At 43.5% G+C, this 242,190-nt stretch overlaps 3 protein-coding genes and 1 long non-coding RNA gene across 6 annotated transcripts; 3 read left to right on the forward strand and 1 right to left on the reverse strand.

The window, feature by feature from the left end:
• Positions 1-65,930: 65,930 nt before the first annotated feature.
• On the forward strand, positions 65,931-70,275 carry LOC120513538. The gene is made up of 4 exons (XR_005630293.1): positions 65,931-65,962; positions 66,104-66,180; positions 66,330-66,496; positions 69,485-70,275. It is a non-coding gene; the product is annotated as an uncharacterized LOC120513538 (long non-coding RNA).
• Positions 70,276-82,464: 12,189 nt separating this feature from the next.
• On the forward strand, positions 82,465-201,111 carry RTN1 (reticulon 1). Of its 2 annotated transcripts, XM_039733017.1 has the most exons (9): positions 82,465-83,266; positions 151,743-152,480; positions 156,593-157,360; positions 196,814-197,021; positions 197,906-198,044; positions 198,891-198,960; positions 199,349-199,395; positions 199,476-199,534; positions 200,292-201,111. In XM_039733017.1, the coding sequence occupies exons 1-9, from the start codon at positions 83,098-83,100 to the stop codon at positions 200,332-200,334; spliced, it is 2,241 nt and encodes a 746-aa protein (XP_039588951.1). In that variant the 5' UTR covers positions 82,465-83,097; the 3' UTR covers positions 200,335-201,111. The 2 variants fall into 2 exon arrangements, with proteins under 2 accessions (XP_039588951.1, XP_039588952.1); XM_039733018.1 differs by lacking the exons at positions 82,465-83,266; positions 151,743-152,480; positions 156,593-157,360 and adding an exon at positions 183,449-183,883.
• A 30,841-nt stretch (positions 201,112-231,952) lies between these two features.
• LOC120513542 (JNK1/MAPK8 associated membrane protein) lies at positions 231,953-237,397 on the reverse strand. 2 transcript variants are annotated; one of them, XM_039733079.1, is made up of 7 exons: positions 237,270-237,397; positions 237,031-237,122; positions 236,442-236,596; positions 235,207-235,413; positions 233,588-233,769; positions 232,838-232,914; positions 231,953-232,531 (listed from the first exon to the last, which is right to left on the reverse strand). In XM_039733079.1, exons 1-7 carry the CDS (start codon positions 237,280-237,282, stop codon positions 232,313-232,315), a joined length of 945 nt encoding a protein of 314 aa, XP_039589013.1. In that variant the 5' UTR covers positions 237,283-237,397; the 3' UTR covers positions 231,953-232,312. The 2 variants fall into 2 exon arrangements, with proteins under 2 accessions (XP_039589013.1, XP_039589014.1); XM_039733080.1 differs by lacking the exons at positions 237,031-237,122; positions 237,270-237,397 and adding an exon at positions 236,735-236,936.
• A 140-nt stretch (positions 237,398-237,537) lies between these two features.
• On the forward strand, positions 237,538-240,700 carry L3HYPDH (trans-L-3-hydroxyproline dehydratase). The gene is given in 6 exon segments (XM_039733038.1): positions 237,538-237,785; positions 237,788-238,115; positions 238,318-238,487; positions 238,775-238,897; positions 239,774-239,911; positions 240,210-240,700. Coding segments are annotated over 6 exon segments (1,113 nt in total). The 5' UTR covers positions 237,538-237,557; the 3' UTR covers positions 240,336-240,700.
• Positions 240,701-242,190: the final 1,490 nt, after the last annotated feature.

Raw genomic sequence — 242,190 nt, forward strand, 5'->3', positions numbered from 1 at the left:
GCATCATCGAGTGCAGCCCATGGGCAAGAGCATGGCGCTGAGTGCCAGGCCAGCCTCTAACACCTCCGGGAGCGGAGACTCCGCCGCTTCCCCGGCCGGCCCATTCCAGTGTCTTAACTTTCCTCCCTGGAAGAAATTCCTGCAATGTCCAATTTCCCTCCCCTGGTACATCTTCAGACTGTGTCCTCTCATCCTGATCCTTGTTCCCTGGAAGCAGATCCCGATTCCCACTTGGCTTCGCCCTCATGTCAGGGAGGTAAAAGAGAGGGAGAAGGTCCCCAGAATTCTGACATCAAAACAGAATTCCCTCAAAAGTTCCCTAAATCTTGACTAATTGAAGACACAAACACTGTTTTTAGCCTCAGAACCAAATTAATTCTGTTTTCTTCTAGGTTAAGTCAAATTGAGCGTTCAGTGGCAAGTTGAAATATAAATCCAAATACTGCAGTACCCCTTCAAATTATGCCTCTTAAACACTGAGAATATTTAGCAGAGTCAGCATGCATGCATTTTGGGGAAACCGTAATTCATATCTAATACAACTAAAATGTATAATTCAGTGTATTAACATCAGGGCACACATGTCTACCTTAATACCTGTTAGAACAATCACCATGTAGGTAGTTAGAAACAGTTATATCCATTTTGATCTGAATATGTAGTTTAACACACAAGCATGTGCTTGGAATTTTAGACAAAGGATTGACTGGAAGCAGTTCTTATCAGAAGCATCATAACCTTTTTGTAGCTCTGTTATTCTTTATTCTTCAGAGACAATAAAAAGGCAGTTGGATTGGGGAATCCAGTGTAAAACCTTGGAAACACCACCAGAGGACAATTACCATTTGTCTTTATTGAATTTCTTTTAAATGTATTTCAGTGGCACAGATTATTCCATCCTCTTGCATAATAAATTTTTAAAAGTATGGTTTTTTCACTATCTTTGATCTAATATTTTTTCACCTTCTGTTTCAAATGTATCTGTTGCAATCCTATTAAAATTATTTATATCTCATAGTATTCCAAGCATAGCATCTCTTTGCAATTCTCTGAAGATTGGTAGCAGGTATTTACTTTTTGATTGTCAGGTTTAATCCTGTCCCATTTTCCCAATTCAGTTACAACTTTGTAAAGATGACAATTCTCTTCTGGAATGTTCAAATCCTAAATAACAACAGTGGAGTGAGGGAAGCAGATTTATTTCTGGATTTATTTCTTTGCGAGCTCTGCTGCTTGTGTTTTAAATCTCACATAAAGCTCCTTCAAAACTCTGAGCAATCATTTCCTGTATTTTCACTCTTGCTCAAAAGAATAAAACAGAATTTCAGGCAGTGCAAACTCCAAGCTATTGCTGAAGGGAGCATAGTAATTTATTTCTCTTAAGAGTTCTAAGAATTTTCTTTTTCATATAAAATAAGATAAAACCTGCTAACAGAATAAACTGTTCAAGGTAAATTCTGCTGACCTCCAGCTGTCTTTTTCTGATTATCATGCAATATATAGCTGGAATCATGAACTATCTCACTGAATTTGAGAGGACTCCTGATCCTCTTAAAATTATGATACACATAAACTATTTCCAGATTTGGGACTTGGTTTTTGGCTTGCCTGTTCAGTTTGTGAAAAGTCTGTTAGTCCTAACTCCCTGAATAATAATATGAACACTTCCATATTTTTAATGTTGGCTTTGTTTGGAGTAATACAGGTACAAATATGTTTCTTACTGACCTTTCCTCTCTTCAAAGATAAACCAAAAAAGTGTTTTCTGTTTGGAAATGCATCTTTATGTGCTGCTATAAGGGCAGGGGAAACAGATGCTTTCTTGCAGTTATTGATTATTAAGAAAGAAAGAGCTTGTAGGATTTTTTAAAGACATTTACTGCTAGAGTAAAAAAAAAGTTTATTCTCACATTAGATTATGGAACTGTCTTTTTCCTGATGCCGAAAGTTAATTATTGTTTTATTGCAGTCTGCAGGTTGGCATTCCCAAAGGGAGGATGTCAGAGTGAAATCTGACTCCTTGTTTTACCCCATCTGTCCTGCATCCTGCAGGGGACCCATCCTGTGTCAGTGTGTAGGTTTCTGGAGATCTGTGTGTGCTGGATGTGTGTTATCCATGACTCCTTTCCTGTGGCTCCCTTGGCAGTAATGTTTTTTGACAACGTGGCCGTAGGCTGATGGAAAAATACGTTGAGGAATTCACTCCTTTCTGGGTGACTTTATCCCTTTAAAATAAACTTTAGGAAAAGGTTCTCCATTCCTACATGTGGAAGATACCCATGTTTTCCCAAAGGGAAGGGCTTTTGTTGACATTTCAGAGCAACCATTAAGAGTTCCAGGGTAACATCCATGTAATAAATTTTAGTAACTGAAGCATCAGCTGCCTTTCAGGTGCCCTTCCTGCATGGCAGCTGAACATATGCTTCAAGTAATTTCAGTATTCCTACCTAGCTGTTTTTTACAACATCAAAACATGAGAGTATTTCTCATCAATTTAACTGTGTATCGAGTGGTTTGGATTTTATAAGAACTATATTCTTCAGATGAAGGATAAAATACTGAGTTTGCAGATGTCAGTTTAATTTGTGTAGGATATTCTTAAAATCTGGAGCTTTGAGCTGAATTCTTTCTGTTGTTTATCACAGTAGGGTTTTCCTTTTTTTCCTTCTCTTTGCATTTCATGCTGAAAACATCTTGATTATGGAAGCAATCTACTTAAATATTGTATGTTTTGGGAAAGACTCACTTCTCTTGGAAGTCTCTTTCAATTGCTGTATTTTGAGAATCTGTCACTGATCCGAGGAGAAAGGGACAGAGAGAGAATTACAAATAGCAGATTTTTGTACTACTGGAATCGTAAGTGACAACCCAGGATTGACTGTGGGATGTTCTGCATCTTTAGTTTGACAGGGTGCAACAGTCCTGTGGCCATGCAGCCTTCACTGTTGTCATTTATACCCCAGTGCTTGGCCACACGGATGCTGTGGATATAAACAGAGACAGATCATGTGGGACACTCTCCGCTCCAGCGACACACAAGCTCCTACAGCTGCAGCTCTGGGACACTTTGTAGCTTCCAGTGGAGTTGGAATGTTTGAATCACCAACAGGGCAGTGTGTCCTGTGTCCTTGACCACTTCACCCGATTAAAAATGCTCGTATACACACTTGCTGCTTGTTAAAACTTGGCTCAGTTCACCACTGTCCAGCATCCAACTTCTCAAAGACTTAAAATATTCTTGAGCAAGAAAATTCTGAGATCTCAGTGCAACATGGCTTTGTGGGATATTGGGAGTGAAGGAGGTGTTTCTGGAGGGAGTTGGATGCTTGTTAAGTGTAGAGCTGCTGCATTGGTCATTAGGAAATGTGTCCAGAAGCAGGTCTGAGCTGCTGCTTTGTGATGGTGCAAAAAGTGCCTTGATCCACTCAGAACTGGGATGTCCCTGGTGGGGCTGGTACCTTCTTAAGGAGGAATAAAAAGCAGTGGTCTGGCATCAGGAACTGCCTTGTTGAGGGGGGCTAGTGGCCCACCCCAAGAGGAAGGAGGCCAAGGACCTTCTTAGCTCACTGCGCTACTCCTAAAAGATGTCCTAACCACGAGGCTGTGGACAAGGCTATGGAAGAGCCACTAGCAGCTATTCTAGTGAAATCAGACTAGAGAAGGAGCCTGATCTCATTGCTCAAACACATTTCCCTTGTGTGCCTGACTCAAAGTATTAATTACTCCTTACCTGTTGTTTCTAATTTTGTCTTCAGAACAGCAGCTGCAGTCTTCAGAACAGTGTGTAGACCCTCCTGTGAAATTCCAACAATATTGAGAAGTTCAGCCATGATTCCTTGGCATACATAATAATAATAATAATAATAATAATAATAATAATAATAATAATAATCTCTTGCCCCTACAGCATCATAGACTATTAGGTTCCACATGGAGGAGGATTCCCAGCCAACCATCCAAATCCTCCCCAGGAGCAAAGCTGGACCTTCCCAGCTCTTTTGGGTGGCAATATTGAACTGCATCCTAGATGACAGAGAAGCATTTTGGGTAAACTGGTTGCTGTTTATGAAGAGGCATGGACACACCTCTGAGTGTGTCTAGATCTGTCCCAAGTAGTAAAACAATGTATAAAGAGACAGAAATGGTGAAGTCCTGTGCTGTGCTGATGTGCAGCACACTGCAATACTGTTAATTAATCTTTGTTATTTTGATGTCTAATTTTTCTGACATAGGTTTTGATCTAATCTTGAAGAATTCTGAAACTCTCCTTTTTTTCTTTTTATGTGCAAGTACATTTAGGAGAGATTTTCATAATTTCGTTGTGTCCAGCTTCTCTAATAAGGTTGGACAGATTCTCACAGTTTCTGTTGCTAATATGATTCCTGGCAAATAGAGCAGAAGGTTCAGGAGAACAAAAGAAGTGATCTAATTTTAGTAATGGTGCAGACTGAGTCTGTCATTTTTCTCTCTCTTTTATCCTGCTGCCCTTTCTGAATGTCAGAACCTCTCCCAGCACTGCCTCTTTTCAGTTTGAATTGAATTCTTGTTCCTCGTCAAGGACTGGGCATGATGAGTTTTTAGATACTCCTCTGAACAGACACTGAGTATTTGAGGGGCTGATCAGGGAAATTCTGACTTGTCACAGGTAATTTGCTAAGAATGAACCACTTCCAGTGAAGCTTTTTTGCAGATTAGAAACTCTCATATCTGAAATTTCACTTAATATGTATGTCATATTTCTATTCTCCATTTTAGATCTTAAATTGAAGTGTGAATCTATTGCAGTGTAGAGACAATAAAGGAATTTCGTTTCTGAAAGACAAAGAAGGTTGCATTTAGTGTAGTAGATCTGCTCAGCTTGTGAGGTGCTCAGATCTTGGTCCAGTGAAGGTCTTTAGCTTGTGCGTAATTCAAGTGTGAGAATTTCTGTAGAAGCCTTAACATAAAACAGATTCTCTCAAAGGCAATGGAAATAAAAGCATGTTTTAAATTAAATACATGCTTACAAACTTTTCTAGTTTTGGATCTCAGAGGATTGTTCTATGAACAGCAATTATACTTGTCTTAGTCAGCCTTTATTCTTGTGCTCCTATTTTGGATGTGAGAAATAAATAGGCTGTGTTTGCAATTTGGAGGATGGCAATTATATACATCTGATGTGCAGAACTGGACAAGAAAGCAAAGAGTAAAGAATAACATGGTTTGAAGTGAAAATTGCTTGAGCAGTAACAAAATGCAGAGAATGTCCTTTGTTGGATGTTTGTTGAGTGTGCTACAAAAACACCAGTGTTGTATAGGGAATAAATTATAATTCAACATGTAAAGACATAGTATGTTACAAAATGAAAAATAAAGCCAGCCTAAAGATTAATTTTGTTCCTGAGCAGGTCTACTTAATTAACCATGACAAACATGATTAAAAATGTGCAATCATCTTTCAAAATACATAATTCCATAGCATCTAGCTCCAGTTTGTTTCATTTCATGTCATCTGTATACAAGGGGGCAGGCAAGCATTGCAATTGAATCTATGAAACCTACAACCATATGATGATTGATGTAACAGACCACACTATTAGATCTAAAAATGGGCTGTGGAATACACTTGATGTACGTTAAAATAGTATTTTCATCTGTCTTTGCAGATGAAATAATTAGGTAGACTTTCTTCCCTAACTTACATTATTGACTTAAAAACTAGGCTGAAGGATTTTGAGTTGTGAGGAGTGTTGCTTCTTAGTTTGTGTCTTTAGGAATTATGTTCACATTGCTTTTTCTGAAATTGCTAGGCCTGGAAAAAAACCAAAACAAAACAAAAAAACAACAAGCAAGCTTAAATGTATTCCAGGAACTGGAGCTTAAAGGAGCCCTGTGCCAGACAGGCAAAGCTGGAAACGAAATCTCCATTATCACAATCAAACACCTCATCGTTCAACCTGAAATTGGAAGGGAAGGACCATTCTTTCTCCATTCCTGTTTTCCATCCATGAAGAGGCTTGGATGGTTCCACCAAGGGGCTCACCTGCCAGCCCACCCCTTCAGCAGTGTTCAGTTTTGTTTATCCCTTACCTTTTCCTGCTCTGGTGCCTGCCCATTACTCCCACTCCACCAGCAGCCGTGGAATAGCACAATTTTCTGCTGAAATGAATGTTCATGAAATACTTCTCCTTCAGAGCTAGGTGGCAGACTAAAAATGAACAGGGGGATCTGAGGGCTGCTGATAGTTTCCTCCAGAGTATGAAAAGGCCAGGTTTGCCAAAGTCTCTCTGTTGGCTGCTCTGGAACCATCTCTATAGTTCTTTCCTGTATCTGGCACTTGTTTGCCACAGGGTGATTTTCTGGCAGGCCTAAGGCATCCATACCCCTTTTGCTGCAGGAGATCCAGTGGCACAGGCTCAATCCCCATTTCAGCCTGCCCCTCCCACTGCTATCACATGCAGCTCTTATCAGGCTGCTGCTACTGTGGCTAACAAAGTCGGTGTTCTTGAGGCACATCCAGAAATCTGGCACTCAGTCCTCAGCTAGGGCTCAGATTCTGCAACAATAATGTTTACGTTGGCAGCCCATCGAACAGAAACTCGCGTCCTCTGCAGCTGACTGGTGTGATTCTAGCAATTAATTCAGCTTTTCCAGTCACAAAAGTTTGTTGATACAGCTTGTGGCTCTTCCTGTTTCCAAACACATCAGTAACTTGGAAAAAAAACTGGCTCGGCAGTCACAGAATCACAGAAGTGTTGAGGTTGGAAGGGACCTTTGGAGGTTGTCTAGTCAAGCCCTGCTCAGAGCAGAGTCAACTTGCAGCAGGTTTCCCAGGGCTGTGTCCTCTCAGATTTTCAGTATCTCCAAGAATGGAGACTCCAAAACAACTCTGGGCAACCTTTCTCAGTGTTTGATTTCCTTCCCAGGATCAACTTCTCATATTTAAATGGAGTTTCCTGTATTGCATTGCATGTCTATTGCATTGCCTCTTGTCTGCTCACTGGGTACCACAGAGAAGAGCTGGTCTCTCCTTACTCCTTCACACCATTGATTCATGGTCATTGATATAATTCTCTGACCTTCTCCAGACTGAACAGTTCCAGCTCCTTCAGTCTCTCCCTGTATAATGGGTTCCCCAGTCCCTTTATCATCATCATGGCCCTTTGCTGGACTCATTCCAGTATGTCCACATCTCTTGTGTACTGGAAAGCCCAGGACTGGGCCCAGCACTGCAGATGTGACCCCCACTTGTCACTGTCATATTTTCTGGAAAAATCCCTTTGCCAGGATTTCTCTCCTGGGAAGCTGATAAGTCTCAGAGGAAAAGGAAAACAATATTATCTCGTTTGCTTCTCCTGTGTTTTACTGCTTTGGAATGTGGTTTGGAGATTGTTTATCCAACAGGTGGTTTCATGTGGATTTTTTTTACTTATTGGCCAATCAGGGGCCAAGCTGTGTCGGACTCATTTTTTACCTATTGGCCAATCAGGGGCCAAGCTGTGTTTGACTCAGAGGAAAGAGTCATAAGTTTTTCAGTAGTATCTTCTAGCCTTCTGTCTGTATCCTTTCTGTATTTCTTTATTATAGTTTAGTATAATTTAGTATAATATAATATAATATAATATAATATAATATAATTTATAGTTTAGTATAATTTAGTGTAACATAATATAATATAATATAATATAATATAATATAATATAATAATAAATTAGCCTTCTAAGAACATGGAGTCAGATTCCTTCCTTTCCTCGCCTTCGTCAGGGGTCCCTGAAAATGCAAGACCCACTAGTGCTGAAGAGAGTATCACTTCCCTTGACCTGCTGGAGATACTTTCCCAAATGCAGCCCTGGATGCTGCTGGCCCTCTCTGCTGAGTGGTCACCTTGCTGGCTCATGGTCAGATTGTTGTCCACCAGGACTCCCAGAGCCTTTCCTCCAAAGCTCTTTTCCAAGCTGTTGGTCTCATCCTGTAACTGGTACTTGGGGGTGTTAATATCTGGATTCAGGACAAGGAGCTACTGGAGAGGGTCCAGTGGAGGCCACAGAGATGATCAAGAGCCTGGAGCATCCCTCTTATGGGGAGAGAGGAGGGAGCTGGGTCTACTTAATCCAGGGAGGAGAAGACTGAGGGGGATCTCATAAATGTGTACAAATATCTCCATGATATTGCCATAAGGATGGTACCAGATTATTTTCTGTGACGCCCAGTGACAGGTTGAGGAACAGTGGCCACAAACTAAAGCACAAAAAGGTTCATCTCAGTGTGAGGAAGAACTTCTTTACATTGAGGGTAGCAGAGCACTGCCCAGGAGGATCGTGGATTCTCCCTCTCTGGAGACATTTCAAACCCATTTAATGCATTCCTGTGTCACCTGCTCCAGGTGGCTCTGCCTCGGCAGAGGGGTTGGACTTGATGATTTCCAGAGGCCCCTTCCAAACAAAACTAATCTGTGGTTCTGTGACTTTGTAATTCTTTGAGTTGACTTTGATGATATTGCTGTTTGCCATTTGGAAGTATTTATAAATTAAATGCTTGGGATAGAGGGATGGAGATGGAAGTGTCTGAGGTTCCCATAAAATACACACATCATGTTTTACTTCATGGCTCTCACACTTGTAAGACCTCATCATCCTGAGCTCTGGAGGCTGTTAGAACTCTGAAAGTGGACAAAACCAATCCATACAAGGATTACCTGTGTAAATCTCTATTGAAACAAGAAGCTTCAGTTGTAATTTGAAGCACAGAAGCTCTGTGTTGTAATTTGAATCCTAAAATGTTGTATTTGTAGCATTTATGCTTAAATGATGGCAATGCTGCCCTGAAATAAATATGTGTAAATGGAATCTTAGTTACAAATGAACCACTTATTTTCTGTATATTTATGTGACTGAAATTCATCGTTTCCTTTGTATGCTGTTTTTTTCTGCATGGTTGGTCTTTCCAACAGCAAGACCTCACTGTCTCTGCCTTCAGCTTACCAATGGTGAGAATGTAGAGTGTCCATCTGGTTTCCTGAGTACAGAGGATACAGCAAAATGCTGGTTGTGAAATGTCACTGACTGGAATTGCCAAATGTCCTGAACATGTCCAATTTGTTCTTTGCCTTTAAAATGTTGCATGCTATTTTGGGGTAGAAGGACCTAAAGACCTAGAACTGTGTGAGAATTCTGGTCTGGTTTTTAGCTTTGATTTGCTATTCACATGGGACAGACAATGATTCACGACATGGATTTACACCCATCTGTGAAATCTGTTACTTTGTGCTTTACCTTGAATCCAGACTTTCCCCTCTTTATTGGATGGCTCAGACAATGCACTCAAGACACTGAGAGCACAATCCTGGTTTATGGAAAGTCAGGAAGGAAGATGCTTTTGTGCTGCCTTTTTTCATGTATTTCCAAGCATTTGGAGATGAGGAAAAATCAGACCTGTTCCTTCACTCACACTGAGAAATTTAAGCACATTCAGAACCCTCTGCCTACCTTTCTTTACCCAAACTCACTGAATAACTTTTAACATTAACATAGTTTACTTTTATTTTACTTCTCTGGTTTGAAATGTCTTCATTTTCTTTCAGGTTTTATCCTGAAAATTTATCAATAGTACCAAAAGTTAGATTTGTCAAAAACATGTGGGACTTGAACAACAACATTTTAAAGGGGGTGCAGCAGAGAAAGGAAGTAGAAATGTTGCTAAAATAAATGTATGGTATTTACAATTAATCTACTCACTTCTAACTTGGCTGTTGGAGAAGGTCAGGGCAGAGACTCTTCATGGCATGGTTTTATGAATCTCTTTGGGTTCCCGAAAATCAAGGCAGCACATTTTGACCCCTCAGCTCCATTCCTTGCATGGCAGGACATAGCCCAGTGCCTTGCCTGGGGCTGCCTTGCTCTCTGCTTTCCCTGCAAGTGCAGCTCCCCATGCCTTCCCTTCAGAATGCTTCATTTGAAGGGTGGAAGAATGGCCTTGAGTTTGAGATACTGGACTGAGATGCATCCAGGCTAAAATAGTGAAAAAAATGTTTTCTTTAAACAGATGTGATTTCTTGTGACCTTCTGTAAATCTGCTAACTTCAGCTTCCCCCTGCAAACCAGGTACTGTCCAACTGAGCTGGTTGGGTACCAGGTAGTAGGAGGGAAAACATAATTATTAATAATAAAACCCCAAATCCTGCTTCATGTACAGAACTCATCTCTTACAAGTAGGTCAGAGCCATTTCAGAGAGCATAGCCATAGTCCCACATTGTTTAATAGCCCCTGTTAATGTTTCACACTTTCCCCCCCCTTGTAAAACTTCCATTTCAGAGTCAGATGAGTCACTCCAATATGTTTTTGTTTGTTTTTTCCTTCTGCAGTTCACACATTGTCCCGGCACCTTGGCAGCAGCGCTGGTGAATCCAGGTCCCCCGGTCTGCGAAGGAAACACCCCTGAACGGGTCCCGGGGATTAGGCAGGAAGCAGAGGTTTTAATGAAGCAGACTCCATTCTTCCAAGGGGTGAAGGGAGGTAAAGGAAGCTCCTGTTGCTTATGTGATTATTGCTAATTACTGTAATTGAACATCCTCATGACAGGAATATTTGGTGCCTGAGGTAAAGCTTGTTTGCTTCCATTCCTCTTTTCAGCTGTCTCGTGGTGCCCTCTCGAGGTAGGAGAGCAGCCCCTTTTATTCCCTTTTTTATAGCTGCAGCTGCAACACGAACTGGAAACACAGATGCTGGTGAAGAAGCTGGGAAATTACTGTTTGCTGTGAAAAAACAAATCAAAGGTGCTAGAAATCCATGCAAAAATCATTGGGGTTTGTTATTCCCATTTATAAAAGCACACTAGTCTCTTTGTTTCCATCTTTTCCATGAGACCCAGCACTTGAAAGGACACAGGGGATTCTTCTTTGCAGTGCCCTGAGGCCACAAAGGTGCATGAACCAGCGGATGATACAAGGTTAAAGGCTGTTTCCATGAAGGAAGGGAATGCATTTCCCAAAACGTGCTCTTGTGCCCTTGAGGCAAAGCACAAAATGCATCAGGAAATGCTGATGTGTTTGGATATTAAAGTGGATTAGGAAAGTTGACACAGGAGGAAGGCTGACCTTAGGGCTCAAGTCAAACAGAGGGAGCTGTGCTTGTGAGGGAGGTGTGTGGGGGAGATGCTGGTCTCTCCAGGCTGGAGGAAGCCAAATGCCTTGGATGTCATCACCACCTCACTGTGAAGGACTGCAAACTGTTGGTTTCTTTTTAAATGTGACTGTTAGATGCATGGTCTTGAAATAACTCTCTCCAGGTGACAGCAGATTGTCCTTCCAAGGATGCTTCGTCTTAAATTCATCAAGGAGCAGGGACTGGAAATACATTGGGTCTTGAAAAGGCAGTGAATTAATCAGTTTTGGTTTGGACTAGGACAGGGTTGATGCTGAATGTTTGGGGCAAGGACATCCAGTTTGAGACATGAGCACACTATGGTGCTGATTTATTAAAAATACTCCTTTTCTAAACATCTCTGCTACTCGTAGATAACTTTTGATGGGGATGAATGTAAACAGATGCTGAACAACATGCTGGATCTGAAGGCATAAATCCTCTCCACAGAGCAGCAAATTGAAGATTCAAGGCTGTGGTTGTGTTGAAAAGGGACTTTTTGAGCCCAACAAGGGGTAAGATGTTAATAAAACCTTTGTTCACTGTTACAATAGGGAACAGCTAAATGTGGTTTGGGGTTTCTGCCAATTTGACTTATTCCCATTGCCGCAAATGCCACTAAGGAATCTCTTAACATCTTACTAAAGAATGAAAAACAATTAATACTCTTAATTTTAAATACTGGAGTTAAATAAAAAGCTTTCATTTTTAAAATGTCATTTATTTCCTTTCCCTTTTGGTAGACTAGGGGCTTTGAAGAAAATTCACATTTTATGTGGCATTTACTCTCTTTTTGTGAGGAAAGAAAACCTTAGCTTAAGTGGTCTAAAACTGGCACTGTCTTTAATATTAATGGAGTTTTATTTTCTCTAAGGTGAAAGTTCAGGTGTTCTGAATCCGCCCAAACACATCCTAACCTGGCTTGTTTTATTATTTCTTTCTCTTTGGTCTATTTGGCTCTGTCCATCTGTTGTTTCTCCCCCTGTTGTCATCAGCAGGAGCCATGAGCAGCACATTCAGACCCAGGACTGGACAGAATTGCTGTGGCAATTGAAATAGCAACAACAAAAAGCCATGGAAAAATAAGACAACATTAAATTATTATTTCCCCTTTTTATTTCTTCAGCAAAGAAGGGAAAAAGGGAGCTGGTTTCTGTCTGCAGTCTTGCCTTTCACTGTGCTGTTAGGGAATCAGAGGATGCACATGATTTTGGAAAACCACTGAGTGTGAGGTGGCAGGAGGTGTTGGTTTAGGGGCATCTCTACATGACATTATTGAATTATCTTGAGAACAGGTAAGAGATGAAGGAGAGAGGTGTCAGGTGTGCCTGGGTGCTCTGGTCAGGACAGGATGTCTGGAGCATCAGGGTCACAAAGCTCCCATGGTGTTTAAAACCAGGCTGGCAGAATATGTTGGGATGACAGTCACAATCCCTCTCACCCTCATACTCTCTGCTCTGCTCTGTGCCACCCCCTCATCTAAGGAAAGGTGGCATCTTTGTTCTGGTAGAATTAACTAATCAAATTACGCTGTTGGTGATTTCAATTATGAATGTTCCCTCCCATTCTTAAAATGTTTTCACTTGTTTTCTTGGCAGGATCTTGAGGATATCTCCTGAGAGCTCCTTTCACATAGATATGCACAGAATGAATAGTTTATCTCCACCTCCTGCTGACTTTCATGAATAATTTGATGTAAAAAGCTAAGTTGGACTTCTGCCGTGTTGGATAAGTTGGGAGTACCAGCTTCTTATATTCTAGCCACAGACAGAAACTGATTTTCTAGTTTTAGAGGACAAAGTGGCCTCTCTGGTTTCCACTTAGTTCAAATACCTAAATTTTCCCTCCTTCCCAACCATAACCAGGCTCCTTTGGGCTTCCCAAAAAATGAGACAGGCTTTGGAGGCTTCCAGCTGACAGAACATCCCTTGTGAATGAAAACTCTTTATTTAGACAAAAAAAAAAAGATTCAGTGGGATATATGACCATGATTTTTGCGGTTTCTTGTTTGCCTCCCCAGGTATATGCCAGAAAATCCTGTGGTCACTCCTGAAGCTGAGCAGCTCATTTTATGGACTGCTTTTTGCTGCCCACTCTCACTGAAGGCAAAGAGAATTGCTTATCTGAGTAATGTCACATGTGTGCCTAAATGATTGCAGAAGACTGAAAGGAGCTGGGAGTAGAAATAATAGCACTACTTCATCTCTCACAGAGCAGCGCCAACAAAATAATGAAGCCTTGTGAATAAAGAACCAACATAATAATCAAGCTCTAACCATTTTTGGAAAATTAGCACTTCTTCCATAACAGTCACGGCTGCTGGGAAAATGGTACAAAATATTAACTGTCAGGTTAAGCACACCTTAATCAACATGTGCCAAGGCCCACTGATGTGTCCTCAAACCTGTTACTTAAGTACTTGTTAAGGCCCATTAAATAAACAAAATTTTAAAGCTTAATAGCATAAACCACATAAATAACATAAAAGAACCATAATGGTTGAAGGGACGGGTGTTTAGCCCTTCTTGATTTAAAACAGTGAAGTGAAAAATGTTGGAGCCCTTGAAGGTGATTTCGAAGACGAGGAAGTGACTGTGCTACACAAACAGCAATCAGAGACAATTAAGAGAACTGGGACAAGTGCCTCATTCTCCCCGCAGACTGCATGGGAAATTGCACTTTACATTTCAGTCTCATTGCATTTTCAAATAAGGCCCCCAGCTATGTCATTTTTCAAGTCCAACTCAAATCAAAAGATATTGCTTAAAATCTTCCTATTACTCCAGAAGTAAAAGGAATGATTGTCTATGCTGATGAGCCTGGAAGATTGTCTTGGAAAGAATTTGACAGTTTTGTCTCCCAGTCCCATTATGATGTTATTACTGCCCTGAAGAAGGCTGACAGAGGCTGAATGCCAGAGTGAGTACAAGGGTAGCTGAGGATGGCTCTGTGCTGCTGCAGATTTTGTGTTGGTTCTCTGCAGAAACAGCAGAGAAAAAGCTCTATGCTGTGCATATGTTTTCTCTTAAATCTCAGCCAATGAAGAATCTCAGTCAGACCCTATGTTAACAATACAACAGAACATACAAGCAAGCTCAAATAAACCCTCATAAAAATGGAATTAATTAAAATAGGGAAATTGGAAAATGGTTATCCATGTCTAAGTATAGTCCTGTCCCTATACAGAAAGCACAACCCACCACAATACTTTTTAAAGAACTTTCTGTTAAACATGGGAAATGTTCCAGTACAGGATTCAGAAATTTCCTCAAGTGTTGGAGCGGTCCCATTTTTGCAGCCTTCTCCCCACAGACAGGAGCACAATGGTCTTGCAGAGCTGTTGGAGCTGTTTAGGTTTGTCACAATGAGTGATGGTGCCCAGGAATGAGCCCTGCCCTCGTCCCTGGCTCTTCAGGGGGAGCCAGTGCTGGGCCAGCCGCTGCTGCTGCTCCAGCACAGGTTGGAGTGCAGAGGGAAGCAGGTTGCATCCCTCTGACTGCCCTTGTGGTGCCCAACAAACCTTCCCTTAACCAGCCCTGACACCTCTGCTCAGTGCCATGGAAGCTGTGAAATGGGGGAGCTGTGATGCATCCATAGACGTGATGCAAGCTTTGCCTTAGAGCAATTTTCCCATGGAAGTATCTGTGTCAATCTCATCTTCCTTTTTCCTTTGCACAGGGCACATTTTTATTTCAAAGATTTTAACTTAAACTCCAAATAGATGCTCCCCTTCCCCTGTTTCCATCTGGTGACAAAGGGATAAAGGCAGAGACTCTGAGCTGAGATAATTTATTGACAATAAACAGCTATGGGATGAGAAATGAACAGTAACAGCAACAATATTTTAAAAACAGTGTACAAAAGGGTGATTTACACACAGAGGGTGCTCCAGTACGTTGATGCAATTCCATGTGGCCACTGAAACAAAGACAAAAAGGCAGATATTTCCACAGCCTGGGAATTCCTTCAACACAGGGAGAGTTTTTCAGCCCTGTGTGGTGCAGACACATGGCATCACACACATCACAGTAATCATCAGTCCTATTGCAGGAGTGCTGAACTGTCAAAGCCATCACATCTGTGTGTGAAAATACACCCCCATGTGATGGGGTGAACCAGATGGAAACTGAGCATTGCATCAAAGTTAGCAAAGGTTTGACTTAGTTGTTGTATTAAATAGAACTCTTTGCTCTTTCACCAGGGCTGAGCCAGCAGACTGAAGTCTTTGCTTTTGCTACTCACAGAAACAATTCAGTTCCACTTGGATCTCCAGACTGTGCCCCCTTCTCATCACCTGTGAGAAAAACTAGGACAGTGCTAAATGGAAAAGTTCATTATAATGCTAATTAATAGAAAGTTAGGCTAAGATCCCTCCACTCAGATACAACCTGCATAAATGAGGTCATCATTGAAAACAAGAATGTAAATCAATTATTTCCACATTAAAGATTCAAACTTTTATGTTTCACCCCATAAAAATTGTCTGAGAGATAAATTATGGTTACAGTGACAATCTGGCTCTTGCTCTCCTCAATCCAGAACATAAACTATTCGTATCTCAGAAAAAAAAAAAAAAAAATCCATGCTTTGTTGCCTAGTGATGGTTGTAAAGCAAATATACCCACTGAAATTAAGAGGAATTTATGAAGGAAATAGCCTGCTTCTAAACCAGGGATTTTAGAAGTAATTATTATTTGTGATGGCCCCGAGAGGAAGATTTTTGCAGGGTGGAGTCAGAAAGCACCTCCAGCATGACTGTTCACATATGGAACTATGTAAAAGAAAGAAAAATGCTGCAAACCCACATTCTCTGCACTCAGAACTTTATCTCTGTCCCCAGAACTGCAATGGATAATGTCTCTAGCAGAAATTAATTAATTTTGGTGGGACTTCTTTGGAGCACAGTACTCTTCAAATGATGTTTGCAAACTTGGGTCCTAATCTGCTTGTTTTAAATCAGCTGTAGCAAAATTACATTTAGGATGAGTTCTTGTCACAAGAAGACCAAGGGGATTTTTGTGATTGAGTTTTCAAACTGTACAACAATTCCTTTTTGTTACACATTCATGTACCCTAAGTAGGTGACTCTGAAGTGGAAGAAACACATTTATGTACATAAAAATGATGTACATAAACATTCAGTATTTATTGTTTTGTGTTCACTGGTATCTCTATGGCTCTGCATCAATATCCCTCTGTCATTCTCTGAAACAGAGCCGAAAGGCCAACGGGAGCGAGATACCAACCTGAGATAGCAGTCTAGCAAGGAAGGCAGTGCTGTCACTGCAGAGGGACTTGGAGCAGAAGAAGTGACACTTGCAGTTACTGAGGCTGTTATCTCTATGGCTCTGCATCAATATCCCTCTGTCATTCTCTGAAACAGAGCCGAAAGGCCAACGGGAGCGAGATACCAACCTGAGATAGCAGTCTAGCAAGGAAGGCAGTGCTGTCACTGCAGAGGGACTTGGAGCAGAAGAAGTGACACTTGCAGTTACTGAGGCTGTCAGTCCAAATCCCTGCTGCTTTGGTACCCTGGGTAAAGATGGGGCCAACTCAAGAGCTGGCGACGCGCCACGCAGACAGATGGACACGGTGGTGAGCAGCAGAGGCTGTGCTGGAGCATCAAGTGGGGGTTCTGAAGGCAGCATTCCTAGCTGGGAGACTCCAAACAGCTGGCCAGCCTGAATTTTTTAAAAACAATTCATGTTTTAGGAAATGCTGCAGTTTGTTTGGTTCTGGGTGATGTTACACACTGAACAAGCTGGAGATGGGGAGGGGTGTTGTTATTCAATGCTGGTAAATATGGCCTGAGCTGCACAAAGAGAAGGAAGTTAAAAAGGGCATTCCCTCTGAGCCCTGGAGAGAGTGAGGATGAGAAATGAGAATAGAATTTCCTTGTATTTTTCTGTGACAGGGCAAAACAGATCCCACACACTTCCAGGCACAGCAGCAGAGGGAGTGTCAAAGCTGCACATTGGAAATGGGGAGGAGAAATCTTGCCCTGGATTCAGAGGCTGGAATTCATCATAAACTCACACTTCAGCCTTCCTCTCCCAAGAGGATCAGAGTTAGGGGAGAAGCCCAGTGGGACAGCTCCTTCCCTAGGACAAGGATAGACATAGGATAACTTGAATTTTTATTACAAACTGAACCCCAAAGGTGAAAATTGGATACCAGTGCATTTATTTTTTTAAAAATAAAATAGTTTAGAGGAGTTCATCTGTATATTTAGTTTTAAGCAGCTTATACTCTTGGACAACAAACTTTAAACAGTTTAATTAAACAATGCAAGTGTAACTAAAAATTAGGCTGCTCTATTAGAATGTGAATGGATGTTCCTCATTTCCATCAGCATCTCTTTGTCTTAGAATATTTCATCCCTTCTGTTTGCAAAAGGTGAAGAGTTTTCCCAGGCAAATACTTTATCTGAACTGCACCATATTATGTTTTTGAATAATCAATCCAAGCTGCATGTTCTCAATTTTCTGTAATTGAGTCCTTATTTACCTCAAATTCCTGGGTTGCCTCATGTCTCTTTGCCAGCATAATGCATATTGGGCAATCAGGTCATTTCAGGTTGCTCTTGTTTGTTTTACTCCTGTGAACTCAGTTTATGCTTAATCCTGGGAATAACAGACATAAAAGGCCAACACCAAAAAAAGAAAAAGATGATGCATCTAGTGCAGTCAATATCATGTCCAGTCATGGAGTTAGAAGGGGACAGAATCAGTGAAGAGGTTGATGAAGGGCAAAAGCTTTTTGAAATTGGTTTAGGCTTGATAATTTAGAAACCTATTATGAACTAAGGTCACTAAATTACTGCTGGGTTCCTCTCTTTGGCACAGCACTTCTAGTGTCATCTAGCAAAATTACATTTAGGATGAGTTCTTGTCACAAGAAGACCAAGGGGATTTTTGTGATTGAGTTTTCAAACTGTACAACAATTCCTTTTTGTTACACATTCATGTACCTCAAGTAGGTAACTCTGAAGTGGAAGAAACACATTTATGTACATAAAAATGATGTACATAAACATTCAGTATTTATTGTTTTGTGTTCACTGGTATCTCTATGGCTCTGCATCAATATCCCTCTGTCATTCTCTGAAACAGAGCCGAAAGGCCAACGGGAGCGAGATACCAACCTGAGATAGCAGTCTAGCAAGGAAGGCAGTGCTGTCAGTGCAGAGGAACTTGGAGCAGAAGTGACACTTGCAGTTACTGAGGCTGTCAGTCCAAATCCCTGCTGCTTTGGTACCCTGGGTAAAGATGGGGCCAACTCAAGAGCTGGCGACGCGCCACGCAGACAGATGGACACGGTGGTGAGCAGCAGAGGCTGTGCTGGAGCATCAAGTGGGGGTTCTGAAGGCAGCATTCCTAGCTGGGAGACTCCAAACAGCTGGCCAGCCTGAATTTTTTAAAAACAATTCATGTTTTAGGAAATGCTGCAGTTTGTTTGGTTCTGGGTGATGTTACACACTGAACAAGCTGGAGATGGGGAGGGGTGTTGTTATTCAATGCTGGTAAATATGGCCTGAGCTGCACAAAGAGAAGGAAGTGAAAAAGGGCATTCCCTCTGAGCCCTGGAGAGAGTGAGGATGAGAAATGAGAATAGAATTTCCTTGTATTTTTCTGTGACAGGGCAAAACAGATCCCACACACTTCCAGGCACAGCAGCAGAGGGAGTGTCAAAGCTGCACATTGGAAATGGGGAGGAGAAATCTTGCCCTGGATTCAGAGGCTGGAATTCATCATAAACTCACACTTCAGCCTTCCTCTCCCAAGAGGATCAGAGTTAGGGGAGAAGCCCAGTGGGACAGCTCCTTCCCTAGGACAAGGATAGACATAGGATAACTTGAATTTTTATTACAAACTGAACCCCAAAGGTGAAAATTGGATACCAGTGCATTTATTTTTTTAAAAATAAAATAGTTTAGAGGAGTTCATCTGTATATTTAGTTTTAAGCAGCTTATACTCTTGGACAACAAACTTTAAACAGTTTAATTAAACAATGCAAGTGTAACTAAAAATTAGGCTGCTCTATTAGAATGTGAATGGATGTTCCTCATTTCCATCAGCATCTCTTTGTCTTAGAATATTTCATCCCTTCTGTTTGCAAAAGGTGAAGAGTTTTCCCAGGCAAATACTTTATCTGAACTGCACCATATTATGTTTTTGAATAATCAATCCAAGCTGCATGTTCTCAATTTTCTGTAATTGAGTCCTTATTTACCTCAAATTCCTGGGTTGCCTCATGTCTCTTTGCCAGCATAATGCATATTGGGCAATCAGGTCATTTCAGGTTGCTCTTGTTTGTTTTACTCCTGTGAACTCAGTTTATGCTTAATCCTGGGAATAACAGACATAAAAGGCCAACACCAAAAAAAGAAAAAGATGATGCATCTAGTGCAGTCAATATCATGTCCAGTCATGGAGTTAGAAGGGGACAGAATCAGTGAAGAGGTTGATGAAGGGCAAAAGCTTTTTGAAATTGGTTTAGGCTTGATAATTTAGAAACCTATTATGAACTAAGGTCACTAAATTACTGCTGGGTTCCTCTCTTTGGCACAGCACTTCTAGTGTCATCTTAGTTAATTCTTGCATATTCCCTGGCCATAAAGCTAATATGCAGAAAGGCTGGGTGGTGGTCGTGTTGTACTCAGGATGTTTGGACGACCAGAGGCCCAGGACCACAGCTATCAGCAGTGACATTACCTAATTGTTTGCCTTATCTTGGCTGCAAAGAGCAGGCACAGACCATTGTGCACCACCAGCAGAGGGGACAAAGCTACCACCACGACCCCAGCTCTAAGACAATGTTACAAAGGAGTGAATCAGGATTTAAGTCTGCCTCATTTTTTTTAAGGTCACTGATTCTCTTTAGAGAAACAAAACAACACACAGACTTGTGTGCACACAAACACACACACTCTTAATAATTAAAAGAATTAACACGGGAATTAGTTTGTGTTGCAAACCAAGAGACTGTTTGTTAAGTGGAATTTTGCCATATGCTCTCAACAGTAGACACAAAGAAGAACCTTTTACCTCTTAAACCTCTGTTTTGCTGTAGAATTGGGATGCCCAGTGCTGTCGATTGGCTCATTTAAAGAGCATTAATGTTTCTTCTGGAGTCTGTATGTCAAGGATATCAAGGTTGCTTAGAAGTTTTTGGAAACTCTTTCTCTCAGACTGCTGAGCTTTTATTTTGAGGAGAAAGTAACGTAAATAATAAAAGACAGAGGTGCCAGTGGGCTTAGTGTAAAGAAGACTTGGAGGTTTATATTTCTTTCCCTTTTTTTTTAAACAGTCCAGCAGTCCAATTATGTACCACATAGCAGCAACTGGGCTAACACCAGCCATATGATGGAATAGCTTGTAATCCGGTTGTGGGTCTTACTCCATGAGACAGACTCCAAGTAGATGAGTTTTAAATCTCCTTAGAATTAAGAAGGGTTTGGCAACCAAATTAATTGTTTTGGAAAAATCCTGCTTTATGGATCACGAAGAGGATAAAAAGGGAAAAAACATGTCATCTGTAGTGGTTAGTCAGATGTTCTTTTGGAGTTACAACGATTTCCTCTCTAATTCCTCTTCTTGTTGACATTCCCGTTAAAAGAATAATGAGCACGATGTTCGTTGCCTTAGCGCTGCTCATCCCTGTGTACATTACGAAATCTTTGCATTAAGCCACCCAAATGGATTGAATCATACCGTGAGGCAGACACTGAAAAAACAACTGCACTCAGCTGTGAGCAGGCATGAAAGCCGCGCATAAACTGATACAAGCGGCGGTAATCGCCGGGACCCTGTACGGGAGTTTGTTTGAAAGCAGCGCCGGCGCCCAGACAGCCAGGAGAGAGCCTCGCTCTGCTTTAGCAGGGCTGAATTATTTTAAGTCTTTGGGTTGTTAATATTGATGCAGTTACCCTTTTACCAGGGAGGTTGTGATGCGTTGGAAAAATGTGTTCTATGCATTATTAACGGCATGTTTAAATAATGAGAGACAATTAAACGATCGCTGGGTGATAGTTTCCCAGGTGTATTCCTGTTTTATATGGTTTGTAGATCTATACTGTACTCTCACAGAGGCTGCATTACTTAATTACCCTTTGCTTTCACAGTATTTTGGTAAAAAGTAGGTGTGCAAATAAAGGTATTATTATTTCACAGGTGGCATAAAAGCAGCTTCATTAAGGAGCTTGGTACTAATAGTGCTTTAATTCAGACAGCCAGGAGATGAGTCTTCACATGGTACATTAAACAGTGAAATATGCCAATTTTGACTCGATTTCTATGCTGCTAAACTACCCCACATTCATTTGCTTCAGCTTTAAGCCCTTCCATTCTCATATTCTCTAGCCCTGGTTACAGAATTGCAGCTTGCTTTTCACCTATCTCCTAACAGTTTAACATGGATGTCTGGGTCCAGCCCATTGTTCCAATTGTATATAGTTTAAAAAGCTCTGCAGTATTTTACTCTTTCCATTATATCTTGGCTTCCCTGAGCGCTCTGCTTACTGCATTTTGCTTGTACTGGCTCTGTTTTCTAAACCCATTTATGGCTTTTTTTTCTGTACACACTTGTTCATTGGGGAGCTTAAATTGACTTCTCTCCATTCTGTTTCCTTAACTAAAAATGCACCATTAAGGTTGATTGAAGTCTTTTGAAAACACTTCATAAAAAATGAAAGGCCACAAGAAATTAGGCTACCAGTGTTTGCAAATACCTGTTTTCAGACAAATTGGTGGGAAGGAATAAGAACTGAAATTTAAAAATGCTACTGATATGTATTTGGTTGCTGGTTATTTTTACAAGAATTAAAAAAGCGTGTGTAAAACATTTTGAGGAATAAAATACCAAGACTTTAACAAAATGTGCCAGGCAGTAGCTTGTTTTTGCACAAAGCCTTTTCCCCAAAAAACCATCAAGTACAGTTCTGAAAACAGAAAATGTCAGAATGAGCAGAAGTATCTGGATCAGTTATTTTTATAATCTTCTATTATAGAAAACATTTTTTACTCTCAAGTATTTCTCTTTAACATTTGAACCATGGAATAACAAATTTATCAGGAATAGGAAGAGTTATTAATAAATTTCTTTACAAATGAGGAAAAAAGTTTAATTAAAGCAGTGAAACTTTGAGTGCCTTTCAGAACAAAAACATCTGTGCAGAAGTTGAGGATATTAAGTATGTTTTACATTATGTACACGTATCTTTAATGAACAAAGCAGCCTCATTTCACAAATCCCCCACCAGGAATCAGGGAAGTCATTCTGAGCAGTGTTGAATTGTCAAGGAAACTTTTATGGACATATGGAAATGCATCTGCTTTAAAAAGAGAAATATCAAGAGGGATTTGCACAAAGTTAAAAGCAAAGCAAGTGCTTTAGAATCAAAAGTGATTACATTGAAAATGGCAGCTTGCTTGTCAGAGCAGCTGAGGCGGCTCCTCACCAAACAAAATACTAATTGTTCCAGCTGTTTCCAGGCTCTCCTAATACTGCTGCTTGTCATTAAAAAATATGTACTTTATAGAAATGTGGAAAGCTCTAAAAGAAAAATCATTAGATTTTGATTTATTTTTAGTTTTTTTTTCAGACAGCTGCCAAACATATTTTATTTACAAGATGTGTGGCTTCTATGGCTTTTTCTCTTTTTCAGAAATATAGATATTCATTCTGACAGTCATCTCACTAAGTGGAGACATCTAAAATGCAGAAGACTTTCAGTATAAGACTTTCATTGCAGAATAGGAGCAAAAAATCTGCATAGCGTGAGTTTTACAGTTCTAGTGGACTTAAAAAAATTAAAATCTTAATATGGAAAAAAACCCCATACCTTTTGAGCCTCAAAATCAAACTCAGGCTTGAATTCATCAACAAAATTGTACATGACAGCTGTTCTCAGACTTTGCCTTTAATAATATGATGAATTTAAGACTTTTGATCATTTTTGTTTTCTGAAGGCAATGGAATCTCTTGCCAGGCCTTGGCTGTGGACGTGTTTGAAGGTGTATATAGCACAAACTGCAGGCTGTATCCTGTGCTTTATGAATTCTCCCCTTAATGGAGGAAGAGAGCAGTGAGATCAACAAGCAAAGTAGCTGAGTACAAGGAGGTCATGCAGCAGCTCTGAGTTCTGCTGCAGAGCTACAAGGAAACCCTGTCAGCTTCCATCCCATTAAACGAGCCAGGAGCTATGTGTTGGACTCACTGGGATTACCAGCAAACCCCTCCCAAGCTGTCTGCTGGCTCTTGCTCACATCCTCCATCAATTATTCAGTTCCTTTTATGCAAATAATGTTTCATGGAAGCGATGGAGATTCATAATGGGGAGAAGAGTAACATCCATTTAGGAGAATTAAATGGTAGATGAAAAACATGACACTTTGTGGGCAAAAGCTATTGAAGTGGTGCAGTAGCAGGGCTCTTTAAATGCATGCAGAGAGAGAGACAAAGTTTTGTTTGCTTTTTTTTGACAATCAGCACTGTACAAAATTAAATAAGGTGGGAATAGACACACACTGCAGCCTCTCTGGTTCTGCCCAGGGGACAGAGAAGTGTGGCCTCTGTAGTAGATCTGTCTGTGCTCTGCAGGCTCTAAGCTCTCTGTGTCTTACAGGGGGTCTGTGCAGAAAGCCTGGATGCCAACGTGTCTGTACTAAAGAGAGGCTTCACTGCTCCTTAAGTCAGCAGTCACAAAAAAAAACCAGGGCCATTTCTGCCTTCTTTTATCAGGCAAAACATTAGTTTCAATGCAAATATTGGATCAAAACTTTGTGTTGGCCCCATTACACTTCACAGGGCCAAACTCAGTCCTGCTTCTTTCAGAGATTCTTCCCACAGAAGAGATTGGTGAGTAAATGCAGACAATCCGGGGTGCATCCAGCCAAAGGACTGATCATGCCTCTGCTGCAAGCCTTTAAATCCTTGTCTGGGATTTTACTTGCAGGTTTATCCTTTGTCTTGTCAGTCAGCTCATGGTGGTTTTCCTGCTGAACTGTCTGTGGGCTGTTTGGCCACTTGTGTCTGGGTCTGCACAGTCGAGTTTGGAAGTGGTGGTACCCCACTGGTGTCTCCACACTGCAGAGGTGGTGGTGGAGCTGCCTGTGCTGAACACAAACAGATCAGTGGTGGTGAGAACACATCCGCCATCCTGTGAGCTCCAACATCAATTACAGAATCTTATAAAAATGTTGGATTTTATACCAGCAAGCCAGTGTTTGGTAAGGCAGAAACACAGAAACAGCACCACAGCCTCAAGGCTTCTGTCTGTGTCCTGCTGCAGCCCCTTTGCTGTACTGCTCCTCTTTGTGTGCAGGGAGTGTGAATCAAAAGCAACCAAAAGTTATTAAAACACAGAATCATAGATCCATTTAGACTGAAAAGACCTTTAAGACCATTGAGTCCAGCCATTAACCCAGCTCTGTCAAGCCCACCATGTTCCTTCTTTCAATCTTTCAACTTCATTTGGGAGACAACAGCCAAGTGCTAAGAAAGTTCTCACGTGTTCTGTATTTCCTGGAATGCACATACAAGATCATTTAGACATAAAGACATCTCTTTTAAAAGCTTTGTAATGCAAGTGCCCTGTATATTTATGGTACTTCAGCATTTAACTATCTTTAATGACACTGTTTTTCAAAAAGGAAATTTTTTGCTACACCAAGAGAGACAGAAAGTGTGTTCTAATGGAGTGCAGTTAGCCTCCAAAAGCAAAATAGGCTTCCATTATAAAATTCTGCACTTAGAGGAGCCCTGGCTATAGGCAGAGATGGAAATTTGAAAGAGTGTTATGCAGAATGGATAAGTTCAAGAGAATTAAATTACAGATAAATTCAGAGAATCAAAAAGAAGCAGGGGGTACAGGAATATTTCTGATTTTCTGTTTGCCACATTGTGCTTTTGTAGCCCAAGGAGATGGAAGCTCTTCCCCAGCAACAGGCAGTGCTCTCCCTCTCAGGAGGAGGCAGCAGGCCAGTGAAACTCCAAGACTGTGGGAAATTTTGGCTGCTTTAGGATAATTCTACTCAGGATGATACAAGGCTCTTTCTGTAGGGTTCAGAATTACACAGAGAGCACAAGAGCAAAACCCTGCTCAGAGCACTGAGCTCGCTCAGCCCTTTCCTCTCCCCTTAGCCCACTTAAGGCCAATTGCTGAGTCTTGCCTTAAAATCCCGTTTTACCTCTGTGGGGCTGGAGCTGCCCTTGCACACAGATCAGTCACACAAAGCACCAACTCTGCATGAGCAGTTCTACTCTTCTTCTCCCTCCACACTGCACTTTCACAACCAGCTCGCTCACAAGCGACTGTCTCCTGTTGTTTTGAGCTGCTCCTCTGCCAGCTCCAGCTACGTTTGTGTGCCTCACTCCTTCAGGCTCCCTTTGCAGGTACAAACTGTGTTCCCATCCTTCTGCCTCAGAGGAGCACCTGGGAACTGCTGCCAGGTAACAGCCAGGCAGTGACCAGCGTGATTCAAGTTTTCTCTACCCAAACCCAGCCAAAATGTAAAGAGTGGGATTTACATCTTCGATTTATCCTGTTACAAACCTGCCACAGCCCGGCTGAAGAGGGTCAGCCCTGGTTCTCCAGTGCTGTGTTGGGATCTCTGATGTGGAAATTCAGCGGAGCAACAAAGACACCTCGTGGCTGCCCTGCAAAGCACACACAGCCAAAGAACCCGGGAGAGTCTGCCTGACAGCTACTTAAAAGTGTAATTAATACCAACCCCTCTTTCAAATCGCCTCGGAGAAACGAGGAATGATACTAATAAATTGAGTACATTATGTTAATTGTGAAGAATAAATAATGCACTCATTAGAAATGTGATATTTGGTTCTGAATTAAGCTTAGAAATTCAAATTATTAGATTAAAAAAACCCTTAAAATTCAATTCAATAATTTAATTAAATCTGATATGCGAAGTGAATGTTGTGAAAGATTTATCAAGTCTAGAAGTAAGATCTTATAGTTCTCTAAAGTCTTCTAAGAACTTTAATTTCACACTAACATGCTAAGTTATTCACATTTGCTTTCAAACTACTTGCAATTTTATTAGAAATCAGCAGGTACATGCTTACAGTTTTGTATACCAGTATGTATTTTAAACCCCTATATAATACTATACACTCTACCCCAAACACTATATTTAAAAAAATATAAAAAGTGAAAAGTATTTTTAAAAAATAGATGGAATAATAAAGTCCATAATTACAATTAAGTGTAGTTTTACTGTTATCCTTGACGTCATCTCACACACACATATATGTGAGAAAGGCTCTACAATGAACCCATTTATTTTAACAAATTCGGATTAAACTAGTTCTGAGCAGCAAAACAAAGTCTTGCACAGTGAATGTACCAGCATAAAACCTTGAGCTGATGTGGACTGTTGTTTTGTTTCCTTCCTCACCTTTGCATGAAAATTCATTGTATCATAACCAGGTCAGTAAAAACAAAGGGTAATTAAATTAGATAATTAAGACCTTGGAAAATAGACCAACCCACTGTGTAGTAAAATTGGAGAGATCAGATTCTGCCCTCCATTTTTTTTTCCAGTGCAGATCTGAAGAAATCGTATTAAATCAGACTTACTGTAAACTAAAATCTTAGATTTTATTGCTGATTTCTAGCAGGGTGACTGAAAAGAGAACAAACCAAAGGCACCTCTGAGTCCCACAGGTATTCTGCATGTGTGTAAATGGTTGCTTCACTGAATTAAATAATTTCTTTACATAATTGATATTTAATTTTCATTATGCATTCATGATCACTGTATTAAAATGAAAGTACAAATGCCCAAACTCTCCCTTTGGTAACACCACTTAAGTCTGTGGAACAATGCTCAGAATAATTCTTTTTTTCCCCAGAATTTATCTCATTTTTGCAGTTCTTTAAACCCTTAGGTTTGATTTAGGTGGGGAGGCTAGAAACAACTCCACATTACACCACAGAGACTTTGTTTTTAAAAATATCTATTAATTTAGAGAAGTAATAATTATAATAATACTTATTTAATATATTAGTAAGATCACATTCAGTCCTATCATGTACCCCCATGACAATAACTTTAATATGTTCTGTTCATGCATGAAAGCAGGAATTTATTAATTTATTTTGAGTTCTACTGCTAATACAGGCAAGTCAGGCCTTCACCATCCACCTCAGGACATCCCTCTAAAGCATCTTTAGAAATTTATTTGTTTTAGAAAGAAGAGATTATTGCAAACAAGATGAAATACTGAATTTGCTTCCCTAAAACAGGACTAAAGAGCAGAGGAATGTGCCATTGATGGTTCCTGAGTTTCCTCTAGCATCTTTTAGCTCCAACTTGTTGATTTCTCTGGTTAATCAGAAAGGTTTTACTGTTCCAGTTGTGACTCCATGAAAGCACCACTGCACTGGGGCACACGTGTCCCAGGAGGGGACCTGAAGAAACCCCATAGATAATAACAAATTTATTAAACAAATTTAATAACAAATTGTTATTAACAAATAACATTTATTAACAAATTTAAGAACAAATTATCTCATTATCCCTCTCATCTACAGGCCTCTGGTGCATGGATTGACTCAGTCCAAACCTGCTGCCTGATGCCATCAAAGGATGAAATCCCAACAGTCTTAAAGCACAGGTGTTTCCATTAGGGACCAAATTATCCCTTGAAAAATCCTCCTTTTTTTTTTTTTTTTTTTCCCCTCCAATTTCCCCCTAGTGAAATATAATTTACAACTAAAATATTTAAAACAGAACAAAATGAAGCCTGGAAATTCTTAATATTCAGAAAAACAGACAAATGTGATGCTCCCTTTTAAGCTGGGGACTGTAGTGGAGACTTTGTAAAAGAAAGTTGTTTTACTAAATGAGCAAGGATCCAGACTCCTTTTTTTGTACATGAAACAGTGCATGCCTTTGTACATTAAAGAGCTCATTACCATCCTTCTAATAGAATGGGAAAATTCAAGCATTTGTTACTTTTTGAAGAACAGTGAGGTGAAATTCTGTCTTTTAAGAGCTTTGCCTTCCTGGGTGGGTTGTTTCTTTTTGATCACAGCAAAGGAAAACACTTTAAACTTTTAAGGGAAAAAAAAATCTATTATACATAGAATATATTCTGTGTATATAGAATATACATAGAATATGCATATTCTATGTGTATAATATATTATATAATATATATATATATTGTACATAGAATTACCTTAATTATCTCACAGTAAATTTAAGTTGCAATTAAAAATCATGCACAAGTGTTATGATTAGTTAGGCAACACACAAGCTGAGGACAAAAATTCAGTAACTGCACAAAAGAATAAGGGAGAAATGCATGGGTTCAGATGGTTTTTGGGGCTGGAATGCAACTAAAATTTAGCTCAAATGATTACTTCAGTCTTCCTGCTTTGATGCATCAGTGAATCTTCCTTGAAGTTTAAAAAATAAATGCTGATTAAAGATAGAACCAGTAAGCAGAAACAATGAACTATGATGCCTAACAGCATTTTTGTTTCATTTTTATTTAAGTTTTGTGTTCAAGATTTCTCCCTTTTAATAAAGTAGATTGTAAATAGAAATTAATTTGTAAATACCAGTAATAACTGTGAAAGATGCTACAAATATCATGTCAGTTAAAAAATTTAGGGAGGATAATACTTCCAAGCAATCTAACCACAGTAAGATTTAGGCTGTCAAGACACCAGAATAGCTTTTTTGCCTAAAGAGATGCCATATTTTTTTCAGATTTAAAAAAAAAAGTCTCAATTGCCCTAAACCATCACTTTGTCTGGTCTGGAATTATGTGACTTGCTTAGTGAAAGGCAAACATTTTGTTGGCTTTTTTTACTGTCTAGGTGCCTTTTTGGTGTTCTTCTAATTTTCGCATATTGGATTTAATGAAAAACACTGTTAAATTGGAAAGCCCCACACACCAAGCATGGAGTTGTAAAGTTACAGCAGGCTGAGAGATATGGGGAAAGAAGAGATATGGGAAAAGATCAAAGAGCAGCTGTGGCATGTGAGGAAATGCAAACAAAACTACTGGCACAGGATGCTTGCTGCAGCACCTCGTCTACATGGCTTCAAAATACGTGGTGTCCACATGTTGGATTTTTTAAAAAATGTATGAGGATCAGTTACAAAATAGGGAAAAATTCATGGATGCTGCTTTAGGCCAGAAAAGCCCATGTTTTAAATAGCTGAGAGAAGTAAGAGGATGCTGTGCACGGGAGGTGGAGTCCAGCCCGTGGAGGGGCCAGCTGAGGTCAGGAATTGAGCTCTGTGTAAATCAGCCGTGCTGTAATGGCACTTCCTCTGACCACTGCCTTCTCATCTGCCACATCTGAGTCAGCACGGCCCAGCTTTGTTTAAGTGAGCTTTATTTAAAGTGTTTCCCCTCCAGAGGTTTGGTGGTGTCAGTCGTGTTCCTGTGGAAACTGCTCCCATCACCACTGGCTTGTGTAAACACCAGCTGAAGCTGGTTGTGGAGAAACATCTTTGGGAAGAAGCCCTGAACTATCACTTTTTCAGTCATACAATTTTTAAATTTCTAGCAAAGAAAAATCACAGCTTATATGTGGTGTATAAATATAATAATGCATGAAATATGCCTAAGAAAAATGTTTGTTTGGGACTAATCTTCCATGAAAAGCAACTTTGCAGAATGATTGCAGAAGGAGTCACCTCACTGGCTTACACACCTGATTTTGAGAAAATCTCTCCTGGTAATAAATATTAATAATCAAGCTGGAAATGTAAAAGTCCAAAATTCCAGGAATTTGTTCATGTCCCTGTTGTGAAGAAACATTTGATATGATGAGAAATGTTGGTGTAAAATTCAATCATGTGCTGGTTCCAGCCTCTGGCAGTCAGAAATAGCAAGATACTGCTGTTTGCATCGTAATTATTATTCATAATATTGTTTAACATAGTATTTATAATATTAACGATGAGTATCTTAACTATAAAATATTAAACTGTAGATATTTAACCACAGTAACAGCTCTACCCACGCATTTTCTTCCATACTTAATATTTTTAATTGCTAAGAAAAAGTAGATTTCATGCAACAGAAAACAAACAAAAAAAGCAAAGTCTTGAGTTAGGGATAGAAAAAGATTAAGTGTGGATTTGGGAGATACCAGCTTATTTCAGTTAAACAGCTGGCTCCATTTTATAGTTCAGTCATTGTTCTAATTGCAAAATTTTAAATTGTTATTAAAATGCTTTCTTAGATGCATTGAAAGTTTTATCAGGAGAAAGAGAGCAAATATGTTTTTAGTGCTCTGGAAAATGCGATAAAGAAAATAGAGAAAGGAAAGCAATGTTTGGAGAGAGTGCTTTAGCTGCACTCCCCCATCCAAAAAAAACCCCAAATGGGAAGAAACCAGAACGTTTGGGGCTGGTAAGAGCCTCACCTGCCTGGCTTCTCTGTGTGCCCTGGTGCAGTTGCTGGTTCGAGCTGCAGCACTGTGATGCACCAAATGGTTTAGAAGATTAGTTGCTGCTCCTTTGGCTTGCCCAAGAACTCTTTCCACATGGATGCTTCAAAGATTATTTGTTGTAATTCCCGGGTTCTTAGGCTTATCTGTAACACAAAATGCACATGGATATTATCCCTGCGTGGCCTCCCCAGCTGCCAGTCACCAAGCTCAGCACACATTCTTCTTTTCTTCTCAATTTTCCTCACCAGAACAATGTTTTCTTAATTTCTTTTCAGATCCTAGGATAGTTAAAATTTACAGTCTGAAATTGGTTAATAAATTGAAAGAAAAAAACCCCAAACAAAACAACAAAAACCCCAAAGCTTTTGAAAGCATTGAAAGGCTAATTCTTCTATCTGAAGGTCCATCCAAGGGTGAAGAACTGAGACAGATACATATTTTTCCAGAAAACACATTTTCCAGCTCAGAGAAGGTTGTGTAAAAGTTACAGTTTTGCAAAACACCCAGGAAAGATAAAATTGTACTTGTTAAAAATGCTCTATATGACCATGTCATATGTAGTATGAAAGACTATGACTGTGTTAAGTATCCAGAATATCACAGAATCACTGAATAGTATAGGTTGGAAAGGATCTTAAACATTCTCTCTTTCCAATCCTCTGCTATGTTTGGGACACCTTCCACTATCCCAGGTTGCTCCAAGCCCTGTCCAACACGGCCTGGAAAACTTCCAGGGATGGGAAGGGGCAATGAAAAAATGTAACCTGAAGGAGTGCAACTGTATTAAGTATTCAGGAATCTATAATCCTATTTATTTATGTTTGCTTTCATTTGAATTATTGAGGAGACTCTCTTGTGTTCATGGCCAAGTATAAGATCAGAGCGAAATAAATGGTAAATGTTTTCATTCAGGTTCCTATTTGTTGTTTTGAGAGGATTATGTCTTGTAAAGTTTGATGTCATTCCAGGAAATCCAAAGTCCCCTGGTGAGTTTACAGCTGGGAAATGATTCATAAGAAAAGAAAGAAACTCCCCCAAACAATAAAGATTCTGTATCATAGTCTTTATGATGGACAAGTCTTTTGGGTCTTGCAGTAATATAAACAGTAAAGATCAACTTCTTGTGAGTAAAGAACTGTAAATCATCTCAAATTTGGCAGTGAGAAGATTAAAAGAGATTTAATCAATAGCATGAAACAAGAAAATAATATTATGTACAGAGTGTTCTGGTGTCTACCTAACCTGGTACTAAATAAAGTGCCAGCCTACTCTTCTGGGAAAAATCTCTTTTGAAGCTTAAGATCAAAAGCACTTTTTAAGCTTAAGCAACACCATACGGTTTCAATTCTTTCTTTCGAACAAGCACTTTAAAAAGCACAACTAAAATGCAACTGACAAACTCAAAAAATCTTTTGTGTTGTTCCACTTGGATGATCTAATGAGAAAATGGCTCAGTTCTGTTGTAGCTAATGAGGTATAACATCTTCACTGAACCTGAATATAAACCAGATACTTCTCTGAAGATGTAGTCTGAACATGCTTCTGTTGCTTTGCTCACTCATTCTGCCATGTTTTTATTTAAGTGATGTCCAATGAATAAAAGCACGGGTCAGTTTTGAAATAGAGCATTTACATGTGAAACAACTCATTCCGAAAGTGCTTTGAACTCTGTATACAAGCATTGTGGCTTCAAGTGGGAAAATGTGGTTTGCTGACTCCTGAAGGCCCTGAGTCTGCAAACAGAGATGTTGATGCAGCCAGACAGAGATCTGTGCTGACACTTTTTTGACAGATGAAGTTCTGAGACAGAGCCTGAGTGTACATGGATTTTAACCTACCTGGCTTCAGCAGTGACCTGCTATCAGTGTGAAAACTGAGTTTTGGCAAAGCAGTGAAATAGTATCAACTCACAGCATTTGTTCTGGTGGGACCTAGAAGGTAACATCCTGCTAAAGAGTTTTATTTATACAGTAAAATCTTTATGGCAAGAAATTTATACAAGGATATGATGAAGATGCTGGTGGGGAGCAAAGAAGTGAGATTTAGTGCATCAAGAAGCATTTGCAGCTCAGCAACAGTTTAGATGTGGCTGAGCATGGGGACAGCACCATGGCAGCAAAAAATTTAAGGAGACAACTGGAAATAGAATATCCTTTTGCTATAGGTGTGTACTGGTAGAGCTTCTTACCACAGAACCATGGAATCCAAGAATGGTTTGGGTTGAAAGGGACCATAAGGATCATCTTGTTTCGCCCCCTGCCAAGGGTAGGGCATCTTCCACTACTCCAGGTTGCTCCAAACCCCACCCAGACTGGCCTGGAACACTTCCAGGGATAGGGCAGCCACAGCTGCACCCTGGGCCAGGGCCTCACCAGCCTCACAGCCAAGAATTCCTTCCTCATACCTGACCTAAACCTGCCCTCTTTCAGCTTTACATCTGTGAATGTTGGTATGGATATATCAGCTTCATCATTAAAGCAAAGAGGTGTTAGGAAAAGTTGAGCAGGTTGATGAGGATGTGAAAATAAAAGTAATTGTACTGATGCTTCTCATAATCCTTAATACTTGTGTTTCAGATCTGTAAAAGAACTGTTTCTGTGCTTCATAAATACAAAACCGAGAGAAAAGGAGAGAATTGGATTGCAGAACACAAAGTGGGAACAGACTCCACATCTCCTCATTACTCAGTGGATCCTTCTGGATACACCAATGTTAAAAGACTACTGCAGACTTTTGAGCTGGAAGGAAGGAATTCCACTCATCAAAAAAATCTCCAGTGAAGTTTCATGCTGTGATACAAAAAATACAGGTTTGCTGTGGGACAATGAGCTGTTTCAGTGAGTGGGGTCTTGGTGATGAACTGGACTACAGAGACAATGACCCTTCTGTTCTCAGGAGACACGTGCTGGGCTGGCCTCTTCTGTGGCTGTTATTCCTGTATTTAGGAAACCTAGCAGTGAATCTCTCTAAAAATCTCCGTTGCAGTGAATTTATACTGTAAAATGAGATGAGGCACACCCAACGAATGCAGACAGACTGACAGATGGGTGAGCACAAGCAGATAATGAGCAGTGAAATTGGTCAGCGTGGCAGGCAGTGAGCACAGCAGATGCCCAACTGTGGGAAGCTTTCTTCTGAGGTTCACAGTCAGTGAGGATTTCAGGGCAAGGTCTGGAGGAAAACAAGGTCCAGGCAGCCCCTTGTCACCAAAAGGAGCAGCAAAAGTTGAAATATGGCAAAAACGGGTGTTGATGGCCAGTAGCAGTGGTCATGCTCTTGAGGCAGGACACAACCTCACACTCCACAAGAAGGATGGGCAAAGGCAGGACTGAATCACAGTAATGGAGGAGGAGCACTGAGAGCTCACTCAAACCAACAGGCTTGTGGCAAAGCAATAAATAAAGACTATTTTCTGTGTTATTTGTGGAAGAAGGTGGGACAAAATAGCATCTTTCAAGACAAGGCAGTATGTTCTTGCATTACCAAATTAAAGTTGGAAATAACTGTATGGGTGATGATCATCAAGAAGGTAAACTGGAGTCCCAGTTACTGATAAAAGATGGACAGGGAAGTTTTAAGGATGAGTAGTGCACCTTGAAATTAGAGTTTCCAACAGTCAGGCAGAATTGCTGTCAAACTGCATTATGTAGTAACATTATGAGGCAAGAGAGCAAGTTATGTCTGAAACTTGAATGAAAAAAATATCAGATAGAGATACCCTGTGAAAGTGTGGATATTTCTGCTCCTTCTCTTCTTGTTTCATGGGGATATAGTTGCATGGCATTGTGTTGTGGTTTAACCCCAGCCAGCAACTGAGTTGCCACCACTCATTGTCTCACCCCACTCCCAGGAGAAATAAGAAAAAGGGTAAAACCTGTGGGTTGAGATAAGAACACTTTAATAATTGAAAATCTAAAAAAATTTTTGTAATAATTCTAATGACAAGGAGGACAACGAAAGCAGAGCAAAAATGAAACCTCAAAAAGACAGCTGAGTTTCCACAGGTCAGGCTCAAGGGACTGAAATGCTATCTCAATATATTTCTCACCATCCGAATATATATTTCTAAAATACTTGAAAATCTAAAAAATTTTTTGTAATAATTCTAATGACAAGGAGGACAACGAAAGCAGAGCAAAAATGAAACCTCAAAAATGAACCTACACCTTTAATTTTTTCTGAGTTTACAAACCCTGAGGTTGCTATAGAAATTTTATCTAGAAGAGGGAAAAAATCTATTTTAATGCTATGATAACTGCATTAGGGACCCATTATAGATTGCATTAATATTGTCCTTGATATCTGAATAACACTTATTTTACTTGTTCAAGAGGTTGGTAGGCAGCTCTCATCCTTTTTTGTGCATTTGCTGGCTGTCAAAACGCAGGCAATGATCAGTGGTTCTACCTCAGCAAAAGCCACTCATAAGCTTTTTGAATTGCTTGTGTGTTGTTTTGAACCACTTCAATGACAGTGGATGACAATGGGTTTGATTTCATTTATCTGCCATCTCTACTTAAAACAAAATATCTTCCTAAATAAAATCTGGGCATCCTGAGAAACAAGGCTCAGGTCAATCATGATGATTGGCATCGGTTATATATGTAATTAGGAAGAGTACATATGGATGACTGCAATTTGATTAATCACTGGCACAGATTTTGTAGGAATTATATCTGTATATTATAAAAGATATGTGCTGAAAAATTAAACCTATTACTTGGAGGTGTAAATATTACATATATGCAGTCCCACTCTGTGGAAGATAGATTAAATCTTCTGCATCCAGACCATGAATATCAAACAAATAAATGAACCCACTCCTCTGTTCATTGAAGTCTGGGCACATGAAAAGAAAACAGCTGTAAACTGCTGCTTACTTTGGTAAAATACTTCTGGAATCACAGAATAGTTTGGGTTGGAAGGGACTTATTTGGTGACTTCTGTGTGTATTCTCACAACAATTGAATGACAGCATAATAAATCAACTAAATAAATCAACATACTAAATAAATCAACACGAACTGTTCCACTCATCTGCTTGTGAAAGCTTCCTTTATGTTCTGACCTGTAATTAGGCAACATGAGCTAACAGATTAATAAGAAAGAGAAAAAAACAAGAGTTCTCATTTTACCTTTGCTTCTTCCTTATGACACAGCTAATGCAACAATGGGCTTGGAAACCCCAATTTCCACAAAATTGCTGAATATTGGTGATTGCTGAGCAGGTGGAGGACATGAGATGGTGACATTCACACATCACACACAAAACAATATCCAAACTGTACGTTGATAGGCAATATTAATTTGTGATAAGGTGTGTAAATATGTTCTATACTTTACTACACAGGCTTATCTCAACAAGGCTGCAAAATAAAGGGCTAATTCAATTTCTGGAGAAAGTATCAACAGGATCTGGGGAGTGTTTCACACATTTTTTTTTTCTGTAGAATACCTCATACTTGAGAAAGAAAACAACAGTCATTAAGAGGAGAGTATCCACATAGTGGGAAATTGAAAGCAGATAGAATAAATGGAAAAATAAAGAAATATACTGTAAGAAGTAAAAACTTTTTTTTTTTTTTTTAATGTGATGGAAAGAGCAAATGCAGAAAAGAGGAGATGGGGAAACAATTTGAGTGTATATCTATACCAGAAGTAGTCTGGACAATATTACTGTACTATTACTAACTGAAGATGGTAGAAGCATCAATAAATCTGAAATAAGGAGTGGGTGTTTACTAAATACTTTTGTGCTGCCTTTGTGGGGGAAAAAATGTCAATGTTATATATGTTATCATATAAAATTAATCATACAGTAATAATGAAATTACTGTATGAATAATCATACAGTAATAATGAAATTATTTTCATTTCAGTATTGACTTAAATGTTGTTTAATAGCAGCTACTGAGCCAAAAGCTGTTTAAACAGTGACCCTGAGCAAGTCAGATTCTAAGAAGATTCCTGAGAAACATCATGGAATATTTATGTTGACTTACACTAAATTTGGCAACATCAGCCAGGTATCAGGGGTATTTAAGAAAGGTACATTTTCTCATTATTTAAGAAATGAAAGGAGAGGAAGCTGGAAGGTGATAGAGTGAAAAAAAATATTTTCCATCAACAAGAGGGGCATTCTTACAGTTACTGAACAATTATTTCAAGACCAGTCTGTGTAAGGAATGTTCATCTTCCATGGGGAAACAGACTCACAAAATGAGCACAGAAATTTGTGCCTTTGTGATGAATGGCCAGACAGTCCATATCCATGTGTGTTTCTGTCAATGTCCCTTGCTTCTTTTCCCCAGAAAATCTGAAAACAAATTCATGTTTTTCCTACCCTCGAGATGCTGAGCATATAAAAAGAATGGAGGCAAGAAGAGCTGGGTGAAGTCTTGAGAAGGATGCACACAACACCTGGGTTCTATGGGGTTCTCTGATGCTCTGCCTCTCTCACTTCTATAAAACTGACCAATGTATGGGTTGAATTCTGCGTGGTGACTTTGCCAGGCTTGTCGGAGGTGATGAAGCTGAATTTGACGATGGATGTTGCCTTATATATACAGAAATGAGTAAATGAATCCTGACAGCTCCCGGAAGTTTCAGCCCTGAAAAAGTGCCCAGATGAGAAATGCAAGCTGAAAGGTGATTTGAAAATGCTTTTTAGTACACAGGCAGATCCAACATTGATGGGAAAAAGAAGGTGAAGGGAGTACGGCCGTCTCCTTCAGAGGATGACGAAAAGAATTTCACTTATGGAATGAGCAGAGGGAAGGAGGGTTAATGGCAGGATGAAGGACTGCTCAGACTAGACACAGTGCTGCAGAAGAGCTTGGGATGAATCTAAAAAAAAAAGCCTTCTCTATGCTCATGGAAGGTGCAGTAATCTGAACTGAGTGAACTCATTGATTCTAACAAGGAGTTGTGACTGCCATCAGAGCATCATACACTGTAAGACAGCTGAGTTTTCACAGGTCAGGCTCAAGGGATTGAAATACTATCTCAATATATTTCTCACCATCCGAATATATATTTCTAAAATTTTGTTGTGTGATGTGTTGCAAATTTAGGAAGGAAAACAAAACATCAATGATCAATCTGATTGGATACACATGGACAAAATCTCCCAGATCAAAGCAGCAGAGAGACAGGTGGTTCCTTTGCTCAGAATGAAATCCTTTGCAGTATGGTGAAAAAAATTCAATGTATGCCTGGCCCCCTATGCAAAGAAGGATCCAAAATGTAGATGATGGCAGCCTGGTACAGTTGGTTGGATGAAGAAGTGGCCTAACAAGCTGTTCACAAGGAACTTAGCTAAGAAAAGACAACAAGGTGATGCCCCACATGCCATATGTGTGAAAAACAAAGACACAAAACCAGCTACCTAATCTACGGGGTTTCTTCAACCTCAGAAGAGGTAAAAAAAGGGAGATCCAAAGCTACTGGCACTAAAGGCACCTCCTTCCTCCTCCATGGAGTACAGGAGAGATAAAATATATTTTAAAAGCTGATGGCACTTGCTTCTTCACATCCTTGCTGTCCACAGTCACAAGGCCATCTCTGAGCACAGCTGCTCCCTCTGTGTTACCTGATTTGGGAGCTTTTGTCCAGGCAGTATTGATTCAATCTGACTGTAGCTCAGCCATAATCCATGTAAAAAGGAAACGCAGTTAATCAAACAGAATGTTCCTCTGCTAACACATTAGCAAAACTGCCAGTTACACTCTCCTGATTTGGGAATTTGATCTTTAGGGGGATGATTGGTCAGTCTGAGAAAGTTTGGTGCAATTCACTGATTTTGGATCAGATTGCTGCAACAGTACTGTAAAATGGAAAGAGTCATTGCAATCAGCTGGTGATGAGTGATTGCTGTTGTTACAAGAGCCACAAACAACAGGGTATTAAAGGAGATTAAAGATGTTTTCAATCAAAGGAAATTAGTTTATCATTAGTATTATTACAAAAAAAATAGACAAGACTGTGTTAGGAATCCCCTTTGGCATTAGGGAGGAAGATTTAACATGAAAGACATGAGATCATTGTTCTATAAATTCACACTGCAGACAATTCCAAACTGATCTGTAAACACCACCTCCACAGTTCTGAATTAAGCAAAAAAAAAAACCAAAACACAAAACCACAAAACCCCCCCCAAAAAAACAAAAAACCAAAAAACAAACAAAAACCCCACACACACACACAAAAAAAAACCCAAAACCAAATATGAGCAGAAAAAATACAAATGTCGATACCAAATATCTATTTTGTTTTCCTGGTTGTGAAATGAATTTCTTAGACAAGATCTGACTTTGGACACCTGGCAAGAAGTTTCCTGTAAAGGTAAGGCAGTCAGGGATCATGACTATAATCAGTTTGTATGACTGGCATTCTCTATTTCCCATCTACCACGGTGTATTAGCAATCATTATTCAACACAGAAAAAATCACAGAGTCCCAATCAAAAAAATTCAGATTATATTGTCAGGGCCCAAATCATCAAGTCTGTCTGTAAGACAATCACTTTAATAATCAGTACCATTAGGTTGCTTTTTAATGATTAAAGAACATTTTTGGCTGTATTATTTTCTTTTCCTAAGTATTTATTTTACCCTTTATGAGTCCCTTCTCTCTGATGTCACAAAACATACATGACATATGCTAAAGCATTAATTTTCCTGGCAATTTTTCTAAACATGAGTTCCCAAATGCACGCAGAATGAAATGCTACAGTTATCAGCAGAAATGTGTTTTCCTCTAGCAATTCTTTATTCTAATAACAAATTGAACTGACAGAGCAGCTTTTAACCTTTCATACTGGCCAGATTAACATGATTTCAGCTGATGGATCAGAACAGGTTAGGATGACCTTGGATCTTCCTCCACTGAGTCTTGTGGCTTTTTGCTAGGTCACTTTCCTGAGGAAACAAGCTAATGGGATTATGCTATGTGTATATCCATCTGCTGGCCTTATTGCTAATTTTTAAACCTATTGATGAGTTTTGGAGCAATTTGTCAGACCAGCATTTCTTGCCTTCCTACAAATTCAGTGAAAATGAGCAGTTGAATGAATGTTATAAACTGATGGCCCCTGTGAAGGAACAGCTGTAATACTGACTCAAATACAATGCCTGGCACAAATATTGGCTCAAATGCAATGCCTGGCACTGGAGGATCCAGGAGAGACCTGTTGTGATTGATCTGAGGAACCCTGAGAATTCACATCTGATTAAGCATTGGGTAACCCAAAGTTCCCTCCTAGCAAAACAGTTTCCCACAGTCCTGCTGCTCATCACTTACTACTTAATTAGTTTGTAATTTCAAGTGGTCTTTCAAGGTAAGAGATGATGCTCAGAGGGTTATTCTCAGTGTTTGCCGGTTTGAAATTAGATGTACCGGCTCTCCCCCTGCAATCTGCTTTTCATAATGGTGTTCAGTAGAACTCTGAAATTTTAATCCTGCCTGATCACAAGAAATGGATTTGTGTGGAGGGTTCAACATGCTCATGGCAAAGCTCATTTGGCTTTAGACATGAAATATTCCTAAGCCTCTAAATTTTAGGGCAGGGTATATTTGAAGGGTCAGCATTAGAAAACTGTGCTGCTATATATATAGTAGAGAATTTATATTTATAGAGTTTGCTAGGAGAATTAATGTTTCAACATTATACTTCTGTGACATCAGAAGAAGGTTAGGTTCAGAATTGGCAGAATAAATAAACTGAGCACAGCTGCTGAATGTTCTAATGAATAATTCTCAGGGCCAATTTCTAAAGATCAGAGGGAGAATGCAAAGGAGCTGGCTGCAATTCCCTGAGTCACTCTGGTTCTGTCCTTACCTTTGCCACCAGCATCCTTTCTCTTTAAAAAATTGCTCAGTCTTCTTGAGGCTTCCCTGACACTGTCCTTTGAAATACTTCCAGAGCATTTAGAATTCCTGGAATCCTTAAATGAAGCAAGTAAATTAGGCACTTGATCTAGGCTTTAAAAGAACAAGCAAGTGTGTCTCAGAAGCACATCCATTGTACAGCCTTGATGTTCTAAAAAAGAAATTTTTCATGTGCTACAAGCAGGCACGAGCAAAATGTCACCAGAGTGGCACAGAAACTTGATCTAAAAAATGTAAAGGCTGTTTAGGAGATGTTTAAAGATGCAGAAACACTAAATACTTCATCAATACACACTCATTTACATTAAAAACATCTTCTCTCTCTTAAGTTTACAGATAAAAGCAAATGTTCATGAGCCCTGATGGGTCAGGCCATGGCCCTTTTATTCCACTATAGAAGAAGTGAATGAAAAATAGGAAAAGTGATAGCAGTGAGAATTAGACCCTTGTTAGAAACACAGATTGCTGAAAATGGAAGCTAAAATGTCAACGAAAATTTGATGGCTCATACAGATCACAGTCAGGACCTAAGAAAATTCAAGCAATGCTGTAGAATTGAGCCTGTCCAAGGGTTTGAAAATAGTCAGAATACAGAAATGAAAGATAGCTCCAATGAATGTTTCTCTACACCTTTGGGAAGAGCCATGGTGAGATACTTATAATTTCCATGGGTTAGAGAAAATATTTTGTATTTTGTTTGCAACTAAAAAGAATCTAAATATGCTCATGCTTTTAAAGCAAGCATTTCTGAATTAGGGAAATTAATGAATCAGTTGCAGAACTTTCAGTTAATTTTACACAAATGGTAGTAAGCTTGGGAACTTGTAGAAGATTATGAGCAAATGAAGTGATAAATGTCTGAGCAGAAAGATAGTAGGTTTAGATTAGAAATTGGGAAAAAAACCCTTAACTGTGAGGTTGGTGAGGTCCTGGCACAGGTTTCCCAGAGGAGCTGTGGCTGCCCCTGGATCCCTGGCAGTGTTCCAGGCCATGGGGATTGAAACAACCTGGGATAGTGGAAGGTGTCCCTGCCCATGGCAAGGGTTGGAACAAGATGATCTTTAAAGTTCCTTCCCAAAAAAATTTATGATTCTCTGATTTTCCACTCCATTGTTTCTATTTGTCAAACAGTTACTCTTGCATTCTGGACTCAGCAGAATTTGAACATGACTGTTTCCAAGATCATGCTAGAATGAAAAATTTGATACCAGCCAAGATCTTTGTAGGATCAGTGTTTAATAATTAATTTCTGACCTACTGCCTGAAGCAAGGACAAAACTTCTATATTCACAAAACCCAGAAAATGAAATTTGCATTGTAAAAACAGATGCAGAACTTTTCCCAAAAATTTCCTTTTCAACAGTACCTGGTATAACTTGCAACAAAACAGAACATTAAGCCTCATTCATCTTTGATCCTGCAATATTTTGTGATGCTTCTGTGACTTCTTAATCAGAAATCAGGACTTGATTCAGGTCACTGAGAGCCTTTAACTGTCCAATGACACTCAGCTGAAAACGTGGCTGGCTTGGAGATAAAATAATTTAAAATTTCTAATATAACTTAAAAGAAATATACTTGTATTTTCTTTCTGTTTGGTGTAATGTCACCTTGTTGGTGACAGGAGCCTGAGCTTTGCTCTAATTCCAGCAGAGCCACTGTGCCATCCATGCTTATGTTGTTTGCTGAAATCACAAGGGACAAGGTACCTTTGAAAGTTTTGATTGTCCCTATTTTCTGTGACATTGATGGTGATAAACTGCTCTGGAATCACAGGGGCTAACTCAGAGGCTGACTCATCTTGCACAGCTCAATAATATATAAAATGTATTAGTATTTGTTTTTATAATCTAGGTATTTCATTTATGACCTAGAAATAATACCAAAAAAACCCCAAAAAAGCATCATAGGACACATGAGAAATACTTAAAAGATTTACATGTGGCACTGAAACCTCAAAGCATCACCACAAACCTGTGTTATATGTACAGGATAAGTGGGACTGCCCATGTTATATTAAGCATATCATACATGAAATACACACTTCTCACATCATGAGCAAAAACGTCTTTGTGAGTGAAATATTGGTATATTTTAACAACCAAATAAGCCAAAAGCAATCATAGAATCACAGAGTGTTTTGGGTTGGAATGGACCTTAAAGATCATCTAGTTCCACTCACTTATCAGGTTTAGTGCTCTGTAATACTCAAGAGTTGTTGACACATAAAGCTGGTGACAAAGAACACAGAAAAATTAGAAGTTTATTACGATAAATGCCTAAGGAATAGCAACAAAGAACCAGAGACTGGAACTGGTAGCTCTTATTATTTTGTTTACATCTCAGCATGTGTTGAAGAGATTAATTGGATCTTAATTGACAGGACAAATAGACAAGGCAGCATCTTTTTGGATGTTCCCTGGGTGCCCCAATGGAGTTCTGTTTCCTCTGTTGGCTTGTTCAAATTGTTTCAGAGTTGTTCTGTTCAAGTGGTTCGCCTGGATTTGACTAATACAAAATATTAAATTTAAGTGATCATTTAAAAAAAAACCCAACTTTTTAAAGAGTGTCTCAATGCATCAAATTTTTGATGTTTAAATCTGCAGGTTCTGATGAGCCCTTTAAATAATGCTAAAATGTACTCATTCAAGGGGCATAAAGCACAGAGAGGAAGGTTTGTTCCAGAAGCTGCTTGGGCAACAGGGATGAATGAGAGTCAGAAAAAGGGCTGAGTGTTGGCTGTGTCCCCAGAGCTGCAGCCAGCACAGCTGTGCTGCTGCAGGCACATCCAGGCAGAGCAGGGACTCCCAGTGTGCACACACCTCCCCAGGGCTGGGAATGTCTCTTCCCAGGGCTGGGAATTCCCCTGCTCCCACCCCTTCTTCGGGGCAGCTGAGACAGCAGAATTAACACAAGGGTTTGGTTTTGATACCTGGCACAGGCCACAAATGTGTTTTGACTCCTAAGGGAAGGGGAAAAAAAGAAAAAAAAGGAAAAAAAAAGGGATTATGTCTCAGGTGCTCCCCTGGGGGCCAGAACACCCCAGAGCAGACAGAGAAATATTCCTGTCCCTGGGTTTCCACATCTCTGTGCAAAACTACTGTGTTTTATTCACTTGCTTAGGATGGGACTGCAAAAAGCAGTGAAGGCCCTGTGAGAACAAAATGCCACAACACAACCATGAGGCCTCTTACATTGCAAGAACCTCAGAAGTAACAAGGTGGAGGAGCAGATTTAAGCCTTTACAACTGTTAAAATGCCTCCCCAGGAATTCCAAGTGCTGCTGCCCACCTTGTGCCATGGGTTGTGTGTGATGTCAAGACTGGCTGTGTTAGTAATGCATTTTTGTTAAATGTTTACATCTTCCCTGGGCCTTTTTAGCTGGGTCCCCCTCAGGTTGAGGAAGAGCACTTTGTTCAAACCTCTGTTGCCCTCAAAAGTGATCACATAAAAATGATGTGATTCACATCAAAACATTTGGTTAAAGCAATCAGACACATTTAATGTTGAAGTACACTTCCCTGTATCCAAGCCCAGGACTCCCCTTGCTCAGTGTTGGGCCTGTTGAGGAAGACCCAGGGTGCTCCAGGAGTATTTCTTTATTTGTTGAAATGAAATTACCATCATCAAGGTCAGATGGAGGATAAATTGATACCACATTGATGCTGTAATTTAAATTGGAGGTCATATACACAGGCACCAAAGCTTTTGGCTGCTACTGATATTCCAGTATTCATGACCCAGGTTCTGCTTGCCATGTGCATCCTGGCCCAGTCCTGTCCTGTGGGCTCACCTCACAAAGCAAGCATATTTCTGCTACTTAATGTTCCCTATGAAGGAATTGGAGCTTATTTTGTCACCAGATCATACATATTATTTAAGGAAGTAAATTCATGATAGCTGAAGATAAGCTTTAGAAGTGTGTTTAAGTCTAGAGATGTCCCACAGTGAGCTCAGGTTGCTCCTGCTCAAACTCAGAACCCAGGCCAAAAGTAGATCAGAAATTACAATTTTGCCAGACATGCAGGCAAATTATCTAATGCTCCATGGCTGCCTTTAAAACGAGAAAAGTTCAACTGATGGAGTGCTAATAAAATATTGTCCTACTGCTAAACAATAAAAAATACTATAAAATGGGAATATGTACTGAATGAAATGGTGAAAAGTCAGCACAGGCTGTGGTGACTCTTCTTCAGTTTTTTGAAGCCTATTTATTCTCTAACTTCTTGAAATAAAAGTGCTCTGGGTAAGATGGGGGAGTCAGAGAGAAGGGAACAGATGCTGTTGATGGAAAGGTGGCACCTTGGTAAAATAGGAAGAGAATTGTTATTCACCTCTTTCTCCTCTTCCTGAACATTGTCCCTAAAATTTCTGGGTTTTTTTTCCCTAAGGCTGCATTCTGGTGACGTCAGATTTCACAAAAAGGAAAATATTTTCCCGAACAACTGACATAATGACATGAAGTCATATATTTAATAAAATTCAAAGGACAGGGTGATAGTTTAGGTTGTGTCCTCTTTTCAGATACAGTCACTTTAAAATATTTTTTCTTTGAAATTTTGTGTCCTTTACACAATAAGATATGCAATTAGGATTCAGCCCAATAATTATAATTCACATTGCATAATAACTGATAGGCAGAGAAATACCAGTTCTAGTTATGTTAAATAAATGTAATTGATCAGAATCAAGCCCAAATGTTAATTTTTAACTTTTGTGTTTGGTTTAGGTCATGAGCTAAGCTGAATAACAAAGTAACAGTTATATAATGCATTCACTGCACTGAAAATTTGAGAAAAATATCTCACTTGTACCTGACTAAATATTGGCCTTAAACACTGTAAATACTGTGGGCTTTTTTCATTTCAGCAGTCTGAGGCCTGACATTTACTGTCAGTTCCATGTTCAAAACACCATAGTCATGTTACAAATCATGAGACAGATTAATCTTTCTGTTTTTCTTTTCTTCTTCCACAATTATATTGAACATAGGAAACAGATGCTGTTTTTTTGAGCTATATAAAATTAAAGGCATTTGGAATCTGCAAACTTTCTGCTTTTTAATTAAATTATAAATGCAATGCTGAGTGTAAGATGAGAGGAGCTCGATTAGTAAATGAATAGAAATCAAGTCAGGAAATCATCTTTCTATAACACTGACCTTTTAGAAACTGGGTTTCATTTCTCATAATCAAAGTCTACCAAATTCCAGTGTAAGACACTAAAATCCAGCAGTGTGTTCTGGCAGGACCAGCTCTTGCTCAAACACAAACCTCTCACAATGCACGTGGCTGCAGTCCCAGTTCCCCTATCCCAAGGAAGCCCACATTCCCAGAATGGCAAAACAGGGTAAATATATTGAGGTTTTTAAACTAGTTGTGATAATTTCAGAATGTTGAGTCAAAGGTATCTTTTTCTGTGAAGATTCATCAGTTTAATTCCTTTCCACCACTGGAGTTCTTTGCCACACAGACTGATAAAGGAGTTTAACTTGGCTGATAGCCTGTGCAGAATAAACAACTGTCATATTCCAGCATGAAAATCTCAGAATGTCAAAGTCTGACTTAGATCCTGAGAGCATGGACAGATCTCCTGCAGTGCTTCTCTTCCTGCACTGTCCAAAACTACTCCATACTTGTGAGGATTTGAGAAGGAATTTTGAATGAGTTAGAGACAGGACTGCTGAGTTTTTTAGATGAGGCAATTTATTTTTCTTATCTTCTACACAGAAAGGAAGGGTGAGCTCAGCTCACATCTTTATAGCATGGTTTAGAAGGTCACAAGACTTCTAGTTATGAGACCTTTTAAGGATTTATTGACCAATAAAAATTTCCTTAATGCTTTAAACTATAAATCCACATTCTCACTTCTAGCACCTAAGTCTGGAAGCCTCTTCCAAGGTCTCAAATCAAACCCTGTGATTAAGTCTAAGCTTTGGCTTACAGGCCCAAAGTTCTGGGAATTCCCTGCATTTCAGATTCCAACACATGCACAAGGTATGATCGCCTTCCAAATTAGCTTTCATTTCTTCCCTTCTGACTCTGATATGATCGCCTTCCAAATTAGCTTTCATTTCTTCCCTTCTGAGGACCCAGAAACAATCCCAGTTCCTTCAGAGAGAGAGTTGTTGCTCCTTGTGAGCACTGAAAAGCTTGGAGGGTGTATCAGAACAGATTAAAATTATTACTGAAGTGAACTCTGTTTTCTTGCAAAAAATAGGGTAATGCAGAATATATCAGAGGAGAAATATGATAGTGATTTAATCTGGTTACTTATAACTCTATTTCTCATTCTTATTTGCTCAAAGACTGTGGGTTTTAAGGGTGAAGATTTCCTCTGTGGTATTTGCATTTTACTTTTTGCAGCCCTCACCCAGTCCCAGGGGATGGAGGGAAGGTGTGAACCTGATTTTGGTGTGGACCCATGGCTAAGGAGCAGCGTGGCCCCCTCATATCCACCCTATCAACTAAACAGGCACAAACCTTTCAGAGAAGATTCAAGAAGGAATCTTCTTACCTGTTATTTCTTAGAAAAAATGCACTTCAGCTGACCAGAAATTGTGTTCTGAGAAATGAAAACCCTGGCACAGCCCAGAGTCAGAGATGAGTTTAGAATACAAATGTTAATTTAACCTTAACTTTATGCTAATGAGTGCCTGCAAATACACACCACTGCCAGAAGTAGATGCATCACTTTCGTGGCATTTCCATGGCCTGAATACTGAATCAGCTCCTGGGTATTTGGCTTGATGGATTTAATTCTCCAGCACAAGCTGGAGAACTGTGGCCAAGGAAAACTCTTGCAATTATCACTTTTCCTTGGTGAGGGAGAAAAGACAGTTAATGGTTCTAATTCTAGCTTGGGAGTGCAGATAGGATAACTCAACAGGGATGTCAATGCAATAACAGGCAGGCTGCATCTTGGTCTGGCAAATGAATATTCTAATATAGATGTAGTACATATGAATAAAAATAAGTATTTAATCTATATAATGATTCTGAGTTTATTGTTTTATTAATTAAAATTGGAACAAAAATAAGTATTTTATCTATATAATGATTCTGGGTTTATTGTTTTATTAATTAAAAAGTATACTTTGGCAGGAAAAAAAAAGTGATTGTATTGTGAAATCTGACATTTGTAGCTGGCTAGTATTTAAAACCTGTGAAATTCAATATGCAAATAATTTCATAAAGACTGGAAGCTGTGAGGCCAGATATCCTTTGGATAAATACTTCATTACCTTTAAGACTTCCTTACTTTTTTTTTTTTTCCAACTTTGGTTGAAATCTGAGCAATCCTAAGCCACTGCAGTGGCAGAGTCACACAACTAATTGGTGTCATGAAAAGATCAGACACATCTAGATATTTCTCACTCTTCAACCTCCTGTCGGGGAATTACTCCCAGTAGCCAAAGTCCTTTGTGGAGTTATTTAACATGCCAAAATGCCACTGGGAAAGAATTCAGCAGTACTTCAGAGCTTCTTTCAAGGCTGCATGTGCCACCCCATGGCCATCTACAGTATCTACAGACTGTTCTTCCTGCAGCAGGAATTATTCCAGCCCTACAGCACATATTTTACGAGATCTCTCCAAACTTAAAAGCTTCTTTTTTTTTTTTTTCTTTCTTTTTTCTTTTTTTCTTGTCAGACTCCTGCAAAGACTGAAGCAAGGGCCAGGTATCTTTATTTGACTGAGGCCACGTCTTAAACATTTAAGGAAATTTAAGCAACATGAAAACAGAACTATAAAATATAGCATAAAATGTATGATAAGGGATGGCATGCAGGGAAAGTAAAGAGCAGTGAACAAGGAGACAGTTTGTGGTGTCATTATTGCAACAGAATGAGAGACAGGTGCAAGAAAATCAGACCATTAACCGGGGAACAGGATCTTTTTCCTGTATGCTCATTTAGCATTTAACACCTGTGTAGTGCTGGTAAGAAGGACACAATAACAGCAAAATGATGCCGTGTTCAAGTGAATACAAATGAAAATAGTTTAAAAACAGCTTGTAAAACCACGGAGCCAATCTGTTCCACGGGGGAGGGGGGGTCTGCCAAACTAGTCCTGCACCACTCCCCCCAAAACCCTGGTGGGGAGCACTGGTGAGAAGTGAGTGTGAAGAGACAATTTGCAAAAAAAAAATAAAAAATAGAGAGAGAGAGAGAGAGAGAGAGAAAGGGCAAGGTAGGAAAAAGGTGATAATGAGGAGAAAAGGACAAGAAAAGATATTCTGACCATTTAAAGTTTACACATAGCTCAGCAGTTACTAGGTAAAACAGAGTGTAGTTAACACAAAATCCATAATACTGTTTTTCACTGTCACCATGAGATCACTTGTAAGACTTTTCTCCTGCCTCCTTGTAGTCATTAAGAGGAATGTCCACGCTCAGAATTACCAAAAAAAAAGTCCCCTAAACAATACCCAACCAAGTTATTTTCCTCAGGACACCTTCCACTCTCCCAGGTTGCTCCAAGGCCCATCCAAGCTGGCCTGGAACACTGCCAGGGATGGGGCACCCACAGCTTCTGTGGGCACCCTGTGCCAGGACATCACCACCCCAAATCCCCAAGCAAACAAAATAAAACCCTCTAACAAAGTCCCAAAACATAATTATGCCATGAAGTGAAATACTGCATCTCTGAATGGGAATGCTCTGAAGCTCAGGGAATTTGTTTTGATCTTGGCAGCTGAAATGTTCTGAGCTCAAACCTGCTGTCCCTCAGGGAGATGAGATTTTGCTTTCAAGATTGAAAAGGTCTTTTTGCTCCCCTCAAGCTCTCAGCTTACATATAAAATAAACTTTTACATGCTTATGGTAAATGCACTTTAAAAAGATGAAAAGCACCGTCTTTACTAAAATTGTAACAATACAGTCACAAATATTAAATATGCAAAGGAAGAAATGGATTCAGCTGTTCTGTCTCAGAGGTACAAATGGGCAACTGGGTGTCCTCAGAGCACTGGTGACACAGCTCTGAGCTGCTCAGGGCAGGGCTTATGACCTTGGAGCCAAATGTCTTGGCTCCATCACAATCTCAAAATTATTCTTGTAAGGCAGTTGAATAAATGAATGCAATCATTGAAATTTCAAAGCTGAGATTTAGCCAGAAAATGTTTTGAATTATTTGCATGGATAAAATCCACCCTGTGAGTGTCCTGACATGCACGTGCTAACCTGAGATACAATGAAATGCAATATCTGGCTGGGATTTGATTTATTTCTGAAGTCCAAGAGCCACAGAAACACCAACCATAGGGACTTCAGGGGGCTTCAAGCCACCTCTGTCTGGGTAAAACTTCTTAATAATCTTCAGTTACTTGCTGCTTTGCAAAATGTTTCTGTTCTTATGATTATAAAGTTAAGCAGGCCAATGCTGCATTAAATGCCTCGTAGAACTTAGGCACTTATCCTGCTACACTGAAAACTTCTTTTTACAGACTTGCTTGAAACTTCTTAAATTTCAGCCTCAGAATTCAATTGGGCACTCTAAATATGCATTTTATTTTCATTCCTATGATACTGTTTACTCTGAAGTCTCTGGTAGAGAATCATGATTGAATTATGCAGCATGAACTCAACTAATGTGCAGAAACGCATACAGAGAAGAAGCTAATAGTGTTTTTTCTCCTTTTGCACTAAATTTCTTTCAGTTCTTTCTGCATGATTTTCTTCTTTTTCCCACTCAGAAAAAAAGAATCACAAGCACTACCTCTAGCCTGTTTCATTTCATTATAACTTTGCTCTCTTGAGTGGAACCAAATAAATTTATTTTATTCAAGGGCTGCATTCCAAGTTAAGCACGAAATACCAATATCTAATCACATAGTGTTCCTTTTCTCTTTTTGCAGTGTCATATTTTCAATCTGTTTAAATCTTTCTCAAACAATCTTGGTTTGCAAATACTTACAATAGTTTCTACAGTCAAACTTGAGAAAAAACTCCCATACTTCCACCTGATTCTATAAGATTCTTAAAGAATCTGTGGTAATCAGTCACCTTAAAAAGAGAATCACCCTAGAAAAGAAGCAGGTTCATTAGCTTTTTAATTAAGGGAAAGTTTTCTTAAAAAGAATGAACTGTGAACGCCAAAGTAATTACTGCAGCTGTTAAAAATGTTCTTTCTCAAAAATGGCTGTGTGCTAAGATTACTCATCCAAAACCCTTTGGTTTGGCTTTCATCCCTACAAGGCTGATTTATTAATTTCTCCTTGCCAGAACAAAAAGATCCTTGGCTCAAGAGAGAGAGGCATTTAAAGCAAGCAGAATTCTATTTATAAACAACCTCAAATGCAAGCTGTAAGTACAGGAGTACCTGCAGCTCTAACAAACATCTCTGAGCAGGGAAAGGAGGCACACCTGAGGTGGACAAGCTTGGAGTATTCAAGCAGAAAACAGTCCTTGAAATACTGCCAGTCTAAATTTGAATCTCCCCTCCACCGAGTGTCAAGGTTGTTCATACAAAGGTTATGTAAGTGACTTCCAATGCTTCCCTGCAAGAAAGGATGTGTAGCAACTCACAATAATCAAATTGCTGTTGTTAGGAGGCAGTTAGATTGCTTGCTTGTTCTTTCATATTTCCTTTTTAAAATCAAGACCTTCCTATATAGAAAGAAAATAAAAAGGTGACAAAAATTCATTTGATGTGGGCTCAAAGCTTCAGCTGCCTCCACGAGAAGGAGTCCTTGGTCTCTGCACCCTCACTCAAAAAAACCCTCTGTTGCCTCTTGATCAAAGCACTTTTAGGGGTCCTGTTTGTGTAATCAAGATTTTATGGTTCTGTTTTATGGATATATGTGCAAAGACTCCTGTTTTGATGCAGTTCCTTCTAAGAGCCCTTTGGTCAAAGCTCCTACCAGAGGTTTGAGGTATTTGGTTCAAACAGTGGCTAACCCAGAAGAACTGAAACTGGAAATGGATTCCTGCAACACATGAAGTGTTTTAGAAACTTGGTTGTTGATTTTGCTGAAGAATAGTGAACAGTGACATCATAAATGTAATAATTATTAATTATTTTCTGTGTCCACTCAAATTGTATGGATAGCATTTCGAAGATTGCTTTTTGTTACAGATGAAGATACACCAAGAAAAAATATTAGACTCTCTAAAATCTGCTTAGAAATGCAATCTTTATTCACATTTCCATTTACAACTGAATAGCCTTGATTAACATTTAAATTAAATGTCCTTTATACTAAAGGCACTGAAAATTAAAAATAAGTATATGAACAGATCCCACTGATATGTATTTTCTGTCCTTTTTGACATGACTTCATTTGTGGAAAGGACTCTATAGTACACAAAGATGAGCACTGGGGAGTTTTAACACAGACTTTGGGATGCTCAGAATTGTGTATTTTGGGTATGACTTCAAATCATGCAAGTTGGTAGGAAATTTTTATTAGAATGAGAGAAAAATGAAACCATTTACATAAATCCTTGATAATAATGAGAATGATCATGATAAAAATGCAAGACTGGTACCACCTTCCTATTTTTCCTAAGTTCCCAGTGAGGCTGACCTCTTGCAAATTCTGCTGAGTATGTAAGCCCTGTGAATGTTTTAAACAATACAGTTTTAATCTAATATAGCACTGCAAATGCTGAAGAGCCTGCAGGCTAACAGGCAGATCATTCAAATGTAAAAACAAATTTGACTGGAGTCTAAACAATGTTGGCCTCTGTTGTGAACTATAGCTTCCTTTTGACATGGAAAGAGAGAATGCATTTTGCCAAGAGGGGATTAGCTTGGAAAGCCTCTGTAAATGATACTGAGATGAAAATAAACAGTTTCACAGCTGGGCATGAGGAACCTCAGAGATCATGCCTGTGTCAGGAGTGCTCATTAGCTTTTGGCTGCAGCCCATGTCTTGGCCTGGAGGAAAGCATGAGAGCTGAATCACTGGTGTCAGTCATTTCCCTCCACCATGACACTGCAGCTCCTTGCAGTGAGGTGCCACTTCTGTTTGCAGTGTCCTTGCCTGTGGGAATCAGAAAAGCAGAAACTTCCACAGACACTGAAGAGCTTGATCTGCAGCCTTCGAAGTTTAGATTGATGTAAAAACACAGTACACAGACACTAAGCAGAAAAATCACAAACTTATGTTTCTATAGTTGTAAGTAAGAATATGCCTTAAGTGAGAAACTGTATTGAAAAGATGGTGAAGGGTTTTTAATGTAAGGTTATATATAGTTTATAATGTGGTTTTATAGTGTAAGCTGAGAGTTTAGAAGTTATAATAGAAGCATATGTGTATATGTGTGACAGAAGCCCATTAGGCAGAAGTACTGGCAGTGCAGCAAATTTAAGTAAAAGTAATAAGTTAGAAAAGAAAAATAATCTTTGTAGCATCTATCCATTAAACTGAAAACTTAAATATTTTCTTATAACAAAAAACTTGTAACTACTCTTAAGGTAAAACCACCTGCTTACTCTCATAAGTCTCACAGCCTGTAAGATTGATATTTATCTAAGTAATAAATTGTTCTTAGCCCAAAAGTAGTCCTATTCCTTCATTAACAGCAGCAATTATGATACTTGGTAGTAAGGAGTGATTTATGGAAGTGCTCTGCTCCCTTTACACTTGTGCTTTGTCAGCTCTAATTTCTCAATCTTCCCTTTCCTTCTCATCATGATCCAATTTCTCTCTCTCCTTTTTTTAACAGGTTTGAAGACTGACAGTGATTTGGCCTCACGCATCCTTATCAGCATCTCCTGCTCGGGCTGATTTTGTTTTGGGATCGGTATCTCCCTCTGCCTTTTTGCCCATTCTCTCCCAAGGGAAAATGGAGAAGCTGCAGCAATTCCATCTCCCTGTTGGGGTGTGAAGAGCCAGGGAATCCAGAAAGCCACAAGGTCTTCTGCTAGAAAAAGGCATTCACACATTTCTTCTCCTTTTATCTGCCAAATTTTAGATCACAGAGCTCTTGCTGGTTCTGGACCAGCTTCCAATTCAAAGATTAGTATGTGGGGAAAAATAATTTTTCATAGAAGATAATCTGATATATAAGAGCCTAAGAAAAAGACAGGATAAAAGTTCCTTCTGAAAAGGAGTTTATGTCTCCAAGTTATACCAGAATAAAAAAAAAATTCCAAACATACAAAACCCGCAAAACACAACATCCCCCCCCCCAAATAAAACAGAACAACAACAACAACAACAAAAACAAACTAAAAAAAAACCCCAAAAGAAAACAACAACAGCAAAAACAAAAACCCATATGGCAATCCTTTCACATAATACTGAAACTGAGACAAAAATCTGAATATATAAGAAAAGTAAAACCCTGTTTTTATTAGGATGAATCTCAGAAAATATTTCGAAATATTTGGACTTATGTATATGCAAAAAACTTTGACAGTTATAAAAATCCAAATAATGTTTTAGCCTTAATTCTTATAAATTAAAGTTACAATTTTTCCACCTTGTTCAACAGTTCTTTAAGTTCCCTACTTATTAGACATATTTATACACCATATTATTTAAGTACTATACATCAGACCACTTAGAAGAAAAGAAATCCTAAAAAGGACACGAGACTCACCTCCATAGTCTTCATCAGGTTATTTTTCAATCAAAGTAGGTTGAACTTTTTTAGAGATTTTCAATCCAGGAAATTTCATTATAATAACAATAAATATTTTGCAAGTTTATGCATTTTTGAAGACCATCTATTTTTTTGTTTTCTCAGAAGAACTATTACTTTGCACCACTGAAAACAAAATATCACTTTTAAAATCAAAATATTAATAACAAAAAGTTGTTAGGTAGTTCCAAATAATTTGGGATCCCACTCTCTGTGCAGAATTCTGAGAAAGCTTTTCAATCAAGGAACAAAGTAGTAGCAGCTACCCCAATTCAAGATAAATCATTATACAATTTAAAATAAAGTATTATATTCATTTCAGTGTCTTGTATCTAACCAGTTTCCTGCAGAAGGTTAAATTTAATTATATTTTTAAATATTGTTTCAAATGAGAGAGAAAAAAAAATCCAAAGAGAGGTTCTAAATTACAGAACCTTCTAATAAGTAATATTTGATCCATACATAAAAAGGGGTTTTTCATTACTTAAGTGAAAAAGTGCCAGATCCTGATTGCTTTGAACTGTGCCTTCTTCCTTGAGCAGAAGAAAGGAGTGCTTGTGAAATAATATAATTGTTGTTGGAAGGTGCTGGAAATTGTATAAATTTGCCTAGAAAGGAAACTCATATTTAACTTCCCATTAAGCAGCAGAAGAATCTACAGCTCCTTGAGCAACAGGCAGGACTGAAACCTTTTGAATATTTTATCCAGGGAAAATGTTATATTAAAAAAAAAATGTTTGAGGAATATTTTTTGCACAAAAACTTGGGATAATCTGAGAAAACCAGTTCTCTTTTTAGTCCCTCTTGATCAACATCCTCATAAGACAATCCATTACATCTGTACTGGAAATGCAAATATTGTTCTATTTATGTCCATGCTGTACAAAATGCATTATGCAGTAGAATGTCTTAGTGCCATTACAGCCAATCAGAGGGAGCTGATTAACATCAAATGTGTCTTTTAAAACTTTCTCTGCACTGAAATCTGCAGTGTTTGCAATTTTGGCCCTGTGCAGTATATAGCAGTTAAGTACCTCTTTTTCTGCTCCCAAAGCACATTTACAGTCTTACAGGAGTACTTTATACCACACCCCAAAATGCACCTTCTGTCTAAAATAAAATATTTTACAATTATTTTGAAATGTTTTCCCAAATTAATTTTCAATTATTGCATTGCAGAATCTGTATTTCTAATAGAATTATGATGGTGATCACAATAAAAGAAATTTTAAATTGGTTGGAATACTGCACTGCCTTTTTAATAAATGTTTTTTTTCTTTCTGAGATTCCAGAAAAGAATATGGTAAAAGCCCTTTTGACTGCCTTCATAAGGAAGGGTGAGGAATTGCACTCACTTACCCTTCTACTCAATAAGATGTATTTACACAAAGCATAAAGATGAAGTAAAAACAAACCAGGAAGAGCTCATAATCCCCCAAAAACCTCAACAAAAGCCCCTCTGCATGCATGAAAAAATCTACGAGAATATAATTGAGAGTATAAAAACCTTTGCCAGAATGTTTTGAAGCAATCACAGAGCTGCTATGATTAATCCTTAGAATTAGCACTTATTAGCAATGAGTGGGGTTTTTGAGCAGGTTTAGTTCCTTTTGCTCCACTTACACGGTATATTAACCACACTACACATGAAACTACCCTGAATAAACCTTCCACGGGATCAGGTTGCTCCAAGCTCTATCCAGCCTGGCTTTGGACACTTCCAGGGATCCAGGGGCAGCCACAGCTTCTCTGGGCACCCTGTGCCAGGACCTCACCACCCTCACAGGGAAGAATTTCTACCTGAAATCCAATACAACCCCATCCTCTGGACTTTAAAGCTTTTCCCTCTTGTCCCATCACTCCAAGCCTTTGTCAAAAGTCCCTCTCCAGCTCTTTTGTAGGTCCTTGAGACACTGAAATGTTATTTAAGATCTCCCTGGGGTTGGGTATGATGGTGGCTGGGAGATTCTAAACATCTAGATATTTTTATAATAAAAGCTATTCTGACCATCTTCATAAGGAAGGATGAGGAGTTATGCACTTCTCCTTCCATTGGACTCAGTAAATAGCAGAGTAAATAATTCAGAAATAACTGTACTCAAAGCCTGTCTCACATTTATGGGCACATCTTCTCTGTATCTTCATTATCATGAACATTTTCAGTTTCCAGAAATCCAGATCCAGAAATTCCAGATTTGGTTTCCAGAATCCTGACAGATTCATCACTCCACGTTTCACCTGACATTTGCAGATTGGCCAATTCCTGTTGCTCTCCCTGGAGCCTTCTCCAGGCTGAAGTACTCCAGTTCTTCCAGCCTCCCTCCTGTGCTCCAGCCCCAATGGGACAGTGAAAACTGGATTTTTTTGAGCTCCTCAGCCCTGCTTGGCTGGCAGTGTGACAGAACCCCTTCCCCACCCCTCTGCTGGGCTGCAAATTTGAGCTGCACTGACATCTGCTCTTGCTCTGTTCTTGTGTAGTGGGGTGGAGTGAGGCTGATGAACTGGGTTGTGGAATGTCAAAAAAAGAGGGTTAGGGTTAGGGAATTTTCCTCTGTCCGGTGCCGTGGGAGGGTGTCCTGTCAGTGGGGCAGGGGAAATGCAGATTAACTGTGCCAAGCTGCAGGAGTTTACTGAAGCTGAAATCAGTGACAAATGTGAGCCTCAGCTGACACAGGCCACTGTCAAACCAAAAAAGAAGTGCTCACTGAGCCATTTACACTGGAATAATTTTATCAGTGTAAGATCAATTTTAATTAAATCACTATGTTTTGTTGGGATTTTTTTTTCTACCATTATTTTGCTGACACCGGCTGCACATTTCCCAGGGGTAGGATTACTTGGCAGAAAATCAGATCCTCACTGAAACAAATGTCATCAGAGATGTCTGGTTTGTGAGTTTGGAGGTTAAATTTATTGAAAATTGGGAAGATTTTTGTTGAAGTCTTTGCATTAATTTTTTTAAAAAACATTTTTAGTAGAGAGGGAAAAAATTGCTCAAGCAGCTGCTGCAGTTCTAAGGTGGATCCTCTGTCTGCAGCTCGCTGCTTGCGCTGCTTTTTCCTGTCACAAGATGTCCCTCCAAATCCATATAAAGCAGAATCTTCCACATTTCTACCTGCAAAAGATGTTTTGGCTTGATCTTGGACTTTGTATCTATAGGTTCCTTATTTCACTTACACAAAGACATATATATATATATATATATGTTTGTATTTAAATGTACTGCTTCTTTTAGCAGAAGTCTGTAACAAGTCTGTGATTCCAAATATGTTCGTATGAATTAAAATATCATGGCTAGTACATAATGGAACAATTTGAAATTATGATAAAGAGATGTTAATCAACTGAAAATTGTGCGCATTTTCTATTTCAAGGAAAAAGTGCCAAAGCAATCGTCTACTCTGAGCTTTCTTTAGAGATATTTTTATGGAATTTTGTGTAAGTGTTCTGTTCCCTTTACACCACCTCCTACAAGAAAGAGGATCTTGTGTAGCAAATTCTTTTCTTTCTCCTACAATTTATTCCTTTTTTCTTTCCTTTCTCATTGACAAGGAACCTTAGGGATAACCTGCTCTGTAAATTAATTTATGCAACAAGGCAAACTGACCATTTTGTGATCTGCTTGATATTTTTAAACAGTAATTGAATGAACAAACATTAAAACTGGACATGGCATCCAAATTCAGGGATTCATTGGTACTATCAGCAGCAAATTGGAGCTGCTTTTGTTTCTGAGTGTCTGAGGAGATGACTCAGTGTTGGCAGTGAGGAAAGCCAAATGATCTAATTTGGGTATAGGGATTTCTGCTTGACTGGAAAGAGCTCCTATCTTACCAGGAGGGAATTATTGTACAAATCAACACCTTGGCCCTTTCCAGGTAACTGAATCATCTCATAGTGACCTGCTCTGGCAGCCTCAAATCTGAGTGCCTAAGATTCTTAATCCCTTTAGCTGCAGCAAATACACAGGGAAGCATTACAATATTCATCATTAACTCAGCTCATTAGAAGCTTGCTAATGTTACTGCTAGCTAATCTTGTGGTGGTTCATAAAGCCATTAAAATGTATACTTGCATGTACAGTATTTTTAAAATGTCTGGCAGCAGTTGCTAGGTTTCTCTTTCAATGTAAAGGATTTTCAAATCTATCTCAGACTGAATTAATCACTTTGAGTGTTATCTTTCACCTTCTGCTGTGGCACATTCTGCTTTAATTCTCCTAATGCCTTTTACTATAATTTGAAATCATTTCACAGCAGTGAAAGCAACTGTTTAAGTGCTGATGGTGCTTTGCTGCTGTATATTTACTTTTGGAATTGTCCTTGTACTTTTGCTGACTGCCATGGAAACTTTTGAAACTGATGTTCCCCAGATTCTCATGGATCACTGTGTGTCACAGATGTGTTTCTGTCTCTGCCTTCTGTGGTGTTGATATTTGATGGTTTCACTGACATTGCTAAACAGTTATCCTTGCATATTTTGTAAAAGGGTCTCCCATCATTTAAAAAAATACTGTTTGTAATGGATGTGTGGCTTTTTGTCTGCTTCTGCTTTGTATCTCTGGGGTATTTCTGACTGTGTCATTTATTAATCCAAGTGCTTCTAGAATCATCTCTGCAAACCAGTGTGTGTCTAGATGAAATGTCAGATTAAATGGCAAGCAGTCATGATAGAGCTCATGTAAATATTTAAGAGAGATTACATTTCAGAAACTGGGCTCTGTGTGCCTTAGCCTTAGTAGAACTGTTATCATTTAGCTTTTAGTATCAGGTAAGATATATGAGACAGTTTTTGGATTGGGTGTTTTTTTCCTAACAATTTTAGCAGTAAAAATATTTGATATGAAATGCAGCTATGACTTATAAGCATTTAAAATAACAGATTTACAGACACTACCTGGGTAATGTCACCCCTTCAGCTGTGATTGGAAGCAGGATAAGCACAGGCAATAGTTGGAAAACTGATTACTTACACTGATGCCTCCATCTAACAAGGCAGAGTCCTTACTCTCACTGAAGTTGAGAAAAATGTTACTGAAACTGATGCTGTGGAGTGGCTAAAACGGAGGTTAGACAAAATTAATAGAATAAAAACAGCTGAAGGCCTTCGCTAGGTGCACCTTGGGCAGTCAAAGCCTCTGAGGGGCTACACCCAAGATGGACAATGGTCACAAGTTTTTCACACAGTTACAAGTTAGGTCCATTTCCATATCAAGGGTTAATCCTCCAATTACAGTTTCAGGTAATGAAGTAATTTACTCCAAGTTTGCCTCCCCAGTTCACTGCTATTTGCATCTCTCAGGGCCTGAGATAATGAGGTGTCCTTGAGTTTCAGGCCTAGAGAGGAATTGTTCTGTCTGAACAAAAGGGGAGGACAGCAGCTGACAGGCTATGGAGTTTAAGAGTTACACACTAAAGCAGTACAGGATCTGAAAAACATAAAAGGCAAATCCTAAGGCATCAAAACAAGACTTTGAGGGTTTGATGCAGGAGTGGTGATGCAGGAGTGTGCTCACACGAGTCCCACGAGCCACAGGCATGGATGTGCTCAGGGGAGGAGAGCAGAGAGCACTTGCTTGGTTTTGGCAGCGCCAAAATTAGATATTATTTAGGGAGCACTGTGGCAGTATCCCAACCTAGTTACAGCCTCATCTTCAGGATTCAATGGGGTAAAAGTGTTTTTTGTCAAGTCTGTCACTTGCCTGCATGGAATGGAGCTGCTTCTCATGTATCTGCAAAAGCACAGAGGCAGGCTGAGTTATCTCAGATTACTTTGGGCATAGCTGCTGGGAGTCCCTAAGGAGGTTATACACCAACCAATAAAGCTTCACCAGTGCTTCTAAAAACAACAGGTAAGACATCACTTGTAGAATGTTTTATTATTGCAGTAACTTCCTCAGCCAGCTCTGGTCTGGCTGTCGTGCTCACAGACAGAAATGAGATCAGCATTGATCTATAAATTAGCAGTTGCCTAGTGACTCATGGTCTTGGCATGCTCACTTTATGCAAACAAAAAATATCACTATGCAGTAATGGATGCATGCCAAGTTTTTGTTAGGGTCACTGTCCCAGAGCTCACAGCAATTTTTGACATAAATTTTGACAGGGAGAGTTGCTTAAAAATGGAAAATGTTGATGGAAGCAGCAAATTGTTCAAAAACCATCAGCTATGTAGCTACAGAGGGATGTTGTTATAAACAGACTGCAAGGAGAAAAGAACATGCACAAATTATGAACCCAAATGTATGAAAATAAGCAGTATAGAATAAGATAGAATTTGCAGGGCACAAGTTAATTGTATAAGAAATTGACTTAAAAGCATATCTCAAAATGGCAAAAATAATTTTAATGATTATTGATCAATTTAATAAAGTTATCTAATCATCTTATTGACCATCCAAATGGGAATATGGGTTCCTGCCAATTAAATTTGCAAATGGCACAGACTTGTTGAGTAGTAAGTAATGAAGTTACACCCACAAAATTATTTGAATTACCTAATTAAAAGCTGATGGTCCAGCAATATGCACTTCAATAGAGCTAAAAGCTCTGACACACCAGGTGTGTATGGGCTACAGCTCCCAGTGGGATTCCAATCTTGGAAAGCTTTGGCTCAGAAAAGGGATAAAGGGCCATCCACAGCAAACTGCTGCAGCCTGAGCTCCTGCTCTAGTGCTCTGCTTAAATTAACCAACACGATCCTTTATAAAGTTTATAAAGTAGATGAAGACAGAGAAAAGGCCTTAAGAAGGGATTTTTCTTTGGTGTGCAGCACTCATAACAGCCCCTGTGATGCTGCTCATTTATTTTGTCTGAGATCCAGAAAAGGAGGCCACGATCTCAGCTATGAACTGGAAACCAAACCTGATTGTTCACTGCTGACAGATCCTCAATGATGGATGCTGAAATGAATTGAATAGGAGCTTATAAAAAGTTACAGAAAATTACAGCTGGTACAGAGGGCTTTTGAGTATGACGAGGAATGGTGCTGCAGTGTCCAGCCTCTGCAGTTTTAAGCTGGCCAATGCACTGTAAAAATGCATGTGAAGTATTGTCAGCATCAGTGGGGTTGTGCTGTGTCATTGCTGAATCCTCCTGAACCATCAATCTCAGCAGGATCAGCTTAGAAATCAGCACCTGTGAAACTTCATCCTGGTATTTTCATGGACAATCTGGAAAAAAAAGTGCAAAGTAATGCTTTTCACTAATTTCAGCTTTATCCTTCCTTGTAAATTATCAATTATATCCAATGCACTAAACCCTTTAAAAATTACAGTTTATATTTTTCAAACCCTATGAATGGTAAAGTAAATAATTTCTCCGAGAGGGGTAACAAAATTCTCAAAACTTTCTAAAGAAGATCTGCATATATAGGAATTTGAGTGTGCTTCTCATCTTAGTAGTGAAGAATATTTCCAATTTTTATAAAAGAAGAAACTGTGCTTGCACCATTTCACAGTGCTTTGAGAAACATCACTGTGCCATTCACATTCTCTGAACGTGTTTCCTTCACCCAGGGTTTTTCTCCTGGGAAGCTGAAAGGCAGTGAAAGAGGTCTTAGAGAAAAGGAAAGCAATTCTTATCTCATTTGCTTCTCCTGTGTTTTGCTCATGTGGAATGTGTTTGGAGATTGTTTACCCACAGGTGATTGTTTCATTGGATTCTGCTGTGAGTTGTTTTGACTCTTTGGTCAAGCTGTGTCAGAACTCTGGAAAGAGTCATGAGCTTTCATTATTATCTTTTTAGCATTAAGTATAATTTCTGTATTCTTTAGAACAGTATTGTATAGTATTCTTCAATATAATATAGTATAATAAAGTAATAAATTAGCCTTCTGAGAACATGGAGTCAGATTCATAATTTTCTCCCCTCGGGGGTGCCTTGTTTTAAACACATCAGTGTCTTTGTCTCTATCCTTTTTGTCTTTCTTTTCATCCAAGGCCTGAGCAATCTTCACTGGTACAAAAGTAAATCTTCCATTGGACATGGAGTCATTACAGGCTTGTGAATTGCAGAATCATGGAATAGTTTGGGTTGGAAGGGTCCTTGAAGACCATCCCATTCCAACCCCTGCCTTGGCAGGGACACCTTCTACTAAACCAAATTGCTCCAAGTCCCATCCCACCCAGCCTTGGACACTTCCAAAATTAAATCCACAAAAGGCTTTAATTTTGGCCCGCATTTGCAGTCTCTGTGCACTCCTGCGGCTCCACTGGATCCCATGGAATGATGCCAGTTTGTCCCCACTCAAGGCTGGATTCTGATCATATTCTTCCCTGGTTTTGGCTTTATTCACACACAGGACACAAAACCCAACTGCCAGAGCAGGTGTGGAAGAATCATTTCAGTCTTATGGGGCATCCTTATGGACAATCCTGTCCCAGAGCCTGGAGACACCAGGATCAAGAACCCCTGCTCCAGGGTGGCAGGGAAGAGCAAAGAAAAGGAGTCAGGAGAGCTCTTGAGTAAATGCTGCAACAGCAGCTTGCAGAGGACTCTAGGAAATGTGAACCTCAAAAAAATTAGCACTGAATATTTTGTCTACCATTCATGGCAAAAGAATGGCTCTTGAGAGCAGCAAAGAAATGCAGTGAGGAATTCTCACCTGAGGAATTATTTTCCTGCATTCTTCCACGGTGAGCAGCACATCTCTGCCTCTCTGAGGCACAATGGAAATTGAAAACCTGCAGTACTGGAACAAGTGCCCTCAGCTTTCCAGGGTAAAATAATACTTGTAATGGTTCTGTCTGTATGGAAAAAACAAACAAAACAAAAACAAAAAACAAAACTTGCCCAAGCCCTATAATCTCATTCTGACAGAAATTATGAAAAAAACCACCCTAGATCTGATATCAGCAAATCTTTCTTGAGCTATTTGTATCTCTTAATGAAGAGAACTGCTGATGTGATTTGCAGAACAAGAATGCTTTAAATCATTGTTTTAAGCATGTAATGGACTCCTACATAACCAGCTTAAGGAAGTCTTTAAAAGAATATTTGTATTTCTCTTGTATTTATTTTTTTCATTAATATTTTTGGCCTGCATCAGAAAGACAAGGCTAGCAAGCCACCTGGGAAAGGCACCCCTTCACTCCAAGCAGAATGGACTTTCTCCAAACCATACCCCAGTCCAGTTTCTGTAATCTGCTTCTTAAAGCCTCTGGTAGTGGAATTTCCAAAACCAAAGACGAATGGAAAATTTTAATCCCAATGAGCAGAGAAAGGTAGTGAATGCAAGAGAAAATAGTGTTATTCTTAATGAACCCTTGATATTACATTAACCTGTAAATTTTCTGTAGGATAGCAAGAACCTGGAAGTTTCAAAATCTCATCTGTGTCAACTCTCTGAATTAATTGTGCAAATTTGTTTTCCTGTATGTTGCCTAAGGAATACCTTTCTTGTTCAAAGCCATGAGCTGAAGATTGATAGCAGGAAATGGAATTAATTTGCTTTTTGACTTTTGTGATAGAGGAGAACCTCCCCCCCCGCCCCCCCCCCAGTTAAGACTTTTGAACAGTGTAAGATATCAAAATACTTCAAAATATAAATATTGAAAACATCCAAAACATAACTCTGTTTTTGAAATAATCTAAGAGGAAATCATATTTAGTTGTCACCAGGTCCCCACTGTAAAATAGTTAGAACACAGTCTAAAGAACTCAATTGCTAGAAATATAGAATTAATAATTAATAAAGTTAATATTGTGAATGAATAAGATAATGAAACATCCATAAAGCTGCTAAACAATGTTGTACTTTAGGCAAAGGAAGACCGAGATTATCAGCTTGTATTACTATAAAACAACTCTATTTTGTAAAGAAGAAATTAAGGTTCTTTCTTTGTGTTATAGTTAATTTGAAAAAAGGGGAAAAAAAAAGAAAGTGAGGAAGTCCAGCCGGTTCTGAGGACCACAATTGATGTATTTCTTTTGAAAAGGAGCAGCAAAAACGTGTCTTTGATCCCTCTTGTATAGCCATAGGTAAAAATGTTCCAGGACAAAAGGATTATGTATGAGTTTCTGTTATGAAGTGACTGTGCTCTGACAGCTTGATGTGCTGATTTTCCAAGGCAAAGGAGAATTTTAAGAAGCCCAAGTGACTGAATCCATCTGAAATGTGGAATGATTCCATCAGGAGAGGTGTCAGCCAGTGCAGTCCTGAGTATCAAGAGTCCTACAACTCTCTTCAGTTGCTCTGAGAGGGGGATTATGATTTCAAAAGTGTGGCTGAAATGCTGCACTGACGCTTCTGGGAATTATTTTAGCAATATAATACACCAGTCTTTCTGGGCATAATAAAGGAAGTAGATACTAGGGCTCAGGACACTGCAGTGTTTCGTTTTTGGAGTGAAGAAAATGTTTCCTCTGATGCTTCTGTTGTTTGTGTGACATCTGATGTTGAAAAGTTCATGTCTACACCTTCTCCAGACCTTCCTCTTACCACTGCTCTCATTATTTATAAGAAAATAGAATAGAAAAGAATGATAGACTATAATAAATAAAAAAGATAGAATATCTTTTTGTGTGATAGAATTTTGAGTGATAGAATAAAATAATTTAAAAATCATTGGAAGAGACCTTCAAGATCATTAAGATTTAACTCCCACTAAATCATAGCATGACCACGTACACCCACTTTGTGAACACTTCCAGCAATGGGGGCTGCAGCATTTCCAGGACAGCCTGTTCCAATGCTTAACCATTCTAAAAGTGAAGAAATTTTTTTTTCCTAATATCCAACCTGAACCTGTCTTGGTGCAGCTCAAGACCATTTCCCCTTGTATATCAAGACCTGGACCTCTTGTTGCCCTTTTAGATGCAACTGGAAAAAGAGCAGAAACCAAACACCATCACCCCCCCACCCCCCAAAAAAAACAAAAACAAAACCAAAACAAAGCAAAAAGATCTTGAAGAAAAAGCAAAAACACACACATAAAGTCCAATGCGTGGCATTCACATTCTCTGAAAGAATCCCTTCACCCAGGATTTTTCTTCCAGAAAGCTGAGAGGCCTCAGAGGAAAAGGAAAACAATTCTTATCTCATTTGCTTCTCCTGTGTTTTGCTCCTTTGGAATGTGTTTGGAGATTGTTTACCCACAGGTGATTGTTTCATTGGATTCTGGTGTTGTTTTGGCTCTTTGGCCAATCAGTGCTAACCAGTGTCAGGATTCTGGAGAGAGTCAAGAGTTTTTGTTATCATCTTTTTAGCATTGAGTAAGTATCCTTTCTGTATTCTATAGTATAGTATAGTTTAGTATTCTTTGATATAATATAGCACAATAAAGTAATAAATTAGCCTTCTGAGGGCATGGAGGCAGATTCATCATTCCTGCCTTTGTCAGGGCATTCCCTGCAAATACAATCCACATGGCCTAAAGGCAGTCACTGTTCATTCCCACAGTGGGGGAAGTCCTGGGTGTGTTCTCAGGAGGGAATTTCCACCCAGCACAACAAGGAGGAAAATTTATCTGTTGGCAGAAATACAAACACTGACACCATCAGGTGGTTGGCTTCCTGCAGAGGAAGGGAAATGTGGCTCCCCAGAATGTTGGTTGTTGTACAGCATCATATTCTTGAGCACATCTTGGGCCAGCTGTGCTTCAAATTGTTTATTTCACTAAACTAAACTCCTTATAAAACCCAGTGGAGCAATAGTAACAAAGGCTGGTGTGCTACCAACACCAACACTCATGTGTGAGCAGAGAAAATGCCTTCTGGGGTTAGGGGGTTCAGCAGACTTAATGAATTCAGCTGATGAGACTTTTTTCTTGGTTGTGCTTCCCACAGACCAAATTAATTCCAACAGATGAGTAAAAGATGGAAAGACATGCTAATTAGCAGCTTTTTTTAATGAACCAGTTCTCTACTTCAGAATCTAATTAGCTTTCTAGATAAGGCTTAGGCTGAAGTTTGTTTCTCCAGTGTAAGGATTATGTTCCTGTTTTTCCAGTGTTTGAAGATAAATGCTTTGGATTGATGGATATTCACTTCTATAGTCCTTACTTATATATTTATAAATTGTATATAAACTTAAATAGATGATGAGGGCCTTCTCTCATTACAGCTCTGGGGAATTAAACACCACATAAATTCCTCCAAGACAGAGAAGGCAGAGGGAACAGAAAGGACTGCAAATTGTGGGTAAGAGCATTTTACCAGAGTGATGGAGAGCAGTCGTGGTTGTGAGACAACAAACTGAGGGAGAAGTGAACAGGAGGACTCTGAAGGGAACTATGGTAAGAGGAGAAAAGACAAAAAGAATTTCCAAAATCTATTTGCTTTTCTTACAGTTTATATGTTGAAGGAAGAAACCAGAAACTATTTAATGGAAAACAAGGATAGAAGCAAATGTGAAATCTACATAAAAATAGAAAAAAACAACTTGCTGTTTAGGTTTAATTGTCTGTGAGGATAAGATAATCTCCTGACAAAAGTCCTGTGGGCTTGGGGGAAAAAGGTAAGTATGACAAATGGTTGTGCTGAAAGAAATAGAGTCATAACATTCTGCTGTTTGCAGCCCAGCACAGTGGATTTACTACCATGAAACATGCAATTTTAAAAATTCAAAGTGGTACTGGTGAGTAATTTCTTCCAAACTCCCAGGCTACAATTTTTAATCAATTTTTTTGAGGAAAGAGGCTGACATGCTAGGCCAGGGCCAAACTTGACTAAATTTGCATTAAGTCTGATTTCAGAAACATTGAGGAATTTAAAAATAACGGATGCTAAAATATTCTCTGATTCATGACATCCATGAATAAATCCACAGAGGAAGTGCATGTACTGCACTGCAATGGTGGTGGCAGGTAGTGAATAAAGCATTTTTGACTGTCTTAGCATGTTTGGGAGACAAGCTCTGAGCTTCAAGGCTACACAAGTAGAGGACTGAGGTGAGTTAATTTGCTGCTTGGTGTTGGTACAGGTCAACCACAAAGGATACTTTAAAAAATCCACCCAACACCTCAGCAGCTTCTAGCAGTGTGACAGATCTAGGACTGTGCTGCCACAGAGGTAATAAAGACAGGCTCAGGAGTCTGCTTTTCCCTTCCAAAACTAGCTCACATTTCTAGGGACATGCTGAAAAAAAAAATAGAGGAGAAAGAATGAGAAAGATGTTAAATTTGGCGATGATAATGAAACTCTGCATATTGAACGAGGATCAAGTTAGACTGATTCTCTCTTGCCAGGGAAATTTGATTGCTTTTTTAATAGAATTATAAAATGTAATGGAAAGAGGGAATCCAAAATTTCCCTTGTATTTGATGGAATATGTATTTGAAACATCTCAAAACTTAATTCAAGGGGATTTCGAGGGGGTCTGGTAATACCTGTGTGAGACCCAATAATGAAACCAGCTGTGATCAGGTGAAGTCTTCAGCTTTCCAATAAAACAATGACATCTCAGATGTGTTTACAGAAGTTAGTGAAAACACAGCGTGGTGCTGACTCCATCAAATCAGTGACAGAGGGCACTGGAGCTGCTCCTGCTGCAGGGGAAGGAATGGCCATGCTGATTTCCCCACCCAGACACATCAAACTCAGCCCACACTGTCCTCATCTCTTCCACTCAAAGTTAGGGCCAAATTAGTCTGCCTGCAGTATATGTGTCCCTGAGGACTGTTTGTGAGTTTATAGTGTGAGAGACAAATCAGAAATGGGTGATGTGTGGATGGGAAGCAGCAGACTGTGCAACATGCTTCTAAATTCTGGTTCAATGGTCACAACACTCCCTACTCTCTCTCTGCAGTGAGGTTTGGTGTTGACCATACTCTTGGAAAAGCAATTTGGTCTTTCTGTGGGATTCTAATGCCTCTAGACTCTTAGTCACCACAAGAGATACCAGAGGTCCAAGCTGGGTAGAAGCCAGGCAGAAAGCAGCAACTTTTTTTAGCATTAGTTTACACACCATTTTAATCTCTAGAGTTTTGTGTTGCAGTTGGATTCAAAAGATGATTATGTGGGTCAGATTCTATTGCTCCTGTTTGGTTGTTGTTTTGGTTTTGGTGTTTTGTTTTTGGTTTTTTTTTTTTTTGTTTGTTTGTTTGTTTGTTTTTTCCCCTGGTGTTTCACCAGGATTGGAGGAGATGGATGAAGCTCCTGTTAAGACAGCTGTAACAAACCCAGGTGGCCTCCAGGCTTCCTGAAGAGCAGGGCCTCCAAAACCAGTGCACACGAGTGGCCGAAAGGATCTCTGTCCCAGCAGAGCTGGAGCAAGGATTCAGAGCTGTGAGAAAAATCAGCATGCTGGGCATGAGGGAGGGAAGTGGGGGGAGGCTCAGTGAGCTGGGAGCAAAAGAGTGGGAAATGATGGCTGGGAAGGGGAGGCAGAGAGGTCAGAATATTCAAAGGATGGATCCTCCCAGTAACAATCAGGGGGACAAGTGCTGGCTTTGTCCTCCTCATCACACCCATAAATAATGTGGAAAACAGAGAACATCCAGTTGATGGAGCCCTGGATACTGAGAATTTCAGACTTTCTGTGCTGAAAGGCACAGACCCTCAAGAGAACACTACATTTGACCTGAGGCCATGGAGAAGGCTTCCACAACTGAATGATAGAACTGGGATTACGAATGTGGAGTTTGAATAGAAGTGTGTAATATCACGTGGTGGAAAATTTAGAGTTTAAGGTTTTAAAATATAGTAATATATATAAAGCTAAGATGGAGGTTTCAGGGTGGAGGCTGGTCCTTCTTCACTTTCTTCATGGCTTTGGGTTGTGTTTTGTAATTGGACAGAAGTTCTGCATCGAAGGACACGAGGGATTATAAAAGTGAAAATATTTTAGGTGTCATTTCTTAATTGGATAGTTTAGCCTTAAAAGACCTTGTAGAGAAAGATGGTTAGCCATTTTGTTAGTAGAAGGCTGTAGGACTCACAGCTTGTAAGACTGTGATATAGACAAGAAATAATAAACATTTGAGTCTGAACATGAAATACCATCTCAAGCACATCAGTCCTGACCTTGACAGAGGCAGAAAAGAAGTTAAAGAATTGAAAATCAGTGATGTGACAAGGACTACAAATTATGTGGAATTAGATTAGTAAGAGCTAAAGCTGTCTGCAAAGAGTTGCAAAAGGGACCTCATAAAATGTGAGTAACTGGATCATGAAAGTGTAGATATCAAACTCCACGCTGATAGCTGGAGGAGGAACAGGCATGAGGAGATATGCACCAATGAGCTCCAAATTAGCTACCACATCTCAAGAAAAATTATCTGAGTCATTGTGGATAATTCAATCAAAATATCAGGAAAATATTTGGGAGCAATGAAAAAAAACCACAACAAAGAAACAGACGAAAATTTAATTACAGCTGAAGGGTGAGACAAAAATCCAACACGCTGCAGCAGCAAATCCCCAGTGTACCCACACCTTACATTGTGCAAGCAGTGTGACCTCTTCCCACTTCCTCACTGACAATTTTTTTTTTTCTTAAATATAGCTAGAAAAATCTCAGGGAAGAGTACTGAAAATGATCATCAGCATGGAATATTTTCCATACAAGGAGAGGCTAAATAGAAGTGCGCCCCTCAGAAAGCAGAGGACTAAATCACAGAAGTATACAAAATATATAAATTATGATCCACACATGGCATGGAAGATGTAAGTGAGGAACTGTAGCCATTATTTCTTACTGTACAAGCACACCATGAAATCATCAGCAGGTCCTGAACAAACAGAAGGAAGTATTTCTGCAAGCAGTCTATAATTAAATTGTGGAACTCATTGCTACAGGATGCCATGGAAGCTGAAAGCATAAATGAATTAAAAATGAGATTAGACAAATTTATGGATTTGCCTCCATCAAAGGCTGTTAAACAGAAGGATGTGGTTTCAATATCTGACTCAGGAAATCTTTCAGCAAAGATTGCAGGAAATCTGCAAGGATATGTTGAGGAAGGAGAGCAGAGGATTTTCAGTCCTTGTGAAAGGGATCATTTGGCACCTGATTTTCCCCTGTGCACATTCTCTAAACAGCTGAAACTGGATTGTCTCAGACACAGGATGCTGAACAATCCTTTGGCTTGACTCATTATGACTCTTTATAATTCTTACTTTATTTCATTTCTCCTTTCCCTTTATCTGCCTTCAGTTTTTATGACCAAGCCATTGGATGAACAAAGTCTCTCAGTAGCAGAGGCAGCTGCTGTTTGACCAGACTTCACAACCCTTTTTGACTTCTGGGGTTGTTGGACAGTTTTAGCTGTGCCTTGTCTTAATGCTCAGCACCTGGAAAAAGCAGGGAGGATTTTCAATTAACTCCTGGGTGCATGAGCCATAGAATTAATTTCCTTTGATGCACACTGGAGGTTTTTTGAAGACTCTGCTAGGCAAGACTGGGCAAACGTCTGAGGCACACCATGGACTGAAGGCACAGCTCTAACTGCTGGGGATGACTGTGAGCTGAGCTGGGCTAAAAAAAATCTAATGAATTTCCATTATCTAAAAGAGCACTTAAAAGCACAACTAAAAAAATGTGCAAATAATCCAGCACTGGAACAGGATGCAAACACCAGTCAGGAGAAAAAAAATTGAGCAACTAGGAAATGGAATCTGGAAATTAGTTGTAAAAAATTACCTCCTTTGTAAGCTGATACATCTGGGAATCACTCTCCCTTTCCTCTTCCCCATATTCCTATTCTCAAGGGGAGGCAGGAATGTAAGTAGGTGCATAAAAAGCAGAGGTTAAGTGCACAGCAGCAGGGAAGTGAAATGACAGTGATGTATTGAAATGGAAATGGGGGTGGTCAGTTTGATCTGCATATACAAGGGCATTATGCCATGAAACTTCTTGAATTTAACCATGGTAGAAGCACACCTGTGACACTGCAGCTAAATTCAGAAAACTGTTAATAACAAAATTAGAATGAACTGCACCAAGTTTAAAACCCACAGCAAAATGAAAATAGGGACTGACTTTAACAAAGCCATGAATACATCAGCAAAGAAAACATGAGGAGGGGGAAAAGTTCTTTAAGCTGAAGTACACTGCTGGCACAAGAACAAATAGCTGTAAACTGGCCATGAATAAACTTAGGATGGAGATTAGAAGAATTTGTCTAGCCCTAAGAGGAGTGAGTTTTTGGAACTGCTTTTTAGTAGAAACAAGAGAGACAGATCACTCTATTTTCAAATGACAGAGAACAGCTTATATGATATTGTTGCCTGAAATAGAAAAGGACTGTTTCTGGCAAGCCAGGAAGTCCCTTATATCTTTATATTTTAAGCAATTCTGTATTATAAGATGAAAGTAGATTTGAGATCATAAACATTTGAAGGGCAGGGAGAGAATTACTTTCTTGAGAAACTTCTGAGAGTGGTTATGCAATATTTTCTCAAAGGGACTCATGGATGACTCATCATTTGGGCTGTCTAAAATAAGGCTGAATAAAGCAGCAATCCAGGTAATTTCAAGATGTGCCAGCACGAAGAACAAGTCAGTCTTAATTGTCACTCTTCATCAGGACTCATGTCATGGGGCCTTGGTGATTCAAACCCTGGAGCTCAATGGCAAAAGTACAAAACTCAGGGAGGTGGATTCTCTGAAAGCTGCTGAAAAGGAAGAGATGGTGGCCAAAAGTTATGAATGTTGGGCTGGGGATTCGTAATTGCTCACCCCAAGTGGTGTAAGGTTCCCTTTGTGTTGGCATGAACAAGATCTGCTTCCTAGAGAGGATGATGCAGGAGGAAACATTTCATGTGGAGGATGCTCATGGACCCTGAGCCACCTGGGCTAGAGGAAGGTGTCACTGCCCGTGGCAGGAGAGGATTGGAACAAGATGATTTGCAAGGTCCTTTCCAGTCCTAACTATTCTCTGATTCTATGATTTCAAAAGGAGGTTCAGGACCACCAATTCCAATTACGTAGTTCAAAATATCATAGAAGAACCTCAGATTTGGGGGCCACGTGGCTTCCGAAAAGTTCACAAAACTGAGGCAAAAATAGCCATGAAGGTCAGTGTCTAAAAGATCAGACCTCAGGTACAAGGGCTGGCCAGTGCAGACTGCAAAATTAGCTACTAATTTTAGTTTTGCTAATTTTTAGTTTTAAAACTAATTTTAGTTTTATATTTGAACAGCTTACTACTCTCTGGATATTGCTTGTGTTTTGTTTTGGTATTTTTTTAATATTAAGCTGCCATTTAACTTCGTGTTTTACATTGGGAAAACAAGATGTTGGAAATGTTCAGTGATCCCCTCTCCCCTTTCTCAGGCACACAGGAGGGTGTTCTGTCATCAGAATGACAAGCACAGCAGAGGGCTTCTGTTCAGAGCTGCTGGAACTGGGTTTTCCAGACCAGTGGTGAAAATGATGGCATGGAGACTGGAATTTGTGGAAAATTGGATGGAAAAGGAGGTCAGAATGTTTTTCTCTTACAAGAAGAGTCACTGGTGCTTGGATTTAGTGCATTTTTGAGATAACCTGGATCCTTTGTAGCTTATCACTGTGGCACTGGGACAAGGCACGCTTTAGGTAAATAGTCACAAGGTAATGACTTCACAGAGGTGTTTTTAGCAAACTAGAAGAGATCTTTAACAAAATGAAGATACAGATTCTGACTTCATTGATTGGCTGTTTTAATAGAAAACAAGCCAAAGTTAAAGTAGTCATGCTTGGAATATTAAGCTCTCCCAATGAGTTTTCTGATTTTAATTAAAACTGCAGTTTTGATTCTTTGCATTGTAAGACTAATTTCATGCATATCAGTACAAGGTCATTTCATTGTTCTCAGAGATATCTTTTAATCTGCCCCCTTGAGACTTGCATTCCTTGATTAAATAAATATGCTCTGGGAGCATTTATTATCTGACCATGCCCACTCACACATCAGATGCCAGGCAGTTACCCTTTCTTCTTAATATACCATCAAATTGGTAAAAGCATTGGAATTCTGGGCTCTGTCCAACACTGACAGATGAATAATTAAAGTAAAAAAAGACTTCAAGTTCTCACTTTTCTCTTTCATGATCTCACTTGATGTAACTTTCAATACTGAGAATACCAAAGCTGGACAAAACTCTGACAGCAATACTTTTACCACCAAAAATATAGGTTCAGAATCATTAATTATTTTCTACTGATTCTGCTAAACTGCTTCACCTGGGAGATGAAAATGCAAACCCAGAATCCAAGCTTCTGCTTTGAGATAGTGTAATTCAGTTTCCACGGAAGTGACCATATTAACCAAAATTATTTCCAAACTTACTGTATATAAAACAGTGAACATTTAAAAATGCAGGAAAAGCCCCTCCATGCATCCACCATTAATGAGCACAAAGGTAACAAATCTGGTGGGTTGATACAGCTGCAAGTAGAGAATGCTAAGAAAGCTCTGAAAAGTCAGATAAAAAATGGAATGGCAACTAATTCCTCCCAGTTTCCACAAGTCAAGCCTCAAGCAGCATCACGCAGCTTTTAAGTCTTCAACTCTATATTGACTCATGCAGTCACTTATTATGTGTTCATCTCACTTTGATTCATCATCCCTAGCTGGAGAGTCAGACTTGCCAAGATTCTGCCTTTTCTCAGAAGCCTTTTTGGGAATGTCACAGGAATTCTGTGGTGTGACACGGAGGAAGGACTCAGTTGTGGCATCCAGGCTAATTTTGTCCAGAAAGAGCTTGTGAAACCTGTCCTGCCAACAGCTGAACAGCGACACTGCTGACCTGAAATGTTTCCTTTTAGCATCAAACCCTCCTTCCATCTGGATTTAGCCTTTCTGTCCTGCAAGCTCATCTATCTCACTGTTTTTTCCCCCCAGAGCCCATCTCCATTTTTCATTGTTGGCTGAGGTCCTGGACCCCACAAAGCTCCTGCTGCCTGGGCTAGATGACAGGATGATGAGGACATGTGGCCTTTCCGTCCCTTGAACACAGGAAAATCTTGGGGGAGGGTTGGTAAGACTTCCAAGTATGAAGTGCAGAAAATATTCAACTCCTTCCACTTGCTTGAATTTTTCTCTACAATTCCCCAAGCTGTGTGAAGGTCAAGAGCTCATTTCCTCTTAGAGCATCTTCACTGGCTCTGCTCTGTCTCTGTTTTCTTATCTATTTCTTTACCATGTTCAGCTGTAATGAGCTGATAAGAATTCAGATAAGGAAATTACAATGAATGGGGTGTTGTTATTTTTTCTTCTTGGACACAAAAAGGACAGATTCTGTATGCCTTACTCTGGGAAACCTTCCCTGTAGCTGCTTGTGAGCTGTCACAGAGCTGTAATCTGCAGTTCTGTTTTCATAAAGGCAATGTTAAAGGCCAAAGGTTTATGTTGATGCAAACTCTGAACTTTCCAGGGCAGCAAATAATTTCAGCATTTTGAGGAAGATAAGGATTTCCTCATAATCCAGCAGAGGGCCCTGGATCTGATTTCACTTTTTTTTTTTTTTTTTTGGCAGAAAATTATTTTACTTATACAATGGAGCTGTTCACAGGAAGCCAGCTGAGCCTTGCATTCAGTTCAGGTTTTGATTTTTTGGTAGAAGTTAAGTTACATTAAGAAAAGAACATGGCACAGATTATAAAAACAAGTTATCAGACTTATTTATTTAACTACCAACTCCACTGCAAAACACAGAGAATAAAAAATGATGATTTTAGAGGTTATTTATATCAGGGATTAATCCTGCCTGGTTTTGCTTTTTCAGCACTGACATCAGCTAGAATTTGGGGAATGTAGGCTTGTGTTCATTGCAGGCATTTAATTCACAAAATAAAGCCACAGACGAGTAGAACTGGTGAGAATTTGCAGGTTGTTCTCCCCAGTTTGATTAATGTGATATACAGAATGCACTACAAAGTGATTTTGAAATGTAAAACATTAATGTTCCCTTTGAAGGGCTGATATCAAGTGCCAAATGATATATCAATTAAATGGAAAACAAATCCCAGCCCTGCAAATATTGTACAGAAACAGCTTCTTTGAAGTCAATGGGACTAATTACAAGTGTAAAATAAAGCCTGGTTGTACAGCACTTCAGTTAACTGGAGTTTAATTCCATGAATTTAATAAAAAACAGATCTCGGAACAACTCCAGCTCGGCTTCACACTGACAAAGTGCAATTCCTGCCTGGCTCAGCCATCTGTGGGTCTCTGGTACCCAAAATCCTGCAGGACAGGGTCTGACACTGCACTGCAGAGCTCCACAGTTCCCATCTCAGAGATGCAGTGTGTGGGCACTGACTGGCAAAGGGTTGTGTTCAGTGTTCCCAAATCCTCTGGTATCACACCCAACTGTGCCATTCAAACTCTCTGAACATGATTCCTTTGCCCAGGGTTTTTCTCTTAGGAAGCTGAAAGGCAGTGAGAGGCCTCAGGGAAAAGAAAAACAATTCTTATCTCATTTGCTTCTCCTGTGTTTTGCTCTTGTGGAATGTGTTTGGAGATTGTTTACCCACAGGTGTTTGTTTTGTTGGTTTTATGTGAATTGTATTGACTCAATGGATAACCAGGGACAAGCTGTGTCGGGACTCTGGAGAGAGTCATGAGTTTTGATTGTTACCTTTTTAGCATTCTGTAAGTATCTTTTCTGTATTCTTATTATAGTATAGTATAGTATTCTTTAATATAGTATAATGAAGTAATAAATCAGCATTCTGAGTACATGGAGTCAGATGCATCGTTCCTCCCTGCCACAGGGCTTGCTGTGCATTTACAATATCCAACCTTCAGCTCCAAAGGGCAGCTGGACACATCCAGAATTTCCTGGTTTGAGATGGAGTTGCTGTGCTCAGGCTTGGCTTGGTGACAGGCATCAGCCGCTTCCTCGGATAGCTCCTTCCCATGAGCAATGTTTAAATTAAAAGTGAGAGGTGGGGGGTTCTGAGCTGGATTTTAATTTATGGATTAGCCCTGATGGATGCTGTGAAGCTGTTCTTGTTTCTAATTTGTATACAAAGCAAGAAAATTAGTTTTGTGCCATAAAAATGAAAGAAAAGACAAATATGTAGCTCATAGGGGGGATATGATTCCCAGCTATCAAGGTTACACTGAGGCAGCAATTGCGATGTTCAGCTTTTCCACTTAGATGAAATTTGATCTCTCAGGTTACCAGTAGCATCATGTCTTTAGATGTACCAGTGTCCTGCACATCAACATCCTCATAGCAGCTCTTGGAAGCACTGCTGATTACTCTCAGGTGACAATTGCTTAGAGGTATTTCTGGGCAGAAAACATTGTTTTCACAAAGCATGTGTTCCCTTTCAGTGCAGTTCTGTCAATATTTTCATATTGCAGCAGTTCTGGATCCTAGGAATGGAGGTTGTGCCTCTCAGTTACACTAAAAGGAGCAATCTCTTGTGGGTTTTGGAGGGGATTGTGGGTTTTATCTCCACAGGCTGAGTCTCTGGTACCCTCTGTGCCATGACAAATCATCAATGAAAACCATTTGAGTCTCCTCCAGCTCACAAGCTGTAATCTTTGTTATCCATGGGTTTCCAGAGATGTGCAAATGGTGCATAATCAACGCTCAGAGCCTGATAAAGGCATGGATCAGCATAAATCAGGACTCAGAAGCCAACCCCTAATGGACTGGCTGAGGAGCTGGGTAATGTACAGAGCACTCTGTGCACAAATAACTTCTGATGTAATGCAAGGGAATGAGAATTCATTAAAAAATCTGTTTCTGCATTTCTGGCTGTACCTTTCAAGTACCAGCCTAGCTGTCCTATGATTGACACAATTCTGGCCAGACCATTGTCCCCCTTTTTTCAGCTCCTCCCTAAGCAAATTTGTGGATATTTTAATTGTAATTATCTTTTTGTTTGCTTTCAGTGTTTAACCAGGATCAAACCATTGCCCATATAAACTTCTGGGATGGTCTGCTCAGGGCTCACATGGACTGTCTTGTCTCATACTTTCCTTTCAGCTGGATCATTAGCAGTGCAATTAAATAGCACCAGACCCAGTGGTGTCAGTCTGAACATTTTCCTCAGTGATGACTGGCCTCTGAAACTGCTCTGCCAGGACTCAGAGAAGGAAGTCCTGTTCCATGCAGCTGGGGATCTATACAGGACAAATTCTAATGCTTCTTCTTTTAGTATCCCTGGGCTGGGCTCCCAGGATGAGCACTGTAAAAGGACTTTTAAAAAGATAATAATAGAAAATAAAATATTTTATATATATATATATATATATATATATATATATAAAAATACATAAATATATAAATATATAAATATATAAAATCTATATTATATATTTATATATAGATATATAAGATATATATATATTTAATATATCTACATATAAAAATAATAAAATATTATTATTCTGAAGATGTTCCTGAGCAGCACTTGCAGTGGCATGCAGAGATCTATAGATAGATTATATATAATACATAAACATAGAAATATATAACATCTATATTCTATATAGATTATATATAGATTTAATATATCTACATATAAAAATAATAAAATATTATTATTCTGAAGATGTTCCTGAGCAGCACTTGCAGTGGCATGCAGAGATCCTGCTGCCTCATGGAGGATGCACTTGCAAAGAATATCCTCAGATGAGACCATGGATTCAGATCCAGACTCTGGGCCAGCCCCCTCCAGGACAAGGAGCCATTTCAGTAGCTGTGTGCTCTGGAGGGGAGTGCAGAGCCTTTCACACCCTTGGGTGGTGAATCCAGCTGCCAAGCCCTGCTGAAACTAGGCCAGTGCTGTGTGAATCTTGTGTGTCCCACCTACTCACCTGTCTACTCTGCTCAGCTCTCCCTCTGCAAAGAGGTTGAAGCTGGAAGAAGGGAGAGCTGGCCTTGCTGGGTTTCCTCCTCCCTGACACCTGACCAACACCCACCCATGGCTGTGCCAGCTCAAAGGTCTGACAGTTCTGCTGTTTGAGCTCCTGCCACTGGATTTCCTTGCAGAAGCTTCTTTCCAGAGAAACAGAGGTGATCCTCAGCGCTCCTAGAGCAGCTGCTGATGTGCAGGGATGAAGGATGGAGCAGTCAGTCAGGCTTACCCAGGGAAAGCACCACCTTTAATCACGTTGCATTACAACTGGAGGGCTGGAGAAGCTGAAAGCTCTGGCATGATGTGGGAATTAAAGGGCCAGGCAGGGTCTCTGTGCACTGCTGTGATGCACCCAGCAAACCTCAGAGCAGTGAAAGTGAAGGGAGGTTAAATTACACAGCATGCAGGGAAAATGCTGTTATTTAGACTCTGGTGTTGTTGAAATTGCACTTAGTAAAGATCCAAGGTGAACCAGTCTCCCCGTTTTACAGCATGTGGTAAGAGTGGGGCTATCCAGGAGATAATTTCAGAGAGCTGCAGTTTTGGACTCAGTACCTGTCTCATCTCTGAAGTTGTTCTTTGCAAAGGGAAGCACTCCCTGCACAGCTGTTTGTCTGGGAAACCTGGAAGGGTATGATCACACCTGCCCCTTCTGCCTTTCCTGGCCTTGGCCCGTTGTCCTGGCACTGAGATGCTTGTGCCTTCAGAGCAAAGCTGGGTCTAAGACCCCTGGCTGGTGCAGACACTCCAAATTCCAAAGCAGTCTGGAGCAGGAGCCTGTGGTGGCTCCCAGGAGGGCTCTGGGGAAGGTGGGGAGTGGATGATGCCTTGAAGCTGAGTTTGGGGTACCTCTTTCCAGAAAGACCTGAAACATTGCCACAATTGTGGCAGAGGGGGGAAAAGATGGAAAGGACCTTGGAGGAGCTGCCTGGCCCTGCTTCACTGCCAGAGCTTGTGGAGATGGACAGGGAGAAGGGGGAAGACCAAAATCCCAAAGGGCTCCCTGGGAAGCATCTCTGTGGACTGAAAGATGATCAATGCTGTGGGGCAGCACCCACAGGTCACCTCTCCTCTCAGGCCTTTTGCCTCTCTGTGGTGACAGTTTGGAGTGGTTTGGCTTGCCCAGGAGGAGTTGTTATTCTCACCAGGTTTCCAGACTCTCTTTGGGTGTTCCAATACCTCTCTATGCCTTGTAAGGTGGGTGTGTGCCAGATGAACCCCACAGCTCTGGGGCTCCTGGGCTTCCTACCTGTCTGTGTCCAAATGGGATCTGATTGCAGGCTGTGGAAGGGAATTCCTGCCTGCTGGCCAGCCCAGTGCTGCCGCACACTGCCAGAGGTTTGCCTGTGTGAGGGTGAGGATGTGAGACACATGGAAAGCAGGGGGGCTGCAGTGCAGATGTGGTGAACTGAAAAAGAGACTGCAGCTCCTTCAGTGTTGAAATATTTTCTGTGGGATCGGGGAGGTTGTTTTACTTATCTTCATTTTCCTATTTATGTCAAAAGCCCCCTTTTCCCTTTTTTATACTCTTTCCTTTTTCCTATTGTGATTCATTTATTCTAAAACCTTGAGAATAAATCCTCAAGGAAGAGGAGATGATTTTTTTCCATTGCTGAATCCCTTGATATACCCTGCCAGGTCCTGTGCTCTTTGCTGGTAATGTTACATCTGAGACCACAAACCCCCTCAAGGTTCAAAGTCACTTTGTCCCAGCATTGTGCAGCATCCCCAAACACAAAGGGCTGTACTGGAAAAAGAAGCAATTTGTGTGTCTGTGTTCTCAGACTTCATACATTCAGAGGTTTATAATGTCCAAAGGGTAGATCGAGATAATTAAATACCAATAAGCAGAGATAAATGAGCCCCATGCAGGTCAGACTGCTGCACAATACAATACCAGCTACCAGGAGCTTTTGTAAACACTTTGAAAATAAAAAGAATTCATTTTTGTTCCTTGTGCCACTTAAAACTCACACCTCTCTTAAATAGGTATTAGATTAAATCTTCATCCAGCCTGATTTTCCTATGGGGACCTTAAAAAAACCCCTGTAAATTAACTTCATGCAGGACAGCCCAGGTTGTGCCAAGTTCAAAGTTTTCTTTACAGCATGAAAAATGGACTAATCAAGTTTTTTGAATGTTGTCTTATTGCTCCTGTTGATTTTTTCACTCATGCTGGCAAACCAAAGCTTTGCTATCAGAAATGTATGTACCACATCTGTGATGGTCAGTAGGAGCTCAGGGTTTGTATCCAAGGTTTGAAACCAGAGCTCTGGTTTTCTCTTGCAATATTACATGGTGATGAGCAGTGCTGACTATATTGCATGAGGCTGTTCCAGGTCACCTGAGGACTGTACAGGAAATGGTGAAATAAAGTCCTGGATTGCACTACAGCTGGGATTCCTGAAGCAAAAAAAGAACAACAACAACAACAAAAACAACCCCCCCCAAACCACCCAACAACTTCAAGCCCAACCTTTGACCAATCAATGCCCTGTCAACCAAACCATGGAGTGCCACCTCCAGATATTTCTTGAACATCTCCACCACCTCCCTGGGCAGCCTCTTACAATGCTCAACAACCCTTTCCTTGAAGAAGTTGTTCCTGATGTCCAACCTGAACCTCTCCTGGTACAACTTGTGGCCATTTCTTCTTGTCCTGTCCCTTGTTCCCAGGGAGCAGAGCCTGAGCCCCCTTAGCTCTGTCCTTCTGTCAGGAGTTGTGCAGAGCCACAAGGTCCCTCCTGAGCCTCCTTTTCTCCAGGCTGAGCCCCCCAGCTCCCTCAGCTGCTCCTCATCACACTTGTTCTCCAGGCTCTTCCCCAGTCCCTTCCCTCCTGTTGAGCCCCTCAGGGTTTTTCTTGTCATGAGGGGCTCAAAACTCACCACAGGATTTGAGATGCAGCCTCCCCAGTGCCCAGCACAGAGGGACAATCATTTCCCTGGTCCTGCTGCCACATTTTTTGGTACAGACCAGGAGGCCATTGGCCTTCTCGATCACCTGGGCACTCTGCTGACTCCTGCTTGTCCCCGTTTCTACTCAGCAAGCAGAACACACAATCCACACTCTTCCTTCTCAGTGTTTTGCTGTAGTAACCCTGCCTTGTCCATGGAGCAGCCTCAGCCCATGATAACCCTTTGGTCTGCGGCCATGAATCATTCCCTGTGGCTGTGTGCACACATCCTGATGATGCTGCCTTATCACAAGGCCTTTGTGATGGCCCATTGCTCACACAGCAGAGCTGCCAGGGGCTCAGTGCTCTCACAGCCCTGCTCCTGAGAGCTTCAGTCCATTGCACACTCACACAGAGACTTGTGGGGCATCCCTGGGAGTGGATGCAAAGGAAAACTGAAACCTGAACAAGGATGTGCATTAAGAACTAGGGAAAAACATATTTTTAATACCATATTTTTATTATTAATTTCATTAATATCAGTGTTGATATCATCAGAATCTTGCTGAACTCATGATCAGGCATTGTATATGTCAAAAGGGGAAGCGTGAATTTGGAAAATTGATCTCCTTTGCTCATGAGGTAAACCCTGATGTTATGGGATGGGATTTGGCATTACAACCATGATGACTAAAATCATTGCTGCTGATGTGCAGCAAACATGTCCTACCTTGAAATAAAGAAATAAAGAAACTTTCATTAGCCTGGGCATGTTCTTGACTGTGAGGCTGGTGATGCCCTTGTCCCACTGCCCACAGAAGCTGTGGCTGCCCCATCCCTGGAAGTATTCCAGGCCAGCTTGGATTGGGCTTGGAGCAACCTGGGATAGTGGAAGGTGTCCCTGCCCTTGGCAGGGGGTGGAACTGGATGGTCTTTTCTCTCTTAAGTTCCTTAAATCCTAAACCATTCTATGATTCTCAGGCAGCAGCAGGACAGAGTGAGGATAAGGGTGGCAATTCCCTGGGAAGATAACACAAATGGAAATCCTCAAGACTACTTTTGAGGCTTTTCATCTTGTATTATGGTTTAATCCTGGATTTCCCCCCACCTTGTCTGGAAAAAGTGGAAACATGTTCAGTTTTCAAGCCCAAGCATAGGCTTGCTGTAGCTGGACAGGGTCTGAAGCCTGCCTAGGGATGCTGACATAGAGACCACAGCAGGAGATCCACTGCTGCAGCAGGCAGAGAGCCAGGTGGGAAAGGAATCTTCTGGCTGGGGCAATTACGCTCCACTTTGTAGCTTGACCTGTCGCATGACAAGAGAGAGGCCCTTCTGCGAGGCAGGGGATTTATTTCCTTGACCTGCCAGTGCCAGAACGCTGTGCAATGCAGGAACCATCCCATACCCTTCACCTGAGCCCATTTCCTCATCTCTAAAAGGACAGCAAGGAAACTTGTTCCTAGTTGACCTCAGAAGTGGCACAGATTGTGTGAAAGCAGAGACCCTGCCCTGTGCTTTCACCTTTGCTGTATCTCATCCTGCTGCTGCTCTCACTGACAACAACAAACCAACCCCCCCCCCAAAAAAAACCAAAAAAAACCCAAAAAAAAACCCAAAAAAACCCCCAACAAAACCCCAAAAAACCCCATTTCTCATTGCCCCGGTACACACATTACTTTCGTGAGGCAGTAAGCAAGCAAATATAATGGCACAGCAACAACAACAACAACAAAATCAAAATTAAAAAAAAAAAAAAAAAAGAAAAGAAACGAGAAATAAAAGGCCCCCCAGACACCTGCTGTGAGTTTATTTTGACAAGTGCCAATAAGCTGCGATCATGTCGCCGCGCGGCTGCAAGCAGAGAGGAGCCAGCCGCGTGAACAAACCCGGGGGCAGAGCGCGGCTTCCCTCGGGTTGGGGGCTGGCGGAGAGACGGGATCGGGCCGATTTTAGGGTGGGCTTGCGGGCAGCTCCCTGCCCTGCCGGTGCGGGAGGAGCCGGCTCTCCCGGCCCGGCTGCGGCGCCTGCGGGATGCTCTGAGCGCAGGGATGCGGAGGAGGGGGAATGCGGGAGGGGAGAGGGAGGCGTGTGCCTGCCTGCCCGCCTGCCAGGGGGCATTTCTTCCCTTCCCCGCACAAGCCGATGCCTACCCTGCCGAAGCAGTTAAACGGGGGAGAGCGGCAGCCCGGCTGGCAGCTCCCTGCCCTGTGATATGCCAGCCACAGGGTGACGCAAGGGCTGCGAGGCTCCGGCTAACAAGCCATTTCCACCTGCGTAACAAGCGCTAGCGGAGATACAGCGGCGGCGGCTCCCGCTCCGCGCAGCCGGCCAGAGCCCCAGCAGCAGCATCCAGCCCGGCGGCAGCGCAGCGCTCCCGCTGCATCCCCAGAGCCGGAGAGCAGCGGCCGCCTCGCAGGCAGCATGTCAGCCCCGCCGGACCCGCAGGAGCTGCTGCTGGCGGGCGCGGGGGTGCACTGGGCTGCGGACGGGGCTCCGCTGCGGGATGGAGATGGGGCTGAGCAGCGGGAGCAGCTGGGTTTCGGCTCCGCCAGGGAACACCCGCCCGTTGCCATGGCGACTGCATCCCCAGGTAAAAAGGAGAGGGGTACCCAGGGATGCTCAACAAAGGGGCCCTGGCAGCAGCGTCTCACCGTTGTCTCGTTGCTGAGGTTGTCTCTGTTTTCCTCCCAGCCTGGCTGCTTGGAAACATTGCCAGTTAGTGAGCGCATGTGGGGAAACAGAAAATAGCGAGGAATTGCGGCCTTTGCAAATAGTTATTTTTTGCTGATGTGGGGGAGGGGGGACGCAGGAGACAGCCAAGTTAAAAGCTCTTTGCAGTTTGTTAGGCACAAGACAACCAGATTTCAGGCAAATGTCGAAAGGCATTTGATTTCACCTGACTTGATGTGGATCTGTCCTCATTTGTCGTACACCTGTTCACATCTGGAGTGACAGATCTCAATGGACTTACTTCAGCTATTCCCTGTGCACCTGGAATTCCTGCATGGCCACTTATGTTATTTCAACATCCAGCTTTTAATGGTGTGCCTATTCTGAAGTGTTTGTACATTTTGTGCATGCTTTTGGGACTTGTTCATTTATTTGTGGACTTCTTGCTTGCTGTGTTTTCCACCTTTTGAGCACAGATGTGTGTTCGACTTCAGGTACATTCAGTTTAGGGTCTGCAGGTTCATTGATTTTCAGTTTATTTTTGGGATGTGTTCAATTTCCTTTGGTTTAGGGTTGCTTTCTTTACTAGGTGTATTAACAGCAGGTGTGTATCTGTTAATGGACCCCAGGAGGCTTCAGATCCCCATAGCTTCTGGTAGAAATGTTTGGGGAAAAATGACTCTCTTTCATTCTTGGTGACAATTCCCTACTTTCTTTCCCCCTGCTGTCTGTCAGAGAACCCAAAGAGCCAGAAACCCCAGCCCTGGGGGAGCTGATGCATCCCATCTCCCTGGGAAGTAGATGTTTCCATTACAGAGCCTGAAGCATTAAAGTTGTCTTGAGTAAGTTGAGGGTCAGGGCTGGGGACAGGAATCGATCTCTGTTATGCAATAGCTGCAGGAGCATTAGGAACTGCGTTTTTGGGCTGAGTCCCTTCTAATCCCCTCCAGTCAATCAGCACAAAGAGTATCTGGCCAGGAGCAGCCCAGTCTGTGTGGCTGTGTGTGTGTTCTGCTCATACCCACACGTGTGTGAGTGTGCGTGGTGCCCGTGTGCACTCCCGACACGGATGTGTCCCTGCTGCCTGCCTGTCTGTCTGTCTGTCTGCCTGATGTGACCGAGCTCGGGGGTAAAACAGGACCTAACACCCCGCAGCTGATGTGGGAAATGTTTTGCTGTGCTGTAGCTCTGGGCAGGCAGCTCGTCTGCTGATGTGCTGCTCATTCGCTGAGCTGAGTGTTGGGTTGTGAAACGTGACTTTCCACTGGAGGCAGAGGGCTGGGAATGCCAGGCTGTGGGAATGTGTGAAGAGGGGCAGGACTGGGGTCTCCAGGTAGGGCTGCCTCAACCATACAATGACACAAAGAAAGGGGGAAAAAGATCTTGTGAGCATATTTTTTTGTTCACTGGTGGATAAAAATGTGGCCATGCTGAATCTCAGCATACAGAACAAAGAGGGGTGGTCTCTTAAACTGTGTAAAACACCATTAAATGGAATCACTGTGGAACTGCTTGCAATTAATGAAGGCTTCTTCAGGCTTGACATGGCTGTAGATGTACATTTAGAGAAGGCTTAATAGACAGATGGAAAGAAAAGAAAAAGAAGGAAAAGAAAAAGAAGAAAAGATTAAAAAAAAAATTTCAGCTTTTGGAATCCTCTGCAAAGGGGTTTTAGACATGGTTGTTTGCTTGTGCCAAACTGTGGCAAGGTGGAGGCAAAGTGAGTGATAAAGATATTTTTTTGGTGTTTGCTGGCTGTGGACTCTCAGGCTGTCAAATCAGCAGTACTGTAAGAGTAGTATCGTGCTTTAGACATTTCCCATTTTGTTTTCCCTGTTCAATAAAGAACTGTTGTGTGGCTGTGTGCGTGTCTGGCCGACCATGGCAGGCAGAGCAGCATCCCAGGCAGCGCAGCCCTGCAGTCTCCCTCTGTTTGTGCCTGCAGCAGCTGTATTTCTGTGCCACACTACCTAGAGAGCCACGACTCCCGCCCCCTTCACCGGGGGAAGTAAATAATTTCCTTGTTCTCTCTGTGTGACTAAGTATTCATAAGTTTCTGAATAAGAAGACTGTCATATTGTTGAATATCTGAAACTGTCAAGCTTTTCTGAAAAGTCTTTATTTCTCCTGTTCAGAGAGAGATTCCTGCCTGTTCCTAAGCCATAGGAATGGACCCAGTAGGAGATACACAGCTCCAGCTTTTTTACAACACTGCCATAAACTCAAACACTTCTGACACAATGGGCTGTCTGGGGACACTTTAGACAAGGAGCAATCCATCCAAACAAGAGTGAACTGGACAGAATAATTCTCAGGTAGCTTCCCAGCTCGTCCTGTGTTCCTCCACACCTGTCAGACCGGTCTTTTTTTTTTTTTTTTCTTTCCTTTTTTGTGAAAACCGTGGTTATGCTTTCTGAGGCAAGAGCAGGGTCTGGAGTCTGGGAGATTCTTTCAGCATGAAAATATATAGGGGGAATTTATCACAGGTTGTGCAGATATTTTTTTTATACAACCTAAAAATTTGTAAACTTTCCCTGATCTTGGCTTTTGTTTTAAGTTTGAAAACCAGCCAGGGATTGTTGAAAGGTTCAGGAATATTTTCAAGCTGGCCGTGGGCCCGGCTTTGAGCCAAGCTGGCTTTGTGTCAAAACCTGGTGAGTGGTTTCTGAATGATGAAAAGCAATGGATTTCACTCCCCATTCTTTGGATCAACCAAAATCAGTAGTGATTGAGACTGCAGAAAAAAATTCCCACGAGGAGTGGAAAGCTCAGAGATTTCTCAAGCAAAGTCTGGGCAACAGGGAGCTGCAGATCCCTCATCAGCCTCTCCTCTTGCAGGGCTCCAATGAAGATAAACTCCAGTAGCTTCTGATCAGAGATAAGACTGTTTCTCTTGCTTTTTTCCTTGGCCCCTGAATTTTGCTGAAAATGTCTCTCTTCCTCAACGTTTTCTTCCTTCCCAAAAATGAATTTGGTTCAGGGTGAGAGGACCTTGCAGGCAGCTCTTGTGAGGACTGGTGAGGGAAGCAGTCCTGAAGGGCTGGTGAGGAATTACATGTTGGTGAAGAGAGCCCCATGTCACCCAACACACCATCTGGTCACAGATTCTGTTATTTTATTTTTATGCACCAACAGTGATTAAAGTCCCTGGAGAGGAATTATTTCCAAAAATATTACACAGGCTAACAGGCATTCCCCAGGATAAATACATATGGTTTCCTCCAGAGAAATGGCAAAATGGTAGAATGGACTGTACCTCCATGCTGGACGTGTTCTTCGGGGAAAAAAATAGCAGGGAAAGGGCAGGAACTCATAAAAATGGTGATTCCTGTGTAAGGATCTGGGAAATTTCATGCAGCCTGGTGCATGGGTGGGTGTCTGCAGGGTGATAGATCACTGGTGTCGTGCCCCCGTGTCCATGCAGCTGAGATTAGAGAGCTGCCAGCTCCTGCTCACTCCAGGCCTTCAAAGTCCCTGGAGAGGAATTATTTCCAAAAATATTACACAGGCTAACAGGCATTCCCCAGGATAAATACATATGGTTTCCTCCAGAGAAATGGCAAAATGGTAGAATGGACTGTACCTCCATGCTGGATATGTTCTTCAGAGAAAAAAATAGCAGGGAAAGGGCAGGAACTCATAAAAATGGTGATTCCTGTGTAAGGATCTGGGAAATTTCATGGGTGGGTGTCTGCAAGGTGATAAATCACTGGTGTCGTGCCCCCATGTCCATGCAGCTGAGATTAGAGAGCTGCCAGCTCCTGCTCACTCCAGGCCTTCAGAGAGGCCACAGCATCAGGACATCCCTGGCAATCCTGGCTCATTTCCAGCTGCCTCCAAAGCCAGGTCACATGTGGGGTCCAGCTGCCCAAAGGAGAGGAGGCCAGTGCCACAGGGGATGGCATCAATAACTGGGACATGTCTACGGGGACACGATGGGATGGTGAATATGGCCTGTGGGAACCCTCCTGGAACAGCATCCAGGGGCTGGCTGGGGTCCCCTGGGGGATCACCAGCCTGGTGCATGGGTGGGTGTCTGCAGGGTGATAGATCACTGGTGTCGTGCCCCCGTGTCCATGCAGCTGAGATTAGAGAGCTGCCAGCTCCTGCTCACTCCAGGCCTTCAGAGAGGCCACAGCATCAGGACATCCCTGGCAATCCTGGCTCATTTCCAGCTGCCTCCAAAGCCAGGTCACATGTGGGGTCCAGCAGCCCAAAGGAGAGGAGGCCAGTGCCACAGGGGATGGCATCAATAACTGGGACATGTCTACGGGGACACGATGGGATGGTGAATATGGCCTGTGGGAACCCTCCTGGAACAGCATCCAGGGGCTGGCTGGGGTCCCCTGGGGGATCACTGGTGTGGAAGCCCTGTGCTCGTGGGAATAGAGCAGCCATTTGGTGTGTGCCAGCGAGGGACTCAGAGCTGCTTGGATGAGGCAGATGAGCTGAGGAACAGCCTCTGCCTGCTGAGGAGCAGGGGGAGACCAAATCCCAGGAGTGCTTCATGCTCTGATAGGAGCAGATATAACACAGAAGACCGTGAGGGGTGTTGGCTCCCACTGCTCCATGATGAGGACAATCTAATGTCAGTGCTTTAAGTAAAGACCATTTAAAAAACCCTCTCTAATCCCCGTGATTTGTAGAGGCTGGGTTTGAAGGTATGTGCTGTGTACCCAAATGGTCTCACCATGAGATACCCACCAACCCAAGCCTCTGCCTGCAAGGGACTGCAGTGAGGAGCTCCTGCCAGAAGCCTCAATTTGCATGGATAATGCTGCACCAGTGAATCTCTGTTTATGGTTTCTCTCCAGTTATGGCAGCTTTGCACCTCAGCATGAAAGAGATTTCTGGTGGTTTTCAGGCAGGTTGAGAGCCCCGTGGTTCACCCGGGTGGAGAGAAGCAGGCATGGACATGAGTGTCTGCACTGCTTGGGTTTGGCACTGTCACTTCTTGGGATGTCAGATCATGGACAAATGCAGCAGATTCCCCAAGAGAAATGGCTCTTTGTGGCCTTGCCACCCTTCCCAGGTGTTGCTGTAGGAAGATCTCCCCAAACATCCATAGCAACATGCTGCTCAAAGCCAGCACACTGGAAAGGCCAAGACCCAAAGCCTAATTTTTCAAGTTGCTGTAGAAAAGCCTTGATATGGTGGATCCACTGATCCAAGCATGACACAGGGGAGCCTCAGCAGGTGTTTGGAAATATGTCCTGAAGTGCCAGGCAGTCCTGCTCAGATTGACCCACCTGAGGCCAGATTTAGTCTCACTTTGGAAGAGTATATATTCATGCCAAGTCTGCTATCAACATTTTAGTCCTTTCTGATTTAGAGAACTGAATTTACTTTTTCCTCTGCTGTCTGGATTAGCCACTCACAGCTTCTGATCTACTGCTGTGAGTGAAGGGGACACAGATCATTTGGTGGAGGTTCTCCCCATTCCCTGGTGTTTTGTTAGTGCAAGCAGATTTTGCAGAGGGACAGAAACAAAGCGGATTTCTTCTTGGATCTTTCTGTTCTTGTAATCCTCATAAAGCTTGAAAAAGTAGCCTAAACCAACAGTTAGCCATCCAAAAAAAAAAATCCTGTTGAAGTACCATCCTTTATTCTCACTTGGGTAAAGTTGGAGCAATGGCTCCTGTCGGGCTTTTCCAGAATTGCTCTGCATTTGGGGTGCTCTCAGAGGTGCCTAAAACTCCTGGCATAAAATCTGTGCAGCAGTGTAGTACCCAACTCCATGCAGATCAAAATGCAGCTGGTTTTTCCCTATTCCTCACAGGGATGCAGATAGTTCTGCCTGCTTTTACAATGCTCTGCATTTTACTGCCACGCTGATGAATTTCCTTCAGCCTTCAGGGCTGCAACTGGGTTGAGGAAGAGGATGAGGCAGATGAAAGAGTAAAGTAGTACCAGGGAGGGTGACTCACCTGCCTTATTTTAACCTTCATCACTCAGTAATGAAATGTTTTATTTATAGATGAGGAACTGAGGGGGAGAGTTTGGGGAGGAGGAGAATGGTGTGGAGAGGAGAGGCTTTGGATGTCCCAGTTACTGCAGGTGTTGGATTTTGTGAGTTGCAGTATTTTCTGGGCTGTGAATCTCCCCTGGGCTGGGTAGTTCATTATCTCTCACTGCTGCCAGGGTCCCAGCAGACACATCTGTCTCCTTTTTCCTTCAGCTCTGGAAATGCCACTCAATGACATGTCTTATGCCTTGTTTTTACCATAAAACCTGTACTGTGCAGGTGTCAGTCTGTCTGGGGACAGCAGCCCCAGAAAACGCCTGCATGTTGTCTCTGTTTCAGTCCTCCCAGAAAAGTCTGGGCAGATCCCAGGTCTGTTTAGCACTCACACACCTTCCCACGAGGGACCCTGCCCAGCTGTGTGGCCTGGATTTGGCCAGGATGCTCAGGACTAGAGTTAGGCTCTGCTTCCAGCCCTGAGGTCTGAGTTCACCCCGAGATCTAATTATTTACTGCACAAGAGTGTTAGCTCCAAGTTCCTGAAACAACCAAGGAGTTGTGCTGCAGGTTTACATCTCAGCTCACAAACTCCATCAACAGGGAATGGAGTTTTTAAATGGGTGACTTCTTAGGAATTTCCCTCAGTCTCCCTCCTTAGAAGCTGGTGCCTGTAAAATGGGCCAAGTACGCACCGAGATTTTTCATTTTTAATGTAGCATTTGTGTCTGTTCTTCATGTGCCATTCTCCTACTTCTAAATCAGGATTGCTTTCACAATTTTGGAGGTTCTTGTTTTTCTTAAGTTGTTTGCTGTTTGCTTGTTTTTTTTTCAAAAGAGAAGGTGGCCTCCACATGGCAAACCATGTTTCAAATAATGAAGCATTATTTGTAATTAGTTTTCTAATTTAGGAGAAGCTGTAGAGTTGGCATGATTCAGCACTCAGGAGCACACCTCACATTTAGTGTTCTTTTTTTTTAAGACATTTCTGATTTATGGTCAGTCTGTTCCTCCAAGAAACCTTCAACAGTGAGAATAAATTCTTGGCACTCACCTGCAAGGCAAGACTTGAAATAGAGAGAACCGTAATCATCTATTTCAGTCCTCCTTGTTTCAATGAAGTATTTAAGATTCTAATTTTATGGAACGTAAGTGCATTCTTTACAGTTATTAAAATTAAGATGGTCTTAAGTATATGCATAAAGGTGAGAATGTTTTGTTTAATTTAGGGATAAATGAGGTAGAAGATATATCATGTATAAATTGGCTTTATTACCCATTAGACCAGACTGCTTCAGGACACTTGCATGTAAAATGGGAGCACCAGCACTTACCCATCTCATTACAGCACTGTGAAAATTAACCTTTAAAGAGATCAAAAACTTTGAATGAAAATCATAATCATGTTGCTGTAGTTTATTTTGATCTATCATGTGCTTCTAGGTGAGAATAAAAATTGTTAGAAATGACTACATCCTTCATAAGCCTGTCACTTTCAAATATTGAGGTGTTACCTCACAAACATTGGCTTTGTGCTTTAATATTCGTTAAGAGAGGGCTTTCCCACCTTTATTTAAATAACAGCTGATGAAAGAGTTACTTGCATATTTCTCTCACTGCTGTTATGAGTCGCCTGCCCTTGATGCAGCCTCCTGCTATCATGAGATCTGGTGTGAGGAAAGGTAGCTGCTCCTTCAGAGATGATTTGGACACAATTGCCATTAACAGCTGCAGATTTCCACCATCCCTCCCTCAGCAGTGGCTCCCATCCTGGATGCAGGGCTGCACTGGGGTGCAGGAGGTGATGGGGCAGGGAAGATGCTTTCTGCACCAGGGTGACTCTGCAGACCTGCAGAGTTATGTCAGCTCGAGGCTTTTCTGTGCCATTCAGGACATGAGTTATGGCTTATTTTTCAGCAGTGCTGAATTTATTAACTGCAGCTGATTTATTGCCTGTAGCTTTAAAGACATTGAAGGGACTTATTAACTGCGGCCAGTAAAAAGCAAATGCATGGGGCAGCCTTGTCAGGCTGGAAACTTTCTGGCTTCCAGTCCCTCAGGATCTTGTGCTTCTCATCTCTGAGGGTTTATTTTGTTTTGTTTTTCTGTCCAGATTATCAGTGATATCTTGGGTGCACATGTGGGTGCCCCTGGGTGAGCCCTGTGGCTGAGAAAGAGGAAACACCAAGTCTGGCCAGGGCTTTGTAGCCCAAACACAGCCCTGGATGCCGTCCTTCACCCCGCTGGAGCCCTCATGGACATTTCAAAGGCACAAATGCAGAAGTTACAGATCCAAATGACATCCCCAGCTTTCCCTGCACTGCATTAGTCACTGGCTGCGTGACCAAAGAAAAATCCTCACCCTGGGCAGGCTCTGCAGCACAGCACAGCTGTGCACAGAAGGGCTGCAGACAGCCTGAGCCATCTGAGATTCTGCTGATGTTCTGCTGCTGAGCCTGGGCTCCTCCACAGCTCCCAAAACACTCAGGGGCACCTGTGAAAGAGCTGCTGGAGGGACAGACTCCAGCAGTTCTTTCTTCTTCTCCTGCATTTAAGGGTTGTGATTGATGTCTTGTGAAGGCTGACCTAGAACAGAGGCCAGACAGAGCTAAAGAACAAAGCAGGGATTTATTGAAAGGCCTCAATGGATCCACCTTGGGCAGCACAAGAGCCCAGCCAGGGTTACACCCAAGATGAACCAAAATGGTCACAAAATGGATGACTGGTCATGGGGTCTCTCACTTTTATAAATTCTGGTCCATTTGCATATTGGAGTTAATTGTCCAATTACAGCTTTAGGTTATGAAGCTTATCCCATCCTTCCTGTTTTTTTCTCTTCAGTCCCCATTGTTTGTGCTCTTGGGCCTGAGATTTGGATAATTTGTCCTTGGTCCCCAGCTAGAGAAGGAATTGTTTTGTCTCCCTACTCTGAAAAGAGCTCACCATCTCCTAATATGAAGCTCAGAAGTACACAGTAAAGCAGCAGCAATCTGAAAATTATAAAAGCTAAAACCTGAGGCATCATAATCAGCAAGAGAGTTCTGCCATTCACAGTCCTAATCCATCCCCTAAGTAGGGGCTTACTCCCCCACAAACATCATTTTGCCTCTCAGGAAGGTGGGGACTCCCTCACCCCACACAGGGTTTGGTGCACATGTAACCAGCAGAGCAGCTCTGCTTGGAAATGGTTTTAATGCCAAGCTCCTGGGCAGGCAAAGGGCTGGATCCTGAGCACAGCTTAAAGGTTGCTCTAAATCTGCCAGCACAGTTCAGGTGCTCACCTGTATCCAGGTGCATCCCTCTCCCTGTGAGAGGCACCGAGGCCAGGGCAGGGCTGGGAGGTGAAACCGGCAGCCAGCAGAGCTGGGGATCGGTGTCTCATCCCTGCTCTCTCTGTGGAGCAGCATTCCATGGGCTTTGTGGGAGGGGGAACGAGCTTTCACAGCTCCCAGCTCTCCCCTGGCTGCTGGAGCACAGAGGGGTCTGAATCCCAATCAGATTTAATTGGCTCTTTCCCTTGATGTCCTTAATGCAGGGGTAAAAAGGGATGCACTTGCTGCTCACGTGCAGGGCAGATGTTTTGCATTTCGTGATATTTTCATTCCTGTTGACTTCAGCAGCGGAGCACGACGCAACACGCTGGAAATGAAATGTGCACTCAGCTGAGCTGGAGGCTGAGCTGCCCGTGCAGGTGTGGCTGTGTGATAGCAGCAGCAGTCATTTCTTATTTGCACACTGATTTTAGAAAAACGGGAAACGTCTCCTCCCGCTCCTTATGAAAGTTACAAAAATGTGTATTGCAGCTTTTTCATCCTCTCTTTAGTGCTCATCTCTAGGGATGTAGCATGTTGCTGAGTTGGGGTTTTTTGGTATTTTTTCCTTTTGTTACAAAGGTTTATAGCTTTGGTAAACATTGAGCAAACGCTCTAAACTGCAATATTGCTGTGCACTAAATTTGAATTGAGACAGTTGTCTTTGATGTAGGGCTAACCTAAAGCTGAGGCTGATTCCTCTCTTTTGCAGCTTTTGCAGTTCTTCAAAAAAAGACATAATGCAGCATTTATGTAGTTGCTGATTTCTCTACTGCTCTAGCAAATTATCACTGGAGTGGAATGTAGAATTGATTCCTCAGAATTTCCTGGTTGTCCTGAAAGTCTCTGTTTATAATTTGTGATTATCAGAGCTTAATTAGCTTGTAGAAAAAGTGTTGGGCCCAAGGGTGATGCTCCAAGATGATGTGTGAGAGTTAAAATCCCAGAGGAGTCACCTTCTCTGAACACATAATTTATGGGAAAAATAAAATAAAATAAAATAAAATAAAATAAAATAAAATAAAATAAAATAAAATAAAATAAAATAAAATAAAATAAAATAAAATAAAATAAAATAAAATGGGTTTGGAAGTTCTGGGTAGTAGCTCTATTTATCACTTTAACTAGGAAATCCTTATAGCAAATTGGCTGGTAAGTGGCATCTTTATTGCATGTAAGAGAGGATTTTTGTAGATTCTTAGTGTTTTAGGTGGTATTTATTCTTCCATGTAAAAAGTTCTGTGAATGTTTAATGAGGGTATATTGCACACAGGACTGAAAAGTCAAACAAGCAATTAATTGATTGCATGGACAGATGTGGAGTCATTAAGTAAAACCTGGATTACTTTTACATGGATGAAATAGGAACTCTGCCTATGAAAATGCATACCTACCTCTGCTGCCAGGAGAAAAGACTGAATTTCCTGAAATTTAAATTTTTTTTAGAAATTTGTCATCAGACAAAAAAATCCTTTCCACAAGAGATACATAGATTAAAATAGTATTAATGAAAATAGTGAAATCTTAGAAATAAGTGCATATATTTTCAAATTATTCTCAGATCAATTCATGTTTCACCTTATTTGTCTGGCAGCAGTGTTTAGAAAAGTACCTTTGCTTTTATAGGAAGGCATTTATTCCAAATATACATAAATTCCATTTCAAATGCACTAATTCCAGCCTGCAAAGTTCTTTATTCTATTTTAGAATTGCCATGTCATGTACAATTTTTTCTGCTGTGTTTTTTATTTTTTTCCCACTACCCCAAAAAATACCACTGGAGATTATAGAGGATTATCAGAGCAGTTATCGTAGTAAAAGCCAGTTGCCATTTTGGGAATATTTTTTTTTCCCCTCCAAGTCCTTTTGACATTAGCCTTTATAATTCGGTGCTGTGTAGTAGAAGTTCAGGTTGGAGCTGAGGAGACAGGCCTGGGGATTAATGCTGTGTGAAATAAATGCAATCTCCCTCCACTCTGAACGTGCTAAGCAGACCATGCATAATCCCTGGAATATTTGGTGGATCTGCCAGGCCTTGAAGATGGCATTTGTAATATCTGTCTAGCTACATGTATTTTTACATCTTGTCCCTCCCTGTGCCATCCAAACTCTATTTAAAAGTGAGGAGAGGAGGCTGAACAAAGAGTGAGAAGCAAACCATTCCTAGGAGGGGATTTTAGAGTTTGGGCTTCTTTTTTCCACCCCCCTCTCTCTGCTGTTTCTTTTTAATGAATCGTTCTTCTAACCCACCTTAAATTGAGCTTCTAGCATGCTGGATGTTTTGCAGATGAATCATACTGTGCACTGCACTTATGCATATCTGCTGTGCAAGTACACTGTCAGCTTGTATTTGATAACCTACCAGCAAGCAGGATCTTTTTTTATGGAGTCTTGGGATGCTAACGTTGTTCTCCAAGTGAGAATAATGCAGCCACTGTTAATAAATCAGCCTGGGTCTGGGGATGTCTCACCACTTTCACTGCATCCTTGATTAGCATTATCCTCAGAGGTATAAATTAAAGAGGAAAATATATAATCTGGGAAGCTTTCCAGCATCATCTTTGAAAATGAGAGCTCAGTGCTTTGCTGGGATTTCTTTGGTGGAGGAATGGTAATAGCAAAGCTGAAGATGTGCCCTGATTGCACCCTAAAGAGTAGGAAGATGTACAGAATAGCTTATTTTTTTTTTCTTTGTCATCAAGATAATTTCTGATGTGATCTGCACTGGTGAACAATTTTCTACACGGTTCTGTGAACTGATCCCAGAAGTGCACCTTTAGTTGCTCCATTTTCTACTACTTGTTCCCTTTGTCTGACATCTGCATAAAACCTGGAGCACGGTTTCCCACCTCAGCCTCAGCCAGCTGTGGGCACAGCCCCTCTGAGACTCTGGCCAAAGCTTGAACTTCAGCAGTAAAGGCTTCAGGAATTTCTTCTGACTGTTCCTACAAGGTGTCACCACAGCTGGATGGTAACTCCTGACACCTCCCTCCCTGCCAAGGGAAGAAAACTGTGCTGCAGAATGTGCTGATTTGCAAAAGCAAAAAAAAAAAAATTCACAGGGAGGGTTGATTTTTGCAATGTTCCAGCTGTGCTAAATGAGCAGAAAGGGGAGTTTTCAGCATATCAGCAACATCTTGGAAATGGAAATGCCACATCTTCCAGCACTTTCTGAATAAGTTTTCCCCTTCCCTGCCCATAATCCACTCAGCATTGACTGGAACTAGGAGTCTGGCATGACTTGTGCTTGGAGTTTTGCTGTACAATGTCTTTGTTTCTATTTGCTTTCCCTCGGCCAGCTCTCTGCCAACATGTCTCTTTGCTTTCCAAGAGATGGCAAAAAGCACAGAAGGCAAGACAAAGCTGTTGTTCCTCAGGTTGCCTTCTGGGGAAGCAAAAGATACCTTTATTACGATTTTCCTGATGGAACATCTGACCCACAGGGTGGTGGAAGGTCTTACAAAAAGCCCCCAGGAGCTGCATTGGAACTCAGCCTGGGTCTGATGAGGTCTGGGCAGTACCAGGCTTCTCCAAAGAGGTTTTTGCTTCATCATCAGTGACTCAGTTTACAGGGCCTTTCAGGCTGAGACTCCTAAAAGTCATTCCTCTCCCCTAAAAAAAATGTAGGACAGTTATTTTTACTTAGCTCCTGAAGATAGTTAATTTTTTTCCTGCATGTTATCACTATTAAATTAATATTGAGGATATTTAGTTATGTTTTACAAAGACATTCACCCTTCCAGCTCAACAAAATAGAGGGAATACCATGTGTTATTTGCCAGCTCTACTGACTTTGGTAGATTTGCTGAAGCAACGTGTTTCAACATTTCCAGACATTTTTCCTGTGGAGCTTTCTCTTCCATAGAATGGTTTTCTGTTTCCCCTTGATTTGAGATGAAAAGAAAATTGAAAATAATATGAAATTTTCCCACAGGACAGAATTTCTTTTGCAATAGCTTAGCTTCTAGGTAATGTCAGGAATAACACAAACCACTGTGATCAGTGTGCTTAATTTCAACTCTGCATTTATGACTTATTCCTTGACATTTCTGTCTGAAGAATAATGACATAAACCCACTATTCTCAGCTTGGAAATACCCATTAAAACTGAGAGCTACTGCAACAGCAAGTAGGGTTTGTGAGCATCTATTTAATGCAGTCAACAGGGCTGTGACCTTGGTTTTCTGTCACTGAAATGAAATTGCCTCCTGGTCCAGCCCATCTCATGGCTGTAACACCAACCAGGTTATTTTTTCCTTATGGCAGATGACTTTGCCAGCACTGTGGTGAGGAAGGCAAGAAGTGTTCCCCAAGTCAGCAGCTGCCCAGGGTCCTTGGATTTCAATAATTATAATGGAATCACAAATTACAGAATAGGTTGGGTCGGAATGGGTCTTAAAGACCACCAAGTTCCAGCTCCCCTGCCATGGCAGGGACACCTTCCACTATCCCAGGTTGCTCCAAGCCCTGTCCATCCTGGCCTTGGACACTTCCAGGGATCCAGGGGCAGCCACAGCTTTTCTGGGCACCCTGTGCCAGGGCTTCACACCCTTACAGCAAAGAATTTCTTCATAATATCTGACCTAAACCTACCCTCCTTCAGCTGAAGGCCATTCTTCCCTGTCCTATCACTGCATACTCTTGTCCAAAGTCCCTCTCCAGCTCTCTTGGAGTCCCTTTAGGCACTGGAAGGGGCTCTAAGATCTCCCTGGAGCCTTCATTTCTCCAGTCTGAGCAGCCCCAACTGTCTCAGCCTGTCTTTATAGATGTATTCCAGACTTGTGGTAGCTCTCTGCTGGACTCATTCCAACAGGTCAACATCATTATATAGTGCTCCTTCTTTACTCACTTAAAAATGTGACTTGCCTGCTGATGCCAAGCAAAGGAATTAAAGTGAGGGAAGACAGCAAATGAAACTCTTTCTTCTTAGTCTCTATACAAGAGTTTCCTTTTGGAAAAGCCCTCCCCTTCTCAAGCTGTGGGAGCAGGAAAGCAGTGCAGCTCCCCATGAGTGGGAAGTGAAGCCTTTAGGAGCCATCAGGTTCCCTTTCCCGACCCTGAACTTGGAGCTGCAACAACTGCACCCTCAGATTTCCTGTGCTTCTTGTTTTAGTCAGCTTTACAGAAAAAATTTAAAAAATATTCTATTCCAGAAGTTTTCAACCAATTCAGTCCCATTCAGCTGGATGACTGCAACTGCTAGAGCAGGTAAAATCCAAAATTTACCAGGAGTCCTCCTGCCTGCTTCCAGCACCAGGTGTCCCAGGCTTTAGTAACTTTTAGAAACAGAGAGCCAGATGTGAGCAAAAAACATACTGAGCAAAGAACCTGCAGAATTGCTCACTCAGATTTCCAGTTACAACTGCTCTGCTGTGCCAGGCACAAGCCAGTTTCTGAGAAGATTAATTAAAGAAGCTGGTTTCTAACCTTGTGCAGCATGAAGTTGAGAGGGAAAGGGGTGTTTGCTCTTGGTGCTTGGTGAAACTGACAGGAGAAATGAACTACACTAAAAATCAGTGCAGGCAGAAGGGTAAAATTGTGTAAATTACACAGGAGTGTCAGTCCAGGTCGGCATGGAGGGGGAAATGGATGGCAAGAAAAGAAATCCAAACTCTCAAAGAGTTTGGATTTCTCAAGGAATGGATTTCTCACCAGTTTATGAAGGGATATAGTGACAGGGGTTAAGTTTATAAATTCAGCAGATGCCTTTTTGTCCACGTCTCCTGTGCTCACAAGATCTGGAGGCGAAGTTTTCCTGCAAAACCATCTCCCCCCAGCCTTTGTTCAGTTGGAGCAATTAACATAATTGCATTTAAAAAAAGCCTTTGAATGCATTTTTGTTTCTCAGTTATTTCTTTCAGTCAATTGAAAGGGCTTGAAATCCCCATTCTTCAAAGCACAGACAGATCTGTTGAGCCTTTCACCATGTGAGTAGTACCTGGAGGAGTGCTGAGCTACAGCAGGAGTGTGAGTTCACTCTCCAGACCCTTGGAAGCTGGCTGAGCTCTCCTAACTCCTACATCTAGGACTGGGAAACCACAAGGAAGACCATGAAAAAGCAGAATGGTCTTGGCCACCTGTATAAACATTCAGAATAAACAGGAGGAGGTCATGCAGGGACAGGGCACCTCAGCAGTCAGAGCCAGCTTCTCAAACTGGGATGGGAATCCCCAGATGAATCCATCAGGGAAGGACTGGGGTGCTGAGGGTCACAAGCCAAACCCTAACCACCACAGGCTGCAAATCTTGTGCTGTTTTGCTGTTGCTAAACAGCAGGTGCCAGGCTGAGATGTGGTGATGTTCTTTTGACGTGCAAGATGCAATAAATGGCCTGGGGATGAGCGTGTGTCTAGTCTGGAACACAACACATCAGGAGCAATGCAGAAAACCCAGAGGAGAGGCACCAGAGTGATCAGATGTCAGGGAAATACAGCTTAGGAGGCGAGATTGAAAGAACTAGGCTTGTTCTGGTTCTGGAAGTTCTGGAATCGTCTGCCCGGGGAGGTGGTGGAGTCACCATCCCTGGGTGTGTTTAAAAGCCTGGGTGTGGCACTGGGTGCCAGGGTTTATTTGAAGTGTTGGGGCTGGGTTGGACTCGATGATCTTGAAGGTCTCTTCCAACCCAGTGATTCTGTGAATTCTGTTTAAGCTAAAAGTGAGAATCACTGGGGCGCCAAACAAGATCAGTCTCTAAGTGCTTTGAGTTCATGAAAGCCCAAGCAAAGAGCCTGACTCAACCCAATCTCCAGAAATGTGTGCAGCTTCAGCTGCAATATTCAAATTAAACATTTGGAAAAAACCCTGGGAGAATGTGGACCTGTGGAACAGAGAAACCCAGGTTGCTGGGTGGGTGGTGGCTGCAGTGGTGCTGGAACGAGCAGTGCAGAGGGACATCACCTAGATGACAATGGAAGTGATGCTGCTGCCTGGGGCCAATGGTGGAATCAGGGCTTTCAGGTCTTTCAGGTCTTTCTGGCCCATTTTTGGTGAATCGTGAGCAGTGCAGAGGGACATCACCTAGATGGCAAAGGAAGTGATGCTGCTGCCTGGGGCCAATGATGGAATCAGGGCTTTCAGGTCTTTCTGGCCCATTTTTGGTGAATCTGTAAGCTGAGGTGAGGGATGGCAGCAGGAAATGCACTAATTTTTTATTTTCCCATCTTACTTTGGTTCCCATCTGGTGCAAACCAGCAGCTTCTCTTCCTCTTTGAAAATGTGCATCAAGCACAAGTCACAGAAAAGTAGGAATGGCTGATATTTCTGTGTTTCAGTGTCTTTCTTATGGTAATTATTTATTTTTTAAAAGAAAAATAGCTTTATATGTGTTTTACACGGAAAACCCAGGTTTCCTTAGGGAGAGTGGGTGAATTGACTCCTGCAGACAAATCTCAACTTAGCATTCAGTAAGCTGGACAAACAGCAAACTTCAGCACAAAATAATAACAGGGATTTTTAATAAATGCAGGCCTGGCAGAGAGAAATTATAGAAGATAAAGTGTGCAGTGATAGTTGGATACTAAGAGCATAGTGCCTGCATCCAAGGAAGGAGGAAATGGAAAAAGATACAGCAACTACAGTCTTATTAAACTGATTTAATTAGTGTTGTTGCAAACATAAAGGGAAGATGGAAAAAGTGCATTTATAAATGTGGACTGTGAAAACAAACTGGATAGTTTACTTCAGTAAGAGTTTGATTGTTTTCTGACAGGCTTACAGTGAAGTTTAAAGCCCAGCACTGCTTGGAACACCTCTGCTGGGGAGATAGGCTGAGAGATTTGGGGTTCTTCACTCTGGAAAGAGAAGACTCCAAGGTGACCTCATAGTGACCTTCCAGTACTTAATAAAAGTAAGCTTATAAAAGAGAGACAGTGACTTTGTACATGGGCAGATAGTGATAGGACAAGGGAGAATGGAACTAAAATTGAAAAACTTTTAAACTAAAAGAGGGGAGATTCAGAGTAGATACTAAGCAGAAATTCTTCGCTGTGAAAGTGATGACACCCTGGCACAGGTTGTCCAGAGAATCTGTGGCTGCCCCATCCCTGGAAGTGTCTAAGGACATGATGGAATGATGGATTTGGCCTGGAGCAACCTGAGATAGTGAAAGATGTCCTTTATGTACCTGGGATGAAGCAGTGAAAACAATGAGAAGGACATCAGAGAAAAAGAGTTGAAATATTAAATACCTAACACTTGGTTCCAGTGTTTCTGATTTGCTTTGAAGCAGTTTTAATTCAATTAAAAAAAAAAAAAAGACGAAAAAATTCCAGTTTTATAGAAATTACTTTTTCCAGTCAATTCTTTTAAGTAAAAAATTTCCATGCTTCTGAAAGGGCAAGGAAATAATCAAAGAGCATTGTTTGGAGAAATATAGCACCTCTTCCCAACTGTGCTAGTATTGGTGAGAAAACAGCATTTCATCAGACCAACTTGTGAGTCAAATTTGGAAATGACTCCCTTTATACTTGGGCTCTGTGGACTGCTCATGAATATTGGAAGCGTGAGCTGTGCTGTTTAATTGTAGCTTCTTGTATGAGTCACATGATTATTTAATGAGGATCCTTGATTGGAGGCATGAGCAAACACATCTCTTATACACACTTGATTGTGCCAATTTTGGGGCTCATTTTCTCTCAGTGATGATACATAACACATTTGTCATTGGCCTTGGCAAACATTTCTTTACCAGAAAAAAAATAATTTCTCAAGTATCAACAAAAAATGATACATGGGTTTAGCTAATATAGAGTATGTAATAGAACAACAGGGTCATAGAATCACAGAATCATTGAGGTTGGAAAAGACTTTTAGGATTATTGAGCCTAACCATTCCCCCAGCACCAAGGCCACCATTAACTCACGTCCCCAAGTGCCACATCCACATTTCTTTTAAATCCTCCCCTTCACTACTTCTGTGTCATCTCCCTTGTAACAAAATTAAGAAAATAACATGAAGATTCACTTGTGAGATACACTTGGGTGGCAGCAGCATGTGGGAATTTTATTAGGTGAAGTCAGAATCCTCTTCAGGAAAGGCTGACACATTTGCTTAGCTCTGCTGTAAGCTGGGTTCTTGGGTTTTTTTGGGTGTTTCTGGTGTGTTTAGGTTTCTCCTGGGCATGAGGGTGGCTGTAATTCTCACCTCAGAACAAGAGTGGGTGTTGCAGCTCCAATATAGCTGCTCCAGTGCCACATCCTCTGCCCATCTCTGGGTCTCATCCTGCATCCAGCATTAACGGAGATCAAAAGTTCTCCAAAAAACCAGAGAAAAGCTTGGGTAGGAAGGGACTTCAAAGGTCATCTAGTTCCAGCTAGAGGAGATGGGTACTTTTTACTATTTGTGGTACACGGCTTGTGTGACAATTTTCTCATGGAAGTTTCTTTATTAAGTTTGGGGAATAAAACCTTTGTGTTCCCCGAAGACTCTATTAAAGCACACAGCCACACCAGATTTCAGGACAGACTTCTCTGAAGTACCATTTCATTGGATTTAAAACTGTGTTTCATGAATATAAAACATGACATATGTGATCTTCCCTCTGCCTAGCAGCAAAGGCTGATGCTGATGTAAGACAGAGTCAGTGACCTGCCTGGATTGAAAAATTATCTTCATTTTTTTTCACTGTAAAGGTCAGTACAGTTGCACCAGTCCAGGGTACTTGACCTACTTGCTTGCTGAAGTTACAGATTTTTTTTTAATAGAGTACAAAAATGAGATTATCTCTTTGGAAGTGACTCCACAGGTACAACACAGTCATTTTCTGTTCCAGCTATGATTCCACCATTCCAAACACTGATGATTGTTTTGCAGCTCAAGTGAATGTTGTAGTGGCATGGTTATTTCCAAAATTCCTTGGTCTATGTGTTGGTTTAAATTATTAACAAACTATCCTTTCAATCACACAGTCAAGCCAGCCTCAACCCCTTGAACAACAAACATAATCAAAATAAAATTCTTTCAAAACAAAACATTGTTTTTTGAATAGATTCACTGAGCAAAGGAATGACAGATTAAGGAAGAAAAAAGAGGAAGAAATAGCAGGCTTGGAAATCTGAAGCTGGGCATGGAAAAAAAGAGGGGATCATGGCAGTTCTTTGAGTATGCAGAAATCTCATGTTTAGAAACAAAAAATGGAGAATGGTTGGCTAGGAAAACATCTGTAAAGTCTGGTGCCAGATGGTTGTTTCCTTTTTGATCAGACCAGTATTCTTCTCATAAAATATGAAGACCCAATTTTCATGTTTTTCAATATTTACAGATCTTAGTCTGTATGTAAGAAGGAAAATAAGGTCTCAAATAGAACTCTGTGCATGCTTAAAATAATTTTGATATTCTTTGCCTTGCTGACTCAGCCTTAATGACCTAAGATTTTCAAGTTCTGGGAATGCCCAAATCTTTTCTCAGTTGCTGGTCTGGGAATGCTACACCCCTATTACAGAAAGGATTTTATTTAGAGAGGCAAACTCTAGCCACTTCATGATTAGAAGGTTTTAGCTTATGTTCTCACCACAGCAAAATCTTGTTGAGCTGGTAGCAGGGTGGTATTGACTAGAATAATTTTCCTTAATTTCTGCTTGTGGCTGGTGGTGCAGTTCTTGAGTGAGATATTTTAAACTGCAGGAATACACTTTCCCCCATCAACCACTATGAAAAGCCAAGGACAAAATCCATTTTTTAAACAGATCCCTAGACTTCTGTTTTAGAGCTTTGAGGTATCATTGTTTTCCCCTCTTAGAAGGGAACACATGCATTTTATGTAACCTTGAGTAGCTATAACAGCAAATTGTTATGTTTTCTACAAAATAATTGTGTTTTCTTTCACAGACCAATAGTCTTATAAAACCTGATATTAAAGTGGTGTTCAATTGTGGGGTTTTTTTTCATTTGATTGTGTGCAATTCTGAGATAAACTTCCATACAGCCTTGACATTCAAATGCTGGGATTTGAGTGGAGCTGTAGTTAACATCGTTGTCCCATGGGGCAAAACCATGATTTCTGAGGAATTAAGAGAAGTTCTTTTGCCGTTTTCCATCTGGGGGTTTCTTGAGGCTATCTTGAGGATGCTCCCATCCACCTGGACGTCACCTTTGCAATACAAGATGCTCCCACATTTTAGGGACCCTCAGGTCCACCACCTGCTGAGAGCCTCATGTTTTGGGGATCTGAGGAGAGGACATGGCACAGCTGTGGGTGCTGTGAACACACCTGGGAGGGCTCCAGGCTCTGCTGTCCTGTTCCAGCCCTGAGTCACCCTCCTGTCACCTACCTGCTCTGTGTCCCTGGTGCCACGTGGGTCACTGAAAGAAAGCCAAACCTCTCCATTACTGAAAGCAAATCACTTCCTGCTCAGGCAGTGAATAGCATGAGAATTTTTTAGGGTCTTTCTTCAGTTTTAATTGGATTTCAGTAATTTAAAATTCATCAGAACTTTGACAGCATAGTCTGAATAATGCATTTGTTCACTCAAACACACTTGGGTGTGTTGCAAACACATGGTGCAGTTATTTTGCCTGAATGATGTGCAGAGGTTCTGGTGGTCAATAGGATGGGCTGGAATGAGCAGTGTGGGCTCAGCCAGGGGGCTGAGAGAAGAGGTTTCTTCTTCTCTATTTCTTCTGTTCAGCCAAGGGTGTATAGAAGGGAAATTGAGGTTTGAAATGCCTCTGCTTTGAGCAGAGCTTGGACTGGAGCCCTCCAGAGGTCCCCTCCATCCAGATTTTCCCTGTAATTCTGACTTTTAAGACTTGGTTTTATCACCTTTCTCTCTACTCTTCTTCTACCTACTGTTCCTGACCACTTCCACCTGTTCTCCTATTATAGCTATAAAGGTAATTGGAGCTTTTTTAAAAGTTGGCTGCTGGCCCTTGAGGCATTTCTGCACCAACAAAGGGCTTGGGTTGCTTCTCAAACCCCACTGCCTTTCCTGTTGCTCTGCTGTGTAAGTCCCTTCATTCTTTCTGGTTCACAGACTGAATTAATGAAATAAAATATATGTATTTCTGCCTGAGACTAGGAATTTTCACTTTCCTCAGGAAAACAAACCAACAAAACAAATAAAAAGTTGTTTTTATTAAATCCCAGGTGTTCAATTTTCTCCCTGCCATTTCCTTCCACTCCACTTTGGAAACTACTTATTACTTTTATGAAAAGTCAGCTTGGGAAAAAGGCACTGCACATAAATTGCAGCACAGTCTGCCATCACCACTGTGCAAGCAAATCTTTCTTCTTAGCTAAAATAACTGCCTGAATTTGGCAGAAACTTCCAAACATTGGGGTCGATCAAGTATAGGCTTTTCACTCAGTCACCTATCAAGACCCCAAATCTCAGCCTTCCTCAATTCTGGCAATGCAGCAGGGAATTCCTGTATCCCTTATTTGTGCTACAAAATCCAGTTTTTAACAGTGTAAAGCAGAGATTTGCACTGGTGAAGCTGCTGCTGGTTTCAAGGAGAAATAATCTGGCAATGGAGTGTTTTTTTCTTGTCTTATAGGAGTGAAAAGCTGAGCTGAAACTAAGGAGAAATGTGAAGGTGCAGGGGTGAGTTTTCTGTGAGGTGACATGACCGGGCAGCTGGAATGGGGACAGCCACCTCTTCTGTGCACATCTCTTTTCCTGTCTTTGTCCCTCTTTTCCCCACCCTCAGAGATGAGGAATGGTTTTCCCTTGGAGCTGGCTGCTCTTTGCCGGCAGCGTTTTGTGCAGAGGGGTGGTGATAACAGAATAAGGGCAAGGTAGTGACAAAAGTGCTGATGTTTGCTCATGGCTGGAAAACCTGATTTACACCTGAAGTCTTCATTTCTCCAGGGGAAAAAGGGTTTGGCCATGAATCTGCTGCTCCCAGTTGTACAGTGGTGGGACCCAGCTCACATCAGCTGGTTTGGACCAAGGCAGAGGGAGGAGAGCAAGAGTGTCTGGCCCCATCTCTCCTGCTGTGGGTTGGCTTGTTTATTTTCTGGCCTAATTTCCATGGGCAATGTGCACTTCTCCTGCTGCTCTGCTCACTCTGAGGTTGTTACAACTCTTGAGCAAAGCAGGAAAGGAAAAACAAAGCACCATTATCTGTTTCAGTCAGTAGCTGCAGGCTTTGAGGACATGCTGGACCAAAAGTGATGCTCACTTTGGATTCTTCAGGTCTGGATTTTCTCAGGAGAAATTCCCTCTGTTGAATGCTGTGGTATGAGGACAGAGTGATGTGGAGTGGGTATTTCCAGGGAGAGCAGAATCACAGAATCACAGATTCTGTGAATCTGCGTTGGAATCTTCTCTGGGTTGGAAGAGACCTTCAGTATCATAGAGTCCAACCCAGCCCCAACACCTCAACTAAAGCCTGGCACCCAGTGCCACATCCAGGCTTTGTTAAACACACCCAGGGATGGTGACTCCACCACCTCTCTGGACAGACAATTCCAGAACTTTATCACCCTTTCTGTAAAAAACTTTTTCCTAATATCCAACCTGTATTTCCCTTGAGGCAGCTTGGGACTGTGTGCTCTGGGTTTTCTGTCAGTGCTGCCTGGAGAAAGAGACCAGCCCCACCTGACTACAACCACAGTGGGAATGAGAGAGCTCCAGATAATGTGAAGGCAATGCAGGATGTTCAGAGAGAGAGAGAATGGGAAATTGCTCAGAGAGATGCTGTTGAGAGCAGGCCAGAGCCAGCAGTTCATTATGGATGAGCCACCTCTCCAACCACCCTGGGCAGTGCCATGCTGTGTGAAGGTGCCATCCTGGCCTTGTGAGCTGCTGTGCTCTGCCTGTCTGCACAAAACAGAGCTCTCAGCAGGACTGAGCAGCTGCCCAAGGACAAAGGTGGACATTTGCCACCATCCAGGCTGTAAAAGGTGAAGGGTTTGAAAACAGTCAGTCTCCAGCTTGTGATGGTGACTGTCTACAGAAGGATTGGGAAAGCAGAGGACACCCATCAGGACATCCAGTTATAGAGGATTACATGGAGATTGTAGTCAAGTGGAGGATGGGAATGGCACACAGAGGTTTGTAGGATAGAGGGGTGAAAGTATTGACAGAAAACTGCTGTGTTTTGCTGCTAGTTTATAGAAGCTGTGAGGTGTGCAGCCCTGCTGAATCACATTTATTTCCTAAGTGTAGTTTTCCAGAAGTCAAACTGTGCTGCTGAGCCTTCATTCCTAAGTACTCTAATACAGTCTGCCCCAAATGCCATCTGCTGTGCCATTTATCTGCACAAAATAGAGTCTTTTCTCACAGCAGAAACTCCAGCAACCCTTAACTGGGTGGAGTGGATGAAAACATGTATTTGAATCCTGAAAAATATGAAGCCTATTGTTAAGCCCTAAATGTGTTTTGAAAGGAGGCCTAAACAAAGAAGAAATATTTACCACAGATATTTACTGCCTCTTTTTTTTTTTTTTTTTTTTCAGAATTCGCCCTCTCTGTTGTTGTTTGAAAAATCTCAGCTGGAGTTCCTCCAGTAAGACCAATGACATGCACAACTGCTAGGTTCTTTTTCTCGGGCCAGGTCTTATGAACCCTCAAAAGGGAACCTAACTACACCCAAGGATAGCTTAGCTATTACCTTTGGAGGCAAAATAATGAGCAGGATGGCTTCTGCTGCAGTGTTAGAAACAAAAAGGTTCAATAAAAGGCAAAATAACAAACAGAAAAACTCGAGCCAGGTACAGCGGTCTGCCCCTGGTATAAACACCTTCGCAAAAGCTCCATGGTCCTTTTGTTCTCTTCTTTTTTACCTGATGGGCTAGGCGGGACTTTTTGGCTTCTATCCAATTACATGGCCCCGAGTTTTTGGTGAAGCCTCTGGGGTCCTATGAGGTGGCTTTTCACCTAATTGTTGAGGGAAACTTCTGGGCTTCTTCTCCTTTTTGGGGGACAAAGGCTAGCTTTGCCACTCTGTCATTAGGGGGCATTCTCCTACACTCCTACACTCAACATCTCTGGCACCCCTGCATGGGCTGTGCCCTGCTGTGAGTGCCAAGGGTGACATGTGGGGTGGCAGACCTGGACCCTTGGTGAGCCAGCAGAGCTCCACTGAGGTCTCTTCTCTTGTTCTTTGAGTCCAGGTGGGCCATGAATTTGCAAAAACCCATTCCAAAACCCTTCTCTGTCCCAGGACTATCCTTGGGAAGGATGAATCTAATCCCTCACAGTCTGCACTTTTTGAATTTTCCCTGCTGTGTTCCTATCTTCATTTTTCCAAGAACATATTTGGCAATTGCTTGGGGGACTTCTGGACTCCCCTTTCTGTTTTCTTTGGACTGCAGGCATGGAAAACTGCATGCACAGTATGCTAAATACTTTCATTAATTTCACATTGTTTATGAGTTACTCTGTCTCCTGACCCCTTGCAGCAGCCAACTAAGCTGGGGTTGAACTTCCTCTAATCTGAAAATTGAGAAATTAGGCAGCTATACCCCTTACGCAGCAGCCAACTAAGCTGGGGTTGAACTGAAAATTGAGAAATTAGGCAGCTATACCCCTTAGTTATGAAACCAGGATGGATGAAATCTGAAGGCCATCAACCTAGTTGAGCTTCTCTCTAGCTGGAAGCAGGAATACCAGGAATATGAAACCAGATGGCTGGGTGCATTTTTGGGGAGTGTGCACCACCTCTTTTAAATGCTACACTTAAGCCAGGATGTCCTTTGTTTATGTTCTGAGTAGGAAAATGAAGCCCTTAGCACTGTGCTCTGTTACAGTAGGAGTTAAGCTGTGGTCTGGTATCCAGGCCATTTCCAAGGAGATGCGATGTTTGCAGGTCATCCCGAGTATCCAAGCTTGTCCTACTTGCAAGCAACCAAGCAGCTCTGCTACTACTGGGGAATGTAACCTCACCCTGCTTGGTTTTGCCTCCCTTTCTCTCCTGAGCACCAGCTGGACATCCCTTTATTTGCTCCTGTAACTCCCCACACAGGAGCTGAGTCACAGGGTCTCTGCTGGTCCCTGTTGGTCCCTGCTGGTCCCTCCTGGTCCCTGCTGGTCCCTCCTGGTCCCTGTAGGTCTCTCCTGGTCCCTGTGGTTCCTGCTGGTCCCTGGTGGTCCCTGTGGTTCCTGCTGGCCTCTGTTGATCCCTCCTGGTTCCTGATGGTACCTGGTGGTCCCTGTGGTCCCTGCTGGTCCCTGTAGTTCCTGCTGGTCCTTGTGGTCCCAGTTGGTCCCTGCTGGTCCCTGTGGTTCCTGCTGGCCTCTGTTGATCCCTCCTGGTTCCTGATGGTACCTGGTGTTCCCTGTGGTCCCTGCTGGTCCCTGTAGTTCCTGCTGGTCCTTGTGGTCCCAGTTGGTCCCTGTTGGTCCCTCCTGGTTCCTGCTGGTCCCTCCTGTCTCTGTTGGTCCCTGCTGGTCCCTGTGGTCCCTGGTGGTCCCTGGTGGTCCCTGTGGTTCCTGTTGGCCTCTGTTGATCCCTCCTGGTTCCTGATGGTACCTGGTGTTCCCTGTGGTCCCTGCTGGTCCCTGTGGTTCCTGTTGGTCCCTGTTGGTCCCTCCTGGTCCCTCCCGGTTCCTGTTGGTCCCTGCTGGTCCCTGTGTTCCCTGTTGGTCCCTGTTGGTCCCTGCTGGTTCCTCCTGGTTCCTGCTGGTCCCTCCTGGTCCCTGTTGGTCCCTGTGGTTCCTGCTGGTCGCCTGCTGGTCCCTGTGGTCCCTGTTGGTCCCTGTTGGTCCCTCTGTTCCCTGTTGGTCCCTGTTGGTCCCTGTGGTTCCTGCTGGCTGTCACAGCCCTGGTGTCAGACAGGCCCCCTCTCCACCAGCCTGTCACAGCCAGCCCCTGCTGACACCACGTCTGAGATGCCTCCTGCTTCCCTCCTTCCCATCTGTCTCGTGGGGAAAAGCACAAGGAGCAGCCTTATCTGCTCTGACAGGCAGGGTTATGCAGAGGAGAGCTCCTCCTGGAAAGCAGATGGGGCCAATTGAGAGTGGACAGGGAGATGTGCTGAATAAATCTGGACCAGCCAGTGCTTTGGGCAGGTGGTGGGGAGAACATGTGTGCCAGGCATGGAAAGGTAACCACCTTGCACAGGCTTGTCTTTTGGCTGTTGTAATCTGCTAAAACTCCCGTGCAGGGGCTCAGGGACATCGTCGTAAGCATAATATTTATTATTGTCTCTACTGAATGGTAAAAATCCTGCCAGATCATCCTGTATGATGGTGTTTCCCTTATGGCAGTGGCTCCAGCTGAACACATGTGCTGCTGGGTGGGACGTGAGGATTTGCTCTGCAGCTGTGAACATGGGTTTGTGTGGCCTTTTTGGCCCATCCAGGCAGACAACTGGGCTCCAAAAACAGTTAAATGCATCTTCAGGAAAAACTAGGAAGAATAAATGGGTCTTGAGGGCTATGAGCAAGTTTCAGAAATATTTCTGCTTCCTGCTTTGATCTGTTCCAAAGACGAATTAGCTGCTGTTTCTGTGTTTGGAAATAAACTGTGAAAAGGGGCATCCTTCAGAAGATACTGAGCTGTGAAAGGTGGGCTCCCATTGGGATGCTGAAATTGAGGGTGAAACCCCAACGGAGCGAAATTCTCACATGTGGACCCAAAGTTCTGGAGAAGGGTCATTTTTCCTGACCTTTTCCCCTGTCCCTGCTGTTAGTGAAACCAGGGAGAATCCCAGGATGGTACATGGCAGTACCTTGTAATGTGCCCAGGGTCACTGACCTGGCAATCTTTGAAGGCATCAAGAAACATCCCAGTAAATACAGCAGGGGGATGTTTTCCCTGTCCATAATAGGGAAAGCTCCTGGAGGTGTTTGAAGAACGTGGTATATTTGCTACAACTTTGTTTTGACGTTTTCCAGAACATTTCTCATGCTGTTTGCAACCAGAAGCCAAAATTTCCAGGTAGTTGTTGCTACTAAAAAATTGAAATTCTTTGATCTAGAGCTGTTCAAAGCAACAGAGACACAGTGCAGGACAGGGAGAAGGAGGAGGGTCAGGAAGGGGGTCAGTCTTCCTGGAACAATTTCCATGCCATCAGATAGCAACATTTTCATGCTTGGAATGAAAAACAAAAGGCTTTGACCCAAGAAAAACTCAAAGTGCAGCCTGGAATAGTTTATTTTATTTTCTGTGTTAGTTGGTTCTTGTGTCCATTCATGTGTCCAGAGAAGGGCAGTGGAGCAGGGGAAGAGTCTGGAGCACAGAGATCTGATGAGGAGCAGCTGAGGGAGCTGGGGGAGTTGAGATTGGGGAAAAGGAGACTCAGGGGGGATTTTCTCACTCTCTAAAACTCCCTGACATGAGGACAGAGCCAAGGGGGCTCAGGCTCTGCTCCCAAGGAACCAACAACAGGATGAGAAGAAATGGCCTCAAGTTATACCAGGGGGAGTTAGGATTGGATAATACGAAAAAATGGCCACCCAATGCCTAGGGGTGGTCAGGCATTGGAATAGGTTGCCCAGAGAATTATTACAAATGCCATTGCTGCAAATGTTCAAAAAAGTGTGGATGTGGCACTTTGGGACCTGCTTTAGAGGTGATCATGGTGGTGTTAAGTGTGTGACTCAATGGTCTTAAGGGTCTTTTCCAGCCTCAACAATTCTGAAATTCTGTGATTCTGTTCCTGTTAGACTGTGAGCACCTGAGATCAGCCACTGCATGTCTGCCTGCCCATCCCATGTCCAACTGCTTCTCCATCACTGGGACGCACAAGAAGCAAACTGCAACAACCAGACCTCACAGGTCTGCTGGGCTTCAGCCCTTATTGCCCCATCCTGCTCTGGAATCAATGGTTCTAGCAGCCCGTGGAAACCCCTCAGCCTTCTGCTTGTGTCACTTTGTAAAAAAACAGGCATCTTAAGGCAGGCAGGGGAACCCTGCTGGGATGCTGCTGTTTTCCCAGTCCTCTGGATTTGAAGCATTTGCTTTGTGGTTCACCTTTAAAAGGACAAAAATGCTGATGAGCCTGAGAACAGGCTGAACCCCTGGTTACACTCAGGAGCCTTGAGTGGTGTTGATAATGAAAATCTTGCAGGAAGGACTAAGACAGTCCAGGGCTGCACCTCTCTGGGAGAAGGGTCTCAGAGCACAGACAGGATGGGCATTGGTATCTGCCTGTGGAGATGAACCTGCAGTGTTGGCCACTGACATTTTTCCCTGTGCACTGCTCCTGTTAAGGTTAATGGGAAATTCTAAAGCCAAATTTTAAATACCTTTTTAAGAGGACGGAATTTTAGATCAACTGTGTTTCATTTGTCTTTTGGGCTGGTTTCCTGACATTCAGTGTGAAGAGGTGTAAATAGGAGGGGACTTGTCCCTGTGAGTTATAATCCTGCTGACTTTAAAAAATGCCCATGGTGGGGTTTGCCAGGAATGGGGGGAGTTATGTGAAAAAAAGACTCCATCAATCACAAAATCAGAACAGAGGATCATAAAACACAGTGAGGAGTTTTTTCCTACTCTTTTAGTAGGAAAGGTGCCTTTTCCAGCAGCAGTTCTGCCAGATCCCCTGCAACCTGCAAGGAGCTGAACAGATGTAATAAAAAAGAGAACAGTGGAAGTACATCCTGTACTTCTGTTGTGGTTTTGCCCTCATGGTGCCTTTGCACAACCACTCTTGTTGAGGTGGGAGTTCCAGTGCAGCTCAGGGACTGGGCTTTGTGTTCCCAGTGCTGCTTCCCTCTGCACCCTCCCCACACGCTGTGTCTGTGCAGCAGGCCCTGGCTGCTGGCTCTGAGGGCTGGGGGCTCCCACAGATGGCTGACATTCCTAACTAGCAGCTTCTTCTCAGCAGCTGACCATGCCAGGCACTTTAATCACCTTCCTGTTGGCAAACACCCTCAATTCTCCCCTCTAGGATGGGCAGAGGAGGCTCAAATCTGAGCCACCACCACCCTAGCCCAGGTCTGAGTGGGCAGGGGAATTGATGAACTGTTCAGAGCTGTGGCAGGCGTGAACTGTGTCCAGTTCTGGGCCCCTCAGTTTAGGAAGGACGTTGGGATGGTTGAGCACATCCAGAGGAGGGCAACGAGGCTGCAGAGGGGCTTGGAACACAAATCCAGTGAGGAACGTTTGAAGGAGCTGGAGTTGTTTGGCCTGGAGAAAAGAGACTCAGGGGTGACCTCATCACTCTCTGCAACTCCCTGAAGTCAGGTGAGGTTGGTCTCTTTCTCCAGGCAGCACTGACAGAAAACCCAGAGGACACAGCCTCAAGCTGCACCAAGGGGAATACAGGTTGGATATCAGGTAAAAGTCTTTTCCAGAAAGGGTGATAAAGTTCTGGAATTGTCTGCCCAGGGAGGTGGTGCAGTCACCATCCCTGGGTGTGTTTAACAAAGCCTGGATGTGGCACTGGGTGCCAGGGATGAGTTGAGGTGTTTGGGCTGGGTTGGACTCTATGATCTTGAAGATCTCTTCCAACCTGGTGATTCTGTGATTCCGTGAGCACAAAGGTTTTTTGGGCTGTGCCACATGGGGCCTTTCTGCTGCTGGGAGAGCATCCTCCATGGGCAGTGGTGCAGGGAGGTGAAGCCTCCTTTAGCTCTCATCAGGAGAGACCAGCCCAGCAGGCTTGTCTGCCTCTGTGAGACCCAGGGATGGCCTCTGCATCTGCAGCTCATGTGATATTTTTGCAGCTGATTTGGTAAATGGCAAGGGTTTTACTCTTTGTTAGGTGGGTGAGTGACCCCTCAGCTGTCCCAGCCCTCCAGAGAGCTCTGTGGCTACCTAGAGAGAGGTTGTGAAGCATCATTTCCACAGCCTTGTGCAGATAAATTAGGTTGCAGAGAGCTCACACATGAATAAATGCAGATTTGGGACAGTTATCAGTGTTGAGGCCTCATAAAACCTGTGAGGGCAAGACACAAGTGTTTGCTGAAACTGTGCAGTGAGTCTGCTTAAGCACCAAGGAAGGGGAGATCTGTGAGGAAAAGTGGCAGACCTTCCCTAAAGCCTGGAAAACACCTGAGAAAAGAGGAAAGTACAGCAAGCAGGACAAAGCCTTGCCTCCAAGCCATGATCTGCTGCAGGACTGGGGTGAACCCTGAAAGCCCAGGCCACTGCAGCCCTGCAGGGAGGAGGATGAGGAGCAAGAGGAGAAGGAGGAGAAGGAAAAAGATCTCCAAGGACTTCCTTGCAATGCAGTGGGAGGTGTGGGGAGGCCCTTCTCCAAGGGGATGTCCCCAGATTGCCAAGGTGCCTCTGGCACTTCCCCTTTCCTGTGCCATGCTGACACCATGGTTACACACCAGCTCTCAGTCCCAGGCTGCTCCTGCAGCAGCAGCAGCAGCAAATTCATCTTTGCACCTTGCCAAATGTGGATGTGGGAGAGCCCATTCACTGGGCAGGGCTGAACTGTTAATTAGGAGCCCAGTCTGAGGCTGTCAGGACCACCCCAAAAAGAGATTTAGGAACATACTCTGCAGTCTGTGGTGTTGTTAAAACCAGTAAGTACCTGAGCCTAACTCAAGATTTCTGTCTGCATCCTAATCCTAGGGCTGAGTGTCTCAGGGTCGCCTCTCCCCCTCTCCACAAATTTCCCTCTCCAGCATCTTGGAGGCTGCACCAAGCACCTCTAAATCCCGCTTTCACCCCTGGAGAAATTCTTGGGGTTATTTGGTGGTGAGAAAAGTGAGGTCACGGCCCTCCAAACATCACATTTAACAGTGCAATTAAGGGGAAGGCAAGGAAGCATGCTGGATTTTCACTGGTGTTTATTACTATTCACCCATGGAACTGCAGGCCATGGACCAGTTTTGTGAATAGGCATTCTCCCATTTTTTTGCAGCCTGGTTTCACATGACAGCTGTAGCACAGATAATGTTGCTGCAATAACAATTTGTTGGAATGTGTTGGGCTCCAAACCTGCTTGGTAGTGATTTCTCTGGCAGAGGGGAGAGCCCCTTTTTAGCAGCATATGGAGAAATGATGGAGAGCCCTCTGAACCAGAACCCTTATGCAATTATGTGTGTTTTTTTGACTCCAGATCCTAAGAATGTCTCCCTTGAATAGCGTGTTTCTTGCTAGTTCGTTCATCTGTGAATTTCCCTGGCAGGTAGCGTATAAATAGCTCTGAGACACAGGCGATCCACGAGTTCTTTTCAAAATACAGCATTGAGTCATTTTAAAACCTCCTACTGTAGCTCTTTTAAAGATTAACTCATTATTTTAAGTGTGAGATTTGTGCCTGAGAAAGAAGGATAAAATCCTGGCTTAAGATGCTCTTCCAACAAAGTACCTTGTTTAAAAACCACTGAATAAAATGTCATGGGAGCTGGCCTGTGAAGTGAGCAGGGGACATCTGCCCATCCCCACCAGGCTGTTCATCACCCAGAGGCTACACTGCTTTCTAGAGCCAGGAATAGAAACCAGAGTTCCTCATTCCCAGGAGCCCTTTGCCATGTAGGGCAGAGCAACCCAGCTGGTTCCCCCCAGCCTTTTTTCTCTGCCTGACCCCAGGCACCACTCAACTGTCAGTAATTAGGGCAGAATTAGGGCAAGATCCCAGGGGATGGAGGCTGCTGGAGCAGGGCTTGCACAGAGGGCAGAGCTCTTCTATATATTGAGCTGAGCCTCCTTTACCACCTGGAAATGTTATCCAAAGGGAATTAGGGGATTTGACACACTTGTACAGGTCTGGCATCCCAGCAGGTTACAGCAACAGCTCTGCCCCTGGGTATCCAGAAATAGCAGCTGTGTCTGCAGTGCATATTCAGATAAACACCTGCTGTCAGTGCACTGGGCATCCAGAGCCTCCACTGGCATGGGCTGGAACACAAAAGTAAGCAGGAAAACAAAAAAAAACATCATTTCTCTTGTGATATTGCTCATGGTGAGCAGTGTTAGCAGCCTGAGGAACAATAGAGTGTGGCTGGTGCTGACTGCACTCATCAGATGAATAACATATTTCATTTAAGCAATAGGAGAGCTCCTAAACAGACCAAAATGTAGTGTCCTGCTATGGAAGCAGCCCAAGACTCTTCTCATGTGCAAAATACCACTGCAGTGCCTGTGCTTAATTAGTTAAGGACTGGTTTATGCATTGTCTTTCACATGGATCTACCCCAGCACAATTTTCAAGAGCTGGGTCAGGATTTACTTCCCCATTAAGTTTGACCAACTTTTTTTTTCTGGGACTGTCTGAAAATCTGAAGTGGGGTATGCAACCAGATTAAGCCTGTAAAGAGAGTTTCCATAGGATACCTGGGTGGAATTTTCTTTTATCATCAAAACATGCCTGACTGCCCTGCCCAGAGCTGCTGTCTTCTTTGCTTGATGCACCGTGCACACGTATATTGGAAATAGTCCTGTGCCTTCAGTCCATCCATCTGCAATGTGGCATCAGGATTCTGCCCTCACCATGAAGTGCAGTAGTGACTTGCAGGGTCAAAGGAACAGAGGCAAATTCTGTAAACCATAGACAGCTCTGACGTCTCTAAAAGTTCAAGGTGAAAATCAAAAATAGCCATTTGATGCCTGAGACTTTTGATGCATCTTTAGCTTGTGGTTCTGCTGACAGGAGCTGTGTGACTCACACAAGCCATCAGCACCCTGCTGTTTCCCAGAGCACTTTTAGGGCTCCCCCTGGGACACTTTTGCCACATCTGCTGTCAGCCAGGGCCCACAGAGCAGCAAGATGCAAAGCTGATGCCTGCAGGGACACAGCACAGTTTATTTGGGGCTCTTGGGCTGGGACAGACCAAGTGAGAGGGAAAAATCTGCTGAAGATCAGGCCCTGTGCTGTGGTGCAGATGGACCATGACACGCTGAAATTTGCAGTCTTAATGGCTGCTGATGTTATGATAAAGTAATATATCAAAGTAAAAAGTGTTCCTTCTTAAAAACCATGAATAGATTTGAACCCATCTATTATTGAAAAGGCAATAAGCAATGTGCTGTGCTGGGTCTCTTACAGGGGCTCCAGGATGCATTAGTGCATTGCTCCTTGGCAACCTCGGGAGGTTGCACAACTTGAAACTGTAGTTACCATCCTGAAGAGTTCAAGTATCCATAAGAGCTAAAAATACACAGGGAATTGTGGTGCCTGAGTGTGGGCACCTGGGATTCAGCAGAGTTGAGATGGAAGTGCAGGAGGAGGAGCACGTGGCCTTCTCCATTCACTGGAACAGTTTAATGTAAAAAGAGGGAAAAAAAAAAGAAAGCAATGCTAAAGATCAGTTGCATTTCATGGATGGAGGGTTACTGGTGGAAGGAAATGGTCCTTGGATTTTAATAAGAATTTAAAATTGCACCACTTAATCTGACATCCTGCAGAACTCATGCTTAAAGATTTTATCTTATAGTGCTATGGCAAGGTCAAACTCACTCTGTCAGTAATTACCTGGGAAGTCGGAGTGTGTTTCTGTGCATGTCCACACTTGGAAGGGATGGGGAATAGAATAAGCCTTTTCATTTCTTCCTAGCTTTTGGTATATTTTAAATAAATTCCCTTACGTTGTGTAGTTCTTCAACCCTTTAATGGATTCTAATTCACACGTGCTGCCTCTTCTCATCGTGGGTGTGGAAATATCAAAGCCAAGTGAGTAAACAGATGGGGAAATTAAGTGGAGTGCCCCAAGGCACACCCCTCTCCCCAGACATGAGTTTGCAGCCCTGTGCTGTGTGCAGGCTGCCTGACCCCATCTCTCTCTTCTGTACCATCCACGAGTGTGAAAACACACAGAGATCTTTTTTATCAAGTCCTCTTTTGCTCTGAGGCTCAAAGCTGGAAATTATTTCACAGTCCTTCTTTTAATCTTCTTTGACAGCTTTTTTGTTTAAAAATAAAGGGGTTATGACAGTGGGATAAAGCAGCACTCACAAGTGTTTGCTGGAGTTCTGATCAAGTGCTAGGTGGCTCATCCAGCAATGCTCCTCTTCATTTCCATGGGGTTGTTCCGTGATAATGTGGATATTTGTTATTCATAATCTGCTGCTGGTTACTCTCATCATCAGCTGAAGGAGACAACATAATGTGAGTTAATTGTTTAGTTCTGCAGTGTCTAATGAGCAGTGTATATATTCCAATATAACAATTTTCCACAGCTCCATGGGAGGGAGTATTAAGTGTTCAGTGACAACATGCAAATTATGAACATATTTGTAGAAAGCAGAACTGAGGGACAATAAAAGGGCCCAGGTTTATGGATCATTTATTTGAAACTAACAATGTGATAGTAAAGGAGGTTCAGATTAAAAACCTAGATATGCCATTTGGGAACTCAGATGTAATTCCTAGCTTTTTAAAAGTTCAAGCCTTTTACAGATCTTATTGAAAGCAGTGGGAGGACATCTGTGAAATATGTGTTTGGTTAAAAGCAATCCAGCCTTTTTGTCTGGCACTGGTGATACAGTTCCCTCCTAAGAAAATTTCTTGCCAACCTGTTTTCAGCAAGGCAGTGCTTGATTCTTACTTCCAGCCCTCAGGAAACCATGGATCTCAGGTGAGCACACTCGGAAAATGTCTGTCTTATTATCACATCCAGCTTATAATACCAATCAAGGTCAAGGCACTATTGAGATTAGTACTCTACGGATATGTAATAAAAGAGATCCTCCCACAGAGGTGCACAGAACCAAAATAGTAAATGGTCCCAGTTCCACTGACATGACTTCTTTGTGTTTCCCGTTTCTCCTTCACTTTCTGCCTCTGGCTTTCCAGGCTGTAGCCATTTGGGGCAACACTCTCTTCTTTTCTCAGCTTTCAGCACATAGGAGTATAAACCACTGCTGGGGCTCCTATTTCAATTAATTGAAATTGAAATTATTGATACTAATATTACATGCACGGCAGTTATGGACTGTGTTCTTGTGTGCAAGGGCACAGGTTTTTACAGCCCTAGGGTACCAGTGCCTCAGATGTGCACCAGAGAGGCAGGTGACATTTTAAAAAGCATTTCTCTTTGGAAAGTATGGCTTGAAAGTCAGCCTTGAACCTGTTTTGAACCTATTTTGGGCACCCTGCACTTATGTATTCTAAGAACAGTGCAGTGTGGAGACACTGTAGGAGACAATAAACCCACCTGCAATGCAGAGTGACTGAGCATGAGTGGGGAGCAGTTGTATCTCCTCACAGAGAGCAGCACCAGCAGCTGCTACTGCTCCACCTCTGCTTTTAGCGAGCACAACAGAGCCTTTGAAGAGCTCTTGAAATTCCCATGTTGCTTCTTAAGAGACAGGCAAGGCTTTCCAGGCTGGCTTTTTAAAAGGGTATTTAATTGTCATTGTCTGTTAAATCTAGATTATTAGAGGTTTCATTGACCCCTGGACGCAGTGATCAAAGGACATTTGCCACACTTGATGGCAATGACAGCCACTGATTTCAGCAGAAGGATTAATGAATTAGTTGGGTGATAGATATCTTTCTTTCTTTTAAACACCCAAGCCAGAAATCAATCTTTACAGTGACAAGGTTTAGTGTGCTAAATTCCCTTGGCATTACAAACTCTCTCTTTCTTTTCCTACCCTTGAAAATAAAAAGAAAGCAGGCAGAGAGAGCTGATGCCGTGTGGCATCCCACGCGCTCGTGTTGCTCCTGCAGTCTGTTGCTTTTTGGGATTCACACACACATTTGCATTTGCAAGCGCCACTATTGCTTTGCAGTAAACACTGCTCACAGCTCTCTCCTCAGTGAATCCAGATGTCTTCCTCTCAGGACTCTGCATTTCTCTTTAGGTTTCTCAGCCCATTGCTGCCTGCACTGGATGTTCTTTGCTTCTGCATAGAAACCCCAATCCTCATCACAGAAATTGCATTTCGTGGTGAGGATGTTGATTGGGAGGGAAAGATCTTTATCTGCTAAAAACCAAGGTTCAATTTCATTCTCCTGATTCCATCAGGTGCCCATGGATAGGTCTGTGCTAGGAGCACTTTTTCCATACAGCCAACTCTGCCTCCATGAGCTGTGTGCTCTTCGATTGCACGTGGTATGTGCAGGTATTTGCTGGCTTTTGTGAGATGAGTAAGAGAAGGATTTTATTTTTTCAGTAGTTGAAATGGAGGGAGGAAAAAAGGGAGAGAAGACATTCAGCTCATTTTTTTTAGCAAAGGAAGGAGCAATCTGAATGAACAAAGGGGTCAGACCCCTCTTGTTGGTGAAGAAATGAGGAGTAAATCCTGATCACCCTGAAGTCTGGTGGAGTTCCCAACGAGTGCAAGGATCAGGATGTCATCCTGTGAAGTGCTGCTGCATGTTCAGTGAGATCTGGAGAAGGGTTCACGTGTTTACTCTCCCTCCCCCTTCAGCCCAATCTTTGTGGTGTTGTAACACCTCAGACTTGGCCTTCAGAGCTGTTTTCCAGAGTCAGAGCAGCTGCAGCCGTGATGGCCTGGGGACACGAGGCACAACTGGTAAGGAGAGATAACAACTTCTAATGGACCAGCTAATATCGGTAGGGAAAACAGACAGCTCCCAGGCACAAGTGCTCCCTCATGTCTCCTCCTGTTTGCCAGGGGCTGTCTCCAGCGTTGTGGACATTCAGAATGAGGATTTGCATCTCCAGGGCACAAAGTTCCTGCTGACCAGGATAAAGGACCAGCTCCTCTAGCTCAGCACAGGCAGAGGGTGATTGTTATAAGTGAGCAATTCTATAATTCTGTTTGCATCCCTGGGTAGGAACCTTTTCTTTCTTTTTTCCACATGATTTCCCAAATCAGGACACTAATCAGGTTCAGATGGCTACTGGGAGCAATCACAAGCTGCCTTTCTCCCCCTGTTTTGCTGCAGTAAAGGAAAGGAGAGGGGTTTTAACAATCTGTAGGCTTTTCCTAATCCTTCTAGGTGAGATGTGCAAGAAATTTTCTCTAACCCCACTGGTGTGCTATTGTATTTGCAGGGACCCTTGTGACAGGAAGGAATGATGAATCTGACTCCATGTTTTCAGAAGGCTAATTTATTTTTTTTATGGTATTATATTAAGGAATTCTATACTAAACTATACTAAAGAATACAGAAAGGATACTTACAGAATGCTAAAAAGATAATAATGAAACTTGTGACTCTCTCCAGAGTCCCGACACAGCTTGGCACTGATTGGCCTTTGAGCCAAAACAATTCACACCAGAATCCAATGAAACAATCACCTGTGGGTAAACAATCTCCACACATATTCCACATGAGCAAAACACAGAAGAAGCAAATCAGATAATTATTGTTTTCCTTTTTTTTCCTGAGGCTTCTCAGCTTCCTAGGAGAAAAATCCTGGGCAAAGGGATTTTTCCCAGAAAATATGAATGTGACAGTGTGTCATCCTGGGGGACTGAAGTTATAATATAATAATATGAATGTTCCAGTGTTAATGTCTGCTCAATGAGAGACGTGAGTAAAGAGCAGATCAAGCCAAGAGATGGTTGCACTCAAGGATAGTTTTCATACAGCAGACATCTGCAGAGAAAGATAGACAGAGAGGAAAAAAAAGTCCCTATTGCAAGATTTTTGGCTGCATGCAACCACAGGCAGCCTCCAGGGAGAGCTCTGTGGAGCCACCAGGGTGATCCAGCCGTGGAATGGGAAAAGGCTTTTTAACAGCCTAGCCTGTGGATGGAAACACTCCATGGCACACCTGCTCTGCCCTATGTGCTCCCTGATTCCAGCAGTGCCAGTGGGACATCTCTGAGCCCTCCTGTGCTGCTGCTCTTGGCCCCCACACAGCTCAGCACTAGCCATGGGGCTGGCCATGCCACCAGCATGTCCCCTGCCTCACTTGGACCCTCTGTCTCCTCTCCCCCTCTCTCCATAACTTCTTGTAGGAGGGAAATCACCTGTTGGAGGTTGGCTTTTTGCTGTCTTTTTTCCAGAGGCAGATGGGAAAATAGAAGTAATTTGACTTTTGATGCTCTTTCACCTTTTTGTCTCCTTTATAACCTCAATCTGCAGGAGAGGAGTTCCTGTAGGAGGAAACCAGGATGACTATGATGTACCAGGACTGCACCAAGGAAGATAGTTTGATCTGTAAAGCAGGGGGATTTTATTTGGAAAATACTCAATGTCACTACCAGAGGCCAGTGTTTTCCTCCCTGCACAGGCAGTGACTCAGCTGGTCTCATGCATGTGGAAGATCAGGGGCTCAAAAGGGATTTGATTTAACATGACCTGCTGTTTCAGCTGGTACACACGGCTCCCATAAGCTCACAACTTATCAAAACATGTGCCTGCAACTGAGCATCTCATCTGTCACTGGACTGCTGGTTTGCAGATGGGGGATGCTGTTCATTCAGCATGGGTTTGGGTGAAGATTTATTACAGGACAAATGCTGAGTCAAAAAAATAAAAGGGGTAGGTAGGTGAGGTTTTCAGTGCATTGCTTGTGAATGGAGCTGCTGACAGCCAAATACTTCAGCAGAAAAAATGATTCATTTCATTGCTGGTTCAGCCAAAGCAGAGGGAGTTCACCTGCCTTGAGTGGCTCTGCCCTACATACCCCCTGTTACTGCACAATTCACCTTAGTGGTATTTTTAGTATAGACTAAAATCTTTACATCTTAAAACATGGAAGTTTCAGCCAGTGATTTTAAAATTTGAGATTTGCATTAGGAGTCCCACTCGTGCTGCATTTGGAGGGTGGATTCCATGCCCAACAGCAAGGACTGGGCTCTGGGCTGGTCCAAGCCCCTCAAAGGCATTCTGCCTTCTGCACTTACCAGGAGAAGCACATTGTTTAATGCCTGAAATGGCTGACTACAAATCTCACTCTTTCCCCCTAACACTTACAGAGCACAGGTGTTTCAAAGCTGAAATCTGGAAAATAAAATCATAGATCCTTTACCCCCTCCCCTCCCCTCCCCTTTCTTAAGTGGTATTGAGGATTACCACATGTGGTTATATAATACCTTCCCTCAGCCTGAGCTTTTTAGCAATTAATTAGTCAGGGATTTGAGGGAAAATATGTCTAAAATGGTTTAATATTTACTTACTGATCCACAAATGTGCCCTATTTTGTTGAAGTTGCTGTTCTAAAAGCCTAAAGAAGAAATTTTTTTTAAAAAGTGGAAAAATCTATGACAACATTTTTTGTTCTCATTTTATGTATCTTTATTGAGTGCCCAGGGGTAGGGAGGATATGGAAAGCTAACACACAGCAGGGAGAACATCACTGCTACTGCCAACAGGTTCTGCAGAGCCTCTTCCACCCAGCCAAAGCCAATTCAGGTACTTCTCTTTCTCAAAATGCTGTTTCCTCACTGTGTCTCTCAGACAAAACACTTCTGTAACCCCCAGCATGGCTCTGAAATTGCTCAGAGCTGAGGAGTGTGAGATCTGCTTCATTCAGTGCCCAAGATCAAAGCCATCCAGGTTGTTAACACCATGCTCTGAGCCATGGAACAACCTGCTGGGTCAGCCAGAGCCTCTCAAAGCTGCTGGCTCCTAACAAGCCCTGCAAAACCTTTGACTGCTTGGAGGTCTGTGGGTGAGCTGTGCAATGTAGGGCTCATTTATTTACTGCTGTCTCCCACCAAAACCCTTAGGATAAGGAGAGGAAAAGTCACTGAGCTTCCTTGGCTCAGAGGGGAACTGAAAATAGAGGATGTGCCCTGTTACAGGTATCTAGAGGCACAGCTTTCAAAGCATAGCTGTGTTTTTTTTCAGCCCTGTATGTGCTTTGTTGAGATGCTCCTTATCCTTTGGAAGACACCACTGCCTTTTCCTCCAATCCCTCTCCTTTCTCTGTGCTAAAAAGGGCTGTGGAATATCTTTGTCCCTAATAAAAATCCCACTGAAGGAGTGTTTCCAACTTTACGGGCTTCCCTTCTCATTCCTGCCTTCAGACTGCAGCTCACAGCAGCGCGACGAGTGGGTGCTAATTATGGAGAGCCACGCTGCACAACAGAGCCCTGCTGCTGGTGAATACAGAGAAATTGCTCATTAGAGCAGCATGGTATTTAGTCAGATTGGCTTCCCTAGATATTAACATTCTGGCATTAATGCAGACTGGCAGTGTGGTGCTTGAATGAAACCATCTCAGGGTGAGATGTGTAGAAGGGCTTGTGAAATGTTTGTCCCACCTGCAGGGCATTTCTGCTGGGGGTTCCCATGTGCTGCTTTAGAAGAAAAAAACACCCTTAGATTTCAGTAACTTCACATACAGAATTTCTTGGTGTTTTTTTCTTACCCCACAGGACATGGTGCATCATGCATATGATTTATTTTGCTGGAATTAAATGTGCTGTGCTTGATTCTCTTTCTGCCCATCCAGCTTTTCACTGTGCTGTCTGGTGTGACAGTGCCGTGTCCATGGTGCAGGTGGCAGGGCTCTCTGCTTGGTGGCTCTCTGTGCACAGTGAGACCACCCTGGGAAATGCATTGTTTGTACCTCTTGTACAGAATAACTCCTCTCGGGATGTTCTCTGGTCAAGATGACCCCGAGATGTATTAAAAGTCTATTTTCCCCAACCCAGCTGTTGAAGAAGGAGTCAGAAATCTTCGGCTCATGTTCTCAATGTTGTTTATTATTTTTTATCTAAAACATTTTCTGTCTGGCCTGCCGAGATCTATTCTGCAGGTCAGTCTGAGGCACACTCCCCCCACCCCTGGGCTGGAGTTGTCTTTTATACTACAAATTATGTATTCGATATTTACAGTTATGTCCCAATACCTATCACCAATGTTAGACAGTGACTTTCTAACCTAAACCAATCCCAAAGTGCCACCATCACCAAGAAGATGGAGGCTAGGAAGAAGAAGAGAGAAGTGCAGGACAACGCCCCAATCCCTCCATCTTGCCTCCTAGACCCCCATAGTAAAAACCCCTAAAATTTCTCTTTTCACCCTTTAACTACTACTATTATGCTATCTGAATTTTTGTGACCTTTAATTCTTCATACAAAGGTGGTAATTTGTTCCATGGGTCGAACTCAAAGCCACAGGGGTCTTTGGCTGCATTCCAGGGTCTCCAACCCCCTTGCAGGGCTTCAAAACCCCCTGGCTGGGGCTCGGATCATCCAGGACCGTCAGAGGGACATCCTGGGCTCTGACAAACTCCATGAAGGAGGCTCAGCCAAAGCTGGTTTGAACACAAAAAGCTTCAGGTGCCTTGTTTTAATGCGGGGAGGCTTTAGCATGAAGGTTTTATAAACAGCAAGGACCAAAGCCTTTTTCTGGCCACAGCTCCTCTTCCCCCCTCTGCAGCATCAGGACACTCCAGTCTCACTTTGCAGAGCTTCCCACGCCTCTGGAGCTGCCAGGGCTCTGCTGGCTGCAGGACTGGGGCTGGTCTGTGCAGCTGAGTGAGCTGGAGCTGCTGCTGGAGCCACAGCCACAGAGAATTCCTCGATCCCACGTCCTGCCCTCCTGCACCTCCGGGCTTGCAGCAGCCGCTCCAGTGGGCTGATGTGAGTGCTGTGAGCACACCCAGAGAGGGCAGAGATGTTCAGCAGCCAGCAGAGCTCATCCAGCCACACACACTCCAGAAACTCCTCTCCTACAGCCCTCTGGTCTCCACTTTGACTGCAACACCAGCGTTTGCTAATTAGCTGCGCTTTATCTAATTAGCACGCAAACGGGAGTGCCTCCGTTCTGTGCCCAGAGCTGAGGATTTATGCTGGGGAGGGATTGGCCCTGGGGCTGGCACGGTGTGTCCTCACCTCTGTGCCCTGGGAAGGTGTGTGACAGTGTCCCTGCAGTGGTGTCACTCTGTTGGTCACTGCAGGAGCTGGGTGTACCTGCACTAAATTGTCCCTCCATTGCCGACCTGTTTCTTGCCTGTGAGTTTAGTGTGTGGGTTTTTCCCTTTTTTTTTTTTTTTTTTTTTTTTTTAAATAATGGTCATGGTATTTTGCCTTGGGAAATAGAGTGTGTCCTACATCTGTATCTATTTTAAGACTCTGCTCTATTGCCTGCTACCAGCTGGGGATATGGCTGGAAGGAGCAGTGGTTTCATGTTATAAGAGGAAATACTGGATATTTCTAGGAGCCTATAACTATGAAATATGTTTCTAGCCCAGGATATTATGCTCTTGGGGATAGTACTCATTTCACCTGGCTTTAGTGTCTTAAAAACTGGCTTTCTGGATTATCGTGGTGGAATAAGACATATTTAAGATGTGGAATAAGACACGTAGAGAAAGCAAATTATTTTGTTTCTAATATTTGTATTTAATCAAGAAGAATATTCTTTTCCTTTGTATGATGTGTTTGAGTTTAAGAAAGCCAGTAGAGTTTTTGTTATGGGAACCTTTTAATTGTTGTGGTCTGTCCAGATTAAAGTATCTGGCAGCCACAGCAATCTCTCCCAAAATTAAGACAGACAGACAGAACCTCTATGTGTCAGAAAAGCATGAGAATGTTTCCACACAGCTGAAATTCAAAGATTTGGAAGCAGGTGCCTTTCTTAATGTTGCACATCTGATGTTTATGCTTGTGAATGTCTCCTAGTCCACAGCTCTCCAGCTCAAACATTGGATTATTTTCATCCTGACTGCTTTGTTGTGTCCCACGTGTGTTTTATTCAGTGAGTTGAACAGCATGGTTTTAGCTAAATCCCACTTTAGGCAGTAATGTGGCTCAGAACCAGCTCCATATGGGAATCCAGGGGTCTGACTGCATCCTCTGTGTGCCCTGGCCCCATCCTGGAAGGTTTTGTGCCCTCAGAAACCCCCGGGTGCTCTCCTGCCACAGCTCTGGATGTGCAGTCTTGGGTGATGCTGCACAAATACGGGTGATGCTGCATACCATGGTGCTTGTGTTCACAGATTTAAAAAATACAAAACACAAATCAAACCAACCAACCGAAACAGAAAATCCTTCCAATAACCCCAAAAAACTCAGTGTCCAGAGGTGGCCAAGAGGAAGCCCAGGGCAAGTGTTTTGTGGTCTCTCTGGATTACTTTTTTTAGTGTTTTGGGCTGTGTGAGAAGAGGCACAAGGGTACAGAAACGTTATTTTTTTTTAACTCAAAGGTGACGAGCTACTTGGTAAACCTGGCATGAACTATTCCATGGTTTAGGGTGGCTTTCTCTGCAGTGCTTCTGGTTTGGTTAAACAGCTCTTTGCTTCACAGAGCTGGATAGTTGGTGGGTCTATGTGCTGTTCATGAATTACCAGTTAATAATCTGTTTTCTGAAGGGTTTCTCACCGCATTGAGTAGTTCTCCAGTTTTTCTTTTCCAGGGAGGTCCAAAACCACTTGTAAACCTGCAGGTCACCTCTGAGACTGAAGAGGAGCAGAACTTTCTCAGAGTTTTCCAGCCACTTCCATCTAATATTTAAGACACAGCATAAAAGTTACAGTTTATGCTGTAGCACCGGGGAGTGAATTTTGTATTGATTTTAAAATTAGTCATTTTTAGCTTACTCTTTTATGCATCAAAAAATGGCCTCAGCTTCATTAAGAATGCTGTGTATTATTAATATACCTCACTAATTTAATCTTGGCACTGGGATAGTAAAGGCTCTTAAATCATTGCCCTGTTCCTTAAAGTTGGACAAGTGAGGTAGTAATAAATGTGATGGGGAGCAAAGCCACTTCAGAAAAGAGCTGTTGGTCCCAGCCCTGCTTTCCTCACACACCTCTTTTTGGGGGGTCACTTTCACCTCCAGCTGGGTCTGCACAACAGGTGAGTCTGGAGGTGCAGAACTCACCACCTGCAGATCTGATTTTTGGCACCCAGGCCATTAGTTCAGAGGTTGGGAAGCCCAAATAGTCGATAAAGCAGCTGATTTGGGGTGAGGAAAAGGGCTGGCAAGGGAATCTGCCCTTCCCTAGGATATTAATGCCTTATCCTTGTTTTCAGGAGGGCTGGCACAAGCTACACCCTGGCAGGGTAAGTGCAGGAGCCTCTGTGCAGCCAGCTAGAGATGGAAAGTACCAGTGCTACAGGCACTCCAAGGCAAAGGAGGCAATTTCAGTCCCTGTTCTTGTGCTGGTTTATTTATAAGCTGTTAAAGATGTATAAAGTGATTTTTGGAGCAGCCAGTGGAGCCTGTGCATCTCTGCTTCCAAGTGCATGGTCTGATTCACCAGTTACAGACTCCTGCTTGCTTTGCCATGTCCTCTTTTTGTGTTAGATTCTCCCATATTGGACACTGCTGTTTCTCAACTGGCATAAAAATCTAAATTTTGCAGGGTACGGACCCATCCTGGTAAACCAGCAGCCCTTCTGTGCAGGGTGCTTCATGTGACACCTCCCACCAGAATTACTGGCAGTTGTATTCCTGCTGACTGGACATGGCTCCATCTTCTCTTCCAGATTTGTGGCCAAGTGGCACTCACTAATTTAAAAAGACTTTGGGTTGAGCTCTTATTCTGCAAAGAGCAGTAATTTCAGCATTAGATGTACATTGATAGAATGGTTTGGGTTAGAGGGAGGTAAAAAACCATCTTGTTCCACCCCCTGCCATGGGCAGGGACACTTTCCACTAGACCAGTTTTTTTTTTTCCAGCCTGGCCTGGAACACTGCCAGGGGTGGGGCATCCACAGCTTCTGTGGGCAGCCTGCTCCACATCACCCTCACAGTCAGGATTTTTTTTCCTAAAGTTTATTTCTCTGCTCTAAAATGATTTTGCTGCTTGCAACCTGCTTGCTGTTATGGCATCCTGAAAATGGAGTTCTTTATCATTGTTCTGCTAATGCAATTCAAGGTAAAAATGTGGAAAGAGACCCTGCTGTATCTGTTGAGTGCACTTGTTCTTCTCTGGCAGTAATCTATTTTACACAAAGGTGTGATTCTGTAGCAAGGCCGCCTTAAAAATGAAACCAACAAACAAAAACACCTCAAAGCACTTTGTGGGCATCATCATTTACCCAGGTTATTTGCCAAAGTCTGTTGTTGCACAGATATTGAGGTGTGACATCTGAGTTGGGCTGATAGTGCTTTCAACTATCCCATCCTTCTTGGTGTTAGTTCAAGGAATACATCATGACAGATGGCATTGTTTTAAAGCTTGAGTATGCTGTGCAAAGCACTGAAAAAGCCCTGAACCTTGGAAAAAGCATTTTGTAAATTGGCATTCTAGAGTCTCTTTAGCCTCCTTAGCATCACTTACAGCTGGACACATGACACACAGAAGCACTGTGGATGTGCCTTTAGGAAGAGAAAAAGACAGATCATTTTAAGCTCTTGGATATTTGAGGATGTATGAGGCAGAAGGTATTGTCATCGTGTAGTTTTATTGTTGTAAAAGCAATTGTAGTAAAAGTTATGGTAATCCCTGGTGTTCTGCTTCAAAGCCCTTTGAAGTCTGCAATAATGGCTCCACCGAATCTTGGCAGCCTTTGCGTCCCTTTTCCCATTGTGGAGTGGCACTGATCAAACCTGGAGCTGCAAAGCTCTTCAGAAACACCTCCCTGTGCATTCCCTGTTCTCCAGGCACTCACAAACGCAGGCACAACCAGCGTTTTAAAAGTTTCTTAGATCTGTTGATGAAAAGGACTCTCTAAGAGCTTGATATTATTCTGCCATCACATGTCAGGTTAGTGGGTTACAAAGTCTGTGCTACAGTGAGGAGCTTGCTGCCTTGGATGTCTGCATGAACCCATTTACCTCCACTTTTATGCTCTGATGATGGAGCTTTCCTTTTGGGACCAAACTCTGTTATGATCAGTCTTTGACCAAGCTCAATAGATGCCTCTCTGTTGCTGCTTTGTCTGAATGCAAGAGTAATACCCTAAAAGAGAGTATTTTTACATTTGAAAATGTGCTTTTTTGGAACACTTTGGGTCTGTTCTAACCACGGTGCTGCAGTAGGGCTGTGTGAGACCCCAGTGGTGTTTGCTGTGGCTGTAAGGGATCACCTGCTGAGTGCACATGAGTGAGGGGATTCATGGCACACACCCATTTTGTGGGGTGATCAGTGACCTGAGGTGACCAGTCACTTCCTTGACCCCCCCCATTGTGGTTTTGGGCACATTATTTAAATGTTCAGTCTCACAATTTCTCACCTGTGGGATGGGAAGGGTCGCTCCTCTCCTGGGCTGGCCTGTGCAGGGTTGTTCTTTCCAGCAGGGATGCTCTGCCCAGTGACTGCAGCACTGGCAGGAAGCAGCTGGAGCCTGTCCCTGCTCTGCCATGCCTGCAGTGCTCCATGGCTTGGGAAAAATGGGATACAAACCTGCAGCACTGCCTTGCAGAGCTGTGAAATTCCACTCTGTTTTTGTGAGCAGCCTGATGAGGAGCTTTGCTGTCCGTAGCTCCCTCACTGACCAGCAGGTTGTTTGTTTTGTTTTTTTTTTAACTGTCTTTCTTGCTAGCATTGTCAAGTCACTCGGTGACACCTAAAAATGCATTTTCCAATGTAATTGTTCAGACAAACCCCATTACTGCCTGATTGGGGAGCTCCTACTCTTCACTTAGAGATTCTCTGCAGGTCCTGCTGAGAGTGAATTTAAAAGCAGTGAGCCTCTGCTCTCAAGGAGCAGTTCCTCTCCTTGTTTAATAATGTCTATAGGAAAATTCCCAGCACTTGGCACAGCCCTCCTGTCTGCCTGTGTGCTGTTCAGACCATCCCAAAGGGTCTTGTATCTAGAATGTGTCTTTTTACCAGTTCTGGGCTAAGTTCTGTAGAAACTTATTAATTCCTCCCCTGGTTTGTTCCTATAGGGGATGGAGGTGACCTGACTGAAAGCTTTATGTAAGTAGAAACAATTCAGACTGGCTTTATTGAGTTTTCAGCTAGGTCTCAAATACATGAATGGCTGCAAAACTGGGATATACATTCTTAAAAAACTCTACAGGTAAAAATACTCTTTGTAGCAGACCTGGTCTCAGTTTGCTGTGATCATGCAGCTGGATGTGGAGAGCAGCCTGAGTACATAGAGAATTGCCTGTTATCAGCTAAATATTGTGCTGAGCCCCTGCACAAACCCCCATGCCTGTGGCATTTGCCTTTCCATGTTAGAGACCTGCTGGTCAGGTAATTCTGCACAAAATACATCCCCAGCCTGTCTGCACTGAGAGCAGAGGCCACGGGCACTCTTGGGCTGCTTTGGGGCACAGGATGGATTCAGGTGATGCTGTGAGTAGCTTTTTATTTACAGCTGCTCCCAGCACAGCAGACAGCATGTAAAGAGAGCAATTAAGGGAAGAGGGGACAACCATGTCAGAAAGGTGAGGAAGTACAGGTCTGATGGAGGAGATGAGGCTCTTGGAGAGGGAAGCAGGATGTGTCTGCGTCTTGCCCTCATTATACATGGAAGAGAAAATACTGCATTAATGGGAGGTATTGAGCTGCTGCTATCTGAAGCTTTTTAAACTGAGTTAGGAGGAGAATTGGCCAAAGAGATTTTTGGGAATGGGAAAAGCTGAAATTGAATCCACTCTGGAAAGCAGAAGGCAGAAAGGACAGGGGAATTAAGCAAACACTATTGTGGTACTTGTAAATAAGGTAAATGGAAAAGGATTAGCCTACAGCTGAATGGAGTGAATGCTCTGAAAATCCATGGGGAGAGGTCACAAATTTGCCCTGTATTTTTTCAGGTGAATCCTATCTCCATCTTGCCCATTATCTAGTGAAGAAAGAAAAGCTGCCTCTCTTCTGGAGGCAGCTCTCCTGGGTCCACATCCCAGGGACTGAGTTTGCTGTGTTTGGCTGGTTTGCAGCTACTGCATTTTTTGGGCAGGTCTGTATTTGGCTGGCTACCTTTGCAAGCCTTTTGTTTAGGGCTTTGTTTAGGACTCCAGCTCCAGAAGTGGTTTCCAACACAAAGACCTATGGACCTTAGAGCATGAGGTTGGTGGGAAACATGTCAATGAGCATGGGGGCCTCTAGAGAAAGAGGGCAGTGAAAATGTCAGGAAAAAAAAAAAAGTTTTTATTGAGGCTTGCTAGGTGAAGAAATAGAGGAAGAGAGAACTTAAGAGCAAGAAAATTCTCTGGGTGGGCTGGGAGCTGGAGAAGGAAGAGCCTGAGTAGGACTGAATTACAGACAGTGAAGATGTCTTTATAACTCGTGAGTTGCAGCTTTTTGTATTTGCTATGACTTAGCAAAACATGGGCTTGTATTCTGTCTATTGCTGTGTTTTATGCTAAACATGTAATTAAGAGGTCTGAGTAAGAACCTGTGGGCTCTGCAGAAGGAAGCAAGTTAGTGCAAATCAAGTCAACAGAGGGAAAAACTCCAGCAGAGAGATTGGAAGCAAGAGCAGGGCAGCACAGGCTGAGAACTGCAGCACACATCCACCTCCTCTTCCAGCCAGGGGTGCCACAAAACACTGAAAACTTTCTGGGATCTGAGCTTAACATTGAACCTCTCTTGAGTTAAATAATGATGATAGGGTAAGTGGGCTTCTATTCCATGGAGTGCTAGAATCCAGGGATGGTGATAAAATAGTGCCCAGAAGATGAGGGTCATGGGTCAGGGATCTTGTGGTGCCTGGCAGAGCTGAGGGCCTGGTTCCTCATCTCCTGTGCCCTGGACCTCATCAGGGTGCTGAAGTGACTCTCCTGGATGTGGGCCAGGCTGCTTTGGAACTTCTGAAGTTTGGGATGGTGAGAAACAGCCCACAGCTCCCTGGCCATGTTCTGTGCTCCCCAGCTCCCTGCTGCTGCCTCAGAGCTGGGGTGAATGACCTGTCAGGGGTGCTGGTGAAATACTCCCTGACATGATGGTTTATCCTGAGATGTATTTAACAAAATAAATATTGGAATGATCCCCTCTGTCCCCTGGAAGGGGGATTAAAGGGAGCAGGGTTGTGGGACTGTGCAGCATTGGATGGGCTCCTGGGATCTCCAGGGGTGCAGGGATGGTGACAGGAGGCTGTGTCCCCTTGGGGTGGATGTCCCCCCAACTCTGAGGAGGTGTGAGGGCCTGTGAAGCTCGTGCCTGTGGGTGTGAGGGGCAGGGCAATGCAGGCAGCCCCCACTGCTGCCTTCCCTCCACATCCTGCTTTCTTGACAGCCAGGAAAGAAAACTTCTCCTCCACACACGTGGGGAGGTGACGCTGGGGTCGCTGGGCCCTTCCCTGCAAATTAGCTCGTGGCTTTGCCAGAAATGACATCATTTGTTGGGCAGATTTCTTCATTAGGGAGCTTTCTAATCTCAGACATGAGTGGCACAGAAACCCTCCCTGCTCCCCAGGCACTGAGGAAGCCAGGCTGCACTGGCAGTCTCTGCAGCACGCTCTGCTTATTTATCATTCATGGCATCATGTTTGTTTTATGACAAATGAACTTAATCATGATTTTCACAGTGGAATACACAGAAAAATGCACAGAATAACCATAGCTGCAGGTAGAGAAAACCAAACTTAATTTAGAAAGGATATACAGGAGCAGTCTAAGCAGCTGAAGAATTGAATTAATCTAATAACAAGATTCAGCTATACATAATTCTTCATGCTGAAACAGAAGCCTTGTGAGACAGGATGGTGCTCAGGTTCTGCACTGAACTTTTTTTTTTTGTGCTTAATGTTCAGCCAAATCATTATTTGTTGCTGAAAAGTGCCTTTGGGTGTTGGGAATATTTTTTCCCCCCTATGTCTTAACGTGGAGGAGGGCAGGAATTGCAGATCATTTATTAATGCTCTGCTCCGTTGTGGTCTTAATCTCCAGCAGATGGGCCAGGATACTCTGGCTAACATTCAGTGTGAGCCTGCTGACTTGCACAGAGCTTCCCTTTTCAAGCACAGTGGTGCAGGGACTAGAAAAGGCACTGAGTATAGTGGTCATCCTGGAATGTGATTCCAGCAATTTCAGAGGCTGAGAGCTAATCCCTGTGCTTGGGAGAGAAGGGGATGAGCATGGGGATGTGTGAGCACACATGGATGTGCCTTGCTATGGATGTGTTTTGGAGTAGTTGGGTTTTGCTTCTTGGATGTGGTGTTTACTGTGTGGCCATGATTGCCAGGGAAACTCTGATAACTGCTTTCTTGGCTCTGATAATACTGTATGCTCCCAATTTCAGCACCATTTCTGCTCCTTATCAGTGTTTCTCTTCCTTTCATGATACCAGAGCAGAAATTACTATGATTGAACCAGAAAGAATAATGCTTCAGAAACCATCCTACTGCTATCTGTGGATTTTAATGCTGCTCCAGCCAACTGAAATAATGGTGTGAGCTGCCTGCTCTGCACTAAAACCCATTTCTGTGTGTAGAAACATCATTAGAGTGGCTTAAAGCACACAGCATTAAAGTAGAATTTAGTGAAAAAAAAAAAGAAACTTTCTAGAGTGTAGCAGGAGGCATCCTAGAGTCTCCAGGAGATTTAGAGTCCAGGGTGGAGAGCTTTCCTTAGGAGACTGGCGACAGTAATTTGTTCAGTCTAGCAAAATGAGAGCTCCAAGGGAGGGATTGCTTCCCATGAATATTTTCAAGGGTCAAGAGCTGATGCTGACAGAATAACTAATGGATCAGGGTTGGTGATGAATAAATCCAGGCTGGAAATTTAGGAGACTCCTAAATATCAGATAGGTTGTGTAACAACTTTCTAGTGAGCATAAGGAATCAAAAACCAAATTGCTTTTTAAGGCAGAGGTTGATGTCCTGAAAAGACCCTGTGACAGTGTTTGTCATTTGGCAAGGGGGTGGCTTTGCCTAGTGACCCAAATGTTCCCCACTTTTAGCTCTGAATTTTGTGGAAAACTGGTTCCTTTGCCTATGGACTGTCCTTAAAATGTGTTGGGGAGCAGCAGGGAGCAGCTTGGTTACAGAAATCTGACTCCTTGGTTTAAAGGTGTGGTAGCTGCAGGTAAATAGAATGGCCTTTTCTCATCTGAGGACCTCAAAAAGTGGAGTTGAGAAGAAAGCCATGGAGATCCCAGACTCTGGGGGGATGGAAAGGGCAGGAGCTCCAAGTGTATCACCTTGTTGTGTGCCAGCTCTTGCCTTGCACATCTGGAAGGCATTTCCCTGCTTCCATTTGCCCCCTTCAACAGGCTGCCATTCCCTCCCAGCAGCATCTCCTGCCAAGGGCTGGTAGGAAATAGATTTATTTTTGAGGGCTGCAGTGCTGATAGGCAGAAAGGACTTTCAGCCATTTCCAAGGCTGGCAGCAAGCCTCAGACTTGAGATCTCCATCTCCTCCTTTAAGTGTGGCATCAAGGCAGGGTGTGCTTGAAACTCTGCAACCTCTCCCATATCTCAGACCCTCTGAGGGTTTTGTTCCAGCACTGCCTGTGCTCTGCAGGGCTTTGCATGGGATGAGGAGAGTCACAAGAGACACTGATTCCCATCTGGACATTTGTGCATTCTCCATCTTCTGCATGTGCATTAGCAATGAATTACCAGGAAAATGTGCTTCCAAACATCAAGCAGCACCCCTGCATCTTCACAGCCTCTGCTGCTGAGCCACTGCCAGGAGTTCAGCACTGTCAGGAGTTCAGCACTGCTGCTCTGTTTTCACCCAGCTTCACCTTCCTGCCATCTCCCTGCATCTCTGCCTTGTTGCTCTGGCCACAGGACACAGCCCAACCAGCTAAATTCATTAAAGCCATCTCTGCTGCAGCCAGGCCTGCTGGAGCTCCAATCCCAGAGACTTTGGGACTGGACCAGAACTGGGAAACATACTAATTTTTAAGCAAGGATATGTACCTTCAAATTGCACATCAATTTAATGAGGATAAATTGTGCAGGCACTCAGACTCTGGTGCATTTCACTGATATTTTTAGTGCCTGGACTCTCAGGAGGATGCATCTCTGCCAGCCCAGTGGCTCTAAGAGGCAGCTGAGTAAAGTCAAATTGCAGATGGACCAAAGTCTTCTGTTTTTATCTCTCATAAAAGTGATACCTCCATTGACATATAAAATTCACCAATGTCCTACTTCATAAACTTCCAGACAAATAAGACTGCACAATTTAGATAGTGAAATCTAGCAGCCAAAGAGAAGGAACATAAATTAAAAGGGTAGCTGGAAGATTGTTGCCTGAGTCTTGTTGAACAGTGTTTAGCTCCTGCATCTCTGCTCAGGAGTGTCTCCAGCCACCTCTCAGGGAGATGTCAAAGCAGGCTAAATGTACTTTATGGTCAAATGTCATGAGGCTGGGGTGGAGAGGTGGGCTTTGTGCATCTCCATGTGCACCCACTTCGTGTGGAGTGACAAGAGTGGCTCCAGCTGGAGTTAGAGCAGCCTCGAGGCAGAGCTAAGCCAGCGTCCAGCAGCCCTAAGGGGAAGAAACAGGAGGTGATGCTTCCTCAGACTCAATCCCTGCCTTCCTTGGTCTCCTACCCAAAAGAGATGGGTGGTTTTTTGCAAATTTTATGTTCTTCCTGCTGTAACTGGTTAAATCATCCCCAGCTGGTGCTTATAGAGAGGGGCAGAGCAGCTGTAATGTGCAGGGAGCAGGACACAGCAGCTTATTTGACTGATTCAAGCACATAGATGACCCTGGGGGAAAGTTCAGCCTTAAATCAGCACATTTCTGCTTTCAGCTAATCCAGTCCTTGCCCAGCATTTCCCACTGCAGCAATTCCCAGCCCTGCTGCTAAGGATGCACAGAGGATCCCTCCAGCAGCATTTCTGCTCCACACAAGGTCCCCACACCTGATATGGAACCAAAATAGCAGCAGGCTGGTGCTCCTGGACCTGTTCCAGGCTATCCTCTGGCAGACTGGCATGGCCATGGTGCAAGAAGCTGCTGCCTTGGTGCAGGCAGCAGGACCTGCCCAGCAGCTCACGTGGTCACCATGTCCCTCTGCCTTTGTGCACGTGCTGTTCCTCGTGCTCTTTGCTGCTCCAGACTGGAAAAGCTCATTCCCTGCAGGAAGACAGGTAAAATGCCTGAGGAGGCAGGTAAAATTCCATACAGGGAGGCCACCAGCTCATCATTCACTCCCAAACATCCTCCTCTTCATGGCTGTGTGCTGCTCTGAGAATAGCTCCTTGCCACAGCCTCCTCTGCAGGAACAGTGTTATTTATTCACAGGCGTTGGGCTTGCTCTGATAGTCTTGCTGAATTTATGCTAAAAAGAGATCTGCCTGGTGGAAGTGCCTGGCCCTTCCTCCAAAATGGAAGTGAGAAAAGCTCCTTGTGTGTTTTTTGTGCATGGTCAAAAATAGCATCCCAGAGCTGTATGTTGGATAAATATGAATGAGGGAAGAACAAATGTAGTAATTTTCAGAGTTCTACAAATGGACAGGTCTCTGTGTCTATCCTAGAGCTTCTAAAATTTCTCTTCCATTTCATACTCCTGTCTCTGCTTTCTTCTCTTTCTTTGTCCTTTGTTCCCATGGCTTTAATTCTCCTGCATCATTCTTTTTTTCATTTAACCCTGCTCTGCTTATTTCTCTCCCTTCCCATCAGTGTCCTTCATTCTGCTCCTCCACAGCTCATCTTTTTCTTCTTTCCCAATACTTCTCCCTGTTGTAGCCAGTGCTCCCTGTTCTCCCTCTTGTCTCCTCTTCCTTTTCACTCTGGGAACTCTTGATCCCCAAAGCCAACCCTGCCCTGGGTTGCCAGCACAGCCTTTGGCTCAGGAGCAGGGATGGCAGCCAGAGGGAGGTGTTTTATTGCATCCTGGGTGTGCAGACAGAAATACCTCACTGAAATGGCTGTTTACACTTGCCATCTTGCTCAGAAATCAGACATAAGATCCTCAAGCCTGCATCTGGTGTAGTTAAATGGATGAAAACGTTAGAAATGAAGAGTCTGCCCATATGTTGTGAGTGCCTTACAGTGACAGACCTGAATGTTTATCCACATGAAGACCCTTTCACACTATTATACAGTGTTAAATGGCTTCAGGGTAAGTGGATTCAAGCCAGAGAGGGTATAAATAGCCTGCTGGAAATGCTCTTCATGCTGTCTCCTATCCTCAACTTCTCTCATCTCTCCCATTTCCAGTTTTTAAAGGAGAAAAATGTTGGGTTTTGGGATATTTCAGGTCAGTCTGGGTGCTGTGTGGGCCTCAGCAGCTCTTTTTGTGTTAAAACCCCATGGCTGATGTGAGCATCTGATGGGCAGTAAGGAAAGAGTCTCAGCCACCTGGATGAGAAAGCATCAAATGCTATTTAAAATTTCTTGGAATCTCTAACTTATTGTGGAAAGCCATTGCCTAACAAATTAGTTATGTTTAACCTCACAAAGCCATTTTTCCTCTTGGAAGAGGAATTTAATGGAAGGATGTAGTTACTTCTGTGTTAGAACATGAGCAGCCTTGTTCTGCCTCTATCCAGGGCTCTCTGTCCATCCTCAGCCCTGCACTAACCTAATTTCATGTGTGCTGAGGAATGTGCACTGTTCTAACATTCAACATTCAAAAAAAAAGTGTTTTTTGTCCTTCTTAGTGAAAAGGAAGTGTTCAGAAAGTTCTACTGAAAAATTAAACCTCTGCAGCATCATACTTTAAATTCTTCTTAAAAGAGGAGAGGGGAAATGTCTGTTTTAACGTGTTTGCTTGGGCTACCAAAAATCCTCATTGCCTGTATTTAAATTAGAGCATATTTTGCTCACTTCTGGAAACTTTGCTGTGAAGAGGCAGCTTTGGACAAGCTGGGCCCTTCAAAGTGGGTTTCCTTTGGCTTTTTGGCCTTCCACAGCTATGTGCCACAAGTGATAGCACTGAGGAAGACAGGACGTGGTTGATCCAGTGCCTGGATCATCTGCTGTTGGAGCAATGGGAAATGGAAAGCCAGGATGTCTCTTACCCCTGCTGCACAACTCTTTCCAATAGATGGGATTTTGGAACAGCAATTTATATTAATACTCAATAGGATGTTGCTATAGCAACTATATGATGTGGTGAATAATTTCATGGGCTTAAATCCAAAATGCTGGGAGCAAAGATGGGTCTGAGCATGATTTAGGACTTTGGTCATGTGGCTGCTGTGCTGGAATTATTGGACTTGGGAAAAAGTTAGGGTAGAAGATAAAAGATGCTACTCTGGCTCTGAAGGGAGCTGGACCCTGCCAGGTGCAGCTGGGGTGGGAGAGTGAAAATCAAGGACACTCCAGAATCCTCCCTATGCACCAATTTGCATGTGCAGCCACAAGGGACCCTGATGCACAGCAGTTCCCTTTTGGTATTAGAAGTTTGCTGTAAACCAGATCTGACATTTAGCTTCAGGTCAAATTAAATTGATTTGACCTAGAATGATTTTTATTGGTTTGTTTTTGTTTCACGTTAAAAAAATCGTTTAAAAAAAATCTGTTACATCTCAGTTCCAAGCAGAATTAATTACTTCCCTTTAATTTTCTCTCCTGCCAAAGTGAAGAGTCTCTTATTTGCCCAGTTTTCATCTTCAGTGCTAAGTTACAAGAGGCAAAATCGGGCTGTTTATGGTGGTGCCAGGAAAAGACATCTGGAACCCTGTCAGAGGGCAAAACTGGAATTTTTCCCCTCATCCAGATGTGCTGTAATGGGGACATGGTGTGTGGGCACCCCTGTGCTCCCTATTCCACCCCCTGCCCTTTTCTATCAAGAAATATGCCTTGTATATATGTAGCCCAATTTTATATATTAACTTCAAGCCACTTTTTCTCCCATCCTCTAAGACTGTGACTAATTCCCTCTCTTCACTGATACCTTGAGAATATTTATAGCCTGTGATTCTGTTCTTGCCCTCCCTTCCCTCTGCTGTGCAATATAAATTTATCTGTAATTCCCTCCTCCAAATTGGTCCCTGGTGTCCTGCCCTCCAGTGCTTGTGCCATCAACACCTTCTGTAGCTTCTCTGCATCTTTCTGTTCTTGTCCTCCTAAACAGGAAAAAAAAACAAAACAAAAACACAGAAATGCCCAGCTCCTGGCTTTTCTGTGCTAAATGTACAAACAAATAACAGGATCTCGTCTGCTGCCCTGTCCATCCCTGCCAGGGACTTTCTGTTTTGCATTGCAGGGTTAGTGCCTGAGCTCCTATTGATGTTATTTCTGTTTGTGGGCTGGGTCTGCCTTTCTTGAGTGCCCTGCTGGGTGTTCAGTGGTGCTCAGGCTGCAGCACTGCACACACACTCTCCCTCTGAGGGGGACACGCTGCATCCCTGGGCACAGAGTCACCCCTGGGGCATTCCCAGCACCCAGAGCATTACAGAGGTTTGTAATGCAATGAATGATTACCAGTATCTGATACTGCATGTAAAGACCTCACTCCAGGACATCTTAGTGTTTTAATTCCCCTGTTATCACTTTATCCATCTGACTGATATCCTCTATGTACGTTATGAGTTGATTACCAGAGGGAGCTGAATGCCAAAATTACAAGAGAAAATAAAGTTTCCCACTCAGTATTTTTCCTGTGCTGCCTAGAGCCAATGTTATAGCCAAGAAGGCTATTAGATTAAATTCTGTAACACTTTTATTTTGAAGCACATGCCAGAGGCTGGACATGACTGAGCAATATGTGCTGGCAGCACAAGAAGTCAGCTCTGTCCTGGGCTGTAACAAAACCACTGTGGGCACTGGGTTGAGGGAGGGGATTCTGCCCCTCTGCTCTGGTGAGACCCCACCTGGAAAGCTGCATCCAGCTGTGGAATACTCAGCACTGGAAGGACATTGAACTGTTGGAGTGAGTCCAGAGGAGGCCACCAAGATGCTCCAAGGGCTGGAGCTGCTTTGCTCTGGAGACAGCCTGGGAGGACTGGGGATGTTCAGTCTGGGAAGGAGAAGGTTCTGGGGTGACCTAATTGAAGCTGTTCAGTACCTAAAAGGAACAGGGACAGGACTGTTTACAAGGCATGCACTGACAAGACCTGGAGGAAATGGCTTCTAACTGTCAGAGGGTGAAGTTAGATTGGAGACTAGGAAAAAATTCTTCCCTGGGAGGGTGGTGAGGCCCTAGCACAGGTTGCCAAGAGAAGCTGTGGCTGCTCCATCCCTGGAAATGTTCCAGGCCAGGTTGGAGAGGCTTGGAGCACCCTGGCATAGTGGAAGGTGTCCCTGCCCATGGCAGAGGGGTGGAACTGGATGGTCTATAATGTCTCTTCCAGCCCATTCTATGATTCTAATGCTTAAGCTAATCTAGAAGTGATGCTCTCCTCTCACTGACTGGTAGACTCTAAAAATTAGCTTTTCCCAGAGGACAAACTGCTTCACTTGGCCTGAAGTTTTCTGGATCTCCTGTCTCTTTGAAAACAGTGCAGAAAAAACTGCTTGCCATATTTTCATATTCTCTTTGGACATTTTTATCATTGTGGCACAAACCTGTGGGTGAATCAGCAATATCTGCAGAGATGTCCTGTCCAGAACTTGTTCTAGAAGCTGCTCTCTCCTCAGCTGAAGTGCTGTACCTGGTGCATCTCCTGGGAAGGAAAGGTCCTTGTTGGTCATCCCAAATGCAATTCTGACTGTTGTGTAGCTGTTTTCCAAAAGCAGCTCCTGCTAGAGCCTGAAGCAGGAGAACTGCCCTGAAGATCACGCATTTACCCTGTCTCTTCAAGCAGGAGCACCTCCACTGATTGCATCTGAGAGTTCCTTCTGTAACTATTCTCAAAAATTCCCAGTTGCTCAGGACCTGAAACCTTTCTGGCCTGCACAGGAAACTATTTCAGTGCCTTCTGCCTTCTCTAGGGCCAGGGTGGGAGTCCTGGGTGTTCCACTGGGGGAAGGGACATTCTTTGGAGAAATACAGACCTGCCTGGGCCTGAAATTTTGAGTTTTCATTGCAGCTTTTCCTAGAAGTCCTGCAGCAGGTGTGGATGGGGCAGCGGCACTGACAGAGCAATAGGAGAGCTCTGCCCCTGCCTTTCCCTGCAGCTTCCACAGGCAGCAGGGGCCTGACCCAGCTCTGGTAGAGCTGCATGAGGTTATCAGGAGTTGTGTAATTATCCCCAGCCTTTCCCTCGTGGAGACAAAGCCCAGCTGAGCTCCAGGAGAAGCTGCTGACAGGGAGGTTGGTCCTGGCACTGCTGCAGAGCTGCTGCCCCCCTCCTGCTTTAATCACACATGGCAATCCCAGCAAATGGGTGGTTTGCATCCAGCTTGCTCTGCCACAGCCTCCAAAGCTTCCAGGAGTGCAGGCTCTGCTGTCATTAACTCTGCAGAAGGCTGGGATGTAGCCACCAAGCTGGGCTGTGGGCAGCTGGGTCCCTGCAAGGAAGGAAGGAAGGAGCAGGAGCATCTCCTGGCCTCTCAGGGAGGATGACAGTCAAACTAACCTGTGTACCTTGAAATCTTGATTATACTTTCACTCTGAGCAGAGTTCAAACTCCTGGCTGCTCTCCTGGGTGAGTAAGGGTTTCTCTGGGTCTGGGTTGAAGGCACTCGAGATGGTAGTTCATGTTTGGACTCAGTGTTTATTATTTCTTATCAGCCTCACAACCATGAGTTCTGCAGCTTTTCATTAGCAAGGTACAAAACAGCTATCTCTTATTACAGGTCTTTTAAGACTAAACTATCCAATTAAGAAAGGACACCTAGATTATTTTCCCTTTTAACCCAATAACTGATCCCTGGAAGCCCGCAATGCAGGCTTTTCTGCCCAATTACAAAACATCACCCAAACCCATGAAGAAGAAGGTAAAGAAGAACAACCAGTCTCCACCCTAAAACCTCCATCTTGCTTCATATTTATTTCTGTATTATAAAATCCCAGACTCTAAGTTTTCCACCCTGTGATATTACACGTTTAACCAACTACACACCCGTAACCCAGTGCTATCAATCAATTTTGGAAGCCTGTTTCATGATCTTAGATCAAATGCAGTGTTCTCTTGTGGGTCTGTGCCTTTAGGCACAGAAAGTTTAAAATTCTTAGCATCCAGGATTCCAGCAGTTTTGGTGTCATGTACTCACGGTAAAGGGAGGAAGGATTTGTGTTGGTTCTTCCATAACATAGACTGAAGGGTGAGATAGGTCTAAAAAAGTCCTCCATGGGGGTGAGATGTCTGGGGAGGATTTTCCTGTCTCTGCTTGGAGTGAACTCATCTGTCACAGGAGAAGAGACACAGTGGCAGGCAAAGAAAGGAGAGCCCTTGAAGGCAAGGACATTTCTAGCATTAGTTATAGCACACATGGTCCAATCCTCCTCCAGCAGAAGCTGAAGCCAGCAGGTTGAGGCTGATTTATGACTGCAGTGGCTCTGCCCCAAATTCTGCACTAGTTTGAGAGGTTTAATATAATCTTGAAAACTTTTTTGATTGCCTTTCAGATGCATCCTTGGTGGCACCACCTTCTAGAAACAGGGAGAAATCCCTTAATGTGCAAGGAAACCCCATTAGCACTTGGATCAGAGTCTGCTGCCTCACCTGCCTCTGCAGAACCTCCCCATTTCTCTTTTTTCTTTAAATATTTTCTGATATCAGATATTCTGTATCCTGCTCAGTGCTCTACAGGGATTTTTGTCCTCATGTTTCTGTTGCTTCATGTAAAGGCAGACACCAGGAGTCAGCACATCTGGTCCTCTGACCCTTCTGGAGGAGGTCAGGCTGAGGTGGGAAAACCTTGATGATGATTTTTGATATTTTTCTGTGTCTGCCTGCATCAGCCTGGCACTGCTGTGTCCTCTCTGACCTAGATTTTTTGCTGTCCCCTGGGCATTAGATTTGATCCTGATTTACAGCCAGTAATGCCTTGTCTTCAGACTCTATTTGTTGGCTCCCAGGGCCTCGTACTTCCTTCCCTGGTGACAGTTTTATTCAGGTGTAACTCTTGTACCTTTGGTGGAGTCACTCCTGATTTACCCCAGCCCACAATGCCTGACAGCTGGTTTTCTCCCTGAATTACTGTGCCTGACACATCACTGTAGGTGTTAGGCATTGTCGCAAAATTAATTTTCCTCTTGAGAGCCCTCAGTGATTTCAGCTGAACTTCTTTGCAATTGTGGCTCTGTCTCCCTGGAAGATTCATGCAGCTGGAGTGGATTCAGCCTTGGGGGATGGAGAGCCAAGTCCAAGTGCAAGACAACCCTTTTTGCCTTTTCTCTCATTTTTATACATGGCTTTCCATGAAATTTCCAAAATTTGTTGTGATCAGGTATGAGAGGCATGGAGAGAACTCAGCAGTCCCTCCAGATGTGTGACAGATTCTTACTAAATAACTTTTATTTCAGCAAAATAAGAGTATTTCAGTACTCTTCTCCAGTACTGGGTTTTCCCTCTCTGTACAAGAGCCTGGAGCTGCAGAGCAGTGATTTCTGTCCCAGGTTTATTTCAGCATCAAAAGCAGCTGGCTTTGGAATTTCTCCCTTTTCCAGGCTGAGATGGAATCTGTAACTCTGTGGCTGGGGATTGACTTGGAGCAATCATGAAAAGCTGAATTTAAAAGGAACTGGGACCCAGCAAAGGTGGGGCTGGGTGGGCTGAAGGTGCCTGGGACAGGGAATTCCAGGGATGGAATATGGCCAGGAGAGAAGGTGGTTCTGCAAGAGAAATTGGAGGACAACCTGGTCTTCTCTAGGGGTAAAAGCAGCGAGCAGCTGAATTTCCTGAATCATGCTGGAAATGGGATTTTGGTATTTTAAAACTTAAAAGAATGAGACTTAGCCAAACACATCCAGATTTTGTGAGATGCTTTGGAGTCTATTGCTCTAAAGGGAGTTGGGTCCCATTTCAGGTAATGGAAAAACATGATTTAGGTGCTAATTCACTTAGTGCTTGGAGTATTTTTGTCGTGGAGCTCAGTGAAGTTTTATCATTCCAGGGAAAATGTGACTAGAGTGAAATAAGAAAGAATTAATCTTATAAGTGGGCTTTAATTATCCTCAGGAAATTGCATTTCAAGGTATTTTAGGTAGTATCATGGTGTCATTGAAACCTATCAACCAGTCATCTTACTATCACTGGAGTGAAAACCTTTTTACAAGAACCAGATTTTTGTTAACTCGCTAAATTATATTTATTTTTTTTTAATAATGCTGGACATTGAGCAGCATTTGCAAATCTGTGCACGTTTCAAACCATTCTTGTGCTTTCTCAGGCCTCCTTTTAAAATGCTCTGTATTTTTCATGCTGTCCAGAGTGCTGTGGAGAGCTGTCACAGACCTTATGCCAGGGTTTTACTGCCAGGTCAAATTGGAGCTCTCTGAGACAATTTATTGAAGCAGAAAGCCCCGAGGGCAGGTGGGGGTGGGAAGTGCTGAATCATTTACGATCGGTTCACTTTGCACACTGATGGTTGGCTTTGGGGCACCTGCTCAGCCTCCCCTGCCTGGTGCTGTGAGCCCTGGAGTCCTGTGGTTGCCTACAGCAGCTGAGGATCTCCAACATCACCAAACCTGGAAGCTCTGCTCCCCTGTTTGACTTGCCTTGGTCTGGGGTGCACCATGACACCCTCAGCAGCAGCAAAAAGTGGACCCTGGTGTCTTTTTGGAGAGGCACTGACAGGGAAACAGCAGCTGCTGTGCTGCAGCACCTGTGGCCAAAAAAGAGATGCTGTTAATATCCTGCTGGGATGGAGTGGACCTTCTTAATCTTATTAAAAGTTCAGCAGTGTTTCCTACACATCCTTCCCACAGGTGAGGCTGCAGCACTCCAGAGCACAGCCAGGACCTGATCCATGCCTGCCCAGCTGTGGGAAGAAACCAGAAGCTGGCTAGGGCAACAGGAAAAGCCCCGAGGCAGGGCCCTGGGGAGAACTTCTTCCTAAAATAATATAAAGTTTAACAAACATTATTTAGCATTTCATAATCATCAATGAACATATTAAGTGGCAGTGACCTGCCACCAGCTGCTGAGGGGAGTTTCTCAACCAGGCAAGCTGATGCTCCCAAAAGTGTTAGGGCCTCTAAGGGTTGGATATTGAAAGGGATTTGTCTCCTGCTCCCGTTTCTGTGCTTACAAGAAGGTGGGGAATTGATAAAGGTTGATGATCCTCAGCAGCCAAGGTTTTTGGGGGCTGGGAACCCAGCTGACCCCCTTCCCCCATACATTTATCATGTAGAGGACTGAGACTGGGTGCTCCTGGGTCTGGAAGCTGCAATGCCTGTTTGCAACAGACAGCTAAAGCTGTGGGGAAAGTGATGCAGCTCCAGCTGGGAGGAAAGGTTTTACATGCACCAAAGCTCATCATTAACTTGTTTGAATATAGGACTTGCTTCCATCTCAGGGGGGGATGAACCAGAAGCCATTCCAATGAAATCAATTGAATAATCAATAGGACTAAGCCTGTTTTTCCCACACTCTCCTCTTGCCCCCCTACCTGTGCAGGAGCCAGCAGCTGCCATGGCAATGTTTCCTCTGATGGCTGTGGATCTGGAGGGGAAGGCTGGATAACCTGCACAGCTGAGGCTCTGGCTCCCTGCTGTCCCCAGGAGCTGAGGCACAGCTGCTGGAGGCAGGGGCAGCAGCCTTCCTTCTCCTCTCTGTGTCCCCAACACATTCGGGACCGTGCAGAGAACACCGGGAGCAATAACAGAATAGGATCAGGAACCCTCCCGATCCATCCGGCTTTCCTGCAGCATCCATCGTGCAAATGAATCCCCAAACGACTCTCGGGGTGTGGCCGTCCGTGTCTGCCAATGCCATTTGCGGGATTTATCTTTGTTGCAGACAGGATGGTGAGAGTTCCGGAGGCAAGGAAGTTGCCAACCTGTAAAGTGGGTTTGGGGATCCCGAGCTAAAACAAAGAGCACCATCTCCTGGCAGCTGGGAATAGCTGGCACTGCTTGCAGGGTTGCACGCCCCGTTGCAGTTCTCCTGCAGGCAGCCTGCTGCTCTCTCTGTCTAGCCCAGAGCATCTGCAGGTGGGATGCTGACAGCTCTGGCCACTGAGAAAGGCAAATCCAGGAACAATGAGAGCTGATCCAGTGGTGTTATCCACAGCACAGTGATGCCTCTGTGAGCATCTCAGCTCTTTGAGCTCTCAGCCATTTGGGTTTCAAGCTCTACTCGAGTTGGCTCACAATTGCTAAAGTACTTTTGGGTTTCGTTTGGGTATCAAAGTGTTTGGGGTTAGAAAATTCACACAGGAGGGTCTTGCAGAACAGAGAGCATGACTCCCAAGTGGTGCACTCAAACATCCCTGAGGGTGGCCAGATCCTTTTGAAGCAGGGCATGATTTGGGCTGGGGTTGAGAGATGCCTCTGCCACTCGTGCAAGCTGCCCTTGCCACTGCCAGTAAGGCACTAGTCAAGGACATTGGGAAATTTGGAGTTTGCTGAGGTTTGGGTGGAATTGGAAATCAAGCAGAGAGGGAAGGACAGCTTGGTCTGGATCCAAGAAAATGGTGTGCTTTGAATTTGGAGACAGGCTTGGGACTGCTGGTCTGTCTGGGTATGGGAAAGAGGAGTGGGAAAGTGATGTAAGACTGAACATCTGCATAATGGTGTGTGTGGATACAGATGAGAATGCAGTGAGACATTATGAGTTTTAAAAAGGAAAGTGACTGAGTAGGGGAACTAAAAGGACACAGCGAGACATCATATATCAAGGTCAAAACCCAGGAACAATTGTTTCCCTTTTCCCCCTCATTTTTAAGTGTAAGTGAGGAATAAAAAGAAGCCAAGGTCAAGGAAAGGCTTTTTACTAGTGGCTGATGACAAAACTGTAAATCTTGTACAGAAAAGAAAGGCAGGACTGTTCAATAACAACTTTTGTTGTGCATTTGGAAGAAAGCAGGAAGATACATTTTCCAAATGGTCATGGCTGAGTGATAAAAATGAAATTATATTTCTAATTGATTAGTTACTGCAGGTCAGGGATTGTTGAAATGGGACAGGGTAGACCTGGGTGGACATGGGAAAGAGCTGGGAAGAAGCTCCCTGCTTCTGGGAGCTTTCATCCCTGCAGCACTGGAGCAGCCAGTAATGACTCCTGAAGCTCAATATCCAAAGCAAAAAGTCAGAGCCAACTATTTAAAAGACTTACAGGACTTTGCTGGAAGCTGCTTGTTCCCACTAGTCTGCTTTTGTCTGAAAAGGTCACTGAAACCTTGATTCCTCCTACTGCAACCAAAAAGATTTTGTCTTCTCTGCACAGCTCCAGGCTGTAAAAGCTGCACCACCTAATTAAAGATTAGTTCTCCCCTCTCTTCTTCTGAAAAATTATTAATTTTGAGCAAATCAGTGACATGCAATAAATACAGAACCTTGCACTGAGGGGTTGCCAGCTTTGGGGAACTGAAATTTCACATCACAGAATCATGGAATGGTTTGAGTTGAAAGTGACCTTAAAGCTCATCTTGTTCCAACCCTCCTGCTGTGGTCAGGGACACCTTCCACTAGACCAGGTCCCTCAAATGTCACTCTGTCTGTGCCAGTGAAGATCACCAGAGCTGCATCGGAACCTTGACAGGTTAATATGAAATAAGGTTATTTTCTTGAAAGTTGAGCACAGTATTCTGAAGTGATCAATTTTAATAAGGCCAAGAATACTCTAGCTGGGGGAAAAAAAGGGGAATCACTTTTATTTAAATCTGCTCTTTTTCTTGACTGTGATCCTCAGCTAACTTTTTGTTCCCTGTTCCAGTGTGCTGCAGCAGAGCAGCTTGCCTTCATCCAAATTGGTCTTCAGCTGCCTTTCTTAAATTAAGAGCTACTCTGCATGGAACCGATGATTTCTAAATTATTTCCTGTGTCAACTGCTAAATAGCTCTAAATCCAGTTCCACAGGAGAGGATTTCTGGAGCATTCACTTATTCTGAGCGAACAAAACAGTCATTTTCCAATTATTTTTTTTCCTTTGCAGTTGATGAAAACACATGTAACTTGCTGAGCATCTCAGCTGGGCTGGAGTGATTGAATCAGAGCCATTACTTCTTAGCTGGTTGCAGGAAGTGAAATTATTTCCCGAGGGCTCATGTTACAAGAAAGCACAACTGCTGCTCTCAGGAGCTGAATAGCTTTCCTTCACCTGAATTGGCAGGCAAGTTTTTGGGCAGTTTTGAGTGAAATCCAGATTAAAAAAGCCCCCAACCTTTGTAACAAGGGTAAATTCAGACCTGATACTGTCATCTGTTACCGGTGCTATTCAAGGCTTCTCCTTCCCACGGATATTGAACAAAAAAAACTTAAAGTCAGAGAGGGCATTGCTTAATCACCAGCCTCTGAGTACACCATTCTTCAGCAAAAATCTGCTCAGCTATTATCAGTTTCCATGTCTTTAATAGCCAGTCTAATAGCTGAGAGATTCACACTTCCCAAATGAGAGGCAGTTTTGGCAACGGCTTTAAATCAATCCCAGTGGAAATAGGGAGTTACATTAAATCCTATTAATTAGGCAATTTCAGCTGTCTTCAGTGTTTTTGACTCTGCTGTCGCCTTGAGAGTTGGGATGCCCATATGTCCTGCTAATGTGAACCCTCCCTTTGCTCACATACCCTGTAACTCTCCCTCCTCCTCAACCCCAGTAGAAAATGCATTTTCTGGTTTCATTTTTATTTGCTATTTGCAACGCTGCTGCAGGAATAAACAAAAAGGTTTATGATTGACAGTGAGTCCATTCTAAATCAGCTCCTGTGTTAACATCTGCTACAGTACTGGGTTTGTACTATTTGAAAATATGATGTTTGAAAATGTGATGTTTGTGTCAATGACTATTTCAGGGTTATATTTCGTTCTGCCGAGGAATAACCTAAATAATAGGATGGTACTTTCTCAACCTCTCTTTATCACCGTGAGCTCACTTTATCACTCCTGTGAGCTGCTCTGGCTATAACTCCTGCTATGAAGCACCTGACACAAATGCATTAGAAACCTTTTCACTGCTCTATCGATCAGCATTGCTAAGAGCTGCAAATGCTTGTGCTTCTGGCTCCCGTGTACTGTGGACAAAGCACAAATGAAAGCTGTGAGCAGCAGCTGTGAATATTGCTTTGGCTGTGGCTTCAATCTCCTTCGTCTCTGTTTGTGCTCCCTCTCTCCCAGCAATAGTGGGGTGTTTGTGGGAATGGATTTTTGCCCTCTGATGGTGTTGTGACAGTGTATTCCTAGTGAGCAGAAAGTATTCCACAGCCATCTTGAGCTGGTCCACAGCCCCTCGGGGTCAGTGGGACTTTTCTAGTGGGTCAGTGGGCTTTGGATCAGGTCCAGGAGGCACTGAGGAAGCATTTAGTGAAAGAGCAGCCCTGAAACCCTGTGATTTAGACAGCCACTCGCCTAGCACAAATAGTAAATTACAAACAGCAGACACTGGCAGCAACAGGCATGAATAGTCTGTAGTCAGCAATTCACAGTCTGAAATATGTTGGCGTAAACAATGCATCAGATAATTCCAGCTAACCAACACATTTGTGAAAATCCAAGCCTGTTCATGGATAATTTTCAGAAAGGCGAGTTCAGCAAGAAGAGCACTGGCAAGGAATAGAACCTTTCCCTTTTTGCTTACTGCTGATTTAGGAATGTGTTCTGGGTATGAGCTGTCGTTGCAAGGCACTGGATGACCTCAGGTAGAATCTGGGTGCTGGGCAGCCCAGTTTATCCCTTATCCTGCTTTGGTTTCACTGTGGTTTTCCACTTGGGCTTCATTCTCACACAGCTCTGCTGTTGGGACAGAGTTATTGGGAGCAGTGAGGATGGGAGCTGCCTGCAGCAAGCTACAAAAGCATCTTGCAGCCCTGAGTGAGCTGGCAGGAAAACAGAAGGTGAAATTTGGAGTAGGTAAATGTAAAGGTACATAGAGAGAGAGGGGGAAATAAGCCCCAAGTTCACATCTCTGTGGTGACCCTCACCACTCTGAGGCAAGAGCTTGCCTTGATGATAAATATTTCTATGGAAAGTGCTACACAGCAGTGAGAACACCCAGCTGAAGGCTGGGAATGACTGGGAATGGATGATTTTCCACCTGCTGGCTGCAGCACCCCTTGTTCTGTGCTCTCTTGTGGCAAAGGCTGCTACAAATCCCTGGCTGTGGGGATGGAGCTGCTGCCTGCACTGTGTGTGCAGGAGCAGGTGAGCAGGGAGGACTGCACCCAAAGCCAGGGAGGATGAGGACACAGCAGCAGGTAGCACAGGTAGGATGAAAAAACAAGGAGTGGCACTTTTGGGTTGCTTTTTTCTCTATGCCACCAGGTTTCCCCTTGAAATGGGAGGGACATGTTGTTCCCAGCCTAGAGGCAATCCAGGGAAAAGAAATTGCTTGTAAGACATCACAATGCTGAACAATGCAGAAATAAGATGAGGGAAACAACCACTCTGCCTTTGTGCAGGGCTTGGGTTGCATGTGTGTGTCAAATCCAGTGAGGCTGTGCAGTAAAATAAAGCCTTCAGCTACAACTCTGAAGTATTACAGGGCAGAAAATACTCCTTCAGGGCTCCCTAAATGAGCTGCACATGCCTGACGCACAGAGGGCTGTGGGGAAAAGCAGTTGTGGTGGTGTTTAGAGATGGCATCAGTCTGTGTGTGCAAGGAGGAAGGAAATACTCAAATGCAAGTACCTCGGGAGCTTTCACATGGACATTTTCCAGCTTCTGTCCCTTTAGTGTTGTGATGAAGTCTGCACTGTGTGTGGTAGCCCAGGCACCTGTGGAGCAGGTCAGGAGCCTCACATCCCTTGCAGGTGATGAGCAGAGGTCGGAGAAAGCCAGCCAGCTCCTGTGATGCTTCAGCACATGAGGGGTTAACAGGCTGCTGCCTCCCATAGGCACCAGCTCCTGCAGACATTGGCTTTGTTCCTCCTCTTCCCATTCCCTCAGCCCCCACAGGAATCTTCTCTCCTCCCTCCCTCGTGGGGGATCTTGCTGTTCCTGTCCTCGAGCTGTGCTTTGTATGGATGCTGCAGAGGGAGAGTGGCCGCTGTTTCTAATTTAATTAGCATCATCCCGAGGAGCTGAGAGTGTGGCAGAGGGAATTAGAGGCATGAAAATGATGCACGAGTTTAACCACCTTCATGCCAGCAGGATTTCTAGATGATGCACACGGGCTACAGATTTCTGAGCATGTGGAAATCACGAAATGAGGATGCTGAGTCTCTGTGTTTCACAAATTTATAGAGAAATTTTAAGAGAAAATTTTAGAGAATTTAAAGAGAAAATATAATCTAAATCTGCTTGCCAATTTGCCCTCTCAATTTCTGTCCAGCAGAATTTTTTTTCATAATGAAAACTTCCTTAGGATGAAATTCCTCAAGGTCTATGTATTAAAAAAAAATTGGTTTAGTATTGGACATTAGATTTCTTTTAAGGATATGGGATGCTGAGCCTCTGGGTTGGATTGTGAGAGATGCTGTGAGGTTCACTCACAACAGGAAGTTTTTTATTTACAGGCTGGGCAAACATTGGCTAGGAATGCTTAGCTACTATCAGGATCTTTATAGCTATTTTAAGATAGAACAGCAGCTGGAAGCCTTGTGTGATAGATGTGCCACTATATTGCCCAAAGGTATAGAAAGAGACAGTCCCCAAGAGCTTGCAAGCAAAGTCAAGTCTGGTTCACAAACCAAATCTAAACTCAGAATGGGGTGAGTGTGGCTTTGCAGAAAGTTGATGCAGGAATCATGCAGGCTTACTGTGCCTGTTTTTGTGTGTTTGCTGCAGGTGTCACAGGCTCGTCACATCTCTTCGACTACGGCTCCACTGCCAATGGAGGGGACAACTCCTTCTACACCTCCCTGATCTCCGATGTCCACTACACCACCCCGAGGGACTCCACCTATTTCACGGGCATCTATCAGCAGGAAAACACCCCCATTCCCTGCTCGGGCAGCACCGAGGGCTTTAATGCTCTGGGCCATCCTGTTCAAGACGTGACTGGGTTTGAGTCCCGTGGCTTGTTTAGCTCAGATTCAGGAATAGAGATGACTCCTGCAGAGTCTACTGAAGTCGACAAAACCTTAGCAGATCCCATGAAAATAGAAGCTTACAAATACATGGACATGAGTAGATCAGAAGAAATAAAGTACCAAGAAAAACATGACTCTGACTCGGAAGATGAGAGCCCAGGCCTTAGCGATAAGTACCGGGGAACGCCTGTGGGGTCCAGCCAGGCCGCCGAACCTCCACGGGCGCCTTTGGAGAGCACAAAGGCAGCCAAGGAACAAGACCTGCTGGAAGACAGAAAGTCTGGGGGTCAGCACAGCCCCTCTGTGGCTACAGCCCCTGTCAAGATCACGCTCACTGAGACAGAAAGCACCAAGGAAGCTGCCAGCAGAGAGCCGAGCCCGACCCAGCCGGACACCGGCCTGAAGCCCAGCCATGAGGTGGTGCCGACGGTGACGGTGTCAGAGCCAGAGGATGACAGCCCAGGATCTGTCACACCACCCTCCTCTGGCACAGGTAATGCTGGTGCTGGTGCAGGGCACTGAGGGTTTTCCTACTCCAGAAGTGGTTGCAATTGTGCCCTGCGCATTGGAGAATTACCGTGGATTTTTGGGGTGAGAGAGGGCATTGATGAGTCTCCATGGCCGGAGGTGTTTGTGCTCTCCTCTGGCACCAGTTTGTGTAGCCAAAGTGAAGGGGGAGGCAAACTCTGCTCCCCATCATGGCACACTGCTCAGGATGGGCTGCCCTCCTGTATGGAAAGGGATCCTGGCCTGCTGAGCCCAGTCTTCAGGGATCTCTCCTCAGGGGAAGCAGCGTCCCTGTGGGCATCACTGGGGCATCTTCATCTAGGCCATGGTTTGAGCTGGATCCTGGTGGTCTGGGGGTCTCTTGGTCACCCTGGCTGCCCTGATTCCCCAGGGGAAATGAGATGTGTGGGATCAGGGCAATGCAACTGACTGGGTTGATATTATGGAAATTTTAATGGCTGGCTTAGCATCTCTTTGCCCCTGTAGAAAATAAGGCTAAACTGTTAAAAAGCAGTGCTGTTTTCATATCAAAGTGCTGTTTTTATAAAGTGCTGAGGAGGGCAATGCTGTCACCTCATTTACAAAGGGAACTGGAGGGACAAAGGGCCAGTCTCTTTAAAAGACTCCTGATTGCTGTTGGGGGTTACCAAAACCCCACGTTTATACAGTTTCCTCCTGTCTGATTACTGCAGTAGTGCATAATATCTAGTCCTCATTTTCCCTATTATAGACTGCTAAAATATAGAAGTGACATAGTCCTTTAAAAAGCACTAAAGTTCTGTGACAAAAAACCGAATTTTTAGACGGAAAATTAGATTTCAGTGTCCCGGATCAAAATCCTTTAACAATGAACATTTGACAAAGAACATCCCCAAGCTGAAACTTCCATTGCTTCAATTTCATTTAGAAGCAATAAAAAACAAAAACACCCCAACAACAACAACAAAAAAAACCCAAAAAACCCCACAAAAAACCCCACAAAAAACCTCAACCCCCCCCAAAAAACGAAAAACCCCACAAAACCCCAAAAAACTAGAATTTCCTTAAAATGGCAGTCTGGCACCCACACTAATACCTCCCCTTGGAGAAATATTTGGTTCCTACAGAAAAGTGAGGGAGCATTTGTGCACTTCAATATAGGAAAAGGAGATAGAGACCACCACAACTGTGAATTTATTCTGCCTGCATCAGCCAGAAACTTTAATGAATAGACTTTAGAGCCACATTTTCCTTCTTTTATTTGACTGAGTGAAATCACACACTGCTCCTGAGACGTGCCACTGTTCATCGATTTACACTTTTTGCTACAAGGTAATTAAGGACTTCAGGCACTGTTTCTTATTCAGTCCTGGTGACTGTTCAAGGCTTTCTTGGGGATGCTGGGTATCTGTATCCCATCAAAACTTCTTATCCATCCTGTTAAGGAAAGAAGAAGGCATCTTCTTCTAGAGTCTGGCTCCCAAGGGGTGTTTCCTCTGGATTTTCCCTCCTTTCCTGCAGCTGGGAATGTTCCATGCCCAAACCCCACATTCATAAGTGATGAAGAAATTTAAAACCTGCCCTAGCCATTCCCACGCAGTAACCCAGCAAAGTGACTCCTAGGTACCCCTCAAGCATTCTGGCAAAGCTGCCAGTCACCCCCTGCTTGGATCAAAACTTTTGAGAACATTTTGCTTTTAATCTCATCTTTCTGGGGAAGGAAGCCACGGTCTGTCCCTGCCCTGCACTGGCGTTGAAAGGCCGTGGGTATTTATCCACCTCCCAGTGCCAGCAGTGAATGTGACACCCTGCTGCTGGCCACAAAGGACTGTTTTATTCACAAGGTGAATGCCAGGGCTGGGAGCTGCACTCTGCCAGCACAGGGAGGAGCGGGGTGAAGCCCAGGGACAGCGTGTTGCTGTGCTACCAGGGCTGGAAGTCACATGCCTGCTTGGACTCGTGCCGGGCTCAGTCTGGCTCTGGGAGAAACGCTGGCATGGCATGATGCAGGAGAGCAGAGCAGCTCCCCGCAGCCAGAGAAGGATGCTCGAGCTCCCAGTGCACCAGAAAATTCCCAGCATCCAGATGGGAGCGTGGTGTAACACCACCAGCACCTGAATCCTGTCTGTGGTCACAGTCTGGGGTGCAGAAGGGCATTTTTGTGTCATCTGCAGCCACGGGCTGGAACCTTCTCCACTCCACTGTGGGACCCAGCCCTGTGGGTACCTGCAGGCACTGTCCTGCCATGGGCCTCTTCACCAGCATCTGCTGGAGGAAACTTGGGGATTTATTGTCCTGGTGGCTTTCTTGACTCCTCACAACCTGCAGTGCCACTTAGTGATGCCATCACATTAATAATGACTTTAAATTAGGGAATGAACACCCAGGATCCCAGAGGACAAATTTCCATCTGTGCTTGATGGCTGCGTCGATGTGACTAGGGAATGGCAGTCAGAAAATGCAGACTACGCTGTTTATATTTTTGTTTTGTTTCAAATTTTGGGTGACAAGATAAGTCATTATCTTTGTTAATATAGTTCATAATGATATTTAGAATTACAGAAAAAAAAAAGGTTTCATCCTTGGATCCAACTGAGCTAAAAGCAGAGAGAATTCACCACCCACACCCCGAGAAAAAAACAAACCCCTAATTAATTAAAAAAGTCAACTAGTCAACAAACCAAAAAAAAAAAAGAAGAGAAAAGTTTCTGATCTTAAATTTTCCACACCTGAAAGCTAAAGTTTGGCAAAACTACAGTTAACCACACATGGATTGTTAGGATCAGCAGAATAAAGCAGCCCCATGTGTGTATTTGTCCCCAGAACAGAGGAGTATCACTTGGTGACAGTCTGATGCTGTCATGTGTGTCCTGAGCCCATGCTCCTCCTGATTGAGGATTTTCCTGGTTAAAACCACGTCGTTGAGTCACTGGTCAAGCAGTGACCAGCACTGCCTTGTACCTCAGCTTTTTCTTCAGTCAGTGATGCTTCTTTTGTAAGGAGTACCTGCATGGCACATGCTGTCTAAGGTCAAGCTGTTATTACTGTTAGTCATCCCAGACAGGGACACTGTGCCTGTGCTCCCAGCCCTGCTAGAGGGACACGTGCTGCTGTAAAATCTGTTCTGTTGGTTCCTGTTGGAATTTTGGCTATTGAGAATTTTAGATTTTTTTGTGTTGATAGGTATTGATTTTTGAGAGAACGTTGCATTTGATTTGAGGTTATAGAGGAAGTTTTAAAAACTGAATAACAGAATTAAGATTATAGGTGTGTAGTTTGAATAGAAGGTGTGTAACATTATATAATAGAAAATAAACTATATATAGTTAACCACAGTTACAGTTTAACTATATATAGTTAAACGATATAGTAGGAAACTTAGAGTTTAAGGTTTCAGAATATAGTAATGTATATAAAGTAAGATGGAGGTTTTAGGGTAGAGGTTAGTTTTGTGGGTTTTTTGTTGTTTTTTTTTAAAATGGATTTGGGTATTATTGTATAATTCGATAAAAAATTAATTACATTTTTATATATAATTATATATGATATAGAATTATATAACATATATAATATATAGTAAATATATAGTATACAATGTATATTTACATATATATTATATAATTGTATGATTATAGTCTTGTATTATAGTATTAATTATAGTATTATATTATTGCATTATGTTATTTTATAATACAATTATATATTACTGTGTAATATATTATGTATTATATATTATTGTATAATACATTATATATATACTATACAATGTATATTTACATATATATTATATAATTGTATGATTATAGTCTTGTATTATAGTATTAATTATAGTATTATATTATTGCATTATGTTATTTTATAATACAATTATATATTACTGTATAAGATATTATGTGTTATATATTATTGTATAATACAATATATTGTATATATACTATACAATGTATATTTACACATATATTCTATTATATTATATATAATATATATTTATATTATATAATCTATATAATTATATATTATACAATTGTATAATTGTAGTGTTGTACTATAGTATTAATTACAGTATTATATTTATTAAATTTTCTCTTTTTTTTTTTTTTTTCCCCTCCTGTATGGCAGAACCGTCCGGCTCCGAGTCGCAGGGCAAAGGCAGCCTGTCGGAGGACGAGCTCATCAGCGCCATCAAGGAAGCGAAGAGCTTCTCCTTCGAGCCCGCGGAGGCGCGGGGCCCCGCGCCCGCGGAGAAGCGGGAGCCGCGCCCCAAGCCCGGCCGCCCTCCCGCCGCCGACCCCGAGGCCAGCAGCGCCGAGTCCGGCGACTCGGAGATCGAGCTGGTCTCCGAGGACCCCCTGGCTGCCGAGGAGGTGCTGCACTCCAACTACATGACGTTCAGCCACATCGGGGGGCCGCCGCCGTCGCCCGCCTCCCCCTCCATCCAGTACAGCATCCTGCGGGAGGAGCGCGAGGCGGAGCTGGACAGCGAGCTCATCATCGAGTCCTGCGACGCCTCGTCGGCCTCCGAGGAGAGCCCCAAGAGGGAGCAGGACTCCCCCCTGATGAAGCCCAAGGTCATGGACATTATCAAGGAGGAGAACAACTCGCGCACTGACGCCTCGGACTACGAGGCCAGTAAAATGACAGAGAGCAGGATGAACAGGGAAAACCTGGCAGAGTCCTCGTCCTACCTGAAAAGCTCCTTTGTTGCGCCAAAAATAGGCGCGGAGCCCCCGACCTCTGCCGTCAGCACCGAGGAGCTGAAGGAAAGAGTAAAACTGAAGAAACCCATCGAAGAAACTGTTGTTAACCAAAGTAAAGTGTCTTCCAAGGACTTTGGCAAAAAAAGTCCGCTGGCTTCGTTGCTACTGCCGTTTTTAAATAAGCAGAAAGGTAAATGCAGATGTTATGTTGGTTTCGGCAGCGCTGCTGAGAGGAGGGGGAGGGAGAAGCGCCTGTTCCCTGCAGGGCAGAGGTTTGAAGTGCGGAGCAGGGGGAGCTGCAGGCACAGGATACCCTCAGGTGGAAGCTGGGCACACCTGTGACAATCCACACAGCATCACTGACCTGCCCATCCTCCTAGGGAGCAAATACCAGCAGCAATATTTTTTAGGTTTAGTCACAGATACAGGATGGTGCAACCCCAGAACTGTAAGGCTGATTTGTACGTCAGGTGTCTGGAGGACAAAGAAGAACAAATAATCATCTTACCTTTTAAATACTACTTGCTCTGTCCCAGGGAAGGGGTGCAATCAGGGATGTGGTCCTGCATCTCTCAGAAGCGTAAGGATAAAGATTTTGAAGATGCATTTATAAAAAAAAAGAGAAAGACTTGGAGGAGGAGAGGAGTTGGGTTTGGTGAGTCTGGGTGTTTCTGGAAGTGTTCAAGGCCAGGCTGGATGGCCAAAAATTGATTTTGAGTGCAGGAAAGGCATGCAAATAAGGGCTGTGCAAAGGAAAAGGCCAGCATTCAAGCCGACCCCAGGAGCAGTCTTGCTGGTTGTGCTGCTGCCAGCCTGTGGGCTCTGGGGCTCTCTGGTGTTCCTGCTGGGCGTGCTGGCACCACGGCCATGGCCCTGAATAACAAGGTGGGGCACAGCAAGAGCGTGTGTGTGCTTTGCACAGTGATCTCTGCTTAATGTCTATTGCCATCCAGTGGCAGTAACAAAAATGGGCAGTGACTTCCCAGCTCCATTTTACTGGAGCTGTCAGGATTGGATGGAGTGCAACTATTGCCACGCTGCTGATCACCAAGCAGCCTCTCCTGCTTTTCCACATGGTTGGAATGATGGCTCTGCTCGATGCACCCCGGGATTGGCTTTAGCAGGAGTTGTGCAGTTGTTACCTGAGTTAGTACTGCCAGCTCCTCCTGCAGAGCTGCAGCAAGCAGCCCTCACATCACTCCTGGCATCTCCTGCCAGGGGTGGGCACAGCCCTCACACAGCAGGGCTTGGAGCATGTCTGACTGTGGCACTGCAGGAAGGGAGGCTGCCAGCTCAGTTTCTTCTTCCTTTTTATTATTTTTTAAAATTATTATGTGCTGGACTTGCACATGGCTTGGGCATACAGCGACTTTCAGAAAAGACCTGCTGTCCTGGAAACATCAATCCTTTGGCCCAGGGCATTTTACAAGAAGCCCAAAAGAAGCCTGGATCAAGGCAAGCTGAGAAGGAGCTCTTTCTTTGGCTGAGTCCTTCTGTCTTCTCTCATGGTGCATTTTGGCCACTCTCTGCCAGCATGGCCTGGCTTACCTTGTGCTGGTGTCCCACAGCCTGAGGACCTGATCCTGGGAGGAGATCTCCCTTATGCTGGAGGATCATGTCTCTCTGCAGCCCCTCCTCCAGTGACAGTATTAGAAGATTCTTTCTTCTTGATCCATTTCATGAAATATGCAGCAGCTTGTTACCTCTCAGATCAGATGCCTGATGTCTGGATATAAAAAAGAAAGAAATGTGGACATTCAAAGTAATGGTTATTTTAATTTTGTTTTTGCTTTATGGCAGAATTTCACTTAAGAAAAGCAAAGCCCAGGCCTGGGGCTGCGGGCTGTCACTCACAGGTCAGATGACACAATGGGCAGGACCCAGGCTCCAGGCAGGATCCTGCTGGACACACAGTCAAATAAAATTAATCATTTCAAGTGCATTATTCTGCAGCACAGTCCTGTGCCAACCTGACACAAAGCATCTTGATTTTGATGCCTTATGAAAGGCTTTCACAGTGCTGCTCCAGTCATTCCCCTAGAAATGTGTGTCCTTACCACACACCCTGGGTGGCTGCTGTGGCTCTAAGCACCCATGAGGGACACCAAGATTCAGGGCCACCCATTTCTGTGTGGTATCCTGGTGTCTCTTAGGCAGTGTCACAAGCTGCAGTCAGGATCAATTCTGTGTTTGTGGTGACAGTGACAAATGCCCTGGGTTGAAGAAGGTGTTTTCCCTCATTCCTGGTGCCTCTTGTGCTGTCCCATGATGTCCAGGGCTATTCCAGAGTGGACAAGCACTAAGCACTGTGGGCTTTTCCCCCATTTGGTGTCACAGACAAACTGATTTTACAGAGTTTCTCAAGGAAATGGTTTTCCAGCAGAGATCTGGGAAAGACCTGAATTTCTTGGGAATGCTTTTTTGTTCAACTAAACAACGTCTGCATTGAGTTAGCACATCCCTGCTGTTGGAGGAGCTGCTAGTGAAGCATTTTTCCACGGGAAGGGGATGTTTGGTTGGGTGCTTTAGCAATCTGAGGCTCGTTTCTCATCTGCATGCTCTCACCAGGCTGGCTCTGCAATCAGCAGCAAGCCAGGCCAAGGCTTAAGCATACGGTAATGTTAGTTTAATATTTTAGTGCCATCTGCTGTAAGTGCCTCCACACTCTGGCCCATCTGTTTTCTGTGCTTCAGTTTGCTTTTTATGGGGCTCTGGTAGCTTTGCATCCTTTGGAAAGCCCCTGCTTGGAAAAGGTGTAGGGGAGAGGGATGTCCTGCCTGGGGGTGGAGTGTCCACACCTTGTGATGCTGCAGGAGGAGTGGGATAAAAACCTGTCCAGAGAAGTAAATGTGTGAACCTAGTCCTGGTCTTGCCATGAAATCTTGGAGTATCTTGGTGAACCTCTGTGGTTCCTCCCACATGGAATCATTCAGAGGGAAGGGGCCTGTGGAGGCAGCTGGTCCAACCCCTTGCTCTCCTAGAAGCTTGGTCAGGTGGCTCAGGGCCTCCTCTGCTATCTCTGCCACCTCTGTCCATCCTCCCAGCTTTCTTAAAATCCTCTAATCCTATGGATTCCCACAAGGCAGAGCTCTGGGGGAGCTGAGCTGGAGCCTGCAGGTCTGGGTCAGTCCTCTGCTGATGCCTTGGCACCATTGCCTGCGGGCAGAGCAGGGTAAAGGAGAGGTGCCACTCAGTGCAGCTCAGACAGAGCGGGCTGGCAGGAGCTCCACGAGGTCCCAAGAGCCCATCTCCTGGCCCACAGCCACGATTCCTGGTAGAACACTCTCGACAGATGCTTGTGACTCATTTGGAAAGGCCTCTGTTGGCAGATCCTGCGCTAGTTCCAGGTGTCTCTCAAAACTGTTAACAGTCTTCCATCCTTCTTTACTTTAGACTAAGCAATTCTGGTTTCTTCATTTTTTTCCCCTCTGTGGTTGTTTTTGAGCTTCTTAAATTGTCTTGTTCCCTCTGTTTTTTCCTACCATTGGGTCCCAGACATCACCTCCAGCCACTGTGACTGGAGGAGTTTCCCCACACCAGCACTGACACTTCTTCTGCCCATGGAGGAGGAGAGACAACTCCCCAGATACACATTTCTGCCCCACCTCCCCACTTCTGGCCATTTCATGCAGTTCAGCTGCCACCTGGCAGCTTGTCACCCATCCAGCTGTGATAACTCAGCCAGAGCTGAGCTGGAGATGTGCAGGCCATGCTGGTGGCAATGAGCAGCAATGCACGCCAGTGGGTCTGTGCTGTGCAGGATTTGTCCTTCACTCCTTTTTCAGGAAGCAAGGAGTGAGTTTGGCCCCTTCTGGCCTCAGGAGTGGTTGCAGTGTCACCTGTCCCATCTGCAGAGGGGACACCGAGAGCTGGAAAATAGTCAGGTGCTGACTTTGGAGTTCTTCCTGAGTCCTGGTTTGATGGGGGCATAGCAGGGTCACTCAGAGGAGATGCCTGCACCGTGGAAAGGATCAGAACAAAGCAAAGAACAGGGGATTTTCTCCCTAGGTAGTGGTTTGCTTGGGCAGGGGCTGGGATCAGTGGTGATTACTGCACTAATCCCTCTCACAGTGAACACCATGCACATACCAGAGCATGACCTTTTTATGACCTTCAGAAATGTCCCAGTAAATCTCCCCCCTTCATTCCACAACCTGTGTTATCCATAGCCTGAACATTTGGCCTGCTTCACCTCTAGCCTCTCTTTCCTTCCCTGATCTTTGTCTCTGTTGGTGAAAATTACTCCCTGTCTACTGGGTAAGGTCAAACTTTTAATGCATGTGTGTCAAAGCATCTTAAACACAGTGACTAGATGCTCAGAGGGGCTTTTAAAATTTGGTATGGCTCTAAAGTGGGAGGATCACATGTCTTCTCCTGGGACTGCTGTCTACTCCACTGCCTGTGAGTGTTAAGTACTGAGCTATAAAAAATTATAGCTTTATCCTCCTGTTTTTATATGTCTTCCCTTCCAGAGCAAGGGACAGCCTCTGAAGAGCTGTCATCAGTTGCAGCACTCAGACAGAACTGTACCTTTCTGACAGATATGACAGAAGATGGTGTTTACAAAATCCTCCTGCCAGGTCAAGATTACAGAGTGACCAGTAGAAAAACAACCAACCAAACCCCAGAAAGCCACTTGTTTGACTGTATGCAGGGAGCTGATGGTTGTGCCAAATGTTTGAGTGGCAAAGCCCAGGCCAAGCACAGAGAGTTGGGAGGTGTCTGTATATGGATGCCAGGAGCCCCTGATACAGGGAATAATGTGCTCTGACTCCATGATTCAGAAAGGCTGAACAAATGCTTTATTAAGCTATACTATATTACACTAATACTATATTAAATTACATACTGAAGAGATATTATACTAAAAAGATACTAAAGAAAAACCCATGACTGTCTGAGTCAGCCAGGACACAGCTTTTTTTCAATTGGCTAAGGAATCAAAACAACCTTCACCAGTGTCCAATAACCAAATCACCTTGGGTAAACTGTTGATGTGTTGTGGGTCCCAGGATGAGGGAAGAGATGAATCTGACTCCATATTTCTTAGAAGGCGGATTTATTATATTATGATATGATATGATATGATATGATATGATATGATATGAAAAATGCTATGCTAAAGCTATACTAAAAGAATAGAGAAAAGAATGCATCAGAAGGCTAGGAAAGGAATGAATAATAAAAACTCTTGACAGACTTGGAGTCCGACACAAGCGGCTGTGATTGGTCATTAAGTAAAAACAACTCACATGAGACCAGTCAAAGATGCACCTGTTGGTAAACAACCTCCAGACCACATTCCACAGCCATCAGCTAGTTACTGTTTACATTTCTTTTCTGAGGCTTCTCAGCTTCTCAGGAGAAAATCCTAGCGAAAGGATTTTCATAAAATATCAGTGACAGTAAACAATCTCCATAACACATTCCACGTGTGCAAGACAAGAGGAGCAGTGAATAGAGATGGGAATTGTTTTCTCTCCTTCTCTGAGGTTCTCACTGCCTTCCCCAGGAAAAATCCTGGGAAAGAGAACGATGTCTCCCTCTGTTCAGAGAATGTGAATACCACATCTGTAGACAAACAAGAACCTGCTAACAAGAGGAATGGAGAGAAGAGGTGTGTTATGTGCAAAGATTTGTCTCTGGGAGTCCACAGATTCCTGTATCCATGTCTGTGTCCGTGCCACACCAAGCTGAGCACCCAAAGCTGGCTCAGTTCTGCTCCTGGGAAAGGCTGCAAGGAGACAACTGCTCTTTTCACGAGTGATTTTTCTTTTAATTCAGGCACACCTCAAGTGCAGCATCGCTCATAGTTTAAACGCATTTAAGAGCCAAAATCTTGCCACAGAGTCCCTTTTGGTGTCTCTTTGTGTCAGGAACCCATGACTCAGCTTTCAGACAAGGCTGTGACACTGACAATCTGATGGTGCCCAGATTTTGCAGATGCCTGGATGTAGGGATGCTTTGCCTGGGTATTCCAGCAGATCTGAGAGATGTCATGGGCAGTGGAACATCTAGCACCTGTGAGATAGCAATGATAGCTTTTCTGTGGCTGCCACAATATACAGTGAGAGGTGATGTTTACTCTGGGCATACAGAAACAAGAAAAAACGCAAACTCTAACTCATAAATAATGAAGGGGTGAAAGTTATAAAACCTGTAAGGTATTCTGTAAATTATTATCTATTAATTACATTAATATACATAATATGTATTTGTATAATTATAATTAATATATAATAATTGATTAACATAATTATGATAGGATGTATTATAATATATTAATTATACATTCATATATTTATATATTATAATAATACCTAATTATATATTATAATATAATAATTATATACATGTAAATTGTTGTTATATTAAAAGTGCTTGATTAGAATCACTGAAAGGTTTGGTTTGGAAGGGATCTTAAAGATCCTCTTGTTCCAACCCCCTGCCATGACAGGGACACCTTTTGCTAAGCCAGCTGGCCTTGAACACTTCCAGGGATGAGGCATCCATACCAATTCAAGGTTTTAGCTGAGAAGGTGCTTAGGGAAGTTTATACAGTGGAATAAAGAGAGGTGAAGGAAAAAAATCAAAATATATTTCTTTTTTTAAACACAGAATATTTTTCTTATTAATGCAGTTTTCTCATAAATTTAGTGTTTTGCAGGGAACTCCTGGAATGTTTTGTCTTCTGATCTATAAATGCTGCTTCTTAACCTCTGCAGTGCTCTGTGAGCTGGGATTTATGTTTTTTCACTAATTTCATTGATTAATTCATTTGAAGAGTTTGGACTAATTTCAGGTCAGATTTAAATTTAAATTAAGCTCCAGTGATACAAAATATACTTCTAGGCCTCAATGAGAGGTGGAATACAAATTCCTGAACCTGTTGGCTCTAATTTCTCAGATGTTCAGCAGAATAAGGACTTCCTTGAGTATTGCTATTTGTGTCTGGTAGATATCATGAAGTTAAAATTAATGTATTTGACTGTAGTGAAGGGTGGGCATGTGATAGATTTCCACTGGGGATCAAACCTGGAGGTGGGTATTGATTTTCCTGGTGTTTTTCCTTAGCTTCCAAAGGTACACTGCTGATTGGGACATAATAGCTATATTGACTGAAAAGGGGATTTATTTTTTTGTTTTCCTTGGGGAGCTGCTGAGTTCATGTCAGTTCAGAACAATACAGAAATTAAGGGACATGCAATGATCCAACATTCAATCCAAAGGGCTTGAATTCCCTCCTGAAGGAAGCATCTCGTGTCCTTGTCACTTCAGCTCTTCATCTTACCTTGGTTACCACCTTCCTTTGTTCTATTCTTTTGCAGTATATTTTTTTCTAGCTCTCCTGACCTTTACTCAACCTGGGCAATTTAATTTGCTATTTTATTTTTCCAGAGAGACATCACAAATACCTTCTTTCCTCTCTGTCTCTCTCTGTGGTTTCATGGGAACTGTTGTGGTGAGAGGTCATTCTGGTGTTCTGGTTCTGCTGTGTTTCATTTGTGTGTGAGAAATACAAACAACTGTGGAAAAAAACCCTAATGCACACGGAAGACAGGTTGGTTTTGTTTCCAGTAATCTCCTGCTCCCACCACAGGTCTGCCAGATGCAAGCCTGCCTGTGGTGGGGATATATGGGCATGTCAGAGTTGCTTAAATCAGCTGTAGAAATGAAGGTGAAAGTTGTCTTTTTGGTGGTGATCACCAGTTTCACAAGAGCTCTGGGTCTGGGAGGGTCCAGCTGAGTCTTGTTTCTGAAAATCTGGCATACAAAGCTACTTCTGAAATAGGTGTTTTTCCACTCAAGATGGCTGAGCGATTGTTTCCTGCATGTTAAAGGCTCAGAAGGCACAAAACATGACAGATTTGCAGCTACCTTACACAGCAGTGAATTTTTTGTGGGGGAAAAAGCCCTGCCAGTTGGGTTGCTTTAGAGCCAGAACCTCTTTTTGGGGGGTTTATCTTCCTTGCAGCTTCTACTTGACTCACTGTTTGAGTCTATGCACTGAAAGCCCTTTGATATCACTTGCTCAGAGAAACCCTTTCCCAGCTGGTGCCAGGAGATTTTATATGGAATTAGTCCTCCAGTACTTCCCTGCAAGTTTCCAACATCACTGGAAAAGATGTGCAAGATTTCTCCCAGTTCATATCACAATAATTCACAGCTCAGTTCCTGAGAGTGCAAGCTGCACTGAGAGGTGACCTCAGGAGAACTCTGAGCTGGGGTAACTTCAGAGGCACTAAAAGGACACAGATAATCAGTATTACCTTTGCAAAAAAGCCATGTCTTAGAAAGGGAGATATAAAGCTTCCAAGGCAGCAAATTGAGCTTGCCTTAAGGATTTGTCATTAGACTATCCAGACTGCCAGGTAATGTAGCAATCTCAGTAAAGACTGTCCTCTTTCCAACTGGATCCTAAAGAATAATTTTCCAGGCAAACAGCTTTTGATGTTGCTACATCATCCATCTGTGATGAGGGCAACACATTTCCTACAAATGAGAAAAATGTACTTTTTTTTTTTAAATATCTTCTTATCTTTTGAATAGAAGGTGCAGTGAGACTGCAAAATTCAAGGGATAAAGCAAATTCAGATTTCCAGGGTTTGGTACCACCATGGCCTGGCTGGTACAAGCTCTCTGCCTTGCTTGGTGTTGCTTGGGATCCAGAGTGGTGTAGGATCAAAATCCAGCCTCTGAGAACCCCAGGACACTGCTTTCTGAGCAGCTCCCATGAAAGCAGCCCAGGGTCTCTGCTCACTCAGTGTGTGCTGTTGGCAGAGGCAGGCATTGCACAGACAGGTTTTTCTGCTCTCTTTTAGGAATAGAGACAGTTCCTTACAGAGGAGTGTGTGAGGGGGTCCTTGCATACTTCCTCATGAAATGCTGATGGCATCAACAGAGCAAGGTCTGTAGCTGAGCAACCAACAAGGTAGGGGAGCCTGCACTTCCTCATGAAATGCTGATAGCATCAACAGCAAGGTCTGTAGCTGAGCAACCAACAAGGTAGGGGAGCCTGAAGAAAAGCCAGCAGAGATTAATAGCCAGGATTTCTGAACGTTACTTCATCAGCCAGTGTAGCATTGAAACACAAACAGCTGGGCTTACTTGCTCAGGTTAAGTGTAAGGGTTGTTCCAAATAATTGGAAATTACTTCCCAAAGAGGGAGAACGGGCTGTCTTCCCTGTTTGCCTGGGATTCCTGCTCTGGAGAATTGCTGCTGCAGAAACCATGGTTCACCCTTAGCTGAAAGTGAAAGGCTTATCGCTCCAACCAGGGAGTGATAAATTAGTGGGATTTAATAAAAGCCATAGTAGCAATTGTGTCCTTCTGAAATGAGCACTCACCTTACCCTTCATGTGCACAATTACTGCAGCTGGATGTCACACACTGACTCCACTACACGTGCACATCCCTTTAGTCTAGAAAAGCTGCTGAGAAAGGATGATATTGGCTAATTTATTGTGTGAGTAATTGATTTGTTGGGTGTGATGAATTGCTTTCACTGCAGTAACACCAGGAACACACAACAAAACTGGGAAATTACCTCGTTTTTTTTTTTTTCTGAATTCTGGTTTGTGAGTTCATCCTTATTGCATGGTTATTGAACTTTATATCCAATAGATATCTGTAAAAAATAGCTGTTTTTCCATCATTAACAGAAGCAGTGTGCAGAAGCAGCAAGGCATCCAGCAGAATGATTAGCAGCACACCATTCCTATCAAAGAGGGAATTTCCATATATATTGTTACATTTCCATATAACTATGGCAGTGTGATTTTCACTTGTAGATTTTGCTCCCCCAGCAGCAATAAAGGGGAGATTATATTGGAATGAAGTTTAAATGGAGAAAAGGACCAAAGAACTGATCCTACTAAGAGCTGAAACAGCTTTGGCATGTGTTTAATGTTGCTGAATTATTCATTGAGCTGGCTGGGCAAATCGACATTGCAAAAGGAAATAAATGAGGGTGCTGGAGGAAAAATGCTGAAGGATATGTTAGCCAGATGTGCCCAGTGTCACAGAGCTCACAGGGAACTGGGGCAGTGACCCCACTCTGAAGTGCCAGTGGCTGTCAGGTGCAAGCCTTTTGTAAAGGAGGGAGTGGATGTTTTGCTGTGCACACAGCAGTGACTTTAGTGGCATTTGTGGGCCCAGATCAGCTCAGTTTGGGATGTGAGAGCTTCCCTTGGAGGGGAGCATTGCAAAGAGCTGGCAATGGCCAGCAGGCCACTGCCTGGGGTCACAGGGGTTGATGGGGCAGCTCATGGAGTCATGGAGCATGCAGAGCCATGCAGACTGAAAGGTCAGACACACCTGTGTCACACACACCTGGCTGGGGAACACGACATCTCTTATCCCTTTCAGAATTTTGCTTCTTTCTGTTCCTGCACCCCTTGTTAGGTTATATCCGTGCCTTCCCTCAGTGCTTCCTCTCCAGGTGAGAGGCCCTTTCCCTGACCTTTCCTGTCTGCAGCTATTCCCCCTCTTCCCTCCACTTCAAATCCCGCAGAAAGAGAGCAACCATGGCTCATCAAATTGTCTGTATCACTACAACCCACAGCAGCAGCTGAGAGGAGTGTCTGCATGAGCAGTGGTCACTTAGATCATGCTTGGTGCTCCATGGAGGGGGGTTAAAAAGACCAGTGTGACAATCCTGGCCTCACAGGCTGTGGCTTGAATCCTGCCTGGGGAGTAGAATCATTTCCTGGCACCTCTGCGTCTGCTAAGAGTAGAAATGTTGCCTCAAACACTGTGTAAGTATCTCTGTTACATATAGCTGTGCTCTCCTGGGTATTCTGCAAGGAAACATTCAGAGCACTTGGCTTCTGCTCCTGTTGCTCTTGCACTGGTTCAGAGATGCTGAGAGATGAGATTTTCAGGATTTATTCAGATGGGAGCTTTGCTTTTTCCCTGTGGGCAAGGCTGGAGTTCAGAGCTGCAAACTCTGTTTGTGGGTTTGAGTCAGGCACAGACCCATATCATACCTGTATGTGTAACCCTCTACCTGCAGTTTTTAAAAATCAGCATTAACTGTGGGGTTTGAATATTTCCAGAGAGGTGAGACTGCAACACACTTCCAGCTGTCACCCCCACAGGATCTCACTTCTGCTGACCAAAGTGAAGAAACTGTAAAATGCTGAGGCATCCCCTATGCTTCCTTTTAGCATATTTCGACCCAAAATAGGAAGAGAAAGGATGTAAATATTTACTGGAATTGAGTATCAGAGAGCACCCAGGGATCTGCATTTGGATAATCTGCATTGCAAGGGAAGTCAAGGGAATAGCAGATGACTTTGAAAGGCTGCATTGCTGGATATGTTTCTTAACATGCACAAATTGCTCCCTGATTTCTCAGGAAAAAGAAAGCTCAGGGCTGATTATTGTTTTTAGATCTCATTTTAGATGTAGTGCCTGGAGACCCAGTCAAGACCAGGCTCTTTTGTTAGCCAAGATAAGAGCAAGCAGTAAGGTCCTTTCCTTGGAGAGCTTGCAGGGTGAATTTCACTGTGAGGAGGATTATTAAATGCAGGAATTGCCACCTTTTTGTGTTGTCTGAGGGCCAGCTCTGCTTTGCCTGGTTCCTGCTCCTTTTTTCAGCCCCCTCACAATGGTGTTACCCTTTGGGTGGAGTGGTGGGTGGAAAGGTGAGGGAGAGAGAGGGGAGAAAAAAGAGGGGTCTGCTCTGTTTTCTTCTCAGACCTTTTCCCTACTTAGATGCATCTGAAAGGTGAGAATTGGCAGACTCATGTGTTAGTGAGTCACTACATGCCTGAGAATGCCAGCCAGCCCCGTGCCCCCCTAGAGCATCTGTCCCATCACAGAGAGGAAGGATGGGGAAATTGCCAAACATTTGTTCTATAGCACAGCCATACAGAAGTCTGCCCACTGATGTTGAACCAAGAGATGTCTCTCCTCCTTTTCAGGAGCTGTTGGCCCATTGCCTGCAGGTAACATAAACACAGGACATTATTGCCAATCCCCACACCCCAGCTCTCTGATCAGTCTGATTCAAAGCTGCTCCCATTCCCATTTTATTTGAACTCAGCTTTAAATATAGCTCACAGAGAAGGATGCAGTGGGTTTGGTGGGAGATGAAGCAGAGTCAGCCCCTGGGATCACAAGATTCCTCCTGCCACATACTATAAATGATGCTTCTGCCAGGCATTAGAGGAAAGGAACTACACAAGGGCCTCAGGACCAAGTGCTCTGCTTTAATTATTCATCTTTAGCAGCAGCTATTATTATTTAAAAGCCTGACATATTAACTGCTGGCCAGTTCTTTCCTTGATTGCTACCATCCAGTGTCCTGCTCTTGGGCCAAAGCAGAGCTCTTCTCCATCATGCCAGCTCCAACCCTTTGCTATATCCCACTAATGCAGATCTCCTGGACCTCCTCTCCAGGCTTATTCATACAAAGCCAGGCAGTGCTTTGCTGCTGGTGTTAATCCCAAGTTTGTGCTGGGTTTCCCATCAATTTTCCCCTGAGTCTGACTCAGATGCTGCATACAATGCATTCACAGGAGCAGCTCCCACCAGCAGTGCCAGCACGCCTTACTATCATCCCCATTTCTCCCTGAGAGGCACAGGCCTTGTTTACTCCTCTTTTAATAACACAGATGGTTTTAATAGTTCTCTGCCTTCGCCCCCACTTCTTTCTCCTTGCTTGTAGTCTGTTTAATGCTTCCTTCTAAGTGATGGCTTTGTCACTTAATCTCATTAAAACTTCTCTCCATTGAACTCTGTGAGCTGCTTATCAGACCGTAAGACTAATCTCCCATTTGTAATTAATTTGTTCTGTGCCTCCTACAATTTGGCATCATTAGATAATGGCATCACCCTCAAGGTCACTGATACACAGCACGAGGTAAACACCCCTGGCTCCAGCACAGGCTGCCCTGCTGGCCTCCTCCTTCCTCCTCCTCCCTTGGACACACAGCTTGATCTTATTGACATGTTTCTCCCTTTCCCTTAGCCAATTTCTGATGATGCTTCCTGTCCAGCCTGTGCTGCTGTGTGACTGCAGATCAATATCTCTGGCTGTCTACAAGCAAATGCTTTTCTGATACCCTCCCAGTGCAGGCATATCCACACCAATTTTCTGCTCACCTTTCAGTTCCTTTCTGCTTAGTCCAATAATTTATTTGCAGTGTTCTTCCTTCCCTTACATGCTTTTAAAACTTGCAGAGCCTTTTCAGAGAATCCTAGCATCACAGAATAATTAGGTTTGGAAGGGACCTTAAAGATCTCCCAGTTCCAGCCCCCTGCCATGGCCAAGGACACCTTCCACTAGACCAGGTTGCTCAAAACCTCATTCAGCTTGGACTTGAACACTCCCAGGTGTGTCCTGGTGGGCTTGGAGTTGGGAATAGGATACAGGAGCCTTTCACCTTCAGGCCTTTGGGCCCAGTGGACACTCAGTGGTTCACTTATCAATAGCATAGGTAGAAACAACCCACACATCATTATTACAGTTCAATCAAAGCATGATAATGCCCAAACCAGTATTATGATTTGACATCCATATTTTTGAAAAAAAAAAAAAAAAATTCCCAGATTATCACAGCTTATGGCACCAGCCAGTATCACCAGGTGATTTCCACTGTGAGATGAAGAACATTAAGCACTAGCCAGAGCTGAAAACCAGTCCAGTGCATCCTCCCTTTAAGCCATGTGTTCACAGGCTTCTAAAGCAAGAAGAATACCTTCTGTAGTACTCCCATCTGCTCACTGGGATTTGCTGGTATTGAGTTCTCTGAGACCTTTGCAGGCTCTGGAAATAGGGTCAGTCCTGGTACAAGCTCAATCTCCTCATTTTCCCCAGTAGATTTATTTTCATCTCTCATATTTCCCTGTTTGGATGTAGCTTCTAAGAAACTCAAATGGATTTGACCCATTCTTTCAAATGTTGCTGTTCTCTGCCTGAAAACAATCTACTAAACTTAAGTCCTAGATGCACACAGAGCTGTCATTAGATCATAGGTATCGTTATTCAATACAGTATTGACCACAGTATTCAGAAATTCAGCATTCAGGCAGCTACAGAAAACAGCTCCAAATCCATTACACAGAGAGCTGGGGGAAAGAAATCTCCCAAACACAAAAAACCCCAGATTTTTAGCTCACTGCAGCCTGCTACTCTGTTCTCTAATTGGCAGTTTTTTTAAGTGTGCCTAATTTTTCTTGCCTGATAGTCAAGCAAGAAAAGAAACCCAGACCTACCACTGAGAGATTCTGCAGCCCTTGGGGACAAGGCAGGATACTGTAAAAGAGATTTATGTTTTTCTGGGGGGGGGTAAGTGCAGGAAGGACATTTTGCATTTGATCCTGTGATGGCTGCACACAGACCAGCCCTGGTGCCTTGCTGGGAGCTGGCACGAGGCCATCAGGTAGATCCAGCTCAGCCACTCAAGAGCAGCTACAATAAAGTCACCCAGTGCCACATTTTGGCCAAGAGGCAGCTCTTACCTGGGGATAAAGGTAATTACTCCCAGTGAAATGTGCCTGGCCCAGCAGCAAGATGTATTTGCAGCTGGCTGGAAAACTGTTAGGAGCTGTGTGTTTTCTGTGGGTGCAGTGATGCCTCAAGATGCTCGTTTAAGGCCAGGAAAACTTCATGGTTATAATCAGAAACAAGTTTATGCTCAAAGGATGTGTTGATAAGACAAGTGACTGACTGACAGGTTGTTTCAGGAGATTCACTCCTGAGATCAGAGTCAGGATTTATCAGCAGATAAACCTTTCCTAAACAATCCATAAACCTAAACCATCCTTGGTTTGGTCTCTCTCACTCCTCCAAACCATGCTGAAAACATGTTTTATTCCATTTATGTAACTGCCTTTGTGTACTGTGCTGCCATTCCCTGTGCTCACACAATCACTACACCAGTGTGACCAACAAAAGAGCAAAAATCACGTTATTTGGCATATATTCTGTTTCCTCTGAGAATAAGCCCAAGTTTGTTTTGTTCAGCTGTGACGCACTTGAACCCCTGTCCCTGAAGAGAATGTTGCAGCACTAAATACCAGATATCTACTATCAAAAGGGATGTTTAAAAATGCAGGTGTTTTTCATTTTTAATGATCCATTTGTCTTTTCAGGCTCGTGAGCAGGCAGTGAGATTGCTGTGATTTGCAGCCACAGGCTGCCCGTTTCCTCCTCTGCTTCCATGGAAACACATGTTGGATGAGGCAGAACCAGGCACAGACTTAAAGTACATGATTTTCAAACTATTTGCTTTTCCTTGCAAGGAGTCCTTTACCTCCTGTTTTTACAAAACTCTGTGTAAGGAGGAAATCTCTCTAGGGAGAGGCAGCTTTTTGTGGTGTCTGACTGGTGTTGATGCACAGGTTTGAAAGTATAATCCCTGAGCATGCTCAGAGGTGAAATGCATGAGACAGAGCAGGGACAGTGAATTTTGGAGCTGGTGTCACTCTGGCTGTGGCATTTGGGATCAGAAGAGTTCTGCTTTTATGTCAACTCTTTGTTTCACTTTCATCTCCTCCCTGGAGAGGTGAGGATTGTACCTTCTTCTGCACTTCAGGACCCCCAAGACACCCAATTTGCACATGTAATAGCTCCTCGTGTTCTCTGGGCAGCCCCTCTCCTCCCTGGTACAAACCTCTCTCCCTCAGAGTGAAAACCAGATTATTTGCAGTTTGATGGTGAAATGAGGGAGGGCTGGGAGAAGGGCAGCAGCTCACAGAGAGCTCTGTGTCAAAGCTCAGTACAGCTCTGGTGTGTTCTGTGTGGGGAATTCATTCAGAAAGAAATTGTAGGAGAAAATGGACCTAAAGTGACAGCCACCAGCTCCTCCTATTCCTCACATGCAGCAGTCTCCTATTAGAAGGGCTCTCACCCTGCAGGGACTCCAGCTTGCTCTGCCACCCAGGGCCAAGCTGGAATCCCACTGCCATGGGAGCCAGATCCTACTCTGGAGGAGCCAGATCCTGCTGTGGTGGCTGGGTTTGCAGGATCTGAGCCTCACCCCTGGCAAATGCACACTTGATATCATCTAGTTGACTCCTATTTGTTAGTAAGAGGGGAAAAAAACCCTTTCAGATGTGGTGACTCTAATGAGGCACTGAGGAAAACTAGTTGTTGAGTGCTACATTTGTAAGATATCTTTCCTGCATGGAAAAGAAAGGTATTTTACCTTCCATCACCTGCAAAGCATTCATATTTTGAAGGCTGCTTGTGTCTGTGGCAGCCTAAGCACAAAGCAGGGCAGAAATCTTTTTTACAGAACAAACCTCAGGCTGTGCCCTTTCAGCTGCAGGAGAGGATGGAAGCCTCATCACAAAGCCCTGTTTCAGGCATCAAGAAGTAAATGTCATTCCATGTTGTCTGATAATTCCACAAGATTCACACTAATCAGAGCCCTTCATTAATTATTTAGCTTCAGGGAAATGTGCCAAAGGGTTCTGACACTTGGGATGTACAAAGTAATTGCCATGTTTACTTCCCAGCTAATGGGGAGGCCAAAATAAATTGTACCAGGCTGAGTGGCTGTGTGTGTGTGGGCAGGGGCAGGACCCTCCTGCCCTGGCATGTGACTCCATCCATACCCCAGGGCCCAGAGAGCTTCCCAATGTCCCAAAGAGCTCAGGGCTGTCCCCTGTGTGTCAGCGTGGGCTGGACATGTCCCCACGCTCAGCCATGGCCATCTCCCTGCTCTCCTCCGTGCAGCCTGTCTCCTTGCATCATGTCTCCATGTGCCTTCTGCCCACTCCAGGGCTGCTCTGGCTCCTCCAGCCAGCAAAGGAGCTGCTGGTGGGATTCTTCTGAGCTTCCAGAGCAGGACTGGACCCTCTGTTGGGAGCAGAGCAGAGCCACATCCTGCACAGAGGGCTCTGCTCCCTCCTGGCTGCTGAGCACGGGGTGCCAAACCAGCAGCTCCCCCTGCTCCAGGATAAGTAGGTCTCCACTGCAGGTTTGCAACCTGAGAAAAACAAACAAATGCAGAGCAGTGTGGCTATATTTATCTGAAATTTAGAAGCTGTGGTTCACAGGGAACTTTGATCACTTTAAATGTCAGGCAGTCTGGGAAAAGAATGAGGGGGGGAAAAAAAAGCACAGTTAAAAAAGAAAGTGTTTGGAAAAGGTAAGAGCTGCTGCTGCTTCCAAAACAAAGTCCTTCTCTTCTGGCCCCCAGTATTAATCTTGAGGGCTGGTGTCTCTCAGCGTCAAGCTGGGGGTACTCAGAGGTTGAGGCTTCCAAAGCCCAGCCCCACAGGTGCTGAGGACCAGCTGGCCTCAGAGTCCTGCCCAGAATTCAGCAGGAGCTGATCACACCTCCTGCACCTGTGAAAGAGGAGGTTCATCCAAAACCAAATACAGCAATTGAGCTTGGGGGTTGGGTTTTTTGGTTTACAAACCAAAATAAGATTGTGGTTTTCTTGAATTTATAATAATTTGAAATTAATGTAATGCCATTATGGTTTATCTCTGCTTCATCTGCAAGACATTAATTTTAAGTATCTGGCATTTGAAATTCAAGAGCCTCACAGGGGATATTGTCCTTTGGATCCCTGGGTAGATTTATTAAGAATGAACTAACTGATATAATACCATGAGGTATTTGGAGGTACCTGTCTCAGTCAGGAAGTTTCATCAAAGCCCCATGTACTTAAATGTTTGCAACGAGGGAAACACTTAAGGAAAGCAGTTCTGAAATCCCAGCAGACCTTTGGTGAATCTTGCCCAGACCTATTTTACTGTTCTCTTTGGAAATCCCCCATTTCTGTGAAAGCCAAACCTGTTGCAAGGGAATTCACTATTAATGCAGAATATGTAGTATGCTTCCTTCCACCTCACACTGCTCGTGTGCAGAGCTCTGGGATACAGCTATTTCTGGATCTCTGCAAATCTGCAGCTACCCTGAAATTCCTGATGATTCTACCATATCCACATGCTGTGGTTAAATGTGCTGCCAATAAGGAAAACACCTTCCCTTGTTTAGTTTTGTCCAGTGGACTTTCAAGCTACTTATGAATTTATAAATATGAAAAAATAATTCTATTTTCCATGTATATATTAAAATCCACTCTATACCTTCTATTTTGCTCACCCTCATCCCAGGATTGAGAGCTATCAGTCCTTCTGCAGAAGCAATCAGGAAAATGTGGTTTGTGTTGTTTAACAGTATCATTGGGGAAATCTGAATTCCTCAGGCTTTTTCGTTTGGTTTCCTAAATGTGAAATAGTTTTGCTGATCTATCTTTAATCCTTTAGCCTTGAGAATGGGAAATTAAATTGTCTTTTCTCAGATACTTGATGTCAGCCTCCAAACCAGGATTTTCTCATTGTTCAGAGGGAGGGAGGTTATATGATAGCCAAGTGCTCAGAGATAGGATCTGTTCTTCAGAGAGAAACCCATTTCCACAAATTCAGTGGGTTCATCTGGGTTCTACTTACTTTTTTTCTTCTCTTTTTCCTCCTTTTGCATCTGTTTGCATAAGATAACTAGTTTTAGGGATGACTGAAGTTCCTAATGAGCTGGCTCCAGGGTGTGGATTTTCGTGGCATATTCTGCTGATTGGATGCTGGAAGCTTGCTTGACCTTGCTTATGGTATCTTCCATAAGACATATACATGTGATCTGTCCTCTTCTCTCTGCCCCAAGTAAGGGGATGTGCTGGGGCAGGGCCAGCCCCCCACTACCCAAACCATTTCTGCTTTTCTGTGTCGCTTCATTTCAACTGATGTCCTAAAATGCCACACAAAACCATTTTCCCTGTTTGTCTCCCCAACAAACACAACTCTGAGCACTTTTCAGCCAACACTTCTGGCACATCATTTCCTGATCTAATTCTTCTAATTGCCCTAGAGGCCCATAATAACATTTAAAACTCAGAGTGCTGCTTTGCCCTCCAAAGCATTTTTCCAGCCAGTGCCCACACAGACTCTCAACAGAACCCTGCCCTGTTCTCTCCTTGTTTTCCCTTTCTCACAGCCTTGCACTGGCCCTTCTGCCTTACACATCACTATTTTGTGTCCTTCATTGCTCCTTTTGGGTTCTTTTCCCCCACTTTGTGCCACCCAGCACCGCTGGCATTGCTGCAATAAGCAGCTCCTCCATCACTTTTGCGAGCACTGTAGGCTGTGTTTGCTCAGGACAGGATCAGCTGCTTCTTCACCTCCCCCTGTCCACCCTGTCCCCCATTTCTCTGCAAGCTCAGCCAGGATTTCCCCATATTAACAGCCAGCTTTGCAGGCTGGGTATGACTGGAGCTGTCCCTTTGCAGCGAGCATCTTGGTACCCAGGTGTCTGCCATGCAGGCTGTTGAATCCAGCAGTGTGTCTGTGATTTGCTGCTGTTTTCCAGGGAAAGCTGGGGTTGCCATGACAATTGTGTGCCGGCCGAGCCGGTGCACGGCTGCAGTATCCACACACCTCCACCACGAACGCGTTTTGCCCTCCCTGCAGGGTGGGGTGGGGGATGTGAAGATGCCCGTGCTGAGATGCCTGAAGCAGCTCTCCAGCATGGTGAGAAGCTCAGGCACTTCTGCAGAGCATCCTTCCCCAAGGAATATTATTTTTTTGGGCACATCTGAAGCTGGGGAAAGGGGCTTGATCTACATTAAATTATTCTGCACCTTCTCCCCTGGCCTGAATTGGGCTGGCAGCAGGAGTGCCAGGCACTGGAGCAGTGGAGCCAGCAGAAATGCTGCAAACCACAGCTCAAGCACCCCTGGCTGCTTATGAGCATCCCAAACTCAATTCAAGGCTTGTGGCACTGCTGCAAATGTAGCCTCAGTCTTCTGAGCCTCTGCCTGCAGGCTGTTGGTTTAATTTGCAGTCAGATTTGCAAAATTTGTAGCTGCATTTTGCACTTGGGAAGAGCATCCCAGCCTCTGAATCAGCACCTGGAGCTTCAAAACTTGGGTCTGATCCCAGCAGAGCTGGAGCAAAAGGTGGCCCTGCAAGCTGGGAGCAAAGCTTTGGCATTTTTGTGGGAACATCTTTCCTGGGGTGCACCAGAGCTGCCTGAGCTCAGGACTTGGATGTGCAGAGGAGCCAAGGGCAGGACAGGACCTCTCTGGTGGCTTGTGGCACTGCTGTGTGGCACAGCCTCACTTCCCCAGCCCAGGCACTGGACACCAGACCTTGCTTCAAGAATTTGCTGAAAATGCATCATCATCATCTCTTCAGGGCATGCTTGACCAAAGAAAAGAGTCCTCTGTGCCCATTACACAACACCAGGCAGGATTTCACCATTTCCAGGAGCAGTACAATCCAAATTCATCTCTTTTACCACCTCGCTTCATCTCCCCTGGTCCAAGAATGGCAGCCAGTAACACCAGCCTTGCAAGCTGTGCTGCAAAAATGAGCAAGGCTCCTTTGCTGGAGCTGCAGATGTTGTGTTGGGTGCTGCAGAAACAGAGCTCAAACAGCAGACCATGCCCCAAATTTAAATAGACCGAGCAGACCCAGAGACCTCAGAGAGATGATTCCCAAGGTCACATAGTAGGAAGTCTGTGGCAGATGTGGGGACTGAACAGAGATCTCCTGAGGCTCAGCCACACTGTGGTCTCAGGATTCTCTTCTCTTTTGTCTTCCAGTACATTAAGAAGATCAGTTAATGAAATGGAATTAATAATGCCAGCTGCAGCACCAGCAATGCTGTAGGAGACAAAAAATTCACAGCACTGGCTTAAAAACAGAAGGCTTGAAAATGGTAATAAGCTGCAAGCACTTCCCTTGTAATGGGGGAGTGCAGGAGGTCAGAGAGGGTTTTAGGGTCTTTTCAGCTTTACTGATCAAATCTTAAAGGAGGAATGAAGATGTAGCAACTGCCTCCCCCAGAGGAGAGAAACTCATGATTTTAAGGTTCCCAGCAACTGAAAAAAGTGGTCCCACTGGAAAGAATCAAAAGACTTTTCTAGGTCAATGGCAGGAATAGAGCCTTTATTTCTATGAACCTCACAGCTCAAAAATAACATTAAAGAACCAAGAGAAATTATCCACCTCTGAAGAACCAGGAGTAAATCAAAACTGATTGTTATGTGTTAGTTGTGCTGCTGCCTGCAGTAATCAGGGAGCTGAAATGGCAGCACAGGAGTCCTGGCCATCTCTGGGATGGCTGCTGGAGAAGGTCTGTGCCGTGTTCACTGAGGCACATCAGAAGCTCAAAGCCCAAAATTATTTCTTAACAACAACGATGAATCTAAGGAGTTCCCCCAATGGGCTCATTCACTAGGATTCAAAGAAAGGCCACCTTGTTCCCAGGGAAGGAAGCAAGCACAAAGCTTGTCTCACCTAGGTCTTTCACCAACTCATTTGGCTCGTGTCACTGGCTTGCTGCTGAAAATCTTCTGATAATAACATCTTATTATGCAGTTATATACAGTTATTATACAGTTATAGACGGTTATTTTACAGTTATATATAGTTATGCAATCGTCTTATACAGCTGGGACTCTTGAACTTGGAGAAGGGGACACCTCAGAGCACCTTCCAGTGCCTAAAGGGGGCTGACAAGAGAGCTGGAGAGGGATTTTGGGCAAGGGCATGGAGTGATAGGAGAAAGGGGAATCTGACAGAAGGCAGGTTTAGATCAGATATTAAGAAGAAATTCTTCCCTGTGAGGCTGGTGAGGCCCTGGCACAGGCTGCCCAGGAAAGCTGTGTCTGCCCCATCCCTCCATCCCTGAATTGTTCCAGGACAGGCTGGATGGGGCTCTGAACCACCTGGGATAGTGGAAGGTGTCCCTGCCTGTGGCAGGGGTTGGGAACTGGATGATTTGTAAGGTCCCTTCCAATTTACACTTCTATGATTAGATATATCCATATCTATCTATATATAGATATATACATCTATAATCTCAGCCTTTGAGTAAAGATGGGTATGAAGAGCAGTTTTGCTGAGCAGAAAGTGAAACAGAGGCAGCAGAGCAGAAGCTTAGCACATCTCAAAATCACACTTCTTGTCCTTGTGAACAATCCAAATATTTTGACTGATGATTAAAAAAAAACCCCCTATAAATCCAGACATTTCAAGACTTAAAAAGAAATTGCAGGGAGGCTGGAACATTATGTGACATGCCAGGACACAGGACTTCTTTTATTGTGATTGTTCAGTTACAGACTAGTTCTGCCAGCTTAAGACCATATTGTCTTCTTTTACCAGCTTATTGATTCCTTTTGTGGTCTGAAGACCTGAAAATAAGGTAATTCATCACTGTGTTACATCTTCTAAGAGAGTGGCAAAGACCTGGGGCAAAAGACAGCAAGGACAGAGCTGTCTATGTGCTTCCTGTACTGTGAGAAGTGATGGATCTGAAACAGCCATCAGCATCTCCCAGCTCATGGCCTTGCCATTTGAGCTGCCTCTGAGCAGCTCTGCAGACCAGAAAATGTGCAAGAATGAGCACAAGACAGTGAAAAGGAAGAGAGCAGAGCCAGGACTTGGCCCATCCTTCTGCTATTGACAGCCTCCTCACGAAAATGTAATTGCTGGCTGCCCTTGCTTGGATTGCTCGGGCAAAAATTCCCCGTTGCTCTTTAGAGCTTCGAGACATATTAATGCAACTTTTAAAATAGCATCCTCTCTATTTTTGTTGCTAATGCTAAGAACAAATTAGCTTAGAAAAATAACCCAAATGATCTCCCTTAATGCTATTGTTCTCCTAAAGTGCTAAGTGTCAGGATCTCTCAGCACCACGTTGCAGATCTGGCGCTGCCCTCAATGTGTCCCACGGAGCCTTGACGTGGAGTGATGCAGGAAAACGCAGTCAGTCCAAAGTGCCTTCAAAGTCACTGCACTCCAAACAGTGGTTTCAGCTCTGTCTGTGGATTTTTAATCATTAAATCATCTTTGAAACCAACTGAAACCAGCTGACTTCCACCCCTGCCTTCCAACAGGGTTGTTAAGGGACGGCCCCGAATTTTAGTTCCTGTGGTAGAACAGTGGGTTCTTCTGAGCTCTTATGGACTGTTATGGTCCATTCAAGTATATTTACTTAAAAAGCCTTAAATGTTGATAACTCTGACCTCATCAGAGCTCATCAGTGGTGCACAGGTGGGCTGGGTCACCATGGAAGGCCCTTTGGAAGGAACAAGGTAGGGCTGGAGTGCCAGTCCTGCTGCAGCATTTCCTGTGTCCCTGGAAGGAGCACAACCCTGGTGGCCACACACCATGGCAGGGTATCCCTGTCCTCTGCAGAGCTACAGTCTGCACCTCATTTGTCCATCCAGATGTGGGTGCCCCATGCTTGGAATTGTTTAAGACCAGCTTGGATGGGGCTTTGAGAAACCTTGTCTAGTGGACAGCATCCCTGCCCATGGGCAAGGGGTTTGGAACTGGTTTTGGAGCCCAAACCTTTCTATGATTCTATGATTCTGTGATCTCTTTTGGAGTTGGAGGGATGGAAAGAAATGAGGCAGACAATACCCTACGCATGTGTTCATTTGGCCAGTGTTTTCCTGCAGTGATCCCATGGGTACCTTTATTTTACTGAGTGCTTACCCCACACATCCTGCATACACAGATCATTATCTCCAGCAGAGCTACAGAACAGGCAAATGTTGATGAGCCCTCTTGGCTTGTGGCTGTGCCATCAACACTGAGCTTCATGTGACCTCACTATCACATCTTAAGATCTGTAATAATTTCAGTAACATCCATAGCAGAAGGAGGCTCCCAGTGGACAGTGCTCTGAAGGGAAGCAAATTCCTCTTACTGCTTTTCATCCTGCTCCTATTTATGATCACAGGAAAGCTCTCCTCCAACACCCAACTTTTCTGCAGCTGATGCCAAGATCTCTGTGCATGTCTCACCCTTTTAAGATCCAGGCAGTGCAATGTTGATTTGTGCCTTCCAGCCTGCTCCTGGTTTAGTTCTGTGGCAAAGAAGCAGTTTTTAACTTCAGGATTGATGGCCAAGTGCTTAGTCCTAATTCTGTCTCACCCCTTACTGAGTGCATAATTCAAAATTTCATCGTGGAAATTCCTTTTTTTTTTTTTTTTTTTTTAAATCAATAGCCATTTTAGTGCTGTAATTCAAAATTTCATTGTGGAAATTCCTTTTTTTTTTTTTTTTTTAATCAATAGCCATTTTAGTGCTGGATCCACCCGGTGCTGATTGGGATTTTGTGCAATTTCTGTAGTCACACACAGAGTTGCTTCTGCCCCCCACCTGTCTCAGGTCCTGGGACAAGTGAGTGCACACTGCAAGCTCTTCTTAGCCCATGTGCATTTGCTAAGTGTCTTCATCTCACTGTTCCAGCGCACTTCTGTTTCTAACACAAATGCAGTGTTCTTGTTACTGCTGGTAAAGTGATGGGTTCTGGTGCCTGTGGATTAAAATAGTTCTGGAAGTAGTGTGGGAGAGTCCAATCACATGGGCCAGGTCTGAAGAGACTCTTTTCCAAAGGGGAGTAAGAATTTAAACAGGAAGCCTGATGGTGTGGTTCGTTTTGGTAGCCTGGAAGAGGGAAGGGAGACATCAAGTCTGAGGTGAGAAAAATTTCTACAAACAATGAAGGCAAGGAGAAATCCTTAGTGGGATTTTAAATGTATGTGGACCGCTCTTCTGTCCAAAGGGAATTTGTCCTTCCTACTTGACTGAGAAATTTGGGTTACAGAGAGACCAAACAGAGATCATTTTGCCTTCTCTCTGCTGTGTTGCTGGTGGCATACACCCAGTATGAATGTGTAGTAATGAATTTTACCCATGCACCATCTTTGGGGTGTCTATGGCTATTCCAGGGACAAGGATGCAGAAGTTTCATGTGAATTATGTCTCTGTGTTATACACACTGCTTGTAAATACTTCATATTATGGCTTGGTGCTGGGAACCCCATTGTAGAGCTGCAAAGGGTTTGCAGGGCAAAATGCATCAAGAGGGAAATTTTCTGCTCTCGCCAAGGGTCTAAACCAACTGGTCCATGCTTAGAAATCATCCCTTGCCAACCTCTTTCTTGCTTTATTTTTTTTGTTTGTTTGTTTGTTTGTTTTTAACAAAGCCAGGAAGAACACAAAATCCAGGTTTGTAGCATTATAGATGGTTTAATCTTACTATATGCAATGATAGCTGAAGCCAGTTCTGCCCCAATTAGTTAAGGATTTCCCTGTTAGGGGAATGAAGGTGCTGGGTTCAAGCATAAGCAAGCCTTTTTGGGGATCTCAAGGATGGTTTATAAACATGAACAATAGCTATTGGCCTCTCTAATCCCAGCAGACTTTCCTAGGTAAAGAGTAAGATAATAGTATGGTGAATTTCCTTAAATTTTGGCTTTCTTCTATAAGATGAGTTACCTGAGGGAAGGATAAGTGACCTAGAGCTGCCAGTTGGAGGAGATATCTATTAATTCTTTTATTTTTGGAGCCAAAAGACCAGAGGGGTTCAAACTCTATTCCCCACACTGATGAGTATGTGACCCACTGAGTCTGTGTTGGTGTCTGTTTCTACATAAAAAGCAAAATTCAGTAAAACACAGTAAAATGAAATTATTTCATGAACTGTCATGATCTAAAGGTTTAAGTCCAGCCTCAGAGCTGAGAGGTGCCCAGCTGGGGTCACTCTGCCCAAAATGACTGGACATAGTCTGATAAACTGGTCGCTCTTCAGTGAAATGGGGTGACTTTTTGGGGAGTTTTTTAATATTCCTAGGCACCCCAAAATCTGAAAATGCAAACAGGTTGAGTGGCAAAAGATTTTCTTTCCCAGTGTTTGCAAAGTATGACCATTGCATGGTTATGATGTCTCTGCAAGGCTATTAATAAAAGTTTATTGGTGGGGAAACTGAGGCAGAGACTATGTCCTGCTGGGGAGGGAGTGGTGGGGCCCACCACTGTTAAACTGAATATTAAAATTCAGCTATTAGTGGGCCTTTCACAAATTGTCCTGTATTCCTGCATCTTTACACCTCAAAGCCTGATTTGTGCAGTATTTTGGGCAACGAGAGGAGGCAGCACACCCAAACCTGGTGCACCTGGGAGTCCTCAGCACCCTGGTGTGGCAGGGCTTGGCACGGGGGGGCCACACAGGTCACACCATACCCGCAGGGTTTTCCAAAAAAATACAGCAAAATAGAGGTTGCTCTGCAGGGCTTGAATCCTGACCTCGTTTATTTTCCTGCCTGCTCCCCGACCCCACCCAGCTGGGCAGAGGGGAGGGAGGCACGAAAACCTGGAGGGGTTTGTGTGAGATCCGGCCTTCACAAAAAAAAATACCAAAAAGGAAAGAAAAAAAATAAGAAAATACCAGATTCCATCACTGTCAAGAAATTTCTGGAACATGAACAGTCACAACCACACTAACACACAAGAAACACTGCTTACCCCCCCCGCTATTTACCCGCACCCAATTTGTTTTTATTTCTTTGCCATCAGGTTGCCTTAACCATTTCCACGGCTTAGCAGGCTAAGCCGCCCGAGCGCAAGCTTTTGATTTGAAAAGGGACCGCATCCCCTTTTCAAAGGAGCCTGCTCCCTAGGGCAACCACATCACACTGCTGATTTGCTGCAGTGGAGACCGCAGCGCGTACAATATGCCCTCCCCCTCCGCCTGTGCTGCTTACAGCATCAGTCCGGAGCCGAGTGGGGAGACGGCAGCGGTACCCAGGAGCCCACCCATGCTCGGGGATGCCTGACTGCTAACGCAGTGCCCCCGACCAGCAGGACCGGCAAGCCCTCAGCCCTCCGAGATGCAAGCCAGTGCCGATTCCACCAAGATGGACTGTCTTTGGAGCAACTGGAAATGTCAGGGTATTATATCTGTTCGAGTGTTGCATGCTAGGACTGCATGGCAGAGGAGGCAAAGGCAGGATCCATCCATTTTTGCATTGTTCACCTGCGGGCCTTTGCATGCTGTTTGCTCTCCCTCCCCGCGGAGCTTTTCTTTGGGGGTAATTTAAGAAAGAAGGAAAGATTTAAAGCCCGTATTTCTGTTCTCGGAATGCATTTCTCCCATCCTCAGGTGTCTCACCCTGAAAGCATCCAGGATACAGGTCCTCCCTTCTTCCCACCTTGCGGCTCATTCCCAAAGCATCCGCCCTTGCCTTTAGCGGCGTCATTCCCCATCCTCGACTCTCTCCGTGGGGATGTGGCTGGCATGATTTGCTCCCTTTCGGGCTGTAGGGAAGCCGGGTGGCGGTGCGCTGGTGAGGCTGGCCAGGGTGGGAGGTGGTGGCGTGGGGCTCCTGGGTGCCTCCTGCCCAGGGACACACCCAGGGCTCAGCCTCGTGTCACACAAAGAAAACGCAGCTCCGCCAAGGAGGGCGACAGAGCCGGGGCACGTGGGGATGGCCCCCCGCTTCCTACTTTGCTCTGGGATTTTAATTTTTTTTTTTTTTTTTTTTTTTTTAAACCCACATTAATCCTTTCATTATGCCCCCGAGCACTCGTTTCGGGGGATGAAATATTGCGGGGGTGTTGTCTCGCTGCCGCGTAGGCGAAGGGAACAATGGCATCTCCCTTTTGGGTTGATTTTCGACGTGTTTTGAGCGGGTCGGTGTCTGCGCTGGGTGGGGCTGGCCACCTTCCCGGGTGCCTTGGACAGCTTTTCAGCCATTTTTAGTCGGCTTCACACTTCCCAGCCAGCATCCAGCCTTTGTTTTGATAAAAGACAGTCGCTGTGACGCTGCTCGGTGGGCAGATTAGAGGCAGAAACGCTGGCGGCTGATCCTGCCGGGCAGGCTGGGGCTGCTTCGGGCAGGCTTTGTTGGGATGTGTTTTTGTAATTTTAAGGTGCGTGTTTACGCTGAATAGCCAGTTCATGGTGGTGATGCTCGCAGCAGGGTCCCTGGGAGGGAGATTACTCCATGGCATCATCTCATTAAAGGGTCCAGGATCCTTGCAGGCATAGTTTCATAAACGCGGCTCGATGCAACAGAAGGTGGAAAACCTTCCCGAAGTGTTTTTTGGGGAGGGGTGGGGATGGAGAGACCTTTCAGACGCCTCTCTAGGGAGCTGGATATTTTTGCAGTCTCAATTCAGCATCTAAATGTATTGAGGAACGGAGGGTTTTTTAAGGAAGATGAGTAGCTGGAAAGTAAACAGATGCACCTGTTAAATGCCAGGCTCCAGCAGCTCCGGCTTTCCACACCGAAATGAAGGGCAAGGGTTTTCCATGTGTCTGTGGGATTCATTAAGCTCAAATGAGAGAGTCGCAACCAAACTTCAGGGTCTTTTCGTCTGAGCTTTGCAGATGAACTTCCTCGTAGGGTGGGGTTTGGGTATGGGTTTTTCTTCAAAAATGTTCAGTATTTTGCTGATTCTTATAAAAAACATTGACTTGCTGAGTCAGATTGCTGAACCACCTGTTTTTAGAACCAAACTGAGTATTTTCCTTCTCATCAGAAAAAAAAATAAATCATAAATTAAAAAAGGGAAATAATGAATGGCATGCTGCTCTTGTTTAATTAGTAATTAATAATAATAGTGGGGTTTCTCTCCTTCAGCGCTTTCCCTTTTGAAAGTGGGGTAGATTTTATGAAAATATGTCCCATGCTGATTTGAAAAAAAAAAATCCCAGTCTGAAAAAATCAACGCAGTTAAAATAAATCACTTGCCTCACTTCCATAGCATTAGCATTTTTTTTTTCCTTGGGTGGTGCTTTATGATTCCAAAATGATCCTGCAGAAAACATGAAATAGCCATAGAATATTATTTCTGTCATCAAAATTCTTTGATCAGTCCCAGATAAAATAGAGGAAATTTAAAATTCAGGAGAATGAAGACTAAAGACGATTCATTGATTCCTTTAATATCTATTATTCATGTTGTCTCTGTCTCAACCTGGAATATCAGTTTTGTGCAAATCTGGAGTTGTATAATTTTGCCAGCTTGATTGTCAATGGAATTATGGTTCCTCCCTGAATAGTCTGGAATGTGTCTGTGTGTGTAACAGATGCAGAGAGAAAACTCAGTAAATACAGAACATATTTTTATGGAAATTATGGAGATTCAACAATGAGGTTAACAAAAGTTGTGATTACTCAACAACCAAGACTGCAACGAGCTGTATCATTGGATTGATCCTATAGTATTTATAACTGGTGTAAAATCAGGTGGGCATCATGAGAAGCTGCAAAGATTCTTGGTGAGGCTTTGACTTTGCCCCACTCAGTCGAGGTACTGCTATTTCCCTTGCAGTGACTCTGCTGCTGCTGCACACGTTTAGAAATATTGGTTTTTACCTGCCCATCTTGCAGGTACAGCAGGATTAGAGCAAAGGTAGATCATGATCCAGCCCTTGGGTGAGCAGGACAGTAATTCACCCCTGCTGGGCATCTGCTTAATTCAGAATATTAACAGGGGTGGCTTTGGGGAGCTGCAGTGCCTTCCACGCCCAAGTCATCTCCGCACTGGAAGGTGATGCATTCGAAGCAGGCTGGGATGGAGCCATGCATAATGCATGAGTGTGAGGAGAAATGTCCCTGCCTGGGCGTGCTGGTGGCTGTGGGCCTTGGAGGAACAGCCTATAGCCTGTGCCAGCCGTGTGTGTGGCACAAGAGTGTGACACAAGAGTGTGACAGAGTGCACAGCTTCCCACCAGGAGCTGCTGGGCGAGGGCAGCCTCCAGCTGCAGGTGAAGGACAGGTCCCTGTGCCTGCCCCAGGGGCTCAGCTCGGCAGGATACAGGTGGCTTTGGGGAATTGATGGTTCACACCCTGCTAGAGAGGGTCTCTGGATTAGGAAGGACATAAATCCATAGAATATCTTGAGTTGGGAGGGACTCACAAGGTTCCTCAAGGTCCAATTTCTGGTCCTGCACAGACACCCCAACAGTCCCACCCTGTGCCTGAGGGCAGTGCCCAAACACTCCTTGAATTCTGTCAGGCTTGGTGCTGTGACCACTGCCCTGGGGAGCCTGTTCTGTGCCCAGGCACCCTCTGGGTGAAGAACCTTTTCCTGATATCCAACCTAAACCTCCCCTGGCACAGCTCCAGCCATTGCCTCAGGTCCTGCCAGTGGGCACTACAGAGATCAGGAGATCAGTCCCCAAGTTTGCACCCCAGCTTGGAAGAGTTGTTTGGTGTCAGTACACTGATCCTCATGAATATTCCCTTTTCCACTCTTCCTTCTACATGGCAACCCTTGTCTGGTCCTAAGTGTCAGGTTTGCTCCTGCAGCTTCAACCTTCTGCAAGTCTTATTAAAAAAGAAAAATGTAAAGATCCAGAGACATGAAGTGTTCATAGAAATGATCCTAAATATCACCTGCATTATAATTATGACTTTATGTGGAAAAGGACTGAAGACTTCATCAAATCCATCTAGTTGACATAACTCTGCTGGGACTGCAGTTATTGATTATCATTCCTTGGCAGCTGTTTTCAGAGAGCCAGCCTCCTCACTTGATTGATACATCCACTGGTTTCCAAAGGGTGATGGGAAGCTGCAGCAACTGCTCATGGCAATGTTCCTCACTTTAAGAGTGATAAAGAATTTCAATGACAATAATACAGTTGCATGCAGTTAATCTGTAATCTTATTGACAGTTGTGAAGTCTGCCTAATTACAGCTTTATAATGAGAATAAAACTTAGGCCTGTTGGTGCCTTCAGTGCTTTACTGAAAAGACTGTGGTCTGATCTCTCAGGTGGGATCCATTTGATAAAGATCTGCCCCAGTCTTTTGTTCTTATGTTAGATCTTGTAGGGCTAAAGCCCTGATAACAGCTCAACACCTGCTGTAACCAATATAGCTCAGTTTCATAAAACTATACCAACTTGTGGGGAGTTTATTTCCTAATTTCACAGATGGTTACCTGTGAAGTTTGAAGGAAATTTGTCAAGATTGTTTACGACTTTCAGATTTGCTGCATTTTTTTTTTTTTTTGTCACTGATGCAGAAATTGTATCAATTCTTCTTCCAGCACATTCTTGTTGATGGCAAAAGGAATCGGTGAGAAAATGTGCTCTGCTGAGCCAGGACAGAATCACAGAAAGGTCTGGGATGGAAGGGACCTTAAAGACCACCCAGTTCCAACCTCCCTTCTATTGCCAGGGACACCTTCCACCAAACCAGTTTGCTCAGAGCTATGTCTTTTAAGACCTGATGGACAATATTTTTTCATTGCCAGAACAAGGTGAAAATTCCTCCATAGTAAGAGTACATTGAGGTATTCCCTGAGGATTAATTTAAACTCCATCAAGGAGGTAATGGGGGGCAATAGCTGGAGGCAGTATTGGAGGGCTGCTTTTGTTTTCATTAGGTCCCTGGGAAGTGAGTTCTGGTGAGGCTTTTATGATATCAGCAGGGGTACTTTCTCCACATCATATTTAATTATAAGTAACATAGGTGTGAACCACTCATTTTGAAAATCAGCAGATTTTTGAAAGTTTGGATGGAGTCTAAGAGAGACCCCAGGTCTGTTCCTTTGGTCCAGGAACATCTCAGGAGAATCTTCACATTTCCATAGCATTATGTGCACTCAGAGCCTGCATTCAGGGACTCTGCTTGGTCTCCTTGGTTTCTGCACAGTTAAGGTGAGAGCCATAACATCCTCCCCAGAACCTGCCCAAGGCAGGCAGTGGTACAGTTTGATGAGCAGGAGTTGTGTCTTTCTCCTGCTGCTGTGCTCAGTCCTGGTCTTAAAGCATCTCTCACATGAAAATGAAAATAACAACAGCGTAATCGTTAATAGCAGCAACAATCACATAATAATTAATGATAATAAATGCTACAGTAGACTCGTGTGTGGTGTGGTTGAAGGGTTGATTTCTTACTGACAATCCTCTTTTACTGCCAGTCCTCCCTTGTCTATCCAAGCCTGCTCTGTTGCCCCACATTAGACAATCCATCAATGCGTTTTTGCTCATGTCTTGATCTTGTAAATGTTGTAGGAAATAACATGGAGGCCATCAAGGTTTTCCTTTCCCCTGATCCTATTCTTGTTCCAGGTCTCCTCTCATCAGACTCTGGGGACTGAGAAGGTCTGAACTTTCAAGTTAAACCTTGAAAAAAGTGGATGATAAAGTTATAAAGCTGAACTGAGGACAGGAAGTTAATGGTCAGAGTGTGTTCAAGAGGTAGAGGCATGGAGAGATTCCTCAAGGCTGGAGATGAAGGATCAGGAGATATGCCTCATGAAACAGCACAGATACCCTCTCTTGGCTCTGCTGTTCATCACAGCAGTCTCCTGAAGGAAGCAGACTGCTCATTAAACTGTGTATCCATCTGTATTACATTAGAATCAAATCTGTTGTGGGGAGGGGAGCAATGTCCACATTGGATCCTTCACTGGAGAGGAGAGGGAAAGGCTGGTCCTGCAGCCTGTGGTTAAACCTGCAAACTGGGCTTGCTTTGAGTGCAAGCAGTATTTATTTCTACTCAAAACCTATAGCATTGTCTCATTTGTTGTCAAATACTTTTGTGACAGTACTATAAACAAGCTTGTTCTTCTTAAATTGTGTTTCATGGTTTTTTCACTCCCAGAGGGTCTGATAAATGCCTTATGAGGTCATTTATATTTATGAAGTTGTAATATTACACTGTGTGTGGAAGTAAATGCTGTGTGCAGAGAAGTTTTTCTCACTTCTCTTAAAAACTATTATTAGATAGGGAGTAAAGCAGTACAACCCATTGATTTTACCTCCGAAGCAGGCCTGATGGTACGTCCATGGTGGGAAGGGCAGCTTGATCATTTCCAAAGGTGTTAGTAGTGTACTACAGAGCATACAGCCTTTTATGTAATCATCAAGGCCCATGGGCTTCATTTGAAGGCTGGGGACCAGGGGTTTGCTTACAGTTTTGTATTAACTTCCATAGAAATTCTGCTTTTTGCATGATCATTTTTCACACAGTTGTTGCAGTAGAGGAAAGGCTTGCAAAGTCAGAAGGAGAGAACAGAGATTTTCAGAGGAGAAGCTGTGGAAGATTTGAATTGTGCAGTCCCTGCTTGGTTGATCATTAATTTTCATTCTAAAATGCTTTCTTTGAGACACGGAATGGAAAGATTCCCATTTTTCCTGCAAAAGTATTTTTGGAAAACATAACCATATAGGAGGACATTTTAGCTACAAGTTGGTTTGGATCCTCTATTCTCCCTCTGGGATCTCTGCTCAGGAGGCTGGGCCTGCAGGTGCCCCACAGCACGAGGCTTCTGAGGACCACAAAAACCCCCAAAGCCCAGACCTTGTGTTTCCAGATCCTAACAAGGATGGATTCAGGAGCATTTTTAGTCAGTCTACCTTGGCACTGCCCTTTCCAGCCCCCACATCTGTCTTCTGGCTTTTTTGATACCAAGTACTGAGGAGCAGAAACATTTTCTGCTGCAAGCCATGGTGAGAGCTGTGAGAGCTTTCAGGCACTAGGGAGCTATTCCTTGCAGGCACAAGCACTGCCTGCTGCTGCTGTTTCTTACATTTTTGGGGTTAATTTCAGTTTGCCCCACAAACATAGGTATTTACCAGCTGTTCCTTGTACCATAGAGTTCACCTTTGCTAGCCTGTGGCCCCAAGTGCAGGATCCCATTCGTTTAGCCAGATGAGGTTCTGCCAGAAAGTATGGCTTTAAAGCACTGTTTTGGCACCCTTGAAAAATCTTGCAACTAGAAGACCACTTGAGTAGCATTTTGCAAGTTCTGCTGTCAGTTAAAAAGCACAAGCAGGCGATACTTGCAGATAAACAGCTCATCAGACACGCTTCTCCTGAAAAATTCTTCAAAGGCAGTGGCAGTGACCTGCAGCGCTGCTGTCTTAAAGATGGCTGGTAAGTCTTCCTTAATAAATGCAAATAGTTTTGAGTCTGAGGCAGTTCTGGCAAAACCCAGAGTCCTTTTATACCTCCACAAATGACTCAGACTTCTGGAGAGTTACACTGTTAAGAGTGCAAAGTGAGTGATGTTGCTTCCCTCCTTCCAGGAGGCTAAAGGGAGATCATGGAAAGCTACAGCAGAACAGCTTCTGCATGCTAATGGGCATGGGCAGGATTTTTTTGAGTAGTGATTTTCAAAACAGAAGGAGCCCGACCCTCAAGTGAAGCCAAGGCTGATTTCAGTGCCCAAACCCCTTTTGCAAATCCGCGCTGCAAACTGGGTGGTTTGAAGTTGGCGTTTTGGCTCTTGGAAGTGGACCTTGCTTAGCCAAACGGACTGAGCCCCTGTCCAATTGCATGCACATCACACATCCACAGCCTCACGTGGCACCAGCCTCCTGCCTCATGAATATTCAGCGTGCATTGCTCAGAATTGTGCCATTGTGGTGGGGTCTGGGCAGCACCATGCACACACACACCCCTTCCCAGTAAAACGCCCGGCGCTTGCAGGACCCTGCCCCACACTAGAACCTTTTATTCTTTCCCTTCTGATTGATCAAAGCAGTCAGTTGTTATGTGGTTAATTTGTGCCGTGAGGTATCCTCTGTCCTTTAGTTGATCTGGGGAATGCTGTAGCCACCTTAGAGCTGGGCTGGAAGCTGTCTCAGCCTGGCCAGCATGGGGTTGGCGCGTGCTGGCGAGTGGCCCTGCAGAGGAGGGCGTGTGTGAAAGCTGCAGTTCCAGCTCCACTCCTGGCCCTGTCAGCCTCATTCCCACTGCATCCCCATCTGCTGGGGAGGATGCTCTGAGCCTGGCTGGTTGTTTCTTCAGTATGCCAAGGAAGGGGTACAGGCAGGAACAGGCAGATGCCCTTCAGCAAAGGCTCAGGCACTGGTTATACTTAGTGACCTGTTGAAAGACACTGTACCCATGGGGTCAGAGAGTGTTTGGGAGGAGTTGTTTGGTATCTTAATCAGTTTTACATGAATATAGGGTGAGATAAAATTCAAAGCAGACATATAAATGTGGTGGACTGTGGGGATTTATGAAGGAATTTCGAATGAGTCAGAGACAGGACTCTGAATTGCTTTTGATGATGCGATTTATTTTTCTTATCTTCTACGTAGGAAGGGTGAGCTCAGCTCACATCTTCACTGCATGGTTTAGAAGGTCACAAGACTTCTAGTTACAAGACCTTTTAAGGATTTATTAACCAATAAAACACTGCCAACAAGGATATTTATGGTTTTGACCCAATCCTTAAATATTTCATCTTATGGACTGCTGTTACAGTGTAAGCCAGTTTCTTAGCCAGTCATGTTATGACACACAAACCTACAGTACTGTACTTTAAAACTCTAAGTTTTCCTCTACTTAGCTTAAGGTGTCTCTGCTTTAAACTATAAAACCACATTCTCAATTCCAACACCTAAGTTGGGAAGCCTTTTCCAAGGTTTCCAAATCAAATCCTGTGTTTAATTCTAAGCTTTGGCTTACAGGCCCAAAGTTCTTAGAATTCCCTGCATTTCGGATTCCAACATTGGACAACCTCATCTTTAATTTTAATTCCTGTTTAGAATTTAAAAAAAGGGTTTGAGGAAGGTTGATGCAAGTCTGGGTTCACCTGGTGGTCAATGAGAAAATTTCTCATTTGTTTGCCCCTTAGTCTCTATTTACAGCACCAGACACTGATGTGACAGTGTTTTGGCTCTGGTGTAAATGGTTACAGGAGAAAATGGCACTGAGGAAGCCAGGCAAAGGATCCCAGCTGGGGCATTCTGCACCCAGAGCGCCTCTCTCTGCTTTTAAGAGAGATTTGTTTAGGCAAGGAAGTGTAGGAGAAAAATGTGTTTAACTACTGTTTCAGCAAGGAAGCATTTCTTTACCTGGAGGGTGGTCAAACTCTGAAACTGGCTTCTAGAGAGACGGTCTGTGCCCCAAACCTGTTAGTGTTTCAGAGGTATTCGGAAAATGCCCTCAAAAACATTCTTTAGCTTTTGGTCAGGCCTGAATTGGTCAGGCTGTTAGTGTAGGTAATGGTTGTAGGTGCCTCCCAACTGAAATAGTAAGTTCTATTCTATTCTATTCTATTCTATTCTATTCTATTCTATTCTATTCTATTCTATTCTATTCTATTCTATTCCATTCCATTCCATTCCATTCCAATAATGTAAGAAGCCTTTGAAGTGACTGAAGCTGCAACTGAAAGAGAAAACATGGCTCTGACAGTTGTAGCTCAGATGTTTTTAGCAGCATGTAAATTCTGGGGGAACTGATACTGCTCAGATCCCTGAGGCCTGTCCAGCCAAAGTCTTCCCAAGTCTCCACTGATTTCTAGTTCTGGATTCTCCTTCCCTGCCCAAGGAGCTTTGAGGTCCACCTCCCTCCTGTATCACCTTTTGCAAAGAGGTTTGGCTCAGCCTTTTCTCCCTAAGGGAGAGGAGGAGGAATGGCTACAGGAACATCAAATCCCACCCGAACAGCTGGACAGGTCAGCAGTGCTGCAGCTCCCTGTCCCTTCGAGGGAGATGAGGAGAAGGCAGATGTTCTTCCTGCCCTTGAGAATCCTGACAGACCTGGCAGGCTGTGGGTGAGGGGAGTGTGCTCCCAGCATGGACCTGGGCACTGAGAGAGCCATGTAAAAATCATTGAACTCCTATCTACCTTTTCTGTGCTGAGATTTTCCAACTAGCAGTTGGCACTTTTTTTTTCCCATGCTCATGGGAATATTTGCCTCAGGTCTAAAAGACACAGGATCCCTCTCTCCCAGGTCTGCTTTGGCTGGAGAAAGAGGCCAGATGCTTTTTCATCTCCTCCCTCTCACATGCACTTGTTCCCAGAACTGTGTCACTTGGCCTCTGTCCATCCCTCTCTGATCCTTTCCTTACCTGATACAGCTGAGTAAATATCCCAGTCATTCCATGGCAGGAACAGATGGCTTTCAGGATATACACACACCTGGTCAAGCCTGTCTTGAGTAACTCAGCATCTTCCCTTTGGAGGAGAATGAGAAAATGCAGTTTGGCATCTCTCTGCATGAGAACGCAGCCCACTGCCAGCCTGCAGGAGTATGAGTTTGAAGAGCATCAGAGGAAAAAGGCTTAGTTGGTCATTATGGATCTTATAATTAATTGGGATTGACTCAGGGAACTCTGTTGGAGTTCAGTTTGTATTTTTTGCCTCAGTTCTCTTTTGTTTGCCTCTCTACTGCGTATGTCCCAGGCAATGTTTTCCCCTGGCACGTCCTTTTTCTGCCATCAGCAGATGATGTACCACATACCCCAGCTCACCTGTGCCTATTTAATTTAATGTTGAGGTTTTGTGTGATAGACAACTTAAGTATCTCAAAGTCAGATTTGCATAGATTTCCAGTACTCTGACAGTGTAATTTTTGAGCACAAAAAATATCAGGTTGTGAAGACTCACAGAACCTTAGAATGGGTTGGGTTGGAAGGAAGCTTAAAAATCATCTCATCCTACCCCTCCTGCCATGGGCAGGAACACCTTCCACTTTTTCCATGCCTCATCAGCATGGCCTGGAACACTTCCAGGGATGGGGCAGCCACAGCTTCTGTGGACACCCTGTGCCAGGGCCTCAGCACCCTCACAGAAAATATAACATCTCCTGTCCAAATGCTCACTGGTGACAGCACCCAGTTGTTGTGCTGCAGGATTTTGAAGTACCTTCACTGAAAAAGAATATGAAAAATAGCCACACCTGCACTCTTGTGTTGTGGATGCCATTTTGTAAGGATGGTTTGCAAGGCTGGAGTTGCATGCTCCATCACCTCATCACTGTGAGCAATCTGGGGAGCTCCAGGTGTGCCCTGCAATACAGCTGTGTCTGCTGCTACACCTCCTCATCCAGGTGCTCTGACAATGCTGGAACTGCATTTTGGGGCACTCCATACTCCCTGCCCCAGGGTTTCTGCTGGAAGCAGGCATGGGTGCATATCTGTAAGAGACTGGTCCCTGTTTTGTGGAGTTGGCACCCAGGATCCCAAAACAGGCACTAAGGTCCATTGTCCTGTGGCTTCCATGCAGCCCATAGGATCCAGCCATGTGTGCTCATGACCACAGGTCCAGTGCTGAACACTTAAAAACAGTAAAAGGTTCATATATAGTGTATATTGATGGAGAATATAATTGGTTGTGAATGGTGCATGAAGAGAGGAGAGCTCAGTAATACAACAGCAATTTTTGCATTCAAGCCCATCACTGTAAAGCAGGGCTAATATGTGTAATAGTAATGAGTAATATAACTCATTGACTCAAGGCAGACACACTGTGATGACTCACAATTTTTGAAGATTTGGTGATAAGGACTAAGAGGCTGGATTAATTTTGTTTCTTTTAGTATTGGTGACTTTATTTTTTTTTTCCTGACAGATTGTAGTTTTCCTGAATTTACTCTTTGTTCAGAATGATTTGACAAGTGGCATCTCTCAAATCTGTTTGGCTGGTGCTGTGTTCAAGCTGTTCTTGAGGACTTGTGCAGTGTGTGAAATTAAAGCTGTTTTGTTTAGGTTGTCATGAGCACGTTCTCTGGCTGGATGAAGAGTCCTCTCAGAAACAGGTTGTGGGTGTAAACAGATTAAATTCACCTTTGTGGACTGGATATTCCACAATCCTTTCATAAAATTTTGCTGTTTTAGTGGATGTCTCTGATACTAGAACTTTTTGCTGGAGAGGTTGAAATAAAATATAACAAGTGGGTGGAAAACACTGTAAAAGTTAACTGCTTTACAAATGTAAAAATGCAAGACTTGAAAATGCTCTAGTGCACTTGTTTGTTCTAGCCAGCACCTCCCATGGACAGGGGAAGTTATATAACAAGCAGAAAGCTTTTATTTTTTTCTTTTTTCTTTCTGATTCTGAGGTTGGATTGAGTAGCAAGAGAGATTATTCTGTATTTGAAGGCCTTATCTGAAAAATGGTTTCCTACTTATGGAACTGTTAAGCAGCGGTAAAACCAGGAGTCTTTTCCTTTCTCAAAACTTACGAAATAACAAAATTAAATTGTCAAAACTTTGAATGGGAAAGTGGTTTATTGTGGCTAGCCCCAAACTTTCTCATTCATTTGTCAACAACCAAAACCGGAAGATGCTTTGATCAAACATTTGGCATTTGAACTTGTGAAAAAGAAAAACAAATTAAAAAATTGGAATTTTCAGGCTGAGTAAATGCACGGTAGGTTGAAATCTTCCGTCAGCCCTAGCAACAACACAAACCCCAGCTTGCACTTGCCTTGCTGCTGCAAGAGACCCACCCACCGTGCTGCGGTTGGCGATACTCATCCATCTTATCTAACCCAGGCACAGGCACAAGCAAAACAAGGATTTCAAGTAGGTCATGGGTTGTAATTTCCTCAGCCCATCTCTCCAATCCCTTTGCTGCTCCTGCTGAGGAGCTCCTGTTGGTGCTGCTGTGAGCAGAGATGTCGCTGCTCCCTGAGGGTCACACAGGGTGTGTAGGGGCCACCTCTGATGCCTTTGCAGCTCCTGCCTGTTGTATTTGCTGGGAAATGCCCCAACAAAGGCGGGAATGATGCATCTGACTCCATGTTCTCAGAAGACTAATTTATTACTTTTATACTGTACTATACTAAAGAATACAGAAAGGATACTTACTAAAATGCTAAAAAGATAATAATGAAAACTTGCGACTCTTTCCAGAGTCTCGACACAGCCTGGCCCTGGTTGGCCATTGAGTCAAAACAACTCACACCAGAGTCCAATGAAACAATCACCTGTGGGTAAACAATCTCCAAACACATTCCACATGAGCAAAACACAGGAGAAGCAAATGAGATAAGAATTGTTTTCCTTCTCTCTGAGGCTTCTCAGCTTCCCAGGAGAAAAACCCTGGGCGAAGGGATTTCTTCAGAGGATGTGAACACTACACCTGCCTTTAAGTATTTGTTCTTCTCCCCCCAGCTATCGACCTGTTGTACTGGCGTGACATCAAGCAGACGGGGATCGTGTTTGGCAGCCTGCTGTTGCTGCTCTTCTCCCTGACCCAGTTCAGCGTCGTCAGTGTCGTGGCCTACCTGGCCCTGGCCGGCCTCTCGGCCACCATCAGCTTCAGAATCTACAAATCGGTCCTACAGGCCGTGCAGAAGACGGACGAGGGCCACCCCTTCAAGTGAGTGGCTTTCTGCTGAAATTCGCCTCTTGCTCATAAAGAGGGAAATAAAGATATTTTCACAGTTTCTCAAAAATTGTAATGTTCTGTCGGCTTAGATCCCAGAGGGAAAAAGAAAAACGAAACACCATAAAAATTGTCATCCTCTAGGACATGGGATTTTTTTTCTCAAAAAGATATCGGAAATTTTAAGTAAACAGAGAAAAGGAGTTTCTTTAGAGCTGGTGATAATACAGCATACCTACAAGAGAAAAGATCATTGTTTCTGGGCACAATCTATTGGGCATAGAAGGCCCAATATCTTTTCTCCAACAACCCGATATCTAAGTGATGGTGCCAGTGCCAATGCACTCCCCACTCTCCACAGGGTCTGGGGGGATTGCTCCACAAGAACAGTGATCCTTTCTCCTCTGCTGTGCCAACCAGTTCGTAAACCAGGTCATGGAACTGGTGTGGTTTACAGACAGACACTAAAAAAGAATCTTGTTGGGGTGCTGCTCCTCCTGCTTCACTTGTGTCAGTTCTGAGCAGTGACTCAGGATGGCAGGGGCGTGTAGCTCAGAGAACAGCGCAGAAACTTGAGGGGAAAACTCTCAGGTCAGATTTGTATTCCACTTTGTGTGAGAAAAAGAGAGAAATCCCGTCAAGACCAAGCTCTGTGTGGGAAGAGGGCGAGGCTGGAGGCAAAGAGCATCACCCAGTGAGATGGGTCATGGAGGGTGAAGAGGGTGTGCTCATGGCCCTGGACCTCCAGGGAGGGGATTTCATTGCTCCAGCATAAAGAAATGAGGTCTGGGAAGGAGGGAATGATGGGGTGGATGGGTTTGAGCGTGAACAGCAGGGGAAACTTCCCAGGTTTGTAACAGAACCTGTGTTTCTGGCAGAGCCTACTTGGAGATGGAGATGAATCTTTCACAGGACCAGATCCAGAAATACACAGATTGTCTCCAGCTATACGTCAACAGCACAGTCAAAGAGCTGAGGAGACTCTTTCTTGTTCAGGACCTTGTGGATTCTTTAAAAGTAGGATTGCTTTAAATATTTTTAATCCCTCTCTATAGGATCAATCTACATTTCAAAGAGCTGCTTCCCATGTTGACAGGGTTGTCATGAAACCTAGTTTTGTGTAGCTCCAAATATGAAAGCTGCTCTGTTTTTTGATTTAAAAACTGTTTCCAGCACTTTAGGGGTTTGGCATTTGAATGTATTGATAGATAATACAGGATGTAAAAATTTGCAGAACCAGTTTAGCTCCACCTCAGTTCTAGAAGCATCCTAGCATTATGCTTTTTATTGCTTTGCTATAAAATAATGGTCCCCTCTGTTAATCTGGATTTCCTCTGGTGGCATTACCTGCTATGGAAGAAGATCTTCTTTCACTCCCTGCTGAAATAACTACTGATTTTTAGCCTTATACTCAAGCAGGTGTCCTTTAGAGTAAAGGGAAGATCATTAAGAGAGCAGACATAGGTTAGCCTCCTAAATTAGTAAAGAATTTTAGGAAAATGTAGCCATCTTTCAGCCTCAAGTGTTATCAGCTCTGGGATTACCACATCATGGCTCTGTTTAACATGTTTGGGATGACCCCTCCCATCATAAAAATTGGGTGCAGAAATCTGCTTATGCCATTCTCAATGCAGAGTTCTACATGGATGCAATTTAAGCCCTAAATAGAGATGAAAACTGAGCTAAGAGGGCGAGAAGCAGAGAGAATGGGGTTTATACACCTAGAAAAACTACCTCATTCCTAATGTGCCTTAACCACTCTCTGCCACATTAAAAAAGGCTAATGTGTCATTGTGTTAGCTAGTTAAGCAAACTATTTTCTTCTCATGCTGGAGGTGATGTAATGATCCATCTTTAATTTAGTTTGCAGTACTAATGTGGCTGCTGACTTACGTGGGAGCCCTCTTCAATGGCCTGACTCTTCTGATAATGGGTAAAAATCAGCATTTCTTTTAAAAATCTATTTTTAACTTGAACTCCCTCCGGATTTCAACTTAGACAAAACAGCCTATCCCTGGCATGCCTTCCCCTCAGTTAAACCACCAACATTTATTTCCCTTCCCAGTAAATATTCATTGTTCTGTTATGCTGTCCCTCCTGCTAGAGGTGCTTGGCAGGTCATGGTTTTGTGCAGCTCCCAGTCCCAGAGCAATGGGGAATTCCATATTTGGGAGGCTTGAGTAAAGTGCACTTTTAATACAAAGCTCCCTGGTGGATCAGCTGACCAAGTGGCACGATAATGTGTTTGCCACCGAAGTAGGTCTCTGCTCTGGGGGAATCTGATCTGCAGGAACATAACACTGTGCTCTTTTTCTCCTCAGCTGTGGTGTCTATGTTTACTCTCCCCGTTGTATATGACAAGTACCAGGTAGGTCTGTCTGCGTGGTGCATTTGGGGTGCCTCACCGGTTGTTGCCTCGTTGACTTGGTCTCCTCTTGCTCTCTGCAGGCACAGATTGATCAGTACTTGGGGCTGGTGCGGACCCACATAAACACGGTCGTGGCAAAGTGAGTTCAGTGGCCAGCTGTGTGAGGTTGTGGTGCCCTCGGGGGTGGCTGGGACCCGGGGGGTCCTGGGGACATTGTGTCCTATCAGAGTGTCCTCCAGAGAGGTTGAGATTCCTGGAGAAACCCTCCCAGCTGAGTACAGACTAAGGCACTCCATCCTTCTGTCCCCTTCCCTGCTGTTTGGGGGAGTTGTGGGCAGAGCAGCCCAGTCACAGACTGGTGTCCACACTGGTACCTGGCCAGGACAAACAGGAAGGAATGAGTTAATTCTCTTCCCCACTGACCACTCTAAGCCCGTTTTTTTGCATGAGCTGATAGCATTAATAACCAAAGTGGGAATTAGGACACCACCCTGTCACAGAAAGCAAATACCTGGAAGCACTGTGATCTTTAGTGTTTCAAATCCCCATGAAACAGGAAGAAGATCTGGGTGAAATTTTGAAATTTTGTTCTGAAAATTCTATTTTTAGGCTCTCTTCCTGGCTTTCTATAGGCAATAGATCATGGAGAAATAATGCTGGGGGGAGAATATCACTGAACATATCCCTAGATTACATGAGCCACCAAAAACCAGGCCTGTAAGCACACCTAGATGGACATCACTTCTGTTTCTCATGGTACTTTAATTCACCTGTTGAGACAACACACTGAGCGTGGACTAGAGATTATCCCTGCATAAAAGTCCAAGTGGGGAACCACTGGAATGGAATAACTGCCTCCCCATATAATCCTTTTTTTTTCCTTTTTTATTTTTCAGGATTCAAGCTAAAATCCCAGGTGCTAAGAGAAAGGCAGAGTAAAGCAGACATCAAGAATTCATCGAATACAGTAGTGCATAATGGGGAAATCTGGAGTGAAAACAGCTCTGTTCTTACACTTTACTGCAAATTTATCATTCTTTTTTTTTCTTGACACCATAATCTTAGAAACATGAAACTCAGAAGCAGTGCTTTTCCCCTGCTGCTTCTGCACTTAGGATATTTGCAATCACTTGTGTCAAGCACTAAAGTATAGTAAAGAGAAAAGTGTACTAGATGTGGTTTTTTGTGTTGCTTATAAAGTGCATGATGGTGAGAGCCTAAATAATATTGACCTCTTTATTTAATTTTTTTTTTTAGTGTTTTTCCTTCTTCTATTGGCATTGCTTCTATAACTTTTAATGTTACATGTGGCTAGGGGCTTTCCTGCTTAGCGCACTTGATGCAATAGTTAAAATTGCTTCTACGTCACTGGGTTGCTGGTTGGATTCATCTTTATTAACTATATAGAATTGTAGACTGATGTTTTAGTGTTTTCCAGCACAAATAAAATAAACAGTAATCAGTACTTATGGTAATCAGTTTTGTATAACTCAAAAAAAAATGAAAAAAAGAAAACAAAACCCAGTACTTTTGTCGTAAAGGATTGACAGGCTGATTTACATGTATGGTAACTGGAAAGTTCCAGCATGTTCAATTTATTACGATTTGTATTACATTCTCTGTAGTTCCTAATGGACTTAATTATGGACTCTGAATATTTGCACTTATGTACTTGATACCGAATGCAGAAATAAATGTTACTAAATGTAAAAAGTTCTCTTTCTTGTCACCACTGGGACTACCTTAATATTTGGGAACTGGACACATACTGTGCAAAAAGGAGCGTTTTCCCTCTTTCTCTCTCCTTTGTAAATCAGCACACACTTTGCCCTTACATCATGGTGCAGCCCAACAAGTAGTACCTAATTAAGAGTAAGTAGCTCATCTAATATTTTTACATCTTAATGACTTTCCTTGGAATACAAAGAAGATCTCTGCACATTGTTTGTTTATTTTTGTTGGTGGTGTAGCAAACATCAGGTACATGAACCAGGGTCTCTTCCTCCGTTTGCTCACTGTGCAAACTACGAGCAGCACAGCATGGAGGTGTCAGCACAGCAGAAAGGGCTCTTCAGTTTCCTTATCACCAACTGCTCTCTTACCCAAAGCTGTTCTCTGAAATCTGCTTTAGACAGAATCAATATCAAATCAAAATCCAGAGGCTGGGAGCTGAAACAACCGTTTACTCTGGTTCAAAGGTGAAGGTTTTTAAAAATTAGAATTTGGTGTTTGAGAACCATCAGAGGAGAGGAACAGCTGTTGAACATTATCCAAAGTGCTTCAAAATAAACAAATGGTTAAGTGTTTGATTTGCCCATTTGTGGAGCACACCTGTGGAATTATTTTTTTTTAATATAAAAATGTGAATATCAAAATATCTTCAGCCAAATTGCTGGTTCTCTCTTTTTCGATCACAAATGTTTTATGAAGAATTAATTTTTATACAAAGACCTAGATTTTTGAATACTTATCCCAACTTTGTAAATTTGAAGTCTTTCCTTAGATTCATTCATTAATTCACCTTTGTCTCAGTTCCACATGGCCACAGTCCAAAGCCTGTTTTGTATCTAAATGTAAAACCCAAATGCACAAAAGGAGTTGGTAGAAATATTGATATGGCTGTGGGCTAGTTAATTCTTGTGACAAGTCTCAAATACCCTTACTTTCATTTAAGTTTTATATCTAAATGTTAAAATACTAGGTTGGGTGTTAAATGTCACCTGGAGCTAGATGGGAACATTTTTCCTCAATGAGAAACTGGATGTCTCAAAAGAACATACATTGCTCTTGATCAAATGGAGTGTGTTTGCTTTAGCAGAGGCAGTTTGCAGCCAGGAGTTAAAATTCAACAGGAACCCCCAGCTTTGTCTGCTTTGGACTTCCCTGTGTCTCTGAGGAAGGGAGTGCAGACCTTACAAAGCGTCCTTGAGGATAAAGATTCACCACCAGAATTATTATTACTTACAAGATGAGTGCGTGGGCCCAACATATTGATTTTGAAAATGATCCCATTTAATGTCCATCCCCCTGGTCCTATAAACATGTTCTTCCCTCTCACCCCCCGAGCAGTAATATCCAAGACTGGCCTTGTGCAATGCTGAACCCTAAGCACAATTTAAAAATTACATCTCCTGCATATTTGGAAGTAAAGGAAAATAAACCTTGTGGAAGAGTACAACTATTCTCAAGAGCCTAAATCAAGAGAGACCAAGATTCCCATTCTTGTCTCCTGCAGCATCACCCTCTCTCAAACCCCAATTCCAGCCCTCAATCATCCTGACTGTGCCCCTGCACACACACCTCTCAAACCCACATCCTTTTCTCACATCCCATCTTGCCAAATAAACTCCCCAACATCCTCAGAGCTGCTCTGACTTTCCATATATTTGGCAGTAAGAGGCTGCAAGTGCTGCTGAGCAGCTGGGGTGGCTTACCCTGGTGGGTGGGACCAACTGGGAATCCCACACTGGGATTGGGAGAAGCAGAGGGTTTCAGGCAGGGTTTGAATGCCTGATGCTGCTCATGGCCACCATCCCCTTACTGGGATCACAGCAGCACTTTCTGTGATACCTTTGGACATGGAAGCTTGGAGAAAGCCAACATCTGCTAATTCCTGGTCCTGCTACACACCTTGCAATAACAGAGTCCCTGTGCATATGGGGAGTGAAGGTTGGTGGGGATCCTTGGTGTCCCTAGTAAGTCTCATAGAGCAGCACCTTGTGGAGGGGTTGGACATCGATTTTTTTTTTTTTTGTTTCAAACAAGTGTGGGGGGGAAATAACCAACACCAAGCTCTACTTGTTAAAATATTTTATTGTGATTACAGTAGATGGCTGAAGACAACAGAATAACACTTTCATGAGCTGTGCTCTGACATATACAGGCTGTGAACCTTTGGCTTCTTATCTCCATTTGCAAAGTAAAAAGCAGTAGGAGGAAAGCTTGACTACTAAAAGCAGCAAACCTGTGGGTGTTTCTAGGCAGGTGAAACCTGGGAAGTAGCTCACTCTGCCTGGGTAAAATGCAGGGGATGGTGTTAAACTATTCATTTATCTTCAAATTGTCCCTTGGGTGAGGAACCTGGACAACAAATCACCAGTGATTCAGGGGTCAGCTTTTCCACCTGCTTCAAAGCTGCTTTAATGAGCTAAGCCAGTGATGGGAGTTTTGAGGACCCACCTCACCAAGAGAGGTTGTTCAGGTGGTTGGAGGAAGGTGTGTGCCAAATTCCTGGCCTGGGCTATGCCTCCCTCCTCATCTCTGCATGGTTTGTGATGTTCCATTTCTGGAGAGGAAGCTGAGAGCTCTCCAGGGTAAATGTCACAGGCTTATTTAGAGGCAGGGACAGGTACAGACCAGACCTTTCCATGGCTGGGAGCTGGTTGGGTAATGCAAATAAAACTTTTCATCTATTCAACATGATGCTGCTCTTCAAGGAAGATAACAAGTCCACCTGCTGAGCTGGGCTTTGAAAGCCAGCCCAAATGACTGGGCTAATTTGCACTGAAAGTAATTTAACTCTGATATGAAATCAGGAGTGCCATGCTGGCAGGTGACAAAACTTTGTCAGAACATCTACATGAGTCTTTTCTCATCCTCTGTGACTTTAAAATATCTTCTCCATGGTTTCACTTGTATTTTGCAGAAACTTTATAACCCTGCTCCTAAACTGCTGCCTGTCAAGTAGAGACTCAATGATTATTTAAAAGTTCTGTCAGAGCTTTATGTCACTTAAATGTCTCTTCCTGTACCTTGAAATGATTACTGCATTGGTATTTCATGTGAAATGTGAATATTCTCTAAGGTCACTGGTTTTGATTGCCTGGTTCTTGGTGCTTCAGCAATATTCCACTCCTCTACACATGTATTTGCCTCTGTTACTGATCTCTTTTATGCTCCTTCTGCTCTTTAATATTTATCTAGTAAGAGTAGGATCATAAAGCACACGAGTGTCAGGAAAGCCCTGGAACTGGGAGGAGATAAGAACGTTATAATATTCTGTGAGCAGCTAATCCATTTAAAGGGAATCTGTCTGCTCCCCCATAGCTTTTGCTGGCTCCCTGCTTGCTTTCAGATGGCAGCTGGCTCCCATCCCTGTCCTGGCGGGTTACAAGCCAGTCAGCTGTGAGCTTACCAGCCTTTCCCTCTCCATATGGGCCCAGGGAAATATGTGGCAAGCCCAGAGTTTGCCCAGTGCAGCTTTGAGAGGACCAAGTGTGATATATTTCTTCCTGACTCCTCTTAATATATTCTTTTCTTAGGCACAGGATTAAAAGCTGCTCCCTTAGTGTGTGTGTGTGTGTCTTGTATTTGCAGGGTTCCCAGACAAAGGAAGGAAATGATGAATCTGGCTACATGTTCTCAGAAGGCTAATTTATTATTTTATTATATGGTATTATATTAAAGAATGCTATACTAAAATTATACTAAAGGATACAGAAAGGATACAGCCAAAAGGCTAAAAGATACTGCTGAAAAACTCATGACTCTTTCCTCCAGAGCTGGACACAACTTGACCCTGATTGGCCAATAAGTAAAAACAATTCACATGAAACCAATGAAACAATCACCTACAGCATTCCAAAGCAGCAAAAAACAGGAGAAGCAAATGAGATATTGTTTTCCTTTTTCTCTGAGGCTTCTCATCTTCCCAGGAGAGAAATCCTGGGCAAGGGATTTTTCCAGAAAATATGACGGTGACACGTGTGAGTTTCCTGGGATGCCAGGAATGAGGGGAGTGAGGCTGCTGGCACGAGGGAGCCTGGCTGGTACACACAGCACTGCAGGGAATGTGGCATTTGGGTCAGGGTGAGATACGTCCACTGACAGGAGTCAAAAGCTGCAGTGCCTGGAGCAGAAGGAGGAGTGGGCTCTGCTCCTTCCTGCCAGGCTTCCTTGGTGCTCAGCACCTGTGCAGGAGAGAGTGGCAGAGCCCTGCTCTCTGACAAAACAGGGGAAAGATGATGACAGTGGGGACCCTTCTCCACAGGTGCACAGGGAAAGGGGAGTGGATTGTAGCAGGTAAATGGCCTTGACCTGCTTCTCTCACTTATCTGAACTGCTCATTTCCTTGTCTTTGCTGTCTGCTCACAGGGGAACAGCCAGACCACTGTGTGCTGGAGCTCTCCTCTAGCATCTGATCCAAGTGGCTGCCACTCCTGCAGCTCCCCTAGACAGAGCTCTAAGTCCACAATATGTCAGATGATAATCTGGGGGCACCAGCAGGTGTGTGCAGGGCAGGTTAGTTACCCGTGCAGTTAGTGTTCTGTTCAGCAGTCTGGCAATCCCTCCACAGCTGGGACATGTTCATCTCTGCACTGCCCCGTTCTCCTCCTCCCGTTCACTCCTGCTGCCCCATCCAAAGCACTGGGAGATGCTGCAGGCACCAAGGGCAGGATTGCAGGATGGAAAAAGCTGCAGAAGTCTGTCTAAGAAAACAAAAAGACCAAGGACACCTGTGCTGAGATGCTTTCATTCCTTTTCCCTCCTGTCTGCCGCTCCACCAGCAAGTCAGACTCATTTCCCTTGTTCATTGAATATTAAAGAGGTTTCAGCCTCAAGGCTGCAATTTCTGCCTCCTCATGAGTCTTTTTGTTTTAGTTGAAAAAATAATTCAGTCCAGCAATGCTAATTGTCATTCACACCAAGGTCCCCCTGCACACACTTCCCTTTTTATGAGGGAGCTGTAAAGAGGATTTAGTTACGTTTTTACTACTTTTGCACAGCCCTCTAATTTAGATGCAGTGATATAAAGTACCCCAGACTCATCTAAAAATGACAGAATTATAGAATCCCAGAATGGTTTGGGTTGAAAGGAACCTTAGAGCTTCTCTAGTTTCAGCACCCTGCTGTGGGCAGGGACACCTTCCACTATCCCAGGCTGCTCCAAGCTCCATCCAGCCTGGCCTTGGACACTTTCAGGAATGGAGCAGCCATACTTTCTGTGGCCAGGGGCCTCGGCACCCTCAGAGCTAAGAATCCTTGGCCAATAGCCCACCTAACCCTGCCCTCTGGCAGTGGGAAGCCATTCCCTCCTGTCCTGTCACTCCGTGCCCTTGTCCAAAGTCCCTCTCCAGCTCTCTTGCAGCCCCTTTAGGTTCTGGAAGGGGCTCTCAGGACTCTGTGGAGCCTTCTCCAAGCTGGACAGCCCCAGCTCTCTCAGCCTTTCCTCACAGCAGAGGTGCTCTGGGCCATCTCTGTGGCCTCCTCTGGACTCACTTCAACAGGTCTATGATCTACAGTATCATCAAAAATTCTTATTTTATAGATGTGCCAGAAACAACAAAAATTATATGTAACATCCAGGCAGTGGAATGACTTCAATAGCAGATGTCTTTACACAAAATATTCCTCATTTGCCAAGTTAGACATGAGGTCTAATTTAATTTTTCCTAATTCTACAGATGCTTGCTTGGAGAAACCAGCATCCACACAATCATTACACTGAGTGAAAAAGTATCACTTTTGGCACAGTTAAGCATAATTACTGAACAGTTAGCAGCAGAACATCAGCTTGACTTCTCAGCATTCAGCAAATTTGAGGTGCTTAGCTAGGAAGAGGTGGGCTGTAGCCTTCTTAGAGGAACCTACCTGGGGAAGCACCGCTTGTATTCCTTCTAGCTGGAAATCTTGAAGTCCTGGGAAACCTTCTTCACACCTCTCTCACCTCAAAAACGATACAATTCACAACTTTTTCCAGATAAAATATAGAAATACGATGTACTGCGGAGAGAAAAACTCTCAAAAACCATACTCTGAGTTTTCATGTGCCAGCCAAAAAAAAACTGAAGGGGTGTAAAATTCTGATAGTACTACTGTCTCTTTTGAACACCAGACTTTCAGGAAATCAGCTTAAATTTTAATTCTGACATCATCATGTAATCAAGAACCTCTCTTCATCTCAAGTGTTTTCTCCCACCCACTTTCCCCTCAGCAGTCACACGTCTATGACTCACATACTATACCAACAGTGAAAATTAAAAGAAAACATTTTTTCCTACTGCCATTTAGCCAGAGGTACTCCCACTGCTCCCCAGTCACAAGAGACTTGAGTAAGTCAAGCCTTCTAGGGAGAAATGGGGCTGTCTCTGTTATGCAGGATGAACTGAGGTTCAGAACTAGATTTTGCAAAGGAAAAATCATCCAGAGAAGCCTTTAAAGTACCTGGAGTCAAGGTGTCATGAGAGAAATTATGAGTAAAGCAGATAAAGCCTTGATTAATGCAAGATTTTTAAGGAGCTATCCAGGAGCAGATGGGAATTGGTAACATAAAATGAAAATTAAAAAGCTACTGAGCTTTGCTAAAGATACAAAGTGGTGAAGTGTCAGGATGGGATGCCAGAGGCAAGGAGGGGGTTAATACTGACACCCATGAGCAGTAAAAATCAGATTGTAATTTGCATTGCAGAGTTCTGTCCTGGATTGATAACAGAAAATTACCTTGTTGGCTACAAAGCTGCTGCTTAGAAACAAATACTGATGGGGAAATTCTGGTTAAACACTGTTTGAAAATGCTCAATGGGGCAGAAAAATGCTGTTAGGGTTGTACAAGGGAATGACGGGACTGGAGTCCAAAGAGTTCAGCTTTACTTTTGACAAGCCAGAATTGCTCTTTACGTGTACATTGGGCATAAACACAGGAAAGCTAAAATCTGTCCAAGCTGGTGCTTAGTTAAGGTGCTAAATGATGACATAGGGGAAAAAATTACATTCCATGTTTTGTACGTTCAGATTTGTTATTGGTCAAGGAAATAAACACTGACTCTCAAACAGGAGTTAGAAACAAGCACTGTGAATCTCTGAGGCATTCAAGGTGGGAAATAGGTTACGTAAAATGCAGAGTGTCTTGCTGATAACATGTGCAGGTGGCAGTTCCCCATGTGGCTCTCCTTCGTAAAAGGAGAATTCACCAAAAAAAGTGAGTTTACTAGAGAGGATTGAAGGGAACCACACACATTTTTCTCCCCCAGCAATTACTGCACCAGGAAATTTAGCCAGCAGAGAGTGCCTGTGTTTATTTTTATGTAATATTCTCTCAGGAAGAGACTATTACATGGATGTGGATATGAACAAGCAGATCTGCTGAAGTCAGAGAAGCTCTGTCCAGATCACATGAACTCAAAATTTGGCCCATTCTCCTTGGGAAGAAAAGATTGCTGTTGTCATTTATTAGTAACTGGCAATGTCTGGATCCCAAGAAAGATGTTCCAGGCTCAGCTGAGGTGCTCAGAGAGGCAGGCACAGGTGAGGCCATCATTAGGCTTGTGACAAAATTTTAAAAGCTTCTCAGTTCTTCCAAATGCAGATGGTGCTTCATGACTCCTCTTGTTTCCTGGGAGTTAGAAAGATGTTATAAAGACAAATTGGTTTTTGTCTTCCTCTGTGAATCTGATTTGCTGTGCCATAATTTTGCAGGTAGGGAAAAGAGTAACCAGATTAGATTCAGGTTGTGATGGATAGGTTAATAGAAATGAGTGCAAACAAGCCCACAGGGGATTTCTGTTTGGTATAAGTAAACAGAAGTGGAAAAAATCTACTACAATTCCCTTCCTAGTTTTTAATAAACTTGACAGCATGCAGGTGATTTAGGAGATGGAAATTTCCATTCACAGTGAACATGCATTTGTTCAGACTGAGAGTTGTAGTGTGAGGAAGGAGGGAGCAGATCCTCCTACACAAAATTACCTCTGCTCACTCAGGCCCAGCACCCTGGCTCCTGTAGGCTGGTGCTGCATTTCCCAGCTGCTCTCACCTTCAGCCTGGGCAGGGATTTTTCTCTCCCCATTTGATGATTATTGCAGTAGCTGAATTTATTTCAGGTGCAGGGCAGCAATAAATCCTTCGAAGTCTGGGGCTAGAAATCAGAGTGTTTCTGAGCTTAAATGTCCTGCAGCAGCAGTAAAACAATCCTACCTCAGGACTTATCTTTGCTTTTGCACTTTATGTGTCTGTAACTTATTTAGCACCCTCATCTTTGACAGGAATTTGAAAGCCACACCTACAGATAAGGTTTTATTGGACATGCAGAGGCAGAGTGATGGCAATGGAAAAGGCATTTCTCTAGGGGAGGAGAGAGCCCTGTGGAGGACCTTTAGTGTAGATATCACCAGACATCTTCTTTTAAGTGTTGAAGGTCTGAAACTCCTGTGCAACTCTGCAGAGCTGTGAAGCCCTGGCTTGAAATATCTGCTGGAAAAAATAAGTGGCTATGTCGTATCAGAAGTTCTGATTTTGAGGCTGTTTTTACAGGGGAAAAAAGAGATATTATACAGTTCATCAAGAAAAGGGAACATTACTATTATTTTTCCATTAAAATGTAATTCCACTGGTGTGTTTGTACAAAGCTGTGCCACCACAACTGTGGGACCATAATACATTTTAAAAAAAAGTGAAGAATAGGTAAATGTTCTACCTAGAATCGTTTTATTGCTTGAAAAGGAACCAACCTATAATTCTTCCTCAAGAATAATTTCTAGTTGAGGGGCTAAACTCACCAGGAGAGTGGAGTACTTTGGTATTAGAGTGCTGGGTTAATGGTTGGACTCGATGAGGTTGGACTCTTAGAGGTCTTTTCCAGCCTCAGCAATTCTGTGAGAATAAGAATAATTTGTTTACTTGGCCCAGAGCTGCCTGACTTTCAGTCAGGTACAAAAGTGCAGCTACCAAGTTCACTGAGGCCTGAGTCCTGTTTAAGATTTGAAAAGATATTCACAAGAAGACGACCTCCTCTTCTTCCTAGCAGAGTTTAATTTATTCAATTGGCTGTCATCTAATTAGCAGGTTACTTTTTTGCCCCCCATAAAGCAAAGTAAAATGGGTCTTCTGCTATTCCAGGGATAACTGTGTTCATCCAGATAATGATATTTTGCCTGCAGGGCAATGAAGACATGGACCCATCTGTTTGGGGGTGAACTGGAGACACTTTGCCCATTGAAACCACAGGAGAGCAGTGCTCCAACCCACAAAGCAGGGTGCACTGATTTCCCCCATGCCTTGCAAACATCAGGAGGAGGGATGGGAAGATGGGATCAGGTCCTGTGCAGGTGCCTGACACACAGATCATTTAACACCTGGCTGTCCTTGGCACAGTCCAATTTCCAAGGCAATTTCTCAGGGTGCTGGAGGTGAAGGATGGCCCCAGCTTTGCTGATGGTCCCTGGCTGAGCCATAAATTGATGCTGATTTGGAGTGGGGAAGGTCTCCAGGAGCAGCCTGGCAAGGTGGCAGCAGCTGTAAATAATGATGGAGAGAAAGAGGCCATCTCCTACCAGGCTGATTGTCTCCAGAGGAAAGCTGCAGCACTTTTTATTAGACTTTTTTAGATAATTGGAAAGAGGTGAGGCTATCCTGCTGGTTCTTTGTTTCTTCTGTTTTCTTTGATTTCTGCCTGTTTCTCACAGAAATGATCAGCAATGCCACCTGGTATTCCCTCATACAATCACTACTCCATCTTCAGTTCTGAATTGAGGATATTTGTACTTAGACCCCCCTGTGATAACTGTAAAACACAGATGGCTGCATTTAAACACATCCATGGGCAAGCCCCAAAATGCAGCTCAACTGCAATGTGCAGCCTTGGAAGGGAAAATGAAACATGCAAGGTTTAATACTAATATTTTTTTAAACTTTTGTGTTTTGAAAGTTTGGGATGCCAGCATAGTCTTCAAGGCCAGAAATTATTTATTTTAACTGCTAGAGGTATTGCATGCACTGTGTTTTGTGAAATGACCTTCTCCTTGTATTGTGCACGTTTTCTCATGTGGGGATATTTGGAGCCAAGGATTAATAGGGAAAATGGGTCCCATTTTAACTCATTATTTTAATTTTTTTGTTTTGTTTTGTTTAAAGTTCTGCCTAAGAAAATATAGTTACCTTCATGATGTTACCCCCATGGCTGCAGTGGCCATGGACTGTATTTTTCTGTTTTCTGGGGTAATGTAAAATACATGAAATCCAAAGGGAAGAGTCACAGCAAGTGTTTGGTGGGGAAGGGCCATGTGTTTCTAGATGAGGGGGCTGCCATGGTTATTAATGCATTTCCTCCTTGTCTTTTTGGTTTTACTCTCACATATGGGGCCATCTGGTTCCTCTGTGGGACTCCCAAGACTTTTTGGCAAGCACATACATGAAGATGTCTGGGGTTTTTCCTCTTTGAGCCTTTCTACTACATCTTATTTCTGGAAACCCTGCTCAAAAAAACCCCGAGAGCTGCAGTCTCTACCTGTCACACCAACCTGGCTGTCAGCAGTGTTGATGTTGCAGGGCAGCCTTGGGAAAATCCTCCTTCACTGACAAGGCTGGTGGCACATGGAGTGACTGCTCCTTGCACGGTGGATCCGTGGCAGGTGGTGAGACACAGATGCTCCTTGTCCCCTCGGCCTCTGAAGTGATCAGGTGGCCTGAGATCTGAAGGCAGAAGGAAATTTAAAATATGCTCAGAGCACAAATTCATTCCTTTCAGGTCTTGAGAGGTTAGAAGCTCTTGAACTGCCCTGAATGTTAATTTTTTTTCCCCTGTGCCATATCAGACAAGAACCTGGCTATGGAGCTGTTGGGCTTTCTTGGAAGATAAATGTGACCTATTGAATGCCATTTATCACGATGAGTGCTGTAAGAAATACAGCTTGCTGTCAGGGTACCTGGATGGATTACAGGGATGCAAAACTGGAACAATTCAGCAATCAGCATCTTGGTGTGAAGGCCTTCCTGAAAGAGATGAAGTAATGGCTAAAAACAGAATAAATTTGTTTCAGACGGCAAAATTAATCATCATGCAGAAGGATTGCTTCAAGTGCAAGCAAGGAAATTGCACTATGAGTAATAAAGTTGCCCAGAGAAAAAAGCACCAAATAAACTAAGTACCAGGAGACACATTTCAAACAAATTTTATCTGCCTCTAAAATGCCCCTCTTTGAGATGTAGGGGCAGATGTGGCTGAGCAATCTCCAGGGATGGATTCCACACTGCCTCCGGTTATCACTCCAAATTGTCCAATTTCACAACGTTCAAAACTTTCCATCCTTGTCAAATCTGTTCAACTGTAATGGAAAGATATTCCTGTCTAACAAAACTGGCTTCTTATAAATAGTGAGGATTTGGCACAGCTTGTGCTTATGACATGTACAGCACAAAATATTCACTCTGCAGGCCTCAGCTGTCAGAATAAGGACTGGATGGGATGGGGGCTTGAGCTGCCCTGTTGCCTTTGGGATGAGTTTCAGGGCAATTTGGTTTCAAATGCTGCACATTTATAATGTCCCTTGAAGAGCTTTTGACCAGGAGGTCAAAAAAAGGCATTCGCAGATCAGATAAATGGCTGGGGGTGACATGAGCCGATTCATGAGCTGTAGAATGGTCTGGAAACACTTCAGCAGTAGCTGTCCATGATCTCAGCACTCTCTGCCCTCCTGGCCACTGTCAGGCTGCTCTCCATCCTGTCCCCAAAGGAGCCAGGGGCGTGAGGAGGGATTTCAAGTGGGGCAGAGCAGTGACTCTGCTGTGTCCATGGCAGTGCTGCCAGTGAACAGGGAAGGGATGGAGGCAAAATCCCTGCAGGGATCTAAAAGCCACGTGGATGTGGCACTCGGGGACATGGCTTAGTGGTGGCCTTGGCAGTGCTGGGGGAAAGGCTTGATGATCTTAAAGAAAGACTTGATGATCTTAAAGGTCTTTTCCAACCTAGATAATTCCATGGGTTTTGGGAACACGATGTGCAAGCAGTGCTCTGCTGAGCTGGTGCTGTTCTGAAACCAGAAGTTTGTGCCTGTGGCAATGAGTGAGAGAGTCCAGGAGGGATGGAAAAGGGCCAGCTAATTTTTTTTTTCTTTTTAGTATCATCTTAATTTTTAAGCCTCTTTTAAAAGGCTTAAATGTTTGATTAGGAGAAGAACTTCAGCAGTGAAGAGGTTGGGATAAAAGGCTGGCTGGATTTTGGAGGAGCATATAGGAAAAAATGGCAAGACTTTCCAGAGGAATCTTTTTCCGTAATAAAACCCTTATATTTGAGAAAGCTTTACTTACTAATGTCAGTTTATGGCTGGCATTTATTTTTGGTTTTCAAGGAAATTGAAAATATCTAAATGCTTTATCTCAAATTTTCTTTTTTCTTTTTTTTTTTCTGAATGAGATGTTTATGCTAGGAAACAGATACTTGGAGAAAGCAAGTGAAAGAGACATTTTAGTGCCTTTCAGTGCCTGGAAGAGGCCTCCAGAATCCTGCAGAGGGGTTGTGTACGAGGGCCTGCAGGGTCAGAACCAGGAGCAGAGGCTTCCCACTGACAGAAGGCAGAACTTGAGTTAGATTTTACCATCTATCTTAATTTATGCACACTATGCCTTAAATTTTCTGATGTTTCTGGGGAAAAGAACTTACATCTCCATTGATCTGAAGGTGGCAAAAAAAATATTTGTGATTTCGGGCTGCTATTGTTAGAAAGAATTTCCTGGAATTGCAACAAATTGGTGAAGCTGGGGCAAATTCTGCCCTTCCAGAACACCCACTCTGCTGTTTCCTGAATATTTGGACTGGTTTTCCAGCATTTCTCCTGCTGATATTTCACAGAAGATGCCATGCCAGTGGCTGGTGACCTTCAGGATGAAGATGGGCAGGTGAGGCTGAGGTAGGAGCTTCTCCTGGCCTCTGTTCCACCCGTGGTCGTGGGGCAGCTGCTGGTTTTCCAACAAGTTGGTAGATCAAATTAAAACCAGAGCTCTCAGCTGGCTGAGTGCCTCATCTTCACTACAAATTCACTTATTCATGGATTACAAATTTTCTTTTTCCCCTTCCTATGAGGACTTAGGCTCTGTTACAAAATCAGGATATAAAAAAATTTCACGCCACTCTAACAGGTACAATAATATTTTGGATGAATTCAAATCCCTGCAGTCATTACTCCAGCTCAAGCTAAATTAAAATTTACAACACAAAGAGTAGCTTCTGGACTAATATAAATCTCACTTCAGGCCTTGACGAATCCGGATTAGTATTTTTGGTTGAAAAAAGACATAATGAAGGCATGAGTGCCTGGAAAAATTCTACAGATTAGCTACACCCTGCTTAAGAGAAAATTATTTTGATCCACAGCTCTTAATTCAGTTTAATAACTTCTGTAAACCTCTCTGAATGACTATTTTAAAATATTAACTCAGCAGAATTGGGGTTGGAAGCAGTTTGTCACTGAAAATTTTACCAGGTCCTGTGGACTTCCAACACTGCTTGTGCATCTGCCTCTTCTGTGCACCAGGAGGAGGAGTGTGAAAGATGCTGACCTACTTTAGAACAAGGGAAAACAGCTTTAGCAAATAATTAAAAAAAAATCCTTCTCTTTCACAGTAATTCTTGCAGAACAATAGAGCAGTATTTGACACTTAGAAACCATACATTCTAATTTCATTGTGTTTTTCATTTAGGAAAACACTTGGAAAATGAAGGCTCTGCATTCAGTGGGGAAATTGTGCAGTGTCTTGAAGGTACTAATGCTGCTATGAAGAAATTGGTATGGGAAATGTAATATTTAGCCTCAAACATATGGGAATAAATTACTTGGTAACCATGGAATTAATCTTTCACAGTTGTACTATTAGAAGTGTTCTTTTGTGTGAATGAAGAGAGAGACAAAGGCATTTTGGGGTGACAGGGGGGTGCTTGCCTGCACTTTGCTGCCTGCAGAGATTTGGCTGTCACAGAAAAACCAATCTGACAAGGGAAGATGGGACAGCTGATCCAGGCCTTGCTCACCTGGAGGGGTTTTAATGGGGGAGCAGAAGATGTGATTTGTACATTATAGGGGCTGGGGGAATTTGATCTGTGCCTACACTTCTGTCAGAGTAAAAAGAGTGAGGGTCTTGTGGTCAGTGAAGTAAATTGTGACTCAGGGCTGAGGTTCTCCTCTGAAATCCGTTGTGATTTCATTGTTTGGTTTTGGGCACGTGTATCGGGCCAGCAAGGCGACCCCATTGTCTGGGAGCAATGATGCATCTGACTCCATTGGTTCAGAAGGCTAATTAATTACTTCATTGTACTATATTGTTCTATACTGTATCACACTACATCTGAACTGAAACTGAACAAAATCTGTGACTGCCTCCTGACCCACCGACCGTCAGGACGCAGCTCCCAGAAACTGGTCAAGAAAACAAAACACTCACACCAGAATCCAATTACCAAAATCCTTCAGGTAAACCATCGGAGTGATTGGTCAAGAAAACAAAACACTCACACCAGAATCCAATTACCAAAATCCTTCAGGTAAACCATCTTCCAACACGTTCCACATGTTCACAAAAACAAGAGGAGCAGCAAATGAGATAAGAATTGTTTTCCCTCTGTGCTTCTCCAGGAGAAAACCTGAGAGAGGGAATTGTCTGTCTCTGTTCGGAGAATGTGAATCCCACACATGTGCAAGCTCTGAGTCTGCCCTGACCCAGCAGGAGCACCATGAAAATCACATGTGTTAGGAAGATTGTTTACCTGAAGTGATTTGTCAGTTGGATTCTGCTGAGGATTGTTCTGTTTCCTTGGCCTCTGAGGTCCAAGTTGTGTCCTGACTGTCTCAGTCATTGGTTTTTCTTTAGTATCTTTTGTATAGTATAGTAGAGTATCTCTTTAGTATAGCTATAATATAGTATTAATGTAATATAGTATAATTTTAATAAAGCATTCAGCATTCTGAATCAATGGATTCAGATGCCAGTCATTCCCTGTGTCAGGGGCTCTCTGCATTGGATACAAAGTGTTTAAAAAAAATCTTTACTTGAAACTTTTGCATAGATTCATAGAATTATGAGTACCTTGAGTTTAAAGGGAACCACAAGGATCATCAAGTCCAACCCCTGCACAGGGCATCCCCAAAAATTCCACCGTGGCCTTGAGAGTGCTGGCCAAACACCTCTTGAATGGTGACTGCTTGATAATAAAAGACCTGGCAGCAATTGTGAGCTGGGGATGGCTGCTCACAGGTAACTGAAGCCCATAAAAGCCAGAATGGTTTCAAACAGAAGGTGTTTTAAAAGCATCCCCATAATGTGTTTATCTATGCAGGCGTAAAACTTCTAAAACTTCCCTTTCTCCTTCAGTGTGTCTCTAAATCACCTCTGTCAGGCCAGCTCTGCATTAGTCTATCAGATGAGTGTTTTATGCAAGGTGCTGAAATCATAAAGCTGCTTTCTTTTTCACCACTTCAGCTAATTGAGGATGCAACTCACAGGAAAATTAAAACCTTTTACATGTTTATTTTACACCTCCAAATATTTCACCTTGCCAAGGAAAGGAGAGTAATTTATATGCATGCATGCAGAGCTGGCTCTGCAGACAGCAAAGTTCAACAAGAGAATTTCTTTCCACAGTTCCTCAGCAGGTGATTGTAACTTTCAGAAAAACTGAAGGAGAAAGATTGAATTGGATTTATGCACAAATTGTGATGCCTTAAAGACAATCTTGTTCCAACTCCTCTGCCATGGACAGAGACACCTTCCACTATCCCAGGCTGCTCCAAACCCCATCCAAGCTGGCCTGGAGCACTGCCAGGGATGGGGCAGCCACAGCTTCTGTGGGCAGCCTGTTGGGCAAGGTGACCAAGCAGAATGATTTACCTAAACATGGAAAATATCCAGTATCGAATAATTTTTTTAAAAAATCGTCAGGAGAAAGTGCTTTTTCATCAGTTACTTCGTTGTCACTTGTGGATTTTTTTAATTGTCAGAAAGAAATTTGAAGGCATACACGTGAATGTCTAGAAGAGACTATAAATAGCAGCAATCTTTGCTTCAGAATGCAGAATTTTCCAGGAAAGATTATTGCAAAAGATTATTGCAGAGATGACTTAACCACTCCTGAAAAAAACAACCCCCCAAAAAATACTCCAATAAGAGAATTGAATTGTATAAGCGTTTGAACAATTAAATTAATCTATAAAATAAATCTTACTGGTATTATTATTTAATAATAATAATAATTAATAAGTTGTTAATGGAAGAAGATGGGTGTTTGCTGATGGGTGATACTGTAATAAGAGTCTAAACGAGAGGAATCTTTACTGGAGATCCTGCACAAGCACTAGAGGAATGACTAGAGAACTGCAGCATTTCCTTCTGATCCTGAATTCCTTCTGGTCCCAGCTCTGTGCTGCAACTTCCCTCTGTGTGAGGTAGGGATAATGATACTTAATCAGATGTGACATTTCTTCTGGGTGGGGTTGACCTGTCCAAATGTTTGTCGTCTCTTTTAGAGAGCAGAGACATTTTCAGACATCCTGGAAGAGCTGTTTAAAGCAAGTCAGAATCATTTAGGTTGGAAAAGGCCTCCAGGATCATCAAGTCCAACCATTCTGCCAGCACTGCCAAGACCACCACTAACCCATTGTCCCCAAGTGCCACATTCACACATTTCTGAAATCCCTCCAAGGATGGTGACTCCACCACTGCCCTGGGCAGCTGGTGTCAGTGCAACCCTTTCAGTGAATAGATTTTTTTCTCTAATACCCAATCCAGACCTCCCCTGGCACAACTTGAGGCCATTTCTTCTTGCCCTGTCCCTGCTTCCCTGGGAGCAGAGGCTGAGCCCCACCTGGCTGCTCCACCCTCCTGTCTGGGAGCTGCAGAGAGTGAGAAAGTTCCCTCTGAGCCTCCTCTTCTCCAGGCTGGAGCTGGAGCTCATCAGAGGCTGGAAGTTCCTCTTTCTCCCCTTGGCTATGACAGGAGGCTAAAGCTTCAGCTCCAATTTAGAAATCCACATGAAATAAAAGTCTGAGCTCTATTTCTCTTTCTTTCCCTCGGGTATGGCTTGACTTGTAGGATGCCCAAGGTTTATTCTGCTACCACCCTTCTCTTTGCACCGTGGTCACAAAACAAATCATTCAGGGGGCTGGTAGAGATGAAAACCAAGGTTTCCTTTTGTTGGGAGAAGCAAGGGAGTTACAGTTCTTTACCCAGCTGACCCTGAGGCTGCATGACTGTTAGTGGAGGCACAGGAGGAGGGATGGCCTGGCAGGGTGGCCACAGAGAGCAGGACTGGCTTCTTATGAATACTACCAAATTAGATCAGCTTTAAATTCATCAAGAAACAGCAACCAGGCCTTTTCTTTATTTCTCTTTTTTCCTTTTTTCCCCCCACAGCTGTGTTTGATGTTTGTTGTTTACTTTCTTTTATAGCCAGTTCCCTGCCTCACCTCTCTCTGCCCACAGCATGTGTCTGCTTTGCAGCCAGAAGGTTGTTTGTACTTTTTGCTCCCATCCTGCACTCCCTAAGTGAGTTTTTTTGTAGGGGTGATGTGTTTCTCATCTCTGAAGCTGAAGAGATGCTGTAGTACAACACCCCTGCACAGAGGAGCTTTATCCCCAGTGCCTCCATGCTCTTCCCTGTCACACAGCAGTGGCTCTTCTGGGAGAAAATTACTGAATTTCAAGCCAGGTGATCCCACTGCTTATCCTGGGCTGCCAGAGGTTATTGTGCAGAGGATTTTCTTGGGGAAGAAAGGAGTAATTTTAGCAGTTCACTATATGTCTAGTGAGTTTCTTAGATAAACAGCATGAAAAATATCAGTTGTTGTGTGAGAGCACAGCAGGCTTCTCCTCACTGATAAATGCAGATGACTCAGGGAAAAAGTGGTGGGACTAAACTACTGGAGTAAATGCAAATTGTGTGATTTCTGGGATGTCAGAATCACAGCTATCCTGTACCAGCTGACAGCATCAAGAGTAGAGAAGTGAAGATTATAAATCAATCCCTTAATACATTATCTTATATATCTAAATAGCTTTTTATACCTAAGAGGCTTCCACGTGTTTTGCACTTATTTTTTAGCCCTTGTTACTGCTGCACATGAATCCAGTGCTGCTCAGACACATCAGCTGCAGCTTGCTGTGCTGATGGAACTGAATTCCTGCATGAGAGGCAAAGAAACCCTTTGGAAAGAGAGAATTCTGCACCATGGCATGCGTGGAAAATTGCACTGAGATCACTGAGAATAGAAATATTTTCAAAACATGGTGAGCAGTGCTTGGCCCTCACCCCTGCAGCTCACTGCTGATGTTCCTAAGCAACTCTCTGCTGCAAGAGGTTTTTAAAATCTTTTTTTTTCTGGAACAGCAGAGCCTGCCTGCTGCTGCCTGCCTTCTACAGCCCTGGTGAGCTCGCCAAGGGAAAACTGGAGGTTTAACAATTAATGTTAAGGAGCTGCTGCAGACCAAAATCACAGAACAGAATCATTAAGGATGGAAAAGCCCTCTAAGATCATGGGGTCCAACCATTAGTCCAGCACTGCCCATCATTAAAACATAGCCCTAAATGCCACCTCTGCACATTTTTTTAAACCCTCCAGGGATGGTGACTGCAGCATTTCCCTGGGCAGCCTATGCCTAAGCCCATCATTAAAACATAGCCACCTCTACACATTTTTAAACCCTCCAGGGATGGTGACTGCAGCATTTCCCTGGGCAGCCTGTGCCTGGTCACTCTTTCAGAGGCTACATTTTTCCTAATATCCAATCTAACCCTTCCCTGCACAACCTGAGGCTGTTCCTTCATCAAAAATCACAGTTTTCAGCTAAAAAAAAAGAGAACAGAAGAATTCTGTATCAGTAACTGTGCTAGAGATCCATCTTCTTCAAGAGTTGCTCCAACAGAGACTTGGGAGATATTTGTTTTCTCCCTGCCAGATTTCATGTCACTGTCACCTTCTGCCACACTGCTAGAGCTGTTCAAACATAAATCACAATGCCCATTCTTTGGGGAAGACTTCCTGCTTTCTTTGTTCTTCCAGTGCTTGCAAGCAGCCCTTCCAATTTTAATGAAACTGGTGAGAAACAACTGCACCACAAAAAGCATAAGTTTCTAGAAGTTAAGCCACAAATTAACCGGAATTTTTCACTGGAGCACAAAGTCTTGGATGGTGTTATCACAGCTACTGGTCATGTCATGCTGTATTGTATGTGTATTTATTTTGTTCAGGTGGGGATAAGCAAGGATTCATTTCAGCAAACACAGAAAGGTGGAATCACAGAATGATTTGGGTTGGAAGGGACCTTCAAGATTGTTTTGTTCCAACGCCCCTGGCATGGGCAGGGAACCCTGGCAGGAGATCATCTTCAAACCCTTCCAACCTGTTTTGTTCCAACGCCCCTGGCAGGAGATCATGGGCAGGGAACCCTGGCAGGAGATCATCTTCAAACCCTTCCAACCCAAACCATTCTGTGCTTCTGTGAGTGGGATAAAAGGTAAAGGCTTTGAAACCTACTCCCAAATCTGAATATAATTCCAAAAATGAAATTACCTTCGAAATTATCTCAGATGTTGAATTTTGCCTTCTCATATGTGTCTCCACAGTGGCACAGGCAGAAAAGTGACTCCCTTGGGTGCCCATGTGCAGTTTGGACTTCTGTGTGTGTGGTGTATATAAATGTACTCACAGACATGGAATGTGGTTTTTTTTTCTGTGTCAGAACCTCTCAGAATGTCACATCTGTATTGATGCCTCTTACAGACTGTGAGACAAACAAACACATACTTGGAATTCTTTCCCTCCAGGCAAACTGCTTAGAATAAAGGTACCTGCATTTCCCAGCAAGCTGTGAGATAAGATTTTACTGTTTTTTTATGTTCTGTCCTACTTTCTGTTGTGTATATTTGATATATTTTCTGAATGATAAAATAAAGACAGATTACCAAATTAAAAATTATTTAGATTTTTACTAAATCTGGTATAATCAGGTTCCTACACTGGGATAAGATTACATGAAATTTGATCAGGTCCTAATTTGCATGATATATTAATTAGTCATAGTTTCTTTCTTTTACAGAGTTTAGTCATTTGGTACATAGCTGTGGTTTTTGCAGAAAATTATTTTCTTCTAGGCTAAGTTTTGTACTCATTTAATTATGGAAGGCTTCAGATGTTTTATTTTAAAGTGTTAAACATTGCACAGTACATTGCTCAGTTAATTGCATTATTTTTAATATGGAAGAAATAAATGAAAAGGAAAAAAAACCTATGAAGCTCATCTTCCAGGAAAATCTTCCAAGAAAAAAGTTGAATTTAAAAGCCCAAGTATAAAATTTTTGGACCTATAGCATTTGATAAGTCTGAATTCATTGGTACATGATACATAAAATTCTTTGGGTCCATCAATGCAAAGGTCAAAATTCAATTTCATAACTGGTCAAAGTGTGGGGCATTTATAGAGAAATGCAGTCCCTAACTTTTAAGAAGAAAATGAGCATTTTTTGATGTCTGACCTTATTAACTGTTAATTTATTGGTTATAAAATCCTTTTTTACCAGATTCATGGGAGAGTTTGCTACTCTTTTGGTCAACTTACCAGGACATTTTTATAAGAGATATTAAAAAGAGTCAGTGAGAGGCTGATTTGGATCCCAGTCCCTCCCAGGCCTCTGGAGGACCAGCTGAAAAGGAGAAATTAAAATAACAGATATTTAGTGGATGCAAACCATGATGTGAAATAGGAAGAAATTTAGAAAAGAAGACTGTTCAGACATTATGAAAGAGTTTGTACTGCTCCAGAATTTTAACCTGAGTAAATCCTGCAGTGAGGGTCAATATAGTAGATTTCACAGGTTAACATTTTAATGTTTCTTTTCATTACCAATCTTCATTAGTTATTTTTTTAACTTTTTCTGTGACTAAATGCAATTAAATACACAACGTACAGCCTTAACTACTGCTCCTTCAGTATTCTTTCTTTGCAGGCTATTGAAATTCAACTGTGAAATCTCAGAGGGGCTAGAAAATATTAGATACTCATGCAGATATTATGAAAATTTTAAAAAGTCCCACCAGTGGTGGTAATGGGATTCATTATCTGCTGTTTTGGAAAATTCATTTGTTTTGACATATTCTGTTTTATTTTTATAGGCTATATTTAATTCTCATAGCAAAACTGAAAAAAAACCCCAACTGGAAAAAAAAAAAGGAATTTAAAGAGACAGACATTTTGGCATTCTCAGAAAAGAGAATATGTAGCACAGAGGTTTCTCCTTCTGAATGTCACTGGAATTGCAAGACATTGCAAAAGGTGTGAGCAAGAAAAATAATCCAAATATTCTGTGGACTTATCCATGTTACATTCATGGGACTCAATGTGCAGATCCTCAATTTAGCACTATAATAATAGTAATATAATAATTCTATATTTATTATTATTTTATATTGTATATTATATAAATTATAAAAATATATGATATGTTATATATTTATAATATATATAATATGTAATTTATATATTTATATAATTATTTTTATATGTTAATAATTTCATTATTGTTTTTATTCTATATTAATTGCTTCTCTCCTGATCTGCATTTTGAAGGGTTGTAGAACAAAAATAAAGGGGGGAAAAGTGAGACTCTTCCTGGTGAACCAAATCCTGCTTTTGAACCCCCTTCTCTGTACAATGTGCGCTCAAAATCTCTACAGAGAAGAAAATATGAGTTCCTGGAAACTTGTGTAAAGCCATTGCTCAGAATTCTACTATTTTTCTTGGTGGCAGAACTATTTCATTAATGTCCTCATGAAATGAATGTTGCCATTAATTAACAATGTAATTACTGTAAAAAATGAGCTGCAGCCAGCATCCAGCCATGGCCCTTGATCTTGTGGGCAGTTATAAATGTCTTATCTTTACTCTGCTGAGCATTAACTTCAGTAGAAATATTTTTTGCTGGGGAAGTTGACCAAGTTGTTTGAGGGTCCAGGGAGTCATGTCTGATGATGACCAGAGAGCTGCAGGCCAGGAATGTCACAGCCTGAGTGGAACAGAAGCACTGTCTTCTTTTGTTTCTTTTTTTTCTTTTTCTTGTTTATTTTTTCCCATTGTGCTGCATTTTTACAGCTGCTGAGTTGAGTTAAAGAAAATATCTCATCAATGCATTTTTTCCTTCACATTTTTTGCCACATGCTCCCCAAGCCTGGTCAAGATGGATTTCTGCTTCTGTATTTGTTTGCTATAAGGGTGCTGGGGTTTCTTATTCCTCTTTTTTCCCTTTGGTTTATCCTTTCTTCCTCTGAATCAGATTTCTTTCCTCAAACCCTTCTTCAGGTAGGCTCGTGCTTCTTGCACAACTCCTGTTTTGTATAGGAAATTAAAAAAGGGAACAATTATCCCTGGTTCTGAGTGCATCCTGTAAAACACACAAATGCATAATGTTTACCCAAGAAAGAAGTATAAATCTGTGCTCAAACTTTTATCCTTTACCTATCTGAGAACATATCTTTTCTCCCTGTGTACTTTTTCTGTGGAAAATATTGCCTCTCCCCACAAGCTTGACTTGACTTGCAATTTAAGACCTTGGAGTAGAAATCCTGCTAGTTCTGTATGTCCTTGCCCTCTTTGCCAGTTCTATTCTCATCAGATATATCAGAGGGAATTAATGAATGAAGATGGAATGGAAAGGAGCTCAAAAGCATGTAGACACATCTTATATTCACACGAGAGACCTGAAAATTAGAGTGCATGATTTTTTTCTTGATATTTTTTCCTATCAACCTCCTAAATATGTCTACATTGGCTTTGTCTCTTAGGATTCAGCTTGATTCTGAGTTAGTGCTTTTGCAATCAAAAATTGCCCAGGAAAAGAAGGATTTCAATAAGGAACCTGGAAAGGTAAGAGAGATATATTTATCCTGGCTCAGAGCTTTTATTACTGAGGCCATGGGCTAATGTTGAAAGACTTAAAAAACATTGAGAGGTCTGATGAGCTTGGAGGAGAGGTTTTCTGTGCTGGGATGCAAAGAAACAGAGGGTGATGAGGTTAGGATGTTGATTTGGGAGGGACTAAATGTGCAGGAAGAGCATGGGGCAGACAGATGGATGTGGGAGCATTGTGGGGAGGTTTGTCAGCAGGGCTGAGGTCAGGTTCCTGGTCTGGAAAGTTGAGTGTGCAGATTTCAGAGTCATCCTGGCTGACTTGCTCCGTGCTTTTTTTATGTTTATGTTTTATGTATTGACTTTCACTGTGTTGGGGCAAAATGTAAATCTGGTGGGGGCTGTACACTGATCTGCCCACGGGGGCTCTCCCAGCTGTGTCCACAACCTCTCCTCCAGCAGTGAACACAGCAAACAAGAGGCTGGGCCATTAAAAACTCTGCCATGCTGGGACCAGGCAGCACGAGCTGGGAGCCATTCTCCCCATCCCATGGCCACTCCACCTGCTCTTCTGGAGCATCCACAGTGACCCATATCACCCATTTTCCTATTTCCTGTGTCTCTTTCATTCTCCTGCACGTACCTGCCTGTGCTGGGTTTCAGTGTGGGTGTGGGTGTGTGTTCTATTTCCCATCTGTCAGAGCTGGGGCAGTTATCTTCCATTCACTGGGCAGTTTTCTTTGTCTCTCCCACAGCTTGCATGCCTACCATCCCATCTTTCATTGCTAAGCCTTCCCCATTTTAGGCACTGGTCAAAGTTTTCTCTGAATTATTGTAGTAAATCTGCTGGAGTGAGTGATGGGGGTCAAGACATCCCCCAAGGCTGCTGACTGTCGCTGTTCCTTAGAACAATGAGGAGCTTCCTTCCCAAGGAAAGTAGGGCACTGAAATGCTGAGTGAGAACCGTGCAGCTTTCAAAGGTTCCAAGGCTCCCTTGGTCTGCAGCAGATGCTCTGTCCCCAGGGGAATTGTCTGACTCCTCGTCACCAGTCTGATCTGAGACAGGATAAATCAGATGCCAGGAGTGCAGGAAAGATCCCCTTTGCATGTCTGACCTTAGAAAGGTGGATTTACAGCTGGCCTTGAGGATTGTTCTCATTCTGCTGGTGCACAGGTTGTGCTCCCACATCACCAAGGACAGCCATGGTCCTGTAATTCCTCAAGCCTCCCTAAAAATCAGGGCTGAGGCTGTCACTGCTGAGCAAACCATTGTGCTGGATTCATTCTCATGCTCTTTCTGGCAGCTGAGCTAAGCAGAACATACAAAAGAGATGCCAAATATACCTTGATAGTTTTCTGCTCTGTCTTTCCCCTAATATGATCCGTTCTAAATGAGATTGTTACCAGAGGATTACTCTTTCTTTTGTGTCCTGAACAGAACTAGGTATAAAAAGCAATTGCAGCTGTTTATTTTCACGTGGTGCCACACTGGTAACACTTTCTCCTTTTTAAACTTTTCCTACTTTGCTTCATTTCATCCTATTTTGATTAAACAACTGAAGTTGCTTCCTTTTCTCCTCCATTTTTCTTTCGAGGCTTTCAGTACTTCTAGCACTTGCCCTCCACTATTTTAATCTGCAAAATGCCTCAGTCTGCATGCTGTGTTGTGGAGGTGATGTGTGTGAGGGGAATAAATTCCTTTGTAGGTACCATGTCAAATCAAGCTCATTCTTTTCTGTTTGAGGCATTACAGTGATGCAAAATATCAAAGCAGTTCACAGAAATGAGACTCAGCTCACCTTTCTCTGCCTTCCTCACACACCTGTTTCTACCAAGGGAGCCATTTCCTCTGTTCTCCATATTTTACTCTCTTTTTTTCCATTTTTTTTAATGCTGATTTTTCTGCCACAGTATTTTATTTAAAAAAATAAATTAAACCTCGTGAGAATATTCAAACATCTACACTTTGAGCTTATCTGATGTTTCTAGCCTTTGATCACAGGAGTGGATATGACAGGTTTACCCAAGTTCAGAGTCTCAGAGGGAACAAAAACAGGTAGTGCAGCACTTGACATTGAAGTCCTGCACAGAACTGAGTTCAGAGTCTTGTGCTGCTTCACATCCTGGGCCCAGTTTCATTCCTTTGTTTGGCTTTATTTCCTGGGTATCCTCTTGTCTCTCTGTTTCCCAAGTCTCCCAGCCTGCATAGATTGTCCCTGTCCTCCCTTTCTGTGCTTTACCTGCTGCAACAAAACAGAAGTGATGTATTTTTCCACTGAAAAGTCATTTAACTTGTGACTTGTGTTTCTTTGGCCTTAACCAAGATGAGACTCCACTATGCTGAGAGATGCACATGCATCAAATTAGACTTTTTTTGGCCAGAGCTACTCATGATTATATCTAAGTGCTCATCAGGAATAGGTGAGTGAAGTTCAAATAGCTCCATTTCCCAAAATAGCCATGCTGGGCAAGGCTCAGAGCTGGTCCTACCAGGATCCTGTCTTCTGCAGTGATCAATAGTCCTCCTTGGAGAAGTAATGCAAGAACAGTCAAATATAGAATGACCCTTCTTCTGTATAATCCCCATGACAAATGGAGTGTCAGGAACTTCTCTGGATGAGGATGATATCTGCATTTTAATAGCTTTTGATGGAATTTTATGCTATGCTGGATCTTCACTGCAATGTTCTCCTATCACTGATTGATTCTTTTAGCTCACATATACATTTGTCCTCGCTAATAACTTACATAATTTATTTAGTAAGGACAAGATTTCTCCTGTTTTAAACCTGCTGTCTCAAAAGTTTATCAGCATCCTGCAGTTCTTGTGTTATGAGAAACAGTAACTCATCTCCTCAACTGCTCTAGCAAAGGTGTGTGTGATTTTTACACACCTTTAATCTACATCACTTCAATTGCCTCTTTTGCAGGCTGAGCACAAAAAACAGTTGGAAAAATCACCCTTGATAATTGTTAGCCATGCTTTACTGACTGAATAGAATAATGATTCCTGTTAGTTTGCAGGAGGTCTGGCCTCATACTGGAATTAATCTGTTTTTCCCTGAAGGACTCAGGTGATAGGACAGAACAATTGCTTATTATATCTGCAGATGACAAACATGATAAGAGTGGGAGCACCCTCTGCAGGGCAGAACTAGAATTGAGAATTATTTTAGCAAGCCAGAAAAATAATTTAAGGGAAAAAAAGGTTAATAATAATTTTTAAAAATCTGTGTTCTCGCATTTAGGTAGAAACAGTTGTTTGTGCAAAGCCATCATGAGGGAGGTATTTAAGCACAGATAAACAGACTTAAAGCTGAAAAGTTGAACATAAGTCAGCAAAGATTTGCAGCAATGAAAAAAAGCAAGAGTCAGAGCAGTGTGTGTGAAAAGGTGGCCTGGCAAGGTTTAAGGTTTATGTTCTCACCTGTAGCTGTGGTATAGGACAGACCTGGAGTTTAAAGGATGATGAAGATTATTTTGAGATTGAAGAGGAATTCAGTAAAGATGATGAAAAAAAACTTGAAGAAGTGTGCAACTTTTCCATTTAAAATAGGTAAATCTGAGAGAAGGCATAGCAAGAATTATCAAATAAATAAAAATTCCTAGCAACACAGTAAGCTTTTCTCCTTGCCCACTTTTTCAGACAAATAACTGGAAAGAAAACAGATTTACCAGAAGAAGAAGGCCCTTAGAAAGCACTGACAGCACACAGAGGGAGGCCCTGGAATCAAACTGGAATCAGTTGTCTGAGTTTTGCAGAGACAGAGTATTTCTGCCACCAGGGTTTTTAAGGACAAATCAAACATCTGTCAGGGGTTCTTAGGTCTAATTGATTCTGCTGTACAGCAGAGATGGACTAGGATGACCTTTTGAGATTACTTTCAGTATTCTTTCTTCTACTGTAAAAAAAAAAAAAAAGGAGAATTAAACCTAAGCAGGCTAACCTTGGAAGAAACCAAGAGAGAAACAAAAGAGAAGTATGCAAAATTTAAAAAACCAAAAATCAAACCCCAAAAAGCAAAAAACAAAAATAAACAAACAAACAAACAAAAAAAGGGAGACTGGTTAAGCCAATCAGTTACTGACAGACCCTGCTTTTATTCACAGCACCAAAGTCTCATGTTCAGTCATTACACTGTCTAAAAACCTCTCCTCTGCTTTGCAGAAAAGAGATGAAGTTTGGAAGGAAACAAAGAGGAGTATCCAAGGGCAAGGCACCTGCCTGAGGCATAATCAATATCCTGTGTCTGGTGCCTTCAGCCAGGGATTGTAGGAAAAGGCCTGGGATGCAGCTGAGGTGTGGAATAGGCTGTGAAATGTGGAATTGGTGCTTTGAAATTATTCTGTACATCTTTCAGGCCCTTGGCTATCAGCTCTGTCTGATCATACCTGTCTGGAAACAAGATGGAATTTTGCTGGGTGCTGGTAGAGCTGACCCAACATTATTGAGTCCACACAAATTTGTGGGAGCAAAGGACGAGAAGTTTCCCTGCTTGAGCATGACTTGTGCTGCTCTGGCTGTTCTCACCCATTTTATTTGGTGCCACAGACACGAGTGGTTTTTGTTGGTTTTGGAAACTCCTAAAATTTGTTCAACAGGGTGAAATGGATGATGCTGTTGAAAGAAAAACTGTCTTTTTGATGTCAGAGGAATACACTGCCCTTGGTATTTCCATAAGCAAAAACTCATTTTATTCTTCCTGACCTCTCTAGAAATAGTGAAAGTATTTGGAAAATATTTAGAAAACTGTGGTAATATTCAGTTGTAATTATTTTTTTTCACAGACCAATAATAAAAGAATATATTTTTGCAGTGAACTCAAGCCAGGAATAGGCAAAAGCCTGAATGACCTGACAGCATTTCATGGTAACATATTAATATCTACTTCAAAACAACAAATAAAGAGAACTTTTTTAAGATGACATTTTAAAGAAAATCTTTCAGTCTTTTTAATTTTTTGGCACAGCAATCTACCCCATGTTAACTCGTAATTCTGTAGTAAATCTTCTCAAGGAATGGTCAAAGAAGATCTTTATTCATTCAAAAGATGAACTTAAATTTTCTAGTGTACTGGTTTGCATAAATCTATTTCACTTACTATGTAAAAAACAAAATTGCATTTTTCAAATAAGGCACTACTGTATTTGAAGCCATATGAGGTAAATTATTAAATCTGTGTTTTCCAGCAAGGTATAAAATCTTGGGTATAAAAACATTTTTTCCTGATATTATTCCCTTTGTTGATTTGATATTCAGGCTTTCCTTAAATCTGTACCTCATAATGTTCTTGCTGTTCTCATGCAGCTCATCAGCCTTGTAATATTTTTCCAGTTGGGTGTGGCTTTAATTTTTAACAGGAATTCAAATAAACGATCAAGTAAGTTTTTTCACCACTTATCTTGTCAGAAAAACAAACTTTGGGGTTTTTATGCAAGGATTGGGTACTTGAAAAGGTTCCTGCAGAGCTACAGGTCTGGTTGCCAGTCAGGCTGTGGGAAAACAAGATAAGCAAAACAAGTTTTTTAACATTTTGTAAGGGGCTTTTTCATTTTAAGAAAAAAAAAAAATTGTACTCAGTGTCACTACACGAATTTCTGGAAAGTGAGTGGGAAATACTGAACACAGTGCCAGTTCTAACAACAATTCAGCAATGAGAGGAAAAGATCAGTGGTTTTTATAGCAGTCTACAACACAAGCTGGAAGGACTGGATACTCTGGATGTCAAAAAATCCTGAATGGGTGATCACTGTAAGATATACTGAACTTTTTTATCTTTCCACACTTCTTTTTTCCTTCTAAATCCCAGAATACATTAATTCTTAGCTGCTTTCATCAGGCACTGTAGTGATGGAACAAGGGGAAACAGCTTCAAACTGAAAGAGAAGAGGTTTAGATTGGATTAAGGTTAGGAAGGAAGGAATGAGGGTGGGCAGGCCCTGGCACAGGGTACCCACAGAAGCTGTGGCTGCCCCATCCCTGGAAGTGTTCCAGGCCAGGCTGGATGGGCCCTGGAACAACCTGGGATGGTGGAAGATGTCCCTGCCATGGCAGGGGGTGGGGACTGGATGGTGTTTTAGTCCCTTTCAGTCCATACTATTCTGTGATTCTCTGAATCTGTAAAACACAAGCAGTGTGTCCAACCTTTCTGCTGCACATTGAGGCCATTTATTGGTCTCTTTCTCCAGGCAGCACTGACAGAACCAGAGGACCCAGTCTCAAGCTGCACCAAGGGAAATACAGGTTGGATATCAGAAAAAAGTTTTTTACAGGAATAGGGATAAAGTTCTGGAATGTCTGCCTGGGGAGGTGGTGCAGTCACCATCCCTGGGTGTGTTTAACAAAGCCTGGATGTGGCACTGGGGGCCAGGGTTGAGCTGAGGTGTTGGGGCTGGGTTGGACTTGATGACCTTTCAGGTCTCTTCCAACCCAGTGATTCTGTGAAGAACCAGAAATGCTTTAAGGCGTTCCTTAACTTCCTTTATCATCCTCAACTTCCTGGAGAGCTGTGGTAATAGCAGTGAGGGGGTTGTAAAATAGTCTGAGCGTCACTGATCTTCCCAGAACTGTGTGTTTGCTTTTCCACAAAGGATAAATAAAAATACCAGACTTCAACTCCTGCAGTTTGTGTCTGGCTGGTTATCACCGCAGGACTGTGGTTAATTAATGTTCTTTAAAATTTTCATGTGAGCAATATGTACTGCTGTTTCTGCGTCTGCCATTATATATATAGATATATAAAATTCTTTTAATGCTACTGGGAGAAGATGATAAAAGACTTCATTAATTTGTATTTCACATTCCAGGTTTTGCTGAAGGCTAAAGCACTGGAGTCCAGCAGAAAGGTCAGTGGCTGAGGTGCCAGGCAAGGTCCATGGGGTGCACTGCCCTCCTATAAGCTTTGCTTTTAATAGAATCCCTCATCCTGCTTTCAAACTCAACACACTGTTTTCCAGACCTAGCAAAATATGTACTCTTTACCTGGGACTTGTTGTCTTTTTAAAAATAAGATCCAGCACATTTAAACCCAAGATCCAGTGTAACATTTGAGCCCAATACACATAGTCCACAGAGAAATACAGATGGAGTAAAGACCTTAGATGTGGTATTTTAACATGAATTTTAAGCCCATGCTTTTAGAACTCTCCTTTAGATGACTGTGTCTGCAAATTAAACATTGTACACAGCAGTACAGACAGTATTTGATTTAAGATCAATTACTTCCTCAATCCCTAAATAAAACCTCACTTCTTCATGCAAGAGTGAGTTTGTTTGCACACAATTTATAGGTGCAGTCAACCTGTCAAGTGGCATTTCACATTTAAAAATAAAAAAATCACGTAGAGCTATGAGGAAAGGTGTATCAGATGTTACAAAAACAAACCTTCCATGGAGAAGAGTGACAGCTCGAGGCAGCCTGGCTGAGGTGACACCTTTCAAAGCCTCTGAGCTCCTGGCAGACTCTGTCCTTAGCAATGCTGGCAGATGATAGAGTGAAAAAAGCATTATTTTCACAGACATATAGAAATATGCACTGTTACAGCCTGTGATCCATACAGTGAAAGAGTTTAATTTGAGAGGATCTTCTTACTTTTGGTTCTGGTTTTGGCCCTTCAGCACTGCTTTGCATCTTCCTCTAGACTCTTTATAGCATCAAGTTTTGGTTGACCAATACTAACCCAACTACCAAGAAAATAAAATCTTTAATCTGATCTATTTAATGCTCTCCAGGAAGGTCTCCATATATGAAGCACACAGAGTATAAACTCTACCTTACAGAGAATTTTACAGTGAATTTCTTCTTCTTCTTTTACAGTGCATTTCTTCTCCAGCAGTCAGGCTCAAACATCATCAGGAATCATGCATGTTTTACCTTGTGCTGGAAGGAAGAAGACAGTCTGTTTCCACTGGTGGGGGACAGAAGCTAGAGTATGTGATGAAAAAATGAAGTTCTCTGGTATATTCAAGCTCTATTTTTTTATTAAAGTCTATTGAAAACCAGGCTCTATTGTTTTATTCAAATATCGTGTTAGGAAGTGAACAATACACAAGCAAACCATTGTACCAGGATGTGTCACAAGCTTTTTACACAAATTCACAGTGATAAACAGATAAAAAGACATTGCTTTTCATCTATACCAGATACTTAGGAAGAATACAAAGTGCAGCTTTTTAATATTATACAGTCTCACACAGAGGTGTTTCACCAAAAGTCTGGCACATAAACAACTTCTTTTTGAAAACAGAAGTTTCCAAAGCGTGACAAGCACTGAAATTGCTTCATCCAGATCACTGGGACAGAGTTGTTGGCACAGGCTCCTTTCAATGTCCATTCCCACCTTCAGAGAGGATCCGGGAGGGCTCTGTGTACTTTGCTGTCATCAGGTAGAAGAGGGCAGGGGCAGGTACCAAGGCAAGCAAAGGCAGGTCCTGCTCAAGCTTATCCAGTTTGGAAATGGAGATGATTCCATAGGCATGGAGTAACCAGTGGCTGAAGAGGACAACGAGCCTTTTCTTCCTCACGAGCAGATCCTTGAAAAACTTGCAAAATAAACACAATATCCTGTTAGCATTCAGCCTGTTAGCCAGTACCTGATATTTAAGAGATGTGACAGGTAGAGCACAAAAAACATGTGAAGCCTCCTGGGTTTGAGCCCTTCCAGCACACACCCAGCTTCTCAGTGAACCATCAGAGGGAATTCTGAGAATTCCTCCAGCCAAGAGGGGAAGGGATACAGGAAGAGGCTTAAAAGTAAAATACACCACTGAGAAAATGCAAGAGACAAAGTGGTCTCTGCTCATTCAAGTATTCTTTACTCTTTTAACACAGGAAACACGTTTACCCACCTCCACTTCAGAAGCAGACATGTACACAGCCAGTGTAACCAAAGAGAGCACCAGGATAATGTATGGGAAGGCATAATCTAAAGACAAACAAGCAACACATTAGCAGGCAAAAAATGGCACAGCTCCTCCTTCAGCAGAGAGTTCTTGCACAGGTGTGAAGCAAACTGAGCTGCTCTAGCTGCCTCTTAGCATGGCACCACACAAGCACAGCAGTGAGGGTCAGCCAAGCACAACCTGCACAGCTGCTCCCTCTGGGGCTCTCTGCTGCTTCTCAGTGGAGTTACTCAACACTTACACCACAAATTGAAAAATGATAATGAGAAAAGTAGTCAGCCTGAGTGGGGATTTTGTGGCACCTCTCCAAATGTGACAAGAATGCTGGAAGCTAAACCAAAAATAGCCAATCTCCCCAAATTTACACTGAAACCCATCTCTGAAATCAGACAAACTCTGCCTTAGCAAAAAGTGGAACTAGCTCACTCTGAAGTACTTTCCTCTCCCACCCCCTCTCCTCCTTTTTTGGGAAAGGGACAGTCTCTACCAGCACTGGCTAAGGCAAAGTAGTGCTGCTCACACCTGGTGAGGACAGAGCTCCTAATGAGCAATGTTTTCAGGTGAAACTCCTCAAAAATAACCCTAAACAATATCCTTATTCCCAAAGCAGGAAGTGTCCCTTCCTTCTGTCCCTTAAGTCCTTTTTTAGTGTGCATTTATAGGTGTGTTCAGGAGAGTTTTTAGGAGAGAACTCACAGAGGAGGCCTCCTCCCACGGCCTGCAGCACGGTGAGGATGGGGAAGAAGTAGAGCGCTGCATAAATGCTTTTAAATCTGTCAGACCTCCCCAAACCACAGGCAATCTTCTTAACCAGGAGAGGCCTCAGCAGCATCATCAACACGAGGCAGAAGGCATAATAGATAAACACAATGGTGTACCTGCAGAAAAAGAAAAATTCCTCAAAATGTGCAGTTTTCTCATAGAGATTCGGGTCACAACCAAGGAATTTGGGGATAGTCAGTGAAGTCTAAAGACTTTATGGGTAAAAGGTTTAAACACAGAATGATGGGCTCACTTTTCCTTGGGGGAAACAGTCAAGATGTTTCATTTCCAAGGAAAGGAAAACAAAAAGAAAAGAAGAAGTTTTAAGCTACATACTGACAGGCTGAGAGGACACAGTCTCAAGCTGCATATGGGGAGGTTCAGGTTGGACATGAGAAGGAATTTCTTCACAGAAAGGGTGACCAGACACTGGAATGAGCTATCCAGGGAGGTGATGGAGTCATCACCCCTAGAGATGTTTAAGGAAAGACTGGAATTGGCTCTCAGTACCATGGTGGTGCTGGGCTATAGGCTGGACTCAATCATTCCAGAGATCTTTTCCAACTAAATTGATTGTGTGATAGCCTGAGCTATGCCACTTCCTTTGATTACTCAGAAAGTCATGAAGTGTTGCTAAATCTACATAAAACAGCTCAATGCTGTTGATTCAGGGGATTGATTGTCATTGATCCCAGCTCTATACCTGAACATTTCTGGCAGCTTGGAGGAGAGGCAGGGGGGCACACACAGAGGAGCACAAACAGGGGGCACACACTGACAGGGGGCACACACACTCATAGGGAGCACACAGTGACAGGGGGGCACACACAGGGACACACACTGACAGGGGCACACATTCACACAGGGGCACACACTGATGGGGGGACACACACACAGGGGCATACACAGGGGGCACACACTGACAGAGGGGCCCACTCATAGGGAGCACACAGTGACAGGGGGGCACACACAGGGACACACACTGACAGGGGCACACATTCACACAGGGGCACACACACAGGGAGCACACACTGACAGGGGCACACACTGATGGGGGGACACACACACAGGGGCATACACAGGGGGCACACACAGGGGCACACACACAGGGGCACACACAGGGGGCACACACTGACAGGGGCACACATTCACACAGGGGCACACACACAGGGGCACACACAGGGGGCACACACTGACAGGGGCACACATTCACACAGGGGCACACACACAGGGAGCACACACTGACAGGGGCACACATTGACAGAGGGGCACACTCACAAGGAGCACACAGTGACAGGGGCACACACTCACAGGGAGCACACACGGGCACTCACAGAGAGCACACAGTGACAGGGAGCACACAGTGACAGAGGGGCACACACAGGGGCACACAGTGACAGGGTGGCACACTCACAGGGGGTACACACAGGGGGCACACACAGGGGCACACACTGACAGAGGGGCACACACTGACAGCGGGTACACACAGGGCACACACAGGGCACACACAGGGGGCACACACAGGGGGCACACACTGACAGGGGCACACTCACAGCGGGTACACAGCCTCGTGGGTGCAGTGCACGGTGGTGATGTAGTCGGGGCTGGGGTTGTAGAGCATGGTGTACCAGTCCGAGAGCTTCTTGACGGGGCAGGAGCGGATGTGCAGGGAGCCCACGGGCTGGCTGAGCAGCAGTGTCACCACGGCTGCCACGCTGCACTCCAGCAGCGCCGTCAGGTGCTGCAGCACCGCGCTGGAGCTGCGGGACAACAGCCACGAGTCACTGCCGTGCTGCCAGCTCCTGCACACCCCAGCAGCCCTGCAGCCCCACAGAGCCTTCTGCAGGGTCAGAGCCCGCTCAGTGCGGCAGCCCTCTGACAGCCTCAGGTGAGTCAGAGTGTAAAAGAAAAGAGCGGTGAGGGGAACGCACCACACGGCTCAGAAAACGTGACATTGCTGCTGGTGATACAAGCAGAGCTGCCAAAGCTGCAGGTCCTCGTTGAAGGTGGTAAATATTCATAGATTAAACATTCCCAGCCCACTATCCCCACAGAATGATTTGGGTTATTAGGGACTTTAAAGACTATCCAGTTCCAAGCCCCTGCCATGGGGCTGAGGGTATCTGGTGATTATGTCCCACAGGGACAGCTCAGTACACTCCAGAGCCACCATTCTCTAAAAACTCCAGCCTAACACCTCATGGCCACATGCAGCTGTGGATCTAAACCTCCTTTTTACAGAACTTCTCTGACGTAAAGGCCACAGCAGCTCTGCTATCAAGACCCAAACCCAGAATACATATTCCTAAAGACAAAACTCAAACCCATCCTCTCTCACTGCACTTGTGCAGCTCTGCTGATACTGACCCAAGGGAAATGATACAACCTGCTGCTTCTGCCTGCTGGGAGACCAAATCCAGCCCAGACTGCCAGATGGACTGTGCACTGCCACTTTAAAGAGCTACAGACCATGCCCTGAGGGCAGTGACTGGAGAGGGTGCCCTGCAGGACACTTACATTTGTAAATAAACCCTCCTACAGCTGCTCTAAACTTCTGTGCAATTATATCAGCAAGGGTGGATGGGGCTCTGATCAACCTGGTGTGCTGGAAGGTGTCCCTGTCCAGGAGAGAATTGGAACTGGGTGATCCTTAAGGCTCCCACCCAACCCAGACCAGTTTAGGATTCCAAGAACTGCTGGACAGTTCAGTTCAGCATCTCAGACGGATCACTCGTGGATAAAAGATTTCCAATTTTAAACAACTCATCTAGAGGAAGGGTACACAAACCTCTTCTTTCCCGAGTACCACTCAATGAAGAACCAGTGTAAGACCAGGGGCAGCATGGCCATGAAGCCGAGGTACAGCCAGTCATAGCGGTCTGGAGACCCCAAACACTCCCGGCAGATTTTGTTGTCATCGGTTCTCTGGCCTCTGGGACACACCTGCAGGAGGCAGAGGGTGGACTCAGAACCCCACCACCAACAGCAAATCACTGCACTTAATGCAAAGCCAGCTTGGGGCAAGACACAGGCCAATGTTTAAAGAGATTAAACAATAACCCCAGTAATTTCTCAGCTTACACTTGCTCACTCTGGCTCATCTTTTTAAATATAAACAGGGTGAAGCATGATTAAAAGCCTTCATGCAAGCCTCCATCCTCCTCTGCTGCTGTCACGCCGCTCCCTTCCATCGCAGCTCCCTCACCAGGCTGCTCCCAGCCACGTTCTCAGTCTCACCCCTCCCTTCCTGGGCCAGGCTCTCCCTCAGCGCTCCAGTAAAAATTCAGTGACGGATTTCAGCACAGCTCTCCACGCCAGCCCGTTCGCTCCCGCTTCGCCCCCGTTACCCGCGGGGGCCGGGCCTCGCACTCACTCACCCCGCACTCCCCGTAGGTCTCCAGGGAGCCGTTCACCGACAGCACGGTCCTGCCGCAGTACAGCCCGAGGCAGGCGGGCTGGATGTCCACAGCTGCGGGGAGAGCGCGGCCCGCGTTACCGGGACGGGCACGAACGCCAGTCCCGGCCCGCTCCAGCCGCTGACAACCCCCTCCACCCCACCCGCGCCCCCACCCGCATTCCCAGCCCCGTCCCGGTGCCCCGGCCCGGCCCGGCCTACCGGCGCGGAACATCGCGGTAACCCAGCAACCGCGGCCCGGTACTTCCGCCGCGGCGCTTCCGCTTCCGCCGCAGCTCGGCTCCGCCGGGAATGCGGGCGCGGGACCGCGACGGGGCGGGAACCTGGGGGGCGTGGCCTCAGCAAGGGCGTGGTTACCGCAGTAGGCGTGGCTGTGGGCGGAATAGAAAATAAGTGGGCGTGGTGTGGGCGTGGCCTTGGGCGGGGAAGCCCGAGCGGGGCGTGACCTCCGCTGGTGGGCGTGGTCGCCGGGGTGCGGGCCGTGTGGCGATGGCGGCGCGGGGCGGCGGTGACAGCGGCGACAGTGACGGCGGTGGGGCGGGCCGGGCGCTGCCGCCGCACTCGCCCTCGTGCGCGGTGCTGCAGACGGTGGAGATGCACACGGGCGGCGAGCCGCTGCGCATCGTCCCGCGGCTGGAGGCGGCGGAGCAGGCGGCGGCGGCGGGGCTGTCGCTGCTGTCGCTGCGGCGGGAGGTGGCGGCCCGGCACGACCGCGTGCGGCGCGGCGGGCGCTGCTGCACGAGCCGCGCGGCCACGCCGGCATGTACGGCGCCGTGGTGGTGCGCGGCGGGGCGGCGGCGGGCGGCGCGCACCTGGCGGCGCTGTTCCTGCACTGCGCCGGCTACAGCGCCATGTGCGGCCACGCCGTCATGGCCCTCGGCCGCTTCGCCCTCGACTACGGGCTGGTGCCGGCGCCCTCCCGGCCCGAGACCGCCGTCCGCCTGCGCTGCCCCTGCGGGCCCGTCACCGCCTTCGTGCCCTGGGACGGCCAGCGCAGCGGCAACCCCGTGCGCTTCCACAGCGTGCCCGCCTTCGCTGCCGCCACCGGTGGGCAGCGCTGGGGTTGGTGGTGCTGGTGGAGGGGCTGGTGGTGTGGCTGAGGGTGTGTGGTGATGATGTCCCACTGTTCTTCAGAGGTCAGGGATGCTGTAAGGTGCCATAGGAGTACTCCAGTTATCATCCCTCGCATCTTCCTTCACTCGTGGCTCAGCAGTGCTGCCTCCTCACCTGCCTCCCTTTCTCTGCTCAGACTTGGCCATTGATGTCCCTGGCCATGGGAAGGTGGTGGTTGACATCGGCTATGGTGGCACCTTCTACGCCTTCCTCAGCGCCGAGCAGCTGGGCCTTGATGTGTGCTCTTCAAAGACCAGGGACCTTGTCAGTGCAGCGAGTGCAGTGACAGAAGCAGTGAAGAAGCAGGTATGGACGAGCACTGTGGAATCCCAGCATGTTCCCTCTGGGGTGACTGCACAGACATGCTCAGGATGGTGGGAGAGTCCCATCCTTCTGGCCCCATGTTGAATTTCAGAGTCCTTACAAGTCCTTACAGGAGCTTTTCCTGCTTCTCTCTGTCTCTGCTACCTGTGAAACAAGAGGTGGAAGTGCAGCCATGTGGCCTTGTCCCCTCCTCTGGTCTCTGACAGAGGCTGCAGTGCACACATTGCTGCTGTTGTGTGTATTTGTGACCCTCTCTGTGCTGTTCCCAGTTCAAGCTTCATCACCCTGAGAGCGAAGACCTGGCTTTCCTCTACGGCACCATACTGACAGATGGGAAAGATGCCTTTAGTGAGGAGCCCACCACCAACATCTGCGTGTTTGCAGATGAACAGGTACAGAAACAGGCTCTTCTCTGGCACAAGAGGCACCACAATTGTCCCTTTGTCCCTTAGATCCACTGCAAAGAAGAGAGACTGTTCTGGTTCTTAGTTTGGGCAGTGATTGCTTGTGCTGCTGTCATGTCTCTGCAGAGCTGAGTGTTGATGCACACATTCTGGTTTTGCTCCTAATAGCAGAAATACTTCTGCACACCTTAGATGGTGGCATTTTAAAAAGGTTCATACCCAAAACCTGTTGATTGGAATTTGTCAGGAGTTCAGGAGCTGAGACAAGATCCCAGCATAGTACATGTCCCTAAAGTCCTCATCCAGGGAACATCTGCTGGGGATGAACAACAGGAGAGAAATGGGGTGTTCAAATTCTGTTCTTGTCTGCAGTGCATAAGGTATCACATAAATGACAGGGGAGGCTTTGGCTGGACTTGCCAGCAGTGAGGAGTGTGGAGCACAGGGACAGGTCACCTCTGAAGCTGGCCAACACTGTGTGTTTTTGGAGATTTTAAAAACCAGGCTGGCCTGGCGTCCCCTCAGTGTAAGGAGAACCAATCTTGCCTTGAGGTGTGAGGATGGAGCAGGTGACCTCAGCCCCCCTCAGTCCTTTTGAGATGATGCTGGGAAGACTTCAGTGCTCCTAAATAGTGTTTATTAGATCATCCATCCCTAACTGTGCCAAAGCCAACCACAGTCCAAAGTACCCCAAACCTTCTTCTTTTTTCCTTCTCAGTTGTGATGTATCTGGATTCTCTACAAAACCCTGGACTGGGGGGGTTTCCCCTGAGTGCAGTGTAAAGGTGGCAGAGGGAACTGAGGGGAGCAATCATTTTGTATTAAACCCCAAAATGTAGAGCTGGTCCATCTCTTCTGCTGTAGGTTGACCGAAGTCCGACGGGCTCGGGGGTGACAGCTCGCATTGCCCTGCAGTACCATAAGGGACTCATCCAGCTGCACCAGAGCAGAACCTTCCGGAGCAGCACCACGGGCTCCTTGTTCACTGGGAAGGCAGTGAAGGCAAGTGGCTTGTGCTGGACTTGCCCCCTGTCTCAAGGGCTGCTGGAAATGTGCTCAGTGGCGGAGCAGAAAAGCCTTTCTGTGCCCAGGGAAGGGTGTAGGGAAGGAGGGAGGTGCCCGTGGGTCTTGCTCTCCCACAAACCTGGCACTAAAAGGATTTTAGGACCTTGTTGTGTTGTGTGGCTGCTTTGGGATGAACCAGGGCAGGGGTGTCTGCATAAATGTCAGGTATCACTGGAATTCTGTGGGGTTGGGAGAACCCTCTGTTGCCTCTATCCTCATCCTGATCTCTCTGCAGGAGGCCAAGTTTGGGAACTACAACGCTGTCATTGTGGAAGTCTCAGGAGAAGCCTTTTACACTGGCACAGCCACCTTCACTGTGGAAGAGGAGGACCCACTGAAACACGGCTTCTTCTTCAAGTGACACAAGTCACGGGTGGTGGCAGAGCCTCACTGATGGTGCTGTGCTTCTCCTGCCCATGAATTTCTGTTTTGCCTCTCCACACGTTGCAACAGGATCAGCCCTGGGTGGTGTGACAGCATTTGTCACATTTCAGGATAACAGGCTTGTTGGCCTATTGTGATTAGCATATTAGGTGCACTGTGATTAGCATATACAAGCTGCTCTGAGAAGATGTGGTTATTTTTCTTCCCTTTTTTTTTCTTCCCCATAATTCACAGAAAATGGAGCTGATCTTGGAGAGCTGCCTTCAAATTTATGTGCCTTCTCTATGTCTGCAATTTATTAATTTCAAAATTAGATTTCTATTAAATGCCAGCTGAAAACTCTGCCATTTTCCTCGTTTTCACTCCCAGAGCTCATTTGCAGGATTCTGCTGAGAATGTCATGACTGTTGGTTTGAATTGCTAGCTCTTGTCTCCTGCTCAGCCAGCTGTGCTGCTCTGTCTCATGCCCCAGCTTCCCTGCTCAGCCTGTCCAGACAACCCCTTCCTCACTCATTTCACCCCACCGGGGCTCTCCTGCATCCTGGGGCTGGATGCAGGTATTTGATCAGAATTTCCTGTATTCCTGCTGAGCATCCATGCTGTGCTGCTTCCCTAAGCCTTCCTCTCTTGCTTATCTTGGACCACTGGCTGCAAATACCCTGTGGTTAACTTTCAACAGGAGCAGCTGTGTTTGAAAATCTGAGCCATTATGACCTTTGACTGCTAATTATTTACTGATTTTGTCCCAGTCCGGGGGCAGCTTGTGCAGCAGAGTGCAGTTCAGTGCTTGCTTTGCCAGGGTCCCTCCAGGGAAAAACCAAGCATTTGCAGTGGCAGGAGCAGACCTTCAGACCTCCGGAGGCCTGTCACTTCCACTGTGTCTGGATAAAATGGTGCTTGTTAAATGAAGATACTCATGGGAGGAACTGGCCCCTTGTTAAAATGAGACATGAAAATGAGAATGATCATCTCATGGAAGCTCATGCAGCAGAAGGGTGCATACTGGTGAACTTAGATAAGGTTGGCACAGAAAAGCCTGGGAGGAATTTCATCTGTCAGCTTGAAAATGACTTTGTAGCAGGAGGAAACAAAAGTCCCCTGATTTATGCAACTGCTGAGCTGCCAATGAGGTTTTTTAGGATGTTGTTTGGGGCTCCTGCTCCCAGCTTTCCTGTAACTCCCTTGTAAATCCCATACAGCCTCTGGTCCAGAAGAACAAGAAGTGACACACAAATCCTCCGTGCTTGCAGGAGCACACTCTACCATGTGTTTTCATCTTCTGGGCATCTCCTGATCAGCCCCCAGCCTGGCTCCTTGGAAAGAGCTGGGACAGCGAGTCACAAAGCCCAGCACAGGATGTTTGGAGGTTCTTCAGGCATTAACTGGGATGCATCCTTCATTACCTGTTCTGTACCCCCATCCTTAAGGAAATTTTCAGGTACGGACAGGCAGCTGTGGCATGGATGAGAGTGGGGGGGGAAAGGGTCCTGCTGCCCATGTTGGGGGGTGTCCCTGGCCTGATCCCTCAGTCTTACACCTGATGATCCCTCAAGCCCCATCCTGGTGATGGCGTGATGGTCCTGGCTTCCAGCTGAGAGTCTGGGGGTAGCCGCTCCTCCGTGCTGGTGTGCGGGGCTGTGCGGGGAGAGGATCTGACCGGGGCTGCCAGGGGAGCACGTCTGTGGGCACCCACGGGAGGATGATGCCGCTGTGGAGTGCGGTCTCCCGGCCCCGCTGCTCGTCCGTGGGGGCTCCGCTCCGCCGCCGCCGGGTCCAGCTGGGCCGGGCCGGGCCGGGCCGGTTCCCCGGGCAACGGCGGCCGAGCGACGTCA

Source organism: Passer montanus, unplaced genomic scaffold (genome assembly GCF_014805655.1).
Source record: "Passer montanus isolate IOZ18808 unplaced genomic scaffold, ASM1480565v1 scaffold82, whole genome shotgun sequence".
NCBI lineage: Eukaryota > Metazoa > Chordata > Aves > Passeriformes > Passeridae > Passer > Passer montanus.

What these genes read in the sequence shown, in the direction of transcription:
- LOC120513542 (XM_039733079.1), bottom strand. An exon ending in CACGAGGCTGTGTACCCGCT is followed by an intron (nt 233,770 to 235,206) that starts GTGAGTGTGCCC and finishes CTTTTTCTGCAG; the next exon opens with GTACACCATTGTGTTTATCT. An exon ending in CGTGGGAGGAGGCCTCCTCT is followed by an intron (nt 232,915 to 233,587) that starts GTGAGTTCTCTC and finishes GTTTGTCTTTAG; the next exon opens with ATTATGCCTTCCCATACATT.
- RTN1 (XM_039733017.1), top strand. Translation starts at nt 83,098, where the DNA reads ATGTCAGCCCCGCCGGACCCGCAGGAGCTGCTGCTGGCGGGCGCGGGG. An exon ending in ACCACCCTCCTCTGGCACAG is followed by an intron (nt 152,481 to 156,592) that starts GTAATGCTGGTG and finishes CCTGTATGGCAG; the next exon opens with AACCGTCCGGCTCCGAGTCG. An exon ending in GACGAGGGCCACCCCTTCAA is followed by an intron (nt 197,022 to 197,905) that starts GTGAGTGGCTTT and finishes TGTTTCTGGCAG; the next exon opens with AGCCTACTTGGAGATGGAGA.